Genomic DNA, 288,358 nt, shown 5'->3' with positions numbered 1-288,358 from the left:
ATAAAACTTAAAATTTGAACAAAATACATCTCTCCTCCTTTGGTCTCACAGAGAAATTAAAGTCCCCAAACTCAATACCATCCCGCAGCCCTTCTTTTGATTCATCAGTCCTAGCCAGATCGGCCCCATTCTCATTCCCAGTTGAAGCCTGGTCCCTTCTTCAGCTTCGTTAGCAATCGCTGCATGGAGTCGTCTTCTAGAAATAATGCAGTTCCTTCAACACCTTCAGAGCTGGAGAACTCCAACTGAGTCTCATCTGTTACACACAGACCCAAAGTTCCAGGGAGCTATCAGGTCACACAAGAAAGAGCAAAGCACCTCAAAAATTTAGAAATAACGAAAGCCCAGGAACAAATGTTGACTGCTGCGAGAGCTTACAATCTAGGCCCTAATTCTTGTGAGAGCAGTTTCCAAATCAAAGTTACCTCCCCAAACAAAAACATTTAACAGTCAAAACTCATACTGAGGTCATTAACCACAGACCATAGCAGAAACGTAGTGTGAGAACAGAGTGTAGACAGAGGAAAAAAGAGAAAACAAAAGGCTCTCTGGTTTCAGCTTCTCCAGGGTGTCAGCCAATCTCCATCAGTTGACCAGAATCCATTGGCTGTAAACCTAAAGTGCAATTGGGACAAACTCATCATTAAGAAGTGAGAAAACCCTCACAAATTCAGCCTCGCAGGACACCACCTCTTCTGGATGCCACCTGACTCCTTCCAATCTTCCAGCAAAATCTGGAATCGTCCAATAATGGCCTTCCCTCTGATAATTCTGTATTTCTACCCTCCTTTGCTCAATGGCCTGTATTGTGATTTTGTTTATTACCCTATAGTTACCCTATTGATCGTGACCTTTGGTTTCAACCAAACACAAGTCAAAACCAATCAACCAACCAACCAATCTGTTCCCCCAAATTACCAGAGATGTAACAAAAATAAACAAACAGTACCTACTAACACCTCCTAAAATGAAGATTGAGCACGCTCTTATTCTCTTCTCCCAACTCCCATCCCCCGTGGATCATTAGTAAATAAGTGTCCCCGAAGCTGACCCAAGCGTCGGGCAACGCCTGGGACCTCCGTGCGGCTCCCGCCGGTCCCCGCCTTACCGCCGACCCTCCTTCAGGACGACTCGCTCTTCTCTATCCGCCGGACCAGCTCCACCAGCATCTCTGCCATCTTCGCGATCTCCTTGGCCTTCTCCTCAGCCTTCTCGCACCGTTTGGTCCCTCTGCCCTCGACTCCGTCGTCCGCATTCTGCAGATGGTTGAGCGCGCTCTCCTCCGAGGCCTCCACCTGCGTCTTGATCTGGATGAGCATATTGTCCATCTCCCACAGCTTGCTCCGGTTCCGCAGGTAGGCTCTCCCGTGCTCGCGGGTGAGCGCCGCGATGTCCTCGCGCATCTCGTTGATGACCGGGAGCAGGAACTGCTCGAAGTCCTCCTCGGGCTCCAGCACCTCCACCTCCTCCGGCTCTGCCAGCTCCACGATGTCCAAGGGCCGCATCTTTCCCCGCTATTCCGGAACCGCAGGATGCAAGTCGGCTGCAGAGAGAAAATGGAGACTCGCTATGCTTACCAACACACTTCCAGAATATTCTTTAAAACTTTCACCCCTTTTAAACTTTTCGCCTCACAGAAGCCACGGAAACAAACGACTTACGAGCAAAGAACCGGAGGACAAAATGGAGTCGCAGCCGTCAACCAGCGCCCTGCGTGTTGCGGCCCCTTTCACGACACGGCCGTGCCTCTTTACGGTCACGCCGCTGGTAGAACTAGGTGCGGGCGCGCGCACGTCAATAGAGGGCGACGCAATCCGCTCTACCACGGCCGCGCGCGCGCGCGCACACACACACACGCGCGCGCGCGCGCGCGCGCACGCTCTCTCTTTTCCTCCCCTCCTCCTTCTCCTCCGTGCTGCGCCCCTCTGCTACCCACGCGCGCGCGCGCGGACGTGAATGCACGAGCTCCCTTATCCCCCTCCCCCTTCACCCCGTGCTGCTCGCCTCCGCTACCCACGCACGCGCGGACGCGCACGCACGAGCTCCCTTATCCCCCTCCCCTTTCACCCCTGCGGTGCGCCTAACGGTTACCCCACGCGGGTACGCGCGCCCTCTCGTATTGCCCCTCCCTCTTCACCCTCGTGCTGAGCCTGTCCGCTACCCTGGCTTTGGAGGTGAGCCCTTCTGGTGCTCCCTCCTCCGAAAGGGTTTCTCTTAAAGGGTTTCCGTCTTTAGAAGATGTCAACGCTGTCTTCCTACAGTAAACGGGGACAGTCCTAGTAGTAATGTACTCAAAGTCTGTGACATCCTGGTCTAGCGCTGATAGCCCCATCCTGTTTACTACCGCGACTGGACCCCTCCCTAATGTCTTACGGGCGTATTTTCTTTTCTCTTTTTTTTTTTTTTTAAAATATTTTAATTTTATTTTATTTTTGGCTGCGTTGGGTTTTCATTACTGCGTGCAGGTCTTTCTCTAATTGAGGCGAGCGGGGGCTACTCTTTGTTGCGGTGCGCGGGCTTCTCATTGCGGTGGCTTCTCGTTGCGGTGCACGGGCTCTAGGCACACGGGCTTCAGTACTTGTGGCACGTGGGCTCAGTAGTTGTGGCTCGTGGGCTCTAGAGCACAGGCCAGTAGTTGTGGCACACGGGCTTAGTTGCTCCATGGCATGTGGGATCTTCCCGGACCAGGGATCGAACCCGTGTCCCCTGCACTGGCAGGCAGATTCTTAACTACTGAGCCACCAGGGAAGCCCCTTACAGGCTTATTTTTGTTCCTTTTCGGATAATGGTCAGACGTGTCTGGGTGACTTTTCACCAGACCGAGCCCCCCCATCCCCAGGGCAGAAGCCCTGGTCTGTTTTATCCTGAGGTTCCACTGGCCTAGTCTTTACGCCTTTTTGTCGGGTCGAACGCTCCTTGAGGGACGTATTCAGCTCTATGTCTCTAAAGCCTGGAGCAGAACCTGGCATATGTTAGTAAATTTGCTTTACCCTTCACTTAACACAAAATTTTAAGGAAAGATAAGTTAATTTCATAGCCTATTGACCCAGTCACAAAAGAGCAATAAAAATGTCAGGAGAGCTTGCACAGGTGCATTGGTTTGGCTTCTGTTTTCCAGTCAAAGTGGACACAACTCCCAGTTTTGGATATGGCAGAGTTAAGCATGAAGAGATACAATAATCATGAAAATGCTTTGTAAATACCAAGCTTAGACATATGTAAAGTGCTTATCTTTTGTTGACTCTCCACGGTTCTTTATATCTTGTCGCTCTTGTAAAAATCCAACTTCAGGGCTTTCTTGATATATCAGAGGCAGCTAGCTCATAAATTCTTTGTGTGAAAGGAAAGAAATGGCTCAAATAATGAGATACCACTACACACTTGTTAAAATGGCCAAAATCCAGACCACTGACAACACCAAAGCTGGTGAGGAGGTGGAGCAAGAGGAACTCTCATTTATTGCTGATGGGAACGCAAAATGGTGCAGTCACTTTGGAAGACAGTGTGGCAGTTTCTCATAATACGAAACGTACTCTTACCATGCCACACGGCAAATGTGCTCTTTGATATTTACTCAAATGTATTGGAAACTTATGTCCACACGAAAACCTGCCTATGGATGTTTCTAGCAGCTTTATTCATACTTGCTAAAATTTGGAAGCAATCAAGATATCCTTCAAAAGGTGAATGGAAAAGTACCTGTGGTATATCCAGACGATGGAACATCATTCAGCGCTAAATAGAAATGAGCTACCAAGCCATGGGAAGACGTGGAGGAACCTTAAATGCATATGACTAAGTGAAAGAAGCCAATCTGAAAAGGCTACAGACTGTATGATTCCAACTCTATGACATTCTGGAAAAGACAAATCTATGGAGACGGTGAAAAGATCATTAGTTGCCAGGGGTTGGGAGTCTGGAGTAACGAATAGGTGGAGCACAGAGGATTTTTTAGGGCAGTGAAACTTATTCTGTGTGATGCCGTAACGATGAATACATGCCATTATGCATTTGTCCAAACCCACAGAATATACACCACCAAGAGCCAACACTAATGTAAACTATGGCCTTTGGGTGATAATGATGTTATAATTCAGGTTCATTGGTTGTAATAAGTGTACCACTCTGGTGGGGCATATTGATAGTCGGGGAGACTGTGCATGTGTGGGCAGGGGGTATATGAGAACTTTCTGTACTTCCTGCTCAGTTTTGCTGCAAACCTAAAATGGCTCTAAAAAATAAAGTCTACTTAAAAGGAAATAAAGTAAATGGCTCTCACCAGTGGATAAATTGAAAAACAGTGCCTGCTTCCTAGGGTGAGATTAGATTGGGCCCCTCTCAGGCAGGTGCTTTTGTGCAGGGCCTGATCTCTGGCATTTCTTCATTTTCTCTTTTATTAATTTCTGTTCTTAATTATCTCCTTCCTTGTACTTTCTTTGGTTGATTCTATGTCTCTTTTTTTAAACTTCTTAGGTTATTCTCTTGACTCATTAATACTTTTCTTTTGTTCTAATATAAGAATTTAAGATCTTAAGTTCCCATCAGGTATGGCTTTAGCTGCACCCCACAACTTTTGATATTTATATTTTCGTTATTTGATTCTAAGTATAGCCTATTTCCACTATGATTTTTTGATCCATAGATTATTAGAATTTTTTTAAAAATTTCAACCACATGGCGGCTCTTACGCTCTTCGTTTACTGACTTTTAACTTAATTGCATTCTGCTTAGAAACGGAGTTCTGTTTGTTACTAATTCTTTGAAATTTGTTAAGACTAGCTTTATGGCCTGGTCAATTTTAATAAATTTTGCATGCGTGCTTGAGTAGACAAAGCATTCTCCATTTGTTGCCAGCAGGGTTCTGTACCTATCCACCAACTCCTGTTTCTGTTACTGCAATAGCTTCATGTTTTTGCCCTTGTTCTCCTGCAGTCTAATCTCTACACAGCTTCCATAGGTGTCCTTTAAGACACAGAGCAGATCATGTCACTCACTGGATTCAGAATCTTACACATTACAGGTGGTGTAAAAACCAAAGTCCTTACAATGGTCTACATGATCTTTGTGATCTGTACACCCACATACCTCTGTGCAGGGTTGGTAATTGCATGACCCTGAGAGTGAGTGCCTAACCTAGGCAACTAGATACCTAACTTGCCTCACCCTGGTCTTGACCCTGCCCTTCTGACGACATCTTCCAATACATCCCCCTCACTTAAGTCCACTCCAGCTATACCAGCCTCCATAGAGTTTCTGGAACATATTAGGTAGCCTCTCACTTCAAGGCCTTTGCATTTCTGTTTCCTTTGCTTCAAATGCTCTTCTTGCAGATGTCAACATGAAGCTCTGCTCTCGCCTTCTTAAGATCTTTGATCATTTGCTGAATGAATGAAACTCAAACTTGTTCATAGTTTCTATAGCTTTGTTAAATTGTTGTCTGCCTGACCTATCCATTATCTCATTATGTTGATGATTTTGTTAACTTTTCCTTGTAATTCTGTCACTTTTTTGCACAAACATACAACGTACACATGTAGCTATTTTATTCAGTGCATGGGGGTTAGAATCATTATAAACTTTCTTTCACTCAGACTTTCAGGAAGTTGTGTTTGGTTCTTTCTTTCAAGTCTGCCTGGCTGATTTTTTTGTTTTACTAAAGTAATATTTTTCATAGATTCTCATTGCACCTTTTTTTCACATTTAATGTCTCTGAAATTGTGGTGCATCTTTCAGTCGCTGTGATAGAAACTGCTGATTCACACTTTGCTTGTAGTGTATTCTCATTCTTATCATTACTTAAAATAACAGCAAATCTTAAAATTGATGGCTTCTTAGATTTGAAAAAAATCCCATATTATTTCAAATTTTAAATATTATTTTGCTGTTTGCTCAGTTATCTAACTTTCTTATACAGTATCATCCTGTACCTTCCTCTAGAAGGCAATTTTGTCCCCTAGGGTATATTTGGCAATGTCTGGAGACATTTTTGCTGTCACAGCTTGGAGGGGAGGGCAGCTACTGGCATGTAGTAAGTAGAGGCCAGGAATGTTGCTAACATTGCTGGGTTAATTTGGATGGCATTTTGTTCCTTGCTTTTTTTTTTTTTTTCTTTAGTTACCTTTCATTTCTTTAAATATTTCATAAATAGCCACTTTATATTCTGTATCTGATAATTCTAATATCAGTTGTTTTTGTTTCTGCTGACTCATTCATGATGCTTTGTTTCCTCGCGCGCGCGTGTGTGTGTGTGTGTGTGTGTGTGTGTGTGTGTAACATTTGGCTGAACTTAATTTGAGGGAATCCTAACAGGCTTGGTTGAGAAATCTTCTCCAGCAGGGATTTATGGTTGTTTCTGTTGGGTTCAAAACTCCAGACCTGGTTGAGAGCAATTCCATTATTACAAATTCACAGAATTATTTTTTCAAATTTAAATATATATTTTTATTAGTTTTTTTCCTCTTGTAACCAGAATACACAAACTAGATTCCTTTTGGTACCTTTGCACAGGTTGTAAGATTTTCAGTGGCAGGGTAGGTTCAACCTTTCCAAGACCTAGTCTTCCATCCTTTGTGTTTCTGCTATTGGTAGCTGTGGATTTGACCTTTGCTCACCTATATGGTTTTAGGATTCAGTTCCCTCCCAGCCACCTTCTCTTACATGCTTGCAAGCTCAGCAGTGCATTTAGAGGGAAGTTTGTTGTAATCTCTGCAGCCTCTGGGTGTGGCACTTTAGAATGTCTTCTCCACCGTGTCTGCAGAAGCAGATGGCCTCCCTCCAGCCTCCCTTTCCTGCTCTTGCATCCCATCTCACTTCTCGGCTGAGAAGTCACAAGGGCAGTAGGACTTTCAGGACACTGGGGCTCCACCCGCTACCTGGGCATTGACAGGGAGGGCACTCAGAGACCCCTAAGCTGTTGGCACTGAGAGTTCCTGGAGACCAGCAGGTACAGCCTTACCCCCTTTCAAAGGGGGCAAGGTTGGGCTAAAAATTTAGTGGGGCAGAGGTTCAGGGATCCCTTTCCCCTCCTAAGGCAGAACCTAGCATATTTGACACTCAGAGGGGATAATTTTTTAATACTCCCTCCTCTCTGTGACAAATTATTTAATACTCCCTCCTCTCTATGACAAATTATAATAAATGTGAAATAAAACTATATGTGACGTTGTAGGCATTTCGTATTTCAAAATAGATCCAGATATTGCTTCAATCGCCTCCTCTTTTGCTTAAATTTTTGTTGTTGTTGAGCTCCGTGGGGTCAATGTCCTTAAGGGTCCCCCCACTTCCCATTTCTTAATGAAATTCAGAATAATTATGGACAAGTTGCTGGTTTCACAACAAAAAGTGCTTCAAGTTCCTTCAAGTTCTCAAAGGACAAATGAGCACAACTATTTTTTCAATAGCTTTGATAGCTGCCTACAGTTTGATCTTTGCACTTGTAATTTGTGAATATATATATATTGGTCTATGCCCATAGTTCCTGACACAGCGCTCCTAAGTTCCTTGGAATTTTCTGGGTGATGCCATAGTCTTTTGTTTTAATGAGGTGACTCTTGGGGGGGCTCCTGGAGTGGGGCTTGTCACCCATCCAGAAAGACCAAGCCATGATCAGAGGCTTGGACTTTTCAGCCCCACTCCCCCTCTCTGGAGAGGGGAGAGGGGCTGGAAATGGAGTTAATAATCTATCATGCCTATGTGATGAAGCCTCCATAAAAATCCCAACAGTGTGGCGTTTTGAGAGCTTCTGGGGTAGTGAAAACATCTAAGTACTGGGAGGGTAGTGCACCCCAACTCCATGAGGACAGAAGCTCCTGCACTTGGGACCCTTGTTTCTCTTCATCTGGCTGTTCATTCATACCCTTTATAACAAACCAGTAAACTCAAGTAAGTGTTTCCCTGAGTTCTGTGAGCCATCCTACTAAGTTATTTTTTTATTTTTTCATCTTTATTGGAGTATATTTGCTTTACGATGTTGTGTTAGTTTCTGCTGTACAACAAAGTGAATCAGCTATATGTATACATATGTCCCCATATCCCCTCCATCTTGAGCCTCCCTTCCACCCTCCCTATCCCACCACTCTAGGTTGTCACAAAGCATCGAGTGATCTCCCTGTGCTATGCAGCTGCTTCCCACTAGCCATCCATTTTACATTTCTACCAAGTTGTTGAACCCAAGGAGGGGGTCATAGGAACGCTGATTTATGGTCGGTCAGTCAGAAGTACAGGTGACATCCTGGGACTTTCTTTTTTTCTTTTTTTTAATGGAGTATAGTTGATTTACAATGTTGTGTCATCCCGAACTCTCGATTGGTGTCTGAAGTGGGGTAGTTTTGTGGGACTGCGCCCTTAACTTGTGGGATCTGAGACTCATCCTAGGAGGATAGTGTCAGAATGGATTTGAATTACAGGATGCCCAGCTGGTGTTGCAGGGAATTGCTTGATGTGGGGAAAATCCACACATCCAGCGTCAGAAGTGAAGCAAAGTATTGTGAGTGTGCATGGTAGTGCAAGAGGAAAGGAGAAACACAGGGGTGAGTTTTTCTTTGTAGTTTAGTCTGATATAATAATATTCTGTATAACAAAGCGTCCAGGAATTAGTAAATGAATTTTAATAAAACTGAAAACTCTGCAAAAGCTGCAATTTAGGCAACTAGCAAATTATACCACTGATGTAACATTTTATTTTCTTGATCAGTTCTTTATTTAAAAAAATTTTTTTATTGGAGTATAGTTGCTTTACAATGTTGTGTTAGTTTCTGCTGTACAATGAAATGAATCAGCTCTATGTATACATATAGGTTGTCAGAAATGGATGGGATGGTAAGGACGTTAACAGGGTCCACACTGAGAAAAAGAGGAAGACGAGCAGGTGATAAGGCCATCTGGGTGGTGGCCAGGTATAATAATTACTTTGTTATCGCAATAAAAATATATAGGCTTATTCACGATTAGTAGGGCAAAAAACCCAGGAGCTAACTACTAACAAAACTGAAAAGACTAATAGAACTTTCAAAGTAATGAGGGGAATAAAGAGAATAAAATAGAAATCTGACCAATTGAAAGAAAAGGAAAAATGAGAAGTAAAATATTATAAATAGAAGAGCGAAGAAATAAAGTGCAATCAGCGAGCATGCTGACTTTCCTCAAAAGATAGAATTTGGCATTTGGAGTCAAACTTAAAATCCAGGTATGTGTTATTTACAAGAGACACACCAATGATGAAATGACAATGAAAGTATAAAAATGAAGGAATAAAGTAGAATTTAAGGTCAAAAGCGTGAAACAGAAAAAAGAAGGATATTGTGCACTGATAACAGGTACAATTTACAGGAACTTTCCCGGTGGTCCAGTGGTTAGGAATCTGTGTTTCCACTGCAGGGACCGCAGGTTCGATCCCTGGTTGGGGAACTAAGATCCCATGTGCCGTTCAGCTCCCCCGCCCCAAAAAAATATGATTTACAAAGAAGAAGTTATATATTTCAGTTATCTATTGCTGTGTTCCAAACATCCCAAAATGTAATGGCTTAGAACCCTGAGGGTCACTTGTCACAATTCTGGGGTTCAGGAATCTGAGCAGAGCTCATTGGTTACTTCTTTTGTTTCATGTCTCATTGCCTGGAGGCACTCACTCAGCTGCATTGTGGTGCCGGCAGGAGGGGCTGGAAGGCCCCCAAAGGTCTCACTCGTTCCTCTGATTATGGGGTGAGGTTTCAGATGCTGCCTTTGGATGTCACATAAGCTGGGAAATGTTGTCTCTGGCCGTGGAGCTGCTTCTCAGCTGAAACTAGTTTATACCATGGAGGGGAAGAATGGATTTCGATAGGGAGCTAACCATCTCTGCCACAACCAAAGCATCCCCGTCTTGTTTAAGCCAGTTTGTGTTAGGCCTGTTCAGTCTGGGTTAAGTAAGAAGACCTGTTAGAGGTAAGGTGTGGATTTGCACCTGTTTTGTTTTTTTTTTCACTATGACATTTATATTTTTCACATATTTGTACTTTTTAACATTTTAAATATTTTCTGACAATAACATTATATGTATATATGTATTATATGTTATATATAATATATAATGCAATATATATTATATATAATATATTATATATATTATATATAATATATATAATATATAATATATATTATATATAATATAATATAGATAATATATATTATATATATTATATATATTATATAATATATATAATGCACATTATATATTTATATAGGGAATATATTATATTACATACATTATATATAATATATATAATATATATTATATTACATTATATATATATATATTTGTATATTTACAATAATATATAACCATCAACCAGATCAGGAAATGAAATCGTGCCAACAGTCCCAGAAATTCTGGGGTGTCTCTTCTTAAAAACAGCCCTCCCACTCCCCACTACATGTAACCCCTCTTGTGACTTTTGGTTAGCTATTTCTTTGTTTTTCTTTATCGTTTTATCAGCTATAAATGCAGTCATAAATAATATGGTATAGTTCTCCTCCCCCATTTTTAAATTTTATATGAGTAGAATCATAACTATTTCTTTGTATCTTGCTTCTTTTACTCAGTGTTTTATATATATGTGAGACTCACCTGTGTTGATGTGGGTAGATATAGCTCACTCATTCTGAGTGTTCTCTGGCAGTGGTTCTCAAATTGGAGCGTGCAACAGAATAACTTGCAAAACTTGTTAAAACACATATTGCTGTGCCCAACCCTAGAGTTTTGGATTTATTAGGTCTGGGGCAGGGTCCGATGATTTGTATTTATCACAGCTTCCCAGGTGATGCTGGCACTATTGGTTTTGGGGTCACACTTTGAGACCTACCGCACACTCTACTCATGCTGCTGTTGATGGATCTTTGGGTTAGTCACAGTTTACAGCTGTCATGAACAGTGCCACAACTTGCTCAAGAACAAGTACCATAATCTGTTGTCCCATCTGCTCCTGAAAAAACAGGTCTTGGGCACCTCTTGGAAATTTTCACTGGGCTCTCCCCAATCATTTGGGTGCCTGGAAATCTCTCTACACGTATAGAGACACAAACTACGCTTATAGTCAGTTGAACTGTGTCTCCCCACAGATATGCTGAAGTTCTAATCCCCTGTGCCTGTGAACAACACCTTATCTAGGAATAGGATCTTTGCAGATGTGATCACGTTAAGATGAGGTCCTGCTGGCATAGGATGGGGCCCTAATCCCATATGACTGGTAACCTTAAAAGAAGAGAAGAGATACAGAGACAAGATGGCTATGTGAAGACAGGGGCAGAATTGGGAGTGATGCACTTACAAGTCAAGGGACACCAAGAATTGCTGGGAGTCACCAGAAACTGGAATTGGTGAGAAACAACCTCCCCCATGAGCCTCAGAGGGAATCTGGTCCTGCTGACACCTTGATGTCAGACTTCTGGCCTCCAGAACTGTGATAGAATAAATTTCTGGGTTTTTTTAAACCACCTAGTTTATAGTACTTCGTTATGGTAGCCCTAAGAAAACTAACATAAGGGTGCCCTTGAAACGGAGCAGGACCCTTTGGTCCTTGCCCACCATGTTCTCCGCTTGCCTTTTGCCTCTGGAAAAACTTTAGCCAAATAATAAGTTTAATCAGAGAAGTGAGAAAATGCAGGACCAAAGAAAAACAGTCCAACAAGATTAAATAATAGTAGTTTAGTCATTAAGCATAGCCAAGGACCTTTAGTTCCTTCTTAAGGCCTATAGATAATATTCTGAGCCACATCTTGTGAGCTGTCTTATAGATACTGAAACCCCCATCAGGTGGAAGAATTTAACTACATGATGACCCGGCTGTAGCCATGGCATAAGCTGCTGCAATTCTGAGAACTGGCCTCAAGGAAATGGGAACAAACTGACCCTGGAACTGAAGATTAACTGTATTTAAAACAATCAAGATGAGGCTGGTCAGATCACTGATGACCAATTTCAAGATGACTGTCAGAGTTGACTGTGCAGTTTCTTCATATAACCCCCTCCCTCCGTCTATAAAAGCTCTTGCCCCCTGATTGCCCTCCCCAGGTTCCTGGCTGGATGAGCACACGCAGGAGTTGGCAGGCACTTGGACCTTCCCCCAGCATCGAGTCCCCTCCTCCCAGAGATGCTCGTGTGGAGCCCTGCGCGGCCCCGGGACAAAGTCAGTCAGGTTATCCATCGCCTTTTCCCAAAGAAGCGGCGACCCAGCCTCTAAAGCAGAGAAGGGAAGCGGGTGAACCATTCTGGCCGTTGAAAGAAAAGGACAGTCGGCTGACCCGAGGGCTGGGGATTCTTCTGCAAGAGCTTCCCTGTGCTGGTGGAAGGAGAAAGCGTGGAGGGCAAGGCTCTGTGTGCTGCTACCGTCCCCCCTTCTGCCTTTACATCTGCTCGTGGGGCCACTGCCGGCTTGTTAGCAAGAGGTGGCACGGAGGAAGAAATAAAGCCAGTGTGCTGACGAAGGCTGGTGGGAAGATGAAGGGGACCGGGTACCTGATGACAGTGGAGTGGGAGCCAGTGCGGAAAGAGACCACCCCACCCCAGCCTCCGTGGTGGTAAGAGCTGTGAAAGGGGGGCATCGGGAAGGCACCACAGGGAAGCCTCAGGATGGGTTATTGGGATTCTCCCAGATTCCATTGAGGACACAGGTATCAATGAACCCAGAGCAACAACAGAGAGATTTACAGAAATTCTCTTTGAGCAGGAGATGAGTAGAGAGCTCAGAGCCCCACAGAGACCGCAAACTGGGGAGAAAGGCGGCGTCTCCGCGTACCATCTGGGGAAGGGACCTGGGCGGGCTGGGTAGCAGCAGCCTCAACTGTTAGTGGGGGTCAGAGGGCGATGCTGGGGCCAGGAGGGGATGAAGGACAGAGGTCGGGGTCTGGGGGCTCTGACACCCATCACCCCGCAGGTGCTGGCGCCTGTGTGCACATCATCACCCCAGAGCGTCTCAGCATCCCTGTGGACAGACTCTCACCTTCCCATTTACAGGTGAGGAGACTGAGGCCCAGAGCCCAGGGGGCCCAGGACGCCAAGCAGAGGTGCCCAGACTGGCCCCCTGGACTGTGTGACCCAATCACCCTCTAGGAAGTCTGTGGGAGACTCTGCTTTGTTTTCTGATCGCCCAGATAACATCTGAGTTGAGTAAAAAGATTTACCAAAGAATAAATGTGAAACAAACAGAATACATATGCGTTGTAGTCATGGAAGAATCCAGAAGACCATGATGAGGGAGGGCGAGGGACCGCCTTGGTCCTCCGTGAGTCCACCCTGACGCTCTCTTTGCCAAGGTGGCGTCTGACTTGGGACTGTCACACTTGGGATACCGCTCTCATGTGCATCTGCCGGGGGGGCCTGATTCAGTGAGCTAGGAGCGGGACATGGCGGGGGGGGCAGGGTACCTGCAGGTTCACCGTCACAGGCTCAGCACCGTCACAGGCTGAGACCCCCTCCTCATACAGGTGGCGGAGCAGGACACGGTGGGGTCTGCCTTGGCCTCGTCCTGATGGCCTTAGGGACAGAAGGAAGGTGGCAGTGAGGACCCCTGTCTGTGCCTGGTACTCTACACACTCACCTCCACTTCACACCTTCAACCTCCCTCGGAGGCAGCTAGCACAGCCCGCACTTCACAGATAAGCAAAACAAGGCTCAGAGAGGGACAGGCTCTTGCCCATGGCCACACAGCTGGTGTGCAACAGAAGGAGGAGGGAGAATTCCAACCCAGGTCCAGCCAACGTCTCCCACCACCCACACAGGGGCCCATGCCGATGCCTGGAAGGTGTTTGTCCTCATTCACTGTTGTGGTCGTCCTTGGGCCTGTCCTGCAAACTTCCAGGTCTCTGGAATGTTCCTTCTGCTTCAGCCCCTGTGAAGGGTGGTGTGGCCCCGTAACCCTGAGGCCGAGGCACAGTGAGGGCGGTGATGTGTCACGTCCCACAGAAGCTTTTTCCTGCCCCTGAGACTGAGTCAAAAATTAAATACATGAATAAAATTAAAACAAAAAAGACAGTGAGATCAGGGGCTCTTTTTTAAAAATTTATTTATTTTTAATTTATTTATTATTTTTGGCTGCGTTGGGTCTTCGTTGCTGTGCACGGGCTTTCTCTAGTTGCGGCAAGCGGGGGCTACTCTTTGTTGTGGTGCGGGCTCTAGAGCACAGGCTCAGTAGTTGTGGTGCACGGGCTCAGTAGCTGTGGCTCGCAGGCTCTAGAGCGCAGGCTCAGTAGTTGTGGCTCACGGGCCTAGTTGCTCCGCGGCATGTGGGATCTTCCCAGACCAGGGCTGGAACCCGTGTCTCCTGCATTGGCAGGCAGATTCTCAACCACTGTGCCACCAGGGAAGCCCTTCTCCGCATCTTTGATCCCTTCTTCCTCCATCTGCCACGGTAGAGCTGGTGTCTCTTCTTCACTCAGTGTGGACCAACACTGTCCAACTTCAGAGCACCTCTGCAGCCTGTTAGTCTGTCTCCTGCTGTTAAATCCTTCATGACAGTAATTTAGTCTACTTTGGCTGCCCTAGCAGGGTACCAGAGAGGGGGCTTAAAGAGCAGATATGTATTTTCTCATAGTTCTGGAGGCTGCAAGGCCCCCAGGGAGGGTCTAGGGGTTGGGCAGCTTCTGTGACAGACTCAGAGGCTCACTATCCTTCACTAGGGGGGAGGCATTTCCCTTCGTGGGCAGTTTACAGCACAGGAGCAGTTCTTTCTAGAACAGGCCCTGCCATGCCCAGCCTAAGAGGCTACTTGTGGTTCTAAGATCCGTGCCCTTAGTTACTGGCAGCAAAATGTTGTCAAGCAAAAGGCCTGATGCCACATGTGTTTTGGCCGCTCCAGTGAGATGCACCTTGACTTCCCCATTGAACCCAAACACTGTGCGAAGAACCCAGGGTGCTGGCAGCTCCACTGTAGCAATGCCAACTTGTCCTAGTGTCAATCGCGGGCACCCGGCCTATGACCTCTTCTTGATCTGGCCATATCTGCACGTGAGAGCTTGAAGCATGACTCGTTCTGGGTGTTCTAGAGAAAGAAGGGCCCGACCCTACTTTGTGGTGCGTGGGAATTTGTAAGATGGACCTACCACCACCGTTTCCACTTACTCTTCGTAACATCAGCGTTCTCTGCCCTCTAGGGCAAGTGGACTGTCCTGGTGGCTCAGGCTTGCCTTGATGGGCAGACTGCTGGGGCTTCACCCCGTGCCAAGCGCCTCCCCACGGCAGCACGGACCCCGCTATCCTCTTGCTTCCAAGCTTCCATAGCTCGCAGTGTCTGCCCTCCGGAAACCTGACCCTCAGCCTGCATCTCAGACCCTTCAGGACTTGTCCCACCTGCCTTTCTGGCCTCACCTCCCATGCCCTCCTCTGCTGGATTCCATCCAGAAGCTGCTGGAAGGCCCACTGCCCACCATCCTCAAGACCCTCTTCCTCTGCTGTGTCCTGCCGCTGTATCTCCTCCACCTGGAATTAGCCACTTCCTACAAGCACCACCACTGCATGGCCACATCCTCCCTGCAGGTCGAGCCCTTTCCCACCGCAGGCCCTTTGCACGTGCTGTTCCCTCTACTGGGAAGCATCTTCCTCCACTTTCTGTCTGGCAGGCTGCTACTCCCCCCTTGTGTCGTCCCCCCTCTGAGAGCTCTTCCGTGGAACACCCCACGCCCTCCTCCATAGCATTTACTGATGGATACAATTCGACACCTTCCTCACCCACTAGACGGGCTTCATGAGGCTCCATGTTGTTCTCTGCTGTATCAGCACCTGGGACAAAGCGGGAGCTCTTGATCGTTTGTGTGGAAAGAACACATGAATGTCACTGTTAGGGACATGCCTGTCCCCTTCTACCCTGGACGACGTGGGTGATACTCATGGTGATACAAAGCTCAGCTCAGCAACTCATCCCAACCCTACCTCTACCTGCCATGTGAGCACGTCACTTAACCCTGGAGCAGGGCAATGCACAACTCCTGGCGGCCTGACCCAGAGCCCCGCACTCCTGAGCTGTACAGTGGGGATGCGTAGGTCTGTCCACAAGGTGGTTTGGATACCAGGCTGCTGGGGCGTAAAGTGGCCGCCTGTGCCTGACCACAGACAGCACTCTGCTCATACACAGGAGGTCCACCCCACCCCGGGCTGCAAGGCTGTCTTTGGGCTGTTTTCATGTTTTTACCAGGAAATAACCGCTGAACCCTGAGTCTGTGCCAGGCTCTGTGCTGGGAGGAGAGGGCACAGGAGATGTGTTGCCCCCAGGACGCCCTTGTGTGGGAGACAGGCCTTGGCCACGGTGGGCTCTGCTCACAGCAGAAGCTGCCTTGGTGGTTTGTGGGGTGCCTGGAGCATCCTGGAGGCCTTCCTGGAAGAGGCGTGGAGGGGGTCAGGTTGCTGGGGAGATGGCTGGCAGCCACTAGTCCCGGGCCATGGTGTGGAAGGAGAGCCAGGGCGAGGCCGGGAGCTTGCAGGCTCTTTCTGTCTCTGTGCTTCCCCTTCCTCTCCTTTCAAAGCTCAAGCTGGCCCCTCTCCCTGGGCATCTCCCCTCGCCTGCCTTCCTGGGGCTGCGGGGAGAAGCAGGCAGGGTATTCGAGTCCTCCCACCCCTGCACTTTAGGAACATTAGCGTCCCAAGGGGGCATTTTTTGCCCATATTGGGCAAAAACACCTGGGGCGAGTCCACCACCAGTCCCTCAGGATCATCCTGGGGGCACCTCTATTCTCCCTGCTTGGATCTGGCTTCCAGGGCCCTGCCCCGCCCTACAGGGCATCCCTGGGGAGCAAGGAAGAGCAGCCATCCCTACCCCCAGCAGAGTCGGGGTTAGAGGATGAGGAGACAGAAAAGGGTCTCAGGGCAGAGTCGAACCGTCCAGAGCTTGAGACCCTTCCTCCCTCTCGGCCTCAGTTTCTCCCGCGTAAAATGGGCTTCATAAAAAGAAGGCGAGCCCAGTGCGGCAGCCGGGCACAGAGGAGGTGGGTGCCCACGCCCTGCGTCCCGAGAGCCTTCTGCCCGCTCTGAGCCCGCACCGCGCCCCAGCCGAGCAGGGGGGTAGAGGCTGCGAGAGGGGGAAGGAGGAGGGAGAGGCAGGACGGAAGAGCAGGTGCCAGGCCTGGGCCCCCAGCCTCCAGGGACATCAGAAGGGGTCACAGCCCCCAGGAGCCCCATGGCCAGCACCTGGTTAGCCGTCATCCTGGCCGAGGGCCCTACATGCAGGCCTGGGCCCCTGAAGTTTCACCAGGTCCCTGGGCCCCAGCCATCCCTGCCCCCTCTTGTCCAGGCAGCAGTGAAGCCTCCTGAAGCCCATGTGCAAGCAGTGGGGCCTCCAGCCTCTATTACCCAAACTCATCACGGGGCTTGAGGGGACCCGGGCTCTGCTGCTCCGGGTGTCACCCTGCTGGCCCCCTCCACACCCCTCCAGCCTTCCAGGCTGCCTGGTCTGTTCCCGTTCCAGAGGGCGTGGAGAGCCCAGCTCTGGGCCAGGCGCGGGCACAGGGCAGGGCCGCCTCCACTGGGTTCAGAAATACCCAGGTGGCTCCAGAGCCCCTGGCCTCCCGTCAGGATGGGACCACAGAACAGGCGTGGATCCCGCCGGCCGTGCAAACCTGGGCACAGCTTCCACCAGTCTGAGCCGCAGGGTCGCATCCTGAGAGCGGGCTGGGAAGCCCAGCTCTCTGCACGACCAAATGGGCTGCCTAATGAGTTGAGTGAGCACGGGTGGGTTCCGCACCCAGCTTGTCTCCAGGGCTCCTGCAGAAGCCAGCCCTGGGGGGGCAGGGCTCACCCCACTGCTGCGCCTGTTGGGAGAAGGTTTGCTGGTCAGTGACAGCCCCGTGGCAGGGCCAGGCCCAGAGGGGCCAGATGAGCGTCCAGGGGAGTTGTGCTTCCAGAGGCCAGGAGGGCCATAATCACAGGCGCTGGCCTCTCTGCTCAGGTTCCCCGGGGCCAGAAGCCTCTGGGTGGCCAGAGCCACTGATGGGTGTCTTTCCAGCTGGAACGAGAGCAACAGGTGGCCAGACCTGCCCCCTGGGCCGAGTCCTGGCTTCACCCTGACTGGCCCCGTGGCTGTAAGCAAGCCACTCGCGGCCCCAGTTTCTCTCTGTACGATGGGGTAGTGTCGCCTGGCTGGCAGGTGGGTCAGAGATGGATGGAGACGCCTGCCAGGCACATGGTAGGTGCTCAGCCTTTGTTTCTGCTTCCCCTTCCTTCCTCTCTCCAGGGGCCCAATGAGGTGGGCGACCCAAAGTACCGGGGGCGCTTGGACACGGCCCAGCAGGGGGGGTGGCCTCTGTCACTGTAACAAACACACCTGGCCCTGTGTGCTCCCACCCATTAGGTCCTCACCACAGCCGGCCAGTAAACACCATCACCTCCCCATTTTCAGATAAGGGTATTGAGGCTCAGAGAACTTAAGTAGCTGCCCGAGGCCACATAGTTGTCGGTGGCAGAGCTTGGGAGTCTGTGTCCTTCGCAGGTAGCTTCTCGTTCTCCTGGGTTTGCTCTGTCCCAGGCAGACTGTTCTGCACGGCCGGCAAGCAGAGGCGAGAGGCTGGTGCAGGGCACGGGTTCCCTGTAGGCTTCAGGCTGGTTCTCGGAGCCCAGATCAGCCCGGCCGCCTCTGCATCCACATGGTCCCCTCCAGCCTCATGGTCTCCACAGGCCCCTGCTCTATCCCGTCTCCTGCTCACACTGCAATCCCTCCCGGTCCCTGAACGCATCTGTCTGTCTCTCACCTCCCTGCCCTGGCCTGAGGGCTTCTGCCCACCTGGGACCCCGTTCTCCCCTTCTCTGTCTCAAGAGTCCTCACCTCTAGAAATCCTCCTGACCCTCCCCTTGAGGGCCGGGAGTGCATCCATCACGTATGCAGGACCGGACGAGGCTTGCAGGTGTGACTGTGCCTTCTCAGTATGGAACTGTTGACTGAATATGGACAAGTGAGTGCGGAGTGAGTGAATGAATGAGTGACATGTCGTCATTCTCTTCCTTCCATAAATGGGACGGAAACCTGTAGAACCTTTCCCACCACTCTCTGAGGCCTCCCAGGGCCTCTGCGGGCAGGTAGTGTTGCAGGAAGGGGGACCCCTTCCAGGGCCCAAGAGTGGGCTCTTGTCTAACCCTCAGAAATGAATTGTCCATGGAGACACACGTGCTAACAAAGCAAGAGACTTTATTGGGAAGGGGCGCCCGGGTGGAGAGCCGGAGGGTGAGGGAACCCAGGAGGAATGTTCTGTCACGTGGCTTGCAGTCTTGGGTTTTATGGTGATGGGATTAGTTTCCGGGTTGTCTCTGGCCGATCGCTCTGACTCAGGGTCCTTCCTGGTGGTGCACACATCACTCAGCCAGGATGGATTCCAGCGAGGGGGATGCTGGGAGGTTGGTAGGACATATGGACTGGCATCTCCCCTCTCCTTTTGACCTTTCCCGAATTCTTCTGGTTGATGGTAGCTTGTTAGTTCCGCATTCCTTACCAGGACGTCCTTTTTAAGATAACTCATGCATGTGGTTACTATCGGGCCTGGCCAGGGTGGGCGGTGTGTCAGTGGTTCCCGTAACAATTCTGCGATCTGAGCACCTGTGGCGGTCTTATACGCCACTGGAAGAACCCGAGACATGTAAGAGGGGGCTGAAACAACCCCGGGGCAAAGCCTAGAGGAGTGAAGCTCTCAGGCAGCACATTGGCCCACCACACGATCGATCGTAACTAGCAATTTTATTTCAACAAACCGGCCTCAGAATGGGAAATAAAGGTTTCAAAACAAAAGAAAAAGGAACAACAGATTGACAGCCTCCAACTAATACCCCAGCCAGGTTTATGTATTATACGTACAAAACTTACAAGTACTTACTTGGGAATTAAAGGAAATCTCGCCCTAAAAATGAGGGGGCTCTTTTATTGCATACGCAGTTAAGCTAAATTAAGTTTAAAAAGGCAGCTTGATAAAAATGTCTTTTCAGAGTTCTGACTTTAAACAAAGGCCTTCTGGGGGGGAACTTGCATTTCCCTGTGTCTATGAGATATACATGTTCTCCCTGATCTTCCTAGGACGTTCTGTGTATGTGAGTGTGTGTGTATTTGTTTGGAAAACTAGACCTCTGCCATGCTTTTTTTGAGAGTAAACTCTCTGGATTTTACTTAGGTGACATCCTACCCCACTCTCTAATGGGGAAGCCTCTTGCGTCTTATTGGTTTGAATCACTATTAATATATTTTATTTATGGCCAAATGATGGATCCTTTTAAATGGAGAAACTAATTGGTGAATCTAGAGTGCTCTCATTATAAACAGCTGTTTTATTGGTACTGCTAACTTTAAATAATGTACAACGTGAGACTTGCGACTTAAGTTTTATTTGGGGCAAAATGAGGACTATAGCCCAGGAGACAGCATTTCAGATAGCTCTGAGAAACTGCTCCAAACAATTAGGGGGGAAGGCCAGTATATATGCGATTTTGGTGAAGGGGGAATACATGCAATCAAGCACATATTTTTTTGCAGAAGGTCTCATGAGGGTTACTGCTAGTCACGAGAAGCGGACGTCACCATGAAGAAATTTAGTGCTTTTCTAGATATGAGGAGATGTAAGAATTGGGCTCATAAAATCAGCTCCTGAAAATATCTAACTATCTGAAGACCTGTTCTGCCAGGTTTTCCCCAGGGCACAGAGGGCCTCATTCCTGACCTCCACCCTGAATTCCTTTCAGGGGGTGTTGAAGGTCAGAAGCTGCCGTGGCACCTGATTTAATCTTTGTAGAGGTAGACGGCAAGTGCCAATTTGTAGCTGACGGTACCTATAAAAACAAAAATCAAATTAAAGGTGGAAGTAAGAAATATACCTAATGATTAACCTAAGAACTTCTCTAGTTTAAAACAAGTAAGAAAAACTGGTTTGGGAAGCTTCATTTGTGTTCTTTGCTTCCTCTCAATGGGTCTTACAGATGCTAATAAAAGCATTAGAATAATTAATGTTAACAGAAAAAAATCCTGTAAGGAAAGATATTATTTCCCACAAGGTAGAAATTTTAAAAGGAATTATCCCAAATGAATAAAGAAATCTTTAGATGGTTATTTAAAATGGGATAAATAAAATGGACATTTATGTGATTAAAACACAAGGTTTTGATATTACTACACTACCTAAGGTTAAATTGAGGCAGGAGGTAGATGGGCCCCTCCCCAGGGTAAAGCAACCGGAGATTCGTTCCCTGTGGACCCATACGCCAGGATGCGAATGGCAGGACAATTGACAGAGGAGGCTGGGCCCTGCCCAGATAGAAGATGAGAGACCACATATTTCTCATTCTCGAAGTCAGGAGACCTCCCCGACTACACATGCGCAGAAAAGCTCCTTGGAGGTCGAAAGGGAGGGGGGCCACCCCATAGTAAGTGACGTCAACCTACCCATAGGCCTTTTCGCTAAGAATCCATCCTGGCTAAGAGATGCACACGCACACAGGGGAGGACCCTGAGATAAACCAAATACGGATTCTGAACCAGGCAAAGCAAGATGACTGTCCAAAGGAAACCCAGAAAAAATGCCCCATAAAAGTGATTCAAACTGCCACGAGGGCGCAACTCTCTGAGCCTGCCCGTGTGTCTGGCCACACTTACTGTACTCTTTTCTCTCCTAATAAACACTTTACTTGTTGAGCTACTTTCCGTCTTTGTGGGAATGCTTTTCTGCAAAGCCATAGGGCCAGGGCCTTGTCACTGACTACGGGTCCAGTAGTTAGGATTCGGTGCTCTCACTGCCGTGACCCGACCTCAATCTCTGGCCGGGAACCGAAACCCTGCTTCAAGCCGCTGCAGGCCGAGGCCACCGGAGATCAAAATGGGCCAAAAGGGTACCCCTACAGGTCCCCAACATTAAAAGTCAAACAAGTCGTTCTATTTACCAAAGTTTTAAAATATATATATTTAAGGAGCTAGAAAAAAATGTACACTGAGATACCTGACCGGCAATTATTTGGAGCAACAGTTAGGCCAAAGGGCCTGCGTTCCTTGTCTCAGCCCCACTCTGGGGATCCCAGAGCCTTTTATATAAAAATAAATAAAATGGACAGGGAATAAAAAGAAAGAAAAACTTCTAAAACTCCTCCTGTAGGATCAAAGTTTGTTGACTGGATCCTAATGAAAACTAAAGTTAAAGGTATCAAAGCTGACAGAACTGAGATGAAAGTGTATAAAATCAGTGTATTTAAATGGGCTTCATACAAGATGGTTACCATCTCTTTTGTTTAATTGTATTGTGGGATAGGCATGTTTCACTGGGAAATACTTCCCCTGCGGGGTATTATAAGACAAGGCATAGAAATCTGGCCCTCAGGAAATATTAAACATACTAAAGGAAACCAGTAGGGTTACCTGAGCCATACAAAAAAGTAAAAACTGGAAACTAACATTCAAGGGCTAATAAAAATCGTGATTTTGCTCCGGGTTTAGCTTGTACTCTCAGAAAGGACTTTGCTGAATGCCTTGTACAAGTTTTGAAGGCATGATAAATTAAACTCTAAAGTTCTAGAACATAAGACTTGTAAACTTCAGATTAGTTAGAAGTCTTCTACCTGATGTAATACGATAGTTGGACAAATCGATCTTTTAGTATCCTTTGGATGACAGACCTGTTCTTTGGGAAACTAAAGGCAGCTTTCTCTTGCAAACCTCGACAAACCAGAAATGTAAATACAGGCCACAAGGACCTGAGATTGAGCCTAATTAGCTCAATCAGGGAAGACCTGAAACTAAGGAAAAGAAAAAAAAAAGAAAGACACAGTGGCAGTTTTAACATTCAAACCGCTGAGAATGTTCCCTCAGCCAAACTTTACAAAGAGTAAAGCCTTAGTCATCTGAGCAAGCAATTTTAATGTATTCCAACTGTTCTTTGTAAACTACTAAGTTTATATTGTAATGACTGATTCATAACTGTTTTTTTTTTAAGTGAAGCCAGGAGATCGCTAGTTTTGCCTGTTTCTATTATATATCTGTGTACACATTATACGTATGACATATAGATAATCAACAAGGACATACGTACAGCTCAGGGAACTCTCCTCAACACTTGGTAATAACCTATATGGGAGCGGAATCCGAAAAAGAATTGATATATGTTTATGTATAACTGAATCAACTTGCTGTACACCTACAAAACACAACATTGTAAATCAAATTTACTCCAATAAAAAATAAAATTTAAATTAAAAAAAGCAAGAAGTAATGAGACACAAGCTTTCGTATGTTTGTTCTGGCATATTGCCCTCTAAGGTACAACTCAGGAACAGGAGTCCATTAAGGCTCTGGTTGGCCTTGTAACCAGAGCTGGGCATGGAGAAATCCTGCTGCCTTGTGGCCGTTTTCTGTAACAGCAAGTTAAAAACCAGGTCTTTGGGCACTTTATTATTTTTGGGGGGAGGGCACTTTATATTCACAAGGACTGCTGGGTCCCTAAATGACACCTACCCTCAAGAAATGTCCTGGGGTAGGTATTGAAAAAGAATTCTAACAGGGAAGACTTTCAAGATGCCAATTTCAATAGGTAAATTTTACTCACACTGTTTGAAAAAAAAAAGCACGTGAAAAGAGGCTCAACATCGCAGATTATTAGAGACATGCAAATCAAAACTACAATGAGGTATCACCTCACACCAGTGAAATGGCTATCATCAAAAACTCTACAAACAATAAATGCTGGAGAGGGTGTGGAGAAAAGGGAACCCTCCTATGCTGTTTGTGGGAATGTAAACTGCTACAGCCACTATGGAGAACAGTATGGAGAGCCCTTAAAAAGCTAAAAATAGAGCCACCATATGATCCGTCAGTCCCACTCCTGGGCTTATAGCCAAAGAAAACCAGAATTGAAAAACATGCACCCCAACGTTCACTGCAGCACAATTTACAATAGCCAGGACATGGAAGCAACCTAATTGTCCATCGGCAGATGAATGGATAAAGAAGAAGTGGTACATAGAACAATAGAATATTACTCAGCCATAAAATAGAATGAAATAATGCCATTTGTAGCAACAGAGATGGACCTAGAAATGGTCATACTAAGCGAAGTCAGTCTGATAAAGACAAATATCATATGATATCACTTTATAGGTGAAATCTAAAAAGTGATACCAATGAAATAATTTGCAAAAGAGAAACAGACTCACAGACTTAAAAAACAAACTTCTGGTTACCAAAAGGGAATGGTGGGCAGAAGGGATAAATTAGGAGCTTAGGATTAAGATATATACACTAATACAAATAAAATAGATAATCAACAGGGGCCAACTGTATAGCTCAGGGAACTCTCCTCAACACTCTGTAATAACCTACCTGGGAAGAGAATCTGAAAAAGAATATATATATATATATATATATATATATATATATATATATATATATATATATATGTATGTATAACTGAATCAACTTGCTGTGCACCTTCAAAACACAACATTGTAAATCAACTTTACTCCAATAAAAAATAAAAATTAAAATAAAGAAGTAATGAGACACAAGCTTTTGTGTGTTTGTTCTGGCATATTCTCCTCTAATTAAAACACACAAACACGAGCTTCACTACGGCTCTTGTTGGTGGAGTAACCAGAGTTGGGCATGAAGAAATCCTGCTGTCTAGTGGCTGTTTTCCATAACAGCAAGTTAAAAACCAATGCTTTTGAGCACATAATATTCACAAGGACTCTGGGGGCGGTAAATGACACCTGCCCTCAAGAAATGTCCTGGGGTAAGTAATCAAAAAACAATTCAAAAGAGGGCAGATTTTGAAGAAGCCAATTTCAACAGGTAAATTGAACTTACACTTACACAACTTACACAAGTTACACAAGTGTGTGAACTTACACAACAGGTAAATTGAACAGGGAAATTTTACTTACACTGTTTAAAAAAAAAAAAGCACATGAAAAGACGCTCAACATCACTAATTATGAGGGACATGTAAATCAAAACTACAAGGAGGTATCACGTCACACCCGTCAGAATGGCCATCATCAAAAAGTCAACAAACAATAAATGCTGCAGAGGGCGTGGAGAAAAGGGACCCCTCCTACACTGTTGGTTGCAATGTAAACTGGTACAACCACTATGGAGAACAGTATGGAGGTTGCTTAAAAAGCTAAAACTAGAGCTACTGTATGATCCGGCAGTCCCACTCCTGGGCGTATATCCGGAGAAAACCAAAATTCAAAAAACATGCACCCAATGGTCACTGCAGCACTATTTACCATAGCCAATACGTGGAAGCAAACAAAGTGTCCGTTGACAGATGAATGGATAAATAAGAAATTGTACAAGGACTTCCCTGGTGGTCCAGTGGTTAAGACTCTGCACTTCCACTGAAGGGTGTGTGAGTTCCATCCTTGGTCGGGGAACTAAGATCCTGCATGCTGCATTGTGCGGATAAAACAAACAAACAAACAGAAAAACAAAAACCCAAAACAAACACACACAAAAACCAAAAACACAACAACATCAACAAAAAAGAAGTGGTACATAGAGACAATAGACTATTACTCAGCCATAAAAAAGGATGAAATAATGCCATTTGCAGCAATATAGTATGATCATCTCTAGGTCCATCCAAGTGAAGTCACACAGAGCAAGACAAATATCATGATATCACTTATAGGTGGAATCTAAAATTGATACCAATGAACTAATTTACAAAAGAGAAACAGACTCACAGAGTTAGAAAACAATCTTGTGGTTACCACAGGGGAAATGTATGGGGGAATGTATCAATTAGGAGGTTGGCATTAATATATACACACTAATCCATATGAAATAGATAATCAAAAAGGACCTACTGTATAGCACAGGGAACTCTACTCAACACTCTCTAATAACCTATACGGGAAAAGAATCAAAGAAGAATAGACACATGTATATGTATAACTGAATCAAGTTTCTGTACACGTACAACAAACACAACACTGTAAATTAACTTTACTGCAATAAAAAATAAAAAATTAAATTTAAAAAAAACACAAGTAATGAGACACAAGCTTTTATGTGTTTTTTCTTGCATATTCCACTCTAATAAACAACCCAGGAAAACGACTTCCACTAAGGCCCTGGTTGGCCATGTAACCACAGCTGGGCATGAAGAAATCCTGCTGCCTTGTGGCCATTTACTGTAATAGCAAGTTAAAAACCAGGTCTTTTGGACACTTGATAGTCGCAAGGACTGCGGGGCCCCTAAATGACACCTGCCCCCATGAAATGTCCTGGGATAAGTAATCAAAAAAGAAATCAGAACAGGGTAGACTTCAAGAAGCCAATTTCCAGAGGCAAATTTTACCCACTCTGTTTAAACAAAGAAAAAAAAAGCACATGAAATGCTCAACATCACTAATTATTAGAGACATGCAAATCAAAACTACAACGAAATATCACCTCCCACCAATCAGAATGGCCATCATCAAAAATTCTACAAACAACAATAGTTAGCTAGTGGGAAGCAGCAGCATAGCACAGGGAGATCAGCTCGGTGCTTTGCGATGACCTAGAGGGGTGGGATAGGGAGGGTGGGAGGGAGGTTCAAGAGGGAGGGGATATGGGGACATATGTATGCATATGGCTGATTCACTTTGGTGTAAACAGAAACTAACACAGTATTGTGAAGCAATTATACTCCAATAAAGATCTATTAAAAAATTTTACAAACAATAAATGCTGCAGAGGGCCTGGAGGAAAAGGAACCCTCCTAAGCTGTTGGTGGGAATGTAACTTGGTCACAGTCACTATCAAAAAGAGTATGGAGGTTCCTTAAAAAAATAAAAATAGAACTACCATATGATCTGGCAGTCCCACTCCAGGGTGTATATCAGGAGAAAACCAAAATTCAAAAAACATGCACCCCAACATTCACTGCAGCACGATTTACAATAGCCAGGACATGGAAGCAACCTAAATGTCCATCGACAGATGAATGGATAAAGAAGAAGTGCTACATAGAACAATAGAATATTACTCAGCCATAAAAAAGAATGAAATAATGCCATTTGCAGCAACAAGGATGGACCTAGAAATGGTCATACTAAGTGAAGTAAGTCTGATAGAGAAAGACAAATATCATATGATATCACTTTATAGGTGAAATCTAAAAAGTGATACCAATGAAATAATTTGCAAAAGAGAAACAGACTCACAGACTTCAGATATCCTTCAGGGAGAAAAAAATTTTTTAACATATTTATTGGAGTATAATTGCTTTATAATGGTGTGTTACTTTCTGCTGTATCACAAAGTGAATCAGCCATACGTATACATATATCCCCTTATCTCCTCCCTCTTACGTCTCCCTCCCATCCTCCCTATCCCACCCCTCTAGGTGGTCACAAAGCACCGAGCTGATCTCCCTGTGTTATGGGGAGAAAATTTTTTTAATCTATTACAGATCATTAAATGTCAACTGGAAAAAAAATAAGCAATAATTAACATTGTAAAGGTATTAATTCTCCTCAAATTAATCTACACCAGGTATTAGCAAACTAAACCTGCAGATCACATCCAGCCCACCATCTTCTTTAGTAAATAAAATTTTATTGAATGACAAAAAAAAGAAACCCACAATGAGACATCACGTTGCACCTGTCAAAATGGCTATTATCCAAAAGTCTACAAATAGCAAATGTTATTGAGGATATGGAGAAGAGGGACCCTAGTACACTGTTGGTGAGATTGTAAATTGGTACACCCACTATGAAAATAATATGGAGGTCCTGAAAAAACTAAAAGTAGAACTATCATATTCACCAACAATTCCAATGCTGGGTATATGTCCAATGAAAATGAAAACACCAATTTGACAGGATGCATGCACCCCAATGTTCATAGCAGCATTATTTCCAATTGCCAAGATATAGAAGCAAACTAAATGTCCATCAACAGATGAGTGGATAAAGAAGATGTGGTACATATATACACAGCAGACTATTACTCAGCCATTAAAAAGGATCAACTTCTGCCACTTGCAACAATGTGTGGGCCTAGAATGTCTTGTACCTAGTGAAATAGGTTAGACAGAGAAAGACAAATACTCTATGTTCTCCCTGATATGTGGAATCTAAAAAATGCAGGAAAGGAATGTATATAACAAAATAGCAATACATTAGCGGTTACCATGGGGAGAGTGAAGGGGGGAGAGAAAGATAGTAGTTTGTTTCTCTTAATTCAATACCCCTATGTAGAAAATAAACAAATAAGGGTATATTGTACAACACAGGGAATATAGTCATTATATTGTAATATCTTTAACTGGAGCATAATCTATAAAAATATTAAATCAATATGTTGTACCCCTGAGACTAATGTAATATTGTAAATCAACTATACTTCAATTAAAAATCCATGGGGTGGCTAATGGATTAAGAAAAGATCAGTTATATACTGTGTACAAGAGATTCCTGTGAATTTTAAGGCCATATATAGGATAAAACTGAATGATTGGAAAAAAGGTATTCCATGCAAATGATACTTGCCTAACTAGTCTATTATCAGGCAAAAAAGACTTTAAGTCAAACGTCTCACAGAAACAAAGGTTATCATATAATGATAAAGGGATTAATTCATCAAGAAATTATGACAATTATAAATATGTATGTATCCACCATTGGAGTCTCTAAACATATAAAGAAAATATTAACACATATGAAGGGGAAAACGTGCAGAAAGAAAATAATGGTAAGAAACATCAACCCTGAAATTTCAACACTGTATAGATCATCCAGACAGAATATCAATCAGGAAACACTGAACTTGAACACACACTTGATGTCAAGTGAATCTAACAGACATATATAGGACATGCCACTCAACAGCAGCAAAATTTCCATTCTTCTTAAGTACACATAGAACATTTCCTAGGACAGATCAAATGTTAAGCCACAAAAGAAGTCTTCAAAAATCCAAGAAGACTGAAATCATATCAAGTATCTTTTCCAGCCACAATGGTATGAAACTGAACTTAGAATTGAACAAGCTCCTGAACAGCCAATGCATACAAGAATAAATCAAAAGGGAATTAAAAAAGAAAAACTTAAAGCAAACAAAATTGGAAACACAAAGTACCTAAACTTGTGGAATACAGGAAAAACAATTCAATGCAAAGAGTAAATATAAATTTACAGTCATGAATGCACATTTTTTTTATTGGAGTATAATTGCTTCACAATGTTGTTAGTTTCTGCTGTACAACGAAGTGAATCATCTATATGTATACATATATCCCCTCCCTCTTGGACCTCCCCCCCATCCCCCCATCTAGGTCATCACAGGACCCCGAGCTGAGCTCCCTGTGCTTTATAGCAGGTTCCCACTAGCTATCTGTTTCACACATGGTAGTGTATATCTGTCAATCCCAATCTCTCAGTTCATCCCACCCTCCCCTTCCCCCCCGCCCAAGTCCACACATCCGTTCTCTATGTCTCTATTCCTGCCCTGCAAATAGGTTCATCTGTACCATTTTTCTAGATTCCACAATATATGCATATATTGTTAAAAAGTTCTTGAGAGGGGATCAAGATGATGGAATAGGAAGATACTGAACTCAGCTCCTGCCACGGACACACCCAAATTACAACAACCTACACAGAAATTATCTCTAGGAATGACCTAAAGACTAGCAGAGGAAATTTTCCACAACTAAAGATATGAAGAAGGAGAAACCACAAGGCGGATAGTAGGACTGGAAACATCGTCTAGTTGGAACCCACACCTCAAGCGCAGTGACCCCCTGTGCTGGAAGACGTCACACCTGTATAGGTCCTCCACAAGGAGGGAAGGGTCTGAGCCCCGCATCAGGCTGCTCAGCCCAGGGTTTCCACGCTGGGAAGAAAAAAACACAGCAGGTCTGGCTTTGAAAACCTGCAGGGCTTTCTTTCAGGAGAGCTGGAGGCTAAAGGAAACTGAGACTTTGCTCTTATAGGGCACCCACGAAATCTCACCCGTTCTCAGTCCCTTCGCAGAGCCAATAGTTTGAAAGACACCTGGGTCAGACCTACTTGCTGATTTCAGAGAGCTTCTTGGAACGGCAAGAGGCAGCTGGGAGTCCTGCTAGGGGCTGAGACACTGGTAAGCAACCTTTCAGAGTCTTCCCTCTAACTGATTAGTATCAGGGTCCTGGCCCATCTACCACCATGCCTACAGCATTCCTGCACCACAAGGTCTACCCTTCCCACCTGCACACCTGGAGCACCACACAGCCACTCATAATGGAGGGCTGCCTTGCCTACCTGCACACCCATGGCAGTTACAGACTGCAGGGCCTCACAGCCGTTTAGGCTAGGGTTCAACACTGCCTACCAGCTCGTCCACAGTAGTTGGCCCTGCCGTAAGAGAAAGGTGTGTGCAGCCCCCAGAGGGGACACCCCTGGAACATCTGGCTCTGCTGGCCAGAGGAGAACGTGTGCTGGGCCCTATCAGTCATCTCCTATATGAGGCCACTTCTCCGAGACCAGGAAATGTAATGAACTGAACCTAATGAATAGAAAGGCACAGAGAATCAGAAAACAGAAGGCAACAGAGGAATATGTTACAAATGAAATAACAAGACACAACATCAGAAAAAGAACTAGATAAAACTGAGATAAGCATTCTACCTGAAAAAAAGGTGTTCAGGGTAATGATTATAAAAATGCTCCCCCAAGTCAGGAGAAGAATAGAGGGATATAGTGAGAATTTCAACAAACAGTAATAAATACAAAAAAAGAACCAAGCAGCTGAAAAATACAATAACTGAGATTAAAACACACACACACAAACACACACACACACACACACACACACACACACACACATATTAACATGAGCATTATAAGGGTCCCAGAAAGAGGAGAAGAGGGGAAGAGGCAGAGAACTTATTAGAGGATATAATAACTGATAAGTTTCCTAACCTGGGGAAGGAAACAGACAACCAGGTCCAGGAAACACCAAGTCCCAAACATGATGAAGACAAACAGATCCACACCAAGGCACGTTATGGTTAAAGTGTCAAAAGTTAAAGATAAAGAGGGATCATAGAGGCAGTGAAATAAAAGCAACTAGTTATGTGCAAGGTATTCCCACAAGACTATCAGCTGACTTTTCAGCAGACTCTGCAGACCAGGAAAGAATGACAGGATATAATCAATGAGCTAAAAGGAAAAATCCTACAGTAAGAACACTCTACCAGCAAGATTATGATTTAGAATTGAAGGAGAGATCAAGAGTTTCCCAGACCAGCAAAAGCTAAATGAGTTCATCACTAATAAAGCAGACTTATAAGCAGTGTTGAAGGAATTTACTTAAGTTTAAAAGAAGTGTCACTGGTTAGTAACAAGAAAACACACACTGGAAAAGTATATTGATACATATAGTAAGGGTAGTAGATCAAACACTTACTAAGCTTCTGTAAAGAATAAAAGACAAAAGTAGTATGTTTTTTAAAGAGAGGGCTCAAATAAATCAGAAATGAAAGAGATAAAGTTATAACAGACACCACAGAAATACAAAGTATCATAAGAGGTTACTACAAACAATTAGACACCAACAAATTGGACAACCTAGAAGAAGTGGATAAATTCCTAGAAACATCAATCTTCCAAGATTGAATCAGGAATAAATAAAAAATCTAAACAGATCAATTACTAGAAATGAAATTGAATCAGTAATAAAAAAAAAAAAAACTCCTAATAAACAAAAGTCCAGGGCCAGGTGGTTTCACTGAGAAATTCTACCAAACATTTAGAGGAATGTTACTATCTATCCTTCTCACAAACTATCCCAAAAAATTGAAGGAGTGTTTCCAAACTTATTTTCTGAAGCCAGCATCACCCATATGTGAAAACCAGATAAAGACATTACCAAAAAAAGTAAATTATAGGCCAATATCCCTGATGAACATAGATACAAAAATCCTCAACAAAATATTATTAAACTGAATTCAACAATACATTAAAAGGGACTTCCCTTGTGGTGCAGTGGTTAAGAATCCGCCTGCCAATGCAGAGGACACGGGTCCAGAAAGATCCCATATGCCGCGGAGCAACTAAGCCCGTGCACCACGACTACTGAGCCTGCGCTCTAGAGCCCGCGAGCCACAACTACTGAGCCCATGTGCCACAACTACTAAAGCCCACGCACCCTAGAGCTCGTGTGCTGCAACTACTGAGCCTACACAGTGCAACTACTGAAGCCTGTGCACCTAGAGCCCGTGCTCCGCAACAAGAGAAGCCACAGCAATGAGAAGCCCGTGCACCGCAATGAAGAGCAGCCCCCGCTCACCGCAACTAGAGAAATCCCGCATGCAGCAATGAAGACCCAATGCAGCCAAAAAAACAATACATTAAAAGACCCGTACACCACGATCAAATGGGATTTATCTCAGCCATGCCGGAATGATCCAATATATGCAAATCAATTAAGTGACACACCAGATTAGCAGAACAAAGGATAAAATCATATGATCATCTTCATACCTCCAGCAAAAGCATTCGGCAAAATTCGACAACATTCAAAATTTAATTTATGATAAAAACTCTCAACAAAGTGGGCATAGAGGCAACATACCTTTCTATAATAATGGGCATATATGACAAAATCAGAGCTAACATACTCAATGGTGAAAAGCTGAAAGCATTTCCTCTGAGAACAGGGGCAAGACAAGGAAACCTAGTCTCGCCGCTTTTATTCAACACAGTATTAATAGTCCTAGCCACAGCAAAAAGACAAAAATAAAAATAAAAAATGAGATCTGATTTGTACAGGAAGTAAAACTGTCCCTGTTTTTTTAGATGACAAGGTAATATGTAGAGAAAACCCTAAAGATCTCACCAACAAATTATTAGCATCAATTCAGCAAATTTGAAGTATCCACAATTAAAATACAAAAATCTGTTATTTTTCTCTGCACTAATAACAAACTATCAGAGAAATTAAGAAAAAACCATTTACGATTGTATCAAAAATAATAAAATACCTAGGAATAAATTTAACCACAGAGGTGAAAGATTTATATGTTGAAAAGTATAAGACATTGATGAAGGAAACTGAAGATGACACAAATAAATGAAAAGATATCCCATGCTCTTGGATTGGAAGAATTAATCTTTTTAAAATAGCCATATTATGCAAAGCAGCCTACAGATTTAAAGCAATCTCTATCAAAATACCCATGACATTTTTCACAGAACTAGAACAAATAAGCCTAAAATAAATATAGCACCACAAAATACCCACATTGCCAAAGGAATTCTGAGAAAAAAGACCAAAGCTGGATATAGCATGCTCCCTGACAAAAAAGCTACAATAATCACAAAAACAGACACACAGACGAATGGAACAGAATAGAGAGCCCAGAAAGGAACCCACACGCTTACGGTGAATAAATCTACCACAAAGGAGGCAAGAACATGCAATGGAGAAAAGACAGTCTCTTCAATAAGTGGTGCTGGGAAAACTGGACAGCTACATGTAAAAGAAAGAAATTAGAACATTTCCACACACCATACACAAATATAAATTCAAAATGGATTAAGGGCCTAAATGTAATGCACCAAACCATAAAACTCCTAGGAGAGAACATAGGCAGAACACTCTTTGACATAAATTGTAACACTAGTTTTTTGCATCTGGCCTCTAAGGCAAAAGAAATAAAAGCAAAAGTAAACAAATGGGACCTAAATAAACTTAAGAGCTTTTGCACAGCAATGAAAACCATCAACAAAATAAAAATTCAAAGTGCAAAATGGAAGAAAATATTTGCAAATGATATGACTGACAAAGGGTTAATATCCAAAATATGTAAATGGCTCATACAACTCAATATCAAAAAACAAAAACAAAACACCACCACCAACAAACAACACAGTCACTAATGGGCAGAAGACATGAATAGACATCTTTCCAAAGAAGACATACAGATGGCTAAAAGGCACATGAAAAGATGCTTAACATCACTAATTATTGGAGAGGTTCAATTTAAAAGAACAATGAGACATCAACCTCACACCTGTCAAAATAGCTATCATCAAAATGTCTACAAATAACTAATTTTGGAGAGGATGTGGAGAAACGTGAACACTTGTACACTGTTGGTAGAATTGTAAATTGTTGCAGGCACTATGGAAAATATTATAGAGGTTCCTCAAAAAGCTAAAAATAGAGCTACCATATTATCCATCAATAACTCTCCTGGGTACATATCTAGGAAAAAAATGAAAACATTAATTCTAAAAGGTACATAAACCCCAATGTTCATAGCAGCACTATTGACAATGGCCAAACTACGAAAGCAACCCAAATGCCCATGAACAGACAAATGGATAAGGAAAATATGGCATATAGGTACAGTGGACTATTACACAGCCATAAAAAGAATGAAATTCTGCCATTTGTAACAACATGAATGGACCTAGAGAATATTACACTTAATGAAGTAAGTCAGAGAAAGGCAAATACTGTGTGATATCATTACATGTGGAATCTAAAAATAATACAAATGAATGTATATGCAAAACAGAAACAAACTCACGGATGTATAAACAAACTAGTGGTTACCAGTGGGGACAGCTAAGGGGGGAGGGGAAAATTAGAGGTATAGGATTAAGAGGTACAAACTACTATGTATAAAATAGATAAGTAACAAAGATATATTATATAAGACAGAGAATTATAGCCATTATCTTGTAATAACTTTTAATCAAGTATAATCTGTAAAAAATACTGGATCACTATGCTATACACCTGAAACTAATATAATAGTGTAAATAAGCTATAATTTTTCAAAATAAATAAAATTAAAATAAAAATAATTGGGTAGAGGAGCTGAATACACCTTTTGCCAAAGGAAAAAAAAAATACAGATGGCCAAAAGGCACATGGAAACATCACTAATCATCAGGAAACGTAAATCAAAACCACAAAAAGATATCACCTTACAGTTGTCAGAATGGCTAGCATCAAAATGACAGCAATTAAGAAGTGTAGCTGAGAATGTGGATAAAAGAGAACTCACCTGCACTGTTGTGAAGAATGTAAATCGGTGCAGCCACTACTGAAAACACTACGGAGGGTTCTGAAAACATAAAAAAATAAAACTATCATATGGTTTAGCAATTCCACTTCTGGTTATTTATCCAAAGAAAACAAAACAGAGCAAAAAACTAATTTAAAGAGATATATGCACTCTTATGTTCATTGAAACATAACTTACGATAGCCAATATATGGTAGCAACCTAAATGTTCAATGATAGATAAATGGACAAAAAAGTGATATAGATAGATAGATATACAGACACTCACATAAACATATACATATATGCACAAATATACATATGTACATATGTATATACACATATACACACATACACAGAAACACATGTACATATACACATATATACATACACATAAATAGATACATATACATAGATACATATACATAATACACATAGATACATATACATATATACACATAGATACACATACATATACACATAGGTACATATACATATATACATACAGATACATATACATATATACATATACACATAGATACATATATATGTATAGATATGTGTATACATATATAGTTATATATATTAGCCATAAAAAGATGAAATCTTACCATTTTTGACAATATAGTTAGACCTAGAGAGCATTATGCTAAGTGAAGTAAGTCACATAGAAAAAGACAAATACCTCATGATCTCACTTATGTGTGTAATCTAAAAACAAAACAAACACAACAAAACAAGTCTTACAGACACAGTGACCAAATTGGTGGTTGCAAATGGGGAGCTGAGTGGGTGCTGGACAAGACAGGTGAAGGGGTATAAGAAGCACAAAATTCCAGTTATATGATAAAAATGGACAAGAATTTAATATACAGAATAAAGAGTATGGTTCATGATTGCAATAACTGTGGATGGGGACAGATGTTTACTAGACTCATCAAGGTGATCATTTTGTAATATACTTAAATGCTGAATCATTATGTTGTATATCTGAAACTAACATAATATTGTATGTCAACTATTCTTCAATTAAAAAAAAAAAAAGAAGGAAGAAAAAGAATGCATGTCCTGACAGCATTTCGCCTGAGCCATTTCTCGGGAGTGTGTTTGTAACGAATAGCCTTGAGGAGTGAGGTAATGTCTCTCCCTCAGGCAAACAGGAAGCTTGCTAACCTCTCATTTTAAAAGCAGTGGAGTCCTCAAACTCAGCGTTCCTCAGTGTTACACAACCGAGTACATACATATCACACAACTGGATCCCTCTGTGTCATCCCAGTGGGAACTGGGTGGGGGAGAGAGAACCAATACATTATTATGCCCATGCTTGCTGTGCTGTAAGTAATAAAATATTTTGTCTCTGAAAAAAACCCAAAAACAATTAAAGAACCTAACTTTACAACTAAAGGAACTAGAAAAAGAACAAACTAAGCTCAATGTTGGCAGAATGAAATAAATAATGATTAGAGAAGTTATAAAAGTAATAGAAGGACCTACTGTATGGCACAGGGAATTCTACTCAATACTCTGTAATGACTTATATGGGAAAAGAATCTAAAAAGGAGTGGCTATATGTATATGTATAACTGATCCAATTTACACCTGATACTAACACAACATTGTAAATCAACTATATTCCAGGGACTTCCCTGGTGGCGCAGTGGTTAACAACCTGCTTGCCAACGCGGGAGACGTGGGTTCGATCCCTGGTCTGGGAAGATGCCACATGCCACAAGCAACTAAGCCTGTGTACCACAACTACTGAGCCTGTGCTCTAGAGCCCACAAGCCACAACTACTGAAGCCCGCGCACCTAGAGCCCGTGCTCTGCAACAAGAGAAGCCACCACAATGAGAAGCCCGCGCACCGCAACAAAGAGTAGCCCCCAATTGCTGCAATTAGGGAAAGTCCGTGCACAGCAACGAAGACCCAACTCAGCCAAAAATAAATAAATAAACTATACTCCAATAAAAATTTTAAGAAAAGTAATCGAGACTACAAGAATAGTAGAAAGATAAATAATATTGAGAAGTTTTTTGGAAAAGAAGAAAATTGACAAACTGTTAGCTAGAATAACTAAGAAAAAGATAGAATATATATATGTGTATATCTATACACACACATATATATAGGCAATACAATAATGCTACAGAAATACAAAGGACAATAAGAGACTACTAACTGTTAACAATCATATGCAAACAACTTGGATTACCTAGAAAAAAATGGACGAACTCCTAGAAAAAAACAACCTACTAAGATTAAATAGTTAAGAAATAGAACACCTGAACAGACCAGTAGTGAGTAAAGACAATGAAATACTATTGAAAAACCTCTCAATAAATAAAATCCCAGGACCAGATGGTTTTATTGGTGAGTTATACCAAATATTTAAAGAGAAATTAAAGCCAAGAATTCTCAAATACTTCCAAAAATTTAAAGAGGAGGGAACACTTTCAAACCATCTTATGAGGCATTACCCCAATATCAAAACCAGACAAGGGCTCTAGGAGAAAAGTACAGATCAATATCCCTGAAAAACATAGATGAAATATACTCAAAATACTGGCAAACTAAATTCGATAGCACATTAAAACAATCATTCACCATGATGAAATGGGATTTATGCCCGGATGCAAGGATGGGTGAACGTATGCAAAATCAATAAATGTGATACATCACATTAAGAGAATAAAGGGAAAACATGATCATATTAATAGATACAGAAAAATTATTTGATAAAATCCAACTTCCTTTCATGATAAAGACTGTCAAGAAATGATTGATAGTTGCAGAAGGAATTACCTCAACAAATTAAAAGTCATATGACAAGCCCAATGCTAACAGTATGTTGAATTATGAATCCCGAAAGCGTTTCTTCTAAGTTTCGGACCAAGACAAGGTTACTTATACTTGCCTCTTCTATTCAACATAGTATTGGGAACTTCCCTGGTGGCGCAGTGGTTAAGAATCCGCCTGCCAAGGCAGGGGACACGGGTTCGAGCCCTGGTCCGGGAAGATCCCACATGCCGCGGAGCAACTAAGCCCGTGCGCCACAACTATTGAGCCTGTGCTCTACAGCCCACAAGCCACAACTACTGAGCCCACGAGCCACAACTACTGAAGCCCGTGCACATGGAGCCCATGCTCCACAATAAGAGAAGCCACTGCAAGGAAAAGCCTGCGCACTGAAACAAAGAGTAGACCCCGCTCGCCGCAACTAGAGAAAGCCCACACGCAGAAACGAAGACCCAACGCAGCCAAAAAGAAAGAAAGAAAAGAAAAAGAAAAACATAGTACTGGAATTCCAAACCAGAGCAAGTAGGCAAGAAAAATAAATAAAATAAATCCAAATCATAAAAGAAAAGCTAAATTTTTTCTATTCACAGATAACATATTTTTATATCTACAAAACCCTAAACGTGCCACCTCCAAAAAACTGTTTGAACCAGTAAATAAATAGAATAAGTTGCAGGATACAAAATCAACATACAAAAATCATTTGGTATTCTATACACTAACAACAGAAACTATTAGAAAAGGTTTAAAAAGTCCCATTTACAATAGCACCGAAAAGAATAAAATACTTAGGAATGCAGTTAACCAAGAATGTGAAAGAGCCATACACTGAAAACTATGAAATATTGATGAAAGAATTTGAAAAATACACAAATAAATGGAAAGATCGCCCATGTTATAGGATTGAATAAATTAATATTGTTAAAATGTCCATACTACCCAAAGCAATCTACAGATTTAAAGCAATCCATCTCAAAATGCCAAAGGCATTTTCCCCAGAAAATAGAAAAAGAAATCCTAAAATTCGTATGGAACCATATAAAAGACTCAAAATATTCAGAGCAATCTTTTTTTTTTTAATGAAATTTGAAATGGTTTTTTTATTTTTTATTTTTATTTATTTATTTATTTTTGGCTGTGTTGGGTCTTCGTTTCTGTGCGAGGGCTTTCTCCAGTTGCGGCAAGCGGGGGCCACTCTTCATCGCAGTCCGCGGGCCTCTCACTATCGCGGCCTCTCTTGTTGCGGAGCACAGGCTCCAGACGCGCAGGCTCAGTAATTGTGGCTCACGGGCTTAGCTGCTCCGCGGCATGTGGGATCTTCCCAGACCAGGGCTCGAACCCGTGTCCCCTGCATTGGCAGGCAGATTCTCAACCACCGCACCACCAGGGAAGCCCCTCAAAGCAATCTTGAGCACAAAGAACAAAGCTGAAGGCATCAGGCTTCATAATTTCAAACTATAGTACAAATGCATAGTAATCAAAGCAGTAGGGTAATAATATAAAAACAGACATTTAGAAAAACAGAACGAAATATAGACCTCAGAAATAAATCCATATATTTACAATCAATTGATCTTTGACAAAAGTTCCGGGAATATACAATGAGGAAAGGATCCTCTCTTCAGTAAATTAGTAGAAAACTGAATATTCACAAGCATAAGGAAGACATTAGACCCGTATCTCACATTATATACAAAAATTAATTCAAAGTGGTTTAGAGAATTAAATATAAGATCCGAAACTGTACAATTACTAGAAGAAGAGATAGGAGGGAAAAAACTTCTTTTTAAAAAAAATTTTTTTTGATGTGGACCATTTTTTGAAGTCTTTGTTGAATTTGTTACAATATTGCTTCTGTGTTATGTTTTGGTTTTTTGACCACGAGGCATGTGGGATCTTAGCTCCCCAACCAGGGATCAAACCCGCACCCCCTGCATTGGAAGGCAAAGTCTTAACCACTGGACCGCCAGGGAAATCCCAAAACTTCTTGACAGTGGTATGAGCAATGTATTTTTGAATATGACCCCAAAGGCACAGGTAGCAAAAGCAAACAGAATTGAAAAATCGATTGCATTAAACTATAAAGGTGTGAACATCAAAGGAAACAATTTACAGAGAGTAAGAGTGTACCTACAAAATGGGAATATTTGAAAAACATATCTAATGTATAAAATATATAATATGCTCAAATAACTGGGTAGAAAAAACACAACACATAACCCGATTTTTTTTTAGTGACACTTTTCCTTGCTTTAATATTTTTTGTCTTCTGCTTTTGGAACAAGCTCTTGATTACGAAATATCACCCTACAGTCAAAAATACCTGCCACTGGCACAGGATGGAGAAGCCCGCAAGTAAGGACAGCAGCAGGTGGCAAGAGGTGGGAAGTGATTGAAGCTGTGGTTACAAATGTTCACGGGAAGCTAAAACTATCCAACAGGTTGTGCCCCAACATTAGCACAGGTTAGACTTCGTCACTACCTTGCGGGTTGGCCTCAGTGTATTTGGGTTCAGATTCTACATGGCAATACAATTTCTTCCAGTTAAGAGTTCTTGGCTTGCACCGATCCTAGGGTCGCCAGAGGGCACCGGACCAGTCTACTAGTTTTTCAAAACACTGTTGTAGACCTGATAGATGTACTGGGGGACTTCAGGAGCTCTACACTTCAGCGACAGTGTGTAATTGAGGTTTCCTGGTTGGCTTTGGAGCTGGGCCAAAATCCAAATGTCATAAGTGAGCTTCAGGGATGGGTACAGAATGTCCTGCCCTTCCACATTCCTCCTGGCAATAGTATCGACGTGGCTGTTTTGCAACTTGCTGGAAACAGTGTCAGCGTTTAAATGACTTTCCTTAATCTGAAACTGAAGTTCATTTTCATTGGGAATAGCCTTCCATGTTGCAAGGAAAACCTGGTGCTTCATTCTGCCATCTTCTACAAAAAAGCACATTGAGTGGAATGAGGCGGCTGAAGTAGAAGACATCACTACTGTTTTTCACAGCCACCTGCAGCTTGTTCAGAGGTTCTGTCTTCATGACTGGGCCCAAGGTGTGGAGAGGCAGGGAGACATCAGTGCTCTGGTTCGGCATAAGTGGTGTATGGATGGCCAGAGGAGTGTTGGGGATGACACGAAAGCTATTCTTGTTCAACTGAATTGCAAAGTCATGTGCTGCAGAGCTCTGCTCATGAAGTTCATTGCCATATAGATGTGCCCTTGGTGGTGAGTAAATGTACCCGAAATCTCCAAGCCTTTAGTCTTTACTGCAGACAGCCAGACAGCTTTAGGAGCCACATACCAACCTGGCGCCATGCCTATCCCCATGGAGAGTTCAAATTGGTCATTTAGACCACTGCTGACCAAAGCAGTAGTAGCTGAAGGAGTAAACGTTGCAGGCATTAATGGTGGGATGAAGGACTGTCCCACAAGACTCTCTAGCCCTCCCCCCAAGAGATCCATCTTTTTGAATTATAGTTTTGTCTGGGTATATGCCCAGGAGTGGGATTGCTGGATCATATGGCAATTCTATTTTTAGTTTTTTGAGAAACCTCCATACTGTTCTCCATAGTGGCTGCGCACATTCCCACCAACAGCGTAGGAGGGTTCCCTTTTTGCCACACCCTCGCCAGCATTTATTATTTGTAGACTTCTTAATGATGGCCATTCTGATCGGTTTAAGGGGATACCTCATTGAAGTTTTGATTTGCATTTCTCTAATAATTAGCGATGGTGAGCATCTTTTTATGTACCTATTGTCTATCTGTATGTCTTTCTTGGAGAAATGTCTCTTTAGTTCTTCTGCCCGTTTTTTGATTGGGTTGTTTTTCTTGTGATTGAGTTGTATGAGCTGATTGTATATTTTGGAAATTAAGCCCCTATCAGTTGCATCATTTGCGAATAGTTTCTCGCATTCCGTAGGTTGTCTTTTCATTTTGTTTATGGTTTCCTTTGCTGTGCAAAAGCTTATAAGTTTGAATAGGTCCCATTTGTTTAGTTTTGCTTTTATTTCTATTGCCTTGGGGGACTGACCTAAGAAAACATTGGTATGATTTATGTCAGAGAATGTTTTGCCTATGCTCTCTTCTACAAGTTTTATGGCATCGTGTGTCATATTTCAGTCTTTAAGCCATTTTGAGTTTATTTTTGTGTATGGTAAGAGGGTGTGTTGTAACTTCGATGATTTACCTGTGGCTGTCCCACTCTCTCAACACCACTTACTGAAGAGACTGTCTTTTCTCCATTGTATATTCTTGCCTCCTTTGTTGAAGATTAATTGACCGAAGGTGTGTGGGTTTATTTCTGGGCTCTCTATTCTGTTTCATCAATCCATATGTCTGTTTTTGTGCCAATACCACGCTGTTTTTTTAAAATTAGTTTTTATTGGAGTATAGTTGCTTTACAATGTTGTGTTAGTTTCTACTGTACAGCAAAATGAATCAGCTATATGTATACATATATCCCCTCTTTTTTGGATTTCCTTCCCATTTAGGTCACACAGTGCATTGAGTAGAGTTCCCTGTGCTATACAGCAGGTTCTCATTAGTTATCTATTTTATACGTATTAGTGTATATATCAATCCCAGTCTCCCAATTCATCCCACCCCCTCTTCCCCCCTTGGTATCCATACATTTGTTCTTTACATCTGTGTCTCTATTCTGCTTTGTAAATAAGATCATCTATAACATTTTTCTAGATTCCACATATATACGTTAATATACAATATTTGCTTTTCTCTTTCTGACTTACTTCACTCTGTATGACACTTTCTAGGTCCATCCACATCTCTACAAATGACCCAGTTTCGTCCCTTTTTATAGCTGAGTAATATTCCATTGTGTATATGTACCACATCTTCTTTATCCATTCATCTGTTGATGGACATTTACATTGCTTCCATGTCCTGCCTATTGTAGATAGTGCTGCTGTGAACATTGGGGTGCATGTGTCTTTTTGAACTATGGTTTTCTCTGGGTATATGCCCAGTAGTGGGATTGCTGGGTCATATGAATACCACGCTGTTTTGGTTACTGTAGCTTTGTAGTATTGTTTGAAGTTTGGAAGGGTTATGCCTGCTGCTTTGTTCTTTTTCCTCAGGATTGCTTTGGCAATTCTGGGTCATTTATGGTTCCATATAAATCTTAGGATTATTTGTTCTATTTCTGTGAAAAATGTCATGGTTAATTTGATAAGGATGGCATTAAATCTGTAGATTGCTTTGGGTATTATGGTCATTTTAACCATATTAATTATTCCAATCCAAGAGCATGGGATATCTTTCCACTTCTTTGAATCATCTTCACTTTCCTTTACTAATTTTTTATAGTTCTCAGCATATAATTTTTTCACCACCTTGGTCAGGCTTATTCCTAAGTATTTTGGATTTTTGGATGCAATTTTAAAAGGGATTTTTTTTTTTTACATTCCCTTTCTGGTATTTCATCATTAGTGTAAAGACATGCAACTGATTTCTGTATGTTAATCTTGTATTCTGCTACCTTGTTGAATCTGTTTATCAGTTCTAATAGTCTGTGTGTGGAGTCTGTAGGGTTTTCTATATATAGTATCATGTCATCTGCATATAATGACAGTTTTACCTCTTCCCTTCTAATTTGGATATATTTTATTTCTTTTTCCTGTCTGATTGCTCTGGCTAGACTTCCAATATTATGTGGAATAGAAGTGGTCAGAGTGGGCATCCTTGTCTTATTCCAGATTTTAGCGAGGAGGCTAAGTGCTTTTCACCATTAAGTATCATATTGGCTGTGGGTTTGTCATAAATAATAGCTTTTACTATGTTGAGATATGTTCCCTCTATACCCACTTTCATAAGAGTTTTTATCATGAATGGATGTTGAATTTTATCAAATGCTTTTTCTGCATCTATTGAGATGATCATAATATTTTTGTCTTTTTTGTTGTTGATGTGGTGTATCACATTGATTGATTTGAGTATGTTGAAATATCCTTGTGACCCTGGAATAAATCCAAATATCCTTGTGACCCTGGGATAAATCCAATCCATGGTGTATGATCTTTTTTATGTGTTGTTGGATTCGGTTTGCCAACATTTTGTTGAGATTTTTTGCATCTATATTCATCAAAGGTATTGGCCTGCAATTTTCTTTTTTGGTAGTGTCTTTGTCTGGTTTTGGTATCAGGGTGATGGTGGCTTCATAGAATGTCTTTGGGAGTGTTCCCTCCTCTTCAATCTTTTGGAAGAGTTTGAGTATGTGGTGACTAGAGCCTGCACTAGATGTTGAGCAGGGCCTCCTCTTTGCTCTGTGGTTGTCACAGCCCTCTTGGGGGCAGGGTCTGCTCCCTAGTCGTTGCAGTAGAAGCCCCCAGTTCTGTTTCTATGCTGTGGTGTCAGGTAGGCTGGATTGGAGCCTTCCCAATGAGAAGGGAGACACTGAGCATTCCTCTAGGAGAGCTGTCCACAAGGGAGTGTGCTCTGTGGTGTCACTTGTCACCCGTTGTGCAGGCTCACAAAGTACACTGTTGTTGGCACTGCCCTCGGCCCCGCCTCAACTGTGGGAATGCAGGCAATCAGCCCTGGTGTCCCTCAGGTACAGTGCTCTCAAAGCCACCAGCACAGATCTGTAAGTACTGATCCACTGAAGTCAGGTACCAGGACCACAGTAGTCATACACATGGACCCACCGTGGGAGGTATGGAAGCAGCCTAGACTCCAGCCCAGCCCAGCTGCCATGTGCCCACACTCACAAAGCACACAGCTGCTAAGGCTGGACCCATCCCAGCCATGGGAGCATCCATTGTCCACTCGGATGTCCCACAGGCACTGAGTTTACAAAGCCAGTGGTGGTGGTGGCATAAATCCTTGGATCACACAGCCAAAGGGAGAGGGCTCAGGTTTCAGCCCTGCTTCCTATGTCATGAGGTCCCTGGGGATCAGCTCTGATTTCAGTCCCGCCTCCACACGTGGGCAACCTGCTGGCACTCTGCACTCTCAGAGCTTGTAGAGGTGGCACCAAGAAAGAGGCTGCTATGGCAGCCCTGCCCCTCCCTTCACAAGCCCCTCAACATTGGTGCTTCATTTCTATGGTCAGCCTGGACTTCTTCTGTGCACACCCCCCATTGGGCCCATACCACACTCCAGCCCCTTCAGGCTGTCTCCGTGCAACCAACCCCAGTCCTCTTCCTGGTCTGTCATTTGAACCTCGAGTTTCAGCCCCCGCACATACCAGCAGGCACACGTCTTGGGCTGAGGACTGCACGAGGTAGCACAGATCCTCTGTGCAGGTCTCTGTTTTGTCTGCTGCAAACTGGCTGCTACGCTCTCCTCCAAGCCTCTGAAGCTCCCTTTCTGTCCCAGCTGCTCTCCCCACCGGTGAAGGGGCCTCCCAGGGTAAGGGAACCTTTCCTCTTTGACAGCTTCCTCCCAGGGGTGCAGGTCCTGTCCTGTTTTCTTCCTCTTCTTCTTTTTTTTTTTTCTTTCATCCTACCTCATTACATGGATATCTTTCTTGCACTTCTGGGTGTCTGAGATCTTCTGCTAGCGTTCAGTAGGTATTCTGTGAGGATTGTTCCACATGTAGATGTATTTTTGATGTATTTTCGGGAGGGGGTGAACTCCACATCCTTCTATTCTGCTGTCTTGATTCAATGTCTGTATGATTTTTTTGCCTTTTTTCTTCTACTTCAGGAAATCAAATGATCAATGCCTGAAGGAGACCGATCAGAGGCCCAAGGACACAGCAAATATCCAGGTCATCACACAAACATCCACACCACAGCACCTCTAAAGCCCAGAATCTGAAGAAGCAAAAGAGGGGACAAACTGCTTTAAAAAGGACATTGGTCATGTATCCTCCTCGCAAGAGTATATCAAAGGGCTTGTTTCCACTGATGTAGACAAGAGATGCTACAAAGGCACCTTAAGTTTCCAGTATAATGGGGAAAAAAACTATTACATTGGAACTGTAATGTATTTTCCCCTGATCATCATCGAGGTGGTGTGCCTCTTCACATGTAAAATGATCGTTTTTATTTCTTTTCCAGTGAAATTTAATTTCATAGGTTCCAAATAGTTTTCTGTGGTTGCTTCTATTTCTTCTCTTGATTGAGAGGCAATTCAAACATACTTTACATTTGTGGTGTCTTCTCCCACAGCATCCTTCCAAGCCAATTACTGTCCACACAGTCACTAAAAAACTTGTCAAGGGACTTGATTTCACAGGTCATCCACCACTCAAGACACCTGATATGAGGGCCATCTGCCTTGCACAGCCTTACATCAAGAGCTCCGTACTGAGCTCTTTGCTCTCAACTTGTGGACCAGATAAAGGACAAGATGAGGATATCATTATTCCCTCACAACCTGCACCCAAGCACACTGGTCAGTGCTCAAACATCATTGCCAAGCTGGCAGACAACAGGCCTGGGATCTTCTCCGGTGATATTCCCCAGCTTTCCCCCAAGACATTTGGTCTGGACCATGTCATCAACCACAGGGCAAAACTCAAGTGTCCTAAAGTAGACTCAATGCCCAGACCAGAGCCTGTCAAACATAAATGTGACCAGGACTCCAAACTCAGGTACCATGCAAGAGATCTGCCCGGGTCTCCATTCAGTGTTGCTAGAACCTCCCCTCCACCCTACTCCCTCCCACCAAAAAAGTAAGACTCAGGTCGTTTTTATCTTCTGAGGATACTCAGAGACCTGATCTCTGGAAGTGTCCATAGTCTTCATCCTCTTCCCAGTACAATTGGACTTGGATACACACAGGTGCACCAGATGACCATAAGAACACCTGCCCCGATGCTAAGCATTGACCCTCAGCCTCTACCCAACTCACCTCACCTGAGCCCAAGCCAGACCTGCACTGTCCCCAACACCCACCATCTATGTATGTTCGGGACCAACCCCTCAGAATTGTCTTCATGATGAAACAAGGGATGGGAGGAGGGCACCAGGTTCAGAACAACTTTCATTTCATCCTCCTGAGAAGCCTTCTCCTACAAGTCAGGTGTCACATCTTAGAGGAATCTGGGTGACTCTAACCCATGTCCCAGTCCATGGTCTCCATGAGGACCTTGTGGTCTCCTGCTCTGAGGAGAGTGACACACCCCTCCCCAAGGCAGGGAAGACTCAGCGTCCAGGCTAACATGTCTTGGAGGTGACTGCTGGAGCAAAAGAAAGAAGAAAAGAGCAAAATTTGTCTCATGAGTTCACACTTCCCCAGATGTGTGGGGTTTTTTTAATTAATTAATTTATTTATTTATTTTTGGGTGTGTTGGGTCTTCGTTTCTGTGTGAGGGCTTTCTCTAGTTGTGGCAAGCGGGGGCCACTCTTCATCGTGGTGTGCGGGCCTCTCACTATCGCGGCCTCTCTTGTTGCGGAGCACAGGCTCCAGACGCGCAGGCTCAGTAGTTGTGGCTCACGGGCCCAGTTGCTTCGCGGCATGTGGGATCTTCCCAGACCAGGGCTCGAACCCGTGTCCCCTGCATTGGCAGGCAGATTCTCAACCACTGCGCCACCAAGGAAGCCCCAGATGTGGTTTATGTACAAATTTCAGAACACCAAATACTATTGAGAGTTTCACAGCACATTTCATGTACTGTTATGAAATATGTAAATTTAACTTATGTTTGAAATGGAGGTTACCAAACTGTCATATGAAGTATTTAGTGAATTAGAAAAAATTTAAATTGTTTGCTAATCCTTTTACAATATACAAGTCATTATGCTGCACACCTCCCATTTTTACAGTACTGTATGTCAATTATATCTCAATAAAACTGAGAGGAAAATATTAATAAAATCAATAAGAAACTGAGTCAACACATGGGAAAATATTAAGCTATAATGTCAGTAGGAAGCCATTAATTAACATTTATTTGTATTCAGTGTGCAAGTGACTGGAATTTGGGAAACTGGATAAAATAGACACCTACGAGGATGAAAAGGTCTGCATTTTTTAAGCTGAGCCTTTCCTGAAACTAGAATTTTTGTCTCTGAGAGAGAGTTCTACTAAAAACCATAATGGAGGATAGTCTTCATCTTATAAATTTGGTCATTCAAAATAACTGGAAATGATATTTGGTTATTTCTTCATGATAATGAGATCCTCCCAATGTGTTATATTGTACAGATATTTTCACTTCCAGTCATCTCTTGTAAGGTTTTTTGTTTTTCTTTTTCATTTTTTTTTTTGTCACCAAGTTTTAGTTACTTGAGTGTAAAAGAGGACCTTACTAGTCTCAGTGTAGTCTGTGTCCCAGAATTGTGTTCAGATTTCAGACTCTTAGGCATAACTCAGGCCTCCTGAAACAGAAATTGCATTTTAACAATATTTTCAGGTGACTCACGAGCACATTGTTTTTTACTAAGTAGGGCAAGTGTACTTATTCTCAATTTGACAGCAAATTTGAATAACATGGTGATCTTTTAATAATACCGATGCCCAGAAATACTACTTTACTGAATCCTTTTAAGTCCTGGGCATGGGGATTTTTAATCGTTTTCCAAGTAATAATGACGTAAGGTGAAGTCTGAGAACTCCTCTAGGTGAAGAGCAAAGGTAACAGTTCCCTGACTTGTTCTGGTCTTTTTCCAGTGTGGGAAGAAACTCTGACCTGGGTCAAGAAAGTGTGGGTGGTTTTATAGAGAATGGGATGCTATTACGAGGGACAAAGAACCTAATCATTATTCCATGTGAGAATCTGTCTCGGAGAAGCTTCTCTCTCTCTCTAGAACTTCTTCCCTTAGTGAGGAAGACTCCAGATGGCCTCCTGGTTGAGGCCTCAAGACCAATGAAAAAATAAAAGCAAAGTAAAGGAAGCTCAGGTTGAGTTACTCTATCTGACTTGAATATATTTCAGTGAGGAGTTCCACCTGCATTATGGTTGAATAAGATGTGCCTCATCATGTCTCCCTTCAACAACTTGGCTTCATTCACAGACAAAAGTGTCTTTGTGGGAGCTGTGGGATCCAGCACCATACATCAAGGGACCCAGCAAGAGTCTCACCCACCTGTGCAAAGGGTAATAGGCAGAGAGACCTCAGTCCCAGCTCTGGACTTTGCAGTCATCTGTTAACTGACTCCATACCCTCTTGGCTACAGCCCAGGGGCACCTGGAAAATACTATTTTAATCTATCACTCCTGAACAAAAGAGCCTTTGTAGATACCCAGGTTTCTAGTAGAGAAGTACTAGCACAATGTTGGAGCAAAAAAAAAAAAAAAAAGGTATGAGTTTGGATGCATTGGACAAAGTAAAGGGAATAATTTCCCTTTACCAACATCACACCTCCCCCAAGATTGCACAATTTAGGGCCAAGAAAGATCTTCCTGGCCCATGATTTCTCCTGCAGGGGCAAGTGAGAACATGTGAGTGGGCATGTGGCTTCTCCAACTGTGTGGGATGCTGCCCAAAAGGCCTGTTGTTTTCTTGCCCCTTGCAGAGTGCTGAATCATGAGGTGCATGACTGGGGGTTGGGAAGAGGTAGCAGATAGCATTCTGGGAAGGCATTGATGCGCTGCAGATTCTACCAGCTGTATCACAGACTCCATCAAGAAGTCCATCCATGAGCCAATAAGGATGCCTCACCCATGGATCTTCCCATCTGGCCGATGGGCACCCTCAGTGCTCTGCACACCTTATCAACACAAATCCTCACACTGTGGTCAGTTCACCATGGGTGCTCCCAACCAAGGCACTGAGGGCAAGCTTTGGCAGACAGCTTGAGAACATACACAGAAAGTTGGCTCACATCTGCAGGCCAGAGACAGACCATAAATTTCTGCATTAGCAACACCCTTAGGAGAAGAAAAGAGGGGCAGTCGGCACCCAGCCTGTTGTGTTGCAAGATCAAAAGACAGCATATAAGCTCAAGAATTCTGCCAAAAGATGTGATAAGATCCGTGAAACAGGTTTATCCATAAAGGTCTGAGAAAGCCTCAGAATCTCTAATTCTAGAGGGCTGACAGAAGATGTTTCTCTCCTGAAGACAATTAGTAAATGCTGAAGGAGGTGGCTGCTACTCCAGAAGTGAAGATAGCAGCACAAAACCCTAAGAATATTTTTAAAAATCAAAGTAATCTAACACTGCTAAAGGATTACAAAAGTCTTCCAGTTATCAATTCCAAAGACTTAGAAATCTACAATCTACCTAATAAATAATTAAAATATGCTGTTAAAAGAAAGCTCAGTGAGCTACAAGGAAAGACAGAAAAACAATTCAATGGAATCAGAAAAAAACATGAAGAAAAATATAGCAGACAAAAATGGTAAAAAAAAAAGAACCAAAAATCATTCTGCAGCTGAAATGATTGAAATGAAAAAATGCAATAGAAAAATCTATAGCTACAATAGCATTTTAACAAATATGCAGATAAAATGAAGTATATTGTGAAATAAAAAAATATAAAAGGAGGAGAATAAAAGAATGAAACATTTATAGGCATACAAAGATAAGTTTCTATCAGCATAAAATGGATTGGTTTAACTATGAGATGCTTTATGTATTTCTCATGATAACCAAAAAGCAAAGATATTTAGTAGAATCACAAACATTAAAAAATCAAACACAGCATACCAACATGGTAAAACCACCAATTTACAAAGGTAGACAGACACGGGGGGGAAAAGAACAATGGAGTTACAAAACAATCAGAAAGCAATAAGATAGCAGTAATAAGTATCAAAATATCACTCTAAATGTAAATGGGTTGAATTCACAAATCAGAGCCATAGAATGGCTGGCTGGATAAAAAAATATAAGGCCCAATTATATTCTGCATATAAGATACTCATTTCAGCTTTAAAGATGCACATAGGCTCAAGGTAAAGAGATGGATGATTATATTCCATGCAAGTGGAAGCCAAATAATTTTGAGGTAGCCATACTTATATCAAACAAAACAGACTTTAAGCCAAAAACAATAACAAGACACAAAGAAAGTCATTATATAATGATACAAGGGTCAATACATCAAGAAGATATAACAATTGTAAATATAAACACACCCAACATCAGAGCACCTAAATATATTATGCAAATACAGATCTGTAGGGAGAAATAGACAATACAATAATAGTAGGGGATTTCAATACTCCACTCTCAGCAATGGATAGATCATCCATATAGTAAATCAACAAAAAAAAAAACACTGGTCTATACCTTACACCAAATGGACTTAACAGGCATATATAGAACATTCCATCCAACAACTTGTTCTCAAGTGCACGTGAAACATACTCCAGGATAGATCATATGATAGGACGCAAACATGTCTTAGCAAATTTAAGAAGATCAATATTATACCAACTATCTGAACACAATGATATAAAACTAGAAATCAACAAGACAATATCTGGAAAATCTACAAATATGTGGAAACTAAACAGTACACTTCCGAAAAATCAGTGGTCAAAAAAAAAAGTCAAAGGGCAAAAAAATTTTTTAAATCTCAAAACCAATGAAATGGGAACACAACATACCAAAACCTATGGGATGCTGCAAAAGGAGTTCAGAGAGGAAAGTTTATAGTGATAAGCACATAGGACAAGAAATTAGAAAGCTCCCAAGCAATCTAACTCTACACCTCAAGGAACTAGAAAAAGAAGAAATTTATTGCAAAGTTGGCAGAGGGAATGATATCATAAAGACTAGAGTGGAAATAAATAAAACATATACAAGAAATTCAATAGAAAGGATCAACAACCTAAAAGCTGAACTTTCAAAAACATAAAATTCACAAACTTTTAGCTAGACTAGGAAAATAGAAGACTCAAATAAAATTAGAAATGAAAGAGGAGACACTACAATGGATACTACAGAAATACATAGGATTAGGGGACTTCCCTGGTGGTGCAGTGGTTAAGAATCCGCCTGCCAGTGCAAGGGACACGGGTTTGAGCCTTGCTCCAGGAAGATCCCACATGCCACGGAGCAACTAAGCCTGTGTGCCACAACTACTGAGCCTGTGCTCTAGAGCCTACGAGCCACAATTACTGAGCCCACATGCCACAACTACTGAAGCCCACATGCCTAGAGCCCGTGCTCCACAACAAGAGAAACCACGACAATGAGAAGCCCATGCACTGCGACGAAGAGTAGCCCCTGCTCACCACAATTAGAGAAAGCCTGAGTGCAACAACGAAGCCCCAAAATCAATTAATTAATTAATTTAAAAAGAAATACATAGGATTATAAGAAACTACTATGAACAATTATATGCCAACAAATTAGATACCCAGGAAGAAACTGATAATTCCTAGAAACCCACTACCTACAAAGACTGAATCAGGAAGAAATAGAAAATCTGAACAGACCAATAACAAGGGATTGAGTCAATAGTCAAAAAACTCCCAACACAGAAAACTCAAGGACCAGATAACATTATCAGTGAATTCTACCAAACCAATGAAGAAGAATTAACACCAATAATTCTCAAATTCTTCCAAAAAATTGAAGACTAAGGAATACTTCCAAACTTGTTCTATGAGGCCAGCATTTCCATGACACCAAAGCCAGATAAAGACTCTACAAGAAAAGAAAAATAGAGGCCAATAAAACTGATTAATATAGATGCAAAAATTCTGAACAAAATATTAGCAAATCAAATTCAACAATACATTAAAAGTATTATACATTGGGACCAAGTGGGATTTATCACTGGGATGTAAGAATGGTTCAACATACACAAATAAATATGTGGGATACACCACATTCATACAGTAAAAATAAAAATCACATGATCATTTCAATAGATGCAGAAAAAGCATTGGACAAAATGCAATCCTTTTATGATTAAAAACTCTGAACAGATTGATTACAGGGGGAACATACCTCCACATAATTGACGCCATATGTAACAAGCCCACAGGTAACATCATCTTCAATGGTAAAAAAAGGTAAAAGCTATTCTTCTAAGATCAAGAACAAGACAATGATGCCCACTTAATCACTCTTGTTCAATATAGTACTGGAAGTATTAGCTGGAGCAATTAAGCAAGACAAAGAAAGGCATCCAAATCAGAAAGGAAGAACAAAATTGTCATTATTTGACGATGGTATGACTTTGTATATAAAAAATCCCAAGGAATCCCAAAACGTTGTAACTAATCAACAAAGTAGGTAAAATTGCAATATATATAATCGCATACATCATCAGCTGTATTTCTATACACAAATAGTAAAACATCTGAAAAAATTAACTATCTAATTTACAATACCATCTAAAATAATCAGATACTTAAGAATAAATTTAATAAGGTTGGTGAAAGTCTTTACATTGAACACTACAAGACGTAGATCAAATAAGCTGAAGACACAAATGGGAAGATATCCTATATTCACAGATCAGAGGAATTTCTAAGATTAAAAAGTCCTTAACTCAACGCCCACCATCTGTTGATTCAAAAAACCTATCTCAGAGATACAATGGTATTCTCCACAGAAATAGAAAAATCAATTCTAAACTTTCTATGGAATCAGAAAAGAACTGAATAGCCAAAACAATCCTGAGAAAGAAGAACAAAACCAGAGATATCATAGTTCCTAATTTCAAACTCTACTACATTCTATATTAATTAAAACAGTATGGTACTGGCATCAAAATAGACACCCAGACCAATGGGACAGAATAGAGAGCCCAGAATTAAACCCCTACAAATAAGGCTAACTGATTTTTGACAAAGTAGCCAAGAACAATCATGGGGAAATAATAGTGTCTTCAATAAATGATGTTGGAAAACCAGGATAAATGCAAGCAAAAAATAAAATTGGACTCCTATCTTAAACCAGTCACAAGAATTAACTCAAGATGGATCAAAGACTTGAACCTGAGTCTTGTACCATAAAAGTCCTAAAAGAAAATGTAAGAAACTCCTCCACATTGGTTTTGATGATGATGATGATCATTTTTTGGATATGACAATAAAAATACAAAAAACAAAAGCAAAAATCAACAACCGAGAATAAATCAAACTTAAATGCTTCTGTACAACAAAATAAAAAATCAATAATATGAAAAGTCAACCTACAAAAATGTGGAAAAATGCAAACCATATATTCAATAAGGGACATACAATCAAAATACATTTTTTAAAAAGTCATAAAATGCCACAAGAAACCAAACAATCCAATGTACGGATGGGTAAAGGAAATAGATACTTTTCCAAGAAAGACATCCAGATGGCCAATAGGCATATGAAAATGTGCTCAACATGATTAATCATCAGTGCAACGCAAATCAAAACCACAATAAGATATTATCTCACACCTGTCAGAATGGCTATCATCATAAAGACAAGAGACGAGCATTGGTGAGGATGTGGACAAAAGGGAACACGGGAACTGTTAGTGGGGATATAATTTTTGCAGCCACTGTGGAAAACAATATGAACGTTCCTCAAAAAAGTAAAAATAGATTTATTATATGATTTAGCAATTCCACTTTTGGGTATTTATCCAAAGAAAATAAAAGCACTAACTTGAAAACATATATGCATCCCCATATTTACTGCAGCATTATCCGCAATAGCCAAGATATGGAATCAACCTAAGTTCTTATCAACAGACAAATGGATAAGAAAGATGTGATATCTATATCTATATATTTATCTATATATATTGTACGTACACACAATGAATATCAGTCATTAGAAAGGAGAAAATTCTACCATTTTCAACATTGATGTACCTTGGGTAAATTATGCTAAGTCAAAAAGAGAAAGACAAATACTATGTGATATCATTTATATGTAAAATCCAAAAAAAAAAAAAGCCAAACTTATAATCACCAAGAGTAGAATGTTGGTTACCAGGGGCTGAGGTGTGGGGAATAGGAGGAGATGTTGTTTAAGGGTACAAACTTTTAACTAATAGTAAATAATTCCTAAAGATCCGATGCACAGTATAGTGAATATAAACAATGGTATTGTATTACAATCAAACTTGCTAAGAGACTAGATCTTAATTTTTCCAACCACAATAAAGAAATAATGATTATGTGACATGATAGAGGTGGTAACTACTGCTACAATGACAATCAGAGTATAATATGTAAATGTATCAAATCACCATGCTGTACACCTTAAATTCAAATAATATTATATATTAAACATATTACAAGAAAAAAAAAGCAATGCAATAAGCATCATCAATATCAAAATAGATCAAGCAGGAGAAATTTTCCATGAGTTAGAAGACAGTAAGTTGAAAATATCCACTCAGAGGAGAACAAAGATAAAAAGAGTGAAGAATGACTAAGTGATCTATAGATACCGTAAAAGAAACATTCTGTGAATTATAGAGTCTTAGAAGGAAAAGACAGAGACAGAAGATTTATTTAAATAAATAGTGGCTGAGAACTTTCCAAGTCAGGGGAGAGATTTGGATATCCAAGTTCATGAAGCTCATAGGGCAGCAGACAAACTTAACTTGAAAAAAAGATCTTCTCCAAAACACATTATAGTAAAGCTGTCAACTATCAAAAGCAAAGAATCTTAAAAACAGCAAGAGAAGAGAAGCTTATAACTTACAAGAGAACCCTCATAGGATTAAAAGTTGATTTCTCAGCAGAAACCTCACAGACTAGGTGAGAGTGGGATGATATATTCAAATAACTCAAAAAAAACCCCAAACCTGCCAACCAAGAATATTGATATTTATTATAATTGTATTTATTATACAATTATAATATAATTAAATTTATTATATAATTATAATATAATTATAATTATATATAATTATTAAATATAATTATATTTATTATAATTGTCCTTCTTAAATGAAGAGATTAAAAACTTTTCAAAAAACAAAAGCTGCGGGAGTTCATCATCACTATATCTGTCTTAGAAGAAATTCTAAAAGAGTTCCTCAAGCTAAAATAAAAGGACACTAAATACAACTGTGAAAACATATGAGAATACACAATAGACTTGTAAAGGTAAGTATATAGTTAAGGTAAGACTACTTTAATAGTGTGATATAGTGGTATATTAATCAGTTAACTTAGTATATAAAGGCAAAAGAATGAGTTTATTAAAATAACTGCAGCTATAATACTTTTAATGTGTAAGTAATATACAAAGAGGTAAATTGTTAACACCATATACAAAAATTCATGGAGGGGAGTAAAAGAGTAGATTTTTTTGTATGTGATGGAAGTTTAATTGCTATCAACATAAAATAGACTGTTATATCTATAAGATGTTTTCCATGAGCCTCATGGAACCACAAAGCAAAGACCTATAGTAGATTCAGAAAATATAAAGGAAGGAAATCATAACATACCACTACAGAATATCACTAATTTACAAAGAAAGGCAGCAAAAGAGGAAAAAAGGAACAAGAAACCATAAAACATCCAGGAAACAATGAGGTGGCATTGGTAAGTCCTTACCTGTCAATAATTACTATAAACATAAATATATTAAATTTTCTAGTCAGAAGTCATAGAGTGGCTAGATAGATAAAAACACAAGATCAAACTATATGCTGCCTATCAGAGACTCACTTCATTGTTATAAACACAAATAGGCTCAAAGTGAAGCTTCAGAACAAGATATTCCACACATGTGGAAACCAAAAGAAAGCAGTGGTAGCTAGAGTTATACCAGACAAAATAGACCTTAAGCCAAAAGCTGCAACAAGAGAAAAAAAAAAGGCATTATATAATCATAATGCTGTCAATTCATTCAGAAGACAACAATCATAAATAAATATGCACCCAAAAGTGGAAGACCTTAATGTGTTAAGCAAATACTAACAGATTTGAAGAGAGAAATAGACAATACAAAAAAAGTGTAGGGATCTTTAATACCCAACTTTCAACAATGAATAGATCGTCCAGAAAGAAAATCAATAAGGAAGTACTGAACTTGAATTATATATTAGACCAAATGGACTTAACAGACGAAAACAGAACAGTCCATCCAACAGCAGCAGAATACATATTCTTCTCAACTGCACATTGAATATTCTCCAGGACAGATCATGTGATGGGTCACTAAACAAGTCTTAGCAAATTTAAGAAGACTGATATCATACTAAGTATTTTTTTTAGTGATTCAGTTATACATATATATACATTCTTTTGTAATATTCTTTTTCATTATGGTTTCTCATAGGAAACTGAATATAGTTCTCTGTGCTGTACAGTTTAACCTTGTTGACCCAGTCCATATATAATAGCTTACATCTGCTAACCGGGACCTCCCACTCCATCCCTCCCCCAACACCCCTCCCCCTTGGCAACCACCAGTCAGTTCTCTATATCTGTGATTCTGTTTATGTTTCATAGATAGGTTCATTTGTGTCATATTTTAGATTCCACATATAAGTGATATCACATGGTGTTTATCTTTCTGATTTACTTCACATACAAAGTATTTTTTCAACCACAATGGTAAGAAACCAGAAATGAACAACAAGACAAAGTCTGGAAATTTTACAAATATGTGGAAATTAAACAACACGATCTTAAAGAATCAGTGGGCAAAAGAAAAAAATTTAAAAATAAAAAGACTGAATCATGAAGAAATAAAACAATCTGAACAGACCAAATTACTATTAAGAAGATGGAATCGGGGCTTCCCTTGTGGCACAGTGGTTAAGAATCCGCCTGCCAATGCGGGGGACACGGGTTCGATCCCTGGTCTGGGAAGACCCCACATGCCGCGGAGCAACTAAGCCCTTGTGCCACAACTTCTGAGCCTGCATGCCACAACTACTGAAGCCCACACGCCTAGAGCCTGTGTCCGCAACAAAAGAAGCCACTGCAACAAGAAGCCTGCACACCGCAATGAAGAGTAGCCCCTGCTTGCCACAAGTAGAGAAAGCCCGCACGCAGCAATGAAGACCCAACACAGCCAAAAATAAATAAATTAAATAAATAAATTAAAAAAAAAAAAGAAGAAGATGGAATCGGTTGTCAAAAACCTCCCAACATGAAAATTCCAGGACCAGAAGTCTTCACTGGTGAATTCTACCAAACTTTTAAAGAAGAATTAATACTAATTATTTTTATCTGGATAAATCTTACAAATCTATTCGTGGATGATACGCTTTGCATTTTATAAATACACTTGGGGAGACATACACACAATGATATAAAATATGTTAGGGCTATTGGTTCTGAATCTGATGTCTTTGAAAATATCATTTGAGTTGAGCTGTATTTCAGAAATTTAACACAATTGAGCCTACATTAATAATATGATTCTTGTAAACTCTTTTGAAAATACAAAGAAGTGATAAAGAAGAGTATGTCTGTTGCATGAGTGTGGAGTATAATGGAAACTTACAAGAACAAGCCTTGACTGATTACAAGGTCCACTTGAAAAGCCCAATATCTTTAATAAACAAAGGTGACAATGTTCATTTTCCAAAGCAAACTACAAGCAAAGGAAAACTAAGAAGAAATTGGAGTTTCCAGATTTACCGTGATGGTTTATGCACATTTCTCAGGAATCACACCAAACCCTTACTAAAGATAAAATATATGAACTTCCCAGTGTTGGAATCTTGCAGAAAGCACCTGAACCAGTGAAAGTCAGGTGTAATGGGACAAATGATTGTCAGGTGACTGAAGCACACAAGACACGTTGTCACCGCTGTGGTATTCTGGGCAAAAATAGGTAAGAAAATCATAATCTGAAACTATCATAAAAAATGTCAATTTTATGCAAATTTCAGTCCACATATACCTCCCATGTTCTCTGACTCTAATACTGTATTTAAAGTCTTTCTTTTCAATATACAGAGCAAATATCTCCTAATTACTTTTTTTCCCAGAACTTACTTTGAGTTATCTGGACCACTAATGCCATCCCACTTAAAAGTGCATTTTCTTTTTCCTTTTTTAAAATTTATTTTATTCTATTTTATTTTATTGATTTATTGGCTGCATTGGGTCTTTGTTGCTGCGCGCGGGCTTTCTCTGGTTGCCGCAAGCGGGGGCTACTCTTCGTCGTGGTGCACGCGCTTCTCATTGCGGTGGCTTCTTTTGCTGCAGATCATGGGCTTTAGGCGTGCGGGCTTCAGTAGTTGTGTCTCGCGGGCAGTAGTTGTGGTGCATGGGCTTAGTTGCTCCGCAGCATGTGGAATCTTCCCGGACCAGGGCTCGAACCCGTGTCCCCTGCATTGGCAGGCGGATTCTTAACCACTGCGCCACCAGGGAAGGCCCAAAAATGCATTTTCTTAATCCTGTTTGTGATAAGTTGATGTTGCATTCAGGTGTACATCATTCCACTTTCCTCTTCTTATCCCATAAGAAATTGGATATTAATGCCTTCCCATGTTGATCTTTCACAAAAGGAATGATTTCAATAGTTGAAGGTCATTAATCCATGGTGAGAATTCTCCATGCTCTGTAGGGAGCCTGGATGCAGACAATGGGGAAAAGGTTCTGGAACACAGAGGAGAAATATTGTAAAGAGCTGACTTGGACTATCATACGAAGAACAAAAAACAAGTAGTTGGAAACAACCTTGCTAGGCAGGAACATCAGAAGTAGAAAATGAACGGTTTGCAGGCTCTCAATCCATGACATTTCAGGAGGAAAAGCAGACACAGCCTCTGACCCAGGACAGGACAGAGAAGCTGCCATTTCCTCCTCTTCTTCCTCCTGCTCTGGGTCGTTTTCTCATCAATATCATGTTGAGGAATCACATCAGTATCTTGAGAATGTGTCTTCAATGGCGTCAGCACAGCTCCTTCACCTGTTCCCACCACCCACAGGCAAAAGGACCTTGAAACGCTGAAATGCCAACCTTTTTAAAAAGAGAGATTCAGAAACAATGAGCTCCTGCGTGAGCTTTTTCTCTCCTGTCTACATGTGTTCTCCCCTCACACAGAAGCCCAAAAACTCTGCTACAGCACAGAGTAAGTGGGCTACACTGCCTTGCCCCTTCCAATCCCATGCAGAGCAGATACCGATGCCTCCCCAAAGGCAAAAGGACCAAAGACTGGCAGCAACTCTCACCAAGGTACCCAGCAGCCCTCGTGCTTAAACCGGTCCTAAACTTAGAAACACCTGGAGTTAAAACAATGGGATGCTCCCACCCAGATCAATAGACAGACTCTGTGGGGAGGCCACAGGTGATGTTATACTAATTACTCATCATGTAATACTAACGGGAAACTGCATGGGAACCACGCAGCAAACATTCCTTCCAAAGCTTTAAAGTGCATACAAATTTGGGAGAATCAAGAACCCACTCTAAGTTAGGATTCTCCCGTGGGGCTCATGAAATGGCATCTTTAACACTTTAACAATGTTACTCCCTCAGACCCGTGTTCAGCAGCACTGAGCTAGAGCTATCAGGAGTAGCACGCCTGAGATCACTGAGTAGCGTGAAGGTTTGGGGTAAGACCTTCCAGCAGGGCAGGTTCCCTGGGCCTAATTCCTAGGGGCTGAGCTCCTCCCGGAATAGGTGTGGCCTTGTTGTTTCCTAGGGGAGGTGTTGCTGGGTTGGTGGAAATTACATGGTGGGTTTAGGGTTGTGTGAGGGGTCGCCCTTAGAAATCTACCCAAAGGTACCCTTGGTCCTCAGGTCCTCTAGCCCCCTCTCCTCTCGGGGCCCTCTTGACCCACAGGACTACTCGGGAGCAGGGCATGAGCACCTGTCCTCAGGTGAGCAGAGACTCCGCGACCCCCAAAGATCTAGAGCATGAAGTTGTTTGCATCACAGATTTGTTTGAAAGTAAACCAAAGGCAGCAATGGAGGGTGGATTAACATTTTGTGACGGGAATGGACAGAAGCCTTTGAAAATGATGCCATGAAAGCACATTTGATGATTCACAAAGGAAGTCAGTATCTAAAGTACATTATAACTGAATCAACAGATCAGAATTTTTTGTCTATTGTGTGTCTATGTGTGTGTGTGTTATAAAGCGTGGTGCCAGTTTGTTCCCCTTACTCGCCCTTACATATTTATACTTTTCTTACATCTTTAAAGTGCATTGATTAAAGTAAAAGTTAGAGAAAAGCATACCTACTTTCTCAAATATTCTTTGAGAATATTGAATCTTTAAAATTTTTTTAATTTTATTTAAAATTAAAACAATTTTCTATACAAGTTTTAAGGTAGAGTTATTATAAAATATTGGCTATTTTCTCTGTGTTGTACAGCACATCCTTAAGCCTCTCTTACAGCCAATAGTTTGTAATCTCCCACTCCCTAACCCCTGTATTCCTCCTCCCTCTCCCTACAGGTAACCACTAGTTTGTTCTCTGTATCTGTGAGTTTCCTCCTTTTCTGTTATATTTATTCATTTGTTGTATTTTTTAAATTCCACATCTAAGTGATATCATACAGTATTTGCCTTTCTCTGTCTGACTTATTTCACTTAGCATAATGCCCTCCAAGTCCATCCATGTTGCTGCAAATGGCAAAATTTCATTTTTTCATGGTTGAGTAGTACTGTGTTGTATATATATACCACATCTTCTTTATCTATTCATCTGTTCATGGACACTTAGGTTGCTTCTATATCTTGGCAATTGTATATATTGCTGTTATGAACATTGGGTTGCATGTATCTTTTTGAAATAGTGTTTTGGGATTTTTTTTTTTTTTGGATATACACCCAGGTGGAATCACTGGGTCATATGGTAGTCCTATTTTTAGTTTTTTGAATCTTTTAGTATATCCCAATAAGCATTTCATGCTCCACATACCAGTGTATTTAAAATTTTAAGTGACTTTTAAAGCAGCCTTTTTTTTTTTGGCCGTGCAGCTTGCATGTGGGATCTTAGTTCCCTGACCAGAGATTGAACCTGGGTCACAGCAGTGAAAGCACCACACCCTAACCACTGGACTGCCAGGGAACTCCCAGACAAATTAGACTTTCAAATAAGGACTGTTAAAATACACAAAGAAGGACACTGCATAATGATCAAGGGATCAATCCAAGAAGAAGATGTAACAATTTTAAGTATTTATGCACCCAACATAGGAGCACCTAAATACATAAAGCAAATATTAACTGACATAAAGGGAGAAATTGACAGTAACACGATAAAAGTAGGGAACTTTAAAACCCCACTTATAATAATGGACATGTCATCCAGACAGAAAATCAATAAGGAAACACTGGCCTTAAATGACATATTAGACCAGATGGAGATATATATATATATATATATATATATATATATATATATATATATATGGCACATTCCATCCCAAAGCAACAGAATACCCTTCCTTTTCAAGTGCACGTGGACCTTTCTCCAGGATATATCACATTCGAGGCCTCAAAACAACCCTCAGTATATTTAAGAAAATTGAAATCATATCAGGTATATTTTCCAAGCACAATGCTATGAAACTACAAATTGACCAAAAGAAAATAACTGCAGAAAACACAAACACATGGAGGCAAAACAATATGTTACTAAACAACCAATGGATCACTGAAGAAATCAAAGAGGAAATAAAAAATACCTAGAGACAAATGAAAATGAAAAGACCACAACCCAAAACTATGGGACACAGCAAAATCAGTTCTAAAAAGAAAGTTTACAGTGATACAAGCTTACCAAAAGAAACAAGAAAAATGTACAACCTAACCTAACACCCCAAGGAGTGAGCAAAAGAAGAACAAAGCTCAAAGTTAGTAAAATTTTTAAAAATCATAAAGTTTAGAGCAGAAATAAACAAAATTGAGACTAAAAACGAATAGAAAATATCAATGAAACTAAGAGCTGTTTCTTTGAAAAGATAAACAAAATTTAGCCAGACTCAGCAAGGAAAAAAAAGAGAGAGAGAGAATGCCCAAATCAATAAAATCAGATATGAAAAAGGGGAAAGTACAGGAATACACAGTTTTGAGGGCATTAGCCTGCTGTGGCCCCCTTTGCCTGGCAAAACAATAAAGCTATTGTTTTCCACTTCACTCAAAAAAAAAAAAAAAAAAAGAAAGAAAGAAGGAAAGAAAGAAAAGAAAAAGGGGAAGGCACAACTGACACCACAGAAATACCAACAAGCATGAGACTACTATTAACAATTATATGCTAATAAAATGGACAACTAGGAGAAATGGAAAAATTCCTAGAAATGTACAATTTCCCAAGATTGAATGAGGAAGAAATAGAAAGTATAGGGGGACTTCCCTGGTGGTCCAGTGGTTAAGAATCCACCTTCCAATGCTGGGGACGTGGGTTTGATCCCTATTCAAGGAACTAAGATCCCACATGCCTTGGGGCAACTAAGCCCGCACACCACAACTACTGAGCCCGCATGCTCTGGAGCCCAAGTGCCACAACTACAGAGAAGCACGCATGCTGCAACAAAAGATCCCGTGTGCCACAACTAAGACCTGCCGCAGCCATAAATAAATAAATAAATAAATAAATAAATAAATAAAAATAAAAGAAAATATAATCAGATGAATTACCAATAATGAAATTAAATCAGTTATTAAAAAAAAACTTCCAACAGGAATTCCCTAGTGGTCCAGTGGTTAACACTCCATACTTCCAATGCAGAGGATGTGGGTTTGATCCCTGGTTGAGGAACTAAGTTCCCACATGGTGCCTGGTGTGGTCAAAAAAACAGAAACAAAAACTTCCAACAAACAAAAGTCCAGGAGCAGGTGGGTTCACAAGTGAATTCTGCCAAACATTTAGAGGAGAGTTAACACCTATTCTTCTCAAACTATTCCAAAAAAAAATTGCAGAGGAAATGCAGAGTCAGGAATTATAGGGTTGGGGGAAATGGGTGCAGAATCATGAGGAAACTAAGGACACTTGATAACTGATGACTGGAACATTTGAGGGCATTAGACATACAGGACACGAGAAATGGGCTGAAGTCATTGGAATGAGAGGAGGAGAAGGAGGAGAGAAGGATAAAAGGCTTGGGGGCAATAGAAGGGGAGGAGGGTTGGGCTGGGTGCTCTGGACTCCAAGGGATAGAGGTTTCATGGCGATGGAGGTCTAAAATACACAGGATGGACGTGGGAGGGCAATAAAGAAGCCGAGAAGGGGAAGAGTTATTTCTAGAGATATCTAAAGGTCACAGAGGCAGAGAGATTGAGGTCACAATGAAGAACAGAGGATGATGGAGTCAAAGGATGGAGGTGGGTGACGGTAGTTGCAGCGGGCGGATTGAGGGTCACTAAGTGTTTCTCCTATTCACTAATTCCATGATTTGCACTAATCATAACCTAATTGTGAATAGTTTCTAGTTTGAGACCTTGAGGTAATAACCTTACTGAGGCAAATTACTTGTGATGATCCCTTCAAGCTCTTTGCACGGCTCGTGTGAACGGTCAGCTCTTAACTCATAGGTCTGCATTAGACGTGCCTTCCTGACCGTCCTCCACTTACCCTCTATCTCATCAGCCAGTTTGTTTCATTGTTATGTTTTATCCCAATCCAGTTATCTTGGGTATTTGTTTATTTGTTAGTTGTCTGTTTTCTATCACTAAAATAAAAGCATCCCTGGGGTACAGCCTTTTTCTGTCTTGTTTATTGCTATGTCCTTAGCCCCTTGTATGGTACAAGAAACAGAGGAGACACTCATTCAATATTTGCTGAATAAACTAATGGGTTTTCCCTATGGATCTCCATCTTCTAGTCATTACTTCTTCATCAAAGGAAATGAGAGGCTAAAAAGAGTTCGTAGTGGGAATAACAAGTGCCTAACACAGAACATGTATGATGGCTGGATGACTTCCAGGAAGGGATAATTCAAGGAAGCCAATTTGGTAGCCAAAAAATAAATAAATAAATAAATAAATAAATAGGGAGCAATTGTGATTGGCTGAGAGTGGAATGTAGTGGAAAATACTGTCACCCTCATTGCCCAATAACTGTTTGGGGTTTTTGGTTGCTGGTTTTTTTTGCTTTTTTACTTTTTTAAGAAACTGAAGTGTAGTTGATTTACAATGTTGCCCAATAGCTATGTGGACTGCCACAGCTATAAACACCACAGGGAGTCTTGGGATGAGATATTTGGAAGTGAAGTTGACCCAGCCAATCAAGGTGAGATGCCTGCTTTGGGTAAACCCTATGTCACATGCCAGGGTGAGGGGGCTTTCACTGTCCATTTAAATTCCCATTTCTCTCTTTTTAAAAAAGTTTTTATTAGAGTATGGTTGCTTTATAATATTGTGTTAGTTTCTACTGTACAGCAAAGTGAATCTGCTGTACGTATACATATATCCCCTCTTTTTTGGATTTCCTTCCCATTTAGGTCACCACAGAGCACTGAGTAGAGTTCCCTGTGCTATACAGTAGGTTCTCACTAGTTATCTATTTTATACATAGTATCAATAGTGTATATGTGTCAATCCCAATCTCCCAATTCATCCCACCCACCCCCCTTTCCCCCTTGGTATCCATGTTTGTTCTCTACGTCTGTGTCTCTTTTTCTGCTTTGTAAGTAAGATCATCTATACCAGTTTTTCAGATTCCACATATATGCATTAATATATGATATTTGTTTTTCTCTTTCTGACTTACTTCACTCTGTATGACACTCTCTAGGTCCATCCACATCTCTACAAATGACACAGCTTCGTTCCTTTTTATGGCTGAATAATATTCCATTGTATATATGTACCACATCTTCTTTATCCATTCCTCTGTTGATGGACATTTAGGTTGCTTCTATGTCCTGGCTATTGTAAATAGTGCTTCAATGAACACTGGGGGTGCATGTGTCTTTTTGAAATATTTATGCACCCAACGTAGGATCACCTCAATACATAAGGCAAATGCTAACAGCCCATTTCGCTTTACTTCCCCTCCTAATTAGCCTCCTCTGTTCAAACCAACTGCTCTGATTCATCTCTTTAGTGTTCCCTGTGTTGGATAAATTTCAACCCAGGGATAAGGCAGCAAAGATTTCTGGGAAGAGCAGGGCCTGCAAACTTAGACAAGCCTCAATCAATCCCCTTCTAGCATATAATTCTAGAAAAGTTACTTAACTTCTCTAAGAGAAGCAATGGTACCTACCTCATAAGGGTTATTGTCAAGATGAAAGGGAATAATACATAAGCACCTGGCCCAGGATGGACCAGAGTAATAAAGTTATAACTTGAAAACGAACAGATGGATTTGGAGGGAATTTGATGAGGAAAGGAAGGGGGAAAAGGTGTGATGTTGTGATTTATAATAAGAAATGTATATTTGGTCTTCTTCCACCATTCCTGTCTCACAGCTCCCAAATCTCTTGGAATTTCCTAAGTGATAATAGTGTTATAATATTTGATCTTTTGTCCTCAGTTCCCAAAATAGCTTCAGAGCCATAAAGGTGAAATTGGTGTCTTGTTATTAATATAACAAGTCTCTTTCAACCACACATGAGTTTATGTTAATGAGGTGACATTTTAAAAAATATCTTTATTGGCGTATAATTCCTTTGCAGTGTTGTGTTAGTTTCTGCTGTACAACAAAGTGAATCAGCTATATGTATACATATATCCCCATATCTCCTCCCTCTTGCGTCTCCCTCCCACCCTCCCTATCCCACCCCTCTAGATCATCACAAAGCTCCGAGCTGATCTCCCTGTGCTATGCGGCTGCTTCCCGCTAGCCATCCATCTTACATTTGGTAGTGTGTATATGCCCATGCTACTGTCTCACGTTGTCCCAACTTCCCTTCCCCGCCGTGTCCTCAAGCCCGTCCTCTACATCTGCGTCCTTATTCCTGCCCTGCCACTAGGTTCATTAGTACTGGTTTTTTAGATTCCATATATATGTGCTAGCATATGGTATTTGTTTTTCTCTTTCTGACTTACTTCACTCTGTATGACAGACTCTAGGTCCATCCACCAAAGAGGTGACTTTGGAAAGCTTCTAGGTCACCTAAGGATGGAGGCTGGTTGCCAGTGGAAACAACCATGTGATTAGAGGGTTGTAACTTTCAGCTCCATCCCCCAACCAACAAGGAGGACAGAGGAGCTGGAGATTTAGTTCAGTCACCCATGGTCAGTGATGTAATCAATCATGCCTACAGAATGAAGCCTCCAGAAAATTCCCTGAACTATGGGCTTCAGAGAGCTTCAAGGTTGGTGAATCAGAATGTATCCACGTGCCTGGAGTGTGGCCCACACTGAACTCCATGGGGACAGAAGCTCCGGTGTTCAAGAGCCTTCTGGACCTCACCTCATGTATCACTTCATCTGGTTGTCCATTCGGACCCTTTAATATCCTGTCATAAACAGGTAATCGAGACTGTAACATGGTTTTCCTGAGTTCTGTGCATTGCTCTAGCGAATTAATCGAACCTGAGGAGGGGGTCACAGGGACCTTCAACTTACAGCCAGTTGTTCAGAAGCACAGGTGACAACCTGCACTAGCTTGAGACTGGCATCTAAAGTGGGGGCAGTCTTGTGGGACTGAGCTCCTAACCTGTGGGATCTGACTCCAGGTAGAGAGGGTCAGAATTGAGTTAAATTTGTAGGACACGCCTTGTCCACTGAGAACTGGAGAATTGCTTGGTGGTGTTGGAAAATACACATCAGAAAATGCTTCCAAGAAAAACCTACAGCAGACCTCATGTTCAGTGAAACGCCTAAAGCATTCTCTTTAAGATCAGGAATAAGACATGTATGTCCACTGTCATCTCTCCTATTTAATGTTGTGTTGGACATCTTGGCCAGTGCAATAAAAAAGATCAAGGCAAAAAATGTATAAGAATTGGAAATAACAAAAAACGGTGATCATCTTTGCAGGTGATTGGTTATTTATCCAGAACACCAAAAAGACTCTACAAGGAAATAATTAGAATTAGTAAGTGCTTCACTTGGTTCCTAGATAAAATCAATATACAAAAATCAATTGCATTTTCATACATCAGACAAAAGCAATTAGAAAATTTGTAAAGATGCCTTTAAAAAAGAAAAAAAATTAAAGTTCTTCTAAATAAATCAAGTCCTTTAAGAAGAAAATTATAAAACTATTGAAAGACATTAAAAAAAACCTAAATAAATAAAAAGATGTACCATATTGGGACTTCCCTGGTGGCACAGTTGTTAAGAATCTGCCTGCCAATGCAGGGGACATGGGTTCAAGCCCTGGTCCAGGAAGGTCCCACATGCCACAGAGCAACTGAGCCCGTGCACCACAACTACTGAGCCTCTGTGCTGCAACTACTGAAGCCCATGCACCCTAGGGTCCCTGTGCTGCAACTACTGAGCCCACGTGCCTAGAGCCCATGCTCTGCAACAAGAGAAGCCACTGCAATGAAAAGCCCGTGCACCGCAACAAAGAGTAGCCTCCACTCACTGCAACAAGAGAAAGCCCGTGCGCAGCAACGAAGACACAACACAGCCAAAAATAAATAAATAAATAAATAAATAAATAAATAAATAAATAAATAAATAAATAAAATATATAAACAAAAGAAAGATGTACCATATCGAAGACTCAACATTGTTAAGATGTCAATTCTCTTAAGTTCAAAGCATTCTAATCAAAATCTCAACAGGGTTTTTCATACAATTTGACAAGTTGAATCAAAATCTTAGGTAGAAGAACAAAGGCCCAAGAATAACCAAAACTCTAAATGAAGGCGAGGGACTTGCCTTACCAAATATCAAGACATAAACCTCCAGAAATTACCCACAGGTAGTATTGGTCTAGTAACAGACAAATAGACCAATGGAATAAAATAGCCCAGAAACAGATCCATGAATATATGGAGCCTTTATTGATATAGAGTCGTCACTGCAAGTCAGTACAGAAGGGGTGGCTATTTAATAAATGGTGCCAGAACAATTAAATATTCAATATGGAGAAAAATATACTCTATAAAAAATCAATTTTAGGTGGATTAAAGACTTCAGCGTGAAAAACAATCACAAAACATCTAGAATAACATAGGTGGAATGTCTTTCTTTTTCTTCAGGGTAAGAAAAATTGTCTTAATTATGACACAAAAATGTACACCATAAATAAAATGACTGATAAAGTCAACTGTATTAAAATTAAGAACACCTGTTCCTTGAAAGACACCATAAAAAGAGAGAAAAGACAATCCGTAAACAGGGAGAAGATATTTGCCTCACATATAATGGGCAAAAGAGTCATATCCAGATTATAAGAACTACAAATCAATAAGAAAAAGGCAAAGAACCCAATAGAACAATAAGCAAAAGACAAGACTTTCACACAAAAATGAAGGGCATGTAACAAATAAATATATTAAAATTTTCTTATTAATAAACAGGGAAATATACATTTGAAATCATTAAAGTCAATTTTACTCTCACCAGATTAACAACAACAACAAAAAGTTGTTGCACAGTATTAGGTGTTTTGAAGTCCTGCCTCAGGGCCTTTGCATATGCCTAACGTACTCTTCCTTCAAATCTTCATATATCTTGTTCCTTCGATTCATTCAGATCTGATTCAGATCTGGTTCAGATGTTACTCCTCCAAAAGGCTTCCTGACCATGGTATCCAAATAATGCCCTTTGGTCTCCATCATTCTTTATCCTCTAACCTGCTTTACTATTGTCTTCAAAGCACTTGTTAACATTTCACATTTATCTTCTCTCTGTATATGTGTGTATATATAAACATACACACATATATTTGTTATTATCATTTTGCAGAACCTTTTGAAAGCTGGTGACTGACATGCTGAGTAATTTTCAAATGACAAACACTTAAGGGAAGATACTGACCACAAAGATATGGAAATTATTATCTGTAATCAAGGCTACTATGCACAGAAGGAATGGAATTCCTTCCTCCTTCTTTCCACCATATGGTTATTATTCTGCAGAACACTTTGAAAACAAGTTGCCAACATCAAGGCATCTCACCCCTAAATACTTCCATATGTAGCTCCTCAGATTCTCCCACTTAACCTTAATACCATTATCACAACTAAGAAAATTAACAATCATTCCCTAATACCATCTAGTATATAGTCTTCATTCAAGTTTCCAAGCCCTCTTCATTCAAATTTCCAAACCCTCTATATCATATCAGATATATTCAAATGCACCCAAAGTACTGTTTTTCTGAAATAAAAAATTTTAATGATTTAGCTACAAGTAAACTATTTCATTTGTAATCAATTTCTCAGCAAGCATGGTACATGGTCCTTTTGAAGGGAATAATCTAACCTCCTAATTGTTTTTTTTTAATTATTACTATTTTTTGAATATTAACATTTTATCAATACTGTCAGCATAATTATTCGTTTGTAGACATTTAATTAAATGATTCTTTTTTTTAAATTTTTTTATTTAGTTGGCTGTGTTGGGTCTTCGTTGTTGTGGCGAGCAGGGGCTACTCTTCGTTGCAGTGTGCGGGCTTCTCATTGTGGTGGCTTCCCTTGTTGCAGAGCATGGGCTCTAGGTGCGCAGGTCTCAGTAGCTGTGGCTCACGGGCTTAGTTGCGCCGCGGCATGTGGGATCTCCCCGGACCAGGGCTCGAACCTGTGTCCCCTGCACTGGCAGGCGGATTCTTAACCACTGCGCCACCAGGGAAGTCCAAATTAAATGATTCTTAATTTTGTTTTATTTTCATATTTTGGGGTCAATCCTTTTTTTTTTTTTTTTTTTTTAGGTCTCAAAAATTTTCATGGGGCTTCAGAAAGCTCCTTCGTCCTGGGCTCTGTGTAGCAGCCGCCTAAAGGGTAAAGAGAGCTTGCTGGGGGCAGGAGATAGGAGAGGGTGACCCAGAGAAGGGCCTCCAAAATAGAAACCCACTTAAGCCCGGGACCTCCCCCTTCCAGAGGAAGCTGCTGTTGCCCAAGTTCCAAAAACTGGGCTGAAGTAAGAAGTCCTGAGACCCCAGGGGAAGCAAGGGTGAGAGTGTCCTGCCTGTACAACCCAGTGTTAATGTGTCACCTCCGAGGGAAACAGCCTTTAAGACAGTAACGAGATGTAACCTGAGCAAGGCTCTCTGCGCTGGTCAGAAACTCCAAACTGACACAGCCAGTTTGGAAGAGCCTGAGGGATTTTTGTTTGTTCTGTTTCTGCAGTGGAGGATATCCGACATCAGGAGTAGCGGATCTGAATTCAATTCATAAGGCCAAAAAAGATTCTGGCTGTGGGAAATGCAGGGATGATGGTTCCCACAAGACAAAATACAATAGAAAGCAGAGAAGTTTGTATTAGAAACGATTTCGTCAATGGAAAAAGAAAGAAGTCTCACGCTTCTAAGAGGATTTCATTAGCATAAATAAATTTAATAATATCTGTGTTAAGGCATAAAAGGGAGCAGGTGTTATTATAGACCCATTATTGGCCCCATTTTGCAGATGGAGAAACTGAGGCTGGGGGAGATGTAACATGGCTTGTAGGGGTCTTGTCCAGGTTCAGCTGGCGGAACCCAAGCTTGCTTGCCATCAGATACAAGAGAAAAAGATGAGGACTTCGGTATTTTAAGTTCATTGAAATTAAGAAAGGCTGCTTTGGGGTTTTTTTAAGCTTAGCAAAGGAGTTAAAAGCAGAGTGACTTCATTTTTGCTTTCATGTAACAAAATTCCCAGAAGACACATGTTCTCACCAAAGTCTTAGTGCAGTATTGCTCTAGCATCGTGCTGGGCATGAATTGCTCATTTCACCAAACATGACTCAACCATCACATCAGGAATATTTTTCCTCTTGAAAGCCCTTGGAGCCAAATCATTAACGAATCAAGAGGAATCACTTAAGGGTATGAGAGATTTTCAAATGGCGAACACTTTGGGAAAGAGGGTAACTGCGGAAGAAACAAATGACATTCAAAGACTAGATACTGACTGCGAAGATGTGGAGATTATTATACGTAATCAAGACTACCATCAGCGGAATTACTGAAAGTAGTTCCTCCTCCTTCCCACTGTAATATCCTAGGGAGGGGTGAATCGAGGGGAGGACGCCTAGCATGAACCCCCAAGCCCCTGCCTCTGCCTCTTCCCACGTGGCAAAGAGACACATAGCCACAAAGCCACAAAGCTGAAGAGGACACGCGTGCCACCGGCTCAGGCCACTTCACAGATGCTGACGGAAGTGTGTACCTCAGTGGTCTTCAAACTCTTCAGACCAGATGCCCTTATCAGAAAAAGTGTGTGACCAGCACTCCTGTGGCCGAGCAGGACCCTATGAGGCCTTCCCAAAATAGACCCCCGCCCATGTCCTCCACCTGCCTTTTGTTTGTATAAAAACGTTAGTCAAAGAATAAATTTAATCAGAGAAGTGAGAAAATGCAGAAAAAAAGGAAAACAGTTAAACCAGACAAAATAATAATACTTTAGCCATTCCACAAAGTCAAGGACCTTTAGTTCCTCCTCAAGGGCTATAGATAATATTCTGAGCCATGTCCTTTGAGCTGTTTTGCAGATCCTGAAACCTCCACCAGGTGGAAGAAGTTAGCTGACCCCAGAAGAAGCACTGTAGACCCCAGACCGGTTGGAACCAGAAGGTTGATGATGTTGACTCCCAATTACCTCGCCACCAACCAATCAGAAGAATGTCCATGAGCTGACCACACAGCCCACAACCCCTCTCCCTCACCCTGTCATTAAAAACCTTTTCCTGAAAGGCTTCAGGGAGTTCGGGTCTTTTAAACACTAGCTGCCCTGGACTCCTTGCTTGGTGTCTGCAATAAACGCTGCACTTTCCTTCACCACAAGCTGGTGTCAGTAGCTTGGCTTTACTGCACACAGGTGAGCGGACCCAAGTTTGGTGCAGTAACACTTCCAGTATATGTTCATTGGTTCATCTGAAACTATAGTCACAATCTGTACTGATAACATTAAGTAGACTAACATACACAAAATAGAAATTTAAGGGATGAGATGAAGTAAATAGTTTTAATAGTTTTAAAAAATTATTTCTTTTCACATAATCTTAAAAAGTCTTTTATTCTCTCTCTCACACACACATAGGCCTAGTTAGCTGATAATATTTTTCATTGAAAGTGGTGGGATTAAATATGCTTCATTATTTTGAAAACCTTGGTTTAACACCTCATGATAGAGCAAGGCAAAGGTCTACTTATAAATCCAACTTATGTTGATACCTGCATTTAATGATTACCAAAGTTAAGAAGAAAAAAACAAACCTCACAAAGATCCTTGGGTCCAAATAGAAGAAGAAGATCATCCACCAGCCTTATTAAACCCTGATGCTGAGTTCTCAATTCCACCCACCAGATATGCAAAGGTTTTTTACTGGAAATCATTTGCTAGAAATCCATCTCCCCAATTCGTTCTTGCAAACTAACTGCTGCATTTTAACAAATGGATCCAAAGTCTAGTGTAAGTTTTAATTTGGAAGAATTTTAAACAGAATGAAAAATTCTAACCTTCAAAATGCTCAGACAGGAGAATTTTTTTTTTTTTACTTTTTAAAACTGGTTTACGTTTTCATCATGACATTTTGAAACTTCTACACGCATGTGATTTATGAAGAAACAAATGGCTTTACAGATAATTTTGGGAACATTACAGATGTCTGTCATTTTAGAAACCTACTGTGCTAGAGGATAACGGTCTCTTTTTTTTTGTCAGAATTATACTTCAGTTTAATTAAAGACAATTTTTTTCTTATTAGTTATCTATTTTATACATATTAGTGTATATATGTCAATCCCAATCTCCCAATTCATCACACCACCACCACCACCCTGCCACTTTCCCTGCTTGGTGTCCATATGTTTGTTCTCTACATCTGTGTCTCTATTTCTGCCCTGCAAACCAGTTCATCTGTACCATTTTTCTAGGTTCCACATATATGCGTTAATATATGATATTTGTTTTTCTCTTTCTGACTTACTTCACTCTGTATGACAGTCTCTAGACCCATCCACATCTCTAAAAATGACCAATTTCGATCGTTTTTATGGCTGAGTAATATTCCATTGTATATATGTACCACAACTTCTTTATCCAATCATCTGTTGATGGGCATTTAGGTTGCTCCCATGACCTGGCTATTGTAAATAGTGCTGCAATGAACACTGGGGTACATGTGTCTTTTTGAATTATGGTTTTCTCTGGGTATATGCCCAGTAGTGGGATTGCTGGGTCATATGGTAGTTCTATTTTTAGTTTTTTTAGGAACCTCCATACTGTTCTCCATATTGGCTGTATCAATTTACATTCCCACCAACTGTGCAAGAGGGTTCCCTTTTCTCCACACCCTCTCCAGCATTTGTTGTTTGTAGATTTTCTGATGATGCCCATTCTAACTGGTGTGAGGTGATACCTCATTGTGGTTTTGATTTGCATTTCTCTAATAATTAGTGATGTTGAGTGCTTTTCATGTGCTTCTTGGCCATCTGTATGTCTTCTTTGGAGAAATGTCTATTTAGGTCTTCTGCCCATTTTTTTTTTTTTTCACTGCCACCAACAGCACTGTGCAGTTTTATTAACCATTTAAATACAGTAGCATCTGTTAAGATCGGGACAGAATTGGGATTTAAAAGTGAACAGATATTCAGCATCTAACAGTTTGAAAGAAGCCACTACATACTCTTTTCACAAACATGTTTTCACAGAGCCAATACAGTACCAGCCATTAACCCAGCACACCAAGTGTACTGAAGTAGAAAAGATGCAACAAGAAAAATAGCTACATTAGAAAGACTTCAACACTTTAGAAAAAGAGTAAAACACTTTTAGTTTCTCCCCTTTAGCCCCTAAAACAACATCATACAGTCTGGATCTACCTATACAGTCCTACATCAGCTTCTAGAATATTTGCCAGGAGGGCAAAAATAAAATGACACTGGCCAGTACAGTCTTTGGATATTTAGGAAGGGGAGGGGGAGAAAGTCAGTTCTCAGAACAAATTAGTCAGCTTCAGTCTCATCAGCAGGATCTTTGGATTCTTTGTTCTTCCGCACTTCTTCAATGTGCCTGTCCTTCTCTCGCAAACGCTCCAGTTTGGCAGCCATTTGCGCCTCTCGGTTCTCTTTGTTGGCTTCCATTTTGTGGGTCAGCTTCTCTTCTGCCATTTTACTGAAGTTGTTGTTCTCCTCTATCGCTTTTTGAAGCACTTCCTTCTCATGCTCTCGTTTCTCAGCAAGCTGCTTCAAAACCTCAGCTTCATGGGACTTGCGTCTTTCTTCTGCAGCTTCTAGTTTCTTCTGAATTTCCTCCAGGGAAAGATCCTTCTTCTTTGGAGGGGAAAGGGGGAATTCTGGGACAGATTCTTTTGATCGAGGTCTGAGAATCAGCTCAAAAGCCTGGCCTGAGGCACGCTTCTCCAGTTCCTTCACCTGGATATCAGAAGAAGCCATGGTGAACAGAAAACAAGAGACTGGCAGTGTATTCTACACAATCCACTAGCAGGGAAAACCCCCGCCATCAGCTCGCCACCTCTTTCCTTCACTTCCTGCTGTCACCCAAGCGGTCCGCGCCCCCCACCGCAAGGACTGGAGCGCTCTCATGGGGTGTCAGCCTCTCGGGTGCTGCTCCCTGGGGGCGCCGCCCTGCCCCTTCAGACAATGGGGACCCCAGCGGGGCTGCGCCTGCAGGAGGAAGGTGGGGGCCAAACGAGGGTCTACGCCCCCTATTGTCTCCTCGACGACATCCCGGGGCTAACGCAACGAGCTCGCCCATTCTGCCCATTTTTTGATTGGGTTGTTTGTTTTCTTAATATTCAGCTGCATGAGCTGTTTATATATTTTGGAGATTAATCCTTTGTCTGTTGATTCATTTGCAAATATTTTCTCCCATTCTGAGGGTGGTCTTTCTGTCTTGTTTATGTTTTCCTTTGCTTTGCAAAAGGTTTTAAGTTTCATTAGGTCCCATTGGAAATAAAAACCCAGTTTTTATTTCCGTTACTCTAGGAGGTGAGATCTTGCTGTGATTTATGTCAAAGAGCGTTCTTCCTATGTTTTCCTCTCAGAGTTTTATAGTGTCCAGTCTTACATTTAGGTCTCTAATCCATTTTGAGGTTATTTTTGTGTATGGTGTTAGGGAGTGTCCTAATTTCATTCTTTTACATGTAGCTGTCCAGTTTTCCCAGCACCACTTATTGAAGAGGCTGTCTTTTCTCCATTGTATATCCTTGCCTCCTTTGTCATAGATTAGGTGACCATAGGTGCGTGGGTTTATCTCTGAGCTTTCTATCCTGTTCCATTGATCAATATTTCTGTTTTTGTGCCAGTACCATATATTCTTGATTACTGTAGCTTTGTAGTATAGTCTGAAGTCAGGGAGTCTGATTCCTCCAGCTCTGTTTTTCTTTCTCAAGACTGCTTTGGCTATTTGGGGTCTTTTGTGTCCCCACACAAATTTTAAGATATTTTGTTCTAATTCTGTAAAAAATGCCACTGGTAATTTGATAGGGATTGCATTGAATCTGTAGATTGCTTTGGGTAGTATAGTCATTTTCACAATATTGATTCTTCCAATCCAAGAACATGGTATATCTCTCCATCTGTTTGTGTCATCTTTGATTTCTTTCATCAGTGTCTTATAGTTTTCTGAGTACAGGTCTTTTACCTCCTTAGGTAGGTTTATTCCTAGGTATTTTATTCTTTTTACTGCAATGGTGAATGGGATTGTTTCCTTAATTTCTCTTTCTGATCTTTCGTTGTTAGTGTATAGGAATGCAAGAGGTTTCTGTGCATTAATTTTGTATCCTGCAACTTTACCAAATTCATTGATTAGCTCTAGTAGTTTTCTGGTGGCATCTTTAGGATTCTCTATGTATAGCATCATGTCATCTGCAAACAGTGACAGTTTTACTTCTTCTTTTCCAATTTGTATTCCTTTTATTTCTTTTTCTTCTCTGATTGCCATGGCTAGGACTTCCAAAACTATGTTGAATAATAGGGGCAAGAGTGGGCAACCTTGTCTTGTTCCAGATCTTAGAAGAAATGCTTTCAGTTTTTCACCATTGAGAATGATGTTTGCTGTGGGTTTGTTGTATATGGCCTTTATTATGTTGAGGTAGGTTCCCTCTATGCCCACTTTCTGGAGAGTTTTTATCATAAATGGGTGTTGAATTTTGTCAAAAGCTTTTTCTGCATCTATTGAGATGATCATATGGTTTTTCTTCTTCAGTTTGTTAATATGGTGTATCACATTGATTGATTTTCGTATATTGAGGAATCCTTGCATCCCTGGGATAAATCCCACTTGATCATGGTGTATGATCCTTTTAGTGTGTTGTTGGATTCTGTTTGCTAGTATTTTCTTGAGGATTTTTGCATCTATATTCATCAGTGATATTGATGTGTAATTCTCTTTTTTGTAGTCTCTTTGTCTGGTTTTGGTATCAGGGTGATGGTGGCCTCATAGAATGAGTTTGGGAGTGTTCCTTCCTCTGCAATTTTCTGGAAGAGTTTGAGAAGGCTGGGTGTTAGCTCTTCTCTAAATGTTTGATAGAATTCACCTGTGAGGCCATCTGTCCTGGACTTTTGTTTCTTGGAAGATTTTTAATCACAGTTTCAATTTCATTACTTGTGATTGGTCTGTTCATATTTTCTATTTCTTCAGGAGAATTTTTATAGGTGACACAGACTTTAGAAAGAAAAGCGTATCAGATGGAAACATTTCCAACACCCATCAGAAAGAGATAAAGTGTTTTTGTTTTCCTAAAAATAACTATTAAGTTAGCGTATTCCTTAGTATGAAATATATTCTAGACACTTGTCATTATAGAAATGGTCAATAATTTGAATCATGTCTTTTTGTGAAAGAAAAATGTGTAGCACATCTTTCAGTTCAAATCTTTTAACGACTCTGCCATGAGATAAGCAGTGAGTCATCTGAATGGTACAAAACATTTTCATGGTCACTCTCTGTGATGGTTTTAAAAAAGGTCCGCAAGTGTTTTGATGGGCCTCCACGCACAGCTGGAGTTTATGTCTCCTGCTCTTCAACCCTGGCAGGATTTTGTGATCACCATTCAAGACCAATAGAGCAGGACTTATAAGCTAAGTGAGAAAAGACCCTAGAGCTTCTGTAGGTGTATCTTGGGCCTCTGCTCTGGGCACCTCCAGCCATCGTAGGAGAAGTCTGGCTACCCTGAGGCCACCACGTGCAGATACCAGACAGAAGGAGACCCGGAGGAGTGCCAGCTGTTCCAACCCCAGCTGTTAGATGACTGCAGCCTCATGGGAGACCCAGGCCAGGACTGCCTTGCTGGACAGCTCCCCCGGTGCTGACCCACTGCAACAGTGAGAGATAACACGAGTGTGGTTTTATCTACTAAGCTTTGGAGAAATTTGTGACACAACACTAGATAACTACACATATATTAACTCATTTAATTCTCACAATAACCCCATGAGTCATCGTCAGCCCCCTTTAAAAATGAGAGGACATTGAAGCCTTGAGAGGTTTCAACTCTGTTAGAACATCTGGGATTCAGTCCCCACATAGCCGGACCTCAGAGTCTACATGCAGTGTCCGCGGCCTCTCGCAAAGAAGAGGGTGAACGCAAAGATCAGAAGCAGTGGAAACAGTAGATCTGGTGGAAGACTAGATACGGGAGGTGAAGGCAAGGAAGCCTCAGATACAGCCTGGAGGTTCTGAAGAAACATAGGAAACAAAGTAAGTTTAGAGAGGAGGGTTATGAGCTTGGATATTGTTCAGTTGGGTGTGTCACTGGTACCTACGAAGGAAGATGGCCCCCAGGAATTCGGGGGCAAAGTCAAGGCCCTGGAAGTGGGTTCTGGAATCAAGTGCCTTCTGAAGATGAGATCATAAAGGGAAAGGGTGTTCAGCCAGAAGAGAAGGGGAAGAAGGACAAAGGCTTTGGGAGTGCCTCCTTGTGTAGTTTATGATACACATGACCATTTGTGATTAAGCTCCCAGAGTTTTCAGAATTTTTAAATGCGTGCTATACAGCGTCTGTGGATATACAATGAGATAACAGATTCCACAAAGCAGACAACATTTACTAATCTTACATTTGCATAAGAAGTTTATGAATTGCCGCCTTGAGAAACTAGATGCTCTCTGTCAATAAGCCAAACCTAGAGCAGATGTGATGGCACAGAGACCGGCAGAAATAAATGCTGGGAACACTAATAAACCACCTGTGGATCTCAAGTATCCCACAGAATGAATATATTCATTTCAGATGAATATCCGGGTTTTGGGAGACCTGCCATCTTTTTCACATGGTGGACCTTCTTTAAGAAAATGATGACATGACACCAAAAGCAAAGGCAACAAAAGCAAAAATAAACAAGTGGGACCACATGAAACTAAAAAGCTTCTGCACAGCAAAGGAAACCATCAACAAAGTTAAAAGGCAACCTATGGAATCACAGAAAATTTGCAAACCACATATCCAATAAGGAGTTAATATCCAAAATATACAAGGAACTCATGCAACTCAATAGCAAAAGTAAATAAATAAATAATTTAAAAATAGGAAAAGGGCCTGAATAGACATTTTTCTAAAGAAGAAATACCAATGGCCAACAGGTACATGAAAATGTTCTCAACATCACTAATCATCAGGGAAATGCAAATCAAAACCACAGTGAGATATCTCCTCACACCTGTTAGGATTGCTATTATCAAAAAAGGCAAGAGACAGCAAATGCTGTCAAGGATGTGGAGAAAAGGGAACCCTTGTACACTGTTGCTGGGAATGTAAACTGGTACAGCTACCATGGAAAACAGTATGGAGATACCTCAAGAAATTAAACATAGAATTACCATATGATCCAACAATCCCACTTCTGGGTGTACGAAGGAAACAAAATCATTATCTCAAAGAGATATCTGTACTACCATATTCATTGCAGCCTTTATTCACAATAGCCAAGGTATGGAAACAACCTAAGTGCCCACTGACAAATAAATGGATAAAGAAAACGTGATACACATGCGTGCGTGCGCACACACACACACACAGAGGAATATTACTGGTTTTTTAATATTCATTCATTTAAAAATATTTATTCATTATTTTGCTGCACTTAGTTGTGGCAGGCGGGCTCCTTAGTGGTGGCATGTGAACTCTTCGTTTCGGCACGCATGTGGGATCTAGTTCCCTGACCAGGGATCAAACCCGGGCCCCCCTGCATTGGGAGCTTGGAGTCTTATCCACTGCACCACCAGGGAAGTTCCTATCGTCTTAAAAAGACGGAAATCCTGCCATCTGTGACAACATGGATGAATCTGGAGGGCATCATGCTAAGTGAAATAAGCCAGACAGAAGAAGAAAAGTGCTGTATGGTATATTCTTCTGTCAACTTCCCACTGAAAGTTCTTTCTTCTAGGCTATAACAGTAAACTGGTCACCATTGCTCCATTCCCACATAGACTTCCCCTCACCACTGGAATTTTAGGCATAAATCTGATGGTCTCACTCACTACCTTGCTTAAATGCTTTCATTAGTTACCCATTGCCTAAATAGTAAAGCTCAAATGTTTTTTGTGTGGCTATCCTCATTTTTCTTTCCCTTCCCCAAAATTCCTTCTCCCCCAAATGTGGAAATTCCGTAATTGATCTTTTCTTGGCTATTGATCTTGGGCCGGGCACCTGACTCTAGCCAGGCCCCCCTAGACATTTTGACTTGGGACTGACACTCAAGTCAATTTCTCTTTGGATGCCTGCAGCATGCAAAAGCTCAGAAGTGGTCACTGGCCATGTTTTCTGCCAAGTGAACCAGAAGAGTGGAGAAATCCAATTATAAGAGAGAGAGAGAAGAATGAAGGTGGGCAGCAAAGCTGAGCCCAGAGGTAGGAGACCGAGTCCTCGATCCCAGCTCTTCTTTGGGTCTAGTTGCATCCTTGTCCTGGAGTCTAACGTCAGACAAGTCAGACTCCTGACAGTAAATCCCCCCTTGTAGATGGATATGACCTGAGTTCCTGATACCTGCACCTAAGTCAGTCCTAATTCCACTGCATATGGCGACTTGGCGGTCCAGTCACAACCTGCCTTGCTGGCTTCATCACCCAGTGTTCTGACCACCCCTTCATCTCACTGCACACTCCCTCCTCTGCATCGAAGCCACACGATCACGCCAGTCTCTGCGCTCACCGTCCTTTGTATTTGCCTCTTTAGTTACGTTTACCACAGTACACTGTAGAATTCCTATTTGTTTATATGTTACGTTGTAAGTTCTTCAAGGACAGTCTTGTTCATCTACGTAGCTCACTGCCTAACACAAATGTTTGATAAATCAGGTTATTCCAACAAATGAAGTGAAATAGTATTTGCCACACAGGCTCTAGCAAGCTTGCCCCCCAAAAGATGTGACCAACCTATTGTCTTATTATTTAAAAAGCAGTCTTTCATGAATAACGTAATTTTGTGTTTGAACAGAAGAGTAACATGTATGAAATAAACTGACCAGGGAAAGGGCACGAACTTCAGAGTCCCTAACCCCAGTCCAATGCAGGGGACATGCGTTCAAGCCCTGGTCCGGGAAGATCCCACATGCCACGGAGCAACTAAGCCCGTGTGCCACAACTACTGAGCCTGCGCTCTACAGCCCGCGAGCCACAACTACTGAGCCTGTGTGCTGCAACTACTGAAGCCTACGAGCCTAGAGCCCGTGCCCCGCAAACAAGAGAAGCCACCCCAATGAGAAGCCTGCGTATCGCAATGAAGAGCAGCCCCCACTCGCCGCAACTAGAGAAAGCCCGCGCACAGCAACAAAGACCCAATGCAGCCAAAAAAAAAAGTCTCTAAAAACAAAACATTCTCCTAAAGAGCCTAACTAAATCAGAAATCTGAATGCAGAAATTGTAATCTTATACCTGTCACCTACTCTCTTCTCTTCTTTCTCACTTTTTAGTTATTCATTCTGCTAAATTCTTCTACCTTTAAATATACAGACGCCAACCACTCTTGTGATATGTGCCATTTGCACTGAAGTGTTTGTTCTTAAACAAATTGGATTACTCAGCCTTACAAATAAAAAAGCTACCCTATCAGCTAATTTTAATACTTAGGGTTTTTTCCTGAAAAGTTCTTTAATCTTGAATGTGTTTCCAAATGGGTTCGTTTTTGTGTGTTTGATTCTAATGTATTGCATACTACCTGGAAGCCAGAGGAAAACAAGAGATTTTTTTTGTTTGTTTTATTTTATGCTCAACCTAGTAACCAAACAAAGAAAATAAACCACAATTTCTTTATACCAAAGCTGGTTTATTGAACTTCATGAGGGCAAAGTTACAGTGACGCTATTCCATAACAAAATTATTTAACTCTAGTTTAGATTTCATGAGGAAATGTATTAGCAATATACTGTCAATAAAGCACTGTCATTAATAGCTAACTTCATTAGAATCTGGATTAGTTTCCTTTGGTGTTCTCAAATTATGACTTTTCCAAAACATATCTGAGGTTTTCAACTAAAGGTCACAGTTAAAATAAATTCATACAGGAGTTACAAAATGTGTGATTTGTGCTTTAAAAATTAATAATTAGTTGTTTGATAGCCACCATTTTGTAAGTGATTTCTCAATAGTCTGTGAAGTGTTTTATAAATATTTTGGAAAATATCTAAAAGCTTTATCCCCATTCAACTGATAAGTATGTTCTTTTTAAAAGTAAACACATATGTAGAAAAAATTAAAACAATAAATCACTACAAATGGGATACAAATATTTTAAAATTAATAAATATTAAAGTGAAAAAATAAGTTCTTTTACAGAACTTCAAAGGATACTTACTACTAACTTCTTACAAAAAGAAATAAAGTTAAATTACCTTTTTAAAAATATGAGTAATGGGCTTCACTGGTAGCGCAGTGGTTGAGAATCTGCCTGCCAATGCAGGGCACACAGGTTCGAGCCCTGGTCTGGGAAGATCCCACATGCCGCGGAGCAACTGGGCCCGTGAGCCACAACTACTGAGCCTGCGCGTCTGGAGCCTGTGCTCCGCAACAAGAGAGGCCACGATAGTGAGAGGCCTGCGCACCGCGATGAGGAGTGGCCCCCGCTTGCCACAACTAGAGAAAGCCCACGCACAGAAATGAAGACCCAACACAGCCAAAAAATAAAAAATATATATATATAAAAACATGAGTTAATAACAGCACTGAAAAAAAAAAATGTGCTTGGAAAGTCTGTAAACTTTCTTCCCCCACTTTAGAAAATGTTTTGATAAGCAATAAAGAGATTCCCTTCTTTAAAAAACTGTTACGCCCATGACAATTATAACAGCTGTCATTGTTTTACTATAAAAATAGTTGCAAATCAACACTAATTTAGACAGTCAAACCATTTTTAATTCTACCATGATAAGAAAAATGGATTAATCTTCTTTAAAGCAAACAAAGCCAATTTGTTTTTCCTTAAGCTCTAATGTTTAAAACAGAATAATTATTTCCTATAATTATTACTTTCCATTAGTACATTTAATAGAATTATCTTGTTTTCATAAGTAAATTATCCAGTCAGGACCACCATCACAATTAAACAAAAAATCCTAAACTAGATTACATCACATATTTAATTGGTTTCCCACATTCTGAAAATATTTTACATATAATCATCTTTTGGCTTAATTTCCTCTAAAATTATTAAGTTCAGCAATCTTTCAGAATTAGTAAATGTGCACACTTCAGATAAAGTTCATGGCTTACATTCCATTCATGTAATAGCTTCACATGCAAGCTTATTATTTCCTATGTGCAAAGTCTTAAATTCAAAATAAAAGTATTTAGGGTAAAAAAACTTTTTGAAATATTCTTTCTACCACCAAGGGATAGACTAGATATTTTTCAACATCTAATTTATTTTTTATACTGAGGAGGAGTAGTTTGTTGTGACCATAAAAATTTAAAGATTTAAACAACAGAAGTACTGTAATGTACTACTACAGAAATAAAATGTAGACTCATAGCAATTACAGGTATGCCCTCAGAGTTACAATCCGAATGGAAGATGATTTGCTTATTCAGCCTTTAGGCATTAAATTGATTGGGGGTTGGGGGAGAGCAAGAGATACTATGTCTGACACACAGCTCGACAAAAAGCCAGGAATAGGTCTTTTGTGGTAGCCAGGAACCATGTTTAGCTATTTTTCCCCAAATTACACCTCCTCAAATCTTTCAATTAGTTTTTCACTGTTTAAAGGTATCAAAATAAAGTATAAAGCACCTTATTATCTGATTTACTTTTGCATATTGTGTAGAATTTAGTAAGAAAACAATTCAAATTACTCTTTTAGAAATAACAATGATTGTTTTTTTGTAGACCTGATTGATAGTGATTTGAAATATCAAGCATCTAGAACTGTTGAAAAGGTCATTCTTTACGGACTGAGAACCAGAAAACATTCTAGGCTCTCTCCTTCCACTGGAACTAAAGTCTTGGCTCTAAAATGTACCAATAATAATGCATTTAAGTACATTGATAATACAAAGAAAGAACTCTAGGGAGAGGCAAATACCAGTTTTTATCCTATTGAGAACACTTCCCATTCAAAGCACATACGAGTAAGTATACTAAACCCTTAATATATTTTTTGAATCCCAGGAACACAGGATTAAACAATCACTGACTCTTAAAATCCCATCATACTCTCATTTGAAGCCTCCTCATTGGGCTCTCAATGGAAAGATGTTCTGATTCATCCTAACTCTGTTTCACTTCAACCTCTGAAAACTAACATTTTCCTTGTGTTGCCGCAGTGACAGACTTGATGAAGTAGATACAAAATACAAAAATAAGCATGACAATGATAAACAGTAAAGTGTCAGGATGACCCATTATATTTGAGATTAAGTTCTATGACTTATCACTGTCATACTTCAAAAGTATTCCTTTAGTCAAAATTAGATTGTACAATAAAAACTGTGATTTAGCACCAGCACGTCACTGCAGGCTTTGGTTCAGGCTTCAGGGTAATTCCGTTATCAGGGGGTTGACTAAGCATTAACGGTTTATGGCTCTTCAGCTTATGAGCCAAGGTCATAAATATAGCTTCCACATGGTCATTATCATTGGGGTTTTTAGCAGAGGTTTCAAACAAAGGCATACTGTGCGTGTCAGCAAATTTCTGTGCCAAGTCCGTGGGTACCTGAATGGCACTCCTCAAGTCACATTTATTTCCAACAAGAATCCGTGGTATATCGTTGGCTAGCAAATGCTGTTTGCATTCTTCTATCCAAGATGGCAGGCTATGAAAACTCGCCATGTTGGTCATATCATACACGAAGACAACAGCATGTACGTTTCTGTAGTAGTGCTGGACCATGCTCTTTCTGAATCGTTCTTGTCCCGCTGTGTCCCATAACTGGATCTGAAAGTGGGGGGAAAAAAAGAGGAAAACTGAAAGTTTCATTCCAATTATACATGCAGAAAAATTTAACCACCTTTGCATGGTCTTTCCTACTTCTTCACTTATACTACTTTGCTCCCTTCCATGATGCCTTTTCAGTGTTATTTAAGGGATCCAAATTTCATGATACTAGTCTAGTTACCTCATCATTAATGCAAGTGTCAGAACAAAGACTTCAATTTAGCACTTTAATTTCAGTAAATCAAGTTTGTTTAGAAAAATTTTACCTCAAAAATTGATTTTAAAACACTAAGAGAAACAGATACCAGGTTTTAACAAACATGTGAAGTGTCTAATTCCTGCAAATTTGGTTACAATATGCCCTTCCCTACATTTCACTCATCTAATTTAAAATAGTAGACTTAGGATAGATGTGAAAAGTCATGAGATCTAGCCCCCAAATCAATATATATATATACATCCTATAAAATCCAGGCCCCTGGTAACCCGTAGGTTACTTTGAAAATTTTAAATGAATAGGAAATCACTTATCTATCCTAAATATCTCTACCAATAAAAATATTCCAATACCTCCTAATGGAAATATGGGGGAGTTGGGGAAAATGATATCTGAAACTAAATACAGGACTTCCCTGGTGGCGCAGTGGTTAAGAATCCACCTGCCCATGCAGGGGACACGGGTTCCAGCCCTGGCCCGGGAAGATCCCACATGCCGCGGAGCAACTAAGCCCGTGTGCAACAACTACTGAGCCTGAACTCTAGAGCCCGGGAGCCACAACTACTGAAGCCCGCACGCCTAGAGCCCGTGCTCTGCAACGAGAGAAGCCACCGCAATGAGAAGCCTGCGCACCGCAACAAAGAGTAGCCCCCGCTCGCCGCAACTAGAGAAAGCCCACGTGCAGCAATGAAGACCCAACGCAGCCAAAAATAAATAAATAAATAAATTAATTAATAGATAAATAAATAAAGCTAAATACAAGTCATGTGTTATGATTCTCTTAAAACACTGAATTTATCCTGCCTTTGTTTGGTTCCTAAAAAAAGTTAAATGATGAGGGTACTGGTTACAATGGAAAAGACTAGAGGCAGATTTGCTTAGATAGCCTAAACTGGTGATTTCTCTAGAGCAATACCGAAGGAGAGGGAAATTGAGGGGAGACTGTAGATGACACCCAGAGTAAGTAGGATGTAAGACAGGAAGCGCTGAGAACACAGCGGTATATGGTAAGTGCTCAATTAAGATGCAATGAATGAATATATTTAAAAATGTGATTAGAGATGGAAATACTGATCACCACTCTCTTTCATGCTACCTTAGTTTTTAGCAGTTCTGATTTTTTTCATCTTTTTTGGTGGTAGCTCTTTTTAGTCCAAATTTCTCCATCTTTGAAATATTCTCCCTTTCTTCCAAATTAACATAAATCTAACTTTGTTCCAGGTGGAAATATAAAATACTATACAGGCATATCCTGGAGATATTGCAGGTTTGGTTCCAGACCATTGCAATAAAGCAAATATCACAATAAATCAAGTCACACGAATTTTTTGGTTTCCCACTGCATATAAAAGTTATGTTTACACTGTATGGTAGTTTATTAAGTGTGCAATGGTATTTATCTAAAAAAACAAAGTACATACCTTAATTTAAAAATAATTTATTGCTAAAGAATGCTCACCATCATCTGACAAGTCAGGGTTGCCATAAAACTTCACTTTGTAAAAAATGCACCATCTGCAAGTGTAGTAAAACAATATATGCCCGTAGAAACTTGATTTCTCAGGCTCTCTTGGAACTACGGGGACCAGTGACACAGTTCTGTCTAATAATTTGTAAATAGTTTTTTCAGTGGGGGTTTCTAGAAAAACAAACTGATTTGTGATTTTTAAAAAAAAAGACAGAGCATTTGGCACGTGCCTTTTGCACTTCTCTCGCCACACCCGTTCTGCCTGGAATGGAATATCATGCTGGGAGGCTCAGCAGCCATTTTATAAGCATGAAGAAGAAAGCCACACACAAGAATGACAGAGCAGAAGTCTAGCATAAATAGAATACTGCTGACAGCGTACCATCATACAGACTGCTGCCCCTGGTCTCCTTATTACATGAGAAAAATAAAACCTTACACAGTTAAATCACCATAGTTGAATTTCTCTTACATGTAGCTGAGTGCTATCCTAAAATTATTTGCTATGTACACTGTTTAAAACCTTTACCGCTTACAGTCACATTTACTCAGGAAAGTACAGGTTCTGCCTTGACGCACTCCTAGAGACCACTTCACACAGTACTTTGTTAAAAAATACCCACTTTGTGATGTAAGCAACACAGTTGACAGATGGGCCATAAAGACTCAGTATCATATAAATCAGAGGTAGAAGCAAACAGTTGTCAGCAAACTAAGAATTAATAACATCTAAGACTGTTTAAATCAACAAAAATTTATTAAATACCTACTGTGTACCCGTAGGTTACTTACACCACTAGGGCTTTGCTTCCTCAACAGTAAAAGTAAAATTTAGTTTCAGACCCTATAAAATAAGCATTCATAGACTAGCTACACTAACTATGCAAAGAACTAATAAGGTAAATTATAGTTTTTTTAAAATACAACTTTCCTTTTTAAGAAAATTACTTTTTTTTTTAACCTCAATTAACATGTTAAGAATAAAAACACTCAGCATACAACTAAAACTCTTTCAAGCTATAGATGTCGGAATTTATTACAAAGCTACACTGTGTACTATCAGCATAAGATTAGAAATACAGATCAGTGGAACAGAACTTAGAGTCCAGAAATAAATCCATATTATCTATGGTCAACTGATTTTCTACAAGTGTACCAGGACAATTCAGTGAGGGAAAGCACAGACATTTCAATAAATGGTGCTGGGACAATATGCAAAAAATGAAGTTGGACCCCCTACCTAACACCATATACAAAAATTTATTCAAAATGGATGAAAGATCTAAATTTAAGTTAAAACCATAAAAATCTTAGAAGAAAACATAGGGATAAATATTTGTGACCTTGGATTAGGCAATGGTTTCTTAGCTATGACACCTAAAGCAGAACCAACAAAAGAAAAAAACAGATAAACTGGACTTCATCAAAATTAAAAATGTTTGTGAAAAAAAAAATGTTTGTGCTTCAAAGGACATTATCATGAAAGTGAAAAGACAACTCAAAGAATGGGAGAAAATATCTGTAAATAATACATGTGTTAGGGGTCTAGCATTCAAAATATTTAAGACCTCTTACAACTCAATAATAAAAAGACACATAACCCAATTAAAAAATCGGCAAAGGATGTGAATAGATGTTTCTCCAAAGAAAATATATAAATGTTCAATAAGTACATGAAAAGCTGCTCAACATCATTAGCCATCAAACAAATACAAATCGATAACAAGCGTTTGCAGAAATGTGGAAAAGTGGAACTCTCATACATTGCTGGTGGGGATGTAAGTGCAGCCACTTTAGAAAAGTTTGGCAGTTCCTCAAAAAGTTAAACAGAATTTTATATAGCCATAAAAAGGAATGAAGGGACTTCCCTGGCGGTCCAGTGGTTGAGACTTCACCTTCCAATGCAGGGGGTGCGGGTTTGATCCCTGGTTGGGGAGCTAAGATCCCACATGCCTCGTGGCCAAAAAACATAAAACAGAAGCAATATTGTAACAAATTCAATAAAGACCTTAAAAAAAAAAAGGAATGAAGTACTGACACATGCTACAACATGGATAAGCCTCCAAAATATGCTAAGTAGAAGAAACCAGACACAAAAGGTCACATTTCTATGGTTCCACTTATATGAAATAACCAAAATAGACAAACCCATAAAGACAGAATATAGACTGGTAGTTGCCAGAGGCTGGGGAATGGGGAGAAACTTTAATGGGTGAGGGATCTTACTTGGAGTGATGGCAATATTTTGAAACTAGATAAAGGTGGTGGTTGTACAACATTACGAATGCACTGAATGGCTCACTTTAAAATAGTTACTTTGGGGCTTCCCTGATGGCGCAGTGGTTGAGAATCTGCCTGCCAATGCAGGGGACGCGGGTTCGAGCCCTGGTCTGGGAGGATCCCACATGCCACGGAGCAACTGGGCCCGTGAGCCACAATTGCTGAGCCTGCGCGTCTGGAGCCTGTGCTCCGCAGCAAGAGAGGCCGCGATGGTGAGAGGCCCGCGCACCGCGATGAAGAGTGGTCCCCACTTGCCTTAGCTGGAGAAAGCCCTCGCACAGAAACGAAGACTCAACACAGTCATAAATAAATAAATAAAAGAACGTGAATTTCTTTAAAAAAAAAAAAAAAAAAAAAGCAAAACTGGGCTATTCATTTCAGAAAAAAAAAAAAAAAAAAAAAAAAAATAAAATAAAATAAAATAGTTACTTTGATGTTATTTGAATTTCACTTCAACAAATTAGGGAAAAAAAAAGAGCGAGAGACAGTTGCCATGTGACCCAGCAATTCCACTCCTAGGTGTATATCCAAGAGAACCGAAAAGATATGTTCACACAAAAACTTGTACACAAATGTTCATAGCAGCATTATTCATAATAGTTAAAAGGTGGAAACAACCCAAATATCCACCAACTTATGAATGGATAAATAAAATGTATGTCCATATAATGGAACATTATTCAGCCATAAAAAGGAATGAAGTACTGACACATGTTACAACATGGGTGAATCTTGAAAACATTATGCTGAGCGAAAGAAGCCAAGACACAAAAGGCCATACATTGTAAGAATCCATGTATATGACATGTCCACTATAAGGCAAGTCCCTAGAGACAGTAAGTAGATTAGTGGTTGCCAGGGTCTGAGGGAACGGGAGGAATGGGGAGTGATTGATCATGGGCATAGGGTTTCTTTTTGGGGTGATGAAATGTTCTGGAGTTAGACAGTGATGATGTTACACAGGCTTGTGAATATACTAAAAACCACTGAATTGTATATTTTCAAAGCATAAATCTTAAATATCTCAGTTTTTTAGAATGAAAAAACAAAACCCACTTCAAACTGTATCTTTAACATTCAGAAAGAGATTTAGGGAATAATTCGCATGACCTACATAAAAGCTGTCCAGAGAAACTGGAACTGATCTTTTCCCTTTTAGTAACATTCTTGCAGCTCAGGTATTCAAAAATCATTTCATCGATGGACACAAATGAACCTATATACAAAACAGGAATAGAGTCACAGATGACAGATGTATTATAGAAAACAAACTTTGGTTACTAAGGAGGGAAGCGGGGGGGCGGGGGGGAGGGATAAACTGGGAGATTTGGACTGAAACAGACACACTACTATATATAAAAAGATAACTAATAAGAACCTACTGTATAGCACAGGGAACTCTACTCAATGCTCTGGAATGACCTATATGGGAACAGAATCTAAAAAAGAGTGGATACCTGTATAATAGATTCACTTTGCTGTACAGCAGAAACTAACACAACATTGTAAATCAACCATACGCCAATAAAAATTAATTTAAAAAATCATTTCATCAATGAAGAATTATTTATAATGTTTTAAGCAGAGTATATTTTTAAGTTAAAAAAATAATAAAAAGCACACAAAAAGGAAATATACCAAAACATTAACAATGGTTGTCTTTAAGGCAATTTCCCCCTTTATTTCTACTTTACTCTGTTTTCCACAACAAACATACATTTGTTCTAGTTGTTTTAACAAACTAAAGTTTAAAAAACAAAAATTATGCAGAATTTAGACCTGCCTCAAAGAACTGTAGAAGTACTCAATAAATGTAAGTGGTGATGATTAGGATGTTTATCCCTAAGAAAACCACTTGCTTGTTTTAGGCTAGGATTGACTCAACGATACCCCTCTTCCCATCAGCCCTGCTCAAAACATTCTAATTGTATCAAAACTTCCAGGAAACAAGAAGTCGTAAATAATAACTCTGCACACTTTATTGGAGAACCGTAAAAGTAAATACTATGTTAAGTGAGGCACTTACAAAGAAGTACAGCTGTCTCTCAGTATCCATGGGGGACTGGTTCCTGGACCCCACAAAATACCAAAATCCACGGATGCTCAAGTCCTTTATATAAAATGGCATAGTGCTGGCATTTAACCTACACACATCCATATACTCTAAGTCATCTCTAAATTACTTATAATACCTAATGCAAAGTAAATGCTATGTAAATACTTGCCAGCAGTGGGCAAATTCAAGGTTTGCTTTTTGGAACTTTTCGGAATTTTTTTTCCCCAAATATTTCCCCATGGATATGAAGGGCCGAGTGTATCTAAAAGGAAGCTTCAAAATTTCACTCACCGAATTGCTAGAACCAGTGAAGGCAGAGGACACAGACACAGTGTTATGCTGCCTGCTGCCTTTCAGGTCTGCACAGGACACTGAGGTGAGGGCCAGCGGGCTGCGGAAGGAGCAGTGAGAGACCCGACAAAGAAAGGACAGGACAACTAATAAAAACTGTCAGCCACAGAAGGCCAGAGGAAACTTTGACTGAAAGAGAGGGACACATATAGATACGCAGCAGGGAACAAACCTCACGATAACCTAGAAAAATCTTGAGCTTTAGCTATGAGTGGAGTGGTTCACAATGCTTTAAAAAAAAAGAGAAAACGACGCTCTGGAACCTAAGGAAGTGTGACATGCTTTTGTCCCGGGAAATGTTAAGTTAGGAAGTATTTTCAAAGCAATTTTTCCCAATTTAATACTTAATATTTTAAGAAAGAAAACGGCTCATAGGTGCTTCTACAAGATATTACTCCCATTTTAAACATTATAAAGATAACATAAAATATACGTTAATAATATTTCATGAATCTCTACTTTAAATTCCAATATCAAGTTCCAACAAAAATGACAACCTAATTGCTAAATACTAAGGGCAGATTCTTTTTTTTTTTTTAACGTCTATTCAATGCTTTGCCCAGTTTTAATTATTTGTCTTTTTATTATTGATAAAGTGTGTGTGTGTGCGCATGCACGTACACATATAGATTCTGGACACTAGACCCTTGTCAGGTATATGATTTGTAAATATTTGGTCCCATTCTGTAGGTTGTCCTCTTATTTTCTTTCTCTCTTTTTTTTTAAAAATAAATTTATTTATTTATTTATTTATTTTTGGCTACATTGGGTCTTCTTTGCTGCGCGCAGGCTTTCTCTAGTTGCGGTGAGCAGGGGCTACTCTTCGTTGCGGTGTACAGGCTTCTCATTGCGGTGACTTCTCTTGTTGCGGAGCATGGGCTCTAGGTGTGCAGGCTTCAGTAGTTGTGGCATGCGGGCTCAGTAGTTCTGGCTCGCGGGCTTAGTTGTCCCGCGGCATGTGGGGTCTTCCCGGAGCAGGGCTCGAACCCGTGTCCCCTGCATTGGCAGGCGGATTCTTAACCACTGCGCCACCAGGGAAGTCCCAAAGAGCAGATTCTTACTGTTCATGAAAGCTCTTTTTAGTAGTTTTATGACCAAAATGAGAAATGACCTGGCTAAACTGATTTAATGCTTTTTTTGCTTGACTGAAAAGGATAAAGGTATTAGCCCAGATGACCTTTCTTTGTTTGATCAGCTATCAAATTTCCTCTTTCCCTGTTCTTTCAAAGAACACGTTTTTATTATTTTTGCTTCTAAGCAGCCTATATAAAAGATCATCTGGTAATTACATAAAAGTTTCTATTAACAACTTGATGATGTAAATCAACATCATAAGGAGTATAAGTAACATTTCAAGAGAACTCTTTTTGCTTTGGGTATACAGAGTAGAAATATGTACATCTGATGTATAGATCCAAATGGCAAATTTTAAAATTTATTTTAAATTTTAGGGGTTTTTAGCTTCCCTAACAAGGAGGAGTAACAAATTTTGTGTGACTATTTGAAAGGAATACTTCAAAGGAAGAATTTAATTATAGCCTAATGAAAGGGATAGGAAGAGAGTAAGCAGGGAGAGAAAGGAAGCAAGAGCTGGGAGCCCTGGGTTGTAAATTCCAGCACTGCCACCTCCACCTCACCACCACAGTTTAGGGATGGGCATGTGTCACAATCCCCAATCAGAACCACGGAGTCTCCATTTCAGGACTGGTGTTGGAACTGGCAGAAAGAGAACTTTACTTCTGGGTTTCCAGTTACGTGAAACAAAAAATTTTCATTTTGCTTTGCTACTTTGAGTACAGAGTCCCGACACAGACTCTAAAGCACAAGATCTTGATTACTGATTAAAGATTCCTGGAAAGTAAATAATTCTATCACATCTCACCACCTGAGTACACACACCAATGTTACCACCTGCAAAGATGAGGTACAAGAATCACAGGCTTCTGAAATCAGACTGGAAGAAGAATGGGACTCTGGCCTGGTTCCAGGGATCCTTCAGATAGTAGAATGGCTTGGGTCTGTGAAAATGTATATTGCTTGTACCATACAGGCCTCACCAAACCACTGCAATACAGAATCTCTGTCAGACTAGACCCAAATATCCCAAAGTTTTCTGAGCTAAGGAGTCACAAATTAAGATTCTTTTTAGGGTACCCCAACTGTTAATACTCTCATTCTCTGAATTCCAATGCAAATCAAATCAAGAGGACCAATTTGGTATCTCCCTACCCACCATCACCACATTTTAAGATGAATTATCATTTTAATTCTAGTAAGGTAAGGTATGAGATGATGTCTTATAAAATATGCTTTGACTTATAAACATTAGATGACTTTTAATAAATATCAAGACAGAACAATGGAGAAGCGTAAATCATCTGATTTATATTTGGCTTCAGCATTCATTGCATATCATCTTCATCACGCCATGAAACAAAGCTCTCCTCCACTCCCTATGCATTTAACTAAACTGGGCATTTTGTTCTCATCCATCTATGCTCCCCGGCTTCAACTTCATATTCAAGATTATCTCCTCCAATTCCACACTTCTAGCTGCGAATCTGACATTTCCATTTGAGCACACCACCATCTCAACAAAGAAATGACTATGACAAAACTTTTTACGGAGCCTTCAACGGAAACTTCAATCTTCCATGTTGTACTTCTCACCTCTACTAAAGGCATACCTACCTCCAGCCAATCAGACCCACACCCTCAGCCATCTGAGTCCTCTTCCTTCTCATCACCAAAAGCCAGTTCCTGAAGCCTTTTGGGTTTATCATCAAAATGCCTCTCTTACCGCCTCTTTCTTTCATTAGCTTCCCTTATCACGCCGATTTGGATTTCCAGAGCAGCCTACCAATTGATCTGCTGCCACCAAGTAGGCAGCACTTATCCGAGCCCTGTTTAGAAACTGAGCCAGACACTGGAAGACGTCTACGGGGTTATCAGACACGTGCCCTGTCCTGAACAAGACTGAGTAAGACCTAATAAAAGAGGTGGATGCATATATAGCACAATGAGGAAAGAGAGAGAGTTTAAAGGCGCAGGTAAGGTGCTAAAGGAAGCTGACAGAAGGAAGAAATAGAATTGAGAATGAGAGGCAGGGAGATTCCTAATACAGACACACTGAGTTGAATAAGGAAGAATTACATGTGGTGAAATATGGGAAGGGGGGATATTCCAGGCAAACAGTGGGAAATGTAAGAGGAAAACATAGGAGTCAGGAAATAATTGGCTGGACTATAGGGTACTTGAAGGAAACTAATGGGGAAAAAAAGTTAAGTTAGAAAAGCAGTCTGGAGCTAGAGAAGGAAGGCCTTATGTTAATTTAAAAAGTTGGAACTTTACAAAATAATGGAGAACTACTCAGAGCATCTGAGGCAGGGGAGATTACTCTCCCCAAAGCGCTACACTCATCTGGCATTTTGGCAACAATGTACAAAACAGATTAATTGAGGAGTGGGGTTGGGTGAAGTTGAGCTGCTGCAAGAGAGCAGAGCGTAGAAAAGATGAACTAGGATTCCGAAGGAAGGGTGAATGAGAGAAATCATCCAGGTAGAAAACTAAGTGGATTTAGGGAGCAAAGGAGAGAGGCGAGGCCTCTGGGATGAGGAGGTAACATCAGGACCACCTAGGTCACGTCGAGGAGAAACAGGAGAGGCAGATTTGACAGGGACGATGAACTCACGTCGGAATTTTGCGGGGAGGGAGGGATTATCCAAATAGCCATGTCTACAAAACAATAGGAAATGCAGAATGACAGATGAGGAGAGAGGTCTGGGCCAAACAAAGATTTGGAAGTTATCCTCATAGACGTGACAGGCGAAGTCAAGAGACTTCTAAAGGAGAGGATGTAGATAGAAAAACAGGTCACGGGGCAGATCGAGTCTCTCTCAGGATTCCTCCTCAATCGCTGCCACATTATCTTCCTAGAACACTTGGACTTTTTGCCACGCGTACAAAATCAAGCTACACCCTAGCTGTTTTCCAAACTCTTCAGAAACGTTGCTACCAAAACCTTCGCAGTCTTCTCACTTGCCACTTTCCCGCAGGAACCTTTCATCCTGCTGGAGCATCCTGCTGACTTTCCCCATCAAATCCTCCCTCCAAGTGAGAACGATCCCTCCACCAACATCCAAACCAATAACTTGGCCCTCACCTACTGCCTGGTTTTGCTAGTCATCTTTTTTAGGTATATAAATCTTACCCCTATCTAGGACAGCAAATCACCTACGGAGTACATCAGGGTCAGCAAACTTTTTCTATGTTATGTTAGGCTTTGCAGGCCTAACAGTCTCTGTCACAACCACTGCTCAACTCTGCCATTGTTGTGCAAAAGCAAGCACAATATGTAAACAAATGAGCCTAGCTGTGTTTCAATACAACTTTATTTAGGGACACTGAAATTTAAATTTCATAAAATTTTCACTTGTCATGAAATCTTATTCCTTCGATTTTTTTTTTCCTACAACCATTTAAAAACGTAAAAATCGGGACTTCCCTGGTGGTCCAGTGGCTAAGACTCCGTGCTCCCAAGGCAGGGGGCCTGGGTTCGATCCCTGGTCAGGGAACTAGATCCCGAATGCCGCAACTAAGAGTTCTCAGGACACAACTAAAAGCTCCTCCCGCATGCCGCAACTAGAAGATCCCGCGTGCTGCAACTAAGACCTGGCGCAGCCAAATAAATAAATTTTTTTTTTAAATGTAAAAATCATTCTTAGCTTGCAGGCCATATAAAAACAGGCAGTGGTGCATAGATGGTTACTGGACTTATTGTGGTGATCATTTCATAATGTATGCAAATATCAAATCACTATGTAGTACACCTGAAACTAACATAATATTGTACGTCAACCATATTTCAACTTAAAAAAACTAACAGGAAAACAAATTAAAGAAACAGGCAGCAGACTGTATTTAGCCCTGAGGCATGGTTTGCTGATTCCTGCACTGAATCATAATTCTTTGTGCCAAACAAAATGTCTTCTTTCCAGCAATTACTCATTAAATGTTAGATTGACCAATGGGGCAAGAAGTCCTGGTTGTTTTCCTTTAGTTAATATTAACATGGGAAAATTTCATATCACTACAAATAATAAGTAAGCTATCTCAAAGTTCAAATAGGAACTGATGATCCCTAGTTGAGAAAGAGATTAAATCCAACACTAGGCTTTAATGATTCTGCTGGTGTCTGCCATTGTCACACACTGATACGAAAGGAATACGGCTATGAGGAGGACACACATAGAAGGAAGGAGCATGAGGATTAGAGTCGCAATTTAAAAAGCAAATGTATGGGCTTCCCTGGTGGCACAGCGGTTGAGAATCTGCCTGCCAATGCAGGGGACGCGGGTTCGAGCCCTGGTCTGGGAGGATCCCACATGCCGCGGAGCAACTGGGCCCATGAGCCACAACTACTGAGCCTGCGCGTCTGGAGCCTGTGCTCCGCAACAAGAGAGGCCGCGATGGTGAGAGGCCCGCGCACCGCGATGAAGAGTGGTCCCCGCTTGCCACAACTAGAGAGAAAGCCCTCACACAGAAACGAAGACCCAACACAGCCATAAAATAAAAATAAATAAATAAGCAAATATGGTTAAGAAAAAAAAAACCCAAAAAATCAAATGTATTTTTATTTAAGGAATTAATTCTATAATTTTATTTAACTTCCAAAATTCTACAAACAAGATTTTACTCTTTCAATTATACATATATAGTACTTAGGACAGACTAACAAATATAGATTTAATTACATTTCGTGAAACATTTTAAGTGATTCTGAAATAGCACTGCTGTAAGCCATGCTCTCTGAAAAATTTCCAGGCCACAAAACATTTAACACAATATCTCACTTTTATCAAATAAAAATAATGTCTAGAATGTCATTTTATTAGTAAAGTAACATAGAGCTTCCCAGCTTTCACTTTAAGATGAAAAATTAGAAGAAATGTCATTTCAGGTTAAGCTTATAATTTTCCAAAGAAATAATATGAACATTTCAGCAGCACTTAAGATATATTATAGGTTAACAAAAGAGAAGTAGCAGCAACACATGGAATGAAGCTCTTCTATATCACTTCAGGGTTTGTTTTTTTCTTTTTTAAGACACCAAAAAAAACCTTGAAAAAATTTTCCAAAATAGCCATGTCTTTTTCTACTACAGAAATCTCTGAACATTTCTGTAATCTTTTCAACCTCAATAAAAATCTCTCTCAAGTCTTACAGTTGGAGATACAAGTCAATGGATAAGGCCTTAGGAAGAATAAAAAGAGGGAGTTCCCGGGCAGTCCAGTGGTTAGGAAGGACTCGGTGCTTTCACTGCTGTGGCCCGGGTTCAATCCCTGGTCAGGGAACCCCGTAAGCTGTGCGACTCAGCAAAAAAAAAAAAAAAAAAGAGGGCTTCCCTGGTGGCGCAGTGGTTAAGAATCCGTCTGCCAGTGCAGGGGGCACGGGTTCGAGCCCTGGTCCGGGAAGATCCCACATGCCGAGGAGCAACTAAGCCCCTGCGCCACAAGTACTGAGCCTGTGTTCTAGAGCCCGTGAGCTACAGCTGCTGAGCCCATGTGCCACAACTACTGAAATCCGTGCACCTAGAGTCTGTGCTCCGCAACAAGAGAAGCCACCACAATTAGAAGCCTGCGTACCACAACGAAGAGTAGCCCCCGCTCGCTGCAACTAGAGAAAGCCTGCACACAGCAATGAAGACCCAACACAGCCAAAAATAAATAAATAAATAAATAAATAAAAAAGAAAGAAAGAAAGAAACTCAGTGTCCCTATCAACTAGGATATCAACTAAGGGACCCTATCAACGTATCAGGTTGAGCTGAAGCTCAGGAAGAACAATCCCAGAGAAAAATGTTTCTCCTTGCTCCTCTCAACCAGAGGGATCAACTCCGTGCTCCCAGCTTCATCACATCTGTGGTTCTGCTTTACTTATCACTGCCACCACTAATCCCAGTAGCTAAGCCTTCGATGTGACGCACTGGACATATTTTATATACTTTTAATATGCTGTAAGTATCTCTTAAATTTGCACCTGATTCACCTGTGATCTTAGAGTATAAATGGCAACCCGGAGGCAGGTAAAGGGCCACTGAACCCCAACTCCTCCCCTGCCTCCATCCCCTCTATTCTGTTACTATCCTGCTTCCATGTGAGGGGAATTTCTCTTCCCTTCAGCTGTGTGCCTATGCCCTACTCCATCTCTGTTTCGCTCTCGGGTTGTGCAGCTGCAGAACTGATGGTGCCAAAGAGAAAAAGTGATGTTCAACCACCAGGGAAGAAGAATCTTCTTAAGATTACCAACTATACAGCCAGGTGCCTGATGTATGTTCTCGTCTCTCCCTCACATTAGCCTGATGTGGTGCTACTGTCCCAATTTTTCAGATGAGAAAATAGTCTCCGAAAGATTAAGGAAACTGCCTAACGACTAGAGTAACCAACCACCCCAGTCTGCCTGAGACTGAGGGGGTTCCTGGGAACGTGGGACTTCAGTTTCAAAACTGGGACAGTTTTGGGCAAAGCTGATCACTCTACTAAGGACACACAGCCCTTTCATAGGTTCAGATTTGAGCCAGGTCAGTTGGGCGCCAAAGCCCCTGCACTTTTTCTCAGAACTCCTTCTTCTCCCAAACAAACTCCCTCTCAAACATCAGAAAGAAGTCCCACTACTTTCCTCCCCCAAAAGGTTCCTGGGCCTAACTTAGTTCTGATGGAAAAGAGCCTCTTGGGCTTCCCTGGTGGCGCAGTGGTAGAGAATCTGCCTGCCAATGCAGGGGACACGGGTTCGAGCCCTGGTCAGGGAGGATCCCACATGCCGCGGAGCGACTAAGCCCGTGAGCCACAACTACTGAGCCTGCGCGTCTGGAGCTTGTGCTCCGCAACAGGAGAGGCCGCGATAGTGAGAGGCCCGCGCACCGCGATGAAGAGTGGCCCCCGCTCGCCACAACTAGAGAAAGCCGTCGCTCAGAAACGAAGACCCAACACAGCCATAAATAAATAAATAAATAAATTTAAAAAAAAAAAAGAAAAGAGCCTCTTATTCTACCTTTTTCTTTGCAATGTATACAAATCTTTCTTAACTCACTAATACGGTGCACCCAAAGGACCACCACTCACAGCTTGAATGGGACAATGAAAAATTAAAGTGAAGATTAAAAGGCAAAAGGCCCTACAGAAGACTGATGTCTTTTCAACCCTATTTCTCCTTTACTATCATTAGCAGTAAAACCCCTTTGGGGGTGGGAAGGTGAGGCAGTGGTTAGGCAACTAAAAAATAAATTGTTTGTGCCTCAAGGATGTGAGGGTGGGAATGAAGTGAGCCTATTTTTTCCCCATGGGGGGCTGAGGTAAAGATGAACATCCTAATTTAAAGTGAAAAAATAAATGCAGTATAAGGAAGGCAGAGCAGTTCCTCGGGCCCACGTGTTTTAAGGGATGGTATCAGCAGGTAGCTGAGGGGTTAGTGGTGGCTCAGACTCAAGAAGTGTGTCTAAGGATTACATCATCAGGAGGCCTCAGCCCTGTCACTGATCCTTACTCTCCAACGTCCCCATTGCAACCCCTCAGAACCCCAGGCTCGGCCTTGGGCTTACTACCTTCTCCACTGTTACTGTGTCTCCAGTCTCGGGAACCACCAGTAAGGCTTAAAGAAGACTTGAAAGCGGGTAGCACCGAGAATGTGCTCTGGCAACCCAAGTAGGAACCAAGTACAAATTACAGAATGTTTCTGCAGGAAATCAGATTCTTCTCAACAACTCAATGTCATACCAAAACTACTGTAACAAAACTGTATGCAAAAGAAGATCTAAGTACCTCCTCAAAGGCAAAGGGGCTTTACTTCCACAGTACCTAGGGCAGTGCTAAAATGAATGTTTAACAAGTAGTATTTCCTTAATGAAATTCCCATGCTTGAGAAATTTCGCTGTTTTTCCTTCGGTCTTACTTCACTAACTCCCAGCACGTGAGACACAGCCCATGACTCAGTGGATACCCCCTACACCCTGGCTACTCAATGTGTGGTCCACAGACTAGCTGCATCTGCATCACCTGAGACCTGACCGAATTAGAATTTGCATTTAGTTAAAAAAAAAAAAATCCCCAGGCAAATCTCATGCATAGCAAAGTTGGAGAAGCACTGCCTTAGAAGTTTGCTATATACAAATCCTTCCAATACCCAACTCCCATCTCCATACCAGCGTTTGAAAAGATGGAGCGCACGCCCCGCACCGGGCCAGCAATTAACCCACGGAGCGGTTGGGACCCTTGTCATCCCCGGGACAACCTTCCTCCTTGACAGTCTGCCATCCGCTCACCTTGATACGCTCCCCATCAATCTCCACCGCTCGTTCTCGGAAATCCACCCCGATAGTAGCCTCGGTGCGGTCGGGGAAGCGGCCGGCGCAGAAGCGGTAGGTCAGGCACGTCTTGCCCACATTGGAGTCGCCAATCACGATGATCTTGAAGATGCGGGAGCGAGCCGGGGGCAGAAACCCTGAGGCCCCTGACATTGCACCGCTGGACGAGAAGCTCGCCTCGAGCGACGACTCCATCTCCGAAGCCATTCTCCTGCCCCGCCCCAAACCGAGGCGGAGGAAAGGAGACGCAGAGAGGCTGGGCGATTACGCCACCGCCGGCGAGCTCGCCCAGTCCGCGGGCTCCGTCGCTCAACGTCCCGGGAGCCACCGCCCTCCGGGCCGCCAGCGCGCGTGCGCACCTTCCGGCCCCACCCCCGCCCCGCGCAGGTGTGGCGTCCCCCGAGACCAGCCTCGCCGACCCTGCCGCCCGGCCCGCGGCTCCACCCCGGCGTCACTCAGGCCTGCGCCGTCTACCTGGGAAGGGACGGGGCCTGTCGGGGGCTTGACGGTGGCGTGGAAGCCCAGCTGCTGAGAGGCCGAGCAGAGCGCCCCAGGCCCGGCACCCGGGCTGGCCCGGCCCCGCCACGTCCGAGGCTCCCGCCCCCCGGAGGAAGCCGCGCGAGCACTCGGGGGGCGGGGAGAGAAAGACTGCTGAAGGGAAGGAGGTGCCACCAGGCACTCTCTCGCGAGAGGGCCGAAGAGCCGGGGGCGTGTGCCTGCTGAGGACGTGTAAGGTCTCCGGAAGCTTCGGGCGTCACGTTCGGCGCTCTCACCGACGTATCGGTGGGGCTCCGCCGGACCTGGAGGTGGAGGCGGGTTCCCTTGGCTTGCAGCTGGGGGCCGGCTGCTCTGCCTGCCTCCTCCGGGCTCTCGGGACCGCGGGCGTTGGGACAGTGACAGGGGCCGGGGAGGTGGAGGGCTGGGGGGTGCGAGGCTCCGCCGGAGGCCCGCCGGGCGCGGGAAGCCGTTAGAAGCGAGCGCCGGGCCGCGCGGAGCTTGAGTCTTGGCAGGAGCATGGCTGTCAGTGAGCAGGCGGGAGTTGCAGGCCGCCCGCCGCCTCCGCGCGGAGGCTTTCGTTAGGCGCGGGGCACCGGCCCAAGAGGTAGAGCAGGTGGACCCTTTGGCGGCGTTGAACCCGGGAGCTGGTACTAGACGGCCTCTCTGGTGAGAGTAAAACCCACTGTGCCCTAGTTGTGTCTTCGTGCCTGGGTGACGGTAGCGGAGCCATTAAATATTACCGAGCGCACACAGAAGTTCTCTAGATCCATATATCCGAGGAAAATGGTAATAGGCGAGACCAGCCAGCATTAAAGAAGAGTCTCTGGATCACTGAGACTCTTCTGAGGAAACCTACCATACATTAAGTCACAGAAAAGGTCCAACGTGTGCAACCATATCGCTTTCTGTGAGAGGTTTTGTTTTGCAGTGTCAAGACTGGGGCTTGGGGGTGTTTTGTTTTTTCTGTTTGAGCACATAGTTATGCCGTTTGGAAATTCAGGGACTGTGGAGAGGAGGACAGGCATGCCTTAAATAGAATGAGGGCAACAGTAGAGCACTGAACGCCCTAGGGAAGGAGATAGACTGCTTATTTCTTAAATTTATTTATTTATTTATTTTTGGCTGCATTGGGTCTTCGCTGTTGGGTCTTCGTTGCGGTGCGCGGGCTTCTCATTGCGGTGGCTTCTCTTGTTGCGGAGCACGGGCTCTAGGCGCTCGGGCTTAAGTAGTTGTGGCTCGTGGACTCAGTAGTTGTGGCTTGCGGACTCTAGAGCGCAGGCTCAGTAGTTGTGGCGAACGGGCTTAGTTGCTCCGCGGCATGTGGGATCTTCCCGGACCAGGGCTCGAACCCGTGTCCACTGCATTGGCAGGCGGATTCTTAACCACTGCGCCACCAGGGAAGTCCCTAAACTGCTTATTTGAATAGAGAAAATGAAAATGTGGTCAGAGAGAATTTGTGGTAGAACCTGAGCATGCCGAGTTGCCAGGAATTTGCAAAAGCCTTTAATATACAATAATTTCTGTTGCGATAGAAAAACTTTATACAGTTACTGATACACCAACTTAACGTTAGCCAGGAGGAAAAAGTTTACACACCTGGTTGAATGTGTTTACCAATTATATTTATTCAGTTTCCTGTTACAAAACCAGAACATGGCTTGGAAAATCCTAATTGTTTACCTGTGACATTATTTCCATGAAGAGTAATCATCCCAGAAACTATTAGAGGGCCTTGGAATATATTCATCTGACCTATTCTACCTATCCCATTTAAAGGACAGCATCTGAAGATTTAATAACAAAAAGCAATTGAAGCATTCCAAGCTGGATAATCAGGTAATTTCTAAGGATGGTGAATAAAAGCATCAATGTCTCTGCATCCCAAGACCCTTGCTCTCTCTCTGTTGCATTCTGGCTTTTTTGGTTTAGCTCGTGCTAAACTGCATTAGAAATTCTTTTTCTTGTCTATTTATCTGATCCTTTTCGTATTTCACATCCTAGCTCAAAAGTCTCATCTCTGTGAAGCTTTTCCTGCTTACTTCAGCTCAGAATGTTCTTGATTTATTCTAAATGTAATACGCTTTTTGGGGTATTGCTCATTGGGCTTTGGAATACTGTCTTTGCTGTTTAAGTTTCATGGTTATGTGCTGTGCCTTCCAACTAGATTGTCAACTCTTGACTACTGACTGAGAGCTCATTGTTACTCAGCAAATGATGAATAAATGAGCGAGAAATTTCTTGTGTAAGCATTGTCAATTTGAACCCTTTGCCAGTTATACACACTTCAGCACCACTTAGTTGGAAAAATCATTGTAGACACTTGACATTGTTATGAAGAGTTTTATATTTTCAATCTGCAGTTTGAGAGGCTACTTATGTGACTAAAGTGTATGTCACTCTTCTTAATTGAATAACCCCAGAACCTGCAGGTTTGATGCTTGAAGGAGAGTCTACTGTTGGGAAGAGTGGATGGATTATGCAGCCCTGTTTTCTGAGAATTCATTTTGTTCTTGGAGTTTTTCACTACTTGCTGCCACTACCGCTTGGCCTCAAAGTATAAGCATGTTAACCCTTCTTTCCTTAATACTTTACTTCAAAGCTGAGGAGAGACTGAATTTGGATCCTTTAGCAGTACAACTGGAATATTATACATAGTTTAGGGTAAGATGGGTATTTAAAAGTCTTTTTCTAATAGGAGAAAAAACTGAATGGATATTAAAAACGTAAAATAAGGGTAATCTTACGTACAAAATATAACTACTCATGTTCAACTTTTGTTTACTACAGAGATGCCACCTCCCTGTGGCAAAGGCCATTTTTTAACTGGTCTTACCAAGGAAGAGCTCCTAGACAACTTCACTCTTTAAGTTCTGGCCTGAGCACAGAGGACAAGAGAGTTCACTTGCTTGCCTATGTAAGGGTTTCTCGACCTTGGCACTACTAACATTTTGAGCCAGATAATTTTTTTTTTTTAATTGAAGTATAGTTGATTTACAATATTATGTTAGTTTCAGGTGTATAGCGTAGTGATTCAGTGTTTTTGCAGATTAAACTCCATTATAGGTTATTACAAGGTAATGGCTATAATTCCCTGTGCTATACAGTATATCCCTCTTGCTTATGTATTTTATACATAGTAGTTTGTAAATCCATACCTCTAATTTCTCTCTCTCCCTTTTGGTATCCACAGGTTTGTTTTCTATATCTGTGAGTCTCTTTCTGTTTTGGATATACATTCATTTGTATTATTTTTTAGATTCCACATATAAATGATATCATACAGTATTTGTCTTTTTCTGTAAGCCAGACACATAATTCTTTGTTGTGGGCAGCTGTGCTGTGCATTGTAAGATGTTTAGTAGCATACTTGGCTTCTACCACTACCTGCCAGCAGTACTCCACCCCTAGTTGTAACAACCCAAACCATCTCTAAACATTGCCAAATGCCCCTGGGGGGTAAAATTATGTCCTCTCCCCCCATTCATTGAGAATCACTGGCCTATATAAGGGCTCTTCTGGCAATTCTGGTTTCCTGTCCATCCCATTGGACAGCAGGAATCATCTCTCCCTTAAAGACAGAACTCCAGTTCCCCAGAGAAGAACAGCTTTGGTCTTGTTGGCCTCCACCAGGTTACCATATCACTGGTTAATGGTAACCCCAGATATCTTACGAGAGATACTACATTATAAATAACAGGGACTTTAATTTTAGTACCTAAACAGCAAATTACCATCAACATTTTATAGGTAAGTTTACTGAGTTTCAGAATTCTTCAAGTCATATCTTCATAAGTAGGGTCATTGAGGATTTATGAAAGTTAACTATTCTGTATATAGCACTGTGCTAGTGATTGGGGCAGGGGAGAAGACTTCAAAAATTCTAGATGTGTTCAAGTATGGAGGCAGACTAGGAGCTAGGATGGAAGGCCTTCTTGTAGTGGACAGTAAAGATGAGTGTGCCTCTGGTAGTGGCATTCTAGATAATAAACTCAAATTATGAGGAAGCAAGACTTACAAATATTTGATATATGTGCAAAGTGCAGTCACAGTGGCCTCTGTTGTTTCCGTTCTCATTCTGTTTCTCCCTCCTCACCTTTAGAATGTTTGATTATATAGCATTCCCAGTATTTGACATATCAAAGGCAAGCTACAGACAGTAATTTTGAAAAGGATCTAAAGTAGGAGATTTAAATACTAAACTTTCTAACTTGCAGGTAGAGAAGGCACTTTCTTAATGTGCATGTTTATAAAAATTTATTTTTAAAATAAATGCACAGAAGAATCTCAATTTTAAGTTATACTCTCTGATACCAGAGCAATAAAAACATAAGCTTTTTTTTTTTTTTTTTAAGTAAAAGGATGAAAGAAAATCCATCATCTACTGTACTTGGAAGCTAAGAGGAAAATCTCTTATATAATTCTCGTTCAAGGAGAAAATCACAATTGCTGATTTACAAAGTATTTAGAAATTAATGACAATGAGAACAATAAAATTGAAACATAAGGATTCAGCTGAAGTAGTATATAAAGGAAAATCACAGATCAATATTTTAATATTAACCAATATAGAATGAATAAAAATATACCAAATGGTCTACCTATCACTTATACAGTACTTAATGTGTCAGACAATGTTGTGTTCTGAAAAAATTTACTCATTTAATCTTCACAATATACCTATGAAGCAAGTAACATTCTCCCTCTTTTACAGATAAAGAACCAAAGCTCAGAGACGTTAAGTGTCTTTCTGAAGTTTATTCAGCTAATAAGTGATAAAGTCAATAATCAAACCCAATCTTTTAACCACTACACTATACTGCCTCTTACCTTAAATGAGAAAAACACATAAAGTTTTAAGGAAAAGCAGGTAAAATAATTAATAAAGCAATGAATTAGAATCCAGAAATATAGATCAAAAAAGGAAAGAGCTGGTTGTTTGAAATGATCAATAAAATAAGTATGGCAAAATAAAAATAGCAAAGATTTTTAAACAGGAGAGATGATGTTAGAAATTAAAAAGGAGGTATATTCAGATACAAAGGGAATTTTAAATATGAGGGAATAATTTGTATAAGTCCATGTATTCATAAAAATATTTTATTGAGCACCTACCACATAACAGGCAGGCCCTGTACATGTCACTAAGGATACGGTGGTTAGCAAAAGGATGCAATTTGTGGAATTTGCTTGACAGAATACCAGAGAAGAAGGAATTTACTCCAAGAAGATTTACAGAAATCTTGAGTCTTGGGCTGACTGCTAATCTGAGCATGTGTAGAGTAATACTCCACAAGGCCAACCAAAGATCAACTACCAAGGAAAGAACAATTACCCGGGAGCTGTAAATTGAAAAATTCCCAGAGCTCATAACGGACTGAACAACTTCAGAGTTACAAGCTTGAGTAAAGACCTCATTGAACATCTGAGGAATTCAGTAGAGACACCTGAAGGCTTATGCCTTTAGTAATAGGGCTACCCTAGCCCTAGATTAAAAGCTACTCTAGATTTAACCTAACAACATTTAAAAACAAGCCTTGAAAGGATAAAGCTGATCCCACAATAACTTAACTTCCTGCCAAAACAAGACTCAATACTTAAAAACACACACACAAAATCAAGACAATCAGCAATATAATGTTCACAATGACCAATATACAATAAACAATTACTAGATATGTGAAACTTCAGCAAAATTTGATCCATAACTGGGAGAAATATCAGTTAACAGACTAGAGATGACAGAGATCACAGAATTAGCAATAGGACATTTAAAAAGGGCTGACAAGTAAATGTGAACATTATGATAAAAATGGAAGATATGTAAAAGAATGAAATGCAACTTCTGGAGATGAAAAATACAGTATCTGAAAATTTTAAACATCACTGTAGAAGCTTAACAGCAAATTAGACACTGTAGAAGATTGGTGGGAGAGTGAGTCAAGATGGCGGTGTGGGAAGACGTGGAGTTAGCATCTCCGCACAACTAGGGCACCTGCCAGCCGCTGTTGGGGGACTCTGATGCCCAAGGAGATGGGAGGAACCCCAGAGTGAACTGGTAGGACATAGGGAGACTGAGGGGAGAGGAGAACTGGAAGCCAGACAAGATCGGCGCCCCTGAGGCTGGGGAGATCAGGAGAGGCAGGTGGGAGGGACCCTCTGGGAAGAGTAGGAGAGGAGCGGAGGGCGATTGCCCTGCCCACTGGGGCCCAGGGAGCCTGCTGAGCTCCCAGGCTGGTCCCCTGCAATCCAAAGCCCCCTCCAGGCCGCGTGGGTCTTGGGGGCATAGAAGGGAGGCCGGGGAGGTCATGAGAAGCAGGTGGGAGGGGCCGTCCGGGAGGAGTGGGTGAGGAGCGGAGGGCGATTGCCCCACCCACTCGGGAATGGGGGCCTGCTGAGCTTCCAGGCCGATCCCCTGTCCTCCAAAGCCCCTCCAGGCTGTATGGGTCCTTGGGGGCATAGGAGGGAGGCCAGGGAGATCAGGAGAGGCAGGTGGGAGGGGCCCTCCCAGACCCCAGACGGGAGGAGCAGGAGTGGAGGACATTTGCCCCACCCACTCGAGCCCAGGAAGCCTGCTGGGCTCCCTGGTGAGGTCCCCTGCCCTCTGAGACCAGGACTGGGGGGAATGCCTGGGCCCCTTCTGTTCCTTGCACCTAAGCCCCACCCCCCACAGCCCCCAGGGCCTTTTCCAGCCCTGTGGGTCCTGAGCATTGGCCCCGCTCACTGCCCAAACCTCGCCCTTGCTTAGGCCCCACTCTCCACAACCAAGGCCTTTCCCCTGCCCCCCTTTTTTTTTTTCTTTTCCTTCCTCTTTTATACTACTGTGGTACTGATGTACCGTCTGGTTATTGATTCATCTATATTTTTATTTTTACAGTCTTTCTAACATATCTGTTGGTTTCCCTTTTTTACTTTGTTATTGTTCTCTCTTTTTTTTTTTTTTTGCCACCCCACGCGGCTTGTAGGATCTTGGTTCACGAGCCCAGGGTCAGCGGAAGCTCCTGCAGTGGGAGCTCCGAGTCCAAACCACTGGACTAACAGAGAACCTAAGACCCCAGGGAATATTCATCATAGTGAGGTCTCACAGAGGTCCTCATCTCAGCACCAAGACCCAGCTCTACCCAACAGCCTACAAACTCCAGTGTTGGAAGCCTCAGGCCAAACAACCAATAAAACAGGAACATAATCCCACTCATAAAAAAAAAAAAAATGAGATGGCAAAAAAATATGTCACAGATGAAGGAGCAAGGTAAAACCCTACAAGACCAAATAAATGAAGAGGAAATAGGCAATCTACCTGAAAAAGAATTCAGAGTAATGATAGTAATGATGATCCAGAATCTCGGAAATAGAATGGAAGCATGGATTGAGAAAATACAAGAAATGTTTAACAAAGATCTAGAAGAACTAAAGAACAAACAAACAGAGGTGAACAACACAATAACTGAAATGAAAAATACACTAGAAGGAATCAATAACAATAACTGAGGCAGAACGAATAAGTGAGCTCGAAGACAAAATGGTGGAAATAACTGCCAAGGAGCAGAATAAAGAAAAAAGAATGAAAAGAATTGAAGACGATCTCAGAGGCCTCTGGGACAACACTAAACACACCTACATTCGAATTATAGGGGTCCCAGAAGAAGAAGAGACAAAGAAAAGGTCTGAGAAAATATTTGAAGAGATTATAGTGGAAAACTTCCCAAACATGGGAAAGGAAATAGTCACCCAAGTCCAGGAAGCACAGAAAGTCCCATACAGGATAAACCCTAGGAAAAACACACCAAGACACATATTAATCAAACTAACAAAAATTAAATTCAAAGAAAAAATATTAAAAGCATCAAGGGAAAAACAAAAAATAACATACAAAGGAATCCTGATAAGGTTATCAGCTGATTTTTTAGTGGAAACTGCAGGCCAGAAGGGAGTGGCAGGATATACTTAAAGTGATGAAAGAGAAAAACCTACAGCCAAGATTGCTCTACCCAGCAAGGATCTCATTCAGATTCGATGGAGAAGTCAAATGCTTTTCAGACAAGCAAAAGGTAAGAGAATTCAGCACCACCAAACTAGCTTTACAACAAATGCTAAAGAAACTTCTCTAGGCAGGAAACAAAAGAGAAGAAAAAGACCCACAAAAACAAACCCAAAACAATTAAGAAAATGTTAATAGGAACATACATATCGAAAATAAACTTGAATGTAAATGGATTAAGTGCCCCAACCGAAAGACACAGACTGGCTGAGTGGATACAAAAACAAGACCCATATGTATGCTGTCTACAAGAGACCCACTTCAGACCTAGGGACACATACAGACTGAAAGTAAAGGTATGGAAAAAGATATTTCATGCAAATGGAAATCAAAAGAACCCTGGAGTACCAATACTCGTATCAGATAAAATAGACTTTAAAATAAAGACTGTTACAAGAAATAAGGAGGGACACTACATAATGATCAAGGGATCAATCCAAGAAGATATAACAATTGTAAATATATATGCACCCAACATAGGAGCACCTCAATACATAAGGCAAATGCTAACAGCCATGAAAGGAGAAATCGTCAGTAACACAATAATAATAGGGGACTTTAACATGCCACTTACACCAATGGACAGATCATCCAAACAGAAAATAAATAAGGAAACAGAAGCTTTAAATGACACAATAGACCAGATAGATTTAATTGATATTTATAGAACATTCCACCCAAAAGTGGCAGAATACACTTTCATCTCAAGTGCACATGGAACATTCTCCAGGATAGATCACATCTTGGGTCACAAATCAAGCCTCGGAAAATTTAAGAAAATTGAAATCGTATCAAGCATCTTTTCTGACCACAACGCTATGAGATTGGAAATCAATTACAGGGAAAAAAAACTGTAAAAAACACAAATACATGGAGGCTAACCAGTGTGCTACTAAATAACAAAGAGATCACTGAAGAAATCAAAGAAGAAATTTTAAAATACATGGAAACAAATGACAGCGAAACACGATGACCCAACACCTATGGGATGCAGCAAAAGCAGTTCTAAGAGGGTAGTTTATAGCAATTCAATCTCACCTCAAGAAACAAGAACAATCTCAAATAAACAATCTAACTCTACACTTAAAACAACTAGAGAAAGAAGAAGAAAGAAAACCCAAAGTCAGTAGAAGGAAAGAAATCATAAAGATCAGAGCAGAAATAAATGAAATAGAAATGAAGAAAACAATAGCAAAGATCAATAAAACTAAAAGCTGGTTCTTTGAGAAGATAAACAAAATTGATAAACCCTTAGCCAGACTCATCAAGAAAAAAAGGGAGAGGACACAAATCAATAAAATTAGAAATGAAAAAGGAGAAATCACAACAGATACTGCAGAAATACAAAGGATTATAAGAGACTACTACAAACAACTATATGCCAATAAAATGGACAACCATGAAGAAATGGACAAATTCTTGGAAAGGTACAATTTTCCAAGACTGAGCCAAGAAGAATTAGAAAATATAAACAGACCTATCACAAGTAATGAAATTGAAACTGTGATTAAAAATCTTCCAACAAACAAAAGTCCAGGACCAGGTGACTTCACAGGAGAATTCTATCAAACATTTAGAGAAGAGCTAACACCAATCCTTCCCAAACCCTTCCAAAAAATTGCAGTGGGAGGAACACTCCCAAATTCATTCTGCGAAGCCACCATCACCCTGATACCAAAACCAGAAAAAGATATCACAAAAAAAGAAAATTATAGACCAATATCACTGATGAACATAGATGCAAAAGTCCTGGACAAAATTCTAGCAAACAGAATCCAACAGCACATTAAAAGTATCATACACCATGATCAAGTGGGATTTATCCCAGGTATGCAAGGAGATTCTTCAATATATGCAAATCAATATGGTACACCACATTAACAAATTAAGGAATAAAAACCATATGATCATCTCAATAGATGCAGGAAAAGCTTTTGACAAAATTCAACACCCATTTATAATAAAAACTCTCCAGAAACTGGGCATAGAGGGAACCTACCTCAACATAATAAAGACCGTATATGACAAACCCACAGCAAACATCATTCTCAATGGTGAAAAACTGGAAGCATTTCCACTAAGATCAGGAACAAGACAAGGATGTCCACTCTCACCACTCTTATTCAACATAGTTTTGGAAGTCCTAGCCATGGCAATCAGAGAAGAAAAAGAAATAAAAGGAATACAAATGGGAAAAGAAGAAGGAAAACTGTCACTGTTTGCCGATGACATGATACTATACATAGAAAATCCTAAAGATGCCACCAGAAAACTACTAGAACTAATCAATGAATTTGGCAAGGTTTCAGGATACAAAATAAATGCACAGAAATCTCTGGCATTCCTATACACCAACAATGAAAAATCAGAAAGAGAAATTAAGGAAACACTCCTATTTACCATAGCAACAGAAAGAATAAAATACCTAGGAATAAACCTGCCTAAGGAGGGAAAAGACTTGTACTCAGAAAACTATAAAACACTGATGAAAGAAATCAAAGATGACATAAACAAATGGAGAAGTATACCATGTTCTTGGATTGGAAGAATCCATATTGTGGGAATGACTGTACTACCCAAAGCAATCTACAGATTCAATGCAATCCCTATCAAACTACCCATGGCGTTCTTCACAGAATTAGAACAAAAAATTTTACAATTCGTATGGAAACACAAAAGATCCCGAATAGCCAAAGCAATCTTGAGAAGGAAAAACTGAGTTGGGGGAATCAGGCTCCCTGACTTCAAACTATACCACAAAGCTACAGTAATCAAGACAGTGTGGTACTGGCACAAAAACAGACATATAGATCAGTGGTACAGGATAGAATGCCCAGAGATAAACCCACGCACATATGGGCACCTAATTTACGACAAAGGAGGCAAGAACATACAATGTAGAAAAGTCAGCCTCTTCAATAAGTGGTGCTGGGAAAACTGGACGGCTACATATAAAAGAATGAAATAAGAACACTCCCTAACACCATACACAAAAATAAACTCCAAATGGATTAAAGACTTAAAGGTAAGACCAGACACTATAAAACTTTTAGAGGAAAACATAGGAAAAACACTCCTTGACATAAACCACAGCAAGATCTTTTTTGACCCACCTTCTAGAGTAACAGAAATAAAAATAAACAAATGGGACTTAAACTTAAAAGCTTTTGCACAGCAAAGGAAACCATAAACAAGACAAAAAGACAACCCTCAGAATGGGGGAAAATATTTGCAAATGAAACAACAGACAAAGGATTAATCTCCAAAATATAAAAATAGCTCATGGAGCTCAATATCAAAGAAACAAACAATCCAGTTAAAAAATGGGTGGAAGACCTAAATAGACATTTCACCAAGGAAGACATACAGATGGCCAAGAGGCACATGAAAAGATGCTCAACATCACTAATTATCAGAGAAATGCAAATCAAAACTACAATGAGGTATCACCTCACTCCGATTTGAATGGCCATTATCAAAAAAGCTAGAAACAATAAATGCTGGAAAGCATGTGGTGAAAAGGGAACCCTCCTACACTGTTGGTCGGAATGTAAATTGATACAACCACTATGGAAAAGAGTATGGAGGTTCCTTAAAAAACTAAAAATAGAACTACCATATGACCCAGCAATCCCACTACTGGGTGTATACCCTGAGAAAACCATAATTCAAAAAGAGACATGTAGGGACTTACCTGGTGGCGCAGTGGTTAAGAATCCGCCTGCCAGTTCAGGGGACATGGGTTTGAGCCCTGGTCCAGGAAGATCCCACATGCCGCAGAGCAGCTAAGCCCATGCGCCACAACTACTGACCCTGCACTTAGAGCCCGTGAGCCACAACTACTGAGCCCGCATGCCACAACTACTGAAGCCTGTGTGCCTAGAGCCCATGCTCTGCAACAAGAGAAGCCACTGCAATGAGAAGCCCACGCACTGCAACGAAGAGTAGCCCCTGCTCGCCGCAACTAGAGAAAAGCCACGTGCAGCAACGAAGACCCAACGCAGCCAAAAATAAATAAAATAAATTAAAAAAAAAAAAAGGAGAGTCATGTACCACAATGTTCATTGCAGCTCTATTTACAATAACCAGGACATGGAAGCAACCTAAGTGTCCATCGACAGATGAATGGATAAAGAAGATGTGGCACATATATACAATGGAATATTACTCAGCCATAAAAAGAAATGAAACTGAGTTATTTGTGGTGAGGTGGATGGACCTAGAGTCTGTCATACTGAGTGAAGTAAGTCAGAAAGAGAAAAACAGATACTGTATGCTAATGCATATATATGGAATCTTAAAAAAAAAAAAAAAAAGGTACTAATGAACCTAGTTGCAGGGCAGGAATAAAGAGGTAGACATAGAGAGTGGATTTGATGACATGGGGTGAAAGGGCAAAGCTGGGGCAAAGTGAGAGTAGCATCAACATACATACACTACTGAATGTAAAATAGTTGACTGGTGGGAAGCAGCAGCATAGCACAGGGAGATCGGCTCTGTGCTTTGCGATGACCTAGAGGGAAGGGATATGGGGATATGTGTATGCATATGGCTAATTCGCTTTGCTGTGCAACAGAAACTAACATGGTATGGTGAAGCAATTATACTCCAATAAAGACCTATTTTTTTAAAAATTGCTGAACTTGAAAGCAGCAATAGAAGCTATTCAAATTATAGCACACAGAAAAAAAGGGAAGAGTTTCAGTTTCCTGGGGAACAATAAATATGAAGTGCTTTAATATACATGTAATTGGAATACCACTGAGAGAGGGCAGTATTTGAAAAAATAATGGCCAAAATATCTCCCAATTTATTTTTTAAATAAATTTATTTATTTATTTAGTTAGTTAGTTTTGGCTGTGTTGGGTCTTTGTTGCTGTGCTCAGGCTTTCTCTAGTTGCGGCGAGAGGGGGCTGCTTTTCGTTGCAGTGTGCGGGCTTCTCATTGTGGTGGCTTCTCTTAGGCACGCGGGCTTCAGTAGTTGTGGCACGCAGGCTTCAGTAGTTGTGGCACATGGGCTCAGTAGTTGTGGCTCACGGGCTCTAGAGCTCAGGCTCAGGAGTTGGGGCGCACGGGCTTAGTTGCTCCGTGGCATGTGGGATCTTCCCGGACCAAGGCTCACACCCACGTCCCCTGCACTGGCAGGCGGACTCCTAACCACTGTGCCACCAGGGAAGCCCCAACCTATAACTTTCTATGGAGCAAACTTATCTTTCAAAACTGAAGGCAAAATAAGGCCATTTTCAAACAAAAGCCAAGAGAATGTGTCACAACAGACCTGTGCTATGTAAAATATTAAAGGAAGCTCTTGAGGCTGAAGGAAAATGATACCAGATGGAAACACAGAACTACACAATGGGATGAAAACCACCAGAAATGGTAAATATCTGGATAAATAAAGACTCCTTTCTCAGTTTAAAATTTCTTTCATAGTTGACTGTTTAAAGTAAAAATAATAGCAGTGTACTGTGGGGATTATAACATATAGAAAGAAAGTGTATGCCCACAATATCACAGAGAATGAGAGGGAAAAACAGAAGTATATATATTACATTATATGTGTTGTAGTATGACAAAAGTAGACTATGATAAGTTAAAGATGCATATTGTAAAACTTAGAACAACAATGAAAATAATGAAAGAAGCATAGCGAAGGCAGCCAATAGAGGAATTAAAGTGGAATATACTACAAATTAGTCAAAAAGAAGCCAAGAAAAGGTGAAAAATTAAAAATGTAGATTGAACAAATAGAAAACAAATATCAACTATATTAGTAATTAAATACATTGTAAAAGGTCTAAACCCTGCAATTAAAAAGACATACCTCTCTAACTAAAAAAGCAAGGCCCAATTATGTACTGTTTACAAAAAAAGGCATCATCACCACAAAGACACAGATAAGTTCAAAGTAAAATGATGAGAAAAGATATGCAAACAGAATAAAGCTGGAATACCTATATTATTGTCAGACAAAGTAGACTTTAGGAAAAGGAATTTGGCCTATCTTCAAGACAAGGGATAAAGAGGGACGTTTCATAATAATAAAAGGGTCAGTTCATCAAGATGTAGTTACAAAGCTTCAGATTACATGAATTAAAAACTGACAACAGAAAAGAGAAATAGAAAAATCCACAATGATAACTGAGATTTCAACATTCCCCTCTCAATTTTTGATAGACAAGTAGATTTTAAAAATCAGCAACGATATAGAGGACTCGAACAATTTTATCAACCAATTTGACCTACTTGATATTCATAGAACACTACATCAAACAGTGGCAGAGTACACATTTATTTCAAAATGCATATGGAACATTCACCAACGTAGACCAAAAACTGGGAGATAGTTTTTAAAATTCTCAGTAAATTTAGAAATGACTGAAAGTATCAGCCAAGGTCAATCAGAAAATAGAAACCACAGTAATCCGACCATGCAAAGTTTAATATAGAGAATTATTGGGCTTCCCTGGTGGCTCAGTGGTTGAGAATCTGCCTGCCAATGCAGGGGACACGGGTTCGATCCCTGGTCCGGGAAGATCCCACATGCCGTGGAGCGGCTGGGCCCGTGAGCCACAATTACTGAGCCTGCGCATCTGGAGCCTGTACTCCGCAACAGGAGAGGCCGCGATAGTGAGAGGCCCGCGCACCGCGATGAAGAGTGGACCCCGCTTGCCACGACTGGAAAAAGCCCTCACACAGAAACGAAGACCCAACACAACCATAAATAAAATAAATAAATAATTAAAAAAAAAAAAAAGAAAGTGAAGAGAACTCTAAATATAGGAATATCAGATATAAGAAGTAATTACTACCCCTAGGGCTGAGATAGGTTCCCCAAGGTACCCCCGGTCCTGCCCCCAGCTGCAGGCTGAGATCTAGACCTTGTTAGAGAGGGCAAGGCCATGGCTTATTGATTGGCAGGGAATCTGCTTTGGTTGTGTGCCAGTGAAGCATGCTAGAAATCCACTTTCTGGAATTTACTGAAAATTTACTCTCTAGGGTACCAGAGAAAGCTGTTCATGGGTCTGTGTCTTGTGGGAGCCACTCTGCTCCAAAAGTCTGAAGGTGGATCTGGGGAAGGTGCTGGGGAAATTGCCCAGAATGCAGGAGCCTGGTGCTGGGGAAGCCACTTGCAGTGTAGCAGCGAGGCACTAAGAAGCTATCTGTAGTGCAGCAGCCAGGCAAAGGCAAAGCACTGCAGGATGGGGGGTGTGAGAGAAGCTATGTGTGTTTCAAGTGTCAGGCAAGAAAGCAAGCAAGAACTAAGAAGGAAAATGCTTTCCAGCACCTTCTACCGACATAACATTGTGCCAGCTGGCAAAGGCAAAATATTTAAAGAGCACATTTCCTGTTTTAGAGCAGGCAATGAATCTAGGAGATAAAACAATTCTTAATAAATTGCTTAAAGGAGAAAAATCTGTCATCATCTCTACACATACTGAAAAGGCATTTGATATAAAAATTTAACATCCATTTTTAATTTAAAAATCTTTGGTAAATTAGGAGTAGGATACTTCCTTTACAAATAAAGAATATCAAATATTTTCTTCCAGAAGCATGGCTGGTAAGGCTCTTTGAGGGGGTCCTCCTCCAGCAGAATGGGTATAATCTACACGAGATATGCTCTATAAGGCATCACTGATCCTCAAGAAGTTGAGAAAGTCCTAAGGAATCCCTACCACCACCACCCATGCACAAACCCTTAGCCCAGGCTGATCAGCAAGCAGATAGGAGGACATATCAGGATAAGTCCTATCAACAGCTGCAATCTTGATACACAGCCCTGGACCAGTTGCCAAGTGGAAAGCCATGCATGGGATTCCCTCACTGAAACAAGACTCTCTATGGGAGCTGGATTAATTTTAAGTCTGTGTGGCTCCCTGGCTATGAGCAGAAAGAGAAGCAAACTTTTCTGGAAGAAAACATCCCCAATTTAGGTCAAGAGGACTCCCAAGATTAAGGTCAAGCAATGAGCTCACAGTCAAAGAACTACAAGCACCAAGAAGCCAAACTTCTGTGAGTGAGTATCTGCAGAAATAATATTCGACAGATATATAACTCCAAGGACCATAGTAGTGGAGCTGATAGGGTATAGAATAACTATACTCCAAATGTTAAAAAAAAAGTAAAGGATGTAATCACAAAAGATGAGCAAGGCCTAATGGATAGGCAGTGGGGAGGCAGGTGGGAGAGGGTAGACTTTCTACACATGAGAAATGTAATTGTTGTAATGACAAAACTCAGTGCAAAGATTAAAGAAAAAATGAGATGCAAATGAAAAGAAAGTTAATAAATGAGAAGATTTATCTGAAGAAATTATCTAGGGTATACTACAGAGAGACAAGGAACTAAAAATATGAAAGAGGTAATTAAGAGATGGACACTAGGATGAGAGAGCCTGTCATATAACTAATTGTAATCTCAGAAGGACAGAATAGAATAGAGGAGAAGCAATATAAAATAAAATGTTGACAATAATAGTATATACCTCATGGAATTGTTATGAGGATTAGATGAATTAGTAGAAAATAGAACTTAGGGACTTCCCTGGTGGCCCAGTGGATAAGACTCCATGCTCCCAATGCAGGGGGCCTGGGTTTGATCCCTGGTCAGGGAACTAGATCCCACATGCATGCTGCAACTAAGAGTTCCCATGCCACAATTAAGGAGCCCGTCTGCCACAAAGAAGACCCAGTGCAACCAAATAAATAAATAATATTTTTTTAAAAAAACATAATAATATCATAATCCAAATTAAAAAAAGAAAATAGAACTTATAACAAAACCTGGCATAAAGTAAGTGCTTTGTAAGTGAGAGCTTTTTAAAAATTTTTAGAAAGAAATTATCCTAGAAGAATGGTCTGAGGTGCAAGATAGAATGGTAAGTGAATCAAAAGGTAAACAAACTTGTCAACTAAACGTCTAAAAAAATGTCTGATTTTTGAGGTTTAAAAAAATGTACAGAACTAATACCTTGAATAACACTAGCATGTAGGCATTGGGAGGAGGAGTAGTCATTTTGTTTAGAAGAAGGGTTAATAAACTGTTTACATTTTGTTAAGTTAGAGGTACAAGAAAACTTCTAGAAAGTACAAATATAGTGTACGAATTCCACATAATAAAAGGGAGAAAATGGAATTTTAGAACTCTGAACAAAAGTTAATTTTTAAAAAAATACCTCCAAAAGGGTGATAAAGTGGCTCAGAAAAAGCAAGGTAAACATAAACAAAAACGATGTTGAAATAAGTTCAAATACATCAAAAATCAAAATAAATATATATGTATTAAAACTACCAGTTAAAACATAGAAATTGAAATAAAAAGAAAAACCTAGCTAGATGCCATGTATAAAACACTTAGTTCCTCCGGGAATTGGTTCCAGGACCCCTGAGGATACCAAAATCGATAAATGCTCAGAGACCTTATATAAAATGGGGTAGTATTTGCATACAACCTACACACATCCTCCCATATACTTTAAATCATCTCCAGATTATGTATAATACCTAATACAATGTAAATCCTATGTAAATAGTTGCTAGCACATGACAAATTCAAGTTTTGCATTTTGGAACTTTCTGGAATTTTTTTTCCAAATATTTTCCACCTGAGATTGGTTGACTCCATGGATGCAGAGCCCTCAGATAGGGAGGGCGGACAGTATATATGGGGAAATGGTTTTTCAGGCAAAGGGAAAAGCAACTGCAAAGTCCTAGAGGCAAAAACAAGGTTCAAGGAGTGCAAATATTTAAACTTTTTATATCTGCTTAGAATCAATTTTTTTCCCCCATTTCAAGTGAAATAAAGAACCCTTGGGGCTTCCCTGGTGGCGCAGTGGTTGAGAATCTGCCTGCCAATGCAGGGGACACGGGTTCGAGCCCTGGTCTGGGAAGATCCCACATGCCGCGGAGCAACTGGGCCCGTGAGCCACAACTACTGAGCCTGAGCGTCTGGAGCCTCTGCTCCGCAACAAGAGAGGCCGCGATAGTGACAGGCCCGCGCACCGCGATGAAGAGTGGCCCCCACTCGCCGCAACTGGAGAAAGCCCTCACACAGAAACGAAGACACAACACAGCCAAAAATAAACATAATAAATAAATAATAAATAAAAATTAAAAAAAAAAAAAAGAACCCTTACCACCACATAGGCCCATTTATCCTCTCCCCTTTATGTTCTAGTTGTCATCAGTTACATCTACATGTGTCAAAACCCCCCTCAGACAATGTTGTAATTTTTGCCTTTAACATCAAACATTTTATGAATTCAAGAGGAGAATAGTCTACCATATTTATACAGGTATTTACCATTTCTGGTGCTCTTTCTTCATTCCTGATGTTCCAGTTTCCTTCTAGTATCATTTCTCTTCTGTCTAAAGAATTTCTTTTAGCAATTCTTTTAGAACAGTGAGTGCTGGCAGTGAGTTCTTTTATTTTTTCTTCATCTGAGAATGCCATTATTTCACCTTAATTTCTGAAAGATATTTTTACTGCACATACTATTATGTGTTGACCATTCTTTTCTTTCAGCACTTTAAAAATGTTATGTCCCTTCCTTCCAGACTGCATGGTAACTCAAATTGTTGTTATTCTGTAGGTAATATATTGCATTTCTCTGGCTGCTTTCAAGATTTTTTCTTTGTATTTTTTTTCAGCATTTTGATGATGATGTGTCTGGGCACAGACTTCTTTATGTTCATTATGTTTGGACTTTGTTGAGCTTCTTGAATCTGTAGGTTTATGTCTTTTGCCAAACTTGAGACTTTTCATTCATTATTTATTCAAAAAATTTTCAACACCTTTTGTTATTATCCCACAGGTCCCTGAGATTCTATTCGTTGTTTATCCAATTTTTTTTCTCTGTTGTTCAGGTTGGATAATTTGCATTGATCTGTTTTCAGTCTCACTGATACTTTTCTCTGTCATCTTCTCTGCTACTAAGACCATCCAATGAATTTTTATAATTTTGGCTACTATATTTTTCAATTCCAAACTAAACATATGTTTCTTCTTTATATTTTCTATTTCTTTGCTGATACTTTATATTTTTCCATTGGTTTCAAAGGTGCTTTTGATTGCTTGTTAAGAGAATTTTTATAATAGCATTGAGAACTTTGAAGGGCCTGGGATTTTACCTTACTTGCAAGTTAACAAGTTAGGCTGCCACAGTTTAATGGATAGTGGCAGAAGTTGTGAGTCTCCTGGGTCAGAGACAAAGGACAATTTATTACCTAGAGCAGTAGCAGGAAGTAGAATATCAGCATTTATGCCAGTTTCCTGAGCCCCAGGTCCCACCAAGTAATGCCAGGAGGACCAGGTGATACCTGCACATGCAGTGAGTTTCATTATAGGAGAGGAACTTTATGGGAAACTCCAATTTGTAATGAGGGACTAGCAAACCTATCCAACTGTGCCCTGGAGAGAGACATTATCTTTTTTATTCTAGACAGCAAACAAATCTGCCCTTGGCCCCAGAGGAAGACATTATCTCTGTCTTCCAAGGATGTTTGCTATACAAAAATCCCTGAAAAAGTCTAGGCAAAAAGCTGTTAATGCCCTTGCCCAAAAGACATACAAAAATACAAGAGATCAATGGAGAATTGTCTGTCAACAAATAGCTGCTTCAAAGCCTTTGTCAGATAACTCCACTATCTGTGTTCTCTCAGCATTGACATCTTTTTTGCCCGTGTGAATTCAGATTTTTCCTGGTTCATTGTATGGTTAGTAATTTTGATTTTATCCTGGATATTTTGACTGTTCTGTTTGTTTTTTTTCAAACTATATCTGGCTTTATTAGAGATACTTTTCATAAACAATCATGGTATTTCAGGCAGGACATGGGCAGACAATCGTTAACAGTATAAAACAACTTTCAAACTCCCTTTTTCAGTGGACCACCAAAATCTGAAAGCCACTATAAAACCCAGTGAAGTCTTCATGTGATGCTCTGAACAGGGAAAGTTTAGAGTGAGGGTTGACATTTCACATTTAGCATGTTGTTTAACAGCTTTTCACAAGCCGACCCTGACTTTCAGGAAATGGAAGTGAAAATGGCAGAAGTATCAATCTGAAGATCCACAACCTGAAAAAGGAACCGCTGCTCTTTTGAGGGACGCCATCTCAGTGGTCACACTGGAAAGTCCAGATTGCCTGACGTACTGGTAACCAACTTTGAGGGGTCAGGTTCCAACAGGTCTCTGGGTTTAAGGGAGTCAAGTCTAGGCTGAAGGTGGAGACGGAGAAGAGGACATAAAAACTAAATTTAGTTTTTCCACACCACAAGGCATTTGTGCCAAGGTGGCTACTGTGTGTCAACATCAAGGAACCCCTCCTTCCTGGGAACCGAGAGGAAGTCTCTCAAAACCAGACGGGAAGGATGTTCTTTTTCCCACGTCAATCCAGCTTCGGGGACAATCTATTAAGTGACATGTGCTCTTCCACCAAAAAAAACAATGAAGTGTTCTGTATGCTACCAACATAGCTTAAAAAAAAAAAAAAGTAAAACAAAATTCTGCATTTTTGTAAAACTTGATAGAAAATAGTACTTCAAACTGTACAGTCAGCAGAAGCACACAGTCATCAAGAATGCACACACTTCACTTGGCATCTCCTGCACCCTCAGCTTTCTGTGCCTGGTCTGTTTGGGCATCTCCATTTTCTGCAGGGTTATTCCCACCCTTGCCTGCATCAGCTTTCCCCTTTTTCCCTTTGGGTACCTTCTCTCCCTTCTTTGCAGGGGCCTTTTTAGGCTTGGGCTCTGGCTTTGGAGGAGCAGGTTTAGCAGATGACCTTGCAGATCTTCTCTGTGGTTCGTCCTTCACCTTGGTTTTATCTCCTTTAGCATCCCCTTCAGCCTTTCTCTTGGGCATGGTGGCGACGGCGGCGGGACGTAGGCGCTGGACACGGGGACGCAGTGGCACGCGACTTTGGCCGGTCCAGGGGTCACTCTCACCTCTTCTTCACACTGCTCCGACTGTTCTGTTTTGAAACTCTGTGTATTGTTTAAATTCTATTGAGAATGTTGATATTTTGGTTTTAGCAGGCAATCAGCCTGGGTGGGTTCAGGCTGTAGTGTAATGGTATGCATCTCAAGGGAACTAGGATTTTGGAAGGGAGGGGAAAGGTTTGGATTTGGCAGTGGAGAGCAAGCAGGACTCGAAGGATTTAAAACAAAACAAAACAAAACACCTACAACTTGAGAGTATTGCAAGGAAACAAGGAGACGCCCAGGTTTTTGGTTAGAGTAAGATGATAAAGGGAAGGGTTAGAAGAGTTGTTAAGGGCAACAGGGGATTTGACTCATGACAGCAAAATGAAAGAGTCAGGATAGATTAAGAGAAGTGGGAAGTTAGGCTAGATTAGAGCAAAGCATTATGGGGTTAAGAATCTATATGATGAGTTCAAAAAGAGACATGCACCACAATGTTCACTGCAGCACTAGTCACAATAGCCAGGACATGGAAGCAACCTAAGTGTCCATCGACAGAGGAATGGATGAAGAAGATGTGGCACATGTATACAATGGACTATTACTCAGCCATAAAAAGAATGAAATTGAGTTATTTGTAGTGAGGTGGATGGACATAGAGTCTGTCATACAGAGTGAAATAAGTCAGAAAGAGAAAAACAAATACCGTATGCTAACACATACACATATGGAAGCTAAAAAAAATGGTTCTGATGAACCTAGAGGCAGGACAGGAATAAAGACGCAGACGTAGAGAATGGACTTGAGGACACGGGGAGGGGGAAGGGTAAGCTGGGACGAAGTGAGAGAGTGGCATGGACATATATACACTACCAAATGTAAAATAGCTAGTGGGAAGCAGCCGCATAGCACAGGGAGATCAGCTCGGTGCTTTGTGACCACCTAGAGGGGTGGGAGAGGGAGGGTGGGAGGGAGACGCAAGAGGGAGGGGATATGGGGATATATGTATACGTACAGCTGATTCACTTTGTTATACAGCAGAAACATTGTAAAGCAATTATACTCCAATAAAGATGTAAAAAAAAAATCTATATGATGAACTTGACCTGTTAAAAGAGGCAAACAGGCATTTGAGGTATGATGCAATTATTTCTAATTTTTTTAAAAAGGAAATTATAGCCTGTTGGGATTGTTCTTTTAAGTGGTTTGTAGCCTCTAATAGTGGTCTCTTGGGATTGTTCTCTTAGGCAGTTTATATTGGTGAAGCAGGTAGATTCCATTGAGATTTGGGAGGGGAGGGAAAGTAGACTTGCCAGGAGCACACTGAACTCTGTGAGCCTCTAAAGTCCAATTGGGGTTGTGGCTGGAAGGACTTGTGGAGCCATTCTTTAAGTCCAGAACACTGAAAACCCTAGAAGCGTCCTTTATAGACTAAATCTTTGGTGTTGCTGCCACTGGACAGGCAATCTTCCAGGAGCATGGAAATCCTGCTGTGGGTGGGAAGTGTATAATGATGTATATATACCTACTGGGAAAACCCAAGAAAAACAACATCATTTTAGGTCTCTCCTCAAACTTCAACCTATCAGAGGGGGCTTATTTGAACATGTTAACTGAAATAGTATTTTTTGTGGTCACTTTCCATCCTCTTACTATGCTTCCCCCACCTTCTTAGCACTTATCACCACCTGTCATATATTTATTTGTTTAGTATTTCTTCTCAGTAGAATATAAAGATCTTGAGAACAGATTTTTTTTTTTTTTTTACTGCTTATTTCCAGGACCCAGAATAGTGCCTGAATATTTACAGAATGAATGAATGGATAGATAAGAATATTAGACCCATTAAGTGAGTTCAGTATCATGGCCAATTACAAAATCAATAATCCTAAAATTAATAGTGTTCCCATATACCAGCAAAAGCCTTCAGAAGAATATTTTAAAAGATAATATTTATTAACAGCAAAAAATATATATAAAATATCCAGAAAAATATAAAAATATATAAAATATTTATATATAAAATATATAAAATATATTTATATATTTATATATATAAAATATATAAAAATATAAAATATCCAGAAGTAAACTAAATGGAAACTAAATAATATGGAAATTTTACTGACAGAATTGAATGAATAGTGACCATATTGCTGGATGGAAAGACATAATATTGTAATGATGAAAATTCCCCCCAAATTAACCTATAAATTTAACACAGTATCAGTCAAAATCCCAGCAAAATTTTTAGGGGAGACAGAGGGGCAAAATTTGATTAAAAGATTTAAAATTTCATCAGGAAGAATAAAGGCCTTAGATAGTCAATTAAATTCTGAAGGAAGGCACTGATAAGGGACCTTGCTCTACCAGACACAAAACCAAAAAATATAGGAAAAGACAAATTTGTGGTATGTATCAAAGCCTTAAAAAAAAAAAAAAAAAAAAAAAAAAGGTGCATAACCCAGGCATTCCACTTCCGGAAATTTTTCCAGTCAGTGTTTGCTAAGTAGAGGATGGTTCAAACAAATCATGGTTTAAACAAATACCTGTGGAATACCATGGAGCTTTTAAGAATGACGGTGTAGAACCACATTAATTGCTATGGAAGGTGTTCACCATATATTTTTGTGTTTAAAAAATTGATTACAAAACAATACGTCTGTTATCCTCATTTCTTATAAAATTGAAAAATAATAATTTATATATATATATATATATATATATATATATATATATATATATATATATGTGAAGAAATAACCTGGATGGAAGGTTATACATGAAAATTTTAATGGTAGTTCCTTGGGAATAAGGATTACAAATGATTAAAGTTTTTTGTTGTTTTTTTGAATTTGTATACTGAAAAAATTAGGAAGTTTCCCCCAAAATGGGATGACAGTTAAACTCTTCACTACTGCCACCTGGTGGCTACCACTGAAAGATATCATTTCTTTTCTATCACCTTAAGAAAAAACACACATAACATCATAACTATAAAGTTGTAAAGAAATCTGCAGGATCACCTAGTTCTAGCCATCATTTTATGGCTGAGAAAATAAAAGGCAAAAACGTTTAAGCCATTTGTCTAGAGTCACACTGTTAGTGAAACTTATTAATAGTAACAAACTCTTGTTGAGCCCTTTGGCTAAGTTCTTTATATAGACTGTCTCATTTTATTCTCATAGGAACCTATGAGGCAGTTCCTATTTTTACTCTCATTTATCCCTATTTAACAAATGTGGATCCTGAGGCTCACAGAAAATGACCTACCCGAGGCTGCACACTCAGGGCAGAGCAGGCATTCTGAGGTCCACAACCCTTTCCTGAACCTCTGCTACGCTGCCATCTTAGTCTCTGAATTGCCCTTGCCCTTTCCACTATATCTCACTGCCTCTTCCTTCAGTGCTTTTGGTGAAAACTCTTAAATATGCCCAGTGTTATGTTCCTCCAGGTTGAAAAGAGAGTATAAACATTTAAGGAGAGAAATATAAAGAAACAAAGTAGTTTTACCCCCAGCTCCTTTTAAGAATCTTGTCCAGATGGAAACAGACTTACTTTGAATTGTTCCAGTGTCAAGATCCTAAGGAATCTTAGAGACTTGGGACCATGGAAAGGCTTCCCTGGGTTCCCTGCTCCAGTCTTCCGCATGTTATGTTCTCCCCTTAAGTTTTCATTTACCAGAGCTGAAGAGTTACTATCACTATATGCAGTTGTTCGTGTACTTCTTCCCTTCTCTCTTCTAGCCCTTGACCAAATTCTTAGGGAAAATAGTCTCTAGCTCTGGATCTATCTTCATGCGTCAAAAACAAATGGCATAAGTGCTAATAAGTGCAAAAATTGTACTAGGGATAAATCTTTTGAAGGTGAAATTAGAAATGGGAAATAACTAGTGCGATTAGCCTCTGTAGCCCTTGAGAACCTAAAAAGTCTTTTAGAATTGTTCCCAAAATGAATACATACCTTTGAACTATCATCTAGTTAAAGCTGACTTTTCTTTTTTTTTTTAATAAATTTATTTATTTTATTTATTTATTTCTGGCTGCGTTGGGCCTTCGTTGCTGTGCACAGGCTTTCTCTAGTTGTGGCGAGCTTTCTCTAGTTGTGGGGGCTACTCTTTGTTGCGGTGCGCAGGCTTCTCATTGCGGTGGTTTCTCTTGTTGTGGAGCACGGGCTCTAGGCACGCGGGCTTCAGTAGTTGTGGCACGTGGGCTCAGTAGTTGTGGCTCACGGGCTCTAGAGCGCAGGCTCGGTAGTTGTGGCGCACGGGCTTACTTGCTCCGTGGCATGTGGGATCTTCCTGGCCCAGGGCTCAAACCTGTGTCCCCTGCATTGGCAGGCGGACTCTTTTTTTTTTTTTTTTTTAATTTTTATTTATTTGTTTATTTATTTATGGCTGTGTTGGGTCTTCATTTCTGTGCGAGGGCTTCCTCTAGTTGCGGCAAGTGGGGGCCACTCTTCATCGCGGTGCGCGGGCCTCTCACTACCGCGGCCTCTCTTGTTGCGGAGCACAGGCTCCAGACGCGCAGGCTCAGTAGTTGTGGCTCACGGGCCTAGTTGCTCCGCGGCATGTGGGATCTTCCCAGACCAGGGCTCGAACCCGTGTCCCCTGCATTGGCAGGCAGACTCTCAACCACTGCGCCACCAGGGAAGCCCGGCAGGCGGATTCTTAACCACTGCGCCACCAGGGAAGCCCAAGCTGACTTTTCTTAAGTACAAGTTTGCTTCAAAATAAATTAAATCTTTTAATTTGTACTAGTGCTGTAAAAGTGTTATTTTTCTAAGCTAGTGAAAAGAACTTAGTTGTTAGACAGTCTTGAGTTAAAATTCACATATAAGCTATGACTTTAGTAAATCATTAAATTTAACTTAAATTACTATTTTTTCTTATCTCTAAAATTAAGGATAATAATATCACCAAAGGTGGTGGAGAGGATTCAATGAGATGACACATGAAAATGACATACAGGCATCTAGCAGATACACACTTCCTTCCCTTCTCCCTGTGTTATGTACTTATCTCATCCAAACGTTCTTCACACACCTGGGCTAGGATTTCTTTGAAGGAATCAATTCTACCTCAGCCAGAGTGAGGTGTCTGAGGCTCTTTACTTTTCCTCTTTCACATCCCATCTTCAGTCTGTCAGTAAGTCCTGTGGGCATCACTTTCAGGATAGATGCTCAATTTGACTTTTTTTTTTTTTTTTTAACCCCTCCACAGCTACCATGCCGGTCCAAGCCATCATCATGTCTCATCTGACTGGTGCAGTAACTTCCTAACTGGACTCCCTACTTCCTTTCTTGCTCCCTACCATCTATTCTGCACATGCAGCCAAATTATTTGTTTACAAATTATGTCACTTCTCTCTTCAGAACCTTCCAAGAGGTCCCCATCACTCTTGGACTAAAAATCTAAAGTCTTCACCAAAGACTACTAAACCTCTGTGACCGGAACCCTGCCTACCATTCTCATACCTCCCTCCTACCTCGCTCTGCTGCAGCTGCACTGGCCTCCTTACTTTTTTAAAAACAATTGAAGTAGAATTGACTTACACTATTATATTAGTTTCAGGGGGCCTCCTTGCTATTATTCTTTGCTGCTGCCAACCATATTCCTGCCTCAGGACCTGTGTATCTGTTGTTCTCTCTGCCTGGAATGGTCCTCCTAGATCTTTAATGCCTTGCCTTTTCATACCTCAGAGAGGCTGAACCTAGGCACCCCATTTAAACAGATACCCTTCCCAAACTCTCTCTCTCCTTAAGCTTCTTTATTTTTTCTCGTAGCGTTTACCAACTACCTTGGCACTGAAAAATACATACATACATATACATTTCTCCATCTTCTCACTTGAAATGTAAGTTCTGTGGAGATGGAGACTTTGTTTTATTCTCTTTGTATCACTAGCATCTAGAACAGTGCCTGGCATGTGCCAGGCATTCAAAAATATTTGTTAAAAAAATATATTTGTGGAATGAATAAAAAAACTCTTAGCTTCCTGCCATCAAGTCAGCAAACTTGCCTCCTTCTATAGCCATCCTTTCCCCTCTTCCTCCTTTAAGTACAAGAGATGTTTTTCTTCTTGTCTGAGGTTGATGTCTCACCTATGCTGCCTCCTCAATGACCTTGACTTAGCCTTTACATTCCCCTCTCCCGCCTGCAGAATTCTCTTTCTAGCAGGCACACGTCTCTCCCATCTTAAATAAAAATCAAAAGAAAATCCTGTGTCCGCATCTCTTATCACCTGCCACTCTCTCCTGCTCTTCACAGCCAAACTTCTTGAAATATTTCTTTACCCTCCTTGCATTCCTCACCTCTCCCTTCATTCTGGTTTCTCTAAAACTCCTTAGAAACAGCTCACGCCTGCTTTAATGTTTCTCTTCGCTGAGCTTTTCCAAGACATTATTCTCTGAATGTTTTCTCCTACTTCCCTGACTGCTCCTCTTCCTGTCCCTTCCTAAAATTTTGTGTACCCGTGTTCTGATCAGGGTTCTTCTTATTCTACAGATTCTCCCTCAGCAATCTTACCCATGCCCATAGTTTCAGTTACCACCCAAATCTGTATGCCCAGCCCTCATCTCCATCTACCAGGCTCACAATTTATATGACCTACTGCCTACTTGATCCCCACTTGGATTTCCACAAGCACCTCAAAACAGAGATGTCATCTTCCCTCTCCTAACTTGTCTCTCCTCCGGTGTTACTTATTTTAGTGAATGGCACCGTCATCCACCAGTTGTTCACGGAAGCTACCCTTGGTTTCTCTTCTCCTTCAAAGCCCCTCACCCCCATCCAGCCAATCAGTAGGGTCCCATTAGTTCTACTATATTGGGTCAAATTTTTGCCCCACCCCTACCCCCCGAAAGATATATCCAGGTCCTAACTCCTGGCGCCTTTGAATGTGACCTTATTTGGAAACAGGATCTTTGCAGGTATGATTAAGTTCAGGATCTCGAGATGAGAGCATCCTGGATTTCAGATGGGCCCTAAATCCAATGTCTGGTGTCCTTATGAGAGAAAGGAGAGGAAGAGGGAGAGGCAGATTTGAGGCGCAGGCACAGGGGAGGGGGCCATGTGAAGACCCCTGTGAAGACGGAGGGAGGTTCTGGAGCTATGCCGCTACAGGAACAACAAGGATTGCCAACCCTGCGGACGCCGTGATTGCAGACTTCTGGCCTCCAAAACTGTGAAAGAATGAATTTCTGTTGTTTTATTCCCCAAGTTTGTAGTAATTTGTTACGGTAGTCCTAGGAAACTAATACATCTACCTTCTAAATATCTTGAAATCCATCCACGTTTTTCCATCATCCTTGTCCCCATCTCGTTCAGACCGCGATTACAACAATCTTCTGCCTCGTCTCCCTGCTGCTAGTCTCAGCCGAGCTTTCTAAAATGCGTGGAATTTACTTCACTACCGACAATCTGTGAGTGGTTTGCCAGTGACTCCTGGATTAAGTCTAAATGCCTGGTCCAGGACTTAAGAGTTTGGCTTCTGCTTACTTGGGTAGCCTTATTTCTCATCTCTCTTCACCCTCACCCTTAATTCTGTGCTCCAGACTTAGTAATAATTTCTTTCTTTTTATTTTTTGGCTACGCCGCACGGCATGTGGGATCTTAGTTCCCCGACCAGGGATAGAACCCACGCCCCCTGCAGTGGAAGCGCGGAGTCTTACACACTGGACGGCCAGGGCAGTCCCGTAGTAATCATTTCTGATACTTATGGGATACTTACTCTGTGCCAGACACTATTCTAAGAGCTAGATCTCACAACGGCCTATAAGACAGGAAACAGGCTTCTTTCAATGCCTCTGCCTCTGGGACATTGCTCACGCTGTTCTCGCCTGAAGTGCCCGCACTTTGTCTTCCCTTGCCCTTTGTCCCCTCCTCATAATTCACACCCACCCTTTAGGTCTCAGCTTATTCAGCACTTACTCCATGAAGCAGTCCTTGATATTCCTAATCTCGGTTACGTGTCCCACCCCTACCGTCCATATTCCTCTCACACCCTGTACTTCCCCATCATGATATAAAACATTATAACTGTCTATTTACTGGTGTCTTAGTCTGTTCAGGCTGCTATAACAAAACATCACAGACTGGGTAACTCAAAAACCACAGCAATTTATGTCTAACAATTCTGGAGGCTGAAAGTCTAATATCAGGGTGCCAGCATGGTCAGGCGAGGACCCTCTTTCGGGCTGCAGACTTCCCACTGTGTCCTCACATGGTGGAAGGGGTAAGCAAGCTCTCTCTGGGGCCTCTTTTATAAGGGCACCAATCCCATTCATAAGTGCTCTACCCTCACTCATGACCCAGTCACCTCCCAAATGTCTCACTTCCTTGTACCATCACCCTGGGGGCTAGGATTTCAACATAAGCATTTTGGGGGAACACGAACATTCAGACCATCCAATAGGCCCACAGCTCACACTGTATTTTATGTTTCCTGAGGAAAGAGGCTGTTCCTATCTCTTGCCATTGTAACCCCATCCCCAGAATCTAGCACAGTGCCTGGCACATAAGAGATACTCAACATATTTGAGTAAATCAAAGAACCTTGAATAAAGGCTGTTAGTACCATATGTCTCTACTGACATAGAGTAGGAAAAAATGCACCCCTAGACCTAGATGCCAACTGTCCCCTCCCTCAGAATTCTGATGCCTCCTAAGCCTTTGCTTGGGCCCATTCTGAAATATCTTCTCATAAGAATTTCCTGAGACACCCAAGGCCAGTTACTCCTCACTTTCCCATCACACTCAGCACTTCGTCAAATACAAGGCTCTCCAGGAAGCTATCCTCTCCCATTCCACTCTGCAATCCTCCCAAACCCTTCCTCTTCTGGCTCTGTCCTCTACCCTGTGTCCTCTGGAACTCCTGCCTATTCAAAACAAACTCACCTATAGTCTCATCCTTATAACAAAATACTCCTTCCACCTCCTGGTCTTAAGCAGAAACCTGGTTTCCCTTTAGGAAACGACTCTTTCTACTCCCATCTGGGGTGGAGACTGTTAATCTGTCTCACGCTGATGGGGAAGCCTCTCCTTTCAGAATTATATTTTTCAACCATCTACCTCTCCTGCTGGTTACTGCCATCTGCCAACTTCCTAGTTATTCTTTTCTCTAGTTTATGGTCTTTATCTCCGTGTGAGTCCCACCATCATCTGGGATCATTTGCTTGTCCATTTGGACAGCCCTATCTTCTACTTCCTTGAATCCTCTCAATCTGATGACCTTTAACACACTACACTTGATCTATTCCGTGACTGTACTTAGGTTTGTCTCCAGGAACGGCTCTACCTCTTAAATCCTAAATTTCGGTATCTTCCATTCTTTTAGCACATTAATTTTCTTACAAAGTCCTGTCCTGCCACTTCATTTCTTAATCAGCCTAGATGCATGGCTCAGCTTTTCATGATCCAGCTTTTCACAGACACCCTCACTACCTTGTACCCTTGTTTACCTGGCTCAGATGCAGCCTGGGAACAATCGAAGAATTTACTTTTCATCCCTATACCCAGGCTTCTGAGTACTTGCCTGGGCTAGAACTCTTTTGGTTGGTTGGGATGAAAATCAATTCAAAATAGTTTAGAGAAAAGGAGAGTTTCATGGAGCTACCAGAGTAGCTCATGTAAGCAAACCCCAGGAAGGGCAAGAGTACAGCTGGGGCTCCAGGACAGCTGGAACGACAGCCTCCTGCTGCTGGGATTCACCCTGGCTTTTCTGCTTCTCTCAATGTACTGGTTTTCTCCACATGACAAGAAAGAGTCTCAAGCATCATATCCTATGGTTCCTAGAAAGTTACTTTTTCCTCTTATTAGCGTTCAGAAAATCCCAAGGGAGGGCTTGGACCTAGCTTAGATCAGGTGTTCACTCACGGACCAATCACGTATAACTAGACAAGGTACTTGAGTCAGTAGCTTCCATTAGAACGAGATGACAGAATCAAGGAAGGAACAGTTTTCCCACGGGGAGAGAGTAGTAGACACACAGAATAATAGATGGCTGCCTCAGAACTCCTAGAGATCGGTTAATTGATGCCACTGTAAACTTATAATAGCAACTTTAGAAGGACTCTCAGAACTGTCCAGAAGGTCTGCTTGTCCTTAAGGACTTTGTTGAATCTCCCTCTGTTCTTACAGTTCCTCAAAATAGAATTTTGAGCGCTTCCGTAATCATACTGGATTAATCTTTCAGAACCCTGTCATGTAGTACATCTGGCCCTCGAGGTTTTAACTCAGTTATCAAATTTGACCATTTCTAAGCAATGGCTATTGCATAACAGAAGAATTAGGGTTGTCTAAAAGGATTTGAAAACAATAGTAAAAGTGCTTATTTTGAAAAGAACCTATGACCATGTATTGCTTGAAAATTTTCACTGGACCTAACCAGTGGCCTCTGAATTTCTCTCACAACTACGACATTCAAAACGAAAAAAACAACAAGTGCCACCTCTACCTTGCAGAATACAGAAACACGACGTATGCTGCTGATACTACTACTTGGCAAGTGCTGGGTTTCCTCTAGGTTATATAATCCACAGCTCAAGGCATACAGTTACTGCAAGTAGGAATGGGGTCTTATCAATTAAATGCCTGGTTTAGAGCAGTACCTACACTATTGATTTAATCTTGGCCCATGGTATGCTTGGTTTTTTGGCAAATGCTAAAAAGCATTAGCTTTTTCTTTTATAATTTACCTAATTTCTAACCTCACATGAACTGTTAGACTTCGCAGGTGCTAAGCTCTAGCAGTAAGGTTCCTATAACCCCAAGTGCAAGTTGAAATGACAAGTAATCTCTTTTGAGCACCTTCTGGTTTCTTCTTCTGGCTCACTGAGCCAGCTTTTAACCTATGACTGGTTTAAAGTGGATTGGTCATCCTGTATGATGACCTTTCTCATGGTAAGTTAATACATTTAAGCTGGCAGTCTCATTTATTCAGCGGTTTACGTAAACTGATCTCTCAGAGCTTTATTACCAGTGGATAAGCTTTTAAAACAGAGTTCCTAAACCTGTGTTTAGCTGCCAATCATGTATTGGCAGGCCTAACCATGTATCTCAGGCCTAACCCTGCTGTCTACCATTATATGCCACTACTTAAGCAATCCACTAGCTGGTCATATGCAAACTCATAACCACTACAGGTCATATGGAAATAAATTTTTTTTTTTTTTGGTCTCTTTTGCAGGTTGATTTTGATGATGAAAATCGTCCAACTTTTGCTAATCAAGTTAGGGGCATATATAATGTCTTCAATTATTGCATTTCCAGGTGAGATAAAATTCATCCACTTAGTAAATACTCAGTGAGCATTTCCTTTGTGCACGGCTTTATGGTTGGGGTAGTGAGGGACATAACAAGTAAAATCCATGGTCCCAGGTCCCAATCCAGTTTGGGAGAAAAGATCTCTATAAATAAAAATGTAAAATAATCAAGAACTAAATAAGTCTGAGCGGACACAAGTATCAGATGTTCTGATATGAGTAGGAAGGACAGTAAAGCTGAATTTCCAGGAGGGAAGCATCACTGCGGGTTAAAGTGGTCAGGGATGCATCACAGAGAAAGTGAGAAATACGCTGTGCTTGGAAAGGAACAGGAATTGCATGGCGGATTCCATGCTGGAAGAATGGAACAAGGAAAAGCTTCAGTTTTAAAGCTTGGTGTGTGAGTCAGTTTGGCTGGGAGCTTTGACCAGGGCAGTTGTGGAAAATCAGATGCAAAGGTAAGAGGAGGCTAGACTATGCTTGCTGTCAACAACAGATGTTGTGTGCAACTATGAAGAACATCTTATGTTGGATGAATTTCTTTCTTCATCTTAGATGTCCCTACCGTATCAAAAGTGCCCATTCTAATGCTTAGACCACAAGCCTGGAACATGGTGGAATATAGTATCATGGCAACAATTCACTATTTTTTTTTTTTTTTTAACAATTCACTATGTTTAATGTTGGTGAGGAATGTTGTATAAAGCTCACATGGCTCCAAATGTATTTAAGTGTTCAATGGATGCTCCCTTTGGAATCTTAGCAGTATTCTCAAGCAGGCTAATAATGGAACTACTTATGACTTTGCAGCTTATTGGTAGATATATTCACTCACGCAACAATTTATTGAGTACCAACTAGGTACCAAGTATTCAGTGTACACTTTGAGGGATTTAAAGATGAATAAACATGATTTCTGCCCTTAAAGAGTTTGTAATAGTATAAAAATAAGATACTCAAAAAAGTTTAATACTACATATAAAGATGAATAAAAGAAAGATGGAATGTGCTATGAAAGATCAGAGAAGGAAGAAATTCAACTCAGCTGAGAAAAACCTTAAAGAATGGGCAGAATTTGCTCAGTTGGTAATTGAGGAAAGAACATTTCAGCAAGAGTGAGAAATATGAAAAAAGACTTGGCATGGGAAAGCATTAGGAATGTTTGCAGAACTGTGAATAACCTAGTTGTTAACTTGTTTGTTCATAGATTAATGGACAGCAGATTTCCAGTTTTTTAATTATGATGTGCTGACACCTGGGAAAGACACTGTACAACAATGCAAGTGGCCCTTTCTTTTTTCTTTCAAAGGTAATATTTTCAATAAGCTGCCAGTGCGTCCCTCTTGACCACACGATTAGTAAAGCTAACCCTGAGATTTTCATGAGCTACAGTGAAAGAGCACAAAAGGCACAATATTAATGTAGATTCATATCTTTTGGTCCAAAAGGTTCATTTAAATGTTTAAAAAATAGAAGTCCCAAGGCTTCATGACAGTTTCTTCTTCTAACAGGAGAAAGCTCAAAGTTGTTTTTCCCAGAGCATCTCTAGGGGGATATTACTCAACACTAAAAAGGAATTAACCACTGATAACATGCAACAACACAGATGATTCACAAAATAATTACGCTGAGTGAAAGAAACCAGGTTAAAAAAGTAAATACTGCATGATGATCCCTTTTATATAAAAGTCTAGAAAATGCAAACTAATTTACAGATAAAGAAAGCTGAGGCTGGGGGCTGGGAAGGGGAGCAGGGAAGGATGACAGAAGGCCCTGAGAAAACCTTCTGGGGTAATGGATATGTGTTTATTACTTTGTGGTGATGATTTCATGGGTGTGTACATGTGTCAGTTGTACGTTTTAAATATGAGGAGTTTACTGTTTACTGTATGTAAACTATACCTCAATAAAACTGTTTTTAAGAGATACACTTCCATTTGAGGACCACCAACTTCATCTTTTATACCATTTTATGTCAAATCTGAGTAAAAGATTAGTGTAACATTTTAATGAGATCTGTGTGTGTGTTTTAATTTCTGAACCAGATTAGATAATCATGACAAAAAAGACAAAAACACTTATATGATTAGGTATAAACTATTACAGTTAAATGATGAAATAAAATGGTCTACGATATTTTATTTCTATAGACTGAAATTGCTCAACTTTATTAGGGAATAAATACTAAGGAATATTTAAACTCAGAATATAAGTAGATAAAGGAATAAACAGTCCTGTTACTACCTCATGCAATAATGTAAAAACAGACCATTCATTGACAGAGAAAATTTAAGTTTAATGAACTTCTCCACTTAGACGTAGAAACAACATTGCCATCTAGTTGTTGAATACTGAGTAGTATATTGTTGAAATATTCTTGACAGTGTTCAACTTCTCTTTTATGTAGCTACTCAAGGAACGTACAGAAGGCCCCAGCCAATTAAACTTCCTTTCTAAGGGTGTGACTGTGACTGCCACAGTGTGGTTATACTGCCACTGTAAGTACAAGGCAGGTGACCGTGTATTCTCTGACTCCTTCATGCTCAAGGCTCTTCTGTGTGACACACACACACACCCCAAGCAAAACAAACATAAAACAAACAACTTGATCCCTGCCCTGAGGAGATTAGTCAAGTCAGGGAAACAAACAACTAGGCATTTCACTACAATGCAGTGGGTGCGATGAGAGCAGGAGTACAGGTATACCGTTTTGCCTCGCTTCGCTTTATTGCTTTCTGCAGAAATTGTGTTTCCAAACTGAAGGCTCGTGGCAACCCTGCGTCGAGCAAGCTAGTCTGTCGGCACCATTTTTTCGACAGCATTTGCTCACTTCATGTCTGTGTCACATTTTGGCAATTCTCCCAATATTTCAAACTTTTTCATTATTATTACATTTGTTATGCTGATCTGCGATCCGTGATCTTTGACGTTACTATTGCAAAAAGATTATGACTTGCTGAAGGCTCAGATAACGGTTCGCATATTTTAGCAATAAAGTATTTTAAAATTAAGATATATACATTGTTTTTTTAGACCTAATGCTATTTACTGTACACTTAATAGACTTCAGTATAGTGTAAACATAACTATTATATGCACTGGGAAGCCAAAAAATGTGTGTGACTTGCTGTACTGTGATACTCTATTGCGGTGGTCTGGACGTGGACCTGCAGTAGCTCTGAGGTGTGCCCATTCAGAAACTGTGTTAGCTCAAAAGAGCACCAGGGGGCAGTTGGGGGTTTAGGGACCACAGCGGGGAAGAAGTTTATCTAACATGAAAGCAGTGAGTAAGGGAAGAAAAGTGATGAAATACTGAGGTTTAGGGAGGTCAGGAAGATGAGACTCTGCAGTGGCCTGTAAACTGTTTCATTCTAGAAGCAACAGGAAGCTGTTGAAGGATTCTAAGCCAAGGAATTAGATTTGTAATTTAGAAGTAATATTCTGGCTGCAGTATGGAGAATAGATTAGTTTAGGCAAGATATGATGATACTAATGAATGAAGAAAACTAATGATGAAAACAGACATGCACCCAGAATGGAAGGAAGATGAGCAGAGAAAACTGGGAAGGATACTCGCTGCCTTCTCACTCCACCTCAAGCTGGCAGAACTAACTCACTGTTGCTCCCTTGGGCTCCCACTCTTTTTCACCTATGCATCTATCAAGGCACCCCTCATTTGTCATTGAATGTATTTATCTTTGTTTCTCCTTCTACTAAGCTGTAAGGATCTTACAGGCAAGAATCATGTCATATTCGTCACTGAATTCCCAGAACCTAGCACAGTGCCTGGCAGATAGTCTTCAATAAGACTTTTATGAGAGTCCATGCTTTTTCCACTATATCATACTCCCTCCAAAAGACTGGCGAATGAAATGTTTCTCAAAAGCAGGAAAAAAGGGATTGCATCTTATGTAAAGCACAGATAATGACCCTTATACTAAAGAGGGTGCAGTCCATAGAGAAAGTCCTTGGGTTCTGTCCTCTGGGATGTCTGCTGCATGCCTGCCAGAGAGTGGCAAATCCACGGCTGCTTGTTTTAAACCATAAGGAAGTCCAGCAGAGACCAGGCCAAACACTACCACACGCGTCCTTCTGCATGGTAGCCCCCACAAGGATCCAGCAATAACCACCCCACCGGGACCTAGAAACACTCCTACAGAGACGAGGTTCAACACTGCTGGGACCCTCGGTTAACCAGGGTCAAAACAACTAGACAGGGCTTCCCTGGTGGCGCAGTGGTTGAGAGTCTGCCTGCCAATGCAGGGGACACGGGTTCGAGCCCTGGTCTGGGAGGATCCCACATGCCGCGGAGCAACTAGGTCCATGAGCCACAATTACTGAGCCTGCGCATCTGGAGCCTGTGCTCCGCAACAAGAGAGGCCACGATAGTGAGAGGCCCGCGCACCGCGATGAAGAGTGGCCCACGCTCGCCACAACTAGAGAAAGCCCTCGCACAGAAACGAGGACCCCACACAGGCAAAAACAAAAACAAAAACAAAACAAAACAAACAAAAAACAACTAGACAGAAAGCTGAGAAACTGTAGTTCCATCCAAATTTGTCATTCCTGGTCCCTGCTCAGAAGGCAGCCTCCTCACCCAGCGATCAGCTGCCTCTCACTTCTCGTCTCCAGCTCCAGACTGCTGTGTACCTGACAGCACGCCCTCTTGACCCCTCAGCTCTACTCTTCCCACAAAAATCCTCCCTTAGCCCTTTCCAGTGTGGGCCTTGGCCACCTATCCCACTATAAACAAACTCATCGACACATTTACGGCTTTTCTGATGGATGTCCTCGACTCCTTTCTCAAAGATACTACTGCCTTTGCAGTTTCCTCAAACTGTATGTCCCACGAGGCTCAGAATTGGTATTACCCTTTTTTGTCCTGTAGCCTCGTCTAAAGCACTTCACTCTCCTGTAAAAACTTTCATTCCTTTGAGGTTTATTCCATCCGATTTTGCCACCCTTTACCTTGCTTTGTCCCTAACAGCCATTTATCTCCAGACCATTCTCCACAGTAACATTATACCTGGATCATTTTATTCCTTTAAACCCCAATTCATTTCTCCATTTCCTAGGCGATTTCAATATTCGTGTGGATGGTCTGTTAAACACCCAAGCATCACGGTTCCAGGGCCACTGCCACACTCTCTGCTTTATTATGGAGTAGTTCTGAGTGATTTCAATACCCTTATCCTTCCATCCACAGATGGTGTCCTCAGTATGCCTGACCCACAGTCGCATCAAGGCCTTCATTCCTGTGATGCTGCCTTTTCTTCCAGTTTATTCTTGGTCCCATGTCTTTCCATATCTGGCCTGGATCTCTTAATTGGTCATAGGGCCTCTTCTCTCACCGGTGCTTTCAATCCCCCTCCATATTTTTCCTTCCCTGGTGTCTCTCTTCCAACACACACGTCTAGAACAGTGCCGTATTCTGCCAGGCACCCACACTTCAGCCTCCTTCCCTTCATCCTCGTCTTTCTCCTCCATCCGTCATCCAGCTCACAATTCTGGGTCAGTCCTGTAATATGCCTGGTTCTATAAGCCATTCAGCTGAGGTACTAGAAGCAATCATAAAACCACTATACTCTCATGATTTCCAAACTCAATTCAGTGGTTAACACTGGTCATTAATGCTTTTTTCTTTAGTCAGCTGAATATTCCAAACTACCTCCATTCTCTCTTCAAATCCCTCCCAAAACTAACCTTTTACCCCCTCGTACTTCACAAATAGCATACTTTCCACTTCACAGAAAATATTGAGACCATCTAGTATAAACCTCTTCTCTCACAGCTATAAATTTGCTTACACCATTCTCTTACTTCCTTTTTGTTTCCAAGAAAGGGTGTCTTTTTCAAGGTCTACCTCCTTTGGGACCTAACTCCATCAATTTTCTCCCTGCTCTACAAGTTCCTTTCATTCTAATTATAATCACGCTCAAATCTCTCAACTATCATGACCTTTCTTTTTACCACTTTATCTTCTTTTTGTTTCTGCCCTCCATCTTCCCTTTCCGTCTCATTCAAAGGTTTTTGAAAAAGCGGCATTCTCTTGAAGCCTCTATGTCCTCACCTCCCACTCACTGCTCACCTCATTTCCCTGGCTTCACTTCCCACTACTCTGCGGAAACCAATTCTGCTACATTTATGAAGGACTTCCTAACTGCAGGATCCAATAAACACTAGTATTTGTGAGTTTATGACAGTTTTCACTAATGCTAATGTTTTCCCCCCACTGCACTCAGGAAGAGTCACTCTTTGGCCTGAAGTACAATATTGTAGTTGGGGTGAAAGGTAAGGTACAGAATAGACCCTGTTATCTTGGTTTTTAATTATAATACTTTAGCAAGACAGCGTGGCAATCTCTAATAATCAATACGTCTATAACATACAGCTCTTGGCCACATTACCACAGGCATCTTAGCCACTGGAGTGGTCTCTTTTGCAAAACACTGCATTTCACTTAAGGGATAAAGGATGGTAGTTTCCAATTCACAGAACTGGTAAATGATCTTATGACACTTGTCTTCACCATCTTAAAAATCCACTTCCCCATTGTAAAAGGAAATCCAAACACCAGCATAACAGGAGGTTATGGGGAAAAAAAGATAAGTTTGAAACATAAAGCAGTGTCATATATATCAAAAAGGGTAAACAAATACTGTGTAAAAATGCATAGTTTAGAAAATACCCATTTTTTAAAAATTTCAACAATTCTTTCTTCTAAGGCAGTTCTAAACAGCACAAGGCATTTAACTTCAGTAATAGCTCTTTAAGCAAATGTATGTGGTCCAGGAACATAGTAGCGTAGTTTAGTTTGCCTTGAAACGAAAACCTGGGTTCAAGTTCCTGCTCTAACATCTAGTTTTGTGAACTTGAACACCCAGCTGATAATGCAAGAAGGAACACAGGGCAAGACGTACACGGGTCCTTTGACCCAGCTCTCTACTACTAGCTGGGCACATTTTAGCAGGTCATGTAACATACCTCCATCTGTAAAGGAAGGATAATAGTACCTACATATAAACACCTTGGAAATTACAAAGGGCAATAACGTTTTAGATATTATTTGAGCCTCTTTTCTTCCTGAAAAATTATGTTACACATCCTGGTAACCCTCCCTCCTACTTTTCTCATCACTCTTGATAAATCAGTAGAAGTACCCTTAACCTTCTGGGAGAGTATAGAAACCAAAGAAGCATTTGTTTCAATTGTTGACTTTTTCCCTACTTTCTGAGTGAGTTATAGTATTATCTTAGTATTAGTCTATTTTTGTCCACCCACTTTTTCAATGGGGAATTAAAAAATTGGTTTTTTTCCCTTAACTTTGTACAAAGTATCCCACATAGACCCAAAATCAACAGAAACACCTAATGTTAACATTTTGCCATATTTATCTCAAACATGTTTTTTAAGAAATAAAAACTAGATCCCCTATGTGGCTCTCCCTCCTTTTAAGAGAACCACTGTCCTGAACTCTGGACAGTGGTTCTGGACAGTTTATAATTCCCAAACCTATTTTTAAACTTTTACTTTATGTGAATATATCCATAAACCATACTTAGTCTTATCTCACTTAAAAACTTTACGTATAAGAAATATAATACAATGCCATTTAACTTGCTTTTTTTGATCACTACTGTTTTAGAGAGCAATCCTTGATTCACTTAATGCTGGCTTATTTATATTAACTGTATGGCATTTCATTAAATGAATATAGTACAATTTATTTGTTTATGTTACATTTTATTTCCAAATTTCATTATTATAAACAATACTGTGATGAACATTCTTGCACGTCTCTCTGGCAAATGTGTGGGAATGTTTACAGGGCATATATGTGTGTGTGTGTGTGTGTGTGTGTGTGTGTGTGTGTACATATACACAGACACACATATATGTATATATACACAGGTATATATAGATATATATAGATATCCTAGAGGAATTGCTGGTTTACACACGTTTGATTTTAGTAAATAAATATTGCCAATTGCCCTCATAATGATTATACCAATTTATACTCCCAAAGACAGTACACCTGAGAGTTCCTGTGCTGTTTTTCAACATCTCTGCCAGCACTGACATTCAGACTTCTAAAATGCTACCAACTAGATGGATGTGAATGATCACATCTTGATTTTGAACCTTTTGACCCCAATCCTTAAAAAAATTTTGACTCTTCAGCACTATTATCTTCTACTTCTCCTAGCTTTCTGACTACTACTTCTTGGTCTCTTTGGCTAGCTTCTCTTCCTCTACCCCCTTTTCTTTCAGTATTTGTAAGTCACCATCTTTTTAAATTTTTATTATTTTTTTAAAATTAATTAATTTATTTATTTATGGCTGTGTTGGGTCTTCGTTTCTGTGCGAGGGCTTTCTCTACTTGCGGCAAGTGGGGGCCACTCTTCATCGCGGTGTGCGGGCCTCTCATTATCGCGGCCTCTCTTGCTGCAGAGCACAGGCTCCAGACGCGCAGGCTCAGTAGTTGTGGCGCATGGGCTTAGTTGCTCCACGGCATGTGGGATCTTCCCAGACCAGGGCTTGAACCCGTGTCCCCCACATTGGCAGGCGGATTCTCAACCACTGTGCCACCAGGGAAGCCCTCTTTTTTTATTTTTTAACATCTTTATTAGAGTATAATTGCTTTACAATGGTGTGTTAGTTTCTGCTTTACAACAAAGTGAATCAGCTATACATATACATATGTCCCCATATCTCTTCCCTCTTGCGTCTCCCTCCCTCCCACCCTCCCTATCCCACCCCTCTAGGTGGTCACAAAGCACCGAGCTGATCTCCCTGTGCTATGCAGCTGCTTCCCACTAGCTATCTGTTTTACATTTGGTAGTGTACATGTGTCCATGCCACTCTCTCACTTTGTCCCAGCTTAACCTTCCCCCTCACCGTACCCTCAAGTCCATTCTCTAGTAGGTCTGCATCTTTATTCCTGTCTTGCCCCTAGGTTCTTCTGACCATTTTTTTTTCTTTTTTTAGATTCCATATATATGTGTTAGCATATGGTATTTTTCTCTTTCTGACTTACTTCACTCTGTATGACAGTCTCTAGGTCCATCCACCTCACTATAAATAACTCAATTTCGTTTCTTTTTATGGCTGAGTAATATTCCATTGTATACATGTGCCACATCTTCTTTATCCATTCATCTGTCGATGGACACTTAGGTTGCTTCCATGTCCTGGTTATTGTAAATAGAGTTGCAATGAACATTGTGGTACATGACTCTCTTTGAATTATGGTTTTCTCAGGGTATATGCCCAGTAGTGGGATTGCTGGGTCGTATGGTTGTTCTATTGTTAGTTTTTTAAGGAACCTCCATACCGTTCTCCATAGTGGCTGTATCAATTTACATTCCCACCAACAGTGCAAGAGGGTTCTCTTTTCTCCACACCCTCTCCAGCATTTATTGTTTGTAGATTTTTTTGATGATGGCCATTCTGACTGGTGTGAGGTGATACCTCACTGTAGTTCTGATTTGCATTTCTCTAATGATTACTGATGTTGAGCATTCTTTCATGTGTTTGTTGGCAATCTATATATCTCCTTTGGAGAAATGTCTGTTTAGGTCTCCTGCCCATTTTGAGATTGGGCTGTTTTTGTGATATTAAGTTGCATGAGCTGCTTGTAAATTTTGGAGTTTAATCCTCTGTCAATTGCTTCGTTTGCAGATATTTTCTCCCATTCTGAGGGTTGTCTTTTCGTCTTGTTTATGGTTTCCTTTGCTGTGCAAAAGCTTTTAAGTTTCATTAGGTCCCATTTGTTTATTTTTGTTTTTATTTCCATTTCTCTAGGAGGTGGGTCAAAAAAAAAATCTTGCTGTGATTTATGTCATAGAGTGTTCTGCCTATGTTTTCCTCTAAGAGTTTTATAGTGTCTGGTCTTACATTTAGGTCTTTAATCCATTCTGAGTTTATTTCTGTGTATGGTGTTAGGGAGTGTTCTAATTTCATTCTTCTACATGTAGCTGTCCAGTTTTCCCAACACCACTTACTGAAGAGGCTGTCTTTTCTCCATTGTATATTCTTGCCTCCTTTATCAAAAATAAGGTGACCATGGGCTTCCCTGGTGGCGCAGTGGTTGAGAATCTGCCTGCCAATGCAGGGGACACGGGTTTGAGCCCTGGTCTGGGAAGATCCCACATGCCGCGGAGTGACTAGGCCCGTGAGCCACAATTGCTGAGCCTGCACGTCTGGAGCCTGTGCTCCACAACAAGAGAGGCCGCGATAGTGAGAGGCCCGCACACCGCAGTGAAGAGTGGCCCCCACTTGCCGCAACTAGAGAAAGCCCTCGCACAGAAACGAAGACCCAACACAGCCATAAATATAAATAAATAAATAAATAAATAAAATTTTAAAACTGCTAGGTCCACCAGAATCAACCTTTGAAAAAAATAAATAAATAAGGTGACCATATGTGCGTGGGTTTATCTCTGGGCTTTCTATCCTGTTCCACTGATCTATGTTTCTGTTTTTGTGCCAGTACCATACTGTCTTGATTACTGTAGCTCTGTAGTATAGTCTGAAGTCCAGGAGCCTGATTTCTCCAGCTCCGTTTTTCTTTCTCAAGATTGCTTTGGCTATTCGGGGTCTTTTGTGTTTCCATACAATTTGTGAAATTTTTTGTTCTAGTTCTGTGAAAAATGCCATTGGTAGTTTGATAGGGATAGCACTAAATCTGTAGATTGCTTTGGGTAGTATAGTCATTTTCACAATGTTGATTCTTCCAATCCAAGAACATGGTATATCTCTCCATCTGTTTGTATCATCTTTAATTTCTTTCATCAGTGTCTTATAGTTTTCTGCATACAGGTCTTTTGTCTCCTTAGGTAGGTTTATTCCTACTTTTTTTTTTTTTTTAACATCTTTACTGGAGAATAATTGCTTTACAATGGTGTGTTAGTTTCTGCTTTATAACAAAGTGAATCAGCTATACATACACATATATTCCCATATCTCCTCCCTCTTGTGTCTCCCTCCCACCCTCCCTATCCCACCCCTCTAGGTGGTCACAAAGCACCGAGCTGATCTCCCTGTGCTATGTGACTGCTTCCCACTAGGTATCTATTTTACATTTGGTAGTGTATATATAAGTCCATGACACTCTCTCACTTCTTCCCAGCTTACCCTTCCCCCTCCCCATGTCCTCAAGTCCATTCTCTATGTCTGTATCTTTATTCCTGTCCTGCCCCTAGGTTCTTCAGAACCGTTTTTTATTTTTAGATTCCATACATATGTGTTAGCATACGGTATTTGTTTTTCTCTTTCTGACTTAGCTCACTCTGTCACAGCTCACTCTTTTAAGTCACCTCCCTTCTGAGTTTCAGACCTATATACCTAGCTGCCTACTACACATCTTATGGGACACATGCCTAAAATTCATGTCTGAAAAGACCTCTTTTCCTCTCAATTTCTTCTTCCCAATTCTTGACTGTGTTTAATGATACTGTTAAAGACAGTGTTGCCTGCCAAAACCCTGGGCATCACTGCTAGCTTTTACTTCTCCATGCACCGCTCTCTTCCCTCCAACATAGCCAGCTGACTGAGGTCCTACCTTCTTCACATCTCTTGTATACTTGGCTGTCTTCATAATGAACTGTTGTTGTCCTTACCGCTTCTTACCAGATGTTATATTAATCAGAAGCAAGCACTCTGTTAGACATACCTGGGCTTGAACGAGGATTTTTATCACTTACAAGCTATGTGACCACAGGAAAATTACGATCCTCAAGTTTTCTGTTATGTGGGAATGATACCCACCTCATCATGGTTTCTTCAAGGATTAAATGAGCTAATGGGTACAAAATGCTTACCACATTGCCTGGCACATAGTAAGAACTCAGTGAGTAACAGCTACTATTCACCAGCTCAGCTTGAGTCTTCTGATTAGCTGTTGTGCCTCCAATATTGCTCCCCATTCCCACCATCACAGTGCTAGCAGAATTCTCTCAAACACTTATCATCCTTCCCTAATTCTTCAATAACTGACCTTTGCTTACACAAAACCAAATCCAGTCTTTTAGTAAGTCATCTAAGTCTCTCTTCAATCTGAGCCCCAGCCTCATTTCCCAGATTCTGTGAGGATATTTTACATACAGTTCCTGAATACATTATCTTGTTTCATGTATCTGTACCTTTAGGCACATTCTATCTTTTGTCTGTATAGGAAATTCATCTTTATCTTTCCAAACTCAAGGAACATTCTCTGTTAAGCTTTTCCTAGTCCATACAAACAGAAATCAGTACTGACTCTGAGGGGTTTATATATTGCTGCTGCAATCATTTCTTGATTTGCTTGTCTCCTTCACTAGCCTATGAGAACTGTGAGAGCAAGGACTATTGTCATATAGTCATATATGTCATATATCCCCAGTATGAAGCATAGTTCCTGGAGCTGGTAGGCATTCACTAACTACTGAATGGATGGAAGGAAGGACACTGGGACTGGCCTTATTTCATATCTTCTAAATAATTTTAAACAGCAGCATCAAGAAATCTGCTAAGTTCACTAAAGTTTTCATGAATGTCAAAATGATGGAGGTCATTTTCTCTACTGTGTGAAAAGGCAAAATATGTAAAGTGCTAGTACATGTAAAGTAAAACACTAGTGGGAAAAAAAAAAAGCAAAACTTGAGCTGTTAGTATCTAGGAAAAGATGATAAACTATTTCCTGAGTATGCTGGTCCAATGTACTACAAGAGACAAACAAAGATAATCAAGTAGAACACTGACAAGTAAACAAAAAACATTGTTTTGCAAATACTAATATTTATAATGAATGCTCACTATGTGTCAGGCTTTGTGGTAATCACTTTATATACAGTATGTTACTTAATCCCTCCAACAACTATATGAAGTAGAAATTCTTAGTATCTTGCCTAAGGTACCTGAGCCAGGATTGAAACTTAGTTCTGTCTGGGACTTCCCTGGTGGCACAGTGGTTAAGAATCCGCCTGCCAATGCAGGAGACACGGGTTCCAGCCCTGGTCCAGGAAGATCCCACATGCCGCGGAGCAACTAAACCTGTGTGCCACAACTACTGAGCCTGTGCTCTAGAGCCCGCGAGCCACAACTACTGAGCCCACCTGCCTAGAGCCTGTGCTCCGCAACAAGAGAAGCCACCACGATGAGAAGCCCGCGCACCGCAACGAAGAGTAGCCCCCGCTCGCTGCAACTAGAGAAAGCCCGCGCACAGCAACGAAGACCCAACACAGCCAAATATAAATAAATTAATTAATTAATTTAAAAAAAACACACTTAGTTCTGTCTGATCTAAAAGCTTGTTTTAACTACATCATACTATTGTTGGATCAAGCCACAAAGTGTTTATGCCAGAAATTTGACATTTAGTCACAAGGATCAGAGAAAAGTAACTAAAGCATAAAGTAAGCCTTCCATGTGAAGAGATTAAAACAATTTTGACCTTCCAGTTTGCAAAGGTGAAGGAAAATCATCCATGTCTATAAACTCAAAAATGGCAATGAACAGTATCAACCAGTTTCATTTATCAAAATCTTTAACCAGTCAAGAACAAACTAGATAGACTTGAGGGTTGGTCTATAAAACAATTCCTATTTTGTTAAAGAAAAATACTAGACTGGATAAATTTGGGAGATCTATCCGGAATGTCATCTCATAAACTAGGTTTTAATTTGATACATAATTCTGTAGCACGTAAACCTCCTTTCCAGGTTCTATACCAACAAGCCACATTTTGGTTTGAATTCCGTCTGTCCTGGAATCAGGGTTCCTTTCACATCTGAAATTTGTAATAGCAATTCACTCATTTATAGAAAATGCAGTCCTTTAGGGAGAAAAAAAACCATATGTATTTGATTTGAGATTAGGTATGTATATTAGGAGTATATGAATTTTCAGGGATTAATACCTACCACCTATCCTTATTTAAAAGTCTGCGGGGGCTTCCCTGGTGGTGCAGTGGTTAAGAATCCACCTGCCAATGCAGGGGACACGGGTTCGAGCCCTGGTCCGGGAAGACCCCACATGCCGCGGAGCAACTAAGCCCGTGTGCCACAACTACTGAGCCTGCGCTCTAGAGTCCGCGAGCCACAACTACTGAGCCCACGTGCCACAACTACTGAAGCCCGCGTGCCTAGAGCCCGTGCTCCGCAACAAGAGAAGCCACCGCAATGAGAGGCACACACACCCGAAGAGTAACCCATGCTCGCCACAACTAGAGAAAGCTCACACACAGCAATGAAGACCCAATGCAGCCAAAAATAAATGATAATAAATAAGATTAAAAAAAAAAAAAAAAGCCTGCAGGCCCCGTGCTTTGCTTTGGTGCTCATGCATTCATCCATCGCAAAACTCAAGCGTCTAAGGCAATTATTGCTTCAGTGGAGACAAGTTACCATGACATCTAACAAAACTATGTAGAGGTAATTTCTTTCTTTGAATACAAGCATCTCATGTAGTAGAGCAGCAGCATGAGGGATCTTTGTTCCCCATCCAGGGATCGAACCTGTGTCCCCTGCATTGGGAGCGTGGAGTCTTAACCACTGCACTGCCAGGGAAGTCCCAGCAGCATGATTTAAGCAGGAAAAGCATGGACTTTGAAAATAACCTGACAGACCTTTTGACAGAAAGTTCAAATACAAATTCTTCCCTTTAATGTAAGACAGGGGAAAGTTAATCTTTTTGCACTTACAGAGTTGCTTGCCCTTTGAGCTTTTTGAGGAAAAAACCAAATACTATAAAATATTTTAAACTTCTTCCTCAAAAAAGACAGTATACCTTAGAATCACTGGGGTAGTCTTGAAAGAAAGAGGTAAGGAAAGAAGAAAGGGAGAGAGGGAGAGAAGGAGGATGTGAGGAAGGGAGAAAGGAAGGGAAGGAAAAGACAAGATAAGACCAATGTCCAGGCCTGGCTCCAGATAATTTAAATCAGAACTTTGCAGGTGGGCCTGGGCACTGAGGTTTGTGGCTTTTAAATAGTCCTCCTGGGATTCTAATATACAACCAGGATTAAGTTTATGACTTAAAAAGATTCAACTGCCAATCCTAAGTAGAGAAGATCAATTGTGGACCACAGCTTTGTTGTGATGAACACTGGCTATATATAGGTCAAGTGTCTAGAAATAAGCAGTGCAGATCCCCACCTAGTGTCTCCTTACTTGTAACGATTAAAAGGCAAGATACTAGGCTGCAGAAAACAGAGCCTTACAGGTAAGTGGTTTGTGTGTTACCAGTCCCCTTATACTGTTTGAAAGATGAAGGAAAAACAACTACTGAGTGGCAATCTTTGCAGTAACTTAATTCCACTGGACATGACTGTTACCTGGGTGGTTGGTTGCTAAAGACATGAAGGATGAGTAGATTCACTGCCAACTAAGGCCACAATGAACAGGCAACTGAGAAAGTAGAGGATGGCGCTCCGGTCACCTGCTTCCTACAAGGCCAGTCACAACTGTTCCTCTGACAAACTACAGGAAAAAAACAAAAATTAGATGCGAGACATTCATTCAACATAAATAACGGATCTGTGGCATTTTGAAGAAATTCCTGAAGACCAACAGAGAGGGACAAGGGGAAGATAAACGGGAATACTCTAAACCAATAGATAAAAAATCTATGAGCCTTTGCAGGTGACCTGAAAGTTAATAGTACTTTATTGCTATTTTCTACAATCTATAGGGCAATATTAATATTCACAGCAAATTTAACAAGGATTTGAATATCTACTACGTACTGTCCTAATCACTGTACCTTTATACTAAAATGTACCCAGTGTAAATCCTTAAGATTTCATACATCACATTAGAAATGGATTTTCATGAGTCTGAACCAAAGCATTAATCATTTAACTTCACATTGCAATCAGATATTTCTCTAAAATTAAAGCATCCTAGCAGGTCAATGAACAATGCTATGAGATATGGAATGCATCAGCCAACAGTAAGACTACTCGAAGTCAAATAGTTTGAAAGATGAGAGGTGGTTAGCTTAGTTATTCACTATTAATTAAGAAACACCAGAGTTTTAGAACACTTTAGAAAACCCAGTATCTAGACCAGTTGTGATAAGGCATCAGGCACTAGACAATGGATTTGATAAACTTGCAGATCAAAGCAAACAAGTGGCAGGTTTATCAAAACTCAGTACTAGGAAACTATGGTAGACTGGAAAGATAGCCATAGAATGGTATGCAGACAGGCTTCGTGGTTGTTAGACAATGCACAGGCAACTAAATATAGAAGGCAAATTTAATTATTAGCTGAAAGCAAGCCATGGGATCCAGAATATATTCCAAAAATCTCTTCCCTCCTATGTTGTTTCTAAAAATTTATACTTATTGAGGCCCAGCTGAGCATTTAGCAACAGCAGAAATCTTTATATCACAGATAGGAAAATTTCCCATCATTTTTTCGTCACCATCAATTTTTTTTTCAGTTAGGAAGAACTGTACCACTTGTATGAAATAATACAGACCCTTAAAATAGACACCAAAAAATGCATATTAAAAAATGTAAGAACTATATTACAGTCTTGTTAGATTGCCAAGTATCAACTTTACTTTTGCTACAAGAAGGCTTGAAACAAAATCTGTACTCTGCTTTTGGCACACAGAACCCTACAAAGAGCACTGAGGATTCAAATTCCAAGTTTATCTATAGTTGACAGTTCAGTAAATTCTAATTTAAATAGTACCAATTTTTCTTTCTTCTGGCTATAATCCCAGGATGGCATCGCTTCAGAGGCCAACTGGATAAACCAAGAGGCTGGAACGCTTAGACCCTCCCTCCTACAACACACAGCCTCCCTTCCCTTCTGCCCATGTTTACGGCACCCGAAGAGGGGCGTGTCCTGACGGAGGCGGCAGCGCCAAACAGGCCGCGTGGTTAACCTAGAGTGCGCAACAGGTAATCCTCTGGTTATCAGAGTGACGGCACTCTTCTCCAGAGCGACCTGCACACTGCCGACATCCGCCTCGCAAGATGCACTGAAAGCTGCAAGTGCAGCTCAACAGAGAGGAATAACCTTTTCCAGAAATGCTTTATTGCTACAAGTTGTGAGGTCGCCAACCATCAACATTGGAACAAAACTTAAGGTTTCAGCCCCCCCACGGGGCAGCACAGCCACTCCATGGGGCTGTTTTTAATGTAAGTTTGGCAGTGGACCCAGCAAAGTTCAGATGACAGCAGAATGGTATCAAGAAACCTTGCCTGAAACCGAAAGAGGTGGAGCATGAGCTAGAAGAGGAAGACTACCTTCCATCTGAAAGATCAGTCTTCCTTTGAATTCTCTCGGTTAAGAGTAACGTCAAAATTTAAGGCTGGTAGTTACTACGACAAGGATATACGTGATCTGGTAAGAAAATCCAACACTTCACTTTTAAACTTTTTCCAAACAGATGCTACACATGGCAACTGAAATATTCCTAGAAATGGTGTAGAAGAGAGACTTCCCTGAATTTATCGCAACCTACCTGAATCTAGACCACACTTCTCTGGCCTCTTCTTAAAATCACATCTTTCGTTTCACAGCTCTAACAGCAATATACCACGGAGTACAGACAACACTGTGAAAAACAAGGGCTTGATGAAACCCACAGAAAAGCTATGCACTAATATCGGGACTACTTTTAGTCATGCTATTAGATCACTTTATTCTTGTGCACAATAAATAGATACAGAAAAATGTTGAAAATGTTATGACTCAACTATCTAATTAAAGCTGAGAAAAACTAACCTAGTCAGATTTGAGTTTTTAAATGAGAAATGACAAGAGTAGTAAATATAAAGAAAAACAAAAAGAACTTTACTTCTCCTATGTTAATACAGGTCAAGGGACCCTTTCTTCTCAAAAGGGTTGATAACACCAGTTCTTAGCAATAGACATAAGGCACTTGTTTAGATTACAACATCACTGCATTTTCTTCCCACTTTTTTTTTTCTAACCCTGTTTTCCCCACAGTATCATTTTGGAATAGAGTGAACGAGGCAGGTGTGTGATGATCCAGTTGACACTACCCAGAGCAAGACAGTGCAGTACAATGGTTTAGGGGGGATGTCTGGACATAAAATGAACCCTTGTCAATGTCCTCTGACACCAGACAATGTATCCACTATCAAGTAAACCTGAAAGAAAATAAAATATTTATTTAATAGTTCCAGTAAAATTGGGTTGGAATACAATATACAGGTTAGGAATTTAGCTCCTCATGGGTGGCATCTGCATCAAGAGTTCTTAGTACTTATGAATATTCATTCTAAGACAATCTACATCATTTGAACATCGTCAGGACAAATATATGAATTTCATTTCCATATACAGTAGCGTTTCAACATAAGTCACACATGCGGCCCCTGCCACGTGGCTGGTGCCTCCTCCCAACACCTCGTCAGCGGCGGAGGGAGCCCTAGTGTTCCCTCCACCGACGACGGGAACTTCAGTTGCCGTTCACAGGAGAAGCCGGAAAAGGTTTTGTTTTGTTTTGCCATCTGTTAAGATGTTCCTGAGACAGGGCCAGTTAATAAAACATAACAAAGCACTGGAGTTCAGTCTGTACTTGTCTTTACATCACTAAATCGTTAGACTGGGATGTGGAATGCAGGTCATGTACTATGAAATGTTGAGTTTAGCACACCTGTTCAATCAGTAAAAGGATCAGGTCTCCTGAAAATTCCCTTTAGAATATACTTTCTATAAACTAAAAGTACCACAAAAGGTCAGTTATATATACAATCGATTCATTGTACTTAATCTCCTTATTTGCTGAGATCTTGCAAATGCAAGAGAGCGCTGAGCCTCTGGCCATAGTTCTCAGTGTACAGGTTTAACATTTCAAGGCTCATTTTCTCAATCAAAATAGCAGTTCTCAGTTTTCCTTTCAAATTACTAATTCTATTCATAGTACCTGCTGCCATCCTAGCCCTCAATGAAATCTTAATGCAGGAACAGCACTACACTTGCATTATGTAATTTTTTTGACACCAACACTAAGCCCAATCTAAAAAGCTCCCCTCTGCACTAGCCTTACAGCACATTACACTGCCTCAGGCTTGCACCTCTGTTTCCACCTGTGTATTTTCACAGAAGCCCAACACATATTAGTTGAAATATTCACACAACTGTTTTTCAAAACAATTTATTGCATCATATTTGGTACCTTATGTTTGACAACAAAAAGGAAATTACATCTGTAACTGCAGGAAAAAGAAGCTGGTCTGTTATTGAAAAAAAAAAATCTTGGGCCCTTTAAAAATTACAAAGTCTTGGGCTTGCCTGAAACAACTGAGCAAGAAATATATTCTTAGAAATGTAGGGCTTCAAGTATTACAAACCTGTGACACTGTGGAAAAATTCCAGAGGTATCTAAACTGCAGCACTTTTTTTTCTGCATGTCGTGAACAAGGCCTGCTGAGGTTTTAAACTGTTAGTCTCTTGATCGGTCACAGAATGGTAGTCAGGAGTTCTGCTCTTTAACTCCAAGCCATGGTAGGTTGTCTTTTTTCACTCTTGGGTGAAAAAGTTCATGCTTGCTAATTAGTTGGTGCCACATCACAGTGCATTTGGTTCTTGCATTACAGTTTTAACAAGTTTGGCCAAAACAATGCTGAAAGGTTTGCATTGTTATTTTAGTTCTTCAAGTTTTAGTTAGAATTGAGATTGTTCCAACTGGTTCCTCCAGTTAAAAACTGTGGTACAAGAACACCAAACTGATCATGTACAGTGAATTTTGGAAACACAAGCGTATTGAACACCCTCTAGGTTTCTTATAATTCTGCTTGGTATCTCTATGTCCCAGCTTCTACAACATCAAGCATCTGTTGCAGGCTTCTCTGTAAATGGCGATTCACACTGCATACTTCCTATGGTCAGAATCAACCTTGTAACAAAATCAGTCAGACGCTAAAGCCCCAACACCTCTTTGTGCTCAGTGAAAGAATCCAGTGCTACAAAACAGCATCTCTGCTGTCTGAGATATAGTGAAATCTCACAAGACAGATTTAAAGTAATATTTCTGTCACACACCTGCTTTGTTAGCTGTAACAGCCTCCAGATTTTATATAAATTAGTTTAAAAACATGGGTGGGTAGGTAGGAATAGGATAAGGTATCTTTTTTTAACCCCTCAATTTTAGCAGCTTTTAATTTTTTAAGAAACTGAACCTATATCCTGTAATATGTTAGATATTTTATATATACTTTTCAGCAGGATAAAAAACGTAAAACACTATTTGAAGGCAAGAACATTTACTCTTCTCATTGTGTGTAAGTTAGAGCAATGCAGCAGGTGCGTGACAAAAATATTATACACTAGATATGGTCCAAAGTCATTCCATTTGCTTGTTTAATGATGTTCAAATTTCATTGGCCAGTTCTTCAGTTTCTGCAGAACTATCTCCGTTAACTGTGATCTTCATGTCCTCTTCATATCCAGGAGGCATGAAAGCCAAAGCGTAAGGGAAAAGCTTATGACAATTTGCTCTGTAAACTTCAGCAGCTTCTTTACAGTCTCCTAGGCTACCATCACACAAGGCTTCTAATACCTCCATACATGTCTAAAGAAAGAAAAAAGGTCATGTTATAACTTGTCAAAAAAAAAAAGAGAGAGAGAGAGATTTTACTGTGAATTTATGAGACATTTCATTATCAAAAGATTTCCAAAATAAGAGGTGAACGTACATATTTAAGATACACAAAAGCATTTACTCCCGCTCTGCCTTCCATTAGAATTAGTTTCTTCAGAACTGCAGGGTTCATACAAAAGGATGGATGTCTAAACAGGGCCAGGACTAAGGTGGGACAAGCAAGGTGTGTGGGGTGCTACATCTAAAGACACTCACTCTCAGCAAGTAACCGCTGGCAACCTTGCCTCAGCCTACCTGGCTCTGTATATAAATGTTGACATTTACATGCCATTGTCAATTACTTCAAACTTTTCAGAGGCTTGGAGCCAGTTGGCAAAATCAAACATTGTTTTTCAACCCTGTATTCAAATTAAAGAGAACCGTAAGGTATGTCCAATGACGAAGCAGGGAAGAGAGTCTCAGAAACACAAAGGGTATACATGCAAGAAAAATTTGTTCATGAAAACTGATAATTCTTTCAATCAAACCTTTACGTAGGTCTGCTTATATTTTTAAATGATTCATGTTAACTTGCATTTCTCAAGTTTTCTTCCTTTACCTTTTCACTTGGAAAATACTACACAGTTTCTGGATATATTATAGTACCCCACAAACTTTGACAGCCTAGAAAGGTTCTAATCTAAATGACGCGTTAATTAGCATCCGAGAAGTAAAAACTTTCTTTCTTAAACATATTTACTTCATTTGCTATTAAAGGAATATATTAAACTGTCTTTCAGCAAGTGCTTTTTTATCTGGCCAAATATCACACAAAGTAGCTGTTCTTTGTTTTCAGCCAAAAGTAGAATCTGTATTTTGCAACACATCCATATTATCTTTTACTCTACGTAATTACATGTATACTGCAAGCTGTAAAATGAGCATTTTAATTTAATCCCTGGTAAATAGATCTTAAATACATCAGAATCGTCACTAAAACCACTGCTTGCTCAGAAATGTATAGATATGAACTGAGATCCAAAATTAATTAACTAAGTTAGTGTGTATAACTTTACCAAAACAAAGTTCTTAAAAATATTATTCAAAATGATTATTCTTATTATTCAACTAGATGTGAAACTAGTTACTGTATGCCCAGTAGCCTGCTGTATGTGCGTGCACACATATACAATCTTAAATAAATTTAAGAGAAGCTCAGTTTCTGAGATGGATTCATAATAGTTTGGAGAACAGTATGCATAAATAACAAAAAAAATATTTGGTGAAAATTATTCTCTTGGTGAAAAGAGAAACAAAAAGTAGTCCGGGAAAAAAAAAAAAAAAGTAGTCCGGTACTCTTACAGAGAGATTATGAAAAGGTCTTTACCTGGAGGTTTCTGCTAGTGAGGGATTCATCAAGTGTCGTTGCCAGCTCTACAGCTCGCTTCTGACTAGAAGGATCTAAATAATAGACCATTTTGGCAGCTAAATGAGAAGGAAAAAGGAAACGTGTTTTATTTCAAGATAAAACCAGCATGTTATCTTCTATCCATTCAACTATAAAATGCAAGGTAGGGGTCCTGTAGTTAAGATTCTGCGCTTCCATTGCAGGGGGCGCGGGTTCAATCCCTGGTTGGGGAACTAAGATCCCACATGCCGTGTGGTGTGGCCAAAAAAAAAAAAAAAAAAAAAAAAAAAAAACAAGGTACATGTGCACACAGAGTGTGGCACTTTATTAGAAAAATGGGAATAACCATTTGAAATATTGTTATTAAAAAAAAAATCCTGAGAGAGTAGACCAGAAACAGTCGAAGTGTCCAAACTAGGAGAATGATTAAGGTAAGAGAGACTATGAAGAAATACAAATATTCTAATAATAGTTGTCTTTGTGTGGTGGGACCATGGATAGTTTTCTTCTTTCTAAAATGAGCATAATTTGGGGTTGAGGAGAATACTTCAGTGTGTGTGTGTGTGTGTGTGTCTGTGTGTCTGTGTGTGTGTCTGTGTGTTTGAGGGGTCGGGGTGTGGGAGATACCCAACCTTGATGGCACGAGCCAAAAAAACTGAATTCAGAATTCCACAAAGGCATATACAAAGCTGCTGGGCTTCTTAGCCAGGTATTTTCAAAGCACACTACTAAAGCACTACCCATGCAGTCCCATCAAGTCCAGACTCTGGCTCATTAGCACAGACCCTTGCCAAATGATCCTTGCTCGTGAGATGGTTTCAGGTGTGTAGCACTGTCAAGTTTGGTATCTTATATAGCATCAGAAATGAAAGGTGATGGGTTGTATCCAAGTGAATTTTAAGAGCATGTTGATGAGAGAAAGAAAATAAATGGAAAGCTCCTCCCTGACTGTATGTAACAGATAGCTAAATTCAGTTTATACTTGCTTCTTTGTAATGCCGATGCAGAACCAGGAGAAACTACTGGTCTTGATTCATAGTAAAAATTTTATCTAAGAAATTTAAAAATTTATGAGGCATATTTAAGCTGCCTGTTTTCATGGGAATAAAATGTGACATGTACGCATTTGCCTCTTCCATGCAAAAAATGTGTAACCTTGTCATTGATCCATCATAATAAAAACTGAAGTTGTTTTAGAGTCTAAGATAAGGACAAAATAAAGTGATTACCTGATAATCTGTGTGGCAATGAATCAGAATTCCTTTTCAGAAAAGTTTCGTTAAAATTCTTTGGATTCGTTGCTCCAAAAAGACGATTCATTTCTTGTTTTAATACTGTTCTAACTGTACCAGGTAAATCTTTACTTTCACACACTGCTGAACAAATTTAAAACAAACTCTATTAGCAGTTAGATACTGATAAAGTTAGTAGGAATTAAAAAATTATCTACCTGATGAGGCCAATGAAACAAAGCAATTATATACAAAGACTAGATAAACCTACTGATAAGTCAACATTTAAAGAGCTAATCTATATAAATTTAAAGAATGTGTATCAGCAGAATAGTCTAATGATTTTCTAAAGGCTATCAAAGACGTTTCATTGACAGATGATTCATTTCCAGAAAAGAATTCTATATTGAAAACAATATAGATGCTGAAAGACGAAGTACCACAGCCTTCTAAGCCCCTAGCAGCTGCCCCCCTCAACTTTAAAGGGAGTTTATAAAGTAGGGGCTTGATGGCACCTACCTGGTAAGTAGTGTCACAGCAAATATGTAGTGTAGAGGACAACAGAATTTTCCTCACCCTCTCCATCTTCTTCTATACCCAAGTAAGCCATTACAAATTTATCAATTAAAAAAAGTGGTCATTGACCTTTATTTTCAGTGATTATGTGAATTGAGCTATCATTGTATAATAAATTCCGAAGGACCACCGAAGTATTTTCCTGTAATGAATACACTGTATTCATCATACTCCCAGGCTTTGGCATTCAGAGATGGAAAAACTGGCCCCCAACCTCTCTGGGTTGAATCCTAGTAGCTTTGTTTCATTATTATTTTGGTATAGAGAGACAGTCTGGAGCTTTGAGCCAGACAGACCTGGGTATGAATCTAGGCTTGGACAAATCATAACCTCTCTGAACCTCTTTCTTGATCGGTGAAACTGAGGTGATATCTAACCCAGAAGGATCACAGTAAGGAAAAGCTACGAACAAAATAGCTAATGATGTAATAGGTATTCCATAAACTGTAGGTACTATTTTTGTCATAGACTGAAGAAAAGATAAATAGATTTTCCCTTATGATTAGGAACTACTGTTGTGGCTTTCAAACTCTGACTACAACTAAGTATCTGTACTCTGGTGAACATGTATCCTATATACATACCTTATTATGGGAAATGAAAGTTTCACAGAACACTGACCCTTAATTTGTGCAACACGTGCTTGGATCTTCCACTCTATTTCTATTTTAGGTTTTCAAGTGCTGAAAATGACCCACTAAACTTCTTTCGTTGTCTCACTAATGGATCATTACCCTAAGTTTAAAAAACACTGAACTCTTGAATAGTGAACATCCAAGTGAAATATTCTACACATAATTAGTAACTGAATAATTGATTGATATATGCCCTTTGTTGGTTGAACAGCATTTCTTCTATCATTCTACAGAACTGGGTAGTTCAAATAAGTGAGCTACTAATTAAATAATTTAGTTTAACCTCCATTATGGCTGTATTTGCAACTTGGATTTGGCAATTTATCAATATCCGTCTTTCGGAGAGGAACTGGCACAGGAGTACAGAGAGAACCAGCAGAAAAATTGTTAAAATAGGTTATAGCCAATTACAATGAACGTTATGTCAACAAACAGGGGTCATCTATAAAATACGTTATTTCCATGGGCCTTATTGGTTTGCTTGAAATGCTTTCAGGATACTTTATATGCAGATAGGGAAGTAATTGTATAGTTTACATTATAGTTGGAAACTACACTTTTCATGTTTTTCATTACTTTCATTAACTTGTTTTCCTCAGATTAAACAATCTCCCCAGAAAAATCAAAACTGCTTTAAAAATTAAAAAAAAAAACTCATACAATTTAAAAAAATACATAAATATGTATCTCTTGGGATGTATCAAAGAGGAAATATTTAATAACTCCCAACATCGACTAATAGCTGTTTCCTTTTTGGGGGGTATTAATAGTTTGTATTAATAAAGCAATTCTTTGTTTAACAGATAAAAAGAATGTTTCCAAAAACATTTCCTTACTAGTTCACAAATCGTTTCTGGCCAACTCAATTTTCTCCCCTAAATCATGTAGATTGGAACTGTAATTTCCAGAAAGATATTAATTACAATCAATCAACCAACCAACCAACCAATCAATCAATTCTACTGTAGCAAAAAAAAAATTTTTTTTAACATTATACACCAATGAGGTGAGGAATTTATTTATTTATTTATTTATTTAGCTAGCTAGCTAGCTAGGCTAGCTGGCTGCGTTGGGTCTTAGTTGCGGCACGCGGAATCCTTTCGTTGCCGTGTGTGGGATCTTTTAGTCGCAGCATGCAGGATCTAGTTCCCTGACCAGGGACTGAACCCAGGCCCCCTGCACTGGGAGCTCAGCGTCTTAACCACTGGACCACCAGAGAAGTCCCTGTAGTAAAATTCAGAATGTCCTATGGAATTCTATATAAGGAAGTTCCACCTGTACCTTTAAGAAAAGGGGCAGCCTCAAATGCCGAAGATTTATTAGGTAAGCTTTTATGGCTGAAGACTAATGAAGGGCGGGGAGTCAATCTAAAAATCCTTTGAAATTGATAAAAACTAACCAAAAAATACTGAGGTCTCAAGAAAGTAAAAAATCTTAGACTACCTAATTATCTTCCACGATACAATAATAAGTCCTGTGAATGAATCAAGAAAAAGAAATAACTGTGGGTAGGGGAATAAAACCTTTTCTAAGAGGCTTATGATTTGAGTCCTCAGATATCCTAAAATTAAAATCATGTTTGGTTCATGCTATTAGCTTATTAGCAGATTAAATAAACCTAGTAATCACCAACAGTTAAAAGTCACACTGAAGAAGGGGCTGATTCTTAGCAAAAGGAGTTTCCCTGGGTTCCCAGGCTAGCCAGCATTTTTTGCTAATTGGGTAGAATATGGTCATATTTTGTGTGAGATAATGACTACTCACTACTAGGTTATAGCACAACCTACTAAGTGATTTACTACTCAAAATGACAAAATAAATAAATGAGAGTATTAATTAAGCAAGGTGGTTTTTTTTGGGTGGGGGGAATACATTAGTATGGAAGAAAAATAATCTGCAGGGAAAAGGAAGAAATGAGTTTGTACAAATGAGAGAGGAAAATGATGTAAGATTCACGGTAGATCAAAGTGATCAAATAATACTAATTTTAAAAGCATTTAAGGGAATATAAACATATAAGGCAATATTAAAACAACTGGGGGCTTCCCTGGTGGCGCAGTGGTTGAGAGTCTGCCTGCCAATGAAGGGGACGCGGGTTCGAGCCCTGGTCTGGGAGGATCCCACATGCCGCAGAGCAACTCGGCCCGTGAGCCACAATTACTGAGCCTGCGCGTCTGGAGCCTGTGCTCGGCAACGAGAGGCCGCGATAGTGAGAGGCCCGCGCACCGCAATGAAGAGTGGCCCCCGCACCGCGATGAAGAGTGGTCCCCGCTTGCCACAACTAGAGAAAGCCCTCGCACAGAAACGAAGACCCAACAAAGCCATACATACATAAATAAAAAGAATGTAAGCAGAGAAGAATAGCATTAAAAAAATAAATAAATTAATTTAAAAAAAAACAAAACAAAACAAAAACAAAAAAAAAAAAAAAAAAAAAAACAACTGAATACCTAAGCTCCTATCTTTTACTTAGAACTGACCAGAAATATAATTAAAATTGCTTTAAATTCTACAACTTAAAAAAAAAAAGTGAAAAACTTCAAAGTGGTAATATCATCCTCCTAATTAAAAACGGGGGAGGGAATACCCTATACAGTAAGTGACTTCGTGTAGCAGTTATTATCTACATTGGTAGTATAACAACATTCTGGAGATCTGGAAGCTGCCCATGACCATGCTGAAATGAACCTTCACTTAGAGAAGTCTCTACAACTGATAAAATAAGTGCGGAGGCATTGTTTTCACCTCCCCCCCCTCTGGAAAGGTGTTACTTGTGAGGATTTCTTTGTAAAGAAGTTACTACAATATAACTTAACATGACAAATGTGTTCCTGAAAAGTTACTTCAAAATCAAATCTTCTTCTCAAGAACCAAATATATTAGTTAAAGGAACCCTGTGAGTTACAGTAACAAAGATGCCGAAATCTAGTGAAAATAAGGAAATCTCTTCCTGACAATGATGTCAGCTGAACCCCTGGAGCAATGGGCACAGCTAACATTAACTCCACTCAGTCATTCTAACTTTGAATGCCAGGACCATTCTGCCTTCGTTCCTCTGAAGTCCATAAGCATTTTAATTTTCTGAAACAACTGTTGCAAGAAAATGGTCATATGTTCATCAATCCACACACTCATTACAAGCAAATACATCTAAATATGCCACTTTTAATTTGTATTTCAAAGGAAAGTCTCTAACTCCATAAAATTTATATGTATTATTTTATTACCTTTCAGGAAAGAATTGACTATATAAAAACAAAGTATGTATACATTGAAAATAGTTTAAACGCACTCCATTCTAACTGAGAATGAATTAAATAAGACTTGTTTCTAGCCTTAAAAGTTATTTTTAATACAAAAAAAAGAGACTAAAAAGAAACTCCCTTATTTTCTCTAAATACAGCAATTATTTCTTCTATTTTCTATAATGTGGTTACATTACTTATTACTTCAGAATTTTTAAAAATTGAGGAAAATTTTTCTATGATTCAGTTTCTGTAACAGGAATCATTTTTTTGACAAGCATAAATATGATTTAAATAAGGCTTTACTTTTTCTTAGAAGTCAAAACAATGTTCTTAATTGGGACAATTTAGCATTTTTCAAAAGAATGACCGGGATGCTTGGTTTAATCTCTTTATTTTTATATGATGGATGGGTTCACATGGGGTTAAGTATTCAGCAATGAGATAGCTAATTTAATAGTATTTCCAAATTCTGCAAACTGTTCTATTAAAGATTTAATTTCTCCTTATCCAGTCACTTAAAAAGAAAAACAAAAACAACACTACTTGACTACAGGAGTACTTTATTCTAAACTTAAAGCTCTTGTAGTAGAAAGAACAATATGAAGACCTGGGCTCTCATCCCTGCTTCATTACTAATTATTGATGTTATCTTAAATAAGTAATTTAGTCTTTTAGGGTCCCAGATTTCTCAACTATAAAAGGAGAGATAATTAGCATAAAATTCCACCTTTCGTGCTCTAAAATTCTGTAGCTTTACTTCGCGTTAAAACTAATGTACGGATCTTACTGTCTAAACCTTTGAAAAGTACAACTGTTTTATAGTTCTTTTTAACCTGTATTTAGTGACAAAGATTTTATGACTCAAATAACTGTGCTAAAGACATAGATAAACGAGATAACTGGTCAATTTCAAAGAGCTACTTTAATTTTAGAACAATTTACTAAGAAGTTTTACATAATGAAATATGATTCAAAAATTCAACTTGTTAACTTTTTAGAAACAGAAATAAAGGTGATTCTCAAATATCTGGACTGAATGATTCTATGTCAAAATCAGGTAACATTTCTAGCCTGAAAATAAAGACCTTTATCACAAAGAAAAGAACCCTTTTTTTTCCCCCTCAGCTGATTTAATACACAGCAGCCTTAAAATGATTGAGTTTATGATAAACTTGTACAAATCACTTATACAGTCACTATCAACTACTGCAGTCAAATACTTAAGTAATGGAAAACAAAAACATACCAGTACTAAAGAGTCGAATCATACATTCATGAAGCCAGGGATGACTAGAATCAATGGCAAATGCCCTCTTTACTGATTGTAGCATCAAAAGAAACTTTTCTATAAAAAGAAAAAGATATATTTTGATCATTTGATAAAAAGAGATGCCCTCCTTTGGAGGGCTAATTTATTACAAATAGAAAAACTCATTTACAGTCCATCACATCTGAACTGCAACATATGACTAACGCAAATGATTTCCTCAGATTAGCAACATTAGCTAATATTTTCCACGCAACACTCTTTAAGAAAAAAAGGTTTTATTAAGTATAAAAAATTTAGATAGCATTCAACATTACTTGAACTAATGCCATATAAACAAGAAAATTTTGAAGCCATTTCATGCCCTGACCTCTTTTTTATAGTCAAATAAACGAATTTTTCCCATTACTTAGAAAACGTCATTGTTTACGCTTGAAACTAATACTGTTTATGCCTTTCTTGTGTTTTGTGACACGTGAAATGGTTTCCCTTCTACCTGACTGTTCCTCCCCTGTCACTCCCTGGCTTCTCTTCCCCCTCAAAAGGTATAGTATTCAACAAGGTTATGTCCTCAGTCATTTTCCGAGGACAGCGAGTCTCTCTCAGCACTGCCTCCTCCCACCCCGTCCCCCATGTTTTCCAAGCTTCAGGAGTGTTTCCACCTGATGCATGGAAAATTGCACCCGAATACTCACCACACTTCCAAGTCTCATCCATAACCACCTCTTTGTTAAGACTTCCCTAGTTTGGTATCATTCTCCAAATATCAAAATTCAAAACCCTGAATTCTGACAATTCCTTTTCCCTTACCCCCTACACTCAGAAAGCTAAAAATACTGCTATGTCCTTTGTCATTGCCCATTTCACACTGTTGCAACGCTGGAGAGTGATTCAGAGGTTAGTACACAGCAAAGAAGCCAACTGAATGGAATTTAGATTGCCTTTCACCACTTAAAGCAGAACAGCTTTTGTATTTTATACTCTGGGGCTCCATGCAAGAATATTTGTTTAAAAGAGAGTTGTGTTAACTGTTAAAAGTTTTAAAATTACTTGACTATTTATTAAACTAATTTTCCAGATTATAACAAAATCATTGTGGAAAATAGAAAATATAAAACAATATTTTAATCACTCAAATTCCATCAAGAGACAATCTCTTATCTTTTGATCTATTTTCTTCCCAGCTACTTTTCTATTTTACATACTCATATAAATATCTTAATAAAGATTAAAATCAAACTATACCTAGTTCTGAATCTTATTTTGAAACGTTATATAGCAACCTTTTCCTGGCATTTGATAAACATGATTTTTAAAATTTATTTTATTTATTTTTTAATATTTATTTATTTTGGCTGCATTGGGTCTTAGTTACAGCACACCGGACCTTCACTGCAGCGTGTGGACTTCTTGGTTGTGGCATGCATGTGGGATCTAGTTCCCTGATCAGGGATGGAACCCAGGCCCCCTGCACTGGGAGCGCGGAGTCTTACCCACTAGACCACCAGGGAAGTCCCAGCATGGGTACTCTACAGAGGTACCATTTTATTCTGAGGTGCCATTTTATTCTATCTCGTTTAGCAGGACAGTTACACTGTTTGAAGCAGTAACTTTTTGTCACATGTTACTAACCAGTTTCCCTTTCCTTCAGTATGTATCACCTCAGTGATAAACTTTTTTCAATGAACCACTTGGATTACATCAATTCAATACTGTAAAATCTTCTTAGTATCTACTACGTATAGCTTATAAGAATTCTAAATCTGGCAACCAAGATCCTCCATTTATCCTTTACGTGGCTCAGGCAATATAGATAACCTCAACATTACTTACACACACTTGTGTTTTCTTCATGGATACTCTTCCCTTCTGTGCATCTTTTCTTTTAGAAGTATGGTACATTCTTCAAGATACACCTCAAACATCACATCTTCTATTTAAAACAATGGCTAATAGCTGACATTTATTTAATGCTTACTGTGTATCAGACACTATTCTAAGATCTATATGTATTTACTAAATGTTATCCACATATGAACATGATAATGCCTATATTTCACCTTAATCCTGGTTATATATTGTACATCTGTTTTTGATGCTAATGTTCCAGAAGAGATAATCACATCATCGTACTTCCCCACAGCATGTTGTCAACAGGAGGCATCTCTGTGAGGAAGCCGCACTGGCATTTGCCAGAACACCCTACAGTGCTGAGGCTGTCAGAACTGGGCGGCTGTAGCTGAGAAATTCCGTGATCAGTCTGATCAGGGCCACTGTACCCTAATTGCCTACCTTTCCTAAAGTAAATCTCAAAGGCAAAAAGATGAGTTTCTATCTTGTTCTTCACCAAGTTCTTCAACGGAGTTAAAAATTTAATAGCTTCTTCCAATGGAGTTTCAACCTAACAAAAATAAAAGATATTATACAAATGGAAGCAAGATTTTGGGGGGATGTGAATTTACTCTTTCTATCAAAAACACTTTTTTGCTAAAAATCACTTACCAGTCACCCAGAAATACACTGTCATATTTCACCCACCCATAATCTAAAGGAAGAGGATTTTGAACTCCTCACTGGTTTTTAACTGTTGAGATTATACATTATCTCTGGATAGAAACTATCCAACAAGTAAAGAAGAAGATTAAATAGAACCAAAATGAGGAAAAGAAAGTATGAGAAACAGGTAAGATAGCCAAGGGAAAAAAAAAAAAAGACAGAGAAGGGATGTGCAATAGGATGAAAAGGGCTAAAAACTGTAGAGAACATTAAAGAATGAGTGAATGCTGAGTATAATCAAGCTATCAAAAAATAGTACAATATCCACTCTGTGTTGCTTTGTTCCACTACAAATTCTACAGAAATCTACATTTATTCAAATGCCATACTATTGGTGAGATGTCATTGGAAAAGATTTATATTTACAGAACTCTGTCTCTACCACCCTTCATTAATTATATAAATGTACTAATTACATATCTGTGATATTACCGGGCAAGTATAATGCTTACTAGATAATTGTGCTACTCTACTCCTAGACTGAGTATTGAGACAAGACTATTCTCTGTAGACTGGGGTGGAGGTAGGGAACAACACTATATTTATCAGAAGGGCACTGAACATCTGGGTCCTATATTCACCTTCTCTCATCACAGAGGCAATAACAATTTACCCTCAATGGAATTCGGATATGCCATATCTGTCCAACATGCTTCTGCCAGTACAGTAAATTGTGGTTTCACCAACACATTTTCTGGCCAAGGAAATTATTTAATAGCATTAAAAACAAAACAAAACAAAACAAACAAACAAACAAAACCAAGTCAAGCCATAAACGGTGTCTATAGGATTTACCTTGTACTAGTATGTAAAGCACTAGCCATTATTCTTAAGGACATATGCCAGAAATCAATATATGACAGCATCACTCTAAGAGCTCTAGATATCAAGAGACAGAGGAGAAAACAAGGGCCCTCATAAGTATGCCTTTCTCACATTTGTAAATATTCTGCTTCTTATTCCCATGACTCTATGCTCTACTGAGTTAGAATCTGTGGTATACAGGGGAGAAATGGTTACCAGGGAAAGGTAGAGGACTGGAAACTGAAACTGCCACCCAGGTACATCAAGCTTTTCATTCCTCAAGAGGTACAGACTGAAATGAGGATCACTGTATTGACCAGGATAATTTACTCCAGGCAGATATGGCTGTTATTATTATAAAATAGAAACAAAAAAGGATATTGGGAAGTGGAATCAAGCATCTGACAAGCATTACACTGACTGAAATCAAGTATCTGATTTGGAAAGAAAAAAGAGAGGAATGAATTCTGTCTGCAGTTCTCATAAATGAAAACATACGCCCCCAAAGGAGATGTGGGTCTCTTGTCCCCGCATGCTCCTGTGTGCCTCGCACAGGGAAGATTTTGTCAAGCTAAATCTAAACGATAAAATATAGGTACATAACCAAAATAAAGCTAACTGCATTTCTACATTTACATATATACAGTGCAGTAGAGGGGGATATAAACAAAAGCATGTAAATAGGGATGATGTTCTACAATCAGTGCTTCAAGATTTAAAAAAAAAGTCAAAACTACCCTTGAAAATCCCTGAAGTTGTTGAGACAGACACAGAGATATAGATATGAATATATAATATCACTAGTTCGCATTATATGTATGAAAACCACACATTTAAGTACCAAAATCGCAATCACTGTAGCAAGATAGTCACACTCTGAGAGGCACAAGAACTGAGACGGCAGTCATACCTCCCCCACCTCAAACTCAGGTGGGGTCCTATGTCCACTGAGAGAAGTACTGAATGGAATTGCCAGCATCATGCATACTCTTTTCTGTCTCTGTCTTGAAAAAAAATTACATCCAGTCAAGATCTGAATTTACCTAAGTTAAATAGATATAGAAAGGGACTGCACTGTGTTGACGGGCCATTTGCAAGGGCATTTTTTTAACATGCAATTTTAAAATTTATAAACTGGCCTGAACTCTAATCCAAGTGTTAAAATATGTTGTATAGGAGTGTATCTCCCTATACTCCCAGCACAGCAACACAAAGTCTAACACCGTACACTAGCTTAAGACTGAAGTTTAAAAATAAACACTATACAGACAGAGTGCTAAAGACTTATTACCCTTATAAGGAACATGTGTGTGCATAGAAGGAAAAAAATCCAGTTGAGATGAACACCGGCCAAAGGCACGGAGGAACATAGGATGGATGGTACACGAGAAAACTCATAAATACCAACTACCAACTACTGCCTCATGATAACCTGGATAAACAAGCAATAGAGATTCCACCAAGCTTTCAGATTTATACTCAGTTAATTCAATATTAAACTCACTAACTAAACCTCTTCCTATTTTCCTTCTCTCCTTCTTCACTGGAATAACTGCTAATTTGACAATGCTTTTAATTTATTTAAATTATCCTGAACTGGTGAACTGAATTTATCATTTACTACCTGGGAGAATGATGAAATGTAACCCCCCTCCCCAAAAAAGGCAACTACAGATTATAGACCCAGAATTGGCAGGCAGTTTTTTAAATAGCCTACAGCGTCCCTCCTGATTATGAGGGTTTGGTGTAATCTGGCCTTGCCACCTCACTGCAATATGGGTGAGTGTGGATGCTATCAGATGGGGGCATCTTGGAGGCAGTTATCCTGGGAAGAGAAAGGTGTTATGTGCCTAACAGGTAAGAACAGCATATACTGAAGAGCAGTCCATGAAGCCGGGTGCCTTCCACTAGGCTCCTTTCCAATAAAGCAGTCAGAAGCACTTTCTGTAGGCATTATTTTGTTGTGAGACTACAACCCTCTAGCTACAAATGATTAGACTACAACTTGACATCTGGCCCCAAAGCAGCCATTATAGGTGAAATACAAAGAAAATGGAATAGTGTATAAGGAGACCTGGTACAAGAATTCTGCTCTGTGGGGTACTCCTTATTAGACACTGACTAAATCCAAACAGATCCCCTCTTTAAGAACTATAATGCGAGACGTAAAGAGCTACAAGAAAAAAGTCATTAAGTAAAGTTGTGGGACAGAGAGAAAGCAAGTGGAAAGAAGGACAGTGGCAGGCAATCAGTGATGGTGGTAAAAGTGGTAGCAAGAAAAGAAGCTGAGGCATAAAGATGAAAAGCCCCTAAAGTTGGTATTATCCCCGAGTAACTCTGTAGTTTTCCATGGGGCCTAAAAGGTCAATTTTCGGTGCTTCTTCACATCCCTGTATATTCTTCCCAACAACAATAAAAAGGCAGTATCTTTGTTCTTAGAAAGCACACAATTATTTGTAAATACAGCTTTGTGAAATCCAAGCTACGTTTATCTATGCTTCTTAAATAGTAATATTGCCACGAGATATTACTGTCCATCTGCTCTGATAGAATTCTAAAAATATTTTCCAACTCTATTCGGTAGGTATTATAATTTTCCTTAGTTATAAAGCAATCAATGATTTTGAATTTTTAGTTACTAGTAAGGCTAAACTGAACTCTAGGGCAATATGCTTACTATATTGCTTTAACATAGTAAATCATGCAATTATCTGCACGTGGAGTAGGAGGGTGTCAAGGGCCAGAAGAAAAGTGCGTATGTATGTTACTGATGAAAATGATTCACAGGACAATGAATGCCTTGGTTTCAGCTTAATAGTTAAAAATGGCAGATAAGATTTTGGCTTGGGGAAAATATTTGAGGACTTTTAAGATATTAGGTACAAATAGTAAATATAATAAAGAAATACTGTAAACTGACAACATGAGTGAGAGAGAGACATACAGAATTCACTTTTTAACGAGCTCAATTTAGGCTAGATATAAAAAGTTCAATGTTACCACTTACAACAGACACTACATTCTTTACACATATATTTTCTCTAGTCCTAACATTTCTGCCTAGTAGGGATTTTTCCAAGTCCCATTTTATATTTGAGAAAACCATCAGAGAGGTTAGACAAAATGTCCAAGATACACAATGAAGTGTAAGAGCTAATATGTGGTACCAGATCAGAATGACTCAAAAGCCAAAACTTTCCAATATACCATACTAGATTACTCTGGATCAGAATCATTATTTCAAGTTTTAAATGTGAGATACAATCAGAAAAAAAGAGAGAGAGAAGAAAAGGAAGGAAGGAAGGAAGGAAGGGAAAGCAAGCTAAAAATTAAAGTGATTTTTTTACTCTAAAATCTATAATCAAATTGGCTGAATAAGACCGTATAAAATGACAATAGGTGGTCATGAAACTTCACTCAATGGTGCCAAACACTATTCTTAAGTACCTTGGCCAGCTTCTCGGGAATAAGTTCTTCTTTTGGACCTCCAATTTCCTCATCATCATCGTCCTTCTTCTTTTTCTGATTTCTCTGCTGCTTTTCTTTTTCTGCATTTTTTTTCTCTTCCTCTATCTGGGCTTTCTTTTGAGCTCTTCTTTGTTTATTACGTAGCTTCTTTAGCTCTTTGTCAGACATGTTTGCTGTAAGCAGCAAGTGTTAATAAAATTATCAGTGTGTTAATCAGATTAGAAGTGATCAATTACTATGTAATATCCCATATAAACGCCCACTACAAATCTTCCCTGTTACACACGTTCATGTGCCTATGCGTACCTTTTAGTAGCGCCACCCTTGTTAAAGAACACTGACCTCCTCAAAAAACTTGTGAGACCCGGTGAAGCCCTACTGTGGCGACCACAGCAAAGCTCAAAAGCACATGAGCTCCTCCAGCAACAGTAAAGCGCCTGCAATTCTAGGAATGTGACCAGCTGCTCCATAACTCTATGGCACTGCCCCATGCCTTCTTAGTTATGCCTTCTCTAATCCTGTCAAACGGTGCTGCCACTGTGCCTCACATATTCTGCTTGTCAGAATACTTTGTTTATACATCTATTTCTCTTTTAGACCGTGAGTTCCTTGGTGGAAGAGACCTTGCTTTACTCGTAATCTTTGTATTGTCAGGGCCTAGCAGCACACCAAAACACAGAGAAAACACTCAAATATTTGTTGAAGGAATAATGAATAACTACACAGTAAATTTAAAATTTGACATTAAAAATTAACAATATCCCTTGAGGTACAACTATAGAATGTTTCAAAGAAAGACTGGAGATCACTGATAAACAAGCCATAATAAAGTGGAAAATCTGTACTGTTTAGACTTAAAGCAATAAATCTGAAAGCTACATGTACAATCAGTATTTATTTGGAAAATACTTGTCAATAATGAGAAATGAAAAAACTCATTCTAAAATATACCACCACTGTGGTGATTTTTAAATATGCCCACAAATTCTTCCCTTCAAAAAGTGGAGCCTATTTCCCTTTCCCTTAAATGTGGGCTATACTTAGTGACTCACTTCTCACTAATAGAATGTACTAGAAATGAAAGTGTATGACATCCAAGATTAGGACATAAAAGCACTGTGGATTCCTCCTTGCTTTCCCTTGGAGCACTCAGAGGAAGCCAGCTGTCATGTTGTGAAGAAACTCAAACCACCTTATGTAAAGACCCGTGTGGCCAAGAGCAGTCCTCTGGCCATGCCATCTTGGAAGCAGATTCTCCAATCCTTCAGGTGCCTTGGCTGACATCTCAACTTCAACCTCCTGAGAGACCCTAAGTCTTTCCAATCATACAGCTAAGTGACTTTTGAATTCCTGGTCCCCAGTACCTCTGGGAAATAAATGTTTGTTGTTTAAATCTGCTAAGCAATTTGTTATGTAGCGATAGACAACCAACATATTTTGGTCCCTGGAAGTGCGATGCTGCTGCAATAAAACCCTACAATGTGGGGAGTGGCTCTGGGACCAGAGAGCGGCCAAAGGTGAGAAGACTTGGAAAAGAGAATTAACGGAAGCTTTAGAGCCTTAGACTATTAATAGATATCTAGATTTTGAAGAGGCTGCAAGTGAGGGCTAAAGTGAAGTGAGGAACACTTATAATCACATAGAGGCAGACAGCTTAGCAACACTTATAAAATGCATCAAGTGAACTGGATGATCCCGTTAGGTGGATTTCTAGGCCCCAAAACATGGGGGGGTGGGGGGGGGGTGGAGAAGAGGTTTGAAGATGGCACCTGATTCTTCTTGCTGCTTCTAGCAAAAATGCAAGAGAAAGAAACTAAAGGAAGGAGCAGGGACTTGAGGGTTTTGAAAATTCTCAACCTCTCCAGAAATGGCTGCTGAGCACAGATCAAACGCAGGGCACTGCCAGGAAAACATGTCAAAAGGGAGAGCAGAGAATTTGGCTTTAAAATCTTTTGTTAAGACTCAGAATTCAGAAAAATGGTGCCTTAGTTACCAGTCAAACAAAGGCTCTCTTAAAAATTTTAAGGGTGTGATCCACAGATCCTCTCAATCACACAACAGACGTTCTAAGAAACTTAGAAGTTCTGTCCTCTCAGCAAAATCTCAAAGTAGACAAAGATACTTGTGCATGTGGATTTCAATGAGATTCACAAAAGATCCATGAAGTTTAAAAGAGAATTATAACGGTAGAAACACAGAAACTTGGACTGAAAGGAACATAGTATAAAATGAAAAGAGGTCTTCAGACAACCCACCCCCAAATTTTGGAAGCAGATTAAGACACTACTTAGCTGCAGACAAATGCTAACTTTCAAGAAAAAAGAAGGATTCAGAAGGTAGAACCAGGAACCCAGAGGGCAGAGCCAAGATCCATAAAGAATTATTCCTAGGTCTCGAGTCCTCATCAAAGAACTGCTAACCTGGACCCAACTGGACTTGAGAATTGACATGAACCAGTAACTCCAATGTGCCTCCCGTTCCCCACTCACCACCCCTTTGTGTCTACAGTGTGTGCCTAACCTCTCTCTCACCACTTTATACTGGTTCACAGGATTTCCTATCAAGAACTCTGCTTGAAGAGCTACACTAAAGAACCATATTCAAAAAACCTCATTCACAAGATAACAATCTGGACTTTGAGCTAATGCTGTAATGGGATGAGACTTATGGAGGCCTTGAGAGGGGCAAGTATATTTTGCATGTAAGAATGTAAATAATTTGTGTCCAGAATGCAGAACATGGCAGTTAAAAATATGTCCACAAATTCTTTGATTTCTCCTTCCCACTCAAGTATAGGTTGTACCTGGTGACCCACTCGACCAATTAAAATGTAAAGGAAGTGGCAGGGTGTTATGTCAAGAGACGAGAACAGTAAAGGTGTTATGGCTTCCTCCTGGCTCTCTAGCGTGGCCATGTCTTGAGGAACTCAAGACACCCTCTGGAGAGACCAAGGAATTAAGGCCTCCTGCCAAGAGCCATGCGAGTAAGCCATCCGGGAAATGGATCCTCCAGCCCCAGCCAAGCCTTCAGATGACTACAGCTCCAGCCAATATCTTAGCTACAACTTCCTAAGAGACCCTGATCCTGAACCACCTAGATGCTTCTGAATTCCTGACCTATGGAAATGGTTGGTTCCAGATGCTAAATTTGGGGGTAATTTATTATGCAGCAAGGGATAAAAACAAATATATACCTGTTTCTCTTTTTCCTGGTAAAGAATTCCTTACTACTAGAAAAGAAAATTTCAAACAAGAACTAAAAATTACATCCTACATTACAACACAAGACTGCGTGAGTGGCCACATAAATTCTGGCCTTTTAATGATGTGTGAAATAATTGCTACCACTTGCATCCTTACTGCAAGACTAGATACAATACACACATTATTTTATTTAACAATCTCACAACCTCATAATATTATTTTATGTATCAGAAAACTGAGTTTTCAGAAGAAAAATAATGACTCAGAGTGATAGTAAAAGGCAGAGCAAGGATGTAAATCCACTTCACTTTGCCTCCAAAATCTAAGCTCTCTCTTTCCACTATGCTACACCAGGGGTCAGCAAACTTTTTCTTCAACAGGCGAGATACTAAATATTTTTCGCTTTGCAAGCCACAGGTCTCTGTTGCAACTAAACTCAGCTGTCATAGCACAAAAACAGCAACAGACAGTATGTAAATGAATGGGCTTGGCTAGGTCCCAATAAAACTTCATGTACCAAAAGAAACTGCAGTATGGATTTGGCCCATAGGCTAGTTTGTGACCCTATTCTGTAATACCTGTCACTGCCTTAAGAGGACTCAACTCAGTTCACAATAATTGCCATACCAAGATAGAGAAAGGAATCCACATAGGAAATTAATATAGACATTAAGAGTCCTAATCCTGTTTCACATAATTTAGCACTAATTATCTGGACAGGCACTGTCTCAAGTTTACATAAATTAGCTAGTACTTGTGTGAACTTAATAGAGACTCAAAATTTTAGCTTAGGAGGAGCCAAAGGAAAATTCTACTACACTAGAATATTGCATTATCTTTTTTTTTTTTAAACTGAAGAGAGGGGTTGCTTATTTATTTATTTATTTATGACTGTGTTGGGTCTTCATTTCTGTGCGAGGGCTTTCTCTAGTTGCGGCAAGCGGGGGCCACTCTTCATCGCGGTGCGCGGGCCTCTCACTATCGTGGCCTCTCTTGTTGAGGAGCACAGGCTCCAGATGCGCAGGCTCAGTAATTGTGGCTCACGGGCCCAGCTGCTCCGCGGCATGTGGGATCTTCCCAGACCAGGGCTCGAACCCGTGTCCCCTGCATTGGCAGGCGGATTCTCAACCACTGCGCCACCAGGGAAGCCCGCATTATCTTTTTTAAAAAAATTTGGGTTTGGGTATATGTGAACATATGCAGGTATATGTGTATACACAGAAAATAACATCTGAATCTAGACTACTCTACCCAGCCAAACTAACGTACACATAAGAAGGCAAAATAAAAGAAATCTGGTCATATGAAGACTCTTAAGTTTACTGAAAGGGTAAAAACATGAGAAGCAAAAGATAACTTCTCAAGCAAATAAAGGGTACCTACAAGATCTTTGCTATAAATATCAAGCTTTTTGGTGAACCATTAGAAGCACTGTGTCTAAAAAAAAAGGCAGCAAGCAAACTACTGTTCCTGTTAATCAGCACTATTTCAGCAACCCTAACCAATGCAATAAGGCATGGGGGAAAAAAAGAGGTATAAATACTTAAACTGCTTACAGATTAATATAACGGCCTACATAGAAAAATTTTTTAAATCAACTGAAAAATCTACTAAACCTAATATCAACGTTCAATAAGGATACCAACATACAAAAGCTGTAACAGTATTCATTTGGAATACTGTAATGGGAAAGGGGGACATGTAAGGAAAATGCAAAGAGTAAATCTGCTAAAGTTATAACACAACAATTACACTAAAAAGTAAATAGGAGATACATGCATTCTAGTATGCGAAGACTCAATGTTGTTTAAGATTTCCTGATCCCCAAACAGTAATTTATATGTTAAATGCAATTCAAATTAAAACTCCAAAAGAAACTTTCTGGAAGATCAATTAACTCTACAGTTCTTACATAAGCAAAAATTAACATAAACCAAGAAAAATCGAAAGACATAGTGTTAGATTAAGAAGAGAAAAACGGATAAGAAGAGAAACCCGTATACTGATGTCAATACAACATAGTTTTACTGTGTCTTTATAGTAAGTTTTAATATATGTGAGAACAAGACACCATGCCCACAACCCACCAAAGTATTTTTTCAGAGCTTACTTCAGGATAAAAGTGGCATTTTAAAAGAGTGGGGAATATGGACAACCTATTTAATAAGTACTATTTAGGAGTCAGCAGTCTTTTATGTGGGGATAAAAAAAAGCTACCCTCCACCTCACATCACATATAAAAATTATCTCCAGATGATTAAACAGCCAAATGTAAAAATAACAAAGCCAGTATTATAAGAAAACATAGAAGATATTTATAAATATATTTTACATTTTGAAGGAGAAAAGCCTTTCTAAGCAAGACCCAGAAGCCATAAAAGACTAAAAAACTTTGATTTCAGAAAAATTAAAGCTTTTACATAAAGAAAGACACCCACTGTAAATAAAGGTTAAGACCTAAGTGACAGGAAGAAAATATTTGCAACACATAAATAAGGATTACAGTCCTGAGTATGTACAGAACTCCTACGAACCAAGAAGTTTCAAAATAAAACGGGCAAAAGATATGAACAGGCAATTCACATAAGAAACCTAAAGGCCACATGAAAACGTACGCAGGTGTTCCACTCTTAAAAATCTAGGAATTATAAATTAGATGTTCTCCCCAAAGTAACAAAAATGTAAAGGATGGACAATTTTCAGTGTTAGCAATAAAATAAAATATCAGTACACTGTTGGTGGCAATAAAAACCTTTTATGGAAGGCAATTTTATACATTTCTCATACTCTCTGACCTAGCAATTTCCACTTCTAACAATCCATAATAAAATATGTGCATAATGATGACCTACAGGACATTTACTGTAACACTGTAAGGGGTTGGGGGGGACCCACATGGATTCCCACATAGCCATTAAAATGACTGATGATGATATTAGCTGTGCCCAGACATGGAACAATACTATAAAAAGAAGGGGAAAAAGTATAAATTTCAGAACACTATGAATCATATCATCCCATTTATGGGCTACAAAAATAAAACGAACAAAACCACCACAAGAACTACCCTGAAAGGTGTGTGTAGAGCATGTGTGCACATAAAGCTCTGAAGATGGTAATTGTGCACAAAGGAAATTGAACATTTCATAGGGATAGCCCTTTGAAAGAAGATAGCCTGTGGGTAGGAGAAAAGGGAAAGGGGATTTTCACGTTTGCTAGTTATTTTTCTAAGTTGTTTCAACTTTGTATGTTAAGAGTTAATTGTGCATTATTTGCATAATTTGAAGAAGAGGTGGAAGGCAGGAAGAGTGAACAGGAAGGTAAACAGGGACTTCCCTGGGGGCGTAGTGGTTAAGAATCCGCCTGCCAACGCAGGAGACACGGGTTCGAGCCCTGATCCGGGAAGATCCCACGTGCCGCGGAGAAACTAGGCCCAAGCGCCACAACTACTGAGCCTGCGCTCTGGAGCCTGCAAGCCACAACTATTGAGCCCGCATGCCACCACTACTGAAGCTCATGTGCCTAGCGCCCGTGCTCCACAACAAGAGAAGCCACCACAATGAGGAGCCCATGCACCGCACGGAAGAGTAGCCCCCGCTCACCGCAACGAGAGAAAGCCAGTGCGCAGCAATCAAGACCCAACGCAGCCATAAATAAATAAATAAATAAGTTTATTTATTTATTTTAAAAAAGGAAGGTAAACAAAAGAAGCCAGAGGATCACTGCTCTCAGCTTCAATTATAAATTGTCCTGTAGATTCTCATTGGCATCTTCTTGCCAGTTGAAGAAGCGAAGACAGATAGATTCAAGTGAAATCTGTATAAGGGTTTCTATATGTGACCTTAGAAAGTTCTAAATTGTTCTTAGGCAACAGGAAATATAATTTAACAACAAATTAACAGAAAGATCCAAAGGTCTTTAGCAGGAGGAAATATCGAAAGTAACCAACATAACCTCAGGAGAGGCATAAGCTCAGGACTGAAGAAAAAAAATCTGACACGGTTTTTATGTCCCAACTCCTGTAACATTTTTGCCATGAAAATGTCACAAAATATTTGGATGAACAATTAATTTTTTATCTTTCTACATTCCTAGGTCACTTTTATGCTGAGATCCGTTCCCAAATAATTAACTAAGGAAGACTTCTCCCTACACATCCTGACATCTTGCTATAAAAATGGCATGTTAAAACTGGTCAAATGGTAAATCATTGAGCAATTTTACTGGCTTAATTCTAAGCTGGGTTTTAATGTTCAAGCAGTATTTACCTTTTAGTAGGTTAATTATTCATTATTACTAAAAGGAGAAATAACTAGATATACTGACGGCCAACACTAATGTGGAGTTCCAACACTAATATAAAATTAGTATAGTATTGTACTTAACAATTTATAGTATTGGGTAAACCAGATATTAAATGTAAAGTTCATGAAATTCAACTCCTTAAAAGCTAATGATCAGTTACAAATTAAATTCTTGCTTAACTTTTGAAAGACTAAAGTAAACGGTATTTTTCTTTTGCTGCTTAGAAAAATTCACAAAACAGTCATCACCATTTTTTAAAGCATGTATAACATCGTCCCACAAGGTGCTTAATAAAAAGCTCAGGAAATGGACTTCCCTAGTGGCTAAGTGCTTAAGAATCCGCCTGCCAATGCAGGGGACACGGGTTCGAGCCCTGGTCCAGGAAGATCCCACATGCCGCGGAGCAACTAAGATCCCACATGTGCGCCACAACTACTGAGCCTGCGCTCTAGAGCCCGTGAGCCACAACTATGAAGCCCACGCGCCTAGAGCCCATGCTCCACAACAAGAGAAGCCACCGCTATGAGAAGCCTGCGCACCTCAACGAAGAGTAGCCCCCGCTCGCTGCAACTAGAGAAAGCCTGAGTGCAACAAAGACCCAACGCAGCCAAAAAAAAAAAAAAAAAAAAAAAGAAGCTCAGGAAAAATCTACATTACACAAAAACATAAGTACACACATACATACCACAGAAACAATAAGAACTCTTTATTATACCTGTATCAGCTTCACGTTCTTTATTCTCATCTGTAAGGGGGTTGTCGTGAAGCTTCAAATAGATCTCTATAGCAATTCTTGCTGCCTTGAAGTAAAATGGATGCTGTCGAAGTACATCTTCTAGTTTTAATAAGTCCACATATGATCTAAGGGTAATCTTCCTCATACAGTATGTATGAAAGTCAAACTGGTCATCAGTGATTTCTATAAAATGCTAACAAAATTATCTTTTTTATTACAGTGAAGTATAGCAATAGCAAAGAAACTACAAAAATGAAAGCCTTGGAATTACTTGTTTCCTAGGCATGAAAAAAATCAGTAAAATTTTAGAATATTAAAAATGACAATAATTCAATTTAAATACTTTGCATATCAAATAAGCAAATATAATTGGCCATCACCTAGCATAGTATAATGGCATATATAAGGCACTGAATTACTTGTTGAATGAAAGGAAACACAATGCTTTAAAATATATATATTTATTCCTTCCTTAATCATACTTAAGTAAAGCTATCAGGACAAATCCAACAGAATTTATTAGCATACATAATAGTGCAGTACAGTAGATTTACATGTTAAACATTCAGTCTTTTATATTTAGAACAATTTGCAAAGGATTTTAATACTGCAGTATATGGTAATTTTTCTGAGAATACAAATCTGAATTCTATGCAATGAAATGCTGGTATGTGGGAGAGAAATCAATCAGTGAGTAAGTCAAGCAACCAGAAGCTAACACATTTCAACTAAGCTCTGGGGTTCTCGACTTAATAACAGAACAAGCATGAAATTATATAAATTATTTTTATATATGAAAATCACAAAAAATGAAAGCCAACTACTAGTGATAGAAATGACTCAGAAGTGAAAAGGACTAAGAAAAGAATAAATTTATCATAACATGAGGAATTACATAGGTTACAGAAATACTGTGAAAAGGCTTCAAAGCTTATAAATAATATTTATCAGGGCATAAGGCACCACCAATCAACAGCTTTCTGGGATAGCTTAATGAGCTTTGTATGTATTAATGAAGAAGCAGAAACATTCAGAAATCAATGAAAACACAGCCAAGATACAAACTTTCCCTTAAGTTTCTTACAAGAATTCCGGCAGGAAGAGTAGACAATGGGGAAGTCTGCTTAATATAGTCTATATTATTTCCATTATAAAATTTGAAAAATATGAACACTGGTTTTTAGAAATCACTTACTATACATTATAAGGTGAGAGAAAAGAAAAAACTATAGGATTACCTCAAAACTTTCAATGTGTAACAAAATGAAATGAGAAACTTTTATGTATGTGGTACTTACTCTCTCAATCTCATGACATTTCTTAAGTGCTTCACCAAATTTATTCATTGCCTTATAAGCTTGGGCACATTCTGTCTGGAACCACATGCACTGCATTTCATTTAAATTCTCAACCGCTGATGTTCCTTCCTATATGAAAAGCACACATACTCAAAGACAATTTCTTATCAAATACATTATTCCACCATAGGATTTAAGAAGGAAAGATGGTCAACTGATTTGAATTCTTTCAAAATAATTTTCTAATTTTTTAAACCATTCTCAGGGTAAGAGGGAATAGTTAATATGTGAAAGAAATTAGAATTGTATTTCTAACCACTAAAAAAAATATACATATATAGCCTTGTAAATGATTAATCAGAAGGTCTACATAATTGGGGATGGAAAGTAACATAAGAAACAGAACAGTAACACACGGCAGATGTTCAATTAATATTAGTTCCCTTCGCCCTTAAAAATTTCAATTGAACATACATCAATATAAATCAGAGTTTAAAAACCCACTGCACAACCATATTAAAAAAATGATGTTTTATACTAATATTGATTTCAGTTTTTTCTGATAAGGCAACTTAATTAAAATCCTGTCTTGATATTAAAAATATCAGATGTAAACTCTGAAAACTAAACAAGGTATACAAGTATGAACTATTTATTCACAAGCAAGAAAACTAGCTGTACAAACCCTTGTAAACTTCGAGCACATTTCTTCAGCCTCTTTTATCAGATTGGCTTTTAGCATGTATTTTGCACACTTGGAGTTGATAAATCTGTCTGCTGTGTCCAAGGCCTGGGCCTCATCCATCCACCTCGCAGCTTCTTTAATATTCCCAGCATGCTAATAATAACAGGGTACAAAAGCAAAATAAACCAGTCAGAGTATGCTAATTTTACTATGCAAGTAATTAGTTTCCTGTTCATAAATAACTAAAACACAAATGGAAGAAACAGTAATCTTCTGTCTCTTACGACCCTAATCAATGTAGATGCATACATTCTACAGAATGCATACATTCTAACTTATCAGAAATATAAGTTCTGATACCTTTCTGGCGATGTAGAATATAAGCTCTCTGATAGTAAAGATTTGTTTTAAAAATTTTGTCTACTGTTATAACCTCATTGACTACACACTACAACAGTGCCTGGTACATAGTGAATGCTCAAAAATAATTGTTGAATCAAAGAATAAATAATAATCAAAATCTTTAAGCCAGAACAACATAATTTAATGTAAAGGTCATAAAAGGCAAAAGGATGGTCAAATCTCTACTCCACAAGAACCATGGAAACATTACATTAGGACCACTGGTGGACAATGAGCCTCATTCTACTTCGTCTAACTAGTCCATTCGGCAAGGTCACAAAACTAATGAGCCTTACTTGGCTTTAAAAAAGTGCTTTTAAAACATTACTTGGGGGACTTCCTGGTGGTGCAGTGGTTAAGAATCCAACTGCCCATGCAGGGGACACGGGTTCGAGCCCTGGTCTGGGAAGATCCCACATGCCGCGGAGCAACTAAGCCTGTGTGCCACAACTACCGAGCCTGCGCTCTAGAGCCCACGAGCCACAACTACTGAGCCCGCGCGCCTAGAGCCCGTGCTCCGCAGCAAGAGAAGCCACCGCAATGAGAAGCCTGCGCACCACAATGAAGAGTAGCCCCCACTCGCCGCAGCTAGAGAAAGCCTGCGCACAGCAACGAAGACCCAACGCAGCCAAAAATAAATAAAAAAATTAATTTCAAAAAAATTACTTAATTTCATAACTTTTTGGTAAATGAATTATTGGTTTACAATCTCTTCCCCAAGAGCTTTTATTACTAAATTGTATTTGTATTAAGATAGTAAAGCAGTAACTTTATTTTAAGATGATTTTTCTCAAGCAAGACCCAGAAGTTGAAGAGGCAAAGAGGTAATATGTAGAATTCATAGTAGACATCTTCAGTTTCATTTTAAGATTACCAGATACTGATATATATGAGCTTACTGAAATGTTAATAGAAACAAACATTTCACAGCAAATGTAATTATTTTTTATTATCTATAGCCTTGCTACTTAAAACCAAGAAAATAACCAGATACGTGTATGAACAACCATATATATGAATGACCATATGTATATATGTATACTTGTGTTTGTACATAAACTGATACAGATGGGTGAGCAAATGAGCATGACCACGACAAGTCTCAAAGTAATCAGACTGAGAAATGTACTATATCTGTTGCTCCATGTTTTGCGAGCTATCAAATACGCCATTTCTCTTACCGCATTCAGACTCTATAGCATGTGTTTTCTTAATTTGTGTCTCACTGCATCGTTAAGAAAAGAGGAGAAAAGATTTTTACCTTATAGATTTTAGCTTTCACAAGAAAGAGTTCTATCAACGTGGGTGTACTTTCAATAGCGGTATTTATGTACCCCAGAGCAACAGACGGCTGCCCAGTCCTGTCGTAGTGCTGTGCCAAGTAGTACTGGACCCAAAGTAACGTGGTCGGCGGTTCTTCCTTCCCATCGTCTTTGAAAAGTGGGGGGGCGGGGGAGGAAAGAAAGCAAGCTTAGTCATTAGAGATATTAGTAACAGACTAGCCACCTCAAAGTGGCTCTATCTTTATTAACAAGGGAAGCAGCTCAAACCATGTGATTTATGCATCTGGTTATGCAACTAGCTCTAACCCTACAAAATCTTTGGAAGGGACCACGCTTTCTGCTCTGTATCATTATAGCTCCTAGCACAATGTCCTGCATAGTAATAACTTCATATAGTAAACATGGCAGATGAATGAGATCAAAGCTATAACAAATTGCCTAAAAAGAAAACTGAGGGGAGCGAGGGGGAGGGGAGGGTTTGGGGTGGAGGGAGAAGACATGACAAGCTGTACTAGAACTATGAGTATACTGGTCAGGATGTTATGTATGAGGGTAAAAAATAAATAAATAAAGAGAAAATTTCCATTAATGTGATGGTAAAAAAAGAAAAAGAAAAAAGAAAGGCATGACTGCTTAATTGGGTTTCTAGCTAATGTACCAAACTATACATAAATATACTTGTGATGTGGTTATTTTGAATTTTGGTGATTATAAGATTCTTAATATATTTTAATATTATTCTGAATATGCAACAATGCATAATTTAGGTTAAATAAAAATTATACCCAGAAAATGAGATGAGTAAAAATACTTATTCTGTATTTTAGTTCATAATTTTATTTTTTATATACTCACAAGAAAGTGTGTAAGTTAAATATACAACCCACACATTAAAAAATGATTTTTTAATACAAATTTCTAAAATCTAAGAACTGTTATTTGCTTTCAAAGAAAGCAACAGAGTGCTTATTTTTATCCTAGTAGAAGTAGGATGGCTCAGTGGACAAACAATAGGAGTGGAACTCACCAACTCCCGTTCTGATAGATCTGCAACTAAAGTGCTGCATATTCTTGGGCATGTCATTGAACCTCTTCCACATTTGTAAAATATGTAGGAAAATGCTGATAATCAAAGGAACATCATGATGATTAACCAATGAAACCATGGTAACGCCTTCTAAAAAGTACTATTTAAATTCATCTGAGACCTAGAAACAGTGATCAACTCAATAGCAATAAGCACCCCAGGTCCCATACTGGGCTTTCCCACTGTAGGAAACAGGGCTCCTTGGGAAAAACAACTGATTACATGTCTGCTGTGGGCAGTATACAAGATGAGCTAGAATATTTTGTCATACCAAACTGCAAGGAAGCTATCAATTACTATCCTAGTATGTGAAGGCTTGAACCATTTGAAACTGCAAATATGTTTAAAGTCATGAATTCATAATAATACCTTTAAAACATGTATTGGCCATCTTTGAAGAATGCTACTAAACCAATTCATTATTTTGAAAACTGGTAAAGAACAAAAAAGTAGGCTAGGCAGGGGAGAAAAAGCAGCATTTATCTTGCTTTTTCTATACAAACTGAAATACTGCATAAGCAGATAACAGATAGTGTCTCTTTTTAAGATAATAAAAAATGAATGGTAGAATATCACTAGCTTATAATTCTTAACAGTTCTTAACATATGAAACAAATACTTCATGCCTCCTGATCAAAGAACACACCACCATCTTGAAATAATCTTGCTCATCCCTTTGTCTTTAAAACAAAAAGGAAAAAAAAAAATCAAATCAAATCTCATCAAACCTGCAGTCAGACCTTTCCATTAGAAGTTTCTGTAATGATGGAAATGTTCTGGATCTGCCCTGTCTAATAGGGTAGGCATTAGATTTGCATTAGCTATTGAGCAGCACTTGAAATGTGGCTAGTGTAACTAATTAAATTTTTTACTTAACTAAAAAAATTTTAATAGCCCCATGTGGCTAATGGCTACCATACTAGACAGCACAACTCTGCATCCAACTACCAATTTATAACAAATCCAGAGGACAGAGAAATAACATGTTAAGCAACACCATATGGGTATATTCAGCAAAATCTATACTATAGAAAAACTCAAGGAAAAAAAACTAACTTCTTTAATAAATAAATTGCAGGAAGAAGAGAAGATAGAGGGAAAACCTACAGATTTATAAAAAAGGGTTAAGAGACATATCAAACAAACTCAAAGTATAGATTTCACCTGTATCTTCATTCAAACAAACTTCAAAAACAAAGAGAAAAAATGCTATTTCCAAGATACCTGGAAATGTAAGCATGGACTTTTTTCTTTGATATTAAGAAAGTATTAATGTTCAAGTATGGTGATGCTATTATGGTTATAATCTTTAGAATACTGAAATATTCATGGATGAAATGATGTGATGTTTGGGATCTGTCTTAGAATAACATGGGAGTAAGGGAAGTAGGTAAGAATATAGATGAAATAAGTTTGGCCATGAGGTAAAAACTACTGAAGTTGAGTGGCGGGTAAATGGAGTGTCATCATACTATTACATCTAGTTTTGCAGGTGTTTTAAATTTTACATAAAATTTTCTTCAATAAGCTACTGTTATTATCTTCTTACCAATGTACATTTCACATAATGTGTACATTAATGCACCTTCATCTTAAAGGGAAAAAAAGTTTAAATATACTAAGCTTACTGACTAAATAATGAACAATACTGACCTTCTGGTCAAGAATTTCGCAACATATTAAGTTTTTCAAGATTTTTTTAAAACATAAAACTTGAGCACTTACCACTGGGGTTAAATAACCGGCAGCTTTTTAGAGATGTTTCATAACCTACTACTAATTCTTCTATGATTGCCACCTAGAGTACAAACACACAAGCACACTTTAATAAAAAAAAATAAATATATAGTTACTATGCTTGTGCAAAATGTGTTATTTACTACTAGAGGGCTAAATAAACATTCCGATTCCCCCCTCCACCTATCTCTCTCTCTCTCTCTCTCCCCCTCTCATACACACACACAAACCTTTTTATAAATCTCTTAACCTATGGATAAAAATTTAAAACCATACATTTATGAAGGTGTGTTTTAAGGCAAAACTTTCCAAAAAACTTACTGGCAACTCCTTTCCCTGCTATAAAATAAAGCATCAAGCTGAACTAGAAATCGGGAAAAGGTTGGACAGAAAGAGGTAATGTTAGGGATGATTTTTATCTTGGTTCATTTTTACCTCAATTCACATAAATAACACTCACAGTTAACATTTGCACTTCAGGAATCAAGAATTAAATACTGTGTAAAAAGAAAATTCCGCAAGCATACGACAGCATCCACTCTCAATTTCATCACCAAGGGGAAAGCATCAGTAGAACAGAAGCAGGGCGCCAAGGGTGGGTTTCTGAGATCCAGGAGAGTGAGTGGCCATCCCAGTTCTGGTCTCTCCTGAGTCATGACTGTACTACTTACTCCTGGCTTCGTAAGAGATCTGTGAATACTTTTAATTTATTAATTCCCTTCTTTGCTTAATCCATCTATAATGAATTTGTTACTACAGAAGCTCTCTTAAATGACCTCAACTTAACTGACTCAACAGGTTAACACCAGCTCTCTCCATCACCTCAGAAAATTGTGAGGACTGAACGGCCACAGCTAGGTTATTCTGGTGCACCCATGTTCTTCTCCCACAAGGTGAGCTACATGCCTACTAAGAGGTTTATTTTCCCAAACCTGTTTGAATTAGTTGCATTCATTATCATCACTGCAGAATTTAATTCAATATTATGTAAACTTAAGAAATGAGAACAAAAAGAAAGAACTGCTTCTATTAAGTCGAATACCATGGAAAGACTCAAAGATAAATTAGACATTTTTTACCAATTTAGGTTTAAAAAGACAACCATAAAGGGAAAAGTCATAACAATATATATGATTCTACAATCGAGATTGCTTCACAAGCATCACGTTCTCACTGTACCAAAACTAGAAGTAAAATACCATATTCTATCAATGTGATTTAATCAAGGGGGAAGAAAGGTGAAACAGTCATCAATAAAGCCCACCATATCTTGGACCTCTCAACAAAAGACTGGCAGATAAGCGCCCTTTATATGCTTTAGGTTTAAATGTTTATTTAGCACGTTTAATCTGTCCCACCTTTAAGGTGTTTTTTTTTTAAACCCAGCCAACATGTCTGATGCCACTGTACTTATAAACAAAATAATCTAAATTAAGATTAAAACACCCTTGGGACTTCCCTGGTGGTCCAGTGGTTAAGAATCCACGCTTCCACTGCAGGGGGCACGGGTTCGATCCCTGGTTGGGGAACCAAGATATCGCATGCCATGCAGTTCGGCCAAAGAAAAAAAGATTAAACACCCTTTAACGAGCGTTTTGAATATTGTAATACACAGCTGAAAGAGTAAGCTAACTTACTGGGACAGCAAACAAACTCCTCTGACAGAATATTTTTTCTACCAAATAGAAAGGAGAAAGATTACTAAGCTTCAACCTAGTTCAAAAAAAAAAAAAAAAAATCACTTCTGGCTTTCACCATGAGCAAGAATTAGAGAAAATATTGAAGAAATCACTACCTTACCAAATTTTCATCCCTGTACCGACTCATTAAAAAGTACACATCAGAAACAAAAGACAGAACAAATAAGCAGTAATTTATTCAGCTAAAGAGAGCAGAGGATGAGAAGGAAATAAGAGGCACAGAAGCATTTAAACTGCAAGCTAGGAAGACGGTTAGCAGATTCACAATGTGTATACTATGTGCACAGGTAGCCAAGATCAATTATTCCAAATACTGAGCAAAGAAATGATAGTCAAAACACAAAACCAAACCAAACCATTGTATTTTGCTTTACCTTTTCTTTATCTTTGTATAGAGACCTCAAAGTATTGAAGACTGGTGGACAACCCTTGCTGAAGTTCATCCTTAGGAACTTATCCAAACATTCTTTAAATTTCTCACCTTGGAAGAAAAAACTCCTGTTGACTTACATGTACCCAGACAACTCTAAAAATGCATACATTAAAATCTTAACATGCATACTCATATATTTAAAACCAAGGAAAGATACTGTATATCATAACACCATTTTCATTCCTTCACAGTTATTCTCACTTACCAGATAAGAAGTTTAATGGCAGTCTTCTTGGCACCAATCCCCTGGGATACTTAGTCCAGGCCTCCTCATAAATTTTTAGTCGTTCTAACATATTAGCTGCAAACCAAAAAAAATTTTTTTTTCATATGTAATTAAAACATATATTTTTCTAGAAAATTACAAATTTCTGAAAATATATAAAAATTACCATATTAAACAGAAAATTTGAACATGGGAAAAATTATTCATAATCTAACCACCTAAATATATCAACAATCATTTTAGAATACTTCTAATATTTTCATATTTTAACCTATAATCATATAAAATACATAATTTTCCTTATCCTGCTCTGCTTTAGGTGGCCTTTCAAAATCTGCCTGCTCTACTGTAGTTCCAAGAAAGGCTCGGTTATTATGTTTCCACCTATGGCTTCTCTAGTATTCTCTTCAGCCTCTCCTCTAACTCCTCTCCTTTGATTTATCTTGGAGCTTCTGGATTTATCCTCTATCTTCCATTTCTCCATATTTCTTTTATATTTTCTTTTACTCTCAGGTAAGAACTTTCCTTGTTCAATCTTTCACTTCACTAATTTTCCTCAGCTGTGGCCCCTCTTATATTTAATCTATTAAGATTTTCATGTCACATCAAGAAGTAGGTTTTTCATTTCCCAGATTCCTAACAGGCACTTTCTCTTAACTATGCATATTTCATTGCCTCTCTTCATCTTAGGCTTCTCTATGATCTCTACTCTCCCTTTGGCTGGCACTGACGATTACCTTTCCAATGCTGGTGTTACTACAGAGGATGACATTCTTTGTACAAGGTTTCTCTCACATTTATACCAGGAATAGTACCAGGAATAGTTCACTATCAGTCTTGTGGGAAACTTCGCTTCAAATTAGATCATCCTGGCTAAAGACTCTGCCTTTTTGTAGATGACACATTTCTGGGCTTGTCCTCACAAGTAGGTCCTATTCATGGGAGAGAATGGTTGGGGAGAAGAGTGTCTCTGGACCAGGTTTACCTGAGTCCTTCTTTCCACATAGGAAACAGTGCTTCCCTTTCAGCTTGGCAACATTCACTTGCCCCTGGCAGGCCACTCTGCTATAGCCACAGGTTATCACAGAAGTGTCTCTTTTGGGGAGACATCTCCATTTCTACATTTCCCTTTCATGTTTCTGATGCTGCTATGCATTTGCAAATTTTTCAAACTTGTTTCTAAAATTCTTTTCACAACTCTTTCTTTGAATTTGTAGTAGAAGAGAGGTTTCAGAAAATGCTTAGTCTACCATATTAAATGGAAGTTCACAAATGTACTTCTATACTCAGATTTTGAACCAATTCTTTTTTTTAATTAGTTTTTCTCCTGGTAACCTTTCTCTTTTTAAAATATTTATTTATTTATTTAGGCTGTGCCAGGTCTTAGTTGAGGCACACGGGATCTTCGTTGAGGCATGTTTAGTTGTGGCATGCGGACTTCTTAGTTGTGGCATGCATGTAGCATCTAGTTCCCCGAACAGGGATTGAACCTGGGCCCCCTGCATTGGGAGCGCAGAGTCTTACCCACTGGACCAGCAAGGAAGTCCCTGAACCAATTCTTAACCAGTTCTTCTAGTTATGATTTTCACTGAGTTAACACAATATATATTAACAAAAGAAGCAATTAAAGCTTAGAGAGTAAGTTTTAACCAATGCTACCTGGCTTGAGTGCCTTTTCCAAGCCTTTGTAATAGGCCCAGTTTTCAGGATTTCTCTCTTGTAATCCTCTGTAAACATCAGCTGCATCTCCCAAACGACATAATTGCAACAGAAGTTCCCCTGATAAAAAACAAATTAAGTTATCTTCTGGTTGTAACTTTAAGTTTTCCTCAAACTTTCTCTTAAAACCTCTTCAATATTGGGAAGTGGGTAGATTTGGTATCCTCCTGAGTTCTCAATTCCCTTCAACAAGACTATTTACCATGTTACTTTATTGTCCCTCCTTTTTGCAAGTTCATGTGTAGAAATGTCATCCTCTTCACATCCTCAATTTATTCAGGTATTTTTCTAACTCCAGGCTACTCTCTCAAGGTCACTGAACACAGTCACCAAGCCATCATCTACTACTCAAGTATTCCTGACAACATATGGACAATTTCAAAATCCAAATTAATGCCCCAATCCAATACCCTAACCTTATGATGCCCTAATCAACTAGGAAACGATTGTGCTCTAGCAGCCCATAAGCATGGCCACATTGTCTCTCTTCCCACTACTGTTTTTTCTCTTTTCCAACTACCAAATATGCATCTTGCTTTAAGCTTAACTATCTTGACTTTCTTCTTCTTGGCTCACTAATCCTACCCTCCAACCCTAGAGGAAAACCGTTCCCTTTTCTTCATGCCTTTCAGCAACCTGTAGGCTCACTGCTTATCTTCTCTGGGTTGCATGACCAATCCCATCCCTGAATGACATTAGCAGCCCCAAATATGAAAACTAATCTCAAAACCTAGGCTCCCTCATTTACCAATTTTAAGGCCTGGGTCATCCCGATTGCTTGCTTGCTGTACACCTTCTCATAAAAGAAGTCAGCAGATGAATGGACTGAGGCACTGGTTTCACTAGACATATATGAGCTCCAAACTCACACAGGCCTCAAACACTGCTCAGGAATCCTTTTCCCTACCTTAATGGGCTCCCATTCACCAAAGGTATTATTTTCAAACCAGGACTTCACCCTTGCACCCTTTCTATTATCAGATAATAAAAATGAACACTTACTGAAAGTGAAAGTGACTTTCAAATGTTTCACTTGCATTACTTAATTCAATTCTCAAAGCTCTATGAGATAGGTTACTATTATTTGTGTCATTTTAAAGCAGAGAACATAAGTAAACTTGTCAAGGGTCTTTCAGATAGTTAACTGTTAAGAGTCAGGATTTGAACCCAAGCAATTTGGCTAAATGAGCCCATATTCTTAATGTTTATACCCTCAGTGGTTCTCAACCAGGTGCATTTTTGCCATCCATGAGACATTTAGCAATATCTGGAGACATTTTTGGTGTCACAGTAAGGGGAGCAGGTGCTATGGTATCTGATAGGTAGAAGCTACCAATGCTGCTAAACATTACACAACATACAGGAGACTTCCACCTCCAGCACCTCGGTCCCAAAATGTCAACAGCACCAAAGTTAACGGTCAGCTCTACACTAACCAAAAGCCTCCTTCACCAAAAACATAAATAATATTTTGCAACTTTTCTCCCCTACGCTACACCCATCCACATTTCCTTCCCTTAATCTTCATCCACCTTTCCCTTGTAGAAGAAACTGATGGTATAAGAATTAACAATGAAACTTTCTGCCTAACTATGCCCACTCACCCACGCCAGGAAATTCCTAAATTATCCTGACTACCCACCACTAACATCAATGCCTTTTATTACTGGAATATCCAACGATTGATGATTCTACTCTTAGTTCCCTTCTATTCTCTTTATATACCCTGTCCCCAATACCTGATTCACTGGAGATATCAAAACATATTTTGTGGAACGAACTGATGGCTCTGTTTCCTATTTCACTGAGAAAATGGAAGCAACGAGAAGAGAACTCCCAAATACCCACTACATCGACACACCTACTTGCCCATACACTCTACCATCTCTCATTACTGTGGATGAACTATTCATTTTGCTATCTAAGCCCAACCTTTCAACTTTTCCACTAGATCACATACCCTCTACTGTACTGCATATTCTGTCTCATTATCCAGTGAGCATAAGCAAATGCTGTAAAAATCTTCTTTTGATCCTATAACCCATTCCATACACCACTACCCTATAGGTGTTTCCTATACAGCAAATCTACTTGTATGCATCATTTATGCATGCTATCTTCAATTCCTCTACTTAAATCTCATTTAAATCTACTTGATTTGTTTGGGCTTTTACTACCCTCCTTCCAAATGTTCAGAACGTTTTTCTGTTAAGGTCATCAGTAACTTCCAAATTGCTAAATCCGTGGGTCAATTCTGAGTCCTCAGCTTGAGCTGTCATTCTTCCTCACTAATAAAGTTATAAAAATAATAAAACAAAACAATGTACTTAAGAGTATTTTGAACAATGTCACATATTTCCGTAAAGAAACTGAGGCTCAAGTCTTGCCCCTCATCATTTAGCTGGTTAGTAGCCAATGAAGGAACTCAAACTAGTTTTTTCAACCTCATGATCTTTCCAAGAAGTCAGAAACCTCCTCCTTTATAACTAACAGACTGCTAAGGGATGATCAACTCAAGTGCGAGAGGGCTGTCTTGGACCTACAGCTCACAAATGAGCTCCAGGCGCCTGAGACTTCCATTCTTTTCTTGCCAGCAGCACTATCCTCTGCTGAAAAGTTCATCAAGCAAATGGTGGCTATACCAACTCTGCACACAGATACCACACTTTCTAGTATTCAACTTCAAGGGAAGCCAAAGAAATCTGAAACCAACAAACTTCAGTCGCCTGGTCTCACAAAGGTAAAGGAATATTTCAGATGGCAATTCTTAGAAAATACTCATATTCTCAATTACTTGTTATTTTTCTTTCACTTTCCATAATCAGTTCCTCAACTTTTAAAACTACAAAGACTCCTTCTTCTCAACCCTCTAATAAACGGCAGAACTGGAGATCTTTATTTAAGGATCTACCCATCCTCCTACCCTAATCCACACATATAAACCCGAATCTCTGGTTTCAATTCAAGTTCTGTGTTCAGAGAGACATTCAGATAAACCATAAAGAACCCTAGGAATGTCCCAGAAGCACTTTAGTAAAGACTGATTTATCAATATATATTACTGACAATAAAGAAATGTGTTGTACACATTCAGTTTCGCCAATAAGCAGTTTCTAAGAAAATCCTCTGTCTTATAAAATTGAGCAATTGCCTCCAGTGTCTTAATCAACTCTAAGTATCTTTGATCTGAAAATACTGTAAAGAGAAAATATTGTACTGAGTCACTTCATTCAATGATTTATTGTTCACAATTTTTTTTCCTATAACAATATCCATTGTTTGAATGTGTATTTTCCCACATTACAAATTATTCAAAGTGCATGAGTAAGAAATAGATTTTGACATCAAATCAAGAAGTTGTGTTCTATGCAACTATCAGTAGCAACTAGATTTTTCAGTTTTGCTCTTTGTCATAATTAAATACCGGAATAAATTACACTCTTTAAAAAAAATACCTTTGGTTTCTTCTACAGCAAGTTTATCACAAATCTGCTTTTCATAGGTACAAAGATGTTCCAGAGCTTCTCTATAGAGACCTGCTTCCCGAAGAACTTGATTCTGATATAAAAGGAGTTCACTATATTCATAATCCACTTTATCAGGGGATGTCTATATATGGATATAAGGAATACTAACAGTAAGAATTTTGTTTTCATATTAGAAAATTGTTCACACACTCAAATACATACAAGAAGTCAAAGGATAATATATAATGGACAAAATTCATTTTTTTAAAATTCCTAAATATCTTTCTAGGGAGCAACTAAGTAAATAATGTCAATATTAACTTATAACCCACTGAATAAAATAATCCATTAAGTCCTTACATATAATAAATAAATAGGGGAGAAAGGAAAGCCCTTACTTAAGAATAGAATGTCAAATAAATCTAGAAGGAACAAGACAGAAAAAATCACCCTTTTGAAACTATCATAGGAACAGTAGATTCAGGCAATAATCATAATCAATGAATGCTAAAACTAGTGGTGAAAAGTTTGATGAAGAACAGACTATTCATAAAGTCTCAAATTGTTTATTAAATACAAAGAGAAAAAAATAACAAGTTTATAGTGAAGAAACCTGGCAGACACCACCTTAACCAAGTAATCAAATGGAACACACACCACGTGACTCAATGTGGTGAACTAAGAAGGGCTTGAAATCACTTCTGTAGTTTCCTGCCAAAAATGCATAACAATGTCTAATAATGAGGAAACATCAAATAAATCCAAATTGATGGACATTCTACGAAAGTACTGCCATGACTCTTCAAAACTACCAATGTCATGAAATACAAAGAAAGTCTTTGAAACTTCCAGATTAAAAGAGACTGAAGAGAAATGACAACTAAATGTAAGTTATGATTCTAAACTGGATCCTGAAATGGAAAAAAAAAGTCCTAGAAAGGATATAAACAGGCTGATTAGTAAATTTTGAATATGCGTTGTGGATTAGATAATAACAGTCTATCAATGTTAAATTTCCTAATTTTTTGATAATCTATACAGCAGTATCTATAGATTTGACAACTATAAAGTTATTTTTAGGAAATACCACACCGAAGCACTTAGGAGTAAAAGAGCATGGTATCTACAATTACTCTCAAATGTTTCAGGAAAAAAATTAAATAGCTAAGTAAATATAGAGACTGTAAGTAAATGTATCAAATATTAACAATTAGTTAATGTGAGTGAACTTCTATATGGAGTTCTTTGTACTCTTCTTGCAACTTTTCTGTAAGTTTGAAACTATTTCAAATAAAAAGTAAGGCTATATACACTTCTCTCTTTGAGTTATATTAAGAATAAGACCTAGTTTACTAGGTATGACTTCTGGTTGTTACCTGTTGTGTTTTCCTAAATTCTTCTAAAATCTTTGCTGCCATTTCATAATCTTCTAATAAATGGTAAGCAATAGCATAACCAATCCACGATGCTCTCTGCGCAGGTCGAAGCTGAAGTAATTGATATCTCGTTTCCTTTAAGAGGGGAAAAAAACACTTCTTAGTTTTACAATGAAAGTAAATGCGTCTTAAAAAGATCATGTTCATTTACCCCACAACACTGAGCAATCTGTAACACAAGGATGAAAATCATAACAGAAAATAGTTTCAAACATCCACATTGTGTAGCTTTACAGAAGCAAAAACGTATTTCTTAAGAAGCACAATGAAGCTTCCAAGATAATCTTGTAATTTTTTAAAAGGTTAAGACATGGTACCCTTTATTACTTACTGATCTACTTACTCTAAGAAAAGAGGACATGGGGAGGGGGAAGGGTAAGCTGGGACGAAGTGAGAGAGTGGCATGGACATATATACACTACCAAATGTAAAATAGATAGCTAGTGGGAAGCAGCTGCATAGCACAGGGAGATCAGCTCGGTGCTTTGTGACCACCTAGAGGGGTGGGATAGGGAGGGTGGGAGGGAGACTCAAGAGGGAGGAGATATGGGGATACATGTATATGTATAGCTGATTCACTCTGTCATACAGCAGAAGCTAACACACCACTGTGAAGCAATTACATTCCAATAAAGATGTTAAAAAAAACCCCAAAACTATGGGATGCAGCAAAAACAGTTCTAAGAGGGAATTTTATAGCAATACAAGCCTACCTCAAGAAACAAGAAAAATCTCAAATAAACAATCTAACCTTACACCTAAAGGAACTAGAGAAAGAAGAACAAACAAAACCCAAAGTTAGCAGAAGGAAAGAAATGATAAAGATCAGAGCAGAAATAAATGAAATAGAAACAAAGAAAACAATAGCAAAGATCAATACAACTAAAAGCTGGTTCTTTGAGAAGATAAACAAAATTGATAAACCATTAGCCAGACTCATCAAGAAGAAGAGGGAGAGGACTCAAATCAATAAAATTAGAAATGAAAAAGGAGAAGTTACAACAGACACCGCAGAAATACAAAGCATCCTAAGAGACTACTACAAGCAACTCTATGCCAACAAAATGGACAACCTGGAAGAAATGGACAAATTCATAGAAAAGTATAACCTTCCAAGATGGAACCAGGAAGAAATAGAAAATATGAAGAGACCAATCACAAGTAATGAAATTGAAACTGTGATTTAAAATCTTCCAACAAACAAAAGTCCAGGACCAGATGGCTTCACAGGTGAATTCTATCAAACATTTAGAGAAGAGCTAACACCCATCCTTCTCAAACTCTTCCAAAAAATTGCAGAGGAAGGAACACTCCCAAACTCATTCTATGAGGCCACCATCACCCTGATACCAAAACCAGACAAAGATACTACAAAAAAAGAAAATTACAGACCAATATCACTGATGAATATTGATGCAAAAATCCTCAACAAAATACTAGCAAACAGAAACCCACAACACATTAAAGGGATCATACACCATGATCAAGTGGGATTTATCCCAGGGATGCAAGGATTCTTCAATATACGCAAATCAATCAATGTGATACACCATATTAACAAATTGAAGAATAAAAACCATATGATCATCTCAACAGATGCAGAAAAAGCTTCTGACAAGATTCAACACCCATTTATGATAAAAACTCTCCAGAAAGTGGGCACAGAGGGAACCTACCTCAACATAATAAAGGCCATATATGACAAACCCACAGCAAACATCATTCTCAATGGTGAAAAACAGAAAGCATTTCCTCTAAGATCAGGAACAAGACAAGGATGTCCACTCTCACCACTCTTATTCAACATAGTTTTGGAAGTCCTAGCCACGGCAATCAGAGAAGAAAAAGAAATAAAAGGAATACAAGTTGGAAAAGAAGAAGTAAAACTGTCACTGTTTGCAGATGAGATGATACTATACATAGAGAATCCTAAAGATGCCACCAGAAAACTACCAGAGCTAATCAATGAATTTGGTAAAGTTACAGGATACAAAATTAATGCACAGAAATCTCTTGCATTCCTATACACTAATGATGATAAATCTGAAAGAGAAATTAAGGAAACACTCCCATTTACCATTGCAACAAAAAGAATAAAATACCTAGGAATAAACCTACCTAGGGAGACAAAAGACCTGTATGCAGAAAACTATAAGACACTGATGAAAGAAATTAAAGATGATACCAACAGATGAAGAGATAAACTATGTTCTTGGATTGGAAGAATCAATATTGTGAAAATGACTATACTACCCAAAGCAATCTACAGATTCAATGCAATCCCTATCAAATTACCAATGGCATTTTTTACGGAACTAGAACAAAAAATCTTAAAGTTTATATGGAGACACAAATGACCCTGAATAGCCAAAGCAGTCTTGAGGGAAAAAAACAGAGCTGGAGGAATCAGACTCCATGACTTCAGACTATATCACAAAGCTACAGTAATCAAGACAATATGGTACTGGCACAAAAACAGAAATATAGATCAATGGAACAAGATAGAAAACCCAGAGATAAACCCACACACCTATGGTCAACTAATCTATGACAAAGGAGGCAAGGATATACAATGGAGAAAAGACAGTCTCTTCAATAAATGGTGCTGGGAAAACTGGACAGCTACATGTAAAAGAATGAAATTAGAACACTCCCTAACACCATACACAAAAATAAACTCAAAATGGACTCAAGACCTAAATGTAAGACTGGACACTATAAAGCTCTTAGAGGAAAACATAGGAAGAAGACCCTTTGACATAAATCACAGCAAGATCTTTTTTGATCCACCTCCTAGAGTAATGGATATAAAAACAAAAATAAACAAATGGGACCTAATGAAACTTAAAAGCTTTTGCACAGCAAAGGAAACCATAAACAAGACGAAAGACAACCCTCAGAATGGGAGAAAATATTTGCAAACGAATCAACGGACAAAGGATTAATCTCCAAAATATATAAACAGCTCATGCAGTTCAATATTAAAGGAACAAACAACCCAATGAAAAAATGGGCAGAATGCCTAAATAGACATTTCTCCAGAGAAGACATACAGATGGCCAAGAAGCACATGAAAAGCTGCTCAACTTGACTAATTATTAGAGAAATGCAAATCAAAACTACAATGAGGTATCGCCTCACATCAGTTAGAATGGGCATCATCAGAAAATCTACAAACAACAAATACTGGAGAGGGTGTGGAGAAAAGGGAACCCTCTTGCACTGTTGGTGGGAATGTAAACTGGTACAGCCACTATGGAGAACAGTATGGAGGTTCCTTAGAAAACTAAAAATAGAATTACCATATGATCCAGCAATCCCACTACTGGGCATATACCCAGAGAAAACCATAATTCAAAAAGACACATGCACCCCAATGTTCACTGCAGCACTATTTACAATAGCCAGGTCATGGAAACAACCTAAATGCCCATCGACAGACGAATGGATAAAGAAGTTGTGGTACATATATACAATGGAATATTACTCAGCCATAAAAAGGAACGAAATTGAGTCATTTGTTGAGACGTGGATGGATCTAGAGACTGTCATACAGAGAGAAGTAAGTCGAAAGAGAAAAACAAATATCGTATAATAACGCATGTATGTGGAACCTAGAAAAATGGTACAGATGAACCGGTTTGCAGGGCAGAGGTTGAGACACAGATGTAGAGAACAAATGTATGGACACCAAGGGGGGAAAGCCGCGGGGGGGGGGGTGGGGGGGTGGGGATGGTGGTGTGCTGAATTGCACGATTGGGATTGACATGTAGACACTGATGTGTATAAAATTGATGACTAATAAGAACCTGCTGTATAAAAAAATAAATTAAATTAAATTTAAAAATTAAAAAAAAAGATAGTACAAAGGAATAAAACCACTTTTTTAAAATACAGTGCCCAACTACTGAGCTAAGATCTATAGAAAACAACTCAACAGGTACTACATGGAAAAATAAAAAGAGGGACTAAATAAATCTGATTTAATAGACTGATTTAAGGGTTAAAATATAGCTACAGTGGTGATCATTTTGTAATGCAGAAAAATACAGAACACTATGTTGTGCACCAGGAACTAATATAGCATCATAGGGCAATTAAACTTCAAAAACTCCAACCAACCAACCAAACTCAGAGAAAAAGAAATCAGATTTGTGGTTACCAGAGGTGGGAATGGGAGTGCCGTGGGGAGAACGGGGTATTAAATGAATGTGGTCAAAGGTACACACATCCAATTGTAAGATAAATTAAGTACTAGGGGTGTAATGTACAATATGATTAATATAATTAACATTTCTGTATGTTATATGTGGAAACTGTTACAAGAGTAAACCCTAAGAGTTCTCAGCACCAGGAACAAATATAATTTTTCCTTTTTCTATTACCTTGTATCTATATAAGATGATGAATGCTTACTAAACTTACTGTGGTAACATTTCATGATGTAAACAAAATCATTATGCTGTACACCTTAAACTTATACAGTGCTGTATGTCAATTATATTTGAATAAAACTGGAAGGAAATCCCCCCCCCGCACACACAATGTAGCTACTAAGACAGAATATTAATCTCTATGAAGGTAAAAGGAATAAACAAACAAAAAATATATATATAAAAATGTTAACTTTTCACTGAATTGATTAACTCAATCTTATACAGTAATCCAACTCTGCCTCACAGTAAAATAATTTTTAAATCTGATTAGTCCACTCATAAACACAATCACTACTGGGGGAAGAGAGCAAGATTCAATTAAATTTTTTTTTAATGGAAAACTTGTTATCAGAAAGTACTCAAAAAAAGTTTTAAATATTTAAACAATATTTCCTCCTTAGAATAAAAAAATTCTCTACTTACCCTGTAACCCTCAAGATCTCGCATTTGAATCTGTAGTAAAGAAAGGTCCCTTAAGATTTGAAGATTGTCTTTATCCCATTTTAGCGCATTTCTGTAACACTTAATGGCTTCATCATATTTCTTGTCTGACCTCTGGAGAAGGCCATAAACATGCCAACCTAAAGGATTTAGTTAAGGATACAACCTCCAGGTCAAGAAATAAAGTTCCAATAATATTCTCTATGAAACTCAGAAAACTACATCTATTTATAAAATTACAAGCTTAAAAAACAGAGAGAATATAAAGACAGAAGGTAGTCTTGATACAGTGGGGGGAAAAAGCACAGCTCTTCGAGCCAGAGAAAACAGGTCTAGCCTGCCTTATTAGCTCTGTGACCTTAAACAAGTTAATTTAATCTTATGTTTCCTCAATTATAAAATATAAATAAATAGAAAGCCTATACAGCAAAGCACAGCAGTTTGGTGACAAAATGGAATAACATATAAAGTGCTCACTGGCTTGCACAAAAATAAATGCTCAATAAATATTAAGAATTATCTTTACTTTTAAAAGGAAAAAGAGGGAATGGGTATCCATGACATGTAATTGTTTTAAATCAAGTGTATTTTCTTTTCCTTAGCTAACAAGGTCCTTGGGACAGACCCTTAGTGCAGTATAAAGTTCCTAAAAATCAACCACTTAAATTTAGGGTGCAGGTGGCCAAAATGGACAGTCTCCTATTCAAAGAACTTAAAGTCTAGTAAGGGATACAGATAAGTAAGCAAAATTACAGTAGGCTGTAAAACTGTGCTACAAAGGGGGGAAAATATGTAAATAATCCCACTCCCCTAATACAGGTCTTTTTCACTTTAGATCTTGACTACTGCAAGTCACCCATCCCCCTGCCTTCAGTCTCTCTGCTTTTACTCTCACCTGCCAGAGTAACCTTTCTAAAACACACACAATCAAAAGAAGAAAGTCTACTTCCCTTTCCAGAAATGAGTAATGTTTCTCTCTCAGATCAGATTCCAACTTTTCAATCTAACAACTTCTACACTTCTTAACAGAGTCAGTAAATACAGAATTTCTAGGGTGACATGTATAACTGAAAATACATATATAATGTTATAAATTTTATTCGAAAAATAATCTTCATTTTCATTATGCAAATGACAAAGTAAAGGTTAACAAATCTTCTCAGTTGGTTGAAACATGGTTTTAAAAAGCCTGAGATACACTACCCTTCATAATATGGCACCCATTACCTACCTTCCTATTCCCCGCACCCCCATTTCAGGACTTGATCAACTCTCTTGAGCACTGCAACACCTTTTAACTGCCTTGAATCTTCTTCTTCTAAAAATCTATCCTCAAGGAGTTTAACACTGCTAAAAATTTAAAGAAATTTATGTTCATCAAGAGGAACCCAGTTAAATAAAGCATGGCAAGTACATATAGAACACTGCACCAACATTAAAATGATGAAAAGATAGCTACAAAATCTTATTACTTAATCCTTTGCTTACCTTTTCAGTTTCTGGTTACTCTCAACTCACTCACTTCTGCTTTACTGGATTAGTGATAATTGTTGAACAAATTATAACATTTTATGTAATACTCAGAAGTGTTAAGCTTCTACCAAGTATCTTCCTTCACTAGACTATAAGATCCTTGACAGCAAAATCCATATCTTTTCTTAGTCTGTATTATTCCAGACTAACACTTGAAAATTTGCTAAGTGTTTCAGCACTTCATTGTGTTAGCCAACAAAATAGGTAAAGAAATATGTTAAAAACTATTTAAAAAACAGTAACCCACAATTTTTTCTCTATCTTCCCTCAGACATTTGTACTTGATCCTACTCTCACACTTCTCTTAATAAAATAAAATTCACCTCACACAGTACAGCATTATCAGGGACTATGTTAAGCATCATTAAATCTTTACACCACCCCAGTGAAATGGGTATGAGTATTCTCATTTAACACATAAGGAAACTAAGCCCTAAGATCACAGTTAGAAAGAAGCTGAGCTGAGATTCAAACCAAAGTGAAGCCTACTCCAAACCCTGGGCTCTCAATCAGTATACTCTACTGCCTTCTCATACTCCTTATCGTATATCCTTCTCTAAATTCATGCTATGATGGAATCGGCAGGGTACCTCTTTTTTTAAGTGTGGGAAGAGCTTTCATAGATATTTTAAAAGGCAAGTCCCATTTATCTGTGACTAGATACAATGGTAGAACATGGTAGGTATACAAAAATGTTTCCTGAATGAATGCAGTTGCTATTATTCAACTGAAGAAAGAACCATCTCCTCTGGAGTTACACAGTAAGAGAGATCTAAAGCTTCTGACTCCCAAATTGCTGCCTTAGCTCAAGACACCACAATCCAACCCTTAAATATACAAAAAGGATACACACATGACTCTTCAAGTCATTTCTCAAACCTCTACGAACCAATTCATAAGCTTCTTCCTTTTTTCCCAAACAGTTCAATGTTAATCCTTTCATAGCCAGGGTTTCTATTTTTAAAAAAAAGAAAAAGAAGAAAAGGAAGAAAAAAGAAAAGGAATTTAAAGATAACTAACAACAACAAAAACGGTAACCATAATCTCAAATACAAATGTTACATTATCCTACATATTTAAAACTTCAAGGAGATTCCTGGGAAAATGTCCAGGTTTTTAAAGAATTAAAATATTTGTTAAATTGACAAATGAAGTAACTACACATTTCTATACTGTAGGCCTCCCTAGATTTTTTTTTTTTTTTAGATAAAAAGATACAAAAATGCATGAATATCTGGTAATCCATATGCTAACAAGATAAAATGATTTTCCTACTGTTCAGGGGAATTCCATGACCTTATTAAATCACTACTTTAAAGTATGAAAAACTTTATCTTGAAACAGACTATCTCTGTGAACCCAAGTTACATAAAGGTTAAATTCACTGTTCAACTATTTAAATATACACATAAATTACATTTCTGGTTTTCATAAATTTATTTTAAAATGATTTTTTGGGATTACTATTAAATATACAAGTAAAAGAAGATGTCAAACACCTGTCGTTCACAATCCACAGATTAAAAAAGAGTTGAGGAAAATATTTTCAGAAAGTGAAAAACAATATTTCTAATTTCATAATGTATATTCTATGAAACACAAATGAATATAAAATATTCATTATGATTAATTTGCCTTTTAGGACTACAATTTAAAATTTATAGAAAAATTAATTAGGAATAAAAGATAAGGATTAAACATATTATCCTGAGGAAAAGTCAACATTTATAGTAAAACACAGATAAAGAAACGGAAGCAAAAAAAAAAAAGAAGGAAAAAAATGTGTACAAAATCATCAAAAATCATGCATAAATTTAAAGGAAAAGGAAGCAAACAAACAAAATATATTTGGCAAGTAGCCAAATTAGCAAGGTACTGTAGAAAGTAATACTTTGTTGTTAAACAGGTAAAATCTATTCTTGCAAGAAACAACTTCAAGTGTCTTAATTAATGAAAACCCAGGTTGTCAGTAAGTATAGAACAAATCATAACTTATGTACTGTTAAAAAGTATTTTCGGGCTTCCCTGGTGGCGCAGTGGTTGAGAGTCTGCCTGCCAATGCAGGGCACACGGGTTCGAGCCCTGGTCTGGGAAGATCCCACGTGCCGCGGAGCAGCTGAGCCCGTGAGCCACAACTACTGAGCCTGCGCGTCTGGAGCCTGTGCTCCACAGCGGGAGAGGCCGCGATAGTGAGAGGCCCGCGCACCGCGATGAAGAGCGGCCCCCGCTTGCCGCAACTAGAGAAAGCCCTGGCACAGAGATGAAGACCCAACACAGCCAAAAATAAATAAATAAATAAACAAAGTAAACAATGCGTTTAAAAAAAAATACATTAAAAAAAAAAGTATTTTCAATTAAATTATGATACTTCATATGCAACCTGATTTCAGATATGTTAAAATATGAAGGGAAATTGCATTTTAGACACAATGAAAGTTGGTACTCTGCTGTACTGAAACTCTATGGTGACTATACGACTAAAAGTTATATTACCATTATGCATACTTTTGGAATGAATATAAAACAACCTAATATCCAATCGGCTAGCAAAACTATTTTTTAACAAGGAAATGGAGAGAGAAAATTTTAGATACTTTATTCCCACTGCTTTCCATCTTTAAACAATTTTATTACTATAGTGAAAGTACGCGAGTAAAGATAGCTAACAGGGAACTATTGCTCTTTCCCTCTTCAATACTAAGAGAACATTATCAAATTAATTAACAAAGAGCCATGTTTCCTAACTACAAATCAGACCTGTGAAAGCTTATTTTTCCTTTGCTTCTTTACAAGTTTATCCTACAAACATCTCACTGTCCAATTTTGTACCCTCACACAGGCAAAAGCTATGTAAACTTTCAAAATCATGTCTTAAACATGACTGTCTTGAAAAACTAATTAAGATACAATGCTAAATAAGAAGGTGCTGGTTCATGAGCAAAGACCCAAATGGATACTTTCTGAATAAGCTTATTGTAAGGAATAAAATTTCTCTAGCTCAACCAAAGTTCTCAAGCAAAATTTTCTTGTAACATTTTAAATAAACTTATTTATTAAACTTAAATTAGCATATTTGTCTTACTAGGTTCTTTTGCCTTTCCTATGGTGCTAATATTCAAAATAGGAATAAATCAGAACTCAAGTAGATTGTGTTATCATTTTCTCGACAATAAATTCAAAGTATTAGTACTAAACATCTCACAGGAGTCAAGGATAAGAAGGTCCATTCTCTCTGGAAAACAGTCTAGGCAGCTGGGATTAACAGAACCCAAATAAGTGAAACCAGACAAGTAAGCAAAGCCTTACCTACTTACGCTTACAAGCAAGTGTACAGTATTTACACTTACCTCCATGCTCAGCAAATTTGGGGTTAGAGAGGATTTGTTTACAGAATTTCAATCCATTTCTGTACTGTTTATGTTCATAACATCTCTGTCAAAACAAAAGAGAAAACTTTAAGTTTAGCAAGAAATGCAAACAATTTTAAATTCGGTGCTAAATTTTTGATTCTGTTAAATACAACAAAATGATCACGTTATTTCCATATTCTCCTAAATCCCACTAAAACGCAGTTTAAAAAAAAAAATACAGGGAGTTCTCTGGTGGCTTAGTGGTTAGGATTCGACACTTTCACTGCAGTGACCGGGGTTCAATCCCTGCTCAGGGAACTGGATATCGCAAGCCACACTGTGCAGCCAAAATTTAAAAAAAAAAAAAAGGAAGGTTCAAATACAGAAAGTAAAAGCAAGACAAAGGGACAAAATATACATTAGAAAAAATAAGAAAATCATTAGCTTACTCCAAAAGGTCCAACAAGTGTTAATAATATGAAAACTGGAAAAAAAAAGAAAGGTGTAGAAATTATATTTTAAAATAACATTTTCTTTTTGCTGAAGGAAACAAGTCTCTGAAGCCACAAGGGACAAACAAGTGCATGCAAATTAACAAAGGGGAAAAAAGACCCACACTATGGCATACCATAATGAAAATTCAAAGCCTGGAAATAATGGTCCTTAAAAACTTCCAGAGGGGCTTCCCTGGTGGCGCAGTGGTTGAGAATCTGCCTGCCAATGCAGGGGACACGGGTTCGAGCCCTGGTCTGGGAAGATCCCACATGCCGTGGAGCGACTAAGCCCGTGAGCCACAATTGCTGAGCCTGCGCGTCTGGAGCCTGTGCTCCACAACAAGAGAGGCCGCGATAGTGAGAGGCCCGCGCACCGCGATGAAGAGCGGTCCCCGCACCGCGATGAAGAGTGGCCCCCACTTGCCGCAACTAGAGAAAGCCCTGGCACAGAGACGAAGACCCAACACAGCCATAAATAAATAAATAAATAAATAAATAAAATTTAAAAAAAAAAAAAAAAAAAACAACTTCCAGAGACAGGGGTTTCCCTGGCGGCGCAGTGGTTAAGAATCCGCCTGCCAATGCAGGGGACAAGGGTTCGAGCCCTGGCCCAGGAAGATCCCACATGCCGCAGAGCAACTAAGCCCGTGTGCCACAACTACTGAGCCTGAGCTCTAGAGCCTGCGAGCCACAACTACTGAGCCCACGTGCCACAACTACTGAAGCCTGCACGCCTAGAGCCCGTGCTCCGCAACAAGAGAAGCCACCACAATGAGAAGTCTGCGCAATGCAAAGAAGAGTAGCCCCCGCTCACCACAACTAGAGAAAGCCCATGCGCAGCAACGAAGACCCAACACAGCCAAAAAAAAAAAAAAAAAAACTTCCAGAGAGAAAAAAACAAGTCACATAAAAAGATCTGTTATCAGAATAGCACTGAACTTTTACTCCAAAGTAACAATGGAATATTGCTAAAAGCTATAAAACTACACACAGCCTTCAAAATTCAGAATTCCTTACCTAGTTAAACTGTCAACCAAGTATATATAAGTAAAATGACAGTTTAAAGCTTCTCAGAAAGTTAAAATTTTCTCTCTCTGCACTCTTCCTTAGGAAGCTATTAAAAGGAATCAAAACAAAAAAGATAACATGGGACTTAGTAAATAAGTAATCTAATGCAGAAAAAAGAACTAGAGAACAACCACTCCAAAATAAAACAGGACGCCAATGGCCACCATGGAATAGGTTTCTATCAAGGACAAAAATGGAAAATTTTATTTATAAACACCTGACAGAAATACAGGCACATTTGGGGAAAATGAGCAATGGGTCTATAGAAAACCAGGCAACTGAATAAGTAAGATAGGTATTAGCTCCAGGAGAAATAAAGGCTTATATAAGAGAGTGTGGTGGTCTTAGTGGTCTTAGTGTAATATTTGGCTCAACAATAAAAAAATACATGTATAGTTATAAAAATGTAAATATTTAATACTGGTTTATCAAAATATTGTGATATAAGTATAAAGAGAGAAAGACAAGTGAGCAAATGTGTGAATGATGAAGTTCCAAGCCCTCATTTTCCATAAACAGAAGTCAATAAATGTCTAAAAGTCATGAGAAATAATGTTATAGGGACTTCCCTGGTGGTTCAGTGGCTAAGACTCCATGCTCCCAATGCAGGGGGCCCGAGTTTGATCCCTGGTCAGGGAACTAGATCCCACATGCCACAACTAAGAATTCTCATGCCGCTACTAAAGATCCTGCGTGCTGCAACGAAGATTCTGCGTGCCACAACCTAAGACCTGGCGCAGTCAAATAAATAAATAAATATTTTAAAAAAGAAGAAAGAAATAATGTTATATTACTAAGCAACAGAAAAGCAAATACCAGAGAAAATAGCTAGAAGGACTGAGGGTGCTTGATTCTGGTGTGGGAAGGTATGGAGGGGATGGGGAGGGAGGGTGAGTTGACAAATTCTTTTTCATCATAAACCTTTTAGTGCTATCTGACTTTTAAGTATCACCATGTGCTTTCATAACAATAATTATTTTTAAAGCACTGTATTCATTACAGAAAACATCTTAAAGATATGGTACTCTATGCCAGATTTCACTGTCATTAAGTTTAAACAAATTTTACTCACAATTTTTAAAACAATACATTCAAAATCTGGGAGGGGTAGTTAATGCAAATGATAATAAAATCATAGAAAAATGTGGAGAAACAAAAATGTAAAATTTTACATTCAGCACCATGAAATCAACTGCTTAAAGCTCAATGATGGAGCCAACTACAGAGCTGTCTTATAATCAACTAGGTACTCACCATCTCTATTTTGTTGTTCACATCTCAAACCTAATACACTATCCAAAACACAACTGATTTTCCCCCCAGAATCTATTCACCAAGTCTTCACTGTCTCAAGAGATGCCCTTCCCTCAACTCACCCTCACTCAGATGATGAAGCAAAAAACCTAATTATCCTCTGTGCTTTCCTTCCCTGACACTTCCATTCTCTAGTAGATCCATCAGTCCTAGTTTCTCTGCAATAGCTTCCTAACTCTCAGCCCTTCCCACAATCAACAGGCAAAGTGATCTGGGGGATACGAGGGAGGGGAGAGCAGAAGCAGTAACGTAACCATATGCAGCCAAAGAAACATACGACTAAGCAACTAAATTTAGTGTTCCTATTTACTTAGCAGAAAGCCTAAAAATAATTTTTCTTATAATAATTAAAATATTAGTAAAAACCATTAAAGGAAGCTATGACATAAAGACTAGGCTAATTAAAAGTGACACTCCTAACTTGTCACTGTTTTCCAGGAACTACATACATAGAAAGAATAGTTTAAGCACACTATTCTTTTTTTTTTTAATACATCTTTATTGGAGTATAATTGCTTCACCATACTGTGTTAGTTTCTGTTGTACAACAAAGGGAATCAGCCATATGCATACATATATCCCCATATCCCCTCCCTTTCGAGCCTCCCTCCCTCCCACCCTCCCTATCCCACCTCTCCAGGTCATCGCAAAGCACTGAGCTGATCTCCCTGTGCTATGCTGCTGCTTCCCACTAGCTAACTATTTTACATTCGGTAGTGTATATATGTCCATGCTACGCTCACTTCACCCCAGCTTCCCCCTCCCACCCCATGTCATCAAGTCCATTCTCTATGTCTACCTCTTTATTCCTGCCCTGCAGCTAGCTAGGTTCATCAGTACCTTTTTTTTTTTTTTTTTTTTTTAGATTCCATATATATGTGTTAGCATACGGTATTTGTTTTTCTCTTTGTGGCTTACTTCACTCTGTATGACAGACTCTAGGTCCATCCACCTCACTACAAATAACTCAATTTCGTTCTTTTTATGGCTGAGTAATATTCCATTGTATACATGTGCCACATCTTTATCCATTCATCTGTCAATGGACATTTAGGTTGGTTCCATGTCCTGGCTACTGTAAATAGTGCTGCAATGAACACTGTGGTACATGTCTCTTTCTGAATTACGGTTTTCTCAGGGTATATGCCCAGTAGTAGGATTGCTGGGTCATATGGTAGTTCTATTTTTAGTTTTTTAAGGAACCTCCATACTGTTCTCCATAGTGGTTCTATCAATTTACATTCCCACCAACAATGCAGGAGGGTTCCCTTTTCACCACACCCTTTCCAGCATTTATTGTTTCTAGATTTTTTGATAATGGCCATTCTGACTGGTGTGAGGTGATACCTCATTGTAGTTTTGATTTGCATTTCTCTAATAATTAGTGATTTTGAACATCTTTTCATGTGCCTCTTGGCCATCTATATGTCTTTGCCATCTGTATGTCTTCTTTGGTGAAATGTCTACTTAGGTCTTCTGCCCATTTTTTAATTGAATTGTTGTTTTTTTGATATTGAGCTCCATGAGCTGTTTTTATATTTTGGAGTTTAATCATTTGTCTGTTGTTTCATTTGCAAATACTTTCTCCCATTCTGAGGGTTGCTTTTTGTCTTGTTTATGGTTTCCTTTGCTGTGCAAAAGCTTTTAAGTTTAATTAGGTCCCATTTGTTTATTTTTGTTTTTATTTCCATTACTCTAGGAGGTGGGTCACAAAAGATCTTGCTGTGGTTTATGCCAAAGAGTGTTTTTCCTGTGTTTTTCCTATGTTTTCCTCTAAGAGTTTTATAGTGTCTGGTCTTACATTTAGCTCTTTAATCCATTTGGAGTTTATTTTTGTGTGTGGTGTTAGGTAGTGTTCTAATTTCATTCTTTTACATGTAGCTGTCCAGTTTTCCCAGCACCACTTATTGAAGAGGCTGTCTTTTCTCCATTGTATGTTTTTGCCTCCTCTGTCATAAACTAGGTGACCATACGTGCATGGGTTTATCTCTGGGCTTTCTATCCTGTACCACTGATCTATATTTCTGTTTTTGTGCCAGTACCACACTGTCTTGATTACTGTAGCTGTGTAGTATAGTTTGAAGTCGGGGAGCCTGATTCCTCCAGTTCCATTTTTCTTTCTCAAGATCGCTTTGGCTATTCGGGATCTTTTGTGTTTCCATACGAATTGTAAAATTTTTTGTTCTAATTCTGTGAAGAATGCCATTGGTAGTTTCATAGGGGTTGCACTGAATCTGTAGAGTGCTTTGGTTGGTATAGTCATTTTCACAATACTGATTCTTCCAATTCAAGAACATGGTATATTTCTCCATCTGTTTATGTCATCTTTTTTTTTTTTTTTTTAATAATGAGAGCCTCTGGGAACTACAGTTTTGCCTTTTATTTTATTTAATTTATTTATTTATTATTTATGGCTGTGTTGGGTCTTCGGTTCGTGCGAGGGCTTTCTCTAGTTGTGGCAAGTGGGGGCCACTCTTCATCGCGGTGCGCGGGCCTCTCATTATCGTGGCCTCTCTTGTTGCGGAGCACAGGCTCCAGACGCGCAGGCTCAGTAATTGTGGCTCACGGGCCTAGCCGCTCCACGGCATGTGGGATCTTCCCAGACCAGGGCTCGAACCCGTGCCCCTGCATTGGCAGGCAGATTCTCAACCACTGCGCCACCAGGGAAGCCCTGTTTATATCATCTTTGACTTCTTTCATCAGTGTTGTATAGTTTTGTAAGTATAAGTCTTCCACCTCCTTAGGTAGGTTTATTCCTAGGTATTTTATTCTTTCTGTTGCTATGGTAAATGGGAGTGTTTCCTTAATTTCTCTTTCTGATTTTTCATTGTTAGTGTATAGAAATGCCAGAGATTTCTGTGCATTAATTTTGCATCCTGCAACTCTACCAAATTCATTGGTTGGTTTTAGGAGTTTTCTGGTGGCATCTTTAGGATTTTCTATGTATAGTATCATGGCATCTGCAAACAGTGACAGTTTTACTTCTTCTTTTCCAATTTGTATTCCTTTTATTTCTTTTTCTTCTCTGGCTGCTGTGGCTAGGATTTCCAAAACTATGTTGAATAAGAGTGGTGAGAGTGGACATCCTTGTCTTGTTCCTGATCTTAGTGGAAATGTTTTCAGTTTTTCACCATTGAGTATGATGTTTGCCATGAGTTTGTCATATATGGCCTTCATTATGTTGAGGTAGGTTCCCTCTGTGCCCATTTTCTGGAGAGTTTTTATCATAAATGGCTGTTGAATTTTGTCAAAAGCTTTTTCTGAATCTATTGAGATGATCATATGGTTTTTATTCCTTAATTTGTTAATATGATGTAAAGACTAGGCTAATTAAAAGTGACACTCCTAACTTGTCACAGTTTTCCAGGAACTACATACATACAAAGAACAGTTTAAGTACATTATTCTTTCTTTTTAAAATAAATTTATTTATTTATTATTTTTGGCTGCATTGGGTCTTCATTGCTGTACATGGGCTTTCTCCAGTTGTGGTGAGCAGAGGCTACTCTTTGTTGCGGTGTGCGGGCTTCTCATTGCAGTGGCTTCTCTTGTTGCAGAGCACGGGCTCTAGGCACGCAGGCATCAGTAGTTGTGGCACGCAGGCTTCAGCAGTTGTGGCTCGCGGGCTCTAGAGCGCAGGCTCAGTAGTTGTGGGGCACAGGCTTAGTTGCTCTGCGGCATGTGGGATCTTCCCAGACCAGGGCTCGAACCCGTGTCCCCTGCATTGGCAGGCAGATTCTTAACAACTGCGCCACCAGGGAAGCCCCCTAAGTACACTATTCTTAAAACCCTCAATTTGCTCTCTAAAAATTTATTTCTGTAAAAACGTAGTAAGGGAACTTCCACTTTTAGCCATGATGGAGTGAGGCTGAACTTGTCCTTCTAACGTAAACAACAAAACCAGACAAAATATATAAAATAACTGTTGCCAGACACTGGACAACAGGCAGTGCAGGATTGTGAACCACGGGTTGGGGGGACATGATACACTTGGTAATGTCACTGTTTTACAGATCATAGCACAGGGAGAAGGAGCCGAAGCAGAGCACAACAGTCCACAGAGTTGAAGAAACAAAGATTGAAGTTCACGGAGGCTGAGGTATTCTGCAAGGCAGAGTACTGAAAGTGATGGAACTATTCAGAGAAAGACATCCAAAAATCTGCATGGGGTCCTCGTGCATCTGTTGCCAGAGATTACAAACCTAGTTAGTGGCAAAATTCCTAGTTAGTGTTGGCGGGCCTAACAGTCTAGGTCCTCTGAGTCCCAGTTAAGAGCTCTTTCCACCACATACAGAAATTTTATTACATTTTATTAACATAAATATTATTAAAGCCGAGTTTTCATCTTTTAACAGATCTTCTGGTCAACAAATTCAACTTTTATCTCACCTTTTGTTCCTTTGCTTACTCAGTACTATAATCAAATAGGCAATAAAAATGCCAAAAATAAGGTGACAAAAATGAACACACACAGATTAACCAATTTGATAAATCTCCCAAATAACTGAGTTTACCAAATGAAAATGAAAAACCGAACTCCACTTTCTTTGAATGAGATAATAATACTATACACTTAGTTTTTTATTTTATCAAACTTCACAAAAGTAATTAAGTTTCAGTTCCTAATGATTATGCTCCCAATTCATGAAATTTGGCGGCTGCTCATATTGAAATTATATTCAATGCCACTAACCCAATTATCTTCTGTCAAGGTGACCCATAAAAATAACTGAGAATGGCATACCATTCAGTGTGCATTTAAGGAAACAGACCTCAATCTCTTTTTTTCCTAAAAGCACTACTCTTACAACAGGTCACTCATAACAAATGAGAGTAGTATTCTCACAGTTTAATGGAAAAAGTAACAGCAAACATTCAATTTACTTTACCCCAAAAAATGTCCTTGAAACTTCTGCTCTTGCCCAAAGATAAACTCTAGTAGCATACAGGGCTTACAAGAAAAATAGGAAGTAGTATATCATATTCAACAATTTCTTTCCTCCAAACATATAAGGCCAGATCTATGTATAATTCAGCTTTAACACAGGTTTCTGTCTAATCAAAATGGAATCTTATAAAAGCAGTCTTAAAGTATAACAGAAGATATAATCATAAGAAGTCCTTTTTTGAACTATTCAAAAGGCGTAAATGTACAAAATGAAAAAAATAATTTGCTTGTTTTTAAAAATCCCATGTAACACTATCACCAAAGTTAATTCTACAGAATCATGGGAATAAAGCTACCATGATAAGATTCTTTTTTTTTTTTAAACCATAAGATACTTAATGCTGCTTTAATCAAACCTGTAGACTTAAAGTAAATCTTTAGAGAATTTACTTTTATTTAGGTTAAGAGAGATGCAAATACTACATACAGTATACTTTGACCAAAGGTTTCACATCAATTCATTTAAAACAGGCTTTGTAAAACGACATTGTGGGCAGACATGTTAAGTTCTCCATAGTAGAATCATCAAATTAAATAAAAATACATGTCTACAATCCCATCTCTGAAATTTTTGTGTTTGGGGAGTTCTTGAAATTTCAGAATTATAAATAAGGGGTTCCCTTGGTATGGAATGAATGCCATAGTATTCTGTTTGTCACCTTGCCTGTAACATGAACATATGTTAATTCAAAATTAAACATAATAGTTTCAAAAATATTAGAATATTGTAGACGGTTAGCTTTCATTAGCAGCTAAATTTTAAAATATTAACACTGTGCTACAGAAACAGTAAAGCAAAACAGGATATAATTCAAACAGAATGAACTGTTCAAATCCTGTGTGCTAAATGCTGGCACCATACACTGAGACTCCTGCTTCTAAAACGTCTAGGAATAACTGATACCAGCTCATGCTCCTGCCAAGCATAAAACTGGTTAAGTAAATATGAAATAATTATTTTCAGCCATTGGACAATAGCCAACACAGGACTGTGCTCTTAGAAGGGAAACAAGGTAAATCCCAAGAAAATCTTTTTTTTTTTTTTTCTCTATAGGCATTTTCCAGACTGCAGAATAGAGAGGAGGAACACAAGTAGAACATGGCAGTCTTACTGACCTAAGCAGATATCTGAGATAGAAAACGCCTGAAGAGCTGAAACTTATGGAGCAGGGTATCAGAAAGAACTGTACAGAGATGAAATTTCAGAAATCTGTACAAGAGTTTTGGTCAAATATTAAATTGATCAGGCACACTGCAGAATTCTACTCAAGTTGGCCAAGAACAACTACCAAGTAGCATGAGCTGAACAACTATTGATGCTTATACATGGCTGGGAGACATCTGAGTTCCAAACATCCAGTTAGAGACTTCATTAAACGCTCCAGGATTCATCAGAGACCCAGAAATGCCACACCTTGGGAATAAGGATAATCTAGACCCACTTTTATTAAAGCTTAAAAACAAGAACAAGCTGATGCACAAGCAAATTAACCATCTGCCAAAACAAAACTCTATTACAAAGGACAACAAGATCCAGATACTCAATATCCTAGTGTCTATAATACACATTACAGAAAAACAAAAATTATTAGAAATGTGAAGAAACAGGAAATTGTGACCCATGACCTACAGAAAAAAATTAATCAACAAAAACAGATTCAGAAATAATGATAGAAATAGCAGACAGACATTAAAACAGTAACTATTAAGTAATATTAAAAGGTTGAAAGGAAAACATGAAATAATCAGAAAACAAATAGGAAATCTCAATAGAGAAATGGAAACTATTAAACCCACAGAACCGAGAATCTCAACAAACTTCAAGCAGGATCAGCTAAAAAAAAGAAAACAACAAAACAAAAAGCAAACAAAAAAAGAGGCACATCACAATCCAAATGCTAAGAAGTAAGGACAAAAGAGAAAATTATAAAAGTAGTCAGAAAAAAGCCTGTATTCTAAAAGGTCTCCAATTATCATATCAGCTTCCACCTTAAGAAAGTAGAAAAATAAGAGCAAATTAAACTCAACATAAGCAGAAGAAACAAAAGAAAAAAGAACAGAAACAATGAAATAGAAAAGAGAAAAATAAAGGAAATCAGTGAAACCAAAAGCCGGTTCTTTGAGAAGATCAATAAAATTGATAAACCTCTAACCAAATATGGGCATGATCACAAAAGTACACGGCACAGCGAAATAACTAGAACCCCAGCTTTCTAGACAGAGGATGAGAAGAGGAGCCCCAGGGAAACAAAATATCAGGAAGATCACAGAGGAGGCGGAACTGGGGAAAGCAACCCCATAAAGTTGTTTATGAATTCCAGGGTTCATAAACATGCAATCTTATTCACAGCACACCAGACTTTGAGAACTGAACTAACAGATACATCATCCAGGCCCCAGGCCAGCTACTGGATGGCACATTAGCAGGACAGATCCAACCAGTACTACAAAGATTTTAAAAACAGAACTGACAGTAGAACTGTGACATGGCAAATAAAGAAACCAGGCTATTTACATCAATAGAAGATAGTGACATATAAAATTTAAATATAATACATACAATTTATGGGGGGTGGGGTTGTTTTGTTTTGGCCACACCGGGTGACATGCAGGATATCAATTCCCTGACCAGGGATCGGACACGTGTCCCCTGCAGTGGAAACGGAGTCTTAACCGCTGGACCGCCAGGGAAGTCCCAATACATACAATTTAGATTTGGCATTAACATTACATAATTTTCTTTAGTATTAAATACACCTTTCTATTGTTTTCCTTCAGCTAATACAAAAAACATTTTATCCATCAAAACTGATTAAAAGGAATGCAGCCTCCAATCAAGCTAAATGATAAAAGCCAAACTTAGCTTTAAAAGTCAGCCATTTTGAAATGATGCCTGGGATTTGACAAAATAATCCAGGGGGTAGGAGTCATAGATGAAAAAGAATGCACTGAAAGTTGGTAATTGTCAAACCAAGGAGACAGGTTCATTATATTATTGTCTTTGTTTTCATATGTTTGAAATTTTCACAATTAAAAAGTTAAAAAGAAAATGAGCCTTAGCTATGCCACAATCAACTCAGGAAACATTTATTAACTTACTAGGAGCCTGGCTAGCACTTAGTAGTGCCAGTGTACTGGAACTACTTTTAGTAGTCCTACTTCTGTAGAGCAGACAGGTATGGAGAAAGGGCACCTACAGTCTTTAGACTCAGAGCTATAGCTATTTAACGTTTTAATTAGCTAATATTAAATAAAATTTAAATTTCTTCAGTAAACCTCCTCAGTCACACTACCCACATCTCAGGTGTTCAATAGCCACATGTGACTAATGGCTAACACAGGGAAATTCAAATGCAGAACATTTCCATCATCACAAGAAACTCTATTGGACAACGCTGCTCTAGAGTCTACAGTTCAAATCTTAGAAAACACTTAGACAGGTTTGCATCACTGGCTTAATTAAACTTATTAGAGCCTCAACTGTGTCACCTGCAAAATGTGGACATTAACAACCTTGCAGGGTTAAGGTGAGAATTAAATACAAATGTATAAAAAGAACCTGAGTAAGCACTCAATAAAATGTTTAAATAAAGCACTACGGTATCAGTTACAGCTTAAAATATTTAGACTCAACACAGTGTGACTGATTATAGAGAAATCTGAAAGCAGAAACTGAATTAAAATATACAATCAGGAGGAACAAGGTGTCTCTTCTGAGATGGTGTAAATGCTCTACATCTTGAAAGGGCCACAGGCTGCATTGGTTTGTGACTTGTCAAAATTAAAGAGCAGCATGCCCAAGACAGCTAATAGAACAGTACACTCAAAACCTGTGCACTTCACTGTAGGTAATGATACTTTAAATTTTTAAATGTTTTTTGAAAAGAAAACATAGGAACGCTGAAAAACTACCTTTATCCTTCCTTTCCTTTAATTCTTTTAGTTAGAGCTTCCATTTGCAGACAATATGTTAGCTTTTTATATCATACAATTTCTGGCAAACTATTACAACCATGAAAACAAATCTTATGAATGATTTTTCCCCCTCCTAGTTTTATACTATTTTTAAAAATACGTTTGTCTTAATTCTATAGTAAATGTCATCTGGTGCAAGTGGTCACACAGCTCTTGTTGGCGCCAGCTTGCTCTACTGAAATGTTTTTAGCTATATTGAGCCAAACTCTATCACCCTCTAATTTCTGTTGACTGATTCTAGCTCTTAAGACTTCAGTTTTCTCTTATTCAAGCTAAACATCTTTGTAATTTTAGCTGTTCCTTATACGAAAGTTTTAAGTCCTTTGACCTTTTGTGCCACCCTCTGAAGTCGATACAGTATTGTTCCTATACTTGTATATTTTATAAAACTAGTAAAATTTCAAAAAAATTAGACAGTTTAAATGGGGTTGGGGACTTCCCTGGTGGTGCAGTGGTTAAGAATCCGCCTGCCAAGGCAGGGGACACGGGTTCAATCCCTGGTCCGGGAAGATCCCACATGCCGCGGAGCAACTAAGCCTGTGCGCCACAACTACTGAGCCTGCACTCTAGAGCCCATGGGCCGCAACTACTGAGCCCGCACGCCTAGAGCCCGTGCTCCACAACAAGAGAAGCCACCGCAATGAGAAGTCCTCGCACCGCAACAAAGAGTAGCTCCCGCTTGCTGCAACTAGAGAAAGCCAGCGCGCAGCAACAAAGACCCAACACAGCCAAAAAATAAATAAATAAATTTATTTTTAAAATGGGGTTGCTTAATTTTTATTTTTCTAAATAAACAATCTTTTAAAAATCTGTCAGTATTTCACAAAACAAAAGGCACTTCAAAAATCTAAAGTAACAAGTACATAGTCTCAGAACAAAAGACAAGAAAGGTCTGTGGGAATTTTACACCAATATTTTTGTGGTGTGTCAGCATTACGGAGTCGTTGGTCTTTATCTCTCCAAGTTTTGGGTCCAGAAGTTAAAATTACAGATGAGGTCTTACTAGCCACAGAATTGAATGTGACAATCACCATCTGCTTTCTGGATACTAAAATCCTGTTAATGCATTATAAAACGTGCCAGACTTCTCTTACCTTACTTTTTTTTTCCCCCCAGCATTAAATTATGTCACTTGAGAAAAGAAAATTGGAGGAAAATTTAGGATTCCTGCTTAATATGAGTAGAACTCTGCTATGAACTCTGATTGCTTAGGGATAGGACAAAATTAAATAAAACTCAAGGTATATACATATGATTGAAAGTCAGCTATTTAATAGAACCTCATAATTATTTCAATGATAAATAATCCCAAAGAGTTTACAGAAAACAATGGAGTGGTCATGGGGACACAGCAACAAAAGTATAACCAATTACTCAATTATATAAAACCTGAACTGCAAATTATATTAAAGCAAGCACTACTATTTTCAAGCATAACACATAAAACCAGAAATGATTTACAGGATAATGGCTGCCCCCTAATTTCTAAACATTACACAAATCCTCATAACAACAGGTTGGGGCTTCCCTGGTGGTGCAGTGGTTAAGGATCCACCTGCCAATGCAGGGGACACGGGTTCGAGCCCTGGTCCAGGAAGATCCCACATGCCGCGGAGCAACTAAGCCCGTGTGCCACAACTACTGAGCCCACGCGCCTAGAGCCTGTGCTCTGCAACGAGAAGCCACCACAATGAGAAGCCCGCGCACCGCAACGAAGAGAAGCCCCCGCTCTCCACAACTAGAGAAAGCCCGCGTGCAGCAAGAAAGATCCAACTCAGCCAAAATAAATAAATAAATAAATAAGTTAATTTAAAAAAAAAAAAAAACCATACAGGCCAAGAAAGGAAGCAAATAAAATCACCCAGAGCATTACAAAGAGATAAGACAACTAAAAACTCTAATTTACATGTAATTGCATAAACACTGAAGACCAGAAGTCTCATGTTCCAATGGGAACTGTCCAAAAGAAAAATACAGCAGGGTCCTCGTGGTGACTGAATGGGTAATATTCAGGATTTACCCAAGTTCACCCAAGCCAGAGGTCAAAAGGAAGTACTGAGAGACATGGTGGATGAGAGCAATGGCTACTGGGGAGTCAAAATGTAGAGGCTCAGAAAGTCTATAAGACCAAAGGTGGCAGTTTTAGTAAGGCATAGCTTTGGAGGAGAAAGAGACACCTTAGAAGGAGAAAGTGTCACTTGAAGGTTTGATGGAGAGGGCAGCACTGAAGATCAAGGCCTTATTAAACCAATACAGAACAATGTGGGAGAGGGGACTTATTTTAAAAACTGCATTTGACTGTAGCAACAAAGAGGGTACTCTTGAACTAAGAGACTGAAGAAACCACCCAGCCTCACCCAAAAATAAAACTGTCTATATTGCTGGTGCAGTAAAACCCATCACAAATAACCTGAACAGAAAAAAGAACCCAGCATTCATACCAAGTTACTTACATAGAGTTTTTAAAAGTGAAAAATTTGGGTAGATGAAAACACACCAAAAACCATAGCGATAACACATTGGAAAGATGTAACGCTCCATCACAAATTAGAAATAATTAAATAACAAATGCAGACATAAAAGAACACCTCAAATCAAATATTCAAAATTTTAAAGAGCAAACAAGTTTTAAAATAGGAACAAACTGAACTTAAGAAACAGAAAAAAACAAAATCATCACAGAAATGAAGACTAAATTACAAGATGTATGATCTAAAAAGATAGAAAATAAGACTTCTCAAGCAAATGAATAACAGAGAAAAAAAATGAAGGAAACGTAATATAAAAGAGATGCAAAGATCCAATAAGCAAAGATCACTGAAGAATGAAACAACTGACCAGAACTAATATTCAAAACTATAATTCTTGACTCAAAAGAAAACATCAATCTACAATCTGAAACCACAAGGGAAAATTTATCCAGAATAGTCAACACAGAGACATACCTAAGTAAATCAATTCAATTTTACAGATAAGAAAAATTCAAGTCTTCGAAAAGAAAGACCAAGTCATCGACAAAGAAAAGGAAATCAGTTTGGCATCAGCAACATATAAGCAAGACAACAGGGGGTCAATTATTTTCAAGAAATGTAAGAAGATGTGAATCAAGGATTTTAAACCCAGCCAAGCTGTCCTTCAAACATCAAGACTGTAGGAAAACACTTTTAACATCTAAGACCTTAAGAGATTTCCACAAGCACTGTTGAGGAATCTATACTAGACAATAAGCTTCATCCAACCAAGAGATGACTGGGAAAACTTCTGAAAAAGGTCTGTTGTTTAATATTAACTATATTTAATTGTAGAATTAAATCTAAAACAAAGGTATTGATGAGGGTAGAATAGTACATAAAATGGCATGCTCTCACAAAGTAAAAATAACTTTAAAAAGTCAGAGGAAAAGAGACTAGAAAAAAAATTAAGTAGAATAAGCTCATTCACTGCCTCACACATAAGAAAATGGATTTACCGCCTGCCAATGCAGGGGACACGGGTTCGATCCCTGGTCCAGGAAGATCCCACATGCTGCAGACCAACTAAGCCCGTGAGTCACAACTACTGAGCCTGTGCTCTAGAGACTGTAACCCATAACTACTGAAGCCCGCGCGCCTAGAGCCCATGCTCCACAACAACAGAAGCCACCGCCATGAGAAGCCCGCGCACTGCAACGAAGAGTAGCCCCCGCTCGCCACAACTAGAGAAAGCCCGCACACAGCAATGAAGACCCAACACAGCCAAAAAAAAAAAAAAAAGCTTCATGACATTGAATTTGGCAGTGATTTCCTAGATGTGACTCCAAAGGCACAGAAAACAAAAGAAAAAAGAGAAAAAGTAGACTTCATGAAAATTTAAAAATTTTGTGCATCAAAAGATGACACACAGGGACTTCCCTGGTGGTCCAGTGGTTAAGACTCTGTGCTCCCAATGCACGGGGCATGGGTTCGATCCCTGGTTGGGGAACCAGGATCCCGCATGCCGTGTGGTGCAATAAATAAATAAATAAACAAACGAACAAACAGGTCTGGGGGAAAAAAAAGACTACACACAGATGGAAGAAAATAGTTGCAAGTCATATATCTGATAAGGCATCGATAGCCAGTAAATAGAGAGAAATCTTACAACTCAACAACAAACAACCCAATTAAAAAATGGGCAAGGACTTAATTAGACATTTCTCCAAAGACAGCATACAGATGGCCAATAAATACATGAAAAGACACTCAACGTCACTAATCATTAGGAAAACGAAAATCAAAATTGCGATGAGATACTACTTCATGGTCACTAGGATGGCTATTATGAAACAAAAACAAAAACAGAAAACAGTAGTGTTGGCAAGAATGTAGAGAAACTGGAACCCTTGTGCATTGCTAGGAACCACTATGGAAAACGGTATGGTATGCCTCAAGAATTACCATATGACCCAGCAATCTGCTTCTTGGTATATACCCAAAGGCATTGAAAGCAGGGTCTTGAAGAGAGATTTGTACACCCATGTTCACAGCAGCATTATTCCCAATGGCTAAAATGTGGAGGTAACCCAAGTGTCCATTGACAGATGAATAGATAAACAAAAAGTGGTATATAAATACAACAGAACTTTATTCAGCCTTAAAAAAGAAGGAAATTCTGACACCTGCTATAACATGGATGAACCTTGAGGATACTGTGCTGAGTGAAATAAGCCCATCACATAAAGACACATACTGTATGATCCCACTCACATGCAGTTCCTAGAGAAGCCAAACCCATAGAGACAGAAAGCAGAATGGTGGGTGCCAGGGGCTGGGGGAGGAGTGGTGATGGGGGAGTTGTTTAATGGGTGCAGAGTTTCAGTTTGGGAAGATGAAAAAGTTCTGGAGATGGACGGGGTTGATGGTTGCACAATGATGTGAAAGTGCTTATTAACGCCACTGAACTGTACACTTAAAAAATGGCTAAGATGGTAAATTTTATATTATGCATATTTCACCATAATTTTTAAAAATGGGGGAAAAAAAAGAAAATGGATTTATTTTATAGGTGACAAATAAAATAATAGCATAAAATTCACAATCACAGCATAAAATTCCCTCCCCTCCACACCCTAAGTAAGAAAAAAAGAGGACTAAAGGAATTTTTTTTGGCCGCGCTGCGTGGCTTGAAGCATCTTAGTTCCCTGACCAGGGATCAAACCCGGGCCCACAGCAGTAAAAGCGCCAAATCCTAACCACTGGACCTCCGGGGAATTCCCAGGAATTTTTAAAGGTATAAGCATAAAACTGATTAAAACAAAAATATAAACCTTCTTAAATACCAAAAAATATACAAAAGCAAAATAAAAATATTAAACAGAATACAAAGCATAACATAAAACCAAGATGAGATCAATTCAATGAAAAAGCTAACGTCCTTAATAGACTACACCTATAACAGATGTTTACTAATACATATGCTTTACCATTTACCAAGGACTTTTATACATATCTCACTACCTGACCAGTGAGGTAGGTCAGAAAAGTACTGTTTCTCTCTTTACTCAAATTTACAAACTAAGGCTTAAAAAACATAAAAGATAAAGTAAAGCAAAGTCAGGATTAAAACCCATCATCTTTCTATTTTTCTTTCCACACCAGGCTTCCCCCATTGAGCATCAAAATTGTTTCAAAACACAAATTGAAGAAACGTATAATATTTTATTTCCTGCTTTAAAAGTGTTACTTAGCCACCCCACAAAAATCTTTAGAATGAATTAGCCTGAAACTTTTGATACTCTGGGTACAAAGCTTCTTCTAACAAAGAAAATGTTGGAAGAAGTTTAAGTCTCCTTAATGGCAGTGGCAACTAAGTTGGCAAAGAATGTGACACTATCTCAGATACTAGATGCAAGAATAGACACACTTCAGGGGACCTCCCTGGTGGCGCAGTGGGTAAGACTCCGCACTCCCAATGCAGGGGGCCCAGGTTGGATCCCTGGTCAGGGAACTAGATCCCACGTGCATGCCACAACTAAGGAGTCCACGTGCCACAGCTAAGGAGCCCTGGAGCTGCAACTAAGGAGCCCACCTGCTGTAACTAAGACCTGGTGCAACCAAAATTTTAAAAACTAATAGTAACAGACACACGACAGAGTGAGGGAAGGGTTACCCAGACCCAGGCTGTGTGACCTCTAAGTAAGTTCAGGTATGGCCAGTTCCCTACAATGCTAGTTTTGAAAACACATATTTGCTCCCACACGATTGATAATTTGACGTTTCGAGCAAACTAAATTTCAAATTTCAAGTTTGCTTCTGTGGGATTTGTCCCCCAGAAATACTAGATGAACACAGAAATCTGCGCCCTGCTGAAACGAGCTGCATAGGCACGCAGAGCACAGACACACGCCTCAAACATCTAAGCTCCCTCAGTTCACCTTGTGGGTTATGAGGTGTCACAACTTCCTCTCAGATTTAAGATAATTTTCCTTCCATCACTTCATAATAATTCACCAGCTGCAATCCTTCTGACACCTACTTCTACAAGCAAACTTCAGGTCTTTTCCAAGGTAAAAGGCAGTATTTACATTATAGTATTTCCATATTGGTTAGCCATTTTACATATGTAAAACTGTGCTATCATTTCTATTAGGTTCTTACCTTGGTTCCTAATTTGGCATCAATGAAGTTTTTAAGTGTTGTGCCGACTCCATTTTTCCCACAAGCCCTGTGGGTTTTATCACCTGATTTTGCATAGTGCACTGACTTTTAGGAACCCGTATGTTCTGATACAGCACAACTGACTGTATATAAAGTAATCAGAAATATACTTTAGACAATGTAATCATAAGTATTGCCTATACTTATTACAATTTCCTCAAAGGAGTAATGCAAGGTTTATATCAGCTAATGTGGAAAAAAAGCCTGGCATAGAATCTGGCTCAAAATAGATGATCAATAAATGCCAATTGGGCTTCCCTGGTGGCGCAGTGGTTGAGAATCTGCCTGCCAATACAGGGGACATGGGTTCGAGCCCTGGTCTGGGAAGATCCCACATGCCGCGGAGCAACTGGGCCCGTGAGCCACAACTGCTGAGCCTGCGCGTCTGGAGCCTGTGCTCTGCAACAAGAGAGCCGCGATAGTGAGAGGCCCGCGCACCGCGATGAAGAGTGGCCCCCGCTTGCCCCAACTAGAAAAAGCCCTCGCACAGAAACGAAGACCCAACACAGCCAAAACTAAATAAATAAATAAATTTATTTATCTAAATAAATAAATAAATAAAATTTAAAAAAAAATAAAAATAAAAAAAATAAATGCCAATTTACTTCATTTCCCTCTTCTTAAAGATTCTGACTCAGTTCCCAAGCACCGATAACCAAAGGTGATCTTGTAATCTTCAATGAGATCTCTCTGAAAAAAAGGGTACCATATTAAGTGAAAGCCATTAACATAAGGGGAAAATTTTTTTTTCTTAAATCAGAACCACCACCATGTGTGGAAGTACACAACCAGCCCGGAGGGGTTTTTTTCCCCCTAGGTCTATTTTTTTTTTTTAAACACATGGGCATACTTTTTTATTTTTTGGCTGCGCTCAGGCTTTCTCTAGTTGTGGTGAGTGGGGGCCACTCTTCGTTGCGGTGCGCGGGCTTCTCATCGTGGTGGCTTCTCTTGTTGCGGAGCACGGGCCCTAGGTGTGCAGGCTTCAGTAGTAGTGGCACATGGGCTCAGTAGTTGTGGCTCACGGGCTCTAGAGCACAGGCTCAGTAGATGTGGCTCACGGGCTTAGTCGCTCCGCGGCATGTGGGATCTTCCCAGACCAGGGATCGAACCCGTGTCCCCTGCATGGGCAGGCGGACTCTTAACCACTGCGCCACCAGGGAAGTCCCTTAGGTCTACATTCTTAAAAGCAAACTTTCATCTCTCCTTTTATACACAATCAGATAAAACAACTCTTACAGATTACACAGAGAAATGCTCATATAATCTCCTCTATAATAAAAACAATCTTTAAGATTAAAATTATCACTGGCTTCAAATAAGATTATAATTTCCCCAGTAGGTTTTAGTAGAAATTTCAAATGATCTCAACTGAAAATGTGTTCCTATTATACTTACCAAAGAAAATCTCAGTGGGATAGAGCATATCAGGTAACAAAAACATTAACCTCTCCATCATTTATTTCTATATTGCAATTTATATTTCACTTTTAAATAGACAAAAGATTGCTTTTATTAAATTAAAATTTTATGGAATTATTTTAGTTCCAAATTAAGTAGTGAAAATACAATTCATATCTTACCTAAAGGGGAAAAACCACATGCAACAAGTTAAACTTGTTTTTTTTTAAGTTACAACTTCAATACAAGTTTGTACAGTATGCATCATAAAACAGCTTAAATGTAAATGTACAGCTGACATTCCAGGGAAGTTCCCAGAAGTCAAGAATACAGTCACAGGACTTCCCTGGTGACGCAGTGGTTAAGAATCCGCCTGCCAATGCAGGGGACACGGGTTCGAGCCCTGGTCCGGGAAGATCCCACATGCCACGGAGCAACTAAGCCCGTGGGCCACAACTACTGAGCCTGCGCTCTAGAGGCTGCAAGCCACAACTACTGAGCCCGCGTGCCACTACTACTGAAGCCTGCACACCTAGAGCCTGTGCTCCACAACAAGAGAAGCCCACGCACCGCAATGAAGAGTAGCCCCTGCTCGTCGCAACTAGAGAAAGCCCCCGCGCAGCAATGAAGACCCAATGCAGCCAAAAATAAATAAATAAAATAACTTAATTAAGAAAAAAAAAAATACAGTCACAGCAAAAATTGCCTCCCCTCTACATCCTAATATATATACTAACAACCATCACTCTTTTAAATCTCTTCACTTCTTCTTCTTACCGTCAGCACTGGCAACTGACATTATTTCTAAAACCATTTTTCACTAAGAATCTTCAGTTTTTCTCTCTTCAATAGGGCTACTGCCTACAAATAGAGAGCAAAGTTGGATTTAGATGTGGATGCTGATGGTTGGCTAGGGTCACTGATCAGTTAAGTGGCTTGCTCTGCCACACCAGCTTCCCAGCATACCTTTCCCAAATTCCAAGGATTCAATTTGAGTTTTAAATTTTCTAAAAAACACACACAAAGCGACTGTAAATTACAAATGTTCTCCCTTCTAACATTTTATATTCCTGTCTCGTAATATCATATACAGGGGTCCTCACCCCTGACTCTGTGTCAGAATCAGTTTTAGAGCTTTATGAAACTACAGATGGCTGAGTTTTACTACTTGATACAACAGGCTCATGACAAACATCCTCATTTAATCCAGATACCATTTCTCCTCCAGTGCTAACACAACCAAAAAAGAAACAATAAAAATTTCCTCTTATGCTTTTGTGATGGGAAAAAGGGCCATGTAAACAAACCTGATACCATGATTCATTCATAAATGAAACTTCCAAGGTCTCACCGGGTAATACAGGTTCTGCCTGATACCCTACAATTACCTCATATAACAATGTATTCTACAATGCCAAGGCCCAGCTTAACTCCCTTCTCCAAAAGTCTTTATGCAAGCACAAAATCCAAAGATTACGGTTTTGCTCTCCTGCCCTGTAGTCACTGTCTTAACACTGATTCTATGCAAAAATATTTCTTGAATACGTATTATGGTACGTTATTCTAACTAATGGGGGTATAGCAATTAACAGAACAAAATCCCTATCCTCATAAAACCTACATTTTAATTATGGTAGACATGTGATAAATGACTTGTATACATATGTCAGATGGTGATAAGGGATGAGAAAAATAAAGCAAGGAAGAAAATCAGAAGGTTGGGCTGAAGAGGACTTCTGGTCAAGGAAGACCTCAGTATGACATTTAGAGGACATCTGAGCAGAATTCTGAAAGGAATAAGAGAAGAAATGAACCATGCAGTTATCTGGGGGAGAAAATTCTGAACAAACAGTCCTCTGCATATGATCCCTTCTATAACCTAGCTTTTTATGTCCAAAAGCACTTTTTTGAACAAAGAAAATATATTTGAATCAATGCTAAGAAATGCATTATCAGAAGCAGAAATACTAAAGGAAATTAGAATGCACACTAAACAAAGAGATCCCTTCTGTTAAAGCTGGTTGGCCAGTAGCTCTCCTGTCCACCAATCATACAGGGCACCATGTCTGCCTCTGTGGAAACTGCTTTTAACCAGTCTTCAAAGTAATAGGTGGGATGGCAACTCTATACCATCAAATAACTTAGTTTGTGTAATCCCCAATAACGGCCAAGACGGCAAGGCTTTGAAATACTCGCATAATCAAACGTTAAATTCAGTTCCCTATTAGCTTTTGTCTGCTTCTCTGCACATATCATGTTGTCCACTACAAGTGAAAACTAAACTGTAGTCGTTCATTTTTTTTTACCAGAATACTCTATTCTAGAAATAATCTGCACAAACAAGTATTTTAATCTACTTTTAACCCAAAAGAATCATGTCTTGAACATTTCAGGTTTCTAACACAATAAAGCATTTTAAAATATATATCCTTTGTCAATTTACATAAAAACATATACTTCTGTGTTCATTCATACTATATCCATTCCAGAAAGGATTTAGGATAGAAATCTAAAAGAAAACAAACAAATCAGTGAATTTGCCACATTATCAGATTTTTCTTCTCATAAGATTCTTTACAGACTTTTAAAAGAAGTATTTTGGAAGTTTCATAAGAATGTAGTGTATTTACATTATAGCAAAATTGCATTTCGTTTTCTAATTCACTTTTTTTTTATTAAGATTTTTTTTGACGTGGACTTTTTTTTTTTTTTAAGTCTTTATTGAATGTGCTACAACACTGCCTCTGCTTTATGCCTTGGCTTCCTGGCCGCGAGGCCTGTGGGATCCTAGCACCCCTGACCAGGGATCGAACCCACACCCCCTGAACTGGAAGGCTAAGTCTCAACCACTGGACCGCCAGGGACGTCCCTCTAATTCACTTTTAAACAAATTTATTCTAGTTCAAACATTTGATTACCTACTGTATACAGAAGAAAGGGGACTTCAGAGCAGGTAAAACTTTGTTTCCATTTTTTATTTTTTCTTTGTTATATTCTAAACACATGCAGTACGGGTAAAAGTATATTAAGACCAATTTCAAGGTCACTGTCCTCACTCGGTTGCAAAACTATTATTGTCACATAGAAACTAAAGTCAGCGGACCTTCCTACGCACATATGGAAATCTACTTGTTAACAATTCCTAATTTTAATTTCATCTGCAACTAAGTCCAACCTAAGTATCATTAACTGTAGAAACAGCACTTTTTCCAAAAGCAATAAATAACATGAAATAATTTACCTACAATATTTGTAGGTACCTACAATATGTGTAGCCACCTAACAATTACTACAACTCCTTTTACCTAACAAAGAACTAGGCAGGTGTGGTGTAAGTGCCCTGAAAAAAAAAGTTTCAGGACTTCCCTGGTGGCACAGTGGTTAAGAATCCGCCTGCCAATGCAGGGGACACAGGTTCGAGCCCTGGTCCGGGAAGATCCCACATGCCGCGGGGCAACTAAGCCCGTGCGCCACAACTACTGAGCCTGCTCTCTACAGCCCGTGAGCCACAACTACTGAGCCCTCGTGCCACAACTACTTAAGCCCGCACGCCTAGAGCCCGTGCTCCGCTACAAGAGAAGCCACCGCAATGAAAAGCCCGCGCACCGCAACGAAGACCCAACGCAACCGAAAAAAAATTGCATTCCTGACCCTTACACTAGCTGTCAGCCTTAATCTCAGGGTGTTCCTTAATCTTGGGACATTTTGAGACTAAAGGAGGATTCTACAAGTGCACTGTCCAAAATGGTAACCATTTACCACATGTGGCTATGTGAAGTTAAATTAATTAAAATTAAGAATTCAATTCCTCAATCACACTAGCCATATTTCAAGTGTACAAGAGCCACATGTGGCTAATGGCTATCATAATGGAGAGAACAACAACTCCTTTAAAAGTTGTAAAAGTAAATAAATTGCTGTGGTAAAAAGGTGCTATAGTCCTACCTACACGCCAATTAGTCTTGAAACCAAAAAAAATGGCAATAAGGACTTCAAGGTAACTAAGAGTTAACACCGTATTGGATGCGACTTTCCTACACGTTTCCACACGAACTGACTAAATCTGTAGGCATATGGATATTTCTGTAAAATCAAAGTTAGTTCAACATGGGTTACTTTCCTTTCTCTAGAAAACCCGGATCCTCAGCGCTGTTATACTTTTCAAACAAATGAAATACATTTAAATTACAAGAGGAAAGAACTAACACTTTCGTACACACACTCCAAATTTGAAGTCTTAAGTCTGGCAAATGCAGTTAATCCTTTCATAAAGAAGTGTCTGCATGAAAGCGGCAACCCACACACTAGATGCCAAACAAAAAACGTGCTACAAAGTATTAATTATAGCACCAAAGCTACAAGGCAGATGTTCCAGTGTAAACAGTCCCTCCAAACATCATCGCATTTACGGTTATTTAAAAAAAAAAAAAATGCAAACGGCAAACATGTGAAATGCAGGGAATTATCGAGCCTGAGCTAGCGTCAAAAAGATCCATTTCATAAGTCCTTATATTCTCTTTTCTCTGCTGCTCATTTCTTGCGTCAGTGTTAATACACTTCGGTCTACAAGAAAATCTGTGTCCAGAACTTCTCCGCTGAAAGCTCTTAACTTTCCACTTCCTACTGGACCGCCCCCTCGCAATGGGCCCCACCTCCCAAGGAGGGTGATGTTTCCCGCTCGGAAGCTAAGAAATAAATGTCTCTCCCCTACTCCTGAAAGGAGGGAAGGAGGCCGAGAAGCTGCAGATCCCAGCATTCCTACTGACTCCATCGAGGCTGTCGTTTAGAAGCCTTCCTCTCCTCTTCTGAACTCCTTTCTTCCTTCCCTCCTCCCAGGTCATTCAGTGACCCCGAGCCGGGCGGGGACAGGTGACTCCCAAGAGGAGAGGAAGAGGGAGGGACGGACGATGGAGGGAGAGCCGCGCTTGGGCAATGAATGAGCTGTGCCGCATCCGCACCACCTGTTCCTTCCAAGGGTGCCACCCCGGCCTGCCGGCAGGGTTCCCAAACCACCCGGGCCGCCGCTCCTGCCCGTGTCGCCCGCTTCCCCGCTGAAGGCCAGGCCTCTGCCCCCTTCGCTCAGGGCGAATGAAAACCGGCCGCTTCGAAGCCAGGAGAACGGGGCCTACTCCGGAACCACGGCCTCCGGAGCGTGGGGACGGGAGGAGGAAGCCCGTGGCCCCTGGCGCGCGGGCCCAAGTGGGAACCCCGAGGAGGGGACGAGGCAGTGCATTCGGCCTGACTAGGAGCACGAAGGCGGGGTCCCGGGCGGCGGTGGCCCGGTGCCCCTGGACCGAGGTTAGGGGTGACAGGCCCGTGTACCGGCTAAATCCTCCTCACTGCTGGTCCGGAGCCTTCCACTTACCAAGATTCGCTTGAAGAGCGCGTTCTCCTTGGGCGGGAGGCTCACGGCCGGCATCGTTCCGGCTCCTCCCGCTGCTCCCGCCACCGCCCGGCTCGGTCAGTCTGTTTGTCCGACCGCCGCCGCCGCCGTCGTTCCCTGGCTGCTTCAGCCTTGATTGCCCCGATCCACCGCCGCCACCGGGCCTCGGGTGTCACCGCGTCGCCCAACCCAGACACCCCCTTCCCCTCGTAGTCTTTTTTCCCTTCTCACTTAACACTGCCGCCGCCTCCTCCCCCCCCCCCACGGGTCTCCGTCGGCGGTTCACGTGGTAACTGAACAGACCGACAGAGGCAGCCAAAATGGCGGACGTGGAGAGCTTTCCCACCCGGGTCACACCTCCTAACACGCAGGCGCGATGACCTCCTTTCCCCACCTCCTCTGTCCTGGAGCTTGCTGGGAAACCTGGAGGCCCGCCCAGGTCCGCGCAGGCCGCGAGGGTCGCGGCAGGCCCCGCCCATCCTTTCGGTTTCTTGTCTCCGAGGCGCCGGGGAAGCGAGGGGAGAGTGGCCAACTGCGGTTCCGACCCCCTCCGCATCAAAAGGAGCGATTCCACTACTTCTTGCTAGATTGGCTTTTCATTCATTGGGTAGACTCTTCCAGTCTGTATAATCATAGTTTGAGCCTAAAGTGCTAAAATCCCGGTGTCCAAAAAAGCGCTGTGTTTGATCGTGGACCAAGTGCCTAATTAAGCAGCAGAGGCGGAGGGGAAATGAAGGTTTCACCCCAGTGGGGACTTGTAAATAGATCCAGAGAGGATGGGGCTTACTAGAGTCTGAAAAGCGTGAAAGAGTTAACCAATTAAATGGGCCTGGCTGGGGCATCAGTGATTTACTTTTATTACTTTAAGAGGACCCTGGAAAGGTAGTCAGCCAGATCCGAAGTACCATGTTTGCACTGCCAAAGAAACATCTGAAGGTTAAAGCGTCTGTTTTTATTTCATCGCTGAGTTCATGCAATGCAGTGTTGGGGACTGTATGAATCACCTTGGGTTGTGAAGAATTCAAGGTCACTGACTCCCCTGGAACTGGCTTCAAGCTGGTGCTTAGTACTGTGACTCCCCGTCACTAGAAATCCTTAAATCTTAGGAAGCCGAAGAGTATCTGGCAAGGATACTAGAGAACTGCTGCAGTAAGCAAGGTCAGACTGATACCGAATAGAGTCTCTTCAAGCCATTTCACTAAAACTCGACAGTAAAACTATTTTAAAAGTGGCATTCTGTTGATGACTACAAATTTTTACATCATATGAGCCATTTTTATCCTTGATTTTTTTTTTTAATTATTTATTTATTTATTTATTTATTTTTGGCTGTGTTGGGTCTTCGTTTCTGTGCGAGGGCTTTCTCTAGTTGCGGCAAGTGGGGACCACTCTTCATCGCAGTGCACGGGCCTCTCACTATCGCGGCCTCTGTTGTTGCGGAGCACAGGCTCCAGACGCGCAGGCTCAGTAATTGTGGCTCACGGGCCCAGTTGCTCTGCGGCATGTGGGATCTTCCCAGACCAGGGCTCGAACCCGTGTCCCCTGCATTAGCAGGCAGATTCTCAGCCACTGCGCCACCAGGGAAGCCCCCCTTGATTGTTTTTGATTATCTCTCTCCAGATCCTGAATTCCATCAGTAGTAGCATTCTTTGCATCATGAATCATTATACAATATATGCAGTAGCTTTGATTTTTTAATCATAGTTACACAGATGTTTTACTGTTTTCGGCTTGCTCTTCAATCCTCCATGGAAGGTGTGAGTTGAGTAAGATGTTTCCCAGGGGAAATATCTGAGACTAATACTTGGGTTTTCTAGCTGCTATCTTGCATGCCCTCTCCTTTTGCCTGGGGCATAAGATTTTAGAAGTCAGATCCTGGAATTTCTTCAAATTCTGTGATGTCTCTTTAAAAGTTTCATTAAGAAAATTGTATGTACAAGAAACCATTTTTGAGTTTTGAAATATGGCCAGTTTTTTAACTTTAGCTTTAAAAAAATATATAAAACTAAGAACAAATTTAGAATTCATAAAAACGGCTGTTATTTAGTGGTAACCTTCAAACTTCACCGCCCCCAACAGGTCTTTCAACTATCTGAACTATTAAAAAGTAGAAAAATTGTCTAACTTAAGGTGATAATTTTAGCTTAGCTACTAACTTGGGTTTCCAAATCTCTAGCTTCATATCCAAAAGTCCTTCTGGCAATATTAGTTGCTATGTTTTTCTAAATTTCTCCTGTAAATAGTATTCTATTTTCACCTTGGGGGAAGAAAATTTCTGGTCTTTGAAACAAACTGTAGTTTTTACCAGAAGCTGAGTAACTGAATAGATGAGATAGCAATATAGTTTGGCAAATATATTCCTTTTGGCTAATGACAAATAAATGACAATCTTTAAGACTCAGTGAATACTAGTCTGATTCAACATTTATGTGAGTTCCATACATCCCAGTTAAAATGCACCTACAGATAGTTAGACCACACAGTCAGTGATTTGATAGCCTGAACTCAGTAAAATGCCTACTCTGATAGATCACCACTATTTGACAAATAGCGATCCCATTTAACGGCTTACACTTTGAATGACAGCTATGCAGGGAGCTAACATATCCAAGGCTAGGTGTGATGATGATGGTGGTGGTGGTAGTTATTTCATTCATCTTACACCATGTGTCTGCATATCACTTTTGTGATAAATTCACCATAAATGAAGAAATAACTTTGCAAACTTTAATTCTACAAAAGGGATACATACAGTGAAATTCCTCCATCTTCATATATGTAAGAGGTTCTCTATTGACACTTTTACATCTTTACATCTTTACATTTTCTAGAAACAAACATAAAAGAAATCTATGTATTTGCCACCCAGATTTACAAAACGTTAACGTTTTGTGATTGCTTCTTTTTTTTAAAAATAAAAACTTACAGATACAGCTATCCCTCTCCACATTCTGAATTTGATGTATAGTATTCTCATGCTTCATAAATCAGTAAACATGTAGGAAGCACTTTTACCTTTTATACTGTTTTCAACTCTGGCTTTAACTCTTCCCCGGGAGATGTGAGTTGAGTAAGATGTTTCCCAGTGGAAAAATCTGGGACTAAAAATTTGATTTTCCAGCAACATGGATGGACGTGGAGATTATCATACTAAGTGAAATAAGTCAGACAGAGAAAGACAAATATCGTATGATATGGCTTATATGCAGAATATTCTTAAAAAATGATACAAATGAACTTATTTACAAAACAGAAACAGACTCACAGATTTAGAGAACAAACTTAACTACAGTTACCAGGGAGGAAGGGTGGAGGGGAGGGATAGACTGGAAATTTGGGATTGACATGTACACACTGCTGTATTTAAAATAGATAACCAACAAGGACCTACTGTATAGCACAGGGAACTCATCTAAATATTCTGTAACAACCTAAATGGGAAAAGAATTTGAAAAAGAATAGATACGTGTATATGTAAAAATAAAATAAAAATTAAAAAATAAAAATTTGTAAAAAAATTAAATAAATAAATAAATAAATAAATAATTGATTTTCTAGCTGCTAACTAGAAAGGGGGAACCCTTTGCATGGGTCATAAGTAAGGTGTTAGCATTCAGTTTCTGGGGATGCTTAAATGAATGTCACATAGCAACTTCTACCAAAATATCACAGCTATTATCTCCTGGCTGAAATTTCTTCATCAGGATTCTTTTCAAGATGGAGTTTCACCTACAGCTGCCTACTCCAAGTGTAGGGTTCCATCAGCTCTAACATGCTGAGAGAAATGTGCTTATACTTCATCACTTTCCCAAAATATACACTGGTAAAAGGATACAGGGGGCAAAAGAACAAAACAGCCTTTTCCAATAGCAGTAGTGAAATTTGGTAATTTGCCTAATGGTTTCGTATGCTCTGACTAAATGTGGCTTCTGTTCCAACTTGTTGGATTCTAGCAAAAGCTGTGTCAGGACAAGCTTCCAAGGGATGGGGTAGAAAGGATATACTACTGACAGGTTGCTGAGTGAACAAGATGCCAAGAAATTGAGAACCAACATCTGACTCAGCATGTTAGTTGGGTGGTTTGTTTACTTGAGCATGAGTCCAGGAGGCTCAAACTACGTTACAAACTATAAAGTGACTCACAGTTTAGCAATCTATGTAGCCATCAGTTGCATGTAAAAATGAGCCAGACAACGTAGAACGATTATTTTACTTTTTTGGTTAAAATTTTTTTTTCAATAACATTGCTAAGGAAAGTATAGAAAGAAAAAGAGATTTGCTAACATTTATTTTGCTCTTAAAATGAACCCAAATGACATTAGGCTTAAAAGATTAAACCCAATTAAAATATGTAAAAATATACATATTTTTACATGGCCTTTAGACATCAGTTTGAATCGAGAATTAAATGCACAAAAAATCTGGTTCAAATGTGAAAGATAAAACCTATTGGTCAGTACAAGAGGTATCAAAGAGATAGGCAAAAGCAAGTTGTTTACAACTACCAGACACGCTCTAAGCTTCCCAACGACCCTATAGCGTAGGTGTTCTGTTCCAGATATCAAACTGAGGCATGGAGAGGTTAAGTAATTTGCCTAAAAATCATATAGCTAAAAAGAGGTGAGCAAGAATGGCGCTTTGAACTTGGCACTTTGAGCGTGCCCCGCAGCTTATGGCCTCAGGGGACTGTCTAAACCTGTTGGGTGGGCTAAGTCCGAGTCCCAACTTCCCCAGCTGTGTGGTCTTGAACTGGTCGGGGCACTTCTGAAATACTAGGATTCTCTTTTCCTCACAGGGTTGTGAGGCTTTACTGTGCTAGTGCGTATAAACAGACTTTGGGAACTGTAAGAGGTCGTTTCAAATATGAGGTATATATAATACGTCACCTTGGAGGAAGAGCTTGTCTTTTGAGCTTCATCTATAAATTGAGAATAATAATCACGGTGTGTCCTGCGGCCGTTGTGAAGGTGAAATGAGATAGTGCATGTAAATCAAATGATGCATTAAGGCACAGTGCGTGAAACACCGAATTCGATCAAAATGCTACTATTCAACACCCTTCACTTGCAGTTTCCCGGCTTACGCAGGAAGATTTTGGTAACTCTCTCTGTAAGTGTCCCTGGGGTGGGAGTCTAAAATAAACTCTCCGAGGACAGAGACGCGGCTAAACTACCTTTTATTTTCCCCCTTGTAATCATCTCCTTCGTAATCCCACTGTGCAGATTGAGGGCTGAGACCAGAAAAGCTAGAGTACCAGGCGGTAACTCCAATTCTTGGGGTGAGCGCCCGCACGCGGCGCCGCCGCAGAGCCCGCAGTTCCGCGCCTCCGCCCGCCAGGGGGCGCTCGGCCGGACGCCGACCCCCGGGAGCGGCGGGGCTGGAGGAGGCGGAGCCCAGCCCGGCAAGATGGCGCCGTCTGCCTTGCTGCGCCCTTTCTCCAAGCTGCTGGCCCCGGCCAGGCTCCCGAGCGGCTGTAAGTGTCCCTCCTCGAGCAGGCCGCCCCGACCTTCCAGCCTGCGGCTCCCAGGGAGAACCCAGCCCCGCGGGGGCAGGAGGCGGCTGCGCCCCGGGCTTTTCCTGCAGTGACCTTCGCCGGCCCGCCTCCCGGAGCCCACGCCTGCCTCCGCCCGCGACTCTCGGCTCTCCGTCAGCCGCCGCCCACCCTCCTCTCCCAGTGCCATCCGACCCCTCGGGGTGTCGGCGAATGGACTTTGAGTCCCTCCTCCTGCAGACGCGGGAGAGGGAGACCCTCCCGGGGGCGCTTCTATCCGCCCACCCCCGACACTTCGGAGGGGCCGCCAAAGCCCGTGTACGAGGCTTTGAAGGCGCCACCGCTCTGGCCCTGCTGGTGGCCCAGGGCGAGTTACTAGGCCTCTCTGAACCTTTCTGTGGCTGTTTAAATGAGGAAGTAGAAGGGGGAACTAAAAGCGACAATACGCATGTAAATGTCAGGTTTATTCCTACAGGGGGGTAAGTTATAGATTTAGAGACCCTTTCTGTCCCCTTTCAGCTTCAGCGCGGTCAAAGTTCTACATTCGGGAACCGCCACATGGCAGACCTGACTGGCTGAAGGTTGGACTGACCTTGGGCACCTCCGTTTTCTTGTGGATGTGTGTAAGTATATACTCCCTTAAATCGTGGTACTCCAGCACGCTGGAGAGGACAAGTATCGGTGTGAGGTTGAATGTTGCGGTGCAAATCTCCCATACCATAGGTTATTTATGTAACTGCTAATAATCTATTTCTCCAGGAGGGAAATCCCAAGGACTAAAAAATATTAAGGTTTCAGAGGCATCGAGAAAGTATATAATGAGGCTGAAATTTCTGTCATTGTTCCTTCGCCTGGTTTTGTCGTGAAATGGCAGTTTTACTGCATATTAATTATCCTTTAGTTTATTTCTTAATGAAGATGGAGGCACGTTGGCGTTTTATGAAGGCACTTTTTTCAGATGCCATAGGGAGAGATCGTAAGTGAACAAGCTATACAAATTAAATCCCATTGGACTTACAAGATATAAGATTTTAACAATGTTTGTGTAAATACATTGTTGGAAATTGTACCTATGTGTAGCAGCCTTTTTCTTTCTTTCTTTTTTTTTTTTTTTGGTCTTTGTTTACAGTATGCCAAATGCTTTACCTGTAAAAACTTGTTTAATTTTTTCAACAACACTATGCGGTAGTACTATTATTGTTGACCTTTTACGGATGTAGGAAACACTTGGAGAAATTAATTTGCCAAAGCCAGTTCTCCCTGACTTAAGAGCTACACTGTAGACCACTGTGAAATACTGCCTCTCCATAGATAAATTTTTTTAAAGTATCTGTGCTACATTAGTATTTAAATTTTTTGTTTTGGAATTTCCTCCACTGCCGCCCACCTCTAACTCTCAGATCTCTTATTTGAGATTTTTTTCATTAAAGTGGTTCAGCTCTTTGACATGGAAAGGAGGAAGAGATGTTGAAAGTAACTTACAACTTAGTAACTAATCCTTTCAAAATAACGTTTGTTATAATGTAACTTTATACATTCTTAAAGTTTTCCTAAAAAGAAACTTGTTGCTGAGAGCTCTGATTGTTACTGGATCTTTGCAACACATGTCACCCTATATCAGCCATTGTTCTAGTTGCATATTCTGTCAGACAGTGGTTCTGAGAAAGTGGCTGTCCTCCATGACATCTAATTAATACATATATAGCTGGGGGATGTGGGTTGGTCATTCGCTCACAGTACCATACTTCTGAGGTTAGAAGTATAGTACACATCCACCAACCCCATCTAATAACCAGGTTCTGCTCTGTCCTGTTGCTTTAGCCCCTCTGTGGTAAGGCTCTACATTCCATTAATTACCCACTGAGTGAAGTAATTTATTTGCAGAAGTTGGATTTAAACTTTTAAGGGTTGCCTTCTCAAATTTAGTCTGTCAGATTGTGGTGAACAAGTACATATCATTCATAGCTTTTGGACTTTTGTATCCCTTAGCCTTTTATTTCTAACTAGAATAGTTGTAATTCTTTTAATCTATCCTTATTTCTCTTGCAAAATATAAATATCATTAGTTGATCTCCTCCTTCTCCTCTTTAAGTTGCCAGGAAGATTACATTTCTAATTTTAACTGTTACCTACTTCTAGCTCATCAAACAACATAATGAAGATGTTTTAGAGTATAAAAGAAGAAATCGGTTGGAATAAACTTTTGAAATACCAATACAGTAAGTATGTGATTTTCTACGATTGAATAGACTATGCAAGTTAATTTGACCTCTTTTTAAATAATGTGTTTTGACTTTTTTCATTAGGTTTATACTTTTTAGCACCTATATTCCTGTCTGTGACAAATTTATGAATTTTTAATACCTTGGCTCAAGGATCTCTAAGCATAATCATTTTTAATCATTACACTTTGTGTTCAAAGGAAGTTGTGCTTAAGAATGAAACCAAAATCGTATTTTCTTAAATCTAATAGTGCTGTACACAGTGCCTTCACAGCACTTAGGACAAGTTATCGTTGTTTGTGTATGTATTTCTTAATACCTGTTTGTCATATACCACACTTGAGTGTAAAATTCCATGAGAACAGGGCATTCAATTGTTAAATTTTTTACTGCTTGACGATTTTATTATGATTGTCATTACAACTAACACCCAGTTGGACAATTCCTGATAAAACCTAGCTGTGAATAAGATAGAATACACTGCATGGTCTGTGATTTAAAAGAGAGTGAGTTTATTTTATATGTATATTTGTGCCATATTTCTGAAAATCTTTTTAAAGAAATCCTATATTAATCCTTTTGTAAAATGAAAAATCATCCTTATAAATCTCAGCTTTCTTGGATTAGGTTGATTAAAGTAGATAACTTATATGTGCTGGAGAATAAAATAGTAATCACAAATGTACATTTTGTTCTATTATTATCACCTTGCCCATTTCACTACTTCAGTCAATCAAGAGATTAAAATGAAATAGGTTTTTAAATCAAAACCAGATGCTTTTGCTACTCCTGTAGTTCAGAATTTAAAAAAATTTTTTTTTTGCTAAAACTTAGATAAAATGAGGAGTTGATATTCTTTGTGGATTTGTTTTTTTAGACTTCCCCTGGTGCTCTAAGGTGCATTGTTCAGAATGGTCTAATTTTTTTTATTACTTCTGCTTGTTAATGCTACAGTTTTCTTTTTTTTCCATTATAGGTATATAGTGTTTATAGCAGTTCCTCTGGATTCACCAATCTGTTGAGCTGTAAATGTGAGAGAAAGAATTACATGTGAACGTCAAGTCAGCATTTGTGTTTCACATAATTAAATTTAAAAATACTTCTGTATTCTTCAGATTATGTACATTGTGACAATGTATAAAATGTCAATTCTAATATAAATTACTAGAAGTATTTTAATGTGGAAAGTACCATCTGATAATAGGGTCAGTGGTAATTAAGGACACATTGGTAAGAAAACTTTTTAAGGATATAGATTAAAAAAAAAAATCACTGCTGAGGATTTACTCCTTCTGTCAACTTCTGATTTCTAATGAGAGCACTTATTTAGTGATCAGGTTGATAGAACTACTCCTAGTCTATTATTTAAAATACAAAAGAACCCAAATACTATTTTCTTCTTACCAGAGTTTCTTCTTACCAGAGTTTCTTCTGACTCCATTTCCTTGATTTTGAATGATTTTCATTTGGGTGACTGTTTTTACACCGGTATGGCAACAGTTGGCTCTTTTTGCTAATATGACTTTCATCCAATGAATAACAAACTATTCAAAAAAAGGAGTTGGTGAGAGCTAATAGAGACAAATGAAAAAACACTTCACTTATCCCTTATCAAAACCCTTTCTTGTGAATCAGTTAACACCTATTTATATGCCACTTCATTAACATATAATTTAAACACTTAATGTATTAATACTGTACATTTAAAAGTGTATTATTTGTGTCTGCATTCTGATGTTAAATAGAAAGTTTCATTGCCTTATAAATGGCTTTGTGTTTTGGGCTCTGGCCAACACTTACTCTGGGAGATTCATGGCCCAATACCTTTGGAAGTCACTTCTGAACATAAATTCAGAGTTACATTATCTCAGAATAAGTATTTAATCCAAATTCAGTGAAAGACCAGATAAAACAGTAACTATTAACTTTTGTCAATTTGGAGTCCTAGCTGGTAGAACTGGAAAGGACCTTAGGGGGTCATATAGACCAATTCCATAATTTTACAAATGCAAAAACCAGAGGTAAAGAGTCATTTGCCCAATATCACTGGAAAGTAGAATGATGGACTCTTAAAGATGACCATGTCCTATTCCCCAGAATTTGTATATATGTTAGGTTAGGCAAAGGGGAATTAAGGTTGCAGATGGAATTAAATTTGCTAATCAACTGACACTGAGATGGAGAGATTATCCTGGATTATCTGGTTGGGCCTGATGTAATCACAAGGGTCCTTAGAAGTGGAAGAGGGAGGCACCAGTGTGTGTCAGAGTGGTGTGATATGAGACAGATTCAGCCAGCCATTGCTAGCTTTGAAGATGAAAGAGGGCCAAGAGCCAAGGGACGGAGAAGTCAAAGAAATTCTACCCTGGAGCCTCCAGACAGGAACACAGCCTTGCTGACACCTTAACTTTAGCCCAGTGAGACCCATGTTGGATTTCTCACCTACAGAAATGTAAGATAATAAATTTGTGTTGTTTTAAACCACTAAGTTTGTTATAGTAGCAGTAGGAAACTAATATTGTCACATGGTAATGGACCAAGAAGTCAGGTATCAACTCCCAATTCAAGGAACTTTACCCTAAAAGAGACACTTAAAATTCACATCCCTAAAGGGAACAGAAAACTCTAATAAGACACTTGAAATTCTGGAAACTGATAACCTTAGTTGGAAATAAAATACAGCTTTAACAAGAAAGATTTACTGTATGTCAGGCCTTGAAAATAAAGCTGCCCTGTGTGGACTTTCATCTTGATCGTGCCTCTGTAACTCCAGGGGGAACCATTCATGAAGACTAGGGCTGTCCAAAAGAACTTTCTGCAATGATGGAAATGTTCTGCCTGTGCCAGCCAACATAGTAGCCACTACTCCCATGTGGCTCTTGAGCATTTGGAATGTGATTAATGTGACTGCATTTTTTTTAGTTTTATTTCCTTTTCATTAAATAGCCACATGGGGCTGGTGGCTGCCGTATTGGACAGTACAGATGCAGATTACTCTGAGTGACACCTCCTGGAGTTGTGCCACATAGGGGCACTGGTGAAAGGTGCTTTCTAAACTAAGTATTGAAACCTAACTCAAATTATATTAAACTAAGAAAAGGTTATCAGCATACAGAGTGACTCACAGACTGCCATAACAGGCATGCACCTGAGCCCAGGAATAATTGGGGCCTGGAATTCAAATGTTATCCAGACTTTTGCTCTTGGCTCTGCTTTCTGCGTATGTGCTTTATTTCCTTTGCACACAGACCGTCTCTTCCCCAGCCCACATTGTAAAGAGAAGGCTGCAGTCAGTAGTCTCTTAAACTGAGATGTTTTAGCTGGACTGAACAAGAATCGTTCTGATACACAGTTCCTAAAAGGAACTTGGTCAAATGATGGTTCCTTTAGCAATAATGTAAAAGAATTCCCATAAAAAAGAAGATACAGACAAAATTGTATGTCAAATGCTGTCAAGTTTTTTATTAGATCAAAATCAGACCTTTTTTTTCAGATTTAGTATCTGAGATAGTCATTAAATTATTTTCTTAAGTTGCCGTAGAAAAAAAAAAAACAAGCTCTAGGAGCTCAGTTTTAAGTATAAGAAGTTGTTATGGGTTAAATTTTGGTCCCCAAAAAGATATGTTGAAGTCCCAGCCCCCATTATCTCAGAATGTAACCTTATTTGGAAATAGGGTATTTGCAGATATAATTAGTTAAAATGAGTATACTGGAGTAGAGTGGGCCCTTAGCCCAATGTGACTGGTATGTTTCTAAGGAGAAAAGACACAGACACACAGGGAGAAGACAGGAATGATGGAGGCACGTGGAAAGCAAGGATTACCGGTAAACATCAGAAGCTGGAAGGGTTCTCGCCTACATGTTTCCCACCTTGACTTCAGACTTCTAACCTCCAGAACTGTGAGAGAATAAAGTTTGTTGTTTTAAGCCATCCAAGTCTGTAGTAATTTGTTACGGTAGCCTTAGGAAAATAATATGGAAGGGGTAGGGAATGTCATGTTTATTTTACTACAGAAGAGAAAGTGAATAGATGGGAAGAGTACCGAGGAACCTCCAAGAATAGTTTAAGAATTTACCATATTGATTACCCTTTCTCCTTCATTTTATCGAAATATTTTAGGCCATCAAAAGCGTGCTTACCAAATGTAAAATAGCTAGCTAGTGGGAAGCAGCCACATAGCACAGGGAGATCAGCTCAGTGCTTTGTGACCACCTAGAGGGGTGGGATAGGGAGGTTGGGAGGGAGATGCAAGAGGGAGGAGATATGGGGATATATGTATACATATAGCTGATTCACTTTGTTATACAGCAGAAACTAACACACCATTGTAAAGCAATTATACTCCAATAAAGAAGTTAAAAAAAAAAAAGCGTGCTTATCAGGACTTTCTCAAATTGCTTTCCAATTTGTCTTCCTAGATACTCTTCTAAATTGTTTCACTTTATATCTGCATTGATCTGTTGAAAGTACCAGTTATAGCTTAGGGATTTAGTATTAAAAAAAAACAAAGCTTTCTAGCTTTCTGTGGAGCCTAGGAAATCACTCAGTCTTTGAAAATTGTCTTTAATTATATGGAACTTAAGCCTTGAGTAAGTATGATTAATATTGCCAGTGGTTAGGAAGCTTCGTGAGCTCCCTCTCTTACAATATGTTTTCAAAACTAATATTGTCTTTGTCAACAATCACAATTAGGTGGAGATCATCTTAGATAAACCAAGTTAACTCTAACCCTAAGTTCTTGTTTTCCCAACAAGACCAAGAAAAATGTCAAGGATGTGCTCAAGGGCAGCATTATAAACAATGTGACTAACAGCTGGGAAACTACTGTGTCAGCCTTACAGAGTCTTGTATAGCGAAGACCTACTGGTAAAATTCCCTCAGGGTTCTGGAGAAACAGCTTGCTACAGAGTGAATTTGACACCCCACAGGCGTGTCCTTTCTTGGGAAGTGTTTCATCAAAATGTGGGAAGAGTTTGACATCAAAGTGTAAAGCCACTTATCCTACAGGAGCCGTAGAGTAGGTTGCAAATTCCCTTTGATCCAAGAGGCACGAGCTTTTAGCTAAGATGAAAAGGGATCTGGAGAAGTGGCACTATTTATCTCACAGTTCTTGCCTCTCCCAGCTGGGATGGCCACATCCAACCTAGAGGACATGATAAACTCCCCGCTGGACCTTGCCATGTGATGAGATGGTGGGCTATAATGGATCCTGTCATGCGCACTGGGAGGCATCAGAACGTTGTAAGGGAGCCTGGAGCTTCGGCTTAGGCTGGAAGTCAGAGTCTAGCACTGCCTTCTCCAACCAGCTGAGCATGTTTTATACCTAACGTGCTTTACAGCTGACAACAACCCAATGAATAAAGGAGTTATCCACATTTTACTCAGACCAGTAAATCTGAACAGGTTTCTGATTCCCAAACTCAGGCTCTTAACCACAGTGTTAGACTGCCTCGATTTTTTTTAATGTATAATACAAGGGTAATCAACATTCCTCCACCTACTCCTTAGGCTTGTTTAGAGGATGAAGTACAAAGACAGATGTGACAACACTTTGGGGAAAGTTCTTGAAGCCCTATACGCATGTGTGTTATTTTTGCATTGTTTAAATTAGGCGGTTTGTGTTGTTTAAACCAGTTTGGCTTTAACCGCAGCCCTTAGATTACATTTATCATTGGTATCTGGTCAGAGATTTCTTTGTGATCACTGACCCCATTGATGGTAGGCTTGGCAGCCACTCCTGAGAAAAGATGTTGGTTCCATGTCTCTTTAACCTGAAACTATAACCTCTGTGAGTGGTAGCAGGAATCATAACTTGTTATTGAAGAATGCCCTGGAACACTAATAAGATAGTTGGTAAATATCTGTGAAATAAATTATAACCAATCCTCAGCATCTAGCACAATCCCTAGGCATTGTGACAGATACTTAGAGACAGTTTGACTGAGAGTAGGTCGCTGCTGTGGAACCTGGGGGTGATCCAGAAGAGCTCAGACTATATCCAGACCCTGAGTCTACATCAGCATTCTGAAGAGGGGTCTAGAACAGTGTCCTGGGAGCCATTATCATCTACAAGTGTTTACTCAGAAAGAATCCTTTTTAAGGGAGCTGCCAGTACATTAAATAACAGTATAGTACATGCATTAATTCTTTTTTTCTTTTTTGGCCCTGCTGCACAGCTTGTGAGGTCTTAGTTCCCTGACCAGGGATTGAACCGGGGCCCCCGGCAGTGAAAGCTCAGAGTCCTAACCACTGGACCGTCAGGGAATTCCAGCATTAATTCATTTATTATTTTTTCTTTCTTTCTTCTCCACATTAATGGACCTTTGTTTTTTTAAACTATTTATTTAGGCTCCGCTGGTTCTTAGTTGCAGCACGTGGGATCCTCCTTGTGGCTTGCGAACTCTTAGTTGAGGGATGCATGCAGGAACTAGTTCCCCGACCAGGGATCGAACCCGGGGCCCCCTTGCATTGGGAGCGCGGAGTCTTACCCACTGGACCACCAGGGAGGTCTCCCGCATTAATTCATTTAAATGCATTTACTGCCTTTGACTATTTCCTCTCCCTGGCAACTAAGTCAAAATTCAGCCCTAAGTAGACCAAAGAAAGAATGAGCTGTAGTGGTAAACAGATTTGTTTTCTCTTTTAAATTGGGCTGCACCGAATTGGAAATGGTTAGGAGCTCTCCCCACAGATTTGATTTGATTTGTCAGTCCGTCCTAGCTGCCAGCAGTTCATTCTAGGATGTGTACTTGATGCTGGGCAAAGGTAGCAAGTGTACTAATCTGCATTTTGTTACTTTCAGGACTACCTGACTTCTTGGTGGAGGGTCTGGGTCTAACCCCTTCTTTGGGGCTTGGAAGTCTAAATCTGACCTCGCATTAACACAGATTACCTATTTGCTCTTAAGGTTTAACCACTAGGAATAGCTAGTGACTCTGAGCATCAAAAAACTAGTTCTCATCATTGGCTTGTACTCCTTAAATGAGAATATATTAAATATTATTAGAATTGGGTTCAGAACGAGAACCTCTGAGGAGTGTTTTGTTATTCACCTAGCAAATGAGCAAATAGTTTGCCTGTAACATGCCAAGAGAACTTGGAACTAGGACTATGTTCACGTCCTTAAAAAAAAAAAAAAAATCATGACCATCGGTCCCTGAAAATTCCTCCCCACCACCTGGTCGTTTGCTAAACCGAATAATTGCCACCTTCCTCAGAGGGATGAAATAAAAATTAAAAGAGAAAATTATGTGAAAGTGCTTTATAAGCTGTCAAGTGCCAAACATACTTAAGGGGTTATTATAGTAGGAAATGGTGCCTTCCAAAGATTAATCACTTCGAAAATGTTGTAAGCATAAATTATTGGTTTCCATATTCAAACCATGACAGATTCTTGTCGCCACAATGAGGCAAGTGATTGAAATCTGGAGGGAGAAACTAATAATTTAGTGTTTTTAGTTGATTTGGAAATACTAGCTTCACATCCCATAGAGGAATAGGCAGCATTTTTGGAGCTTATATTTAAAAGTCATTGTAATCGTGAATTGCCTAGAAGTTCAGCCATTAGCCGGGAATTTTCTTAGGGTTCTGAACATCACCCAGAGCACTAATGGGAGGCTGAGGCTACCCCTCTCCTCCATTCGTCTCCAGGGAACTTCCAGCTACCCTTTCCACTCCTAGGAAAGCCGGCGGAGAGCGTGAGAGAAAGTGGGTTCAACCTGCATACGGCATGGTAAATCCTGTCTGTGTCTTATTCCGGAGGCGAGTCCCGAGACATTTCCAGCCCACTCGGAGGAGTTCCACTGACTGCAACAGTACGGGGCAGGCAGATGACGGCGACTTCTCGGTTCCCCATCCCTTTTCTGAGACGCCACCATCAGCTTCTCCGGCCCAGGCGAAGGCGACAGAGCCTGCAGATCAGGTTGAGGGAGGAAGGTGCGCACGACCAACCCCTGCGCACGTCCCGCACGGGGCCGCAGGGGCGGGGAGGGCAGGGGTCAGCGCCTCTCCCCGGGGCGGGGCTCGCCAGGGCTCGCCGCGCCCCGCAGCACCGCGGGGCTACAGCGGCAGCGGCGTGCAGGGAGCCGGGCGCGATGTACCTCCGCAGGGCGGTCTCCAAGACCCTGGCGCTGCCTCTGCGGGCGCCCCCAGGCCCCGCGCCGCTCCGGAAGGACGGTGAGTCGCAGGCGCTGGCCCGAGGGGCCTCTCCCGGCGTCCAAGCCTGAGGAGCACAGGTGCCTCGCGCACAGATCGCGCGGGCGCCCCGGTTCCCGCCTGCCCTTCGTGGGCCAAAGCCAACCCCGGCAGCAGAAGCCTGAGGTTGGGGACAGGGATGGGGATGGTGGGGGGCGGGGAAGAGGGGGGAGCGTGGCCGGGAAATCGCCTCGAAATTCTTGGAGACTTTGGAAATAGGGTGCCTTTCCAGCGCGGCTTCTGGATCCGGACTAGATTTCCTGGGTTCGAATCTTGATCTTGGGCAAGTGATTAACTTCAGTTTCCTCATCTGCAAAATGGGGACACTAATGAGTTTTAATGAGTTAATATGTAGTTAACAGCGCTTAGAAAAGTGCCTGGCGAAAGTCGGCAAAGCTTACCCCTTGTCTTAATACAGGGCCCAAAGCGCTCTCCAACTTCACGAGGAAGCGGAGGGATGGGTGGGAAGATGGACCCTGGTCTGCGGGCCAGGCAGGGTGCGCGGAAGGCAGTCCCGACCCCGTAGAAGTTGGGGAAATGCTCTTGAGTAAATAGACTCAAGACCTGGCCAGGACTCGGCAGCCACGAGCCTGGGCCGTGGCATCCCCGGTGAGGAAGGGGCTTCGAAACGCTTTCCTTAGGGGCTGCAGCGAGATCTGGAGCCCTCCAGCTGTTGGGCTGCGTCCCCCCTGTATCCATCACCTGTAGATTTTCTAAAGCACGGGGAAAGGGAGCGAATTTCCTGAAGGGGAAGTGGCAGTGCGAGCTGGAAGCTTATTAAATAAAAATTGATAACGCACGAAAGCGCCTAGCCTAGGGCTTGGGCCATCGTAGGTGCTGAAGTGTGAGCAGGAGAGCATTTTCCCTTCCAGCCGCCGGCGGCCCTGCGCCCAGGTTTGCGCTCGCGGGCAGTTCCGCCCCCGCCGGCTCTTTCCTAGTCGTCGCGCATCTTCCTTCTCTTTTCCGTCCCTGACTGGGGCGCCGGCTCTTAGACAACCTCGTGGAAAGTTCTTAGTTCTCCCTTCACTTTGCCCCACTTGCTAAGGCTTGCATTGGAGTCGGGGAGAAAGAGAACGACTCCTGCGGAAAATTCCATGGCCAATTTGTTTCCACTTTGATTAGGCCTGCGGTGGTGATGGTGATGGAGGGAGGGAAGGAAGGTATGTGTAACTCGCTTTAGTTTTCTCTTAAAATGCTACTGAGAAGAAGTTGCCTCCAGTAACAGAAATAAGGAGTCTTCGTTTTCCTTGATCTTTATGCCGAGTAAGATGGAGCACACTTTTCGCTGGTGTAATAAGGGGAAGCCATTCCTTTGAAAGTTCAGAAGATAACGGGGCTGTTGTGATTGGGGGTGGGGAGATGGAAAAGGCCCTGACCGTGGCCTTTCGAGCTCTCTGAACGCAACCCTCACCGTCCTCACGGACAAGCATACACATCGTTTTTTGGTAGCTGCACATATTTCAAATAATTTCCTCCCCAACTTGGGGCAAAAGAAAAGGAGTTTGAAAATTCTAAACAGGTAGTTAGCAATACTGGTTGTAGCAGTACTGGTTTTTTCCTCATTTTCATCTAATTACTTTTTTGTACTATTGATTCATTTATGTATTTTCAGAACTGTTATTGACTGGAAATTTGGCTTCGGTCATGGACATTAACCTTGTATTGGTACTTCCAACTTGGATGAAAAATGAAATTGTTTCGGTTTATTGAAGGATAAAATTTTAACCGTGCCTCATCAAATTTTGTTCTCTGGTTTTTGCTTTTAAAAATGTAAAATTTTAATGAATAAATAAATTAGGTTTACAGTAGATTACCGGAAAAACTCAGAAAGGCAAAATAGAAGTCGCCTGTAATCCTACCACTTAGTGAATACCACTACTTATCTACATTTTAGTGTACGTGGTGTTCCAGACCGTTTTTCCCCCTTCCTGCATTTTTTTTTTCTTATGTACATTGCTTCCACAATGTACGTAATCTGGGATAGTCCTGTAAAGATTATTTTGCTATAACTTTTCACTTAATATATTGTAAATATTTTCTCGTGTAGACAGTCTTCTGCAAAAATTAAAGTATCTGTTTCATATTTATGAATATGCTAAAATTTGTCTAATCTTTACCAAATATTTATTTCCCATTTCATTGCTCTTTTAAATAACTCTGCCATAATTGTATTTGTCTTTACTTAAACCTCTGTAATTTTCTCTGTTTTTTCCTATTTAAAAAAACTTTTTGAAATTTATACCTGGTTGCCAACTATGAAAGCTATATATTCCCTATTTAATAACAGCTGTATTTTTAAACCAACAAAAGCTCCACTAGAAGTCAAAGACATAACCTCTTACCATAGCCTCTCTGGGCACATTTGTAGCGAAAAATTGGTTTTTTCTAAGAGATGATCATTTATATCCAAACTAAGAACATATATACAAAATCTTACCAATTTTGCTACTATGGAGATTTGTAGTTTGTGCAAATGTCTTGAGATTTGCTTTCTGCAAATCATAACTTCTTGCTGGTCCCTACACCCTTATTCTCTGTGTCAGGCCACATCAAAATACGTTGAGTTTTCCTAGTCACACAAGTCTCGTGCTTTTGCACACGCTCTGCCTTATTCCTCCAATGCAATTTTCCCTCCCCTTGTTTATCTGACAAACTCCTACTTTCCTTCAAAGCTCAAGTCCCGTCTTTTCAATTGTGGCAGTTACCTTGAGCCCCCTAGCTGAGTTCCTTCACTGCGTTTTCATACTATTGTTGCTTCTGCTTTCATCTATTACAGCATTTGTCATACTGCATTGCAGTTATTTGTCTACAGTTTTTCGCCTGTACATCTTTTCCCTCTTTTTTGAGGCTAGGGACCTTATGTGTTGTGTTTACAGTTATACTCTTTTTTTAAGATTATTTTGCTTTACTTATTTTTATTTTTTGGCTGCACCTCCGGCATATGGGATCCTAGTTCCCCAGCCAGGGACCTAACCTGCCCCCCCTGCATTGGAAGTGCAGAGTCTTAACCACTGGACCGTGAGGGAAGTCCCTACAGTTATAATCTATTTTTTAATATAAATTTATTTATTTATTTATTATTTATGTTTGGCTGCGTTCGGTCTTCATTGCTGCGCACGGGCTTTCTCTAGTTGCGGTGAGTGGGGGCTACTCTTTGTTGTGGTGCCCGGGCTTCTCGTTGCAGTGGCTTCTCTTGTTGCAGACACAGGCTCTAGGTGCGTGGGCTTCAGTAGTTGTGGCATGCAGGTTCAGTAGTTGTGGCTCACGGGCTCTAGAGCGCAGGCTCAGTAGTTGTGGCACACGGGCTTAGTTGCTCCTAGGCATGTGGGATCTTCCTGGAGCAGAGATCAAACCTGTGTCCCCTGCACTGGCAGATGGACTCTTAACCACTGCGCCACCAGGGAAGTCCCTCTTTGTCTTTAAAATAGAGAATTTGAGCTATATGAACTTTAAGCTTCTTCTAGCTTTGAGTCTATTATAAAAATTTCAATTCCATAGCATATGGTATATACAAATTCTAGAACTATAAAGTTAATATATTTAAATAGAATAATACAGTACCTTAATCTATTTCTATTAGTTTGTACAAAATTGCCCTTCTATTTTAGATATGACCTTATGGCAACATTTGTCTTAAAAGAGCTTCTATCTGGTGGGAATGTAAATTGATACAGCCACTATGGAGAACAGTATGGAGGTTCCTTAAAACACTAAAAATAGAACTACCATACGACCCAGCAATCCCACTACTGGGCATATACCCTGAGAAAACCATAATTCAAAAAGAGTCATGTACCACAATGTTCACTGCAGCTATATTTACAATAGCCAGGACATGGAAGCAACCTAAGTGTCCATCGACAGATGAATGGATAAAGAAGATGTGGCACATATATACAATGGAATATTACTCAGCCATAGAAAGAAACAATTGAGTTATTTGTAGTGAGGTGGATGGACCTGGAGACTGTCATACAGAGTGAAGTAACTCAGAAAGAGAAAAACAAATACCGTATGTTAATACATATATATGGAATCTAAAAAAAAAAAAAAAAGGTTCTGAAGAATCTAGGGGCAGGACAGGAATAAAGACGCAGATGCAGAGAATGGACTTGAGGACACGGGGAGGGGGAAGGGTAAGCTGGGACGAAGTGAGAGTGGCATGGACATATATACACTACCAAATGTAAAATAGATAGCTAGTGGGAAGTAGCCACATAGGATAGGGAGATCAGCTTGGTGCTTTGTGACCACCTAGAGGGGTGGGATAGGGAGGGTGGGAGGGAGGAGATATGGGGATATACGTATATGTATAGCTGAATCACTTTGTTATAAAGCAGAAACTAACCCACCATTGTAAAGCAATTATATTCCAACAAAGATGTTAAAAAATAAATTAAAAAATTTAAAAAAAAGCTTCTATCTGCCCATCTTTCAAGGTTTTATATTAGAAGAATTAAAGTTTCTTTCTATGTCTACATTTGTATTATAGATTTATAGAAATGTGTTGGATTTCAACATAAATGTTTTAGTTAACATAAATTTTAAGCACAAATGTATTTAATTCATTTTTTGTAAAAATAATCTTTTCCATTGAATCCTGTGGTGTAGAATATACAATAAATGGATTTCTTTTGCTCACATGCATCTCGTTTGACTGTTAAAATTGTTTAATGCTTTGTCATTTCTCCTTACCCACGTCTGCATTCCTTCCAAGAAAAGCATGATGCGAAGCATCAGGGTGACAGCTTTCATAAGTAATTATCAAATTAGATTAAGAAAATGTCAAGTGGAATTATTACCCTACCTTCTAATACTGTATTCCTTTAAGCTAAAATCAGTTGATGTTAATAGATTCTAGGTTCACTGAGGGGTAAAAAAATTCTTTTGGATGTAATCATTTAAAATAGTTTTGCCCGTGGTGGAGCTAACCGTGTTTAAACTTGTTTTCCTAGCATCTCTTCGCTGGATGTCATCCAACAAATTCCCTGGATCATCTGGATCAAATATGATCTATTATCTGGTTGTAGGTGTCACAGTCAGTGCTGGTGGATATTATGTAAGTGTTTTAATAACCTTGGTGCTCAGGAATTCATATATTTTACAACCTGTGGTAAAACTCAAAGCAATGTCGAGATCAAGACATGGGATTAATATACAAGATTATGAAAAAAAATTTTAAGTATAAAATACTTAATACCACTAACTATGGGTGACTTTCATTAAAAACAATGTTATTATAAATACTAACAGTACTAATGGCTGACATGCAAGTGTTTACCACGTGACAGACTCCTGGCTCATTTAATTATTACAACAATTCTTTAAGGTAGGTACTATTATTAACATTTGACAAGAACTGTTTTGAGAGTGAAACTTTTTAAAAATTAATAGACTTTATGGGACTTCCCTGGTGGTCCAGTGGTTAAGACTCCACGCTTCCACTGCAGGGGGTGCGAGTTCCATCCCTGGTCAGGGAACAGAGATTCCCCATGCTGCACAACACGGCCAAAAAAAAATTAATAGACTTTATTTTTTGGAGCAGTTTTAGGTTTACAGAAAAATAAGCAGAAAGTACAGAGAATTCCCATATACTTCCTCTCACCCCTCTGCCCCCCTTTCCCAAATCAACAACCTTGCTTTAGTGAGATACATTTGTTACAACTGATGGGTCAATACTGATACATTGTTATTAACCGAAGGCTGTAGTTTACATGAGGGTTCCCTCGGTGTTGTACATTATATGGGTTTTGACAAATATATACTGACATGTATCCACCATTACAGTAGCACACAGAATAGTTTCATTGCCCTAAAGATCCCCTGTGCTACAACCATTCATTCTTCCCTCTCTCCCCCTAGTCTTTTTACTGTCTCCAGAGTTTTTTTATTAGCTTTATATCTTTACTTTTATTTTTTAAAAGTAATATTTATCTATATATTTTTTTAAAATTCAAAATAGACATATATAAAATCAAAAGGATGTTTTCCTCCCTGGTCTTCCTTATCCACTCCGCACAAGTAATCACTGTAAAACAAAGCTTTTAATAGTATGATTTTGGAGGTTAAAAAAAAAAAAAAAAAGAAACATTTGTGAGTTAATAAGATAATTCTAGGAATTCCCTGGAGATCCAGGGGTTAGGACTCAGTGCTTTCACTGCTGTGGGCCCAGTTCAATCCCTGGTTGGGGAACTAAGATCCTATAAGCCACACTGTGTGGCCAAAAATAAATAAATAAATAAATAATCCTATTGATTTGAATCATTCCTCATTTTGTCATAAACTTTCTAAACTGAAATCTAATCTTTATTATGAATAAAAGTAGAATAAGTATATATTCTTCAGGAACCATAAGACTACACAATCACTACAATCACTATATTTTGGTTTGACCTTACAGAAATATGCATAAAGAGATTTTTAGTCATAACTAGGAGCAGTTTGTAGGACTATGTAGATAATGAAACCAAAATACATAGTCTACTCTTCAGAAATTTGAAAGCCTCAAGAAGCCAGGAAAGTTCAAACATGTCACTTATATTATTGTCTTCCACTAATCTACCCGCTTTCACTCATACCCAGATTTGCTTTTACCATCTTTCTACTGCTTAATATTGAATTCACTGCCCAGGGCTACTATAGTTGGATATAGGCCACTGGAAAACAGATTAAACTAGGCCATGTGATTGTGTGGGAAGCTGGAAGACTGAATTTCATCTGGACATCACTACACCCCTAATTATGTTTACCAGTGCCAGACATGAACCTCTGCAGTCCGCTAAATCTTTCTTTGCAAAAGCAATCTTAAACTGGATGGTTAGAGACTGGCTACTCCTGAGAGCTCTTTCTGGCCTTGTTCTGTCACAGTGGGAGTGGAAATTGGACAAGGTGATGATCTCTAAGTCCCTTTCCACCTCTAAGATTATGTAGTTTTAATCTTGAATGTTGGAAGCCTTAATTCCCAAGAATCTTAGGCTACTTTCAGGAGGAAATACAGAACGTGAGGCACTCAAAAACCCATATTCTAGTCCTCGCCTTCCCTTCCTTGTCCTGCACTAAAATAAATTCTATATTAGATTTATCTGAATTGAATCCACAGATGCTCCCTAGGCAAGAGCACTTTTTTATTTCCAAGTAAAATCTACTACCAGAGCCTCTGAAAATCTGAGAAAGGGCCAGGTCACTTCCATTTTTTGAGGGTCTGGGTATCTTGGAAAAACAAAATGCCAGACTGGTTTCTAAAAGTTGTGGTAGATTTTAGGTGCTTACATTTAATAAATACAAAATATCATTTGGAAATAACTTCAAAGTCTAATTTTGAGACTCTCTCTTCTAATAGACCTTTCTTCTACTCTGTGCTTGACTATGTTCAATTTGAAAAAGCTAGATCCTCTGGGTTACACATGAGTGTGAATTATTCTTATATCTCTTTGATTTTGCTTTAGCAGCTAAATTGTGTTTTAGCCCCTTGAACAATAAGACTAATGTCCTAGGGATGTTGCTGCTGGGATGGCCATTTCAGGGACATGAACTTGGGCACAGGTTCAGCTTTACTTCACGGAGAACTGAGGGTGCTGACTCAGTGTACTAGTCAGGAGCTCCCACCCCACTAGGAAAATATTCCCTGCTTTTATACAAAAATGTTGACTGTCATTCCTGCTGACCCTGTTTGCTCTGTGTGTTTCAAAGCCAGATGATTCAAGTCAGGATTCACCAAACCCTGGGGGTTTGTTCAAGGGCCACTTTTGCAACATTTCCACCCCCGAGCTTATGGAGTTTTCCATTTTCACAGTCTAATTTTAACATACTATGAAATGGTTTGTAATTTGCATAGGATAACTTTTAATGAGGTTAATGGTTTATGATGCTTAAAAATTTAGAAAATACTACATATAAATATGCAAATTTTTAAAATCTGTCATCCTACCTGCCACTAAGAAATATCTACCAACATTTTTTTAAGCTGAGATAATATAAACAATATTATCTAGTGAGATTTTCATTTTTAATATATCATTGTCTAATATGAATACAGGCCAGAGATTACTACTTGAATTTGAAATGAAAGGAGGCCTGCACATTGTATCTAAGATTAAGATAGCTTTATTCCCAATTTTGTTTCTCAAGTAACCTGTGGGCCAGTCATATTACTGCTTTTAATGGCTAAACCTAGCTGACTTAAGAAATCTTCACTGGGGTCTACAGATGGGTCATTTTGGAAGACTTTTGGAAAACTTTTCATTGTGGGTGAATTGAGTTTCACCTGCAGTTATAAGAACTAATACAGAGAGAGCTCATACACCTTTTGCCTCATTTCCCCCAGTGACAACATCTTTGCTAACTATAAAACAGTATCACAGCCAGGAAACTGACATGGATACGATCCATAGACCTTATGCAGATTCCACCAGCTTTACCTGCACTTGTGCATGTGTGTGTGTGTGTGTACGCTCAAGTGCATGTATTTCGTCCTAAGCAATTTTATCACATGTGTAGGTTCGTGTATTCACCACCACAGTCAAGAGACAAGACTGTCCCATCACCACAAGGGTCCCTTGTGTTGTTCTTTTGTAACTGTACTCACTTCCCGCCTGCTCTCCCCCTCCCTTCCTCCCACTTCCTGACAACTACTAATCTGTTTTCTATTTCTGTATTTCTTGTCATTTCAAGAACGTTACCAAAAAAAAATTAATAATAATAATAGTAATGTTACATAAATGGAATCCTAAGGTGTGTAACCTGTTGAGATTGGCTTTTTTCACTCAGCATAATTTACCTGGAGATTCATCCAAATTGTTTCCTGTATCTACAGTTCATCCCTTTTATGGCTGAGTAGTGTCCTATGTCATGGATGTACCACAGTCTGTGTAACCATTCACCGGTTGTAAGACGTCTGGACTGGTTCCAGTTTTTGGCTATTACAAATAAAGCTACCATGAACATTTGTGTACAGGTTTTTGTGTGCACATAAATTTCCATTACTCTGAGATAAATTCCAGAGGATATTTGCAAATGCCTGTCAGAATATTTTGATTCTAGCATAATTTTTTTTTCTTCTTGGTCTTTATCTATCCACCTTGTGTGTTTTCAGTTATCTCTGACCTCTGTTAGAACATTTGTTTCTTTCCTTTTTTAAAGCATTCTACTTATTGACAAAGATTTCCAGAGGGGAAATAAAAGAGTAGATGGTGTGTATTGGTTTCTCCTGTTTGAACTGTAGATAGCTTTAAACTTGGCATGATGAATCTTAGAGCTCAAGAAATAAACTTAAGCACACATTTACTTTCAGACTTACAAGAGAATCACATCAGAGAAAGCCAAACACAGTGATCATGTAACGAATTTGAAAGAAAAAACCAAAGCAGAGTTACATCCACTTCCAGGTAAAGTGAATTTACTATTTTCTTTTTCCTTGAGGCACTGATTTGCATTATCTTAGTCTGGCACTGGACACTATTTGTTTTTGGCTTCTTTACTAACTTAATCCAAAATGACTCTGGGTAGGAGTTTCATTCAGAAAGGAAAAGTCCAACCAAATCCTAAAGAATATTGTTAGAGGTTTTGGATGAGGGCATTTGGTAAATGAAAACATTGTACGTTTAAACTGCTGACCAGCAGCTTTCACTTATTTGTGTGGTAATATTACTTTTCCCCTACTCAGGTTTCCATTCATGCAGGCATAATTTTAGTATCTGTCTCTCTCAGCAGCTTGACCTTTCATTTCTCTCGTTAATTTTTTTTAAGTCATGAAACTAATTTTGTTTCAGTTTTGGCTAAGACCACCTGTGTGCAGTGACATTAGTAGATTCAGTCATGTCTACTGAGTCCTTCAGTTGATCTGATTGATAAAATGGCAACTTGTAACAAAAGAAATTTGACCTTTTCACCCTAATGTATATTTCTTGCCTTAAACTGCTTGCTTTAAACCATACTTTTTTCCATCTCAGCTATAAGGCCATTATTATCAAATACCATGATCACTATTTAGGGACAAAGAAAACAGCTGCTCATGGACCAGTTTTAACCTTTTAGTCATGAGAACAATAAGAAACAGAATATCATTAATAAACATTATTGAATATAATCATGAGATGGCTGATTGTAAAAATGATAAAATATAGCATTTCCATAGCACTTCCTTGGTTTTAAACCCCTCTTCATACATATTATTGTAGTCAATCCTCCCAATAGTTCCGTGAGGTAGATATTATTAATATCCCCATTTTACAGATGACAAAACTGAGGTTGAGAGAGGACTAGTGGCTTCTCAGAGTCATCAGCTAGTAAGTTAGCTACTTTTCCATGCTATTTCACATGACACATGGCCTGTTTATTTTCATGGTTTGTATTTGAATAAATAATACACATGAAATTATTATTTTTTTAAGTTCAACAGATTCAAAAGGGTTTTCAGAAGAGCAGACCCTTCATTTTACCTCCCCAGAGGCAACCAATAACACCAGTTTTTAGTGTCCTCCAGGAGAGGGTCTCTACAAATAAAACTCTCTAGGTCTATATTACCCTCCTTTTGTCCTAACACGAATAGTACCATACTGTATACATTGCTCGTTTCCTTGCTTTTTTTTCACTGAACAGGCTACCTTGAAGACCATTTCATATCAGTACTTATTGATCTGTCTCATTTTTTTAAATGACTGCACAGTGTCTCACCGTCTTCCCATGCTCTTTAAATTAATACTTTGCTTGATGGACTAAATTTTAAAGGTGAAAAAGAGAACCTTGTGGGTGCCGAGGAAGCCGGTTCAGAAGCCCCCGAAGTACCTTTAGTGGAAGCTCCGGTGGCGGATGCCGCAGAGCTTCCCAGTGCTACAGTTGCCGTCATAAAAGAGGCTTCCCCGTGTCCAGACAATGTGGAGGCTGCTGCCGAGGAGACCACTGCCGCTGGTGCTGAAACTGGGTCAGAGGTGACAGAGGCGGGGACGGGAGAAACCGCAGAGGTCAGCACTGAATCCACGTCAGAGGTTACCAGCGCAGCTCAGGATGAAGCTGTTGCCGTCGATAGTGATAAAGGTACAACCGAGAACGAAAGCTGTGGTGAATATGCTGAACTAGAAGAAAGTTCTCCAGTTGAGTCAGAATCCTCTGCTGGGGCTGATTTACAGGAAGAAGCCGGTGTTTGTTCTGAGGCCACCTCAGCCCAAGGCTAATCTCATGCTGATGGACACTTGGGCAAAAAATGCCACAGAGGGTCTCATAGGCGTTTTTGTAGTTTCAGTAACCTTAGATTTTAAAAAGGCTTCTTTTCTAGAAAATGTTAATGTGCCTTGAGGATTTTGGGTATCTACTGATAGATTTCAGGATCGAGAGGTTTGAGATTTTGCATGCTGAATAGTTTTCTACTCTCTGGGATCAGAATATGACATGTAAAGAGCTTAAAGAGTTTCACCTGTGGATTTAAATTTTATATCATAGGAATTGAGCATCTATACAACCTGCATTCACTTTAATTTTGCTATAATTTTACCTTTCTTTAATGTATGTAAATCTAGATTCTTGAGTTTTGATTTGAACTCATTTAAATAAATTTGGAAAATCTTTAGTGCTTCTACTTTTATTCACTAATATTTATATGTATAAATAGTATATACTAATATACACACATATAACATCACATGAACATTGCAATGTTATCAAAGAAAACATAATCTAGGGAAAACTCTGCATATGGCAATATATGTATCCGTTCTCCCACCTATATTACACAGCGGGCTGTGCCAGTATTTTCCATTTCAGTTTAGTTCTCTTCAGGCAGCATTTATCCTGGCACTTTGTGCCAGCGGTCATTCATTCATTCATTCATTCATTTCCATAGTCAACAAATATTAACTGAGCACCTGTAATTTACCAGGTACTGTTTTAAGTGTTGAGATTAAAAAAAAAAAAAAGATAAAAATTCCTACCCTTCCCAGCTCATGTTCTAGGGTATATATAAATACTCTAAACAAATATAAATAATAAACAAGATAAATAAGACAACTATATAGTATGTTAGATACTGATAAGTATTTGAAAAGAAAAATAATGAAAGTAAAGGGATTATAAGTGTTGGTTAGGGCAGCCAGAGAAGACCTTACTAAGAAGCTGTCTTGTGAGTATAAATGTGAAGGATGTATAAGGGACCTAGTCATGAGGACATGGCAGGGCGGGGCTGGTAGGAGAGCAGCGGAAAATCATCCCAGATGAGGGGGCCGAGAAGGGTAAAGGATCTGAAGCATGAAAATGCTAGAGAATTTGAGGAATTGCAAGGTGGCCAGTGTGTGGCTAAAGTGGAATGAAAAAGAGGGAGAGCAGTGGAGATGATTTCAGAGAGAAAGAATGGTTATGCAGGGGTGGGCTAGATCACGCAGGGTCTAGTAAGATTTTGGCTACTCAGGTAAGTTGGGAAGTGGTAGTGGGTGTTACTGATGCTCTGAATAGATCCCTTTAACTGGGCCAGTATGTTAGCTGCTCTGAGTGTCACACACACACCCCGCCCCCAACCTCACCCCAGGCAGCTCACAGTTGATGACCGACTACTGTGGTGGTACAAAAGGTGGAACCAACGCTGAGGGACAACGGAGAGCTTCCCAGTCGAAGCTGGTTTCCAGCTGAGATTACATCCTTGCTTAGCTTTCTCCCCCTGTTCTATCCCGCTTGCCTCCTTCCTATTCCCCGGGGAGCACTCCTTTAATAAATCACCTGCCTCCAAATTCCTGTTTCAAGCTCTGTTTCTAGGAACTCCACCTAAGATAATTGTACTGGATGTGGTCCCAGGAAGCAGACCCTAAGAATAGGGTTCTGGAATTGTATCACTCTCCAGCTGGAGGGCGATGAGGACCCCATCACTGGTGGTGGTAGGTGACGGACTGCTATTCCCTGGCCTTCTGTAGCAGTGCGGTTGCTAAGATTTTCACCCATGGTAAACTAGGGTAGGATGTAGGTGGAAGATGATATACTGGCTGGTTTAATGCCTCTGGAATTTGAGAGCTGGCAAGAAATAATAACTGCAAGGACTTAATCATTGCAATTAAGGGATGCTGTTTCACTAAACATTCTGTAAGATGCAGCAGAAACACTACCCAGTACCACTCTGTGACCTCAACACGCACACAAAAATGCATTCTTCTGCGCTGTTTTAGTCAGGATGCTTTCTGCTGCAAATAACAGAAACCAACCCAAAATAGATTAAACAACAGAGATAGCTATTATCTAACCAGCTATCCAGAGGTCAGGCAGCTGCCAGGTTGGTTTATTCTGTGGCTCAGTTGTTAAGGACCAGGTTATTTCTATTATTCTGTTCTATTGGGTTGGCCAAAACATTCGTTTGGTTCTAAGTAGAACTAAAAGACCCATTTTTTCATTTTCACCAAGAACTTTATTGAACAACATGGTCATTAACCGAACGAACTTTTTGGCCAGCCCAATACTATCAAGAATGTTTTGGCTTTATCCTTGGTAGGCTTTCCTCATAATCCCAGGATGAATCACCATAATTCTAGCTATTTTATTCAGCCACAATAATGTCCACTCAAAGTCATTCAAAAACACAAATTTCCTCATCTTAAAAAAAACAAATATATGTATATACATATTTCTTTTTAATGTTATATTGTGGAAAATTTTCAAACAAAAGTAGAGAGGACAGTGTAAGGAATCTTCGTGTGCCCTCACCCAGATTTACCAATTATCAACTCTTGGCAAATCCTGTATTCGTAATCCCACCCACTTAATCTTCTACTCCTACTACTGCCTGTACGTAAAATAATAATGATAATAATAGCAATAATAATTCTTTAGTATTGCTAATTATCTAGTCAGGAATCAAATTTCCTTCACTGCCTCATAAAGGGTTTTCTCCTCCCTTCAGTTTGTTTTTTGGCTCAGAATTGAAGTCCGCAAATTGCAATTGGTCAATATGTCCTTAAGTCTATTTTTCTATAGGTTCCCCTTCATCTCCCTTTTGTTTCTCCTTGCAATTTATTTATTTATTTATTTATTTATTTATTTATTTATTTTTTAATAAACTGGGTCATTTGATCTGTAGCTTTCTTTCAGTCTGGGTTTTGCTTATTGCCACCACATGTATTTTTTGGTTTTGTTTTTAACATGTTCCTCTCCCTTGTACTGCCTGTAAGTTGGCATTTAGCTCTAGGGGTTCCATCAGATTTAGGCCTATTGTTTGGACAGGAATACTTCATAGGTGGTCTTCACACTTGCATCGGGACCCACAATGACTAATTGTTTTTCTCTTTGTGATGTTGGAAGTCATCGATCCATTATTTCACTAGGAGTTGTAAAATGGTGCTATTGTAATTTTATCATGATTTATTAGCAGGACTACTTCTATAAAGCGGAACTTCTTCCACCAACTGTTTGATTACACTGAGGTAAAGCTCATATAGGATAGATAGAGTAAATACTTGGGTCTCTCTTTTTATTTCCAGGTTTCAAAACGATGTGATATCTCCCTAGCGAGCTCCGTAAGTGACCAATGCATTATTTTTTAGTGTCATTATGAACTCAGCGATTTAAACATAAATTATATGCTTTAATCAATTGCAGTTATTATCCTTATTCACGCTCAAATTTCCCATCATTGACAAATGGGAGAGTCTTCAAGTGTGCTTTCTGAGTCATTCTGCCTCAAACCTAGTAGTCTTGGATAGCTTCCTTGCTTTCTGGTATGATAAGATGTAAATATCCTACCCCAAACCTGGAATCAGCTATTTCTTTTAGGAGCCCTGCTGCTTTTTCATGTGACTGTAGTATTTAAGGATTTAAGTATTTAAACTATAATCTGGGTGATTAAGGGATGTCGATTGCTACTGGGTTGGTCACTGTGTCTAGGCTTTTAAGTAGACAGAGTCATGCCATTTTGCATTCCCAAAACAGCAATATATGTGAGTACCTGTTTCCTGTGAGAGTATATTGTCAAATGTGATAGATAAAAAAATGATATCTCAGTGTACTCTTAATTTACATTTCCTTTATTAAGAGTGAGGTTGGACAGTTTTTCATTTGTTTAAGGGCCATGTACATTTCTTTTTATGCAAACTATCTGTTCATATCTCTAGTATATTTTCTATAGTGTTGTCAATCCTTTCCTTTTTTATTTTTTAGAAGCTCTTTATATAATAGAGATACTAAACTTTTTTTTTTTTAATTTATTTTTGGCTGCGTTGGGTCTTCGTTGCTGCGCGCGGGCTTTCTCTGTTGCGGCGAGCGGGGGCAACTCTTCGTTGTGGTGCGCGGGCTTCTCATTGCGGTGGCTTCTCTTGTTGCGGAGCACGGGCTCTAGGCGCACGGGCTTCAGTAGTTGTGGCACTCAAGCTCAGTAGTTGTGGCTCGCGGGCTCTAGAGCGCAGGCTCAGTAGTTGTGGCACACGGGCTTAGTTGCTCCGCGGCATGTGGGATCTTCCCGGACCAGGGCTCGAACCCTTGTCCCCTGCATTGGCAGGCAGATTCTTAACCACTGCGCCACAAGGGAAGTCCTGAGATAGTAAAGTTTTGTCTGTAAGTTATAAATATTTTTCCAAGTTTGTCATTCATCTTCTTAATTTACTTATAATGTTTTTGTAGTATAAGAGAGTTTTAGTTTTTTTTTTTTTTAAAGGAATTCCTTTATTTTTATTATTTATTTATTTATTTATTTTATTTTTGTCTGTGTTGGGTCTTCGTTTCTGTGTGAGGGCTTTCTCTAGTTGCGGCAAGCGCGGGCCACTCTTCATCGCGGTGCGCGGGGCCTTTCACTATCGCGGCCTCTCTTGTTGCGGAGCACAGGCTCCAGACGCGCAGGCTCAGTAATTGTGGCTCACGGGCCTAGTTGCTCCGCGGCATGTGGGATCTTCCCAGACCAGGGCTCGAACCCATGTGCCCTGCATTGGCAGGAAGATTCTCAACCACTGCGCCACCAGGGAAGCCCGAGAGTTTTAGTTTTTAATGTAATCAAACTGATCAATCTTTTTCTGTATTGTTGCTGAATTTTGAGCCATTATTAATGTAGCAGATTGGGAAAAAAAATAGCCACACATTCTTCCCCTGTATGCACACTCCTGTGAAGTGTGACTTTGTATCTCTTCCCATCAAGAAATTAGGACTGGGCTTCCCTGGTGGCGCAGTGGTTGAGAATCTGCCTGCCAATGCAGGGGACACGGGTTCGAGCCCTGGTCTGGGAAGATCCCACATGCCGCGGAGCAGCTGGGCCCGTGAGCCACAATTACTGAGCCTGCGCGTCTGGAGCCTGTGCTCCGCAACAAGAGAGGCCGCGACAGTGAGAGGCCCGCGCACCGCGATGAAGAGTGGCCCCCGCCTGCCACAACTGGAGAAAGCCCTCGCACAGAAAAAACGAAGACCCAACACAGCCAAAAATAAAATAAATAAATAAATAAATAAATTAAAAGTTAATGGGTTAATAAAAAAAAATAAAATAAAGTCTTTAAAAAAAAAAATTGTTAGACCTGCCGGAAGAATCTGACAAATCTACATTAAAAAAAAAAAAAAAGAGATTAGGACTATTTCTCACCTCCTTGAATTTAGGCTTGCCTTGTACTTTGCTTGGTAGAATGCTGAGAAAGTGACTTCATGAGAGTTCTCCCTCTCTTGGAACCTTGGGACCGTCAAGTGGAAAAGCTTGGGCTCGCCCATGAAGATGAGAGACCATGTGGAGAGAGGCCCCACCTACCACTGGCACCAGCCCCAGATCTGTGAGTGAGGCCGTCCTAGACCAGGCATGCCTGATGGCTGCAATTGTCAGAGTGACCCAGGCAAGACCAGATAAGAACCACACAGCTGAACACAGACCAAACTGCTGATCCTCAAAATTGTGAGCAAAGAAGATGGTTGTGTATTAAGCCATGAAGTTGGGGCAGTTTAAGCAGAGAGGTATAGTTAAGATAGTTAGGAAATAAAACTTTGAATTTGGTGCAGCCCAGCTTTCATGTGTTGCATTTCACATTCCTTAACTGGGATGAAAAAAGAACTAGCTATGCTCAGCAGATCCAGTATTTGTCTGGCTTAACCTCCTGACCAACTGTTGCCTTTTCTGAAATTTATTTTTTAGAACTACTAAATGCCAAGTGCGACTGTACCCAGAGGATTTTTTTTTCCTTTTAAAATTCAATGTTTATTGAAAACAACCTTTTCAAGTCTAAAAGCAACCTATATTTTATTAACCTTATTTGACTTTAACAACCAGTGTAATGAAAGCTCAACAACAGTATTCTATAAGCAGCATTGAATTATCAGACCGCTGACAGATTTTAATAGAATAAAAAATATGTTAAAAAAAGTCAGGGGACTTCCCTGGTGGTCCAGTGGTTAAGAATCCGTCTGCCAATGTAGGGGATGCGGGTTCAATCCGTGGTCGGGGAGCTAAGATCCCACATGCTGTGGGGCAACTAAGCCCATGCGCTGCAACTACTGAGCCCGTGCGCCGCAACTACTGAACCCATGCGCCACAACTAGAGAGGCTGTGTGCCACAACTACTGAGCCCACACACTCTGAAGCCTGCACGCCACAACTAGAGAGGAGCCTGTGAGCTGCGACTAAGACCCGATGCAGCCATAAATAAATAAATAAATAAATAATAAATATTAGGGGAAAAAAGTCAAAATGGGAGAAATAGAGTGTGAGGCCTAGAATGGGAACCCCATTGCAAAAGATAAAAATTGGCAGCAGAATCAGACAAGCAGGTTACTTCCCTTTGATGAAGACAGGGATATAAAGGAAGAATAAGTTTAGAGAAACACAACACACATTCTAATCAATGACATGCCCATGAAGTTTACATATTACTTTAACTGTTGAAAGAAAGGTTTGGAGCAGTCTTGAACACGGGATCTGAGGTAACTACTCTGCCCAGTTTTTCAAAACATGAATTTTCTGTTACAAAGTACAGTGTATTCCACCGCCAGCTTTTGAGAGTTGAAGCTGGATTTAGGGAAGATTAGTTTCTGAATGTGTTAGTAATTTCTGTGCCAAGTATTTGTCCTGTCAGATAGCATCTGTTGACCAGAAGCAACACTGTCCTTTATAATAAAGCACATCATATAATGTTTTCCCTCAGTTAAAAAACCCTCTAAAGAAATTTCTAGAAAAAGAAGTATTTTTTTAATTTAACTTTTGGGGTAAGTTTTTAGAGAATTAGTTGGAGGAATTTAGAAAGTTAAACATTATTATTTGAATTTTTCACATGGATATATAATTTTAAGTATTCATTGCCCCAATCAATGATTAAACTAATATAAAAACTTAACCTTTATTTTCTGAGATTATTTCATATGGATATTGATTTCTGGGGTGTGGGATGAGAAGAAAGAGAAAGTTAGCATTTGGGGGGAATTCCCTGGCAGTCCAGTGGTTAGGACTCCGTGCTTTCAGTGTCGAGGGTGCAGGTTCAATCCCTGGTTGGGGAGCTAAGATCCCACAAGGCTCGCAGCGTGGCCACAAAAAAAAGAAAAAAAAAATTAGTATTTTCCTTTATCAAGTGACATGAAGATGGGAAGATTGTGGGCATTATTTACCCCCTTTAAGAATGAGAACTCCTCCTCACATGCCAGAAATGCTTTCATTCAGAACTAGGGAAAGAATCTTCCTTTGGAGTGGAAGATTCTATGTGGACGGTGGTTATATCTATTATGTCTCAATCAGAAACCAAATAGAATGACCAATTAAACTGATTTTTAAAATTCATCTGTAGATGATAACTGATTGAAATACTCGTGCAGTGATTTTTATACAGAACTTTCTTTCTTCCTTCCTTTCTTTCTTTCTGGCTGCGTTGGGTCTTCGTTGCTGTGCGCAGGCTTTCTCTAGTTGTGGCGAGCAGGGGCTACTCTTCGTTGCGGTGCGCGAGCTTCTCATTGCGGTGGCTTCTCTTGTTGCGGAGCACGGGCTTCGGTAGCTGTGGCGCGCGGGCTCAGTAATTGTGGCACACGTGCTTAGTTGCTCCGCAGCATGTGGGATCTTCCCAGACCAGGGATCGAACCCGTGTCCCCTGCATTGACAGGCGGATTCTTAATCACTGTGCCACCAGGGAAGCCCTGTACAGAACTTTCAATAAGGAAAATAATACATTTTTTAAAAGAACTCAAATGGTAGCAAAATATTCTGGAACTGAGATTTTGAATTTACCACCATCACATTTCACTCCTCCCGGTCCTCTCCGTCTCCAAACTGTCTCCAAACTGTTACCTTAGTTCAGTTGCTCATACCTGCAGTCTCTTAGCAGGTCTCCCTACCATTCAATTCACTGTTACCCTTCTAAGATGGTTAGTGGATCATGTTACCTCCCAGTTTAAAACTCTTCAGTAGCCCACCAATATCTGATTGAGGACATTTGAATTTGTTATTGCTTTACAGTCAAAATTCTTATTTTATGGTACGACATTCAGGGCCCTCCACAAACCACAACTGTGCAATCTCTCTTCAATCTTATTTTTTTTTTGGTCCTCACTCCTGTTTTCCTGCAGCTTCCAGGCACCTCCCGTGACCCGACAGCCTCGGAGATTCGGCAGCATCGTTACTTGAACTTGCCATCCTGTTTTATGCCTCAAAGATCCTGTACGTGTAGTTCACTCCATCTGCAAAGACACTCCCAACCCCTCAGCTGGCTCAACTTCTTTCTACTTACTCAGCTCAAGCATTATTCGCTCTGCAATGCTTTTCCTCACCTGACTGCGCTGAAGCTGTCACACCTTCCTTTGTGTCATTCTACGCCTTGCTCTGTTATTGCATTTCTCGTTCTGTTTTTCAATTATTTGTTTATCTTTTAGAATCTCTGAATAGAATGGGGGTTGCCTGAGAAGAAAGACCATATTAAGGCCCTCAATAGGTGTTTGTTGAAGGAAATTATGATCCTCAGGGAGTTATGGACTGTTCTATAGAGTTGACCTCTACGAAACTGCTGATATTTGGCCATTTTTGACCTACCAAAACAGCAGTTTTATAAAATTCAACCTAAATATATTCCAAGAGGTAAATCTTGAGAAAAGTTCAGATTGCTAATGTCACTAAAATACTTATAATTTTGGACCTCCCTGGTGTTCCAGTGGTTAAGCCTCTGCACTTCCATTGCAGGGGGCATGGGTTTGATCCCTGGTGGAGGAAGTCCCACATGCCACGCGCTGTGGCAAAAAAAAAAAAAAAAAGACATAATTTCTAATATAAACACAGAATTGTCTCAGATTATTTGGAAAATCAACTGAAGAAATTCCCAAATATAAATGTGTTTTTTTTCAAAAAGAAATCAGCCTATATTTTCTTCTCTTAGTACCAGATCCACTTGTCATTCTGAATTGAATTTTTGTCCCATTTGCATTTTATTTTTATTTTTAATTTTTTTTAGAAAGCATTACATTTATAGATATCTTGCTCTGTTTTCTATCCAGACCCTTTCCCTTCATACCTTTGTTAGCAGTCTAGAGAGGGCAAGCATAGGGTTTTGGTTCAATAGTGCTCTGGGAAGCCTTTTCAGCTCTAGAACAAGCATCACCACATTAATCAATTTACATGAGAACTGTAGCTGCAGGCAGATTCCAGTGCAATTACATGTGTCGCTTCACATTATTTTAGCTTCACTGTTCCTGAAGAGATTTTTTCCCCAAGTATTTAAACATGACTCTTCATAAAACAATGACTGTCTCTCTCCTGGGGAAAGTTGAACAGAAATACCCCATATCTTCATATTATTCCTTAAAACTCATTCAAATCAAGTCAATATAATAAAGTTGATCTGAGAGCTTATATAAGGTCTTGCAAAGACATTTCTTGTCCAACGGTAACTCACTTCAAAAGATTTATCTGTGAAAGCAGCAGTAATGAAGCAGGGTTCCCAGTATCATCTTAACTCTTTTTTTTTACCTATTGGCTATTTAGGTTACAGTAATATTTTCTGCTTCTCCCTGAAAGTCAATTTCCTCATAACTTGGCATTAATTGGAAGCAGAAGTTCTCATATTCTTGTCAGTACAAACAGTTGGCCATCATCTGGACTGTGTAGAATATCTTTGTGTGGATGAGTTTTGTCTAGTCAAGTTTCCATAGCTTTCAGTGTAATATAAATATATGGCTAAATATGTATGGTTAAAAAATGAAGGTAGTTTTCTGGGGGGGGGACTTACTATACTAGATATAAAGACTTATAAAGCTATAGCAACTAAAAGAGTAGTTGGTATAGCTGAATGATAAACAAATAGCAATGGAAAAGAATAGGCAGTTGAGAAATAAGCCCACACATATATGAAAAGGAGTATTATGACCGATTTGAAATCAGTGAGGAAATGATGAACTCTTTAGTAAGTGGTACAGGGACTACTGAGTATCCTTATTGAAAAATAAAATAAAGTCAGCCCCTTACCTCACAATATACATGCAAAAAATTCCAAATGGATTAACAATTTAAAAGTGAGAAGAAAAATTCTAAAATTTTTGGAAGGAAATATTTGACTTCAGAAAAGGGAAGGATACCTGAAGACACAAAATTACAAAACAGAAGAAAAAGATTGATAAATTTGATTACATTAGTATAAAACCTCTACACAGTAAAAATAACCAGGATGAAAGTGAAAAGATAAACCACAAGATATAAAACCGACAGAGTATAAGAATCCAGGCTATTTCAAGAATTTTTACCAATAAATAACAAAAAGAGAAACAGCCTAAGTAGAAATTCACAAAGGATGAGAATTCATAGATGGGAGCTTCCCTGGTGGCGCAGTGGTTAAGAATCCGCCTGCCAATGCAGGGGACACAGGTTCGAGCCCTGGTCTAGGAAGATCCCACATGCCGTGGAGCAACTAAGCCTGTGCGCCACAACTACTGAGCCTGTGCTCTAGAACCCGTGTGCCACAACTACTGAAGCCTGTGAGCCTAGAGCCTGTGCTCCACAACAAGAGAAGCCACCGCAGTGAGAAGCCTGCACACTGCAACTAAGAGAAAGACCACGCGCAGCAACGAAGACCCAACGCAGCCAAAAATAAATAAATAAATAAATAAATTTTAAAAAAAGAAGAATTCATAGATGAAAAAAGCTGAATAGCTAATACATATATGAAAATATTCTCAGCTTTATTGGTAACCAATGAAAAGCAAACAAAAACAATAATATGCAAAAAATGCATACCTATCAGATTTGCAAAAATTTCAAAAATCTGATAATACCAAGTGATGTGTTTGTATATTCAATGTTTATTGGTAGATCCAATTTGAAAAGGAATTTGACAATAGCTAGTAAAGATGAATATACTCATACTCTGTGACCCAACAATTCTATTTCTAGGTATATCTTTTAGAAATGGAAACCCTCCCATGTGCTCTTGGTGATATGTACCAGAATGGTCACAGAAACACTGTAATAGTGAAAAAAAAGGAAAATAACCTAAATGAATCTCAATAGAAAATGGAAAAATAATTCACGGTTTGTTGGTAAAATTGTATCCTGGAAAATTGAGATTCTGCATGGATATTCATCTGTTTGAGTCCCTTATTTATTTTTCTAGGAAAACAACTTAGTTATAAAGAGGGATACCCTTATCTATTATATATACTTTATATATCAATTATATATTCCACATTAATAAGAAAGTTTAGGGAGTTCCCTGGTGGCCTAGTGGTTAGGATTTCACTGCTGTGGCCTGGGTTCAATCCCTGGTCAGGGAACTGAGATCCCGCAAGCCACTCAGCGTGACCAGAAAAAAAAAAGAAAAAGTTTAGTGTTTTACATTATCAGTCAGGTGATTGTGGTTAAATACGACAAAGTTATTGAGCAAAATTAACCTCCTATGCAAACATAATGTATAATTTAAAGTAAAGAAACAATTTTCTACAACAAACATTTTAACCAATGTAATAATGACTCACTCAAGTAAACTTTTAAAGGTTTTTTTTTCTTTTTGCCATTTTTAGTAAACAAACTTAGAAAAGCAATTTTCTGTTGATAAGATAGCAAGAATATACAGAGTTCACTTAAATTTTTGGTAACTGGTATGCAAATATAATATTAATCTTAACATTTCTTTCCAAAGAAAGAATAAATTGTTAATGTGGTGCTTGAAGTTCTCAAAATCTCTTGTTTCAGTAGCTTCTTAATAGTTTTTACTAAATGCCATTAAAATTTAGGATCTATTATTTCAACTTCTCTTCTAGTCAATAATGAATTTTTAAAATGGAGGATTATACATTTATATTTGTATAAGCAGAAAAGCAGTGTGGGGACAAGATTGTGAATAGTATATAGCAGTGAAAATGAAAGAAATAAAACTACACGTATCAACGTGGATAAGTCTCAAAAATATAATGTTGAGTGGAAAAGGCAAGTTGTCTGTAGTGTATGATACCATATACTTAAAAATAAGAAAAATATTCTATTGTTTATAGATGCCTATGTATATTATAAAAGTATAAATATATGCATATATATTTCAGAAGAGTGGTTATCTCTGAGGAGGGAGGGAGAGGAATGAGGTATGGGAAAGCTACATAGGGGAATTTTATATTTTTATGGCTTTATTTCTTAGAAAAGATGTAAAGCAAAAATGGCAAAATGTTATGGTATTTCAAAGCGAGCTGGTGGGTAGATATGTATTTATTATACTATTCTCCATCCTTTTCTGTGTGTTTGAAATATCTTGAAATTAAAATGTTAGGTAAGAGGCAGAAAAACCTCACTGTTTTACGCTTAACGTTGCACTCTATCCTTCTTTTCAAAGCTAGAAGAATATTAGCTAATTGGCCCTTCTGAAACGGAGAGAGAATGCATCTGGCATATAGCACTGTTGTGAACTTAGAAGCCTGGGTTTTACTCTTCTTTGGCACTAAACTGTGTGGCCTTGAACAGATCATATATCCTCTCTAGACCTCGCTCGATAAATAGGAAAATTGAACTAGAATGTCTTCTAAGTTTCCTCTGACACTAAAAATTCGGGATTATCACAGTACCTGTGAGACCAGATGGAAGAAAGAATCCTTGCTGTCCTAAGGACCTATTCTGAAATAAATGGCTGCCAGGAGACTGAAAACCCCTGTTGGTCTTAAAGGTAGACCCTGTATCTGATCTAAAAACTCTATAATGTGGGAATCCCCTGGCGATCCAGTGGTTAGGACTCCGCTCGTTCACTGCCCGGGGCCTGGGTTTGATCCCTGGTTGGGGAAATAGGATCCCACAAGCCTCGTCTGGCTTGGAAAAAAAAAAACCAAACAAAACTCTGCAATGCTACAGTGCCCTTGAGTCCTACTGAAAAGGCTCATTTACTTTCTCTGAACTTCTTGTAGCTCTCTTCTGCTATAAACAGTTACCCTTATTCACCAATCTAGTTGATTCTAGGTGGGCTCTTTTCTTACTGATCTTAAAAATCCTTCTCTCAAATGCCACATCTATTGTCTTAGGCCTCAAAAATTCCACAGTGCCCTTCGAAATAAAGGTGTTGACTGCAAGCTCCAGCATTTTCCACCAATAGGCTCTAGCCTACTAGATAATGGCCTTCATTATTCATCATTTCTTGCTGATTCAGTCTATGATTCCATCAGGTACTTTTGTTCTCTTATTTAAAAAAAATCATTCCCCAGTTTCCATTCCCTTTCTGTCTCTTGGCCTTTTCAGAGGACATTCTGTATATTTAAAAACAAATCATTTTCTTCCTTTAATCTATTTCTGTTCTTCCTTTCAGTATTATCCCCCAAAGAAAATAAACTTGCATTATATGTTTATCATATATCATCATATATCGCATTGTATATTTGTTGAGTTGATCTCTGTCAATTCATTAAAGCCTAGTGTCACACAGTGATATACAGTTGTCACAAAGGAAACTGGAAAATATGTTCCCCTCTGCACGTGACTCCCTTCTACATTTTCTGTGTAGATGTAATTACTGGGTAGAGAATGATGGAAATCAGGCTAGCCTTGTGAATCAGTACCCCATGTATTCTAGTTACCTCTGCTCCGCTTCAAGAACAAAACCTAGATTCCCAACTGTAAAAGTTCAAGAAAATATACACCGTTAGTCAAAGAAAGGTTCACTTAGGAGAAGGTGATTGGTGCAGCACAAACTACTGGGTAAACATTACAAAGGTGATGCCTGACTTGCAGTGGATTATCGTAAGTGATATCATAGGATATCACTCCTTATCCGAGTTTCTGGGTTACGGTCTACATGAAGACACAGAATATCTCATTAGCCTTCTTCCACAGCACACAGAACGCTGCCAGCACACACACTCACTCAAAGTTAGTTCATGATGATTAAGGAAATGTAGTTGTATATTTGTTATTTACTTATAATATTTACCTACCTGGACTTCAAAGGTGTTTACAGTAACTTGCAACAAATTCCATTCATACTCTGTGAGAATTAATATAGAGAAATGTAAAAACAGGTAGAAAGAAGAGGCAATACTTACAGATTCATGAGTAAGTTTACTGAATACAAACTCTTCTAGTACTTTAAACTTTCCACTCAAAGTTAACCACTCACTACACTGACTTCAGTTGTAATTTTAAAGGAGAATGAATATTATATTTCTTTAACATGGAAAAGAAATACAGTGATGATAATTCATTCAATTATGATGAGACTGAGTCCCACTTACAGCATCTTAGGACTTAGTAAAAGTCACAGAGAGAATCCTTTTCTGCCTCCCTGCAGGAGACCCAGAAAACATGAATAAATGGCATTTCCCTATCGCATTCCCCACACTAAGAAAAGATAAAACCAGCTAGGCACTTCCCCAGTCACTTCAGGCTTGGAAGCAGAGCTGCAAGTGACAGCCAAAATGTTCTCCACAGCCAAAACAAAGCAGACAAGAAGTTGCCTTTTCCCCTCCTTCGGACTCCTGTAATGTAGGAGGTGAGAGTCCTGGTGGAGGTCCAGATACAAATGATAAATAACTCAAAATGAAAGGAGTGTCTAATTATGGTGGCACAGATAGAGGGATAATAGCTGGTTTTTTTTCCCCCATCTTTGGGATTTTAAGAATTAGACATTACTTGCTTTTTTTCCCCCTTCGGCAAGTTTTAATTTAAAAAAAATTCCTTTCCTCTGAATGGTTTGAAAATATTTTGATTTTCTTCCAGGCATTTTATTGAAGTAATTTCCTGCTTTATTTTTTAAAAAATGTAAAATGGGGGATGGGGATAAAGAAAGATCTACCAGACTTTAGAACAAATACTGCTTATATAAGGCCCTATCTAAAATATCCCAAGAAAAGTACATGCTTGCCGTTGTTTATAATTGGTTAAAAGAGACTGGACTGAAAAAAAAAAAAACAAAAAACCTTAAAATCTGACACTTGATTGTCCTACAATTAATACGGAAAATGTTTCCAAACTCACTTTGAGGTTGCCCAGGCTATAGGACTGAATACTTTCCTATGATTCTTTCCTGGGATCTGTTACAGGTTTCTGTGATTTGCTGACTGATCAAAGACCTGTGGTTATGCCCCTCTGCACTGTCAAATGGAAATTTAAGAGCAATTATTCTCCTTCGCCATAGGTGTTGCAGATTTGAGGCTAGATTCTCATTTTTTCTTGTCAACAGGGAATTGGGAATGTGCCATCCTGAACTTGGAAGAGAAAGAAAGGGTCCAGATTCTCCAGAGCAATACTTGGTTATAATTTCTTGACAGTCATTTCCCCCATCATATAGCAAAAACCCTTACTGAAAATGGAAAGAAAGGTGATTATTCTCATTCTTAGATTTTTCTGAGCATAGGAAGAGAGCCATAGAGAATTCATAGTGTCCTCTTGGAGAGAAGAAACTGAAAGAAAACTGCACAGTTCTTGTCAAGTTTTTCTTCTTTTGATGACCAGTGGAAAACTTTGCAGGATCAAGGCTTGCTGTTAATAGAGTTTCCTAAGTGTAACCTCGTTTATTTGGTCAAATCGATTCACTGCTTTTCAAGACTCTGAATAACATTTACTCATGGACATTTATTGAACTGCCGCCAATGGTACTGGCATCGTACTAGGTGCGTGGATACTGAGAAGTTTACATTCTAGTCGGGGAGAAAGACAAAATGGGCTCTAAAATGTGTTGTGACACAGAAATGTGAACGTAGCTCTGGGGGCCTATAGGAGGGGTGGGGAAGTGAATCATGGTCACAGAAGGCTTCCTGGAGAAGGTGATTTCTCGCCTGAGCTTTGAAGGATGAGTAGGGTTAGCCGGATGAACCAGTGGAGACTTGGGTCAGCGGGCATTCCAGGCGAAGGGTGACCGTTCAGTCTAAAATGTTTGGGGTCTGCGTTTGATTCCTGTAGGGGGCACTGCTGCTGTTCTGTTTAGGGTGGATGCCAGTGTATTGCTGGATGAGTCTCAGTGCTTCCGGGGACGCTAACGTGGAGGAATATAAGCCTCATCACCGCAGAGCGGGCACCTGTTTGGACAGGACCATTGTCTTCCTGGTCCTTTTACACAGTTAATGCTGCCTTCAGGCCTAAAGCATTTCCATGCTTTCACATGAACTTCAAAAAAAATTTAGGGCTTCCCTGGTGGCGCAGTGGTTGAGAATCTGCCTGCCAACGCAGGGGACACGGGTTCGAGCCCCGGTCTGGGAGGATCCCACATGCCGCGGGGCAACTAGGCCCATGAGCCACAACTACTGAGCCTGCGCGTCTGGAGCCTGTGCTCCGCAACAAGAGAGGCCGCGATAGTGAGAGGCCCGCGCACCGCGATGAAGAGTGGCCCCCGCTCGCCGCAACTGGAGAAAGCCCTCGCACAGAAATGAAGACCCAACACAGCCAAAAATAAATAAATTAAAAAAATAAAAAATTTTAATGTGGGTGTTATATAATCAGAACACCAGTACTTAGAGGCAACTCTTTTTGCCATTAGTCAAATATTTTATTGACTACTCTTTGTCTCAGTTAACCCATCTGGACTGCATTGTACTACTTTTCAATCACGACAAGTGTCCCTTTATTTTAAGGCAATAGAACATATGACAATTATGACATTCTTGGGCATTTTCTTGGTTCAGAAGAGAGAAATATATAATAAGGCATTTTATTAGATGTTTTGAATTCAAATTTTCATTTTTCAGGAGGAATAATACATACATACATCTATAGCCTAACCATTAAATTCTAAATATGACCCATTTAAGAGATAGTGTTTTTTTTTAAATCATTATTTTAAAGGACATTTCCTGACATTCTTCCCATCTCTCCCCGCTCCGCTTTAAAAAAAAAAAACCCAAAACTCTAAGCAAGATTACAGCTGTGTTTCTGGATCATGCAAAGGATTATTTCTGTTTCTGAAATTTGGCATACCTCTGTCTAGAACCCTGTCTGAAAGGTCTCTCTCTTGGACTGGAGTCACAATTTTCGAGGGCACACACGAGCAGGGAGAGAGTTAAATCACTCCTCAGCACCAGTGGGATGACAGGACACCCTCAGTCTTGACTTTCTAGAAAGAGCTGGTAAAAAGCTTTCCTGTTACGTGAAATCACCCTTGACTCATAGGTCGCTGACTTCCAGCCCTCGCCTGCCCTTCGCCGTGCCCTCCAGGGCCCTTGCCTCCCTCCCAGGACAGCTGTTGTGGTGCTGAAACCCAGACAGCACCACAAGCCAAGGGTCTGGCTGGGTGCCCACTCATACATTCATTCTTTCAATCATTCATCTTTCCATAAGTATTGACAGTTATTGAGTGCCTACTACATGTCAGGCACTGTTCTAAACAGACACCAAAACGGACAAAAATCCTAGTCTTCGAGAGACTTCATGTGCTAAGGTACATGTCTATTAGCTCTGGTGCCCTGCTTTCTGTTTCCATGGCTACTGATATAGGTATCTGCCGGTATGGCTGGGATTCAGTGTTTCTTCCAGGCACTTTGCTCCACTGTCACTCTTAGGAGTGGCCTCCTCAGTACGGTGCTTCTGACTGATTACGTGCATTTTTTTCCCCAAGGCATTCCGTAGTATTTAGTAAGGGGGAAGTTTCTGCCTCAGCTTACATTGTGCGGCAGGTCAACATCTACCTCGGATGATTCAGATGCTGCGGAAGAGTCTGGGTCATCAGCTAGACTGTCCCCTCCCTATACTAATTTCCTCCCAAGGATTCTCCCCTCCCAGTGTCATTTTAACTGTCTGACTCCTACCAGACTCCCCACAGCCATCTTTGCCATCACATATGGGCTAACAAATGTGAACCTTAAAAGGGAGGATCTACATCCCAATCTCTCATCTCACAAAGGTATTTTTTTTCCCTCCCATCCCTATATGAATTTGTAGATGCAAACAAAAATGAGAATGGAATACCTTCCAGCTTCTCTAGACAGCATCCAAGCTCAAATGCCAGTAGATGTTACCTCTCTTAACCTAAGTAACTAAGCACCAGCCTTTGCTGAGCTAAAGAATCTCCAATTCTATATGAAATACAATAAACATTTTACTAAAGGTGACTTTTTAAAAAGCTCTTTGAATATTTCCTGGTTTTTTATTTTAAATTAAGCTCTTCCCGTTTTTTATTGTAAAAATAATATATAATCATTTTTAATTACAAAATAAACATAGAAAGACAAGAATATAAGCCATAATCCACTATCCAAAGGAAACGGCACTTATAATTCCATTACATTTTATACATTGTAACTTCTTTTTTTTTCTTTTTCTTTTTTTAATGTTCACTCTTTTAAAAAAATTTGTATTATTATTTTTTTGGCTGCATTGGGTCTTCGTTGCTGCGTGCGGACTTTCTCTAGTTGCGGCGAGTGGAGGCTGCTCTTCCTTGTGGTGCGCGGGCTTCTCATTGCAGTGGCTTCCCTTGTTGCGGAGCATGGGCTCTAGGCACGCGGGCTTCAGTAGTTGTGGCACGTGGGCTCAGTAGTTGTGGCGCACGGGCTTAGTTGCTCCACGGCATGTGGGATCTTCCGGACCAGGAATCGAACCCATGTCCCTTGCATTGGCAGGCGGATTCCCAACCACTGTGCCACCAGGGAAGTCCCATTGTAACTTCTTATCTCTCAAAAACGTTTTAAAATAATTTTTAAGTCAATGATTTCCTCCCAAGATACAGAAAAACATAGAGTATTAAAAAGTTTCCAGTTTTCTCCCACAATAGAATTTCTTAGTGTTAATCACTAAACAGTGGCTATCCTCCTAGATACTTCTATGCATATGTAAACTTATATTTTCAGTCTTTTTGAATGCACAGGGTTTTGGAGGGGGTTTAATTTACAAAATGTTACTTTTTTTTTCAACCACTTTGTTGAGGTATATTTTACATATCACATAATTCACTCAAATGTACAATTCAATGATTTTTAATACAATTATTTTACTATTTTACATGTGCAACTATCACCATATATGCATTTTGTGGGGTTTTTGTTTGTTTGCTTGTTTTTTAATTTTTGGCCACACCTCGTGGCACGCAGGATCTTAGTTCCCCAACCAGGGATCGAACCCGCGCCCCCTGCAGTGGAAGCGCAGAGTCTTAACCAGTGGACCACCAGGGAAGTCCCAATATATGCATTTTAAAACGTTTCCATCACTCAGTAAGATGGTTCACACACATTTACTGTCAACCCCTGTTCCTCTGAGCCCCAACCCAGGGAAATATATACTAATCTACTCTCTGTTTAGAGCTTTGCCTTTTCTGGACATTTTATATAAATGGAACCATACAATATGTGGTCTCTTGTGTCTACTTTCTTTCACTTAGCATAATACCTTTATTTTCAGAAAGTGAAGAAAAATGTTTATGAATACTTAATGAGTTTTATTTGAAAATGATCTCTCTCAAGTAAAAAATACAAAGAAGTTTTATGTACTACCAATGTTAGGGCAAGAACTAACAGCATTTATCAGCCATTGAGAACCCCAGCAAGATACCTAGATTTTTTGACATTCCACTCTTCCCTCTAGTGGCCAGAATGAAAAAAGGATATTGTGTTTGTTGCTAGTCAGAACACATCTCAGATTCTTCAAATGCTCCTAAATGAGAGGCATTACCTTTGGGGATTTCATGTGAGAGATATCTCCTTTTTGTTTATTAAGGGCCTTTTATAAAGCAAATTTCCTGGGAGGCATAATTTATCATTCCCCGCAGTTCTTCCCGCCATCAAATCTACCAGCCTCCCCATGTGGAGGGATTTAGTATGGTATCAAGAGTTCAAACTGTGGTGCCCAATTGCCCAAGTGCAAATCTCAGGTCTGTCTCTTCCTAGTTATGGGACCTGGGGCAAGTTACCCGCTCAGCGGCTGAGTTTCTTTTTCTTCTGTAAGATAAGGATGATAATCATACGTGCCTCATGGGGTTGTTGTGAGGACTGAATGAATTAAGATGCGTGGAACTCCTTAGAACGTCCTGGAACACAGTAGGAGTTGAATAAATCTTATGCATCCTCCGTTCTATGTTTTCTGCCTTCATTCCTACCACAATAAATGCCCAAGCCAGCCCTTCCCTGTGCTCTGCTGTTATCCCACCCTTCCTCCCAATGATTTTGCCTCGGTGATTTTCTCATCTTTCTCCTCTCCTCATCTTTTCCTTCTCGTAAGGAAGGAAGTCATCCCACTTCCTTCCTTCTCCAGTACTGCCTTTCCAGTTCATGGCAAAGACTATCGCTGAAGTCTTCCGATCAGTCCCCTACTTCTATCCCTCCAACCAGAGTATTTAAAAAATATTAACCAGGGGACTTCCCTGGTGGTCCAGTGGTTAAGGATCAGCCTTCCAATGCGGGGGACGAGGGTTCGATCCCTGGTCTGGGAGCTAAGATCCCACATGCCGTGGGGCAGCTAAGCCCATGCCCCCTAGAGCCCGTGCGCCACAACTTGAGAGCCTGCACACTGCAACTACTGAGCCCGTGTGCTCTGGAGTCTGTGTGCTACAACTAGAGAGAAGCCTGAGCACCGCAATGAAAAATCCCGCATGCCGCAAGTAAGACCTGATGCAGCCAAATATTTTTTTAAAAAATTAAAAATATTAACCAGAATTTATTTGTTTCTGCTCAGAACTAATGTTTTGAGGGAATGAGTAATTGGCATGTTGTATGCGATGGATGCTCAAAGACTTTGTAGTCAAAAATAGCTCCCCCACAGCCAACTGCTGATGCTTGAGAGCCCTTGCTTTTCCGGGTACAGCACCCGGAAAACCATGGGCTTCTCGGTTTTGGAGACAGTCCTGACCAAGGCAGGCAATATATCTAGAGCCCATTTTCGAGCACAGATTGTGTCTGAGATTAATTCTACTGTTATCAGCCCTACGTTTCTGCCACTTCTGCACTTCCTGGGTGAGCTCTGGGACCCTAGTACTACCCTCTAAGCTGCACCCTTCCTAATCACCTGCTATGTTTGCCTAGGGTGTGTGTGTTGAAACTTTTCCTGCAGTGTCTGCTTTAGACACCAGGACCCTCTGCCAGAAGTAGAATCTTTCCTGACTACTAACATTGGATTTGGATACTTGTAAGATGCTTAGGCTTTGCCATTTTTCTTTCCAAGCGATTAGACTGGGCCTCCATCCCCCATAGCTTATCTGAGGTCCTGCTGGAGGCTAGAAGACCCACCCAACACTGCCATTCACCTCACTCGGAATAACATCCCTCACTAGGAGATGCCTGTTGACATGTCCCGCCTGCTAGATGAGAACTCCTTGGATATCGTAGAGTGTGGGGATGCTTATACTCCCTCAGTTCTGACACATGCGACTGGCCAAGTTCCATGTCGCACATGTTGTTTATTTTGCCACAGAAGCTGGGAATAGGTCTGCTCCTCTAACAGCCTTGTCGGTCCCAAAGCACTCCCACATGGTAAACTCACCAGGACAGGCTCCCTCCCTCCATTTCTTGCTGCAATGGGGCTGCAAGTTACTGAGGCTAAGTCAGGAAAGTAGTACAAGAATTCAAATGGAGGCCCACATACCACATGTCTACAGAAATATAGATTGTCAATCAAGTGGGAAAATTGTATAATAAAATCTATTCCATCCTCTAACCTTGAGAAATACACCTTCAAAGTAATAAAATGGAAATATGTGTAAATCTATTTAAAGCTATGTCTTTCACTATGACTAAAAATTGGCAAAATATTAAAGATAGATGATTTTAATTATCACTGCGTGTCAGGGTGTTCTATCGATGAGTACGAAATAAAGGCAATCATAATTCATAAATTTTTATGTACTTATTTCTCTGGCCTTCATTTTAGCAAATCACCAATTATGATGTTATCATCAAGATTTTTAAAATGATTAGCCTTGACATTCACTGTTTCATACTGTTTTGGGGAATGGGAACCCTCCTTTGCTCTGACTTCACGTCTAACACTCCTGGCCTTTCTCAACCTTGTTCACTGCCTGGTCCCTAGGGGAGGAGTGAGGTATTTGAATGGAGAGTTTGGGAGAAGAAGCTGAACATGGTCAAGTTCTTCCTTCTTTTCTTTGAGTTTTGCCTGCTCACAGGGTGCACACGGTCTGCTCTGCCTTTCCAGGTGGTGGTCCAGCACTGTCTATGAGGAGGTAGGTAAGTTCAATTTAAGGGTGAACTATTAGGTAAGCCACTTGGCCAATATACCTAATCTATAGATAATGGCAACAGGGGTGATATTTTTGCTCTCTTGCTCTCTTTCTCTCTTGGTTCCACATTTGGGCAGGAAACAGGGCTTTCATTCATTGGGTCCCATCAATGCTGACACTCGTGGTGGATGAAGTTCACAGGGGCACACAGCCTGGGCATTGCGCTTCTTTCATAGATTTGCCCAAATGTTGACCTCAATTTTTTTTTTTGTTTTGCCAGGCAGCTTACGGGATCTCAGTTCCCTGACCAGGGATTGAACCCGGGCCACGGCAGTGAAAGCCTAGAGTCCTAACCACTAGGCCACCAGGGAGGCTCCCCAACGTGGGCCCAACTTTTAACTAATTCTCCATAACACAATTTAAGTCATGGTTTTACCGGAGGCTCAGGGAAGGAGTGCAACACAGAAAATACCTCCCTACTACAGCTCAATGCCAGATCTGCCCAGGGGTCTCTGGCCAGGTGAGCTCCCTGCCTGGCTACTGTAATTGATCTCAGACAGCTCGCTCTGTCACCCCAAGACTTGCTTCATCACTCCAGCCTCGCACCTCTGCCTCAGAAATCCAGACCCCACAAGCCGCCAGCCCCCGCTGAGTCTCAGAGAGAAGAGGAAGACCTGCTCTCCTCTGCGCCACAGCCCACTTCTCGTAAGTCGTCAGCTGCTTCTGCGCCTGAACCAACTTTTCCCCAAGTTGAGCAATAGTGGGAACATAGTTTGTCAGAGAAAAATTCACCCTCCTATACAGCTGTGAATTCTGGCCCTGTGGTTCTTACAGCGCAGTTCCAAAGTACATTTTCCAAAGCTTGGGTTATATACGTAGTGTTAAACAATATCATGGGTGGTAAACCAATTGATTGCACAATTCACAGTGAACTATATCAAGCCTAGCCTAGTTCTTTTTATTTATTTATTTATTTTTAAAACTTATTTATTTTATTTATTTATTTTTGGCTGCATTGGGTCTTTGTTGCTGCTCGTGGGCTTTCTCTAGTTGCGGCGAGCGGGGGCTACTCTTGGTTGAGGTGCACGGGCTTCTCATTGCGGTGGCTTCTCTTGTTGCGGAGCACGGGCTCTAGGCGCGTGGGCTTCAGTAGTTGTGGCACGTGGGCTCGTAGTTGTGGCATGCATTCTCAGTAGTTGTGGCTCGCAGGCTCTAGAGTGCAGGCTCAGTAGCTGTGATGCATGGGCTTAGCTGTTCCGCAGCACGTGGGATCTTACCCGACCAGGGCTGGAACCCATGTCCCCTGCATTGGCAGGCAGATTCTTAACCACTGCACCACCAGGGAAGCCCCTAAGTTAGTTCTTTTTAGAGTCTTTCCTTCTGTCTGAAGAAACGATTAGGCTTGTACATTTCTTCTGCACTCTTCTTTGAATTCTGCATCTCCAAACAGCTACTCCAAAATAATGCAGGACTCCTTGGAAGCATGGGTGAGTCTGGTTGCTCAACACTCTAAGAAACTTTAGCAGACACTTAGTGAATTACCGCCTAGCAGTTATGGCCTTTGTGGAGATAATGTCAGAGTTGATCAGATATCCTTCATCAGATATCCCTAACCTCATTATTTGTCAGGTGCGTCAGTAGGTCCTAAGGAAAGCAGATAATGAGGCAGAGTTAGGAGATTTATTGGTGAATAAAACCTATGAAAGATAAAGGGAAAGGATACAGGATTGGGCAGAGAGAGCCTTCAGATCATGATGCAGATCTGACACTTGTAAAAGGAAACGGAGGAGGAAGCAGGATGGGGCAGAGAGAGCCTCAGGCCAACACAGATCTGATAAAGTGTCAGCCAACCATCCAGAGCAGATTGCCTGTTAGAGGAGCTCAGCTTTGGGCAGAAATGATCAGACTTAGTTGCCCTGCCGTGCACAGTCATTGGATGGGGCTGCCCAGGAGGACCGTGGCGTAAGCCAGAAAGCTGAGGTGGATAATTCCTTGCAGCTAAACAGGATGTTCTTCCCTGAAAAGAGATCTAAGCATGGAATCTCCTTGGCTTCCACAGCAGGGAAATTTCTATCTGTCAGCTGACTTTCCATCAGTTAGAAGACCAAGTGAACCCTCAAAAATGTTTTGCTCATCACTTTAGCAAGATCCATTTCCTAACCATTCTCTTTCTCTTTTACTTCTTTCCATCGCTACTGCCAGCACTCCACTCCACGCCATTATTTCTTGCTAGGACTATTGCAGTAATCTCTACTGGTTTTCCCGTACCTACTCTTGTGCCTTCCAGACTGTTCTTCCCACTACATTCAGAGACATCTTTTCAAATACAAGTGTAATTAAAACCCTAGTAGCTTAGCATTTCTCGTAAAAGACACAGTTAAATTGTTAGCATCATTTTCAAGGTCCTGAGGGTCACTTGCAACTACCTCTTCAGCCTAATCTCATACTCTTCATTCGTTAGTTATGCTCTAATACAGTAGCCATCTTTCTACTCCTAGGAAATGTGCCTTCTTTCTTTCACAGGGCTTTTTCATATGCAAGTTCCTCTGTCTGGGATGCTTCTTGCATTCTTTCCATGTCTGAGAAATACAGCATGGTGCAGCTGGCGTTTGTTTATTTTCTCCCTGTTCAACATACTCTAGATTTCTTTTTAAAATTAAGCAAAATGTAGGTCAGAGGGCAGCATTTTTTATAAAAATAAAATTAAATATATAGGGAGAGCATAAATAGACATGTAAAATATTGAAGGACAGTATTACCACTCAAGTCACGTGTAGAAGAAGTTGAATACAATGATTTAAAAGAATAATTTTCAATTATTTTAAATTATTTTTCAGATCACTATGAAGAATACATTTGCAGCCAATTATTTCTGTGGAACCATGAAAAATTTATGTAGTGTTCTGTGAAAAAAGCAAAATACAAACTGATAAATACAGGACTTCCATTTCTGGCAGTTCAGACAACCAGATAACTGGAAAAACTTCTTTCCATGTAATATTTAGAAATTTTGAATAAAATAGAATAAATATTGCTTTAAATGCATAGCTGAGAAATATCTCTAAGGGAAAGAGAGAGAGGGAGAGACAGAAAGTAGAGAGAGAATATATTAAAAATTGATCAAATTAGGTGAGATGTATACAGATGTTCTTTGAATTATTTTTTTACTTTTCTGTGTGCTTGAAATTTTTCAGTTAAAATAATTAAAGTAAAACAATAACAAAAGTAACAAGATAGGCCCCAAATTCTGAACACAATATCAGGTGATATTTGGGAGAGGATGGGGGTGGGTGATCAAAATTACAGCATTTCAAGGTCCTTGTGTTCTACAGAAGTGTAGAGACAACTACTTTCTTTTTTAAAAATTTTTTAAATTTAATTTTATTTTTTTGACAGTTTTTTGTTCTATTTTTTACTTTCATCCCTTTGAATATTTTGTCCCACTACTTCCTGGAATCTCTTGTTTCTGATAATAAGTCAGCTCATTTCTTACTGGGACCCCCATATACATAATGACTTGTTTTTCTTTTGCTGCTTTCAAGATTTTCTCTTTGCCTTTGACTTTTTATTTTTATTTTATTTATTTATTTATTTATTTATTTTTTATTCAAACAGAAACTCACAAAAATTATAATCATCCTCATCAGTTCACTCAGTCCCATGTAATTAATTTTTTTTATCTTGATCTTTTGTTAGCACTTTTATGAATTCATCAGTTTTCCATTAGAGTTCTGAAAATGCTTATTCATTCAGTTCAGCAGTATAGTCAGTTACCAGAAACCTGTACTTGTCAGAGTCTTTTCCATTAATTCCTTGAAGATGAAACCCTTTTATAGGAACATTTTTGCAAAAGCATCAGAGTACACCCAGAACTGTCTGTAAATGACAAAAGACTTAAAAAGAGACAACTACTTTCTATAGATGAAAATAGAGAATAAAGAAGCTGTACATATTTTCAATTTCTGCTAAGTATGACTTCATAATTTTTAATGTGTTGTTAATCCCAAAGACATTACGCTCATTTAAATACCCTAAAAGCAGTGAAAGATATGCACAAGGATGTTTATCTCAGCACTGCTTATAGTAGCTTCACAAATTGGAAATGACCTAATTTAGAACTGGTACGTGAATTATGATATATATATATTCAGGGTAATACTGTGCAATCATTAATAATGATGGTGATACCCCATGTTTACTGACTTGAAAAGATTTCAGGCTTACGGCTGAACAAAATAGGTCACAGAATACATGTAGAAGCTCATTTACATAAAATCATTTTTATACATCTATGATTATGACAATGGCTGTCTCAGTAATAAGTGACTAGATGATTTCACTTTGTGCTTTACACTTTTCTGCATTTGAATTTGTTAAAATGGGCATAAAAACAGTAAAGCTTTTCTTTTCTTTTTTTTAAAATTAATAGCTACTTTATTTATTTATTTATTTATTTATTTTTGGCTGTGTTGGGTCTTGGTTTCGTGTGAGGGCTTTCTCGAGTTGCAGCAAGCGGGTGCCACTCTTCACTGCGGTGCAGGGGCCGCTCTTCATCGCGGTGCGCGGGCCTCTCACTATCGCGGCCCCTCCCGTTGCGGGGCACAGGCTCCAGACGCGCAGGCTCAGTAGTTGTGGCTCACGGGCCTAGTCGCTCCGAGGCATGTGAGATCTTCCCAGACCAGGGCTCGAACCCGTGTCCCCTGCATTAGCAGGCAGATTCTCAACCACTGCGCCACCAGGGAAGCCCCAGTAAAGCTTTTCTTAAATGTAAATGATCCAATAAATTCCAAGTACTTTTTGCTCTGCCATTTCCACCTGGGCTCTGTTGGCAAAGACGTCTGAAATCACTGTACCTAGAAATGAAGAGAAAGCAGAGACTAGAGCACAGCTGCACTTTCTCCTCTCTTGTAAGCAGTTGAGTCTGCAGTCTGTAATAGGACTTCAACATACACAAAAATGTGTAATGTATTCTTATCTGAAAGTTGGGAATATATGGCCTATTCCTGTCTGGCTAGGAGATACACACAGAGAAAGGGGTCATCATTTCCCTGGTCCAGTGAAAAAAGGGCTCTTTAAGACTCACTGCCACTAGATTGGAAAAGCAGTTGTGATCAAATAAGTACCCTAAGGCTATGGAACTCAATATCAAAGAATTCTTCTCAATCCCATGACTCAAGATGACCCCTCCCTTCACATTCTTTCAATATTGCACCTAATTCATCTACCAGAAAACTTTCCAGTTCCTTCTCAGCAATTCGTTCCCATCTTTTCTAAACCTGGCACTAAGGCACTGCTTCCATCAAGGATTTAGCAAAGTATGCAGATGCACATGTAAGATTTGTTGAGTTATGAGATCTGGGTGCCTCTTGGCCCAAAGATGCACCAAGGTTTGTAGGTGTTATAGGAAACGCACCTGAGAGTCTAAAAAGCATTTAATATCAAGATGTGTGTCCTGACCTAAGTGCCTTAGTTGAGCCTCCTGTTTGTAGAGTTACGAACATTTATCCAACTCTGGAGGTTTGCGAAGTCCATTTTCAAAATATAATATAGATTTGTAAACGTTAAACTCCTGGTGGGAGTGGCGGGTAGGTACTCTCAAGCACTGCACGTGGGATTATAAATTTGTACAATCTTTCTGAAAGACAAAAACATTGCTATGGAGTAAACTGTGTCTCCTGTTGAAGCCCTAACCTTCCCCCCGCCCCCCAAGTGTGTCTGTATTTGGAGACGGGCCTATAAGGAGGTAATTAAGGTTAAATGAGGTCATAAGGGTGGGGTCCAATCCAATAAAGCTGGTGTCTTTATAAGAAGAGGAAGAGACAACAGAACTGGAAAGGCCATGTGAAGACACAGGGAGAAGGCAGCTATCTAAAAGCCAGGAAGAGCTCTCATCAGAAACCACATTTGCTGGCACCTCGATGATGGACCTCTGACCTCCAGAATGTTCTGTTGCTTAAGCCACCCAGTCTGTGGTATTTTGTTACGGCAGCCTGAGCAAACTAATACAGGTACCAAAACTTTAAAAAAAATGCTTAATCTTTTACACAATTCTACATCTAGGAATAAACTCTAAAGAAATCATCATGAATATACACAAAAATGTAAGTTCAAGGGCTTCCCTGGTGGCGCAGTGGTTGAGAATCTGCCTGCTAATGCAGGGGACACGGGTTCGAGCCCTGGTCTGGGAAGATCCCACATGCCGCGGAGCAACTAGGCCCGTGAGCCACAATTACTGAGCCTGCGCGTCTGGAGCCTGTGCTCCGCAACAAGAGAGGCCACGATAGTGAGAGGCCCGCGCACCGCGATGAAGAGTGGCCCCCGCTTGCCGCAGCTAGAGGAAGCCCCCGCACAGAAACGAAGACCCAACACAGCCAAATAAATAAATAAATAAATAAATAAATAATAATTAAAAAAAAAAAGTAAGTTCAAGGATAGTCTTTGCAGTCCTATTTATACTATGAAAAAAATTAGAAACAAATATCCAGGTTCATGTGATTGAATAAATAAAGGTAGATTGAATAAATAAATGATGAAACTCAGTCTTTTAATATGCTGTGGAAAGATATTTAACATGGAAAAGGAGTCATAAACATATTATTAAGTGAAAAAACAAGGTTATAAAATAGTGAATACAATCCAATTATTAGGAAGAAATATTGTTACGCATAGAAAGAAGTGGAGATGGATTTACTTATATAAATATTTATTTTTATACCAAAATATTAAGAATAATAAGGTCAGGATGATAAATTAACCAGCAAGTTTTAGTTTCTTCTTTTTGTTTATATATATGGGTTTTCCAAAAAAATCACACTGAATACGTATTAATAATTTTTGGAATAAGAAAGAAGCCTACAAAGTTCATTACATTCTTGCAGATATGAGCTTGATAGACTGAAACATCAAGCTGAAAAAATAGGTTGCATTTAGAGTCAAAACTGTAATTTTTCTGAAGGGAAACAAACTACTTGGGTAGCAATCCTCAAGTTTCAGGTGATGGTAAACTCACCGAGAGCTAACAGTATGATATGACTGCTAAAAAAGTTAATGTAATCTTAGGTTGCACAATAGAAGTACAGTTTATCATACTTTGTTTAGTCCACACCTAGAGTATTACCACATTTAAAAAGAGTGCCACAATTTAAAAACAGATAAACTGAGTCCATAGGAAAACAACTAAAACAGTGTAGGAGCACACGGAGGTTGAATGAGGATGCTTACTGGGTTCCAGAAAGAGAAGAGGAAGGTTGGACGTGGCAGCTGGCAAATAGAGGGCTAGCATATGGAAGATGGAATTGATTTTGTTTTCTATTATGCCCTTGAGAGAAGAACTAGAATAAATCACTATTGGTTATAAGGAGGTAGCTTTCATATTAAATACAAGAAAACTTTCTAACAGTCATTGGTCTATGGTAACAGGATGGGCGGGGGTTGAGTAAGGGGTGAGATAAAGGAGATGTAAAAAGTTGTATATCCAGGTGGGAAATTAGACCAGGTAACCAGTCAGGTCCATTCTACACCCAGGGGTCCAGGTTATTTTTATTTTTTATTTTTAAAATTTATTTATTTTTTAAATATTTATTTGGTTGTGTCGGGTCTTTGTTGCAGCATGTGGGCTCCTTAGTTGTGGCAGGCTGGCTCTTTAGTTGTGGCATGCCAGCTCTTTAGTTGTGGCATGCATGTGGGATCTAGTTCCCGGACTAGGGATCGAACCCAGGCCCCCTGCATTGGGAGCACGGAGTCTTAACAACTGCGCCACCAGGGAAGTCCCCCAGGTTATTTTTAGAGCATGCCTCTGAACCCAGGGGATGCGTCTGTGCTCATAATACACATCTCACAGTGCTCAACAATGACCAGTCAGGAAGCCCGAGACCTGCAACTTCAGGTTCTCTCTCCCACTCCAGACTGTCAGGCCTGTTTCTGATATATTTGTTTCTTCTTTTTTCCTTCCCCCATAGAAATATTTTTACAAAAATGATTTAAAAAGTATACTACTGAGCCTGCGCGTCCGGAGCCTGTGCCCCGCAACGGGAGGGGCCGCGATAGTGAAAGGCCCGCGCACCGCGATGAAGAGCGGTCCCCGCACCGCGATGAAGAGTGGCCCCCGCTTGCCGCAACTAGAGAAAGCCCTCGCACGAACCGAAGACCCAACACAGCCAAAAATAAATAATAAATAAATAAATAAAGTAGCTATAAAAATTAAAAAAAAAAAAAAGTATATATATGCTCACTGCAAAACCCCTGCAGGCTCCTTTCTACTCTCCATTTCAGTATTCTTATATATAAATGATACATCCTATCCACAGTATGGGATAATTCTTCACTCAATAATTATATTGGGTGCCTTTCAACGTCAGTACACATACTGGGTGTCTGAAAAGTTGGGAAGTCTAGGATAAATTTACTTTATTTTTTTATTGTGCTAGATACACATAACAAAATTTACCATTTTAACCATTTTTAGGGGTACAAGTCAGTGGCATTAAGTACATTCACAATGTTGTGCAACTGCATTCATGAAGATACATTTATTCTTAAACAGTATGTTAGTTACAATTTAAAAAAATATGCTCAATGCGTTGTTTTCAACCTTCAGACACCTTTTCAGGTACATTTAAAGCAATGGGTCGAAATGTCAATCTGAACAAACTAACATAAACCTGCTGTTTTCCCTGTGTTTCCAAGCCTTGTAAACACCGTAGTGCCAGAGGCAGGCGGAAGGTAGAAAGGAGTGAACAAGGGTTCTGTAGTCTTGGCTCAAACACTACTGAATATATGACCTTGGGCACATTATTTAACCTATTACTCTATCATTGTTTGACTCTTTTTTCTTCCTACATCCTAGTGACCTTCAGAGAGCTTTTCTCTTCCCTCTACCCCAGTAAATATAGCTTTACAAGTGGTTTCAACAGAGACTGGCCTGCGTGGCATAATTTGAAAGATAGCAAGAGAACCACCCATCCACACCGTCTTCCCTAATGGCCTGCTGTGGTGCTTCACGTTCCAACTTGACATCACTGCTTTGCCGGGCTGGCCTCATGGGAGTGCAACCCGTGCAGCTGCAGGGTCCTGACAGTTAGAAGGGCCCTGTGCTTGGTCTCATGTTCTGCTGTTCCTGTCTTGAAACTTTTAATTTTGAACAAGGTGCCCTGCATTTTCATTTTGCCCCGAGACCCACAAATTATGGAGCAAGTCCTGTTCCTTTGGGTGAAAGCGCTGGCCTCAGAAGGGCTTTATTTTAAGAGTGAATAATTTACCTGAAATGCATACCATATTAACACCAGTTAACGCATATTTTGTCACATTAATTAATATGTTAATTAATTAAGACAGCAGAGATCTGAAGGATTGAAGCATTGAGCCTCCAATTTTTGATGTGGAGAAGAAGCCTAATAGGTCCAGAGCATGAATACTGCCTGCACAGGATACCCTCAGGGCCTCTGAGAGGGGGGGTGGGAGGGGCAGATGAAGGCACTAGACACCAAGGACTTGATGCATTTTTGTTGAATGACAGTACAATTAAATGAGTGAATGAATGAACGAATGAAGAAATGAATGAATGTGCTAAGGGGAAGAATGGAGGAGACATGGAACTCAAGTTTGGATGTATGTATGTGTTCTATGAGGCATAGACTCAAACCCTGGCAGCTCGATCCCCAAGTCAGAGACTAAACGGTTGCCTCGTCTCTGAGCTATTCTGCCCGTGGTGTGAGCTTCAGGAGAAGATAAGCGTGCTCTCCTAGTCGTAGCCGACAACATCCAGGGCTGGAGAACAAGCTGAAGGCAGTGACCGAAGGCATGCGGGGGCGACCTGCCTCTGCGGCCGTGTGGCCAGCAGGCTGTCCCAGGATCATACTCCACCGTAAGTGGTGACAAACTGGCTCAAATAAAATCTCTCTTTGGGTAACTATAAATGCTAGACATCCCCAAAAGAAGGTGAGTCATTTTAGCTAAGGTCGCTGCTGTGAACACAAGCCCTGGTTCCTGTAGTTCCTTTGACCCAGTCTCCTGAAGCAGAAGCAGCTGGGTGAGGCAGTATCCAGAGGGACCCTCCTTTCTTGTCCCCGCAAGTTCCCACACATGCTTACACCACGTCTTCTCGTTCGTTGAAGGTGATGTGTGTGTGGGTTCCTTTGATCTTAAACAAGCGAACTAATTCGGAGCATCCTACTGTTATAACAAACATCTTACATAGACGAGGTGGAAGCAACCTGAATGTCCATCAGCTGGTGAAAAGGATAAACCAAATGTGGTATACACATAGAGTGGAACATGATTCAGCCTTAAAAAGGAAGGAAACCTTGTCACAGGCTACAACGTGGATGAACCACGAGGACATCACACCAAGTGAGACGAGCCAGTCACAAAAAGACAAGTACTGTAGGATTTCACTTACATGAGGGATATAAAGTAGTCACACGCACAGAAACAGAAAGCAGAACGGCGGTTGTCAGGGACTGGTGGGGAGGGGAAGTTGTTGAATGGGTACAGAGTTTCAGTTTTGCTAGTTGAAAAAGTTCTGGAGGTCTGTGCACAACAATGTGAATGTATCAATACTTAACACTACTGAACTGTGCACTTAAAAATAGTTAAGATGGTAGATTTTCTGTTATGTATTTATTACCACAATTTAAAAATTTAAATATTGTTAGAAAAAAATCTTACATAGACCGTTCAGATCCGGGGACCATTTGATTTCACTGCAGCTGAAACTTTTCTCCTTATACATCTCGATCAGGATGGTTTATAAGGTGTTTGTCTCTGAGCCCTTGGGGACAGTTATAGTGGTTACACTGCTGCTAAACTTTTATAACAAACAGAACCCTTTTTACTATGTCAAACGTGAAATTGGGTTCCCAAACGGTTTCATTTTCAAATCCAAAAGGGATGGTTTAATTTTACATTTGGTTAGTAACACCTTTGGCTTTATAGTTTACAACCATTTTTATATGTTATCTCATTTGATCCTCATAACAACAAACCTTGGGGAAGATAAGGTAGATATTATTATTTTCATTTCACAGATGAGAAAACTAAGGTTTAGAGAGTATATGTGGCTTGTCATAAGTCACAAATCCAGTTAGCAAATCTGAGTATGGAAACCTAGATCCCCAAACTCCCAGGACAGAGCGCTATGCTATGAAAGTAATGAACATAGTAGGTACCGGTTCACATTCATTTTGGCGTCCTTGAACTTTATATTTTGGTAAAGATCACA

The 288,358-nt window shown here is 39.9% G+C and overlaps 7 protein-coding genes, 1 long non-coding RNA gene and 1 pseudogene across 11 annotated transcripts in view; 3 read left to right on the top strand and 6 right to left on the bottom strand.

The window, feature by feature from the left end:
- LOC132366680 (MORF4 family-associated protein 1) overlaps positions 1-1,736 on the bottom strand; it is a 2,122-nt gene extending 386 nt beyond the window's left edge. The window contains exons 1-3 of the mRNA XM_059924287.1: positions 1,662-1,736; positions 1,109-1,543; positions 1-615 (exon numbers count right to left, since the gene is read on the bottom strand). The exon at positions 1-615 is cut by the window's left edge and continues 386 nt beyond it. Of these exons, the coding sequence (XP_059780270.1) occupies positions 1,122-1,505 (384 nt within the window). The 5' untranslated portion in view covers positions 1,506-1,543; positions 1,662-1,736 and the 3' untranslated portion in view covers positions 1-615; positions 1,109-1,121. The remainder of the gene's footprint in view (positions 616-1,108; positions 1,544-1,661) is intronic.
- A 38,631-nt stretch (positions 1,737-40,367) lies between these two features.
- On the bottom strand, positions 40,368-41,222 carry LOC132366679 (AP-2 complex subunit beta-like; annotated as a pseudogene).
- A 32,992-nt stretch (positions 41,223-74,214) lies between these two features.
- Positions 74,215-74,992, bottom strand: LOC132366678 (stathmin-like). Its single transcript, XM_059924285.1, has one exon. It carries the CDS (start codon positions 74,935-74,937, stop codon positions 74,488-74,490), a length of 450 nt encoding a protein of 149 aa, XP_059780268.1. The 5' UTR covers positions 74,938-74,992; the 3' UTR covers positions 74,215-74,487.
- A 6,774-nt stretch (positions 74,993-81,766) lies between these two features.
- On the bottom strand, positions 81,767-101,318 carry RAB33B (RAB33B, member RAS oncogene family). Its single transcript, XM_059923634.1, has 2 exons — positions 100,559-101,318; positions 81,767-84,870 (listed from the first exon to the last, which is right to left on the bottom strand). The coding sequence occupies exons 1-2, from the start codon at positions 100,805-100,807 to the stop codon at positions 84,430-84,432; spliced, it is 690 nt and encodes a 229-aa protein (XP_059779617.1). The 5' UTR covers positions 100,808-101,318; the 3' UTR covers positions 81,767-84,429.
- LOC132366144 (uncharacterized) lies at positions 100,926-151,039 on the top strand. Of its 2 annotated transcripts, none has more exons than XR_009503376.1 (5): positions 100,926-101,329; positions 102,730-102,934; positions 133,245-133,327; positions 134,528-134,629; positions 150,035-151,039. It is a non-coding gene; the product is annotated as an uncharacterized LOC132366144 (long non-coding RNA). The 2 variants fall into 2 exon arrangements; XR_009503377.1 differs by lacking the exon at positions 100,926-101,329 and adding an exon at positions 101,515-101,764.
- LOC132366677 (non-histone chromosomal protein HMG-17) lies at positions 121,727-122,080 on the bottom strand. Its single transcript, XM_059924284.1, has one exon. The coding sequence runs from the start codon at positions 121,997-121,999 to the stop codon at positions 121,727-121,729; it is 273 nt and encodes a 90-aa protein (XP_059780267.1). The 5' UTR covers positions 122,000-122,080.
- Positions 151,040-151,428: 389 nt separating the features above from the next.
- Positions 151,429-228,068, bottom strand: NAA15 (N-alpha-acetyltransferase 15, NatA auxiliary subunit). 2 transcript variants are annotated; one of them, XM_059923632.1, is made up of 20 exons: positions 227,776-228,068; positions 202,537-202,621; positions 200,039-200,143; positions 197,639-197,796; positions 192,720-192,854; positions 191,332-191,485; positions 187,817-187,936; positions 186,137-186,232; positions 185,873-185,979; positions 183,787-183,859; positions 180,953-181,122; positions 179,290-179,442; positions 178,605-178,733; positions 177,286-177,499; positions 169,042-169,235; positions 164,527-164,635; positions 162,214-162,312; positions 156,506-156,649; positions 155,256-155,353; positions 151,429-153,859 (listed from the first exon to the last, which is right to left on the bottom strand). In XM_059923632.1, exons 1-20 carry the CDS (start codon positions 227,827-227,829, stop codon positions 153,659-153,661), a joined length of 2,598 nt encoding a protein of 865 aa, XP_059779615.1. In that variant the 5' UTR covers positions 227,830-228,068; the 3' UTR covers positions 151,429-153,658. The 2 variants fall into 2 exon arrangements, with proteins under 2 accessions (XP_059779615.1, XP_059779614.1); XM_059923631.1 differs by having other exon boundaries at positions 156,506-156,652; positions 227,776-228,067.
- A 5,097-nt stretch (positions 228,069-233,165) lies between these two features.
- On the top strand, positions 233,166-239,437 carry NDUFC1 (NADH:ubiquinone oxidoreductase subunit C1). Its single transcript, XM_059923630.1, has 4 exons — positions 233,166-233,266; positions 233,804-233,907; positions 235,424-235,503; positions 236,483-239,437. Exons 1-3 carry the CDS (start codon positions 233,200-233,202, stop codon positions 235,481-235,483), a joined length of 231 nt encoding a protein of 76 aa, XP_059779613.1. The 5' UTR covers positions 233,166-233,199; the 3' UTR covers positions 235,484-235,503; positions 236,483-239,437.
- Positions 239,438-243,304: 3,867 nt separating this feature from the next.
- On the top strand, positions 243,305-255,169 carry MGARP (mitochondria localized glutamic acid rich protein). Of its 2 annotated transcripts, none has more exons than XM_059924282.1 (4): positions 243,305-243,442; positions 248,656-248,759; positions 252,990-253,083; positions 254,426-255,169. In XM_059924282.1, exons 1-4 carry the CDS (start codon positions 243,337-243,339, stop codon positions 254,866-254,868), a joined length of 747 nt encoding a protein of 248 aa, XP_059780265.1. In that variant the 5' UTR covers positions 243,305-243,336; the 3' UTR covers positions 254,869-255,169. The 2 variants fall into 2 exon arrangements, with proteins under 2 accessions (XP_059780265.1, XP_059780266.1); XM_059924283.1 differs by lacking the exon at positions 243,305-243,442 and adding an exon at positions 243,559-243,682.
- Positions 255,170-288,358: the final 33,189 nt, after the last annotated feature.

Source organism: Balaenoptera ricei, chromosome 5 (assembly GCF_028023285.1).
Source record: "Balaenoptera ricei isolate mBalRic1 chromosome 5, mBalRic1.hap2, whole genome shotgun sequence".
NCBI lineage: Eukaryota > Metazoa > Chordata > Mammalia > Artiodactyla > Balaenopteridae > Balaenoptera > Balaenoptera ricei.
Note: the sequence above shows the minus strand (reverse complement) of the source record. Positions and strands in the feature narration are given on the sequence as shown.

Bases quoted from the DNA above. Each gene is read 5' to 3' on its own strand.
- NAA15 (XM_059923631.1), bottom strand. From the start codon at position 227,829: ATGCCGGCCGTGAGCCTCCCGCCCAAGGAGAACGCGCTCTTCAAGCGA. The intron at 164,636-169,041 runs GTACTTAAGAAT...TATTTTTGTTAG, and splicing joins TTCCCGAGAAGCTGGCCAAG to GTTGAAACTCCATTGGAAGA. The intron at 156,653-162,213 runs GTATGTTTTTGT...AAATTTGTTCAG, and splicing joins GATTCGACTCTTTAGTACTG to CAGTGTGTGAAAGTAAAGAT.
- LOC132366678 (XM_059924285.1), bottom strand. From the start codon at position 74,937: ATGGCTTCTTCTGATATCCAGGTGAAGGAACTGGAGAAGCGTGCCTCA.
- LOC132366677 (XM_059924284.1), bottom strand. From the start codon at position 121,999: ATGCCCAAGAGAAAGGCTGAAGGGGATGCTAAAGGAGATAAAACCAAG.
- NDUFC1 (XM_059923630.1), top strand. From the start codon at position 233,200: ATGGCGCCGTCTGCCTTGCTGCGCCCTTTCTCCAAGCTGCTGGCCCCG. The intron at 233,267-233,803 runs GTAAGTGTCCCT...GTCCCCTTTCAG, and splicing joins GGCCAGGCTCCCGAGCGGCT to CTTCAGCGCGGTCAAAGTTC. The intron at 233,908-235,423 runs GTAAGTATATAC...ACCTACTTCTAG, and splicing joins CCGTTTTCTTGTGGATGTGT to CTCATCAAACAACATAATGA.
- RAB33B (XM_059923634.1), bottom strand. From the start codon at position 100,807: ATGGCTTCGGAGATGGAGTCGTCGCTCGAGGCGAGCTTCTCGTCCAGC. The intron at 84,871-100,558 runs GTGAGCGGATGG...CCCCACTTTCAG, and splicing joins TTGATGGGGAGCGTATCAAG to ATCCAGTTATGGGACACAGC.
- MGARP (XM_059924282.1), top strand. From the start codon at position 243,337: ATGACGGCGACTTCTCGGTTCCCCATCCCTTTTCTGAGACGCCACCAT. The intron at 243,443-248,655 runs GTGCGCACGACC...TTGTTTTCCTAG, and splicing joins GATCAGGTTGAGGGAGGAAG to CATCTCTTCGCTGGATGTCA. The intron at 248,760-252,989 runs GTAAGTGTTTTA...ATTTACTTTCAG, and splicing joins TCAGTGCTGGTGGATATTAT to ACTTACAAGAGAATCACATC.